Source organism: Oryctolagus cuniculus, chromosome 17, assembly GCF_964237555.1.
Source record: "Oryctolagus cuniculus chromosome 17, mOryCun1.1, whole genome shotgun sequence".
Classification (NCBI taxonomy): domain Eukaryota; kingdom Metazoa; phylum Chordata; class Mammalia; order Lagomorpha; family Leporidae; genus Oryctolagus; species Oryctolagus cuniculus.
In genome coordinates, this window is record NC_091448.1 from 62,554,269 (window position 1) to 62,810,974 (window position 256,706).

At 53.2% G+C, this 256,706-nt stretch overlaps 4 protein-coding genes across 21 annotated transcripts; 2 read left to right on the forward strand and 2 right to left on the reverse strand.

Moving 5' to 3' along the window:
* Nucleotides 1-3,374: 3,374 nt before the first annotated feature.
* TOM1L2 (target of myb1 like 2 membrane trafficking protein) lies at nt 3,375-125,690 on the reverse strand. Of its 4 annotated transcripts, none has more exons than XM_051829030.2 (16): nt 125,550-125,681; nt 51,361-51,445; nt 44,481-44,559; nt 40,571-40,720; nt 32,214-32,348; nt 31,294-31,452; nt 28,674-28,790; nt 20,335-20,468; nt 16,846-16,894; nt 16,417-16,540; nt 15,069-15,186; nt 14,025-14,100; nt 12,513-12,575; nt 8,117-8,176; nt 6,792-6,828; nt 3,375-6,318 (listed from the first exon to the last, which is right to left on the reverse strand). In XM_051829030.2, exons 1-16 carry the CDS (start codon nt 125,599-125,601, stop codon nt 6,170-6,172), a joined length of 1,587 nt encoding a protein of 528 aa, XP_051684990.2. In that variant the 5' UTR covers nt 125,602-125,681; the 3' UTR covers nt 3,375-6,169. The 4 variants fall into 4 exon arrangements, with proteins under 4 accessions (XP_051684990.2, XP_069917669.1, XP_069917670.1 ...); XM_070061568.1 differs by having other exon boundaries at nt 12,513-12,578; XM_070061569.1 differs by lacking the exon at nt 12,513-12,575.
* Nucleotides 125,691-125,896: 206 nt separating this feature from the next.
* Nucleotides 125,897-159,622, forward strand: DRC3 (dynein regulatory complex subunit 3). Of its 7 annotated transcripts, XM_070061563.1 has the most exons (16): nt 125,897-126,061; nt 126,178-126,305; nt 127,019-127,191; nt 127,325-127,435; nt 130,822-130,986; nt 131,848-131,964; nt 136,227-136,393; nt 140,096-140,246; nt 142,548-142,663; nt 143,202-143,312; nt 145,104-145,280; nt 150,161-150,289; nt 151,683-151,753; nt 152,597-152,720; nt 159,080-159,211; nt 159,331-159,622. In XM_070061563.1, the coding sequence occupies exons 5-16, from the start codon at nt 130,827-130,829 to the stop codon at nt 159,439-159,441; spliced, it is 1,566 nt and encodes a 521-aa protein (XP_069917664.1). In that variant the 5' UTR covers nt 125,897-126,061; nt 126,178-126,305; nt 127,019-127,191; nt 127,325-127,435; nt 130,822-130,826; the 3' UTR covers nt 159,442-159,622. The 7 variants fall into 7 exon arrangements, 6 of the variants coding, with proteins under 6 accessions (XP_069917664.1, XP_069917665.1, XP_069917663.1 ...); XM_070061562.1 differs by lacking the exon at nt 127,019-127,191 and having other exon boundaries at nt 125,898-126,061; XM_070061564.1 differs by lacking the exons at nt 127,019-127,191; nt 127,325-127,435.
* A 686-nt stretch (nt 159,623-160,308) lies between these two features.
* LOC138846251 (ATP synthase mitochondrial F1 complex assembly factor 2) lies at nt 160,309-173,655 on the reverse strand. 9 transcript variants are annotated; one of them, XM_070061587.1, is made up of 8 exons: nt 173,620-173,655; nt 166,308-166,352; nt 165,936-166,081; nt 164,495-164,592; nt 163,810-163,890; nt 162,137-162,249; nt 161,674-161,789; nt 160,309-160,665 (listed from the first exon to the last, which is right to left on the reverse strand). In XM_070061587.1, exons 3-8 carry the CDS (start codon nt 165,942-165,944, stop codon nt 160,528-160,530), a joined length of 555 nt encoding a protein of 184 aa, XP_069917688.1. In that variant the 5' UTR covers nt 165,945-166,081; nt 166,308-166,352; nt 173,620-173,655; the 3' UTR covers nt 160,309-160,527. The 9 variants fall into 9 exon arrangements, with proteins under 9 accessions (XP_069917688.1, XP_069917683.1, XP_069917685.1 ...); XM_070061582.1 differs by lacking the exon at nt 173,620-173,655 and adding an exon at nt 173,109-173,397 and having other exon boundaries at nt 162,098-162,249; XM_070061584.1 differs by lacking the exon at nt 173,620-173,655 and adding an exon at nt 173,109-173,396.
* A 35-nt stretch (nt 173,656-173,690) lies between these two features.
* LOC138846258 (glucose-induced degradation protein 4 homolog) lies at nt 173,691-215,206 on the forward strand. The gene is made up of 7 exons (XM_070061596.1): nt 173,691-173,974; nt 175,687-175,746; nt 182,887-182,958; nt 183,588-183,668; nt 189,777-199,833; nt 200,360-200,434; nt 210,050-215,206. The coding sequence occupies exons 1-3, from the start codon at nt 173,798-173,800 to the stop codon at nt 182,932-182,934; spliced, it is 285 nt and encodes a 94-aa protein (XP_069917697.1). The 5' UTR covers nt 173,691-173,797; the 3' UTR covers nt 182,935-182,958; nt 183,588-183,668; nt 189,777-199,833; nt 200,360-200,434; nt 210,050-215,206.
* The last annotated feature ends 41,500 nt before the right edge of the window (nt 215,207-256,706 follow it).

Consider the following 256,706-nt stretch of genomic DNA (forward strand, 5'->3'; position numbering starts at 1 on the left):
GGCCCCAGCCAGCCAGTTCCATGCCGCTGTCTTCTGTCATCACCCAGCGCTTCCGGTGTGCCAGCTCCTTGTCTTGTTTTAACCCGTGCATTCCCCCCCAGCAGCCTTGGCAGGCGGCAGCTGTCACCACCCCATTATGCAGGTGAGCAAACTGAGGCCGCGAAGACGCGCGATTTCTGCTAGGCCAGGGCGGGGAGGGGGGGTGTTGCAGTTCGGAGAGCCCTGCCCGGCTCCGCACACTGGGCCACGGCTAGAGACCCGTGCTGGGTCGCTGGGGTGGGGTGGGGGTGAGGGTAATGGGGGCGCAGAGCCAGGCAAGCCCCGCCCCGCGCGCCCGGCGCAGCCAATGAGCGCCCCGCCCGGAGTGGGGTGACGCGACGTCAGCGCGCGGCTCGCGGGCCCTGGGTCACATGCGCGGCGCCTGTTCCCCGGGGGCGGGGCGGGGCCGCGGCGCGGCTGGCGTGTCCGGCCCCGGGGCCAGTCGGGCCCGGTGCGCGCGTCCTGGGCACGGCGCAGCCCCGCTTGTCCGTTCCGTGCCTGGGCGGGCTGGGCGCCTGCCAGGGCCTGCGCTCGCACCCGTGCCCTGAGCGCCCCGGCTCGGAGTGGGCAGGCATCCGGGCAGCAAGGCTGCGCGGGGCCGCCCAGAGCCAGCCGCGGCCACTCTTCATGGCTGCAGGCGCCCGCTGAGCCTGGCTGCTCCCGGCCTGGAGCCGGCGGGAGGAAGTCCCCCCCCCCCCGCCCCGTGTGTATGTGCGCGCAACGGAGCCCATGGGGGCTGACACGAGTGGTTGCGCACGCCGCCCAGCTTAGCCTGAGTCCCTCAAGGAGCTTCCATGGCCTGTTCTGCCCCAGCCCAGGGAGGCTCATCCCGGATCGCTGGGCACGACGGGCGGGCCCACGCCCGCTGCACTGTTAGGGCTGAGGCTCACGGACTGGGAGACTGGGGGCTGGGAAGAGGCTCCTCACACCCCAGGTGAGCACCTGCTGCACGGGTGCCCCCACACTGCCCCGCGGAGGGAGTGCCGATACTGGTCCAGTGCCACCCCCTCCCCGGCCCTCCGGCCACGCTGTAGTGACCCCACCCCCCACTGTACCTGCCCAGCCTTCATCCTGCCTTTAATAACAAGCCTGCTGCTTCAGGGTGGGACTTTGGCTGGAACTACCGGGAAAGAGGGTTTCTCTCCCCCTGCCGGTCGGACGTTTGCGGGGAGCTGAGCCACAGAGGGGGAGCAGTGCCAAAGCATAGGGCGAGGCGGGTTCCTGGCTGACACCGTAAGCACCTGGATCCAATCAGTCATTCTCTGGATAACCAGTTTCGGCGTCCAGGGCTCAGCTGAGTCAGAGTACCCCCCCAACGCCCCTCCTTGCAGGGTCTGGAAGAAGGCTCAGTGCCTCGGTTCTGGGGACCCAACCAGCTGTGAGCTCCCTGCTTCAGACCCGGCTTGGCACAGAAGGCACAGGGGGACCAGGTGTCCTGGGGAGTCTGCGGTGGTGTCTCAGGGCCATACCCACTTCCCCATAGTACAGGGACCCGGCTTAGGCCCAGAGTCTGGCACAGAAGGGACTCAGGCTCCAGGCTATGTTCAAAGGGCCTGGGGTTGCAGGCTTCCCCATCTCAGAGGCCCACCCCTCCCCCTCCCCATGGGCAGGTCTCTATCTCAGCCTGATTGACAGGAAGCAGGCAGGGTTTCTGTTGAGCTCTCAGGAGCCGGGTGTTGCTACTTTTGACCTGCCAGGGTCGTGGTCCCAGCACGGTCCCAACCATGGACCCAACTAGCTTCTATCAGGCAAGACAGCCGGGCCTGAGCCCCACTCCTGAGCAGGGCTGGTGGCCGGCCTTGGGGACTGTGTCACGTGTGCCACTCATCCAGGCCTGAGTGACAGCCCATATGGGCACCGCCAGTTCGAGTCCCGGCTGCTCCACTTCCAATCCAGCTCCTCGCTAATAAGCCTGGGAAAGCAGTAGAAGATGGCCCAAGTGTTTGGGCCTCTGCACCTGTGTGGGAGACCCGGAGGAGGCTCCTGGCTCCTGGCTTCGGATTGGCACAGCTCTGGCAGTTGTGGCCGCCTGAAGAGTGAACCAGCGGGTGGAAGACCTTTCTCTCTCTCTCCGTCTTTCTCTGTAACTCTGCCTTTCAAATCAATAAATAATAAAAATGCAATTTAATAAAGAATTATCTAATGCAGGTGGCAGGCGTGGCTCCAGTGATGGGGCTGCTGCCACCCATGTGGGAGACCCGGGCTGGGTTCCTGGCCCCTGCTTTGGCCCCAGAAGGATCCGCTGCAGGCACTCGGGACGGGACGTTAACAGGCTGGTCGGAGCTCTCCGTCTCTCCAGTGTATACTCATTGGCAGGGAGTGGGCAAAGATCTGAACGTTTGGGGCCCCCGCGGTGATGCAGCCCCACCTCTGCCTCCAGCCCAGTTTCCTGCGAATTCTAGCCGGCAGCAGATGATGGCTCAGGTGCTTGGGTCCCTAGCCACGCCTCTGCAAAACCTGGCTGGGGCTCCTGGCTCTTGGCTCCAGCCTGGCCCAGCTCCAGCTCTTACAGGCATTGGGGGAGTGAACCAGCAGGTGGAAGATCTCTTTCTCTGTCACTCTGCCTTACAAATAAACACATTATTTTTTAAGTTTAAACTCCTGAGTTCTTGGCTCTCCCTTGTAATGATGGTCACACAACCCCACGAAGACGTTAAAAACTGCCCAGTGAGGGGCCCAGCGCTGTGGTGTAGTGGGTAAGGCTGCTGCCTGCAGTGCCACCATCCCATATAGGCGCAGGTTCTAGTCCTGGCTGCTCCACTTCTGATCCAGCTCTCTGCTGTGGCCTGGGAAAGCAGTGGAAGATGACCCAAGTCCTTGGGCCCCTGCACCTATATGGGGGACCTGGAAGAAGCTCCTGGCTCCTGATAGGTTACGGCCATCTGGGGAGTGAACCAGAGGGATGGAAGACCTCTCCTCTCTCTCTCTCTCTCTGCCTCTCCTTCTCTCCTCTCCTTTCAATACCCAGTGATACACTGCAAAGGCAGAATTGTGTGCTAGCTGCATTCTCTCTCAGTAAGTTGCTAACATAAACGGTGAGGATAGGCCTCAAGTTCAGTGCCAAGCTCAGGTTCTGTGGACCAGCCTGACGCCCAGCCAGGCTATAGGGACTCAGGAGGGCACCTCCGGCTGTTGCTGGATGCCGTGGGTGCTCCAGGCAGGGGGAGCAGCTTCCCCTTGCCAGATTGGGGTGCAAAGCGAGACAAAGGAGGACCCACAGTGCTGATCTCTGGCACACACACACCCCCCCGCAAGGGGCTGCTCAGGCAGGTGGGCAGGCTGGGGGAGGGGCGTCCCTGCGGGCGGTCAGAGCCAGCAAAGAGCTCTTACAGGAGTGTTTGCTCAATTATTTATTGTGGAGTATTTTACATGCAAGGACTCAAACAGAGAGAGAGAGAGAGAGAGAGAGAGAGAGAGAGAGATGGCTTCTGCGAGAGAGAGCCAGTTGAGAGGACGGGCGCCCCGGGGTAGCTCTGAGCCACCCTCCAGACCACCTCTGCCCCCACCGCGACACAGGACAGCGACAAGACACCAGACTGCTCCACACACGCCTCTGTTCAGTAGCCCCCCCATCCCTACCCCCGCCAACCCCCTGCTCCCGGGCAGTCCTGAGAACCCTCGCAGACCAAGTCCAAGCTCTGGGAGACAGGTGTCCCAGGACAGCGCCCAGGGAGGGTCTGGGGCTCCTCCCCGCCCCTCCCCCGCGGTGGGGGCTGGTGGCTGCAGGTTGGAAGCCTTGGTTCCTGGGCGCTGCAGAAGTGGATCCCACAGGGAGCAACCTCCAGGGGGGAGAGCACACTGGCTGCAGGCGCCCCCACCCCCCACCCCCGTGGCCAACCGAGCGGGCAGTTGAAGGGACTCGAAGCTGGGCCCCTGCTCTTCGGGGTGGGCATGGATGGGGCGTGGGGTGGGTAGGAGGAGGGCGCATGGGTGCCCTGGGTTCCCGGACCTCGGGGTGGGCAGAGGGGGGCCAGGGCTGGGAGCAAGGCACAGGCACTCACACCGAGGGTGACAGACAGACAGGACGGACAGATGGACGGCCCCCTTCCCCTCTGGCCAAAAGCCAGCAGTGAGAGAGTTTCCGGGCCTGAGGGCCTCAGCCCCGGGTGCTCTAGCCGTAGCTGCCCGCTGGCCACAGAGGGAGGGAGGGAGGCCCGTTTTGTAACATCCCGGCACACAAGGAACACAGAAAAGGTTAAACGCATCCCCAAGAAAATATTTTGACAAAATAAATATTTTAACCTATCATCAGGTGTAATTAGTGCTTAATGCGGAATGCCGGCGATAATTTAGTGTAATTAAGCACACACCGTATCTGTGATTTCTAACACTGCGGAGGGGCGGGCGGCTCGCGAGGGTCCGGCGTGCCTGCCGAGGCCACGCCCCCTCCCTCCCCAGGATGGCCGGGGCGGCCCAGGCCCTGATAGGGCGCCTCTTCCAGGCGGCCCCCCGCCCCCGGCAGGTAGGAGTGGCTGCAGACCAGGAAAGCAGGTGGGCATTCGTAGGCCAGGTCTCCTCTGTCAGTCTCTGCCCCCAGAGCGGGTGACCGGCTGGAGGGGGCGGGGGAGACTCTGGTATGGAGAACGGCTTTGCGGGGTGCGGGGCCTGCCCCCTCCCCTCCCCGCTCCAACTTCCCAAAAAGCAAGGAGGCGGCGCTCTGGCGGCAGAGGTAACCCTGGCTGGCTTTCACGCTGCCAACCCCTCTAGACCGCGCCCAGCGGCCCGGGCCTCGGAGGCCACCTGCACCCTCCTGGCCATGGGCCCTGCAGAGGCACTGGCATCCAAGCTGGTCTTGGAGCCACAGCGATGCTGAGAAAAGGGGCCAGGGCAGAGCGGGGGTGCGACGCGTGCTGGGGCCAAGGACTGGGGTGTGACTTTTCCCACTGGTTCCGCCGACGTGATGGCCCCGGGGCCAGCCACTGTTCTTCCTGGGGAGGCAGCCGTGGGGGTGGGGGTGCACTGGGGGCGTGGAGTTTTGGGCGGCAATGGGCCTCTCTCCACGGGCACTGCTCCGGCTGGTGCCCCAGCCCGGTCGGTCTCTGGGCCTCCTCACTGCTTAGCTGGCGGCGGCAGCTGGGGGATGGGGAGGGGAGATGGCACCACGGGCTGGGAACATGTGGCCATCCGTGTACTGGAAGGGACCGGGATTCTGACCCAGCGAGCTGGCCTGAGACTCGGCTGGGGGGCGGGGCAGCGCAGCCGTAGCAGTGTGGGGTGGGCGTCAGGGCGGACCAAGCTGGACAGAGCTGTGAGTCCCTCGCCCACAGCCAGGAATCACGGAGCAGGTGTCCCAGCGCCCACCTGCTCCGTCAGCCTAAGGTCAGGTCAGGAGAGGGACCACAGGGGTGCCTGGGGACATGAGAGGCAGGAGTCGGGCTGTCAGGGCTGTCTGAGGGGGGAGGCTGAGGTGCACCGCTCTCTGCTGCGGGCCTCTGGAGGTAGAGGTGGGGAGACTGCCTTGGGCCAGGCACCCCGAGAACCCACAGTGCATCCTGGGACAGGTGTGCAGGTGGGTGCGGGCGTGCAGGCATGCGGGTTGGTGTATGGGAGACAATGCAGTCGGGTGCCCCGGGGCCCCCATCCCCTGTCCCACGATGCTGCCCTCAGGTCCCTGGCTGGGGTGGGTGGGTCCCTGGCTCTCGGCAGCTGAGTGACAGAGGGAGAACCCCACAGGGCCTTCTAAAGTGCTGAGCTCACCAAGTGCCACAAGAGGACACACAGTCCAAGGAGGGAGATGGTGCCCGTGGGGGGAAGGGGAGGGGTTGGGCCCTGCCCTCCCAGACACCAGACCCAAAGACCTTTCTGGAAGGGAGGGGAGGGGGCAGCATGCCTGGGGGAGCCACAAGCTGGACGGGACAGGCACGAGGGCTTGGGGGGGTGCTGCCTGTCCCTCCAGGGTGGCCATGGGCCTAGGCGGTCTGTAGGCGAGGGGGAGGTCTCCGACCCTGCACTCAGAGAGAAGAAGACGACACAAGCTGGTCCTGACCAGGGAGGGCCTGGGAGCAAACACACTGGCGTTTCCATGGAGACACAGGTGCGCAGGCAGCGGGGCGGGGTGGGGGTGGCCACTGTCTGGGGTCCACCCGGGGAATGGCGGTGACCTGCCTGGAGGAGGCGAACGGCCCAGAGCTCACAGGGCGAAGAGGGCATCCTCTGACCGCTCCGGCTTCTTCCGGCCAGAGGGGTTTGCGGCCGGGGCGGGGGCCTCCGTGGGGGGCGAAGGGAGGTCCGGGACCTTGTCAGCAGCTTTGGCTCGTTCTTCCAGGAATTTATCGAACTCTGCAACGCAGACCAAGCCCAGGGCCCGGGGTTGGGGGCTGCCCGCCCCGCCGGCTCCAGGTGCTCGCCATCCCAGCGTGGACCCCCCTCTTTCCCTCCCAGCTCTGGTCTGCACCCTTGGGGGAGGGCAGGGCGAACAGCCGGTCAGGCTCCGGGCCCTTCCTGCCTGGGGCCAGCCTCAGGCTTCTGTCACCTGCGGGGGGGGGGGGGGCCCAGGAAGCCCAACAAGGTGCAGGTGGGTAGGGGCCCGGTAACTGGCAGACAGGCCGGCCGTGCCAGGGGAGGCTCGGGAAGACACGGAGCACCTGACCCCTCTCTAGCACGTCCCCACCCCCCACCTCCACCAAGTTCCGGAGTTGGCAGGGGCGGCCCTGGCTCTAGGAATGAGACCGGGGGAGACAGCAGGGAGAGAAAGGGGGTCCCCAGAACCAGGGAGCCGGGGGGGTCCTCAGAAGGTGCTCATGGGGTCCTACCTTCGCTCGTAACACCCTCTTCCAGGTCGTCCCCTTTCTGTGGGAGAAGCAGAGAGAGGGGGGTGTCACAGCTGGTCCTGGCCACCCCCCCTGGATGGTACCGCCCACCACAGCCCAAGCTAAACTCCCCATGGTTCCCCACTCCTGAATTTATTATTTTTTTTAGCACTCTTCTTGTTGGAGAATGAGGATTTTTGTTTTTTAAAAAAATAAAAGCAAAAAACAAACTAATTAAAAAAATAGGTTCTAGGTTTTGGAATGTTACAAGGACCAGAAAGAAAAATCCAAAAGCAGGAGGCTGGTTCTCTGGCCGGGGCCATGGCGGGGGTGGGACCACCCCATGCCCACCCTGGGCAACACTTCGCCCTGGGGAGACGCTGAGGGCCTGCTACCCAAGCACCACCCCAGGCTGTGCCGCCTGCTGCTGTCCACACCACCACTGCAGGAGGCCCATGGGAGCTGCACCAGCCTCCTCCTGCGCCCCAGTCCCGCCCTTTTGAGACCGGGTGGGTGGAGGTCGTCTCCCTACTGGGGGAGGGGAGGACGCTGGCCCCTTCTGTGACAGAAGCCATCTCAGTCTGAGGCATTGCCTTGGGAGAGAGATCACTGGGCAGTATCTTTGGGAAGCCTGGCCTTCTGGCCACGGGGCCCGGAGAAGTTGGGGGGCCCTGGCTGGAGGAGGTGGCTCTGTGGTTAAAGGCAGCGTGTGTGTGTGGGGGGGCAGGCCTCCTTTGAGGACCCTCGGAGCATCTGAGCCTCCAGGTCCAGGAGGGAATCAAGGATCTGCCCCTCCCCCCACAACCCCTCTCTCCCCCTCTCCCCTCTCTCTCTCTTTCTCTCTTGATGGAGGCAGGGGTTCTCCTGAATGAAAAGTCTCCGATGTGGGCAAGAGGGCAGTGGAAACAAGTCACCCGTGTAGATATTTCATCATTGAAAAGCCGAAATGAAAAACCAAAACAAGAAATACGAAACACAAAAATACTCCCCTACCCCCCCCAAAAAAAAACCCACCCAAGCGCGTGCACACACACACACACACAGACACACATCAGACTGCGAAGTGAGTCTGAGGGAGGTTGTACCCATGGGGGCTGGCGCTGTCACAGCACCTCCGGCCCCCGGAGTCCCGGGTGGGGAGGCAGGTGCACGCGCATGCGCAGTGAGCTGCTGGCGCCTGTGCGCGGTCCTGCCTGCCCCCGGGGGTCTCTCTCTTTCACCCGCTCCCATTCCCCTGCCGAATTCCCCACCCGCCTTCCGAGGCCTGTCCTCAGAGAAGCCTCGGCCTGCCACGCCCGCACCGGAAATAAAAAAGTCTCGCGTCTCACCAGGTCGGTCCTGAGCCACACCTCAATGTCGTCCATGACCGAGGGCTGTGCCACGGGGATCTATGAAGGCGGCAAGCAGCAGTGGGGGGCATGGGGGGCCAGGCAGCCCCACACAGCCAGGCGAAGAGAAGACAGAACACCAGAACAAAGTAAATCGTCAAAGCAACCCCCAAATCAAACCAGAACGTACACGGAGCAAAATAAATAAATAAATCAATAAATAAACTCAAAAAACAAACAAACAAAAAAACAACACAAACCAATAACACGACCACAAGTGGCACGGCAGCTCGGGGCATTGCACATGGAATGGCAGGTGAGGAAGCGGGGAGGAGGCCGCGGCGGGTTATGGGAAGGGAGGCGGCAGGACGGGTTCTTGCCATGGACAACTTTTTGACTACGGCTGGCGGAGTCTCCGCAGAGGGCGCTGGAGCCGGGGCCCATCAGCTGTGGCAGCCAGAGGCGTCCCACTGCCTCCTGTGCAGCCAGCCCACAGGGTGTCGGCCAGAGCCCACAGGGGACCCCTGGTGTCCCCGGGGTGGGGGGTGGCAGCCTGCCGGAGAGCAGGGAGCCAGGTGCAGGGGCTGGGAAGGGGAAGGCAGTGCAATCTGTTTGTTCAGCTGAAAATGCTTCCGAGAGGGCACAAGGACAGCCTGTGGGCAGCAGCTGCCAAGCCCGGGTGTGGTCCCTGTTGACAGGGGCGGGTGCATTTCAGCACCAGGCCTCTGATGGCAAGAGGGACCATCCTGGGGCTTTCGTCTCCTCTGAGCCTCCTTGGCGGGAGGGGGGGGGCAGCTTCTTTCCGGAGTTCAGCCGAGGAGCGGAGGGGGTGGGCAGAGGCTGGGGGCGCTGGGGAGGCCCCTTGGGGCTCCTGAGTAGGCTGGGATGGGTGGGCTTCGTGGGCGCCGTCCCCACACCTTAGGCCACCTGTGCCAAGGGCCGCGGAGGCCGAGTCTGAGAAACATTAAAACTACGCTGCTGTCAAGATGGCCAAAAAGTGACTGTGCACCTGCTCCCAGGAGCCCTGTTAACGGAGCGCTGGCTCCCAGCCCCCAGAAGGAGGTGACAGCACCTAAGCAGGCTCACCTGCCTCCTGGCCTGAGTCTGAGAGGCATTCGCAAGCCTATTATTTCTAGAAGGGGGGAAAAAAAGCGCTGTGTTTAGAGTTGGCGTTAGTCCCATGTCAGGATCTAGGGTAAGAATAAAGTTCCAGGGAGAAGATTGCATCAGCGGCGTTTACCAAGCCCAAAAAAACAACATGACCTGACAGAGGGAGAGAATTCACACCAGCAGCCCTGGCCCCTGCTGCCCACGGCGGGACAGGGCTGGGGCTCGTGGGCGGAGGGCCCGGAGCCAGCGTGACAGCAGCAGCGGCGGCTCTGGGGGCTGGGCTGTCTTCCTCCCTGGGCTCCCAGGGAAAAGGCAGTCACGGGCCAGAGGAGGAGGGCTCGTGCTGCCGTTTTAAAGGATGCCCGAGCTTATCACCCTGGCTTGCATCCTTGGGGACACGGAGCATGGGTGGGGTGGGGGTGCGGGGGTGGGGGTTACTCATGCGGGGCTGGGAGGGGCTCATGCGCTGTTTTTCTCGCTGGACACGTGCCCGGGCATGGGAGGTGCCAGCTCTCACGGTTTCCATGTCTGTGAGTCGGCAAGCCTGGCTCTGGGAGGACGGTGCCCAGGCCAAGTCCCCTGTGGGGAAGTCAGCTACTTCTCCAGAGAGAAAACAGGGCCCATGTTGTGGTCATCACACACACGCACACACATGCGCACAGTCACTCACACTCACACTCACACACACACGGACCCTTTTGCTACCTGTCCAGCTTTGGTCTCTCTGGAAGGCACTTGTGCGCTGGGTGGCAACAGCTTGGGTTAAAAAAAATGCCACAAAAGGGCTCACAGGCCTTAAACCTGCAGCTTTGGCTCAGATCTTTGTGTTTCTGTTTAGAGATCACCCCCCGCCCCAACCCTGCCCCTTGCCCAGGCCTGCGACTCTGGGAACACTTTTCCTCGCTCTCCCAGATTTTTCCAAATAAGCAAGATGTTTAGGAACAGCTCCCTCCAGCCCACGCCCCGGGGAGCCAGTGGAGTCTGGGAGCGGCCCAGCGGGGCCAGTGGCTTCTCTCTTCTTCCCTGGGTTGCTGCCTGAGCCCCTCTCTGGGTGGAGAGGCAGGGGCAGGGGACAGGACTTGGGCAAACGTTGGTCCCTGTGTCCCCGTCCGTGAGATAGAGTGATTGCAGAGCCCACTGTCAAAGCCCTCGCGGCTCGGGATCGCTTCACGCCCAGGCTGGAGCTTCTGCTTCCTCGTTCAGACACCCATTGTGGGCAGAAATGACCGGAACTGACCCCTCCTGATGAACTGACAGCCCTTGGCGTCCGGGCATGAACTGCCGTGGAGCCGGAGCATGCTGGGTAACAAACAGTTAAGCTTATCCCATCTGAGGAGGAGGTGGGTTTCCTGGCCACGGGACAGCAAATCCCGAGCTATAAGGGCTGGGGAACTCTCTCAGCAGGTACAGAGCCCTCCAGTAACATGGCGGCCGGCCTGCATCCGCAGACTACACAGGAACAGGAACAGCAGAGACAGGACGGAGGAAGAGGGCTCCAGCTGGGGAAGTGGGTGCCGCGCTGGGACGAGGGGGCCTGCTCTCTGCCTCGACGCATGGGGGGCAGCCTTCATCAGACCAGAGGCTGGTCTGGCAGGTCCCTGGGGAGGCTGCTGGCTCCGATGGGCCCAGGAGACTTAGCATCGCCCCTCCTGGGTAAAGGATGCAAAGAGGAAACAGGTGGAGGAGGGAGACCGGAAGGGAGAAGAGATGCGAAGAGAGAAAAAGAACAGAGGCTAGCACTGGACGGTCCTTCCAGGGGGAGCAAGGGCCCATCAGCCCAGCCACACTCACGCGCAGAGTGGAAAGAGGTGGGGCCTCGGATCTGGGCGAGACTGTCTCAGATCTGGGCGGGGCTGTTTCAGATCTGGGCGGGGCCATCTTGGATCTGGGCGGGACTGTCTTGGATCTGGGCGGGGCCGTCTCGGATCTGGGCGGGGCCATCTCAGATCTGGGTGGGGCCTGCTACCCCAGCCTTGGTTGGCTGTGTCTGGAGGTGTCTCAGGGCCTTGGGGGTCTCCAGGTGTTCAGCAGGGACCTCCCCTGGGGAGTGCAGCTGCCTGATTTTCAAGGCAACAGGAGGGATTTCTGTAGCTCAGGCGGGCTGCTTTGCTGTTTCTAGACGCCTCACCTCGGGTGCAGGAAGAGTCTGGAAGCTTTAGGTGTCGCTCAATAGTACAAAAAGTTTCCAAGTAAAGAATCTGTACTTGGCAAGGTTAGAAAGACTCCAGGTTTCTACGCTATGGGAAATAAGGCAAAGCGATGGACAGACGCTGTTAGTTGGGTTTGTTTCTGGGAAGTTAGGGACTGGGGTTCTACGTGGGGACAGGCAGTGGGCGGGGAGCAGCCTGTGTGGGCAGAGGCAGGTGCCACCGCCAGCTGCCAAGGCCACACTCAGGGCGGTTGGCGTGGGCAGTATTTTTTTTTTTTTTTTTGCAGGATTGGTAGGCACGAGGGCACGCGGCCTGGATCTCACACAAGTGGGCCGCAGCCCAGTGGGCCCCGGAGCGTCAAACGAGGGAGCAGGCTGGAGGAAGAAGCTCCTCTCACCCAGAGCCGGCCTGCTGCGGCCACTGTGCACAGGCCCTGGGCCAGGCTCACTGTGGCGGGTAGCTGCACGGGTCCTGTGTGGCCCGAGTCCTTGCTCAGGTAGGTGGCCCACCTGGACACTCTGTCCATGCGCCAGGCTCGGGACCAAGCCAAACCCAAGAGGCAGGAGAGATCTTGCCAGGGCTCTGGGCCACACAGGAAGGACCTGCACAGATGCTGCTGTCCCGTCCGGTTTCGTGTCTCTCTTCTGTTCCTGCTGTGTTTGTTTCAGAAGGCTCGAGACCTTCTGGGGGGCGTCTTAGTGGATGCAAATCTCTAAATCAGAAGAATCCACCAACCCTGAGAGCACCGAGTTCCGAGGTGCTGGCCTAGAGGGGCGTCTCCTGCTGATCAGACACTTGGACTTGAACCCTCCCAGGCCAACGCCAGAGGAACTCGCGCTCATCCTGGAAAAAAACCAATACTGCCCAGGGCTGCAGAGCGAGGCATGCGGGGCACAAGGCCCCGCCCTTCGTTCCTGCTTTTGTCCCAGGCTCTGAGGAGCCAGGGCACCGATCCCAGCAGGACAATCCGCGCAGGTGTCTCGGGGCTGGAGTCTGTGGCTCCAGGAGATTACACAAGGCAGGAGGGGAATCTGGCACCGAGCGGGCCTGGTCCTGTCTGACCACAGGGCTGGAGCAGGTGGCGAGGGGAAAGCACAGCTGTGACGCGGGCAGGTGAGGGGCGGGGCGCTCCTCACCATTCCTTGGGTCAGGAGCCAGCTGTCTATGGGCTCCAAGGCGGGGTCCCCACCTTCCCCTGTCTGCTGGGCCGAGGACAGAAAAGTCACAGCAAGACCCAGGATAGAGAAGTCGGTAAAGTCACTTTTCAGATGCGATGGTGTGTCACGCAAGGAAATGTGACCCAAGGCTCCCCCCACCACAGCCCCCAGCTCTGCCCCGCCCCCCCCCCCAACTGTCTATTTAGCAACCAAGAGTTCCTACGGGGTTACCCGCAGGAGGTGTGGCTACACAATCCCGCCCCGTCTTCCCTGTGTGTGGTCTCAGTTCTCCTGTGGCCCAGTTTCTACTTCTGGGTTAGCGCGGCGGTGTGGGACCAGGCACCCCAGGCTGTAGCCGGTGCCACCACGCTTCTCAGCCAGTGAACAGAAGACTGCTCAAGTCATCGGGACCTTTGACATGAGCGAGCCAGTCCGGGCCACGCATCCAAAGGGTGAAAGGTGACCAGTCATCCCACGTCTCCTGGACTTGGCCCCAGGCCTGGGTACTGATAACTACAGTGCTGTGGCAAGCCGCAGGCTGGTACGGACAGGGCAGGTCCCTGGGGGCCAGAGTGGGGAGCAGGCGAGGCTGGCCCCCGGGGTCAGGGATGGGACTGTTCCCAAGCCAGGCCAGGGTCACAGGTCCCTAGCCTGCCTCTCTGACACCCGCATGCATTAGGCAGTGTGGGGGGACACTCGAGATTTTGGGTGTGTGGTGCTTAGAACCCAAGGCAAGCACAGGCTCTTCTACGCCCCCTGGTGGCCAGTGCAGAAGAGGCTGCCTGGGGCCGGTGGCGAGGAGCTGCACCCACTGCTGCCTCTGCCTGAGCCAGTTTGGACAGCTGGGGGCAGGTGGCAGAGAACTAACCCCGGGGAAGCAAAGATCCCTCTGCAGACCCCTGAGCAGTGGACGGACGCCGGGACAGGAGCTGCAGCTGTCTCATGAGTGCCCCCTCCCTGGCTCTGAGTCGGACGCAAAGGAGAAAACTCCCAGACAAGAAGTCTCTGTTTTCCGGGGAACTGGACTCTTGGGGGCGCCCTCCACAGCCGCCCTCCTCTCCCAAGGCCTCCTCGGTGGCTTTGCTCCTTCCAGACCTCCTCCCAGCCACCTCCTTCCCCCCGCCCCCCACTGTGCCAGCCCCCTGAACGGGATCTGAGCCTCCCCTGCGTTCCACTGGGGTTGGCACGGCTGGGCCTGGCAGCACCAATGGTTAGCAGACCTCGGCCAGCCTCTGCCGTCCTAAGGAGGGGGCGGCGTTCCTAGGATGGGATTCCCTGCCACCTGCTGTCTGGGTGCCCCTCAGCCTGCCTCCTCCCTCTTGGGCTGAAGACCCCTGGGTGGCATCCAGGTGCTCCCCCCAGGGTCACTGCCCAGAGGGTCCTTGCCCTCTGTGCAAGCCGGCTTTGCCAAACTTCCCAGCCAGCTTTTACCAAACTGCCCGACTTTCCCTCTCGAAGGTTCCAGGCAGGAAATGGGGTTAGAAGACGTACCACCTCGGAGGTCTGTTTCCGGTGATCAAGCGCAGTGGCGAGGCCACTGGTGGCCTGGGCATCCTCGTACGTGACCCTGGGGAAGAGGCGGCAGGAGCAGTGAGGTCTCCCCAGGGGTCAGGGGAGATCAGGGCGGTGGCCTGGGTCTCGCTCTGTCTCAGGGCCCCTCCCTCAGAGGTCACTGGAAAAAGCACCTTCCGTGACCTCGGCCCTGGGCAGAGGCTAAGGGCTGCATTGTCTTCTCGCCGCTGGAACCAGTACACCAAGGTCAAGCATGCGCTCAGCCACTGATCCTTCCCCGCCCCCAGGTCCTGTGAAAGGCGTGTGCCTCCAAGTCCCTCTCCTGAGCGTCAATGCTGGGAATGTCAGCAGCCCATGTGGCCGCCGGTTCGAGACCTGGCTGCTCCACTTCCGATCCAGCTCCCTGCTAAAGCGCTTGGGAAAAAAGCAGTGGAGGAAGGCCCAAGTGCTTGGGCCCCTGCCACCCACATGGGAGAGCTGGACGAGAAGCTTCAGGCATCTCTGGAGCTCATGACAGGGTGCCAGGTGCCCTGAGGCTCCCCGGAGGAGGGCAGAGCAGCCTCTGAGGGGTGCTCCCGGGCCCCTGAGCCCATCAGCTGGACCTGTGAGGCTGTGGATGGGGGCGTGGTGCCTCGGCGTGCTCCTGCATGGAGCCGGATGCCCCCAGATGCCGTGTGTGTGTTCGGTTCCCCCGCCCCCCCCCCACCCCCATGCAGGGGGCTGCCTATTTTGGAACCGACGCCTCCATTCCCATATGGCGCATTCTTCTCGGAGCTGCTGCCACGGAAGCCTGTTCCTCCCCTGCACGGCTGCCCCTTCTACTCCCAGCTCTCTGCGCATGGGCAGGGCAAACCCCAAGGGCTAGGGGTGGCGGCTGGCGCTCATTCCATGGCTGTGGGTCACGCTAAGTTCCCAGCAAGCAGCAACTCGCAAGTAAAGGCCTCTGTGTGCTGGCCTGGGCCCACCCCCCACCCCCCACCCCTCACCCCTGTTCCGAGAGGGCCCTGGGAGGGGCTCACATACGTCTTGCGCTGCTCGGCCAAGGAGTTCCCTCTGGTCTGGGCGAACATGTCGAAGCCGTCCCGAGGACTGCACTGCTGTAGGGAGCTGAGGGTGCCGCTGACGCTCTCAGTCCCCAAGTCTGTGGCAGCGGAATGGATGACACGCACGTGAGAACACAGCGTCAGGCCCCGTCCCGCAGCATTCCCGGGCGCCACGTGCAGGCACGGCCACTGCCGCCCCCTCCCCACAAGCTGCTCAAAGTGTCAGGAGTGACAGGGGCCCTGCTGGTGTGAGAAGGTGGGGACCGAGGGCCAGGGCAGCGGCGATTTCCCATCATGCCCCTTTCTCCGTGTGTCCCTCGTTAACGCACTCACAGTATCTAAGGACTAGGGTCATGTACGCATCCTGTCACTGTTTCTTAGGCACCCACAATGTCCAGTTCCGATCTAGCTCCTGGGGTGGGGGGAAGGCAGCTTGAATCTGCAGGAGGAGGGGCAGGGGCAAGATCAAAGGTATGGGCCTGGGGGGCCAGAGAAGGGGCCGGGCCTCGTGGAGAGAGGCGGCAGGCGGGAAGTGGCTGGGATGGCAGACGCATGAGTGCATGGGAACACCGGGCAGCGCTGAACAGAGGGGCAGTGGCTCCAATTTGAATTTCAGATATTAAATCTGGCGGCATATGCGGGCTGATCGGTAGAATCTTGGTGCTGATGGAGAGAGAGTGGGTACAGCTAGGGTGACAGCAACCGGCAGGCCACCGACAAAAGCTTAATTCGCTGAAATGAAGGTAGAAACGGATTAGGGGGAGAAAACGGGGGTGGGGGGGAAGGACCAGCACATGGGAGGGAAGAGTTCCGAGGGCCCAGCTCGCTAAGGCCGTCAACATCAGCACTGTTACTCGTCATGAATAGGTGCCACCCGGTGTGACGCAGGCAGGGACAGCCTTTGGGACCCAGTGGACCATGGGAAAGGGGTGACTTCCTTCTGTGGGTCAGACCCCGAACGCCTTAGGTGGCCGGGACAGGATGAGGAAGGCACACCCCCGCAGGCACGGTCTGTCCATCTGGGATCTGATGTGGCTGGAGCATCCTTCTCAAACCTAGCCCTCGGCCCAGGGAACACGCCAAAGCAGAGGGCTTCAGCCACGTGGACTGTCCTAGCTAGAACACAGCCGGCTATGCTGTTCTTCTAGAAGCCAACAAATTCTGGTTCCTTGGAACTTGCCCCCCCGCCCCCCGCCTGTTTGCCAACACAGGCTGACACTTCAAGTGCAAGGGCCAGAGTTATGCACTCAGACAGGTGCAACCGGCCAGGCCCCAGGAGCACACTGATGCTTTCTCTGTCTTCCCTCACCCCGCCACCGCCAACTCACCCAGGCCTGCAAGCTGGGAGGAGAGGGACGCCGGGGGCGCCGTGTTGCCCACCATTGGGCTCACCACGGCTGGAGACCCGGGGCCCAGGTCTATTAGGTTGTCTTCAGTCACCTCGTTGAGCACCTGCGAGAACGTGACACGGGCGTGTGAGCACGTGCAGGGTGAGACGCCGGCAGGGGAGGAGAGGTGGGAGCGCTGTGAGTGACGGGTGTGTGCGTGTGTGACCCCACCAGTACCTGTCCTGAGAACCACAGGTGTCAGCTCCCCTCAGGGTGCCCAAGGCACTTTCCCGATCATAGTTTACCCCGCAGTTATGAAAAGATTTTAACCCTAGCTAGAAAAAGGCAGGGCGAGACCAAACTGGGGCAGCTGCTCCCCTCCCCCACGCCCACCCCCATGATGGGAGGGGCTCCTGGAACTATACTTACTCCGTTACTGGCATTTTGAGCTGACCGGCCCGACCTGTACCGCTCGAACCTAGCGGGGGAGAGAAGGCAGAAGTAAGAAGAGATGCACCTGCCATGGCGCCGTGGCGCTCACAGCCTGAGGAGGACCTCAACCTCAGTCCCATTTGGGAGGATGTAGATCCACACGTAAACCGTGCGGCGCCTTTGTCTGCATGCCTGGGGCTCCCCCGCTGGGCGGACCAGCCTGCCTCTGTCTCCCATGGGACCTGAATTGGTATCAGGGTTGGGGGGAGCTGGCCAGCACACAGCAGAATGGTCAGCCGATGTACAAGAAGGAGTGCCAAGCTTGTGCTGGGGGATAATGGGTGGGGCGGGTGCTCAGCCCAGGACACCACCCGGACTGCACGTGGGACAGACAGCCTGGAGGTGGCAAGTCAGCAGGTGCACAGAGGTGGGAGAGGATGGGTCCACCCACCCCGGATCTTAAAGCCCTCCAGTGCCGCCGGTAAGGGGAGCCTGAGAAAGTGGCTTCCGTGGGGTGTGTGGCTCCACACCGACCTCCTAGTTGCTGGGGATGAGGGTGTCCCAGCAGGGACAATCTGGCTAGGTGGTGTGTGCACTGAGGTTTGATGATGTCTGTCTATCTCTTGCTCTCTCTGTTTGCGCTCCAGGAGCAGGACGGGAACATTAACACGTCTGAAACATTTTAAGTCCCAGGGTGCCTTTCCCACCCTGTCTTGGAGGAACTGACCCGGGGTGGGGGGGCAGCTCAGGGCTGCTGGCCCCAGCCGTGCTTCTGGGCTCTTTGTAACGCTGAGATTCATGGATTCTTGCGTAAAAATGCCCCGTTAGCTCCTGCTAAGCTGCTCCAGCAATAGCTGGAAAATTGAAACCCAAGCCCAGGGAGCACTCAGCTTAGCTGCTAAGATGCCTGCGTCCCACTCCAGAGTGCCTGGGTTCGAGTCCCACCTCCGGCTCCTGACTCCAGCTAATGTAGAGCCGGGAAGGCGGCAGTGTTGGCTCAAGCCAGCTGGGCTCCCGCCACTCACGTGAACGGAATTTCCCGCTCCTGGTGCTACCCAGGCCCCCCGCTCAGCCTTGGTCACTGTGGGCCTATGGGGACTAAACCAGCAGACAGGAGCTGTGTCTGTCTGGGTCTATTTGTCTGTCTCTCTATGTCAAAAAAAAAAAAAAAAAAAATCCCCAAACGTAAGTCCATTCACTCGGGGGAAGTGGAGCCACAGGGTGATACGAGGCGGCCGCAGGCTGGCGTGGAGGCCCTCCGATCTGCTCCTGTTCACCCACTGACATGGGGTGGGCAGAGGTGACCTTCCCCAGCAGATGGGCAGGGGACCGCCAGTCCCTCCCACCACAGCTGCTTGTGACAGCCACAACAAAAATCAGCCCGAGCCCACAAAGGTAAGTGTGTGTCCTTGTGACCCTCCCTGGTGCCAGGCCCTTGTCCCCAGGGACTAGTCCACACGCTGAGTGAGTGGGGCGCTGGCTGGTGAGTACAGAGGTGGTGAGGACTTCTGGGATCCCCTAGTTCAGCGGGGAAGGCTGGCCTGGTCGAGGGCCTTTTCGGCCTTGACACTGGGTCATTCAGGACAGTCCAAGGTACAGCCATCAGGGTGATGGGTGGGGGCTGTGCCTGCTGTTAAACTTCCTGTTCAACTAACCAGGAGGTCTCGGGCAGGGTGGATTTGGGGACATAGCAGGTTAGGTAGCTCCCTTATGGGAGCCTTAATGGAGTCCTGGCTACTCTACTTTTTTTTTTTTTTTTTTGACAGGCAGAGTGAACAGTGAGAGAGAGAGACAGAGAGAAAGGTTTTCCTTTTGCCGTTGGTTCACCCTCCAATGGCTGCCGCGGCCGGAGCGCTGCGGCTGGCACACCGCGCTGATCCGATGGCAGGAGCCAGGAGCCAGGTGCTTTTCCTGGTCTCCCACGGGGTGCAGGGCCCAAGCACCTGGGCCATCCTCTACTGCACTCCCTGGCCACAGCAAAGAGCTGGCCTGGAAGAGGGGCAACCGGGACAGAATCTGGCGCCCCGACCGGGACTAGAACCCAGTGTGCCGGCGCCGCAGGCGGAGGATTAGCCTAGTGAGCCCCGGCGCCGGCCGCTACTCTACTTTTTTAAAAAAGATTTATATATTTGAAAGGTAGGATTACAGAGAGGCAGAGAGAGAGAGAGAGAGAGAGAGAGAGAGAGAGAGGTCTTCCATCCACTGGTTCACTCCCCACATGACCGCAACGGCTGGAGCTAGGCTGATCCAATGCCAGGAGCTTCTTCCAGGTCTCCCACGTGGGTGCAGGGGCCCAAGCATTTGGGCCATCTTCTACTGCTTTCCCAGGCCATAGCAGGGAGCTGAATCAGAAGTGGAGCAGCCAGGACTCGAACCGGTGCCCATATGGGATGCCGGCACTGCAGGTGGCAGCTTTACCCGCTACGCCACAGTGCGGGCCCCTGGCTACTCTACTTTCAATCTAACATCTTGCTAATACACCAAGGAAGCAGTGGGTAATGGCCCAAGCGCTTGAGTCCCTGCCACCCCCGTGGGAGACCAGGATGGAGTTGCAGGTTCCTGGCTTCATCATGACCCAGCCCCAGCTGTTACAGCCTTTGGGGGTTGTGGGGGAGTGAAGCAGTGGATGGAAAATCTTTCCCTGTCTCTCTGCCTTTCAAATAAATATATAATAATAATTATAGTCCTTTTTTTTTTCAAAAAAGAGATTTTATATATTTATTTTCCAAGGTGCATTAACAGGGACCTGGGTCAGAAGTGGAGCAGCCAGGATTCGAACCAGTGCTCATATGGGATGCCAGTGGCTGGCCCTAATAGATCAATCTTAAAAAAAAAAAAAACACAAACAAACAAACAAAAAACCAGGAAAAAAACCCCACTAACTACTAGGTCTAAATCAGATGTTTTGCATTTTGTCTTGTGGGACAATGTCCAGGTTGGTGGCCTTAGACTGCACTGATCCGGCTGCAGGGAGTTGGAGGGAGAGTGTGTGTGTGTGTCCTGGACGGCATCCCCGGCAGCGGCTTGCCTACCCTGTCTGCGTCTCAGGCGCAGTCCGGACACACTGACATTTACAAAGGGAAAAGCTTTTTTTTTTTCTTTCTCTTTCTAAAGGTGGCGAAGGAAGAGGAAATCCTTTTCCTTAGCGGAGCTTTTCCCCCCTCTTTAATCCTTGTCAAATTCAAAGCATGATCCCTGGGGACAGGGAAGACAGACGCACAGCCTAATCCCCCCCCCCAGCCAGCTTCCTGCTGCTCAGGTCCCCCACCCCACCCCTGGTGGGGGCGGGGGAGGGCCAGAGGCCCTCACCTGTCCTCTGGGAACACATCAGCATCCCCGATGGGCATCTTCCCCTGTAATCTCCAGCTCTCTCCTTTGTCTATGCCAGACATCCCTGTGTTATGGCAACGTTCCTTTCAAGGTGGGGGCGGGACCAGGGGCGGGCCGGGGGCGGGGCCGCCGCGCGGGGGGCGGGGCCGGGCCCACCTCTCGTAGCGCAGAAACACGTTGTTGAGGTCGTCGTTGACGTGCAACAGCTCCTCCGTGACCTCCTCGTTGGACACGCGGGAGATGAGCTCCACCACACGCTGCTGCATGGCGCGGCAGGTCCTGTTCAGCTCCTGGGGGTGGGGGGAGGACACACGCACCTCTGCAGGGCCTGCTGGGCGCTCATTCTATGTTCTACCGCCTTTGAACAAAATCTGCACTGGTTCTTAAGAGGCACAAACGGAGTGCATGGCTGGTTCCTAAAACCGTAGGCAGACCCGCGATCGCCTTGGAGACAAGGGGGCGCTGGCACAAAATGTAAAAACCCAATTGCCTGCACCTCGCTTTCTCTCTTCGACAAAGTACCCCCGAGCTCTCTTCCTATGGCCGTGCAATGCATCCTCTTACTGTGCGTTATAACATTTCTCTTCTTTGCCACCCGCTGAGTGGGCTTGCCTTTTCTGGCCAACCTGGAGCAGCCCCGAACATCTGTGCCTGCGTGCACACAGCACACACGCGCACACACACGCACACCTATACATGCATACATACAACACACACACATGAACGCACACACACACACACACTCCCAGGCCTGTGTTTTTCCAGAAGAGCTTCCATCAAGTGGAATTCTGGGTGCAGGGGTTTAGTCATTTAGAATATACCAGCGCTTTATTTAACACCACCCTCCACAGCCCAAGTCTATCTTAGGACTGCACCAGGCGTACTGTAGTGGTGACACCTCTGTCACCTTGTCCATGTGTCGCCTTGTCCAAAGCTCCCCCCAGGCTCCCCGGCTGGCCGAGGACAGCACTCCAGATGTTACAGCTCTGCACGCGGCGGCGCCCTGGGGGTTCTTGGGTCGGGCTGCTCCCTGCCAGCCCTGCCCGTCCCAGCAGAGAATCCTCACCCACGCCCTTCTTCTTGGGTGCCTGCCAGGGCTCTGTGCCTCCTCTGTACGACAAAGATGGAGCACCTGACCCCTGCCAGCACTGCTCAGCGCTCCCCGCTCCGTCTCCCAGCCTCCAGGTCAGGGCCTCCTGCTACCCTCTGCTGAATCGGCTCCCAGAGCGGGCCTGAAGGGCCCTTCACCTGCCCCCTGGGACCCACAACTCAGGGTCGCTCCTGCTGGGCTCCCGGGGGGCAGAGAGGGTGTCCCAGGACCCCAGGCTGACACAGAGGCGCTCCCGGGTGCTGGGGGCGGTGCATCAGTGGAGGATTTTGTAGTCTACATTCGGCCCAAGGCGGCAGGTGGGGTCCCTGAGATACACGCCCCTTTCCCCACAGCTGGAGGCTCCTGTAGGCAGGGGCACAGCGGCCAACCAGGTGCAGCCCCCCACCCCCTCCCCCGCCTTGAGGGTGCCCAGGCCTTGGGGCTCCTTCCCCGGGAGTGGGGGAAGGAAGATGCCTGGCCCAGGTAGGTGAGCCCAGAAACATCCGAACACAGCCCTGGGCTCGCCTGAGAGAGGAGCTGCTGCCGGGGACTCCGGTCTCTGGTCGGGGCGGCTTGTGGGCCCTGACTGTCCTGCCACAGTATCGGTGTCCTTCGCCTTGACCCACGCTGATCGGAGCCCTTAGCACAGCCAGGACGGTGCTGTCCATCTCTCTCGGTTACTAGGCAACCCAGTACAGGGTCCCGCCCTGACTTTTCTCTGAACAGGTTCCCACCCGGGGTGGCCCCTGGGAGCAGGGACCTTGAGCAAACACCACTCACAGCCTCTCTCCCTGCCCTGCCGAGGAGCCTCAGGTGACAGCAGCCCAGTGGCAGAGAAGTGGGGGGAGGGGCGGCGTCAGAGCCAGGCTTGGGGCGGCAGGGGGAAGGAGGTGTGTGCCTCCACTCTGCCCACCTGGGGCCCCTGCGGGTAAAGCACTCTCAACCCTCGGGCCCCAGAAACACCGCCAGGGTCTCACCACTGTCCTCTTTCAGGCACGCGCTCTGCACTCCGAGAGGGGGGAATTCCTGTCCGGCTGCAATGTTACTTCCCTCCGAGACCTGCCCCCAGGCCCCTCTGAACCAAGCAGAAGCCCTCGCTACACAGGCGCACGGTGCAAGAATCGATAAGGAGAGGCGGACGCTGGAAATTAATCGCAGGGGGACACCCATGCGCACTGAAGGGGGAACCATTTGCAAGACGCTCTTTCTCTTCCACGGCAACTGGCTCACGCCCCCAGGCCAGCCGGGAGAGGGACACTTGAGAACTGGCCGGGGCCTCGGTCAGTGACAGATTTTCGCACAGTAACTGCCATGGGGGTCCCCGTGGATGCGCACAGTGCAAGCCGAGTCGCCACGGGAAAAGCAGCAACAGAGCGCGCCATGAAGTGTGCTTCTGAGAGACACTGCAGGCCGAGCCCGACCGCCAACGGGAACGCAAACACACACAGCATCCGGAAGCCCAGACGCAGGGAAGGAGGAAGCACCGTGGAGGGACGGGAAGGATTCCAACAGCCGGGGCCGCAGTAGACAATTTCTAACCCGTCGCCAGAGCTCAGCGCGTGTGCCCCTTAGAGTGCAGAGGTAGGTTAACTTGGAAAGACCAGGCTCCCTCGTCACCTAACCGAGAAAAAAAAAAAAAAGAGATACTGGGGCAGAGGTATCCCCAGCGCGCTTTGGTGACAGGCTAGAGGGAGACCTGGATGGAAAACTGGGGGGACGCTGCAGCCATGGCGCAGGAGCGGCTGGGGCCAGGACAGAAGACCCAGCTGAGCGCCAGTCTCTCCGCCATGTGCCCCAGGCACTCTCTGGGCCACAGTGTGTGTCCTGCACACACAGGGGCCAGGCTTTGTGTGAGCCTCTCTTGCTACCGCACTCAGGAGTCTACAGAAAATCTCTGATGGGTAGAAGGATCCTGAATCGCACTCCCTCCCACAGAGGCAGACCGCACCCATAGGACCAGTTCAGGAAGGCGTGGCCCGTCCGGTGCCTGTGGCCAAGCAGCCAACACTGGCTTTCTGTGGCCGGGGACAGGAAAAGCCTCCGTCCCCACCCATCCAAACTGCAGGCTGATTACAAGGCACAGGACCTGCCAGTGAGGGTAGCGTGGGGGCACGTGGCAGGGAAGAAGAATAAGGCCACCTCTGGGCCCACAGGTCATCTCCAAACACACCTCGGACACTCCAGGACAGCAGGTGGCCACAGGCAGGCCCCTGTGGAATCCCATTCTGCCTACAGGGGCCACTACTCCCCGGGGCATTCAGCAAAGCCGTTAAAGCCTGGCTTGGGACATGGGTATCCCATACAACAGCGTTTGGGCCAGTCCTGGCTCTCTATCACCAGTTCCAGTGCTTGGCCATTGGGGAACAGCAGGGGAAGCTGTTGCCGGCGTCCCATAGCCAAGTGCGTGGTTTGAGTCCCAGGTACTCCATGCTTCCAATCCAGCCTCCTACCAGTGTCTCCTGGGAGGCTACAGATGTTGGCACAAGTACTCGGGGTGCAGAGGGAGTTCCTGGCTCCCGACTTCAGCCTGGCCTAGGCGTCCTCGGCCTCTTTCCACCTCCAAACCACCCAGATGCTGCCCCCCCCCTTTTCTGGGTCCGAGATGCAAGAGCCAGCAGCTTGCCAGGTCACCTTTCCACCATGCGCCAGCCATGATGGGGATTCCCTGACTGCTAATGAGTTCAGCTCGGGTCTCCTGCCCCCTGTGGCTCTCAACGGAGCAGGGGAGGAGCTGGTGACTAGTGCCACAGCCCTCCACCCGCCACCCTCTCCCTCCTGTCGCATCAATCCCACCGCCTTTGTCTTCTGTTCAAGGGCCAGGCTCACCCCCACCTGACAAAACCGGCTTTTATCGCCCTCCCGGCTTTCCTCGAACCCCGTCGGCATCCGAAGGACCACTGAATGAGGCCCAGGGTGGGGGGGGGACCTCTTTTCTGTCCCTGCAAAGGGGAGAAGAAAGCCCTGACAAGGAAGGAGGGAGAGTGGAGCCGGACGTGTCGGACAAGCCGGCTTCTCCCGAGGAAATGGCCTTAGCTGGTCTGTCCTGGTTGATACATGACACGAGAAGGGACCATCATTTGCTACTTGAAGACTCGGTGTGCAGGAGGCTGCTCTTGGAATCTGAAAGAAGGTGGTGGGACAACGGCCCTTCTGGGCACCACTGGGCCAGTGAAAAGTGAGTACTTGAAGAAAGAGCTCAAAAGGCTATACTGGGAGAGAGAGGGAGTTGAGTGACAGAATCGAGACCTTCAGGGGTGTGTCTTGTGCGGCAGCAGGTTAAAGCCACCCCTTGGGACGCCTGCATCCCGTATCAGAGTGCATGGGTTCAAGTCCTCGCTCTGTTTCTGATGCCAGCTCCCTGCTAATGCATCTTGGGAGGGCAGCGGTTGATGGCCCCAAGTACTTGGGTCCCTGTTACCCACATGGGAGATGTGGTTGGAGGTCCTGGCTCTTGGCTTCAGCCTGGCCCCACCCCGGCTGCTGTGGGCATTTGGGAAGTGAACCAGCAGATGGAAGATCAGTCTGTCTGTCTGTCTGTCTCTCTTCCTCATCCTTTCAAATAAATAAACTTAACCCAAAGAATCAGACGCTTTAAAGACCCCAGAAAACTGGACTCAGACTGCAGCCGAGGGGGTGACTTGAGCAGGGACAGATGAGAGGAGTCAAATGTCAGGCCTGGCCCCAGGCGTCTGCAGGCAGGATGAGAAAGATGCGGCTTAACAGCCACACAGCGGAGCAGGCAGAGAGCCACCTGTCATCAAAGGGTGGGCTGCTGACCGCTGCACCTGCTGCCTGGAGAGTGGGCAGGGGGCAGGGCTGGCGGCCATCTTCAAATCTTTAAGGTCCTACCCGTGGGAAAGAGGGATTCATCCTGTTCTGTGGCCTGAGAAGACAGGGCAGGGGCAAGGTTGCAGAGAGACAGACTTGAATCCTGAATGAGTGCCCAGGGAATGCAAGGTGACAGTGATGAGTCCAGGCCACGGAGGGAGGAGCAGTGGGCTCAGAGAGAGCTGTGGTGGGGGCCGGCATGTGCACCCAGCGATCTGTAAGCCCGCTGTGCTGCTCCCCCAAATCCAACCGAGACGTCTGTCTAAAAACACAGTGCTGCCAGCAACAGCTCAGTGTTGGGGTGCAGAGAAGGCTGGCAGGCAGGAGGCAGGCACTGACGGACGAGATGCTGGAGCTGGACTGGCTGCCTGGGGGTCTCCCCCAACTCAGAGAATGAGGGCGGATGCATAAGGCACTCACTCCACGCACCCCTGCCTCCATCTGCCTTGGGGGCTCCAGCTAAGCTGACAGCCTGGGGTTCTAGGGTGACCTCATCCTGGCCCCCAAAAGTCGGCCACCTGCTATGAGTCGTTAGGCCAACAGCTGCAACCAGGGCCGGAGGAGCAGGCAGGTGGCAGTGACCCCTGGAAGTGCTTTGCAACACACAGGAAGCAATAACCTGCCCCTACCCTCACCCCACCCCCCACCCCTGTGAGGATGAGCCACGCCAGTGCCACCTGGGGGCTGACATCGCCAATTACCTCTCCCACTCTCCCCATCTCCCACTCCCTCCGCCTCCCGGGGAGGCAGCAGCTACTGTCGGCAGGGACCTTTGCCTTGGTGATGAATGCATTTCTTTGCGCGCACGGCCCTGGCCAGTACGCTGAGCTTGGCACTGCTTCACCCTGAGCGCTCTGGCCGCCCTCCAGATGGACGGAGGGGGTTCCCGGGGGTGGGGGGCGGGGGTGCCTTGGGATCCCAGGTCTTGCTGGGCAGACTGGAGAGTTTTCCCACGGGCAGGGCCCTTTGGGAGCTCCTGTCGTCCACCAGCCAGGGGGAGCTGTGCGTGTCACACGACGCACCCGAGAGTTGTCCCTTTTCGGTTTGATTTATAAGTTAGCTACGAGGGCTGCAGGGCTTGGCGCTGGATCAAGACAGAGGGAGGGAAGACATCATGGGAAGCAGCCTATTTTTGAAAACTGTGAGCTGACGCCAGAAGATTGGGTTCTGTTTGTCTTGGCTGACGGGGCTTGTTTAAAACAAAAAACAAGACCAAAAAAAAAAAAAAAAAAAAAAAACCCAACTCCACAGTCACAAATACACACACGTATGCATGCACACACACACAGAGGGACTCCTGCTGCCTGGGTCAGCTCTAGTCTGTGCAAGCATCTTGGCTTTGTTCAATTCACTGCCAGGAGCTCAGCTCTGTCCAGGGCAGAAGCCCCATGCACCCACCCCACTCCCTTGTCAGCAGGAATTAAAACGCTGACACAGCACAAAGCGGCCACAAGAGGCCCTGTCAATTTAGGGAGTGACCTCGGATTCCTGTGCATCTGGGCACAGCCTGGCAGAGGGAGGCCCTCCTGCAGGGGTGAGGCACTGCAGGGCGGCAGGTGCCAGGCAGTGGTTGGGGCACGGGCAGGTGTGGGTCTGGGAGCAAGAGAGGGCTGCTGGGGGCTCTGCAGGGGGCCCAGGGTACTTGTCCTGGCTTCCGGAGCAGCGTGACACCACAAGCTGCTTCCCCGTCTCCAGCACACCGCCGCTGGGGGCTACACTTCTTATCTCTCGGGACCCGATGGCTTTGGAGTCAGAAGGGGGCGCTCCGAGGAGCAGCACAGAGCAAGGCTGATGAGGGCAGAGTGGGACCACAGGAGCCTTCTGCTTTCAGACATGCGGGTGGCCAGGTCCCAACGGCTCATGGAGAGTCACCAGTGTGAGAGACGCCAGGCTGGGGAACCTCAGTGTTTGGCAAGGGAGAACAGGAGCTCCCGGCTTGGTCTCAGGAATGCCTTGTGGTAGGGAGGGGCGGATGGAAGAGCTCTCGTGTGTAGTCCAGGGGGTTTCTGACAATGCTGAGGGACAGAAACAGCACAAGACTGCACAGACCATGTCATCTCCCCTATTTTAAAAACAAGCCTAAAAAAAGGCCCGAGAGGAAAATACAGCAACACATCAACAGCGGGGCGGCTCTGACCCATGGCCAAGTTCCTGGGCTGAGTCCTGGTTCTGCTTCCATTCCAGCTTCCCGCTCATGTGGACGCTGGGGGAGAGCAGGTGATGGCTCAAGTACTTGGGCCCCTGCCATTCACATGGGAGATCCGGCTACTGTGGGCAGTTGGGGAGTGAACCAGCAAACGGAAGATCTCTGTTTGTCTGTGGCTGTCTCTCTGTTGGCATTGTGGCACAGTGGGTTTATTTTATTTTATTATTTTTTTGACAGGCAGAGTAGACAGTGAGAGAGAGAAACAGCGCTGTGGCCGGCGCACCGCGCTGATCCGAAGCCAGGAGCCAGGTGCTTCTCCTGGTCTCCCATGCAGGTGCAGGGCCCAAGCACTTGGGCCATCCTCCACTGTACTCCCGGGCCACAGCAGAGAGCTGGACTGGAAGAGGGGCAACAGGGACAGAATCCGGCACCCCAACCGGGACTAGAACCTGGTGTGCCGGCGCCACAGGCGGAGGATTAGCCTAGTGAGCCACGGCACCGGCCGCACAGTGGGTTTAAACCATCACCTGTGATGCTGGTATCCCATATAGGCACTGGTTCAAATCCCGGCTGCCCCACTTCCAACCTAGGTCCCTGCTAATGAACCTGGGAAAGCAGTGAAAGATGACCCAAGTCCTTGGGCCCCTGCATCCATGGGGGAGACCCGGAGGAAGCTCCTGGCTCCTGGCTTTGGTCTGGCCCAGCCCCAGGTGTTGTGGCCATTTGGGGAGTGAAACCAGAGAATGGAAGATCTCTCTATAACTCTGCCTTGCAAATAAATAAAAAAGTCTTCAAAAAATTAAGTTATAGTAAATAAAATTTAAAAATGTCCATATTCCATATTGGAAGGCCTGGATTTGAGTCCTCAATGTACCTTTTTTAAAAGATTTATTTATTTATTTGAAAGTCAGAGTTACACAGAGAGAGAAGGAGAGGGAGAGAGGGAGAGAGGGAGAGAGGGAGAGAGGGAGAGAGGGAGAGAGGGAGAGAGGGAGAGAGGGAGAGAGGGAGAGGGAGAGAGAGAGAGAGAGAGAGAGAGAGGTCTTCCACCCTCTGGTTCACTCCCTAAATGGCCACAATGGCTGGAGCTGTGCTGATTCAAAGCCAGGAGCTTCTTCCAGGTCTCCCATGTGGGTGCAGGGGCCCAAGGACTTGGACCTTTTTCTTCTGCTTTTCCAGGCCGTAGCAGAGAGCTGGATGGGAAGAGGAGCAGCTGGGACTAGAACCGGTGCCCATATGGGATGCCGGTGCTTCAGGCCAGGGCATTAACCCGCTGCACCACAGCGCCGGCCCCTCTCAATGTCCTTCTGAATCCAGCTTCCTGCTAACGTGCACCCTGGGAGGCAACACGACGCTGAGCACGGCCAGCGTGGACAACGGTGCATCCTGGCGCCTGCGGGCCGCCCCATTCCACAGGACGAAGCCCCTCACCTGCAGCAGCTCCAGATCAGACGAATCCTCCTGCCCAGGGACCATTTCCGTCAGCATCTCCGACATGACTTTCGTGTTTCCTCGGACAACGTCTAGTTCGCTCCGCAGTCTTGCAATCTGGAGGTGGGGGGAGAGGAAGGCAGGGATGGGTTGGTCAGGCTGCGGCCACCTGGGCCCCCACGAGGGAGGGCTGGGGCCCTCGTGTCCGCGGGGAGATGAGGCCTGGGCACCCCTCCTGAAAGCATGCTGCATGAGTGGCCTTCCTGGGAGGGGGCGGCAGGTCAGGGTGGTCATCTGTGCCTGTGCCACCGGCAGCACTAATGGGAGCGGGACATGAGCGCATTCCAGCCTCACTCTTCCAAACCACCCCACCTTGATTGGGAACCTGCGCTGTGGCTGCTCATGGAGACTCCAGCGGGGTGCGCAGGCGCTCTGAAGGCCGGCACCCTGCAGCCACCTTGGTCTATGGACGGCCCCTGCTCCGGGGAGTGTCAAAAATCTAAATGCTGGGCCAGTGCTGTGGCGCAGCGGGTTAAAGACTTGGCCTGAAGTGCTGGCATCCCATATTGGCACCAGTTCTAGTCCCAGCTGCTCCACTTCTGATCCAACTCCTTGCTAGTGGCCTGGGGAGGCAGTGGAAGATGGCTCAAGTCCTTGGGCCCCTGCATCTGCATAGGAGACCCGGAGGAAGCTCCTGGCTCCTGGCTTCAGGCTGGCCCTGCTCTGGCTGCTGTAGCCATTTGGGGAGTTAACCAGTGGATGGCAGACCTTTCTCTCTGTCTCTCCCTCTCTCTCTCTGTAACTCTACCTCTCAAATAAATAAATACACCTTAAAAAAAAAAAAAGAAAATGAAAGTCCCACTGGTTCAAGGCTCAGCCATGTGAGACCAATGCACGCTGGCGAACAGAGTCGCAAGCTGCCACAGGCCACGGCAGCGGTGGCAGCAGCCATGTCCAGAGACGGACCTGACCCACAGCCAGTGTCCTCACCTGTGGACAGGTGGTGACAACGCCACACCTCGCAGTTGCCGTGAAATCCCCACGGTGCTGGTGCACAGGCATCTCCCCACTGCACACGTGGGCTCTCCCTCCTGTACCCTCCGGAGACAGCTGAAGCCTGACACTGCTCAGGGAGTCCTCCCCTCCCCTCCCCTGCTCAGCCACCACCCCTGGCAGACGGGACTGGCCCTGCCCTCCCCCCATCCACCCACCACCACTGAGGCAGCAAGTGTGGCCTCTCCTGTGCTGCCATCTCTCAGCAGGACCCTGAGCCCTCAGGGCTGGGGCTTCCTTAGGCTGAGACCTGTGCCCCCAGCACAGGGGCAGGGACAGGGGGACCTGAGTCGGTGGTGAACCCAGGACGTGGCCCAGGCCCCGCGAGACTCCTGCTGGCCCCTGGCTCTGCCTGCAGCTAAGGCATGCTCAGGCAGACTTTGATGACCCCCCCATCTTCTCTGCTCCACTCTTCCCGGGGGCAGCAGGCTGCAGGATTCCGCACGACCCCCACCTCTGGGCTGTCCTGGTATAGAAGACCCCTGCTTTCGAAGGCAGGCCCAGGCCAGGTGGTTACCAAGGAAGGAGCAGAGTTCGCTGGCCCAGCCCACAGGTAGCACAGACCCTGTGTTGCACCTGTCAGCTGGGCCCTACAGGTGCACACAGCACGGTGTGGCTCCCACAGGAGCCTCCTCCTCCTGCCTTGCAGGGGGACTGGTAGCTGACCGGAGGTGGAAAGCCCACAGAGAGTGGCAGGTGGTCTTGGAGCCAGGCCTGTGTGACCACCAGCCCCCTCAAGCGTGCGCCATGCTCCCCCAACTCAGCACCCAGGAGAAATGAGAGGGGGCTCAGTGCTGGCACCACACTGTTGCCGCCTATACATACTCGCTGGAGCTGCTTCAGCAAGGTAGGGAACCATTTATTTTCTGGCAAGGGCCATTTGGATCTTGATAACCTCATTTGCAGGCTGTACCAAATGATAACTGCAAAATGAGCCTGCTTGGATGCACTATGCGTTTCCAGTCCCGCCAGACCCAATGATTCCGTGGGCTTGTACGGCCCCGCAGGTGGGCGGGACGTTCCTCGCCCCATCCTCAAACTTGAACAGAAACTATGTGGATTCATCTACAGGTCAGCTTCCACGGTTCATCTCAAGCTGGGCTTAAAACCGCCTTAGCGCATCAGAACGGGACCCAGGGATGGGTGGGCAGCGTTTGCGCTAAAGCGGGAAGAACGCTCTGGAGCGCCCCCTGGCGCCGGCCTCTGCCTCCACAGGAGCGTTGACGGCTTTTGCCAGCCTGTTTGTTGCAGGATAGGCAGTCCTCCGTCAGTGACAGACAGCCCATCAGCGACTCAGCTGCCTTCCCCAAGTGGGCTGCGCGCATGTGCCGTCTGCCCCCAGCCAGGCCACCTGCTGGCGCCCCCGCCTGCACAGGGCCCCTGCCAGAGCGCCATTTGTGTTTCGGGGACCCTTGGTGCCTCGGCTGCCCGGCTGCCTCCCAGGCCCTGCTCACTGCCGTGCACACACAGCACTGGGCTCGGTCCCCGTGGGACCCCGGCGTCCCTCACACGCCTGCACGGCGGCCGCTCTGGGGGAGTCCCACGTGGCCCCAAAGCGTGCAAGTACCTGTTCTGAATTGGCCGTGATGGGCCCAGTGATGCTCAGAGCCGGGGCCTGCGGTGCGGAGTAGGGAGCAGGAGCAGGTGCGGAGTAGGAGCCGGAGCTTGTCCTCTGCTGCGGCTGGGACCGGGGCATGGCTGCGGCTGGATCCACTTCAGGGACGCTCTGCCTCGGACAACGGCACAGCGCTACGTCCACCGGTGCTGCCTCCGCGGTGGGGCCTGGCACCACCCCAGGGTCCGCTCTGGGCCCAGTCCTTCCACCCACACAGGAGGGCCACCCAGCAGCAGGCTGGTGGCACCTGGACAGGGACCCCTGGCAGACCCTGGCGCCTTCCTGGTTCTTACGTGTGACAGCGTGCAGCGTGCAGCCCCCGCCCAATCCATGTGGCTCCCCTGACCACTGGCACCAGGAGAGCTGCAGGAGGAGGCCCCCACATGGTCTTTCCTGGGCTTGGAGGACTCCACGGATTCCCTGGGGTTGATGCTGAACGCACAGCTTAGCCTCCCTTCTAGACGTACGTGGTATGCACAGCTGATAAACCACGGGGCACATTTTGCCCTTCTGTGCTGACCTGGGGGCTCCGGTGCCGAGGATGGGTGCCAGGGGCCCCTGAAAGAGCAGGTGCTAACGACCCGCACAGGACGGTTCTGCCCAGCAGCCGCCCCCCACCCCCACCCCAGCCCCCGATCCTCCTATTATAATCTTCCACAGTCAGTGTGAAAGCTGGGGAGGGGGGCTTGATGCTGCCGCTTAATCACCAGTCAGCCAGCTGTCTCACGCCTGCACTCCCCCTTGTTATTAAAAAGCAATGCCCCGGGGGCATTGACAAGCTGAATAATTCACGGGGGAGCGGCAGCAGGGTGGTGGCGGCGGCTTGGCCTGCCCGCGTGCAGCAGGTTCTAGAACGCCAGCTGGAAGCTTACCCGCTGCGGCGTGTGAATGGGAGACAGAGCGTCCAGGTCTGACATGGGGAATTCCACCCCTTTCCTCTTCAGCTCCTCGTATATGTGCACCACCCCGGTGAGATCGGGGCTGCTGCGGAAGGCGTCGGCCCACGCCTGCGGGAGGCAGAAGAAGGCCCTTGGGAAAGATCGTCCCCCGCCCCCCCAAAGGCGGCTGCGGCCCCTGAAAACCCAGGGCAGCCCTGGAAGCCAGTGCTCTCCCACGCTTGAATGCAAAGCTCTCTGGCGAAACCCACTGTGGGCCTCCCCTGGCGAAATTGTGGTTTGCAGGTGCCACTGAGCGCGCGAATGAGAGCATGAAACGGAACTATGGTGCGAATTTCCTTGGCGCAGGGACAGAGAAATGACACCTAAGCCCTGTGACATCCCAGGATGCAGGCAGCTCCATAGCCACAGGAAAGCAACTGCTGGGCTGTGCAGCTGGGGGTGGCGGAGAACTGAGCAGAAAGCAAAAAACAAAGGACAGATGGATGTAGGCTGTGAAATCCAGGCCAGCTCCGGGTCTCAGCTGATCTGAGATGGCCACGGCTGTCACTGCCTAGCCCAGCCCGAGGGAAGACTTTAGCCCAGAGGAGGGCTCATCCCCAAGGGTCCTGCTACCCCACCCCAAGCTGCTTCTATTGTGTCCTGCTGAGGCTAGATTCAACATACATGGGCCAGATAGAAAAAAAACGCAGGGGCCAGTGCTGTGGCGCAGTAGGTTAATCCTCTGTCTGCAGTGCCGGCATCCCATATGGGCGCCGGTTCGAGTCCTGGCTGCTCCACTTCCAATCCAGCTCTCTGCTACGGCCTAGGAAAGCAGTAGAAGATGGCCCAAGTCCTTGGGCCCCTGCACCCATGTGGGAGATCTGGAAGAAGCTCCTGGCTCCTGGCTTCAGATTGGCACAGCTCTGGCTGTTGTGGCCATTTGGGGAGTAAACTAGTGGATGGAGGACCTTTCTCTCTGTCTCTCCCTCTCACTGTCTGTAACTCTGCCTCTCAAATAAAAAATAAAACCTTAAAAAAATATACACACAATGCAGACAGGAACGACAAGACTCCAACAGATTACCCTTTCTCTTAACTCAGGAAACTCTTACATAGTTTCTTTTAAAAAAAAAAAAGATTATTTATTTGAAAGTCAGAGTTACACAGAAAGAGGAGAGGGAGGGAGGGAGGGAGGGAGAGAGAGAGAGAGAGGTCTTCCATCCATTGGTTCACTCCCCAATTGGCTGCAATGGCTGCAGCTGTGCCGATCCAAAGCCAGGAGCCAGGAACTTCCTCCAGGTCTCCCATGCGAGTGCAGGGGCCCAAGCACTTGGGCCATCTTCCACTGCCTTCCCAGGCCACAGCAGAGAGCTGGATCAGAAGTGGAACAGCCGGTACTCGAACCGGCGCCCATATGCAGGCAGTAGCTTTACTGGCTACGCCACAGTGCCGGCCCCTACACATTTTCTTCTAAGATATTCCACTCTTTGGAAGTTAAAGAATGTATATATAAACAAAAAAGCATATCTGGGGCCCGCTGGCATGGTGCAATGGGTTAAGCTGCCACCTGCCATATGGACAACGGTTTTAGTCCCGGCTGCTCCACTTCCGATCCAGCTCCCTGCTAATGCACCTGGGAAAGCAGCAGAGGATGGCCCGAGTGCTTGGGCTGCTGCCACCCACACGGGAGACCCAGGTGAAACTCCTGGCTGGTGGCTTTGGACTGGGCCAGCCCCAGCCATTGCAGCCACTTGGGAAGTGAATCAGCCGGAAGAAGATTTCTCTCTGTCTCTCTGTAACTCTGCCTTTCAAATAAATAAATCTTTAAAAAAAAAAAAAAAAAAAAAAAAGCAGATCTGAAGGGCTCCCTGGCAGTGGGGCCCAGCCCCTCCTGTGCTGTTCCCTTCAGCCCGAGTTCCCCAGTGCTCATGTCTGGGGGGAGGAGGGGCAGCCTGCAGTGCTCCGGCCCTCTGTTGCCAAGTCTGCTGTCTGCACGCCATTTAACTGCCTTGCCTCCCTGGCTCCAGCAAGCATTCCAGCCAATCCGGAAGCAGCCACAGAAATTCTATCTCCAACCCACAGACCCGTTGGAAGTTAAAAGGTCCGTTTCTAAACAGCCTCCTTAATTCTGAGGACATGAGAGGCACGCCACCCAGTGCCCTTATTCATTCGCACGCTCGGGGTTTAACACCGCTGTGTCCGCTTAGCCTGTCTCGGCCAGGGCTTCCTTCTGGATTCTGAATGGGCCAAAGGTGTCCGCAGCGGGGCAGTGGGAGGCCCAGCCTCCAGGGAGGGCCCCAGAGTCAGGTCCCCGATCAGCAGCTCCTGCGGTACTCACTCCCCCACACTCCCGGTCCCTGAAATTAGCATCCAGCTGAGTCCTGGCTCATTTCAAAATGCTCTGGCATTTCATTCGGTGGGGACAGAGGGGACCCCAGTAACTGAGCCTGCACTGTTGGGAGGGGAGGGAACAACATGACCTGCATCGAGCCAGATTCTCCTCTGCCTGTGGGGCGGGGTGGGGGTGGGAATGGGTGGTTCTCTTTGGGGGGAATTGAAAGTCATCTCAACCTGTGGGCTCCAGGAGGAGGCCTGGGAGCAGGAGACACAGCAGCTGGTGTTGAGAGGGAGGTGCGGACATCAAGGTCTGGAGGACTTTTCTGATCCCTTCCGCCCTTCCCCTGGCTTGGAGGCCTGGGCATGCAGCAGGCTCTGCCTTGTCCTGGCAAATGCCCCTCTTTGCCCAGGCGTGTGGGAGTTGGCACCTGCTGTCTGCAGCCGAGCCGTGTTGGCCGGTGTACCCCTTCTCACCTGCCAGGCCTGCAGCCCCTGTCCAGGGCGCCCTGTGATGGTACTCACCACTGATGCCAACAGGGAATGAATGGGGGCAGGAGCAGGGGTAGGGGGGGTGTTTAAAGGAACAGTAGTCCCACTGGAAACCCATGGTGTCTGGTGCATGCCCAAATAACCCTGCCCACCGTCTTTCCCACACCTAGGCAGACACCTCTTAAAGGGAGCACCAGGGGCTGGCACTGTGGCATAGTATGTAAAGCCGCTACCTGCAGTGCTGGCATCCCATATGGGCACTGGTTCAAGTCCCAGCTGCTCCTCTTCTGATCCAGCTCTCTGCTATGGCCTGGGAAAGCAGTGGAAGATGGCCCAAGTCCTTGGGCCCCTGCACCCTCATGAGAGACCTAGAAGAAGCTCCTGTCTCCTGGCTTTGGATCGGTCCAGCTCCAGCCTTTGCGGCCATTTAGGGAGTGAGCCAGTGGAGGGAAGATTTCTCTCTCTGCTCTGCCTCTCTGTAACAATGACTTTCAAATAAGTAAATAAAAAAAAAATTTTTTTTTTTAAAGAGTAGCAGTTCTTTTGCCCTTGCACAGGGAAGCCCACCGGCCAGCACTTGGCAGCTTGAAACTGAATTTGGTTCTTCCGGTTACCAAGCAACCTCATTTTCTTTCTTTCTTTCTTTCTTTTTTTTTTTTTTTTAAGATTTATTTATTTATTTGAAAGTCAGTGTTACACAGAGAGAGGAGAGGCAAAGAGAGGCCACAAGGGCCAGAGCTGCACCAATCCGAAGTCAGGAGCCAGGTGCTTCCTCCAGGTCTCCCATGCAGGTGCAGAGGCCCAAGGACTTGGGTCATCTTCTACTGCTTTCCCAGGCCATAGCAGAGAGCTGGATTGGAAGTGCAGCAGCCAGGACTAGAACCGGCACCCACATGGGATGCCGACACTGCAGGCAGTGGCTTTACCTGCTACGCCACAGCGCCGGCCCCTAAGCATCCTTATTGCCCTGCCTGGGAGAACAGAAGCACTCTGGCCACTGCATGTGTCACAGACTGAAGGGACAGTGACATGGGAGGGCTCTCTGGAGGCTGACCTGGCACGGAAGCCTCTCCCTGGGAGGTGTGGCAACCCTGGGGGTGGGAGAGGAAGGGGAGGGGTCTGATCTGCTCAGAATCCCCGAGCTGATGGCAGAGAGGGTGGCGACAGGCAAGCGGTCCCTGAGGGCCCTTGTCACAGTGAGCTGCACTGAGACAGCCAGGCTCTCAGACTCTCCCTTCGCCTGCCTATGGCTACGGAGCCGAGGATTATCTAACGAGGAGAAAGAAGGCAAGGGGTCAATTCACCCTTTCAGCTCCTTCATGGCTCTGGACGGGAACAGCCCCCACGCAAACACGGGCCACTTTCTTCTCGTTTCTCCACCCCTCTCAGTTTTGAACCACCAAACTTTAGACTGACAGACCGCTGCTGGCTTATACTGGGTGTGTGTGTGGTGGGGGGAGGGTCTGGGAGGCCTCTGGACACAAGGGGGCTTCTGTGGCCTGCTGCTCAGGCTCCCAGACCAGACCTCCTGGTCCCAGTAACCAGGGTTGCCAGGGCACTGCCCCTGCACATAGTCATAGCCATGGTAAAGGGATCCGGGTGGCTGTGCTCTGCCCTGGAGTTTTCTAGAACATGACACCTCCAGCCCCTCATGGCCCTCCTGCCCCACCCCTGCTCCCCTCCTCCTCCCCACTCCTCCCTCCTCTGACCACCCCCTGCCCCCGCAGCTCACTCTCTTCGGTGGAAAGAGAAACTCTCAGTGGAAAAAAGAGTATTTTTAGCCCCTGTGGCTTGGGCGCTAGGCAGGCATGACCACGCTGAGGTCTTGGAAAAGCCGAGTGGGAGGAGGAGCTTGAACCCTCTTGTCTTGGAAACACATGGGACCACCAGCCGAAGACTAGCTCAGGGCCCACGCGGAGACGTGGGTGCGACAGCTACGGCGGCCGGTGGATGCAAGGCCCTCGGGTGGCCCTGGGTAGCGGGGGCCACCGGCGAGCTGCTGAACTGTTCTGCCCTCACTGCCTCTCCTCTCCTCCCAACCCCCACCCCACCCCCGAGAAACCGGCTCCTTCCAGGAGGGTGGACGCCCACAATGGGACTGAGCTGACGGGGCCCCGAAGTGCACCACGGCTTCGGGGCTCATCGTGGAGCCTGGGACGGGGAACCGGAGGGCAGCCTTTGGGTGCTCCAATGCCAGGGCGCTCTGCAGTGTGGGAGCCTGAGGGGCTGGCCTGTGTGTGGTGGTGGGGGAGGCAGGGCAGTGTTGGGGGAGGAAAGATACAGAAACCTCGGTGAGGGGAGGGAGGGAGGGGGTGAGGAGGGACAGCCCCAGGCGCAGGGACTGCTGGTGGCACAGGCGTGCCTCTGCAAACACCCCTGCTTCGGGCAGGCTGACCGCGCCCGTGATGAGCAGGCAGGGGAAGGAGGCAGAGGGATGCGGGCGGGCTGGGGGTGGGGCGGGGGGTGCTGACACACAGGGATGAGCTCTGCACCCACTTCCTTCCAGGGTCAGGGGACTTAGGACATGGCTACAGCTCATTCCCTGACTTGGAGAGGCTGGCGTGCTGACTCCGTGGGTTAACTGCCACTTATAACACTTGGCATCCCGTATCAGAGCGCCGGTTCAAGTCCCGGCTACTCTGCTTCTAATGCTTGGGAAAGCAGTGGAGGATGGCCCAAGTGCTTGGGCCCCTGCACCCGCGTGGGAGACCCAGAAGAAGCTCCTGGCTCCTGGCTTTGGATCGGCGCAGCTCCAGCCGTTGCAGTCATGTGGGGAGTGAACCAGCAGATAGAAGACCTCTCTCTCTCTACCTCTCCTTCTCTCTCTGTCTGTTCTCTACTCACCGACCCGCAGGAGAACCCAGGACCCACCACCTGCTGCCTCCCATTCCTGTCTCAGTGGTGTTTTCTCACCCAGAGAAATTCTCAGACTCCCCGGTGTGTGTGTGTGTGTGTGAAGTTTGTAAAAGCAATCAACATGCAAATAAAATTATCTGCTTTCTCAAAAGGGTTAAAGCCACAGTTGGGAGGACACGGGTGACAGCCCTCGTGGTGAGACAGGCTGTGGGGACACTGAGGGACCAGGCAGCCAAACCCCTGCCTGCTGAGGGAGGGGCCCCTGGAGAGCCCTGCGTCCCGGCCACTCCACCTCCTTACTCAAATGGCAATTGCTGTACCAAGCGCCTACCCCTTTAATTTTTACTTATTTTTTTTTTTTAAAGATTTATTTATTTGAAAGGCAGAGGCGGAATTAGAGGTCTTCCATCCGCTGGCTCACTCCCTAAATGGCTACAACAGCCGGAGCTGGGCTGATCCAAAGCCAGGAGCCAGGGCTTCTTCCTGGTCTCCCACACAGGTGCAGGGGCCCAAGGGCTTGGGCCATCTGTCACTCACGTGGGAGACTTGGATGAAGCTCCTGGCTCCTGGCTTCCAGCTGGCCCAGCCCTAGCTGTTGCGGCCATATGGGGAGTGAACCAGTGGATGGAAGATGGCTCATGTTCTCTGTGTCTCCCTCTCTCTGTGACTCTGCCTTTCAAATAAATGAATGCATCTTAAAATCAACAAAGGAAAACCTGGCCCTTGGGGCGGACGTGTAACCTGGCGGCTGGGAGCCCGCACCCTATGTTGGGGAGCCCAGATTTAACATCCACCTCTGGCTCCTGACTCCAGCTTCCTGCCAGTGCAGACCCTGGGGGCTACGGTAATGGTTCAAGTAGCTGAGTTCCTACCACCTATGGGGGAGACCAGGATCAAGCTCCCAACTCCTGGCTTCAGCCCCAGCCCAGCCCCAGTCGCTGTGAGCATTTGGAGAGTGAACCAGTCTCTCTGATTTGTCCAATTAAAAACAACAAACTTATCAAACCCTACTCTCCTCATTCTATGGGGACCTGGTATCCCTGGGCTCTTAGGGAATAGGGGCTAGGCAGACAATAGGAAAGTCAGCACAGGCACGGCCTGAAGCCCAGACAACAGGGAGCCGGGAGCCAGGGGAGCCTGCGTGCTTTTTAGATCAGGCAGTTGGGAGGCTCCGAAGGAAAGGGCTTTTCAGGCAGAGGACAGGCGGCTGGCAGCTCTGCAGCCCCCGCCACCCTTGGGCCCCGCCCTGAGTCTGGCTGCCTCCTTTGGCTCTCACCTGGCCGGGACTCTGCCACAGCAACCATCGCCCACACGGGATGCGCTTGGGCATTCAGGTGCCCTCTGCCCTGTCACCAGGGCCGTGTCGCCAGCTCAGAGCCCTTCAAGCACTCCCCAGTGCCACGGGACCAAGCCCACAAGCCCTACTCATCCTTCTTTTTTTTTTTTTTTTTTTTTCCAAAGATTTATTTATTTCAGAGTTACGCAGAGAGAGAGAGAGAGAGAGAGAGAGAGAGAGGTCGGTCTTCCATCCACTGGTTCACTCCCCAATTGGCTGCAACAGCCAGAGCTGTGCTGATCCTAAACCAGGAGCCGGGAGCTTCTTCTAGGTCTCCTATGTGGGTGCAGGGGCCCAAGGACTTGGGCCATCTTCTACTGCTTTCCCAGGCCATAGCAGAGAGCTGGATCAGAAGTGAAGCAGCTGGGACTAGAACCAGCGCCCATATGGGACCCCGGCACTGAAGACCATGGCTTTACCTGCTACGCCACAGCGCCGCCGCCCCCCCCCCCCCCCCCCGGCCTGTCCTCTGGTCTCTTCCCCTCAACCCTGCAGGCCTGGCCCTGGACATTTTTTTTTAATGACACCTTGCTTCCTGTCACACAGTTTAAATTAAACATGGCCACAAATTCTTTGACCCTTCTCTGTTCAGAAGTAGAGTTTAATCCCCCTCTGCCTCCTGAGGCTGGGCCTGGGGACTCCCTTCTAACAAACAGAATGTGACAGAAAATGGTGCGTGACTTCCAAGATGAGGTCACCATGGACATGGTTGAGAGAGAGAGAGAGAAAGAGAGAGAGAGAGAGAGAGAGAGAGAGAGAGAGACTCAGGCTCCCGCCAACAAGGCACTGAGCTTCCTGCCCACAGCAGTGAGGAAGGGGACATCTCCCGCAGGACCACGAGGTCGCAAGCTTTGTTGTTTGAGGTCACTAAATTCTGGGGCCATTTTTGCAGCGTGATTAACAATAAGTCCACGCCAAGTGTATCAAGGGAGCTCTGTGCTGCCCCCGGGCCTTTGCACACCTGCTCATCCCACTGTCCGAGCTGCCTCTCCCAGGCAACCCTCCCAGCAAGCTCTTCCTCCTCTAGCCAGGCCTCCTCGATGGAACATCCCTTAACACCGCCCCCAACTCCCCCCGCCCTGCACGGCCCTCCGTGCTCCACACGGTCTCAGAGGCCGGTGAGGCTTCCGCTGTCTCGTGGACAGCACCTGGAGGGCTTCTCAAAGGCCCTGTTCAAGTGGCCGGAGAGCCCCTGCTTATTAGAGCTGCATCCCAGCGGCAGGAGCAGCCGGCAGATCAGCATTTCCCCGATAAAATATTGAAACCCTGCAAAGCCTCCGCCGGTTTCCTGCAGATGGGGGCAGAGGTGGGGGTGGGGGGACGCGGAACCCACCTGGATCAGGGCGAGCACCTTGTCCTGCACGATGGTGGGAGGGTTGTTCTTGGGGGAGATGATCTTGACCAGGACACTGTCGATGAAGTCTCGGTTGGCCACGAGGACGTGGAAGCGGTGGCCACAGTTCTTCACGCACGTCTCCAGCACCTGAAGCGGGAGGGAGGGAGAGAGGGAGGGAGGGAGGGAGGGCCAGGGCTCGTCGCCTCAGGTAGCTGAGGGCCTTGCCTGCTCAGTCTCCAGGGCCACGCAGAGATGGCTGGCACATTCCCACACTCTCACTCCCTCCTCCCTCCAGGGCCCGGGCAGCCCCTGGCTGACAGAGGTCTCCCACCCCTTGCACAACAAGCAGAGGATCAATCGATCAATCGGTCATCCAGACATCAGTTTTGCATGAGAAAGAACCTGGTGTTTTAATGGGATCAAGCCCAGTCCCTGCAAAGGAGCATTTTTAACTCCTCCCTCTGGGCCTCTGGGGGCGAGGCTTCAGCCAATGGGACGTGGGCTGTCTGTCCTGACAGGAGGCTCCTGGGACAGGACCCTTGCAGGGGAGGAAGCAAACACACATACATGCATGCACACACACATGAACGCATACATGCATGCAACAGTCACATACATAAATGCATGCATGCACACGGATACACGTACAGGCACACACACAGGCACAAACACACGCACGTATACAGGCGTGCCCGCTGGTGACCAGATGCTGCCCCTTCCCAGGCCTGGCTCATACAACGGGGCTTTGCTTTAAGCAAGTCTGGCCAGAAAGACCGGCTCATCACTATGACAGTGACCGGACGTCAAGCCAGGCATGGAGAGAGATCCCTCGGTATCCTGCATGGCTTTGCCCCATTAGTGCTGCAGCCTTCTTGGGCGTCCTGTCCCTCGCCCTCCCTCCCAGCTGTCCTCGCAGGAGCCACACCAGCTGGCCGTCCGCAGAAGACAAAGTGCTGTGTGCTGGCTACTTGCTCCCTGGTTGTGCTACCCCATTTCCGAGGTGAGGATGCTGAAGCTGAGGCCCCAGAGAACTTAACCCAGGGGGCCTGAGCGCCGCGGCCAGCCAGAACGGCTCCCTCCTCACCCTGCTGCTGCCCACGGAAGATCCCGGGGTTCTGTGTGGCTTGCCCAGTTAGACCCCCACGACTTAGCAGCCTCAGGGCCTCTGAGCCACTGTAGGTTTTGCTCAGCCAACAAGGTGTTTCCTCTTTCTTGCTCTCTGCTGTGCCTGGTCCTGGGTGCCTACAAGGTGATCAGCATTTGCTCTTCAGGGACCTTGCAAGGCTAAAGAGGCAAATCCCAGTGCAGGCTGGTGGGCCACGGCAGGGCAGGAGATTCAGGGGGAGTAGGGCCCTTGGAAAGAGCTGCGGGCAGAGAAGACACTGGGAGAGCTATCCGGTGGCTCTGACTCTACCCTCAGGGCAGTGGGAGCAGGGCTGTTTGTCACCTTTAGGGAGCTGCTCCTGAGGTTTTCCAAGGGCCTGCGTCCCCACACCTGGCGCTGGGAATGCCCCTGGCAGAGATCCATACGCTGCAGGGCAGTCCAGAGCCTGGCCCAGCAGGAAGTGCAGGAAAGCCTCCTGGGCTGGCCAGGCCACCTGAGGTTCACCCTGCCGAAGAAGTCTCTGGGCCGCGGGGCCTGGAACACACGGTGGCAATTTTCCAACATGCAGCCAGCCCAGAGAAACCCACGGGACAAGCGAAAGGAGCCCTCGAAGCAATCAGATGTAGGAGGGACTTCAAAAAGTTCACAGACTAAAGTTTGCTTTTGTGTACCAATATTTTGAAAAACATCCACTGTTGTTCTTTTTAAGGTTTATTTATTTGAAAGGCAGAGTTAGAGAGAGAGAGAGAGAGAGAGAGAGAGAGAGAGAGATCTTCCATTTGCTGGTTCACTGTCCCAAATGGCTGCAATGGCTGGGGCTGGCTCAGGCTGAAGCCAGGAGCCAGGAGCCTCCTCGGGGTCTCCTACATAGGTGGCAGGGGCCCAAGCACTTGGATCATCTTCCGTTGCCTTCCCAGGCCATTAGTAGGGAACTGGATGGGAAGTAAAACAGCCGGGACTCAAACCGGTGCCCATATGGGATGCTGGCCCTCATCCATTTTTTTTTTCATAACACATTTTCCATGAATTCTTTGAAGATCCCTTGCTACGTTCTGAGGCCATACACGAAGGCCCAGGCTGAGCGTCCCGGGGATTCGAACTCGTATTCTGGGTAACTATTAGCAATGGTGGCACAGATGGAAAGTTAGGGGAAAGTCATACAAAGCCACGAAGCAGGAGAACTGACAGCCACAACAAAATTGGGAAGTAAAAGCAGCCACAGGGCCATGCACAGTGCACTGGCCTGGCCCGGTATAGGATCAACAGCTCTACCCGTCCCACCAGCTGATGGCCTTGCTGCATTTACAGCCAGGACCTGATGATGCCTTGTTGTAGGAAGGCAGGTGCACGCAGGAAGACTTCCAGCCAGCATGGGCAGCGTGGAGTCAGGCGTGGGAAGGGAGAGGTTTTAGATACAGGGCCATGGCTTGACACACGGGAGCTCATTCTCTGAGTTATTGAAAACAACTCATTTTGGGGCTGGCGCTATGGTGTAGCAGGTTAAGCCTCTGCCTGCAGTGCCGGCACCCCACATGGGTGCCGGTTCAAGTCCCGGCTGCTCCACTTCCAATCCAGCTCTCTGTTAATCCCTGAAAAAGCAGGGGAAGATGGCCCAAGTGCTTGGGCCCCTGCACCCATGTGGGAGACGGGGAAGAAGCTCTCGGCTCCTGGCTTCAGATCAGCCCAGTTCCAGCTGTTGTGGCAATCTGGGGAGTGAACCAGCGGGTGGAAGTCCTCTCTCTCTCTCTCTGTCTCTCTCTAACACTGCCTCTCAAATAAATAAATAAATAAATAAATCTTAAAAAAAAACATTCTGAGGCTCACTCTGGGTTTAGTGAATGCTATGGCTCAAGTTCTGAGAAAAAAACAAAAGCTTTCAACTCCCTGGTTCTCCAATGTTCTTTCCTCCTTTATTATCCAAATTCCAATCTCCTGGCAGAGAGAAGTCGCCTAATAAAGTTCTGAGGGGAGTTTTTCAGAGGGGGAAAAAAAATCCAACAACCTCTGGGCTTTAGAGGGAACTGTTCGTTCCAGGGCTGTTTGGGATCAATAACCCACTATTTCAGACCCGCAGAGATCCACGTGCTGACCTGCCACCGTTTCTATTCCGAGAGCTCACGTGGCCCAGATTCCGCCGCCTCTGAGCCACGGCCGGCTTTCAAGATACAAACACCACCTGAAGTCTCCATTTCGTTCCCTGACAGCTTAAGGATAGGGGCGCGGGCCGGCCTGCTCCTCTGTGCTATTGCTAACTTCTTCAAGGACCTCTGTAGCAAAGTTTCCACCCCAGGTTTTAATAACAATCCACTGCTCAGTACCTCTCTAGCTGCGAGGGCTGGGCAAGTCTCTGGACCGCCCCTACTCCCCGCCCCCCACTGCTGAGCCTCAGTTTCCCTTAAGGAACCCTGTTTTGGAAGGCAGGGGTCTGCAGTATATCTGACTGGTTCAGCACAGTTCCAGGGGGCACAAGGAAGGCGTGGGTTGGTGACATTTTTATAAAGGGGGTAGCCACCCAGAGAGGCAGCTGAGCCGTCTCAGAGCAGGCTGGCGGCAGGTTGGGGGCATTCCCTCCCAGCCTTTGGCCCCTCTTCTCTGGGCATCTGTACCCGGTGGTGCTGTTCAAACCTCATTTTCTGGTGCCACACACTCTCCGTTTCAGAGAGGGGCAGGACAACCCCGGGGCCCTACCGGAAGGCTCAGCTCATCTCCAGTGGCACCGGCACCAAGCCTTTCCCAGGCTGTGCCCAGTGGCAGAAGGGCAAAGCCAGGAGCACAGTGCCCCCCCAGGAGAGCAGCACTCACTGTCAATGCCAGCATCACTTCTCTGTAGTTCCGGTTCCCGTTGAGCCGCTTCTTCAGGGCCCGGATGGCGTCCCTCGGCCTGCAGATAAGGGCAGACGCAGTAAGACCCTTGCAGCACCCCCACCCACCCAGCAGGCTTCACTCCCACGCGCGTGAGCCAGGATACACACAAGGTTATCCGCAGCAGCGTGGAAGTGCACAGACAAGGCCACAGGTCCAGGGAATGAAATCAGGGCTCATTCATGCCATGGAACACTGTGCACCTGCAGAGAGGAATCCGGGAGGTCCCTACGGACCTCTGTGGGTCAAGTTCAGAGACGGGTGCAGAAAGTCCTTTGCACAGGGTGCCTGAGGCTGAGGCGTGCTGGTTTTGTTACAAAAGGACAGCACACACAGGGAGGCTGCCCCCGAGGAGGGGAACTGGGGTGGGGTGGGGCTGGGGCGACCTTTTTCTCTGAATTTTCTTTTTGCAGGCCTTTTGAATAGTGCATGAAGTGCAAGTATTATTTGTTTGTAACAGTAAGTAACTCACTGGGGTAGGGGATACACCCGGGAGAGTTTTCAGAGAGATACCAGGAGACAGGCAAAGGATGACAAAGGTCCAGGGCCTCAGGCCTGGAGGTTCAAGTCCTCTAAATTCCATGGAGTTCCTTTCCCAGAAGCCCAGGGGATTATGTGTTGTAGATAAGAGATCCCATGTGCATCTCCACAGGGAATTTTTTTTTTTTTTTTTTTTAAGATTTATTTGGGGGGGGGGAGAGGGAGAGAGAGAAAAAGAGAGAGAGAGAGAGAGATCTTCCACTAGCTGGTTCACTCCCCAAGTGCCTGCAATAGCTAAGGCTGGACCAGATCAAAGTCAGGAGCCAGGAATTCCATCTGGGTTTCCCCCAGTGCGGGTGGCAGGGGCCCCAGCACACAGACCATCCTCTGCTGCCTTCCCAGGCGCCACCAGCAGGAAGCTGGACTGGAAGCAGAGTAGCCAGGCACTCTGATAGGGGATGCAGATGTCCCTAACCGTGGCTTAACCTGCTGTGCCATGACACTGGCCCTCCCAGAGGGAATCTCATGGAATTACAGGCAGCTCCCGGTTGACCAACAGACCTTGTTCGTAAACGGATGGGGCAGCTTGGACTGGATTCCTCCTTAAATGAGCATTAGGCCCAAGAACAGGGCCCCAGCCAGCCCTCTGAGCACTCTCTGCTCAGAAGGTAATCTTATGTCTATCATGCTACTTAACGTAGGATTCGAGAAAGCTGGGGGCCAGGGGCCAAAGCCCCTGCTGCTGGATGGTCCAACACCCTGTGTCTCAGGGCACCCCAGGCTCTCACACAAGGGGCTGTTAACCCAAGGGCCTGAGGTCTGCGACCTCCTATCCGTACAGTTCTAAGACATTCATGCTCTGGCTACCTAATGAAATCCCTCCGAGTGCTTGAGAGAAGACGCTGGGAGGGTGGAACTCTGCTGAGCAGCCCAAGCGAGAGAGAGAGAGAGAGAGAGAGAGAGAGAGAGAGAGAGAGACACGCACAGCGGCAAAGCTTCTGGAAGATACTGCTGAAGCCCCCTCCCCCACTGTTTCCCACTCCCCACCTGGAGCCCTGCAGGAATTCCTGGCTCCTGGGTCAGGGGCTCTGCAGGGGAGCGGCCCCCCAGGCGAGCAGGTTTGCAACAGGCACTGTGGGACTTCTGTGGGACTTCAGGGAGCTGGCTTGAGGCATGTGCTGGACGTGGCCACCCACACCACCGCTCGCCCCCCCCCCCCCGTGACCCGCAGTTGCCACCCCTCTCCCCTGCGGAACGTCCACGGAGGCATAAACACGGGGCTGCGACCCCTCAGGCAGGAAGCGCCCCCTGAGAGAGTGTGGGTGAGCACAAGAGCGAGGATTCCTCTCCCCTCCCCCTGCCCTCGCCCCCCTGCCCCCTCCCCCCCCCATCTCCCGGGAGAAGCTTCAGAGAACAGGATCAAAGTCGTGTCGGAGGAACTGCCGAGTTTCAAGGGGCTGTGCAGATTAGACAGCGTGGAATCAGAAACCGAGAGGAGAGGAGGGAGAGTAGCTCAGCCAGTGCGGGAGAAAGGATGGGGCGGGGTGGGGGTGGGGGGTGAGGCGCCAGACACAGAGACTTTCAGCAGAGAGGTCAGGCTCCCGAGGGCAGTCCCCAAGGCCTCAGGGTTCCTCCCTGGACCATCTGAGACTCAAGAGACCACCCCCCACTTCTTTCCAGCCCCACTGAATTCCCTGCTTGCTCTGCAGAGTGGGGCTCCTTTCCCCTCGCAACCCCAGGGGGACCAGGCTGCCCCCTCCCGGGCCACCCCGAGCCCCCCGGCTGGCACCTTGCTCTGTGCTGCCTCTCCCAGTGCCTCCTCTGTGCCCGTCAGCTTAGCTGCTGGAGCACAAAGATTCAGTGAGCCGGGAAAGGGCAGAGACGGCCGTGGAAATGACCTACGACCCAGATCTGCCAGGGGTGTGATTTCAGGCCCACATCCACATGTGTGCGCCCCCGTTAGGCAGGTCTGAGCTGGGATGCAGGGTCTACAACGTTCCCAAGTGGGATTATTCACCCAGGCGCTCCAGGTTAGTAAGTAGAGGTTAGGACAGACACAGGAGATCTTGGGTGTCAGTACTGGTCAGACAGGGGGTGCTCTCACCCCTGGACATAGGGTAAGTGCAGAGACAGGCTTGCAGGCTGTTCACCCACCTGCACCCCCCAGCCTCCATAAATACGCGAAGGCCAGGCAGAGCTCCAGGGGCAGCAGCCAGGGCAGTCTGGGCCCACATCTGGCACAAGTCCTTCCTGCTGTGCTGTGGGGCCTTTAGCCTGTGATCAAAGCACTCTGGGTTTCAGCTTTAACGTTCAGGAGTGGGGCAGGTGATTGGCTGAGCGGCTAAGAAGCTGGTGAAGATGCCCAAGTCCTGGGCCAGCGCCGCGGCTCACTAGGCTAATCCTCCGCCTTGCGGCGCCGGCACACCAGGTTCTAGTCCCGGTTGGGGCGCCAGATTCTGTCCCGGTTGCCCCCCTTCCAGGCCAGCTCTCTGCTGTAGCCAGGGAGTGCAGTGGAGGATGGCCCAAGTGCTTGGGCCCTGCACCCCATGGGAGACCAGGATAAGTACCTGGCTCCTGGCTTCGGATCAGCGCGGTGTGCTGGCCGCAGTGTGCCGGCCATTGGAGGGTGAACCAACGGCAAAGGAAGACCTTTCTCTCTCTCTCTCTCTCTCTCTCACTGTCCACTCTGCCTGTCAAAGAAAGAAAGATGCCCACGTCCCATATTGGACTACTTGGGTTTGAGTTCAACTCTAACTTTCTGACAATGCAGACCTGGGGGTGACTGAATTCCTGCCACCCATGTCAGAGAACTTCTCTCCCTTTACCTCTCTACCTCATAATAATCATCAGGCACAGGTGCGTGGCTTGGCGGTTCGGACGCCAGGCTGGGATACTCACGCCCCCTACCCTGGAGGGTCTGGCTGGGCTGGAACTCCAGCTCTGGCTCCAGATGCCAGCAGATCCTGGGAGGAAGTGCTGATGGCTCACTGTCGCCCACATGGGAGAGCTGGGATTGGGTCCTGCCACATAGCTTTGGCCTCCTGCCACCCCAGGGCCACTGAGAGAATTTGGAGAATGAACCACCAGATGATGAACGCTCTCTCAACTTAATAAATAAATAAATAAGATTAGATCAAAGAAACGAGGCTGCCTCTTCCCTCCAGGGCTGCTGGGGGCTGCCTGGGGCCTGGACCGGGGCAGGTGCTCTGGGAATGATCCACAGGGAAAGGCAGTGAACCCGAGAGATCATTCCCAAGGTGGCTCGCAACACAAACCAGAGTCGCTGTGGCGTAGCAGATAAAGCCGCCGCCTGCAGTGCCAGCATCCCATATGGGCGCCGGTTCGAGTCCCGGCTGCTCCACTTCCCATCCAGCTCTCTGCTATGGCCTGGGAAAGCAGCAGCAGATGGCCCAAGTGCTTGGGCCCCTGCACCCATGTGGGAGACCTGGAAGAGGCTCCTGGCTCCTGGCTTTGGATCAGTGGAGCTCTGGCTGTTGCGGCCATCTGGGGAGTGAACCTTCACATCCATGGCACAGAGGTGGGGACACATAGCCAGTGGCTTGTACTCCTTGAGTCCCTGTCTGATCCCTAGCACAAATGGTAACCACTTTCTGAACAGGAAAACCACAATACAGGGAGATGAAGTAACTTACCCTGGAGCCCAGGGCAGGTGACTAGGGACCTAGGATGCCAGCCCAGATGGATGGGTCCAAGGGACACACCCCTCACCCCACTACAGCTGTGTCCTAGGCTCATGTCGCACGCTGCCCTCCAGCCTGGGGCAGTCCACCTTCCTCCCTTGTCACCTTGCGGATGCGCTGGTATCCAACAAGACTCCACTCCACTATCACCTCCTCCAAGAAGCCTCTGGCTGCCGCCAGCCGGCTGTTACCGGGCGGGCTGCTCTCTGTAGCTACGGGGGGGCCTCTCCACGGTGCCTGCGGCTGGCTCTCTCGGCACAGCCCAGGCTGAGCTGTGACTGTGTCATTTACAGGCCTGTGTTCCTCATCAGACTGAGTGCCTCGGCACCTTCCCCGCCTGATCCGCTTACTGAACCAGTTTTTATCCACAGCCAATTATGGATGGACCATGTGAGGTGCTAGGGCTAAAAAGGTGGCTGAGGCATGGAGTCCTGCCCTGGTGTAGCTCACAGTCTACTGGGGTGTGGTGGGACAGACTCCAACATCCGTGCAGATGTATCAGCCTGCAGTGCTGGCATCCCACATGGGCGCCAGTTCGAGTCCTGGCTACTCCACTTCCCATCCAGCTCTCTGCTGTGGCCTGGGAAAGCAGAAGATGGCCCCAGTCCTTGGGCTCCTGCACCCGTATGGGAGACCCGGAAGAAGCTCCTGGCTTCAAATTGGTGTTGCGGCAGGATTTTTGCATTTAAAAAAAAAAAAAGGCAGCAGAAGCTAAGGGTGCAGGCAGCTCCTCTGGCATGAGGAAGGTCCTGGGGCCATGGGTTTCCTTGGCCCAGAGCCTTCTGGGTATTTGTGCATTTCCCCAGAAGATCAGAAAGGGGGCAGAAAGAGACGTGGGCTGGTAAGGGGAGGTGTGGAAGTCAGAGAGCCACACACCTGGACTGCCCGCCCGCCCAGGAATTCAGCCCAGAGACACACTGGCTCTTTTCAAGTCACCCTCAGCGGCTGGACGCTTCTCCTTGCTGTCAGCCTGGGGGCCCAGCCCAAAGCCTGTTCTTCCTCTGAGCCTGTAGGGGGCGCTTGAGGGTGGGCTGGCCCATTAACCTTGGCGTCCTGGAGCCGTTATACCCCCCCCACTCCCGCTGATCCCCAGGGGGATGGTGGGCAGTCCGAGCCGAGTGACTGCACCAGCAGCCACCTGTGAGTGGCCGCGTGCCTGGGCCCTGAGCGGACCACCTCCACTGGCAGGCAAAGTGTGTCACCTTTAACTGGAACCCTCCCCCACCAGCTCACAGACAGCACAGGTCCCTGTGCACTCCTGATGCTGCTGTCTGCCCTCTGAGCTTAGCTGGCGGCTCCGTCCCCGGCCCGCTCCACCTAGGAAGTGGTGGCTCCAGCTGTGGCTGTGCAGCCCTTTCTGCTCACTTCCCACACCAGCAAGCCCCCAACTGGCTTCTCCCTCCCAGAGGCACCCAGAATGGAATCGGAATCCCCTCGGTCAAGGCCACCACCCCTGCCCCCCACCAGGATGAGGACGTTAAGCTCCTGCCTGGTCTTTCTCACTTCTGCACGGGGCCTGCCTCCAGCCAGGCCATTCTGAATGCAGCATCGGACAGCATGGTCTCTTTGAGACAAGGGCCGGGCCATGCCCAGGCTTCACCGGAAGTCAGAGCCAGAGTCGCTTTGGTGCTGACACGGCCTGTGCTTCTGGGTGCCCCCTGGGGACTCTCCTCTCCCATCTGTTCTCCTCACCACCCTGGAGGCAGTTCACAGAGCGTGATGACAGCAAAGTGCCCATGGGGTGGGCAGAGGGGCTAACCACAGGACAAACAGAGCGAAGGGGAGGCTATAGCCTGCAACCTGGGAGATCCAGCAGTGTGGGAACGTGAGACGCAACCCTACAGGCTGAGTCTACACAGCTGGAAACGCTCAGCGGCCTGTGCCATGTGTGCCCCCTCACTCCCTGCCTTATCTGACCATGCCCTGGCCCTCCCTCAAGAGGCCCTGTCACCCAGCAAACCAGGGCAGAGACAGCCCCACGGCTGCCAAGGTGCGGCAGGGGACAGGCAGGAGGGGCAGAGAGAGACGCCACCAGGGACAGGGGACCAGGCAGTTTCTTCCCCACTTGGGATTAAAAGTGGTCACCACTGCTCCACCTTGAGCACTGTCATCAGGGAAGCTGGGAGAAGGATGGATGGGGAAACGACACGCAATTAGTTAACAGTGGGTCAGGCACCGTGGAGCAGCAGGGCAAGCTGTATCTCCAAAGGGCGTTTGGGGTTGAGTCCCGCCTCCGTTTCCCATCCAGCTTCCTGCTAATACGCACCCCGAGAGATGAACACGCACTGTGGGAGGCAGCGGATGATGGTTCAAGTGCTTGGCCCACCCCTCTCCCCGCTGCCACTTATATGGGAGACCAGATGGAATTCCAGGCTCCTGGCTTTGGCCTGGCTTAGCCCTGGCTGTTGCAGGCATTTGGGGAGCAAACCAAATGGAAGACCCCCCCCCCCCCCACCTCCCCTATACCCATCTCTATATTGCTCAGGAAGTAAACTTAAAAAAAAAAAGTCAGCTTATTTAATGCCAAAGGTAACAGTCTGGAAAAAAAAAAAAAAAGTCAAACTCCTACCCTTGGGCCCTGATAGGCTCTGAGAGACGCCAAGGGCTTGAGAGAGGCCCCTGGCCCGAGGCACACGTACCCTTCCTCGGTCTCATTGATGATGTCACAGATCTCCATGTTCAGTGTCCAGTCCTCGCTCTGCAAGGAGCCGTCTGTTGCCTTTTCTGTGGAATCAGAAAGAGAGATGGGTTTACATTCTCCTCGAAGAAAGGGGTGGTGCTGGCAGGAAAAGGGGAGAGACCAGACTCCCCCGTTCTCTTCCCAAGCAAGATGGGCAGAGCCAACGGGGCTGCTTTCATGAGGGAACACACACTGGGGACAGATCTGGCCGAGGACTGGCGTCCCATATGGGCGCTGGTTCGGGTTCCAGCTGTTCCACTTCTGATCCAGCTCTCTGCTGTGGTCTGGGAAAGCAGTAGAAGATGGCCCAAGTCCTTGGCTTCTGCACCTGCGTGGGAGACCTGGAAGAAGCTCCTGGCTCCTGGCTTTGGATTGACTCAGCTCTGGCTGTTGCAAACACCTGGGGAGTGAACCAGTGGATGGAAGACCTTTTTCTCTGTCTCTCCCTCTCACTGCCTGTAACTCTACCTCTCAAATAAATAAATAAAATCTTAAAAAAAAAAAAAAAGAAAAAGGGGAGGGGAGAAAGGACCATTATTTAGTAAACCATGGTAGGTGTGGTATCAGGTGCTATGGGCGCACTGTTTCACACCACGCACAAAACAACCTGCTGCCAACTCAGTAGAGGAAAGGACAACTTTTTCTTTTCTTTTTTTTTCCCCAAAGATTTAGTTTTATTTATTTGAAATGCAGAGTTACACAGGCAGGATAGGGTGGGGTGGGGTAGATCTTCCATCCTCTGGTTCATTCCCTAAATGGCTGCAACAAATCAGGGCTGGGCCAGACTGAAGCCAGGAGCCAGGAGCTTCTTCTGGGTCTCCTATGTGGGTGCAGGGGCCCAAGCAGTTGGGCCATTTTCTACTGCTTTCCCAGGTGCATTAGCAGGGAGCTGGATCGGAAGTAGAGCAGCCAGGACTTGAACCGGCACCCACACGGGATGCCAGTGTCACATGTGGTGGCTTTACCCACTACACCACAATGCCGGCCCCTGGACAATCTTATTTTTTTAAAAAGATTTATTTTATTTATTTGAAAGAGTTACAGAGAGAGGTAGAGACAGAGAGAGAGGTCTTCTATCTGCTGGTTCACTCCCCAGATGGCCCCAGCAGCCAGAGCTGTGCTGATCCGAAGCCAGGAGCTTCTTCCGGGTCTCCCATGCGGGTGCAGGAGCCCAAGGAATTAGGCCATCCTCCACAGCTATCCCAGGCCATAACAGAGAGCTGGTTCAGAAGAGGAGCAGCCGGGACTAGAACCGGTGCTCAGAAGGGATGCCAGCGCTTCAGGCCAGGGCATTAACCCACTGCACCACGCCAGCCCCCCATCTGGAGAATCTTTTCAACAAACGGTGCTGGGAAAACTGCCTTTCCACATGCAAAAAAAAAAAAAAAAAAAAAAAAAAAAAAAAGAGTGAACCTTTCTCCTTTCTCTTGCACCACATTCACAAATGAATCCCAAGATGTAAACCTAAGAGCGACAGCTGCAGAATTCTTAGAAAACACAGCGGGAAAGGTTCACAGTGTTGGATTTAACAGTGATTTCCTGGTTCGAACACCAAAGGCATAGGCGACAAAAGGAAAAAAACTAGGGAACTTAAACTATTTCAACATGAAAACCTCCTGTGCATCAAAGGACACAATGGACAGAGTGAAAGGCAACCCACGGAATGGGAGACAATATTTGCACCTCAAGCATGCGACACAAGGCAGATCTCCAGAACACAGAGAGAACATCTATGATCCCTGACAACAGAACTACCCAGGTTAGAAATGGGGATGGGCAGGTATTTGGCCTAGCGGTTCAGACAGCCCCAACCCACACCAGAGTACCCGATTCCAATCCCATCCCTGGCTCCTGACCCCATCTTCCTGCCAACGCAGACCCTGAGGGGCAGCCGTGAAGGCTCAAGTAATTGAGTCCCTGCCACCCACTTGGTGGACTGAATACCCGGCTCCCAGTCAACCCCAGGCAGGGGTACTGTGGGATTCAGGGAGTGAACCAGCAGATGGGAATTTGCTCACTTGTGCCTGTGTGCACTCTCTCTCAAATAAATAAGTAACTTAAAAATAAATATGTAAAATTTAGAAAAGGTCTTGAACAGCCAGTTTCCCAAAGAAGGTATGTTAGTAGCCAAGAAATACACGGAAAGGTATTTAACACCACTAAGCATTAGGGAAATGCAGATCAAAACCACAGTGAGGTGGCATATGCTATCAATTAGGATGGTTATCACCATAAATAGGTAGATGGATGGATGGATGGATGGATGGATAGGTAGGTAGCAGGTGTTACTGAGAATGTGGAAGAATTGAAACCCCTGTGCACGGCAGGTGGGAAAGTACACAGTGCAGCCACCCTGATGGGCCCTCAAAACCAGATACCTATGGAACTGTTTCCACTCGCCAAGATATGGGATCAACCTAAGCGCCCACAGTGGGAGGAAGAGAGAAAGAAATGGTGGCATAAACACTCGAGGGAATATTACTCAGCCATGAAAAAGAGTGATATCTTGACATCTGCCGCAGGTGAGTGGACTTGGAGGTCGTTATGTTAAGTGGTATAGGCTGGACACAGGGAGACAAATAACACACTTATGCTCAAAGTATAAATTCTTTAAAAAAAAAAAGTCTATCCGAGCTTTGATAGTGATTACCACAGGGTGGGAATGGGGGTGGGGGTGGGGGAGAGGAGGTTGGAAAAGGTGGGAAGTAATAGATTCTCCTGTTCTCAGCACAGTGGGGCACCTGGTTCACAACAATGTATCAGATACTGCAGGAAGAACTGGAAGGGAGGGCTGGGTAAGCCCAAACACAGAGAAGGGGATGCAAATGCTAATTCTGGATTGGATACATGTATGGGATATATGTATGCTATGCTGTGTTGAAATGTTGCACGGTACCCCATAAAAATGTGCAAGTATTACATTTAGTCCCAAGTTAAAAAGACACATTAAGCATAAAACTACAGTATGACCCAGCCTTTCCACTTCTGAATATACATCAAAAGAATTGGCGGGGACCAGTGCTGTGGCGTAGCAGGTAAAGCCGTCACCTGCAGTGCCAGCATCCCATATGGGCGCCGGTTCTAGTCCCGGCTGCTCCTCTTCCGACCCAGCTCTCTGATATGGTCTGAGAAAGCAGTGGAAGATGGCCCAAGTCCTTGGACCCCTGCACCCACATGGGAGACCTGGAAGAAGCTCCTGGCTCCTGGCTTCGGATCAACTCAGCTCCAGCTGCTGTGGCCATCTGGGGAGTGAATCAGCGGATGAAAGACCTCTCTGTCTGTCTGTCTCTCTCTCTCTTCCTCCCTCCCTCCCTCCCTCTGCCTCTCTGTAACTCTGCTTTTCAACTAAATAAAAATAAATCTTTAAAAAAATGAATTGTAAGCAGGGTCTCATAAAGGTACTTGCACACTCATGTTCACAGTAGCAGCGTCACTCACAATAGCCAAAAAGTGGGAACAACCCAAGTGTCCGCCCACAGCGGAATGGAGAAACAAAGTATGCTACAGGCCTGCAACGGCAGCTCACTGGTCTCAAAACAGGAGGGGATCTGACACCTGCTTCAACGTGGCTGAACCCGAGGACACCGTGCTGAGTGACGTAAGCAATCACAAAAGGACAAAGGGTGGGGCCGGCGCTGTGGCACAGCAGGTTAAACTGCCGCCTGTGACACCAGCATCCTACATGGATGGGTTTGAGACCCGGCTGCTCCACTCCCAATCTAGATCCCTGCTAATAAGCCTGGAAAAGCAGTGGAAGATGGCTGCAAGCGTCTGGGCCCCTGCACCCACGTAGGAGTTCCAGATGAAGTTCCTGGATCCTGGCTTCATCCTGACACAGCCCCTGCCTTTTTGGCCATTTAGGGAGTGAATCAGTGGATGAAGATTCTCCTCCCTCTCACGCTGTAACTCTGCCTTTCAAATAAATAAAAAGCAAATATTAAACACACACAAGGGCTGACATTGTCGTATAGTGGGTAAAGCCACCACCTGCTTTACTAGTATCCCATGTGGGCACTGGTCCGAGTCCTGGCTGCTCCACTTCCAATCCAGCTCCCTGCTAATGTGCCTGGGAAAGCAGTAGAAGATGACCTAAGTGCTTGGGTGCCTGCACCCTCGTGGGAGATCTGGAAGAAGCTCCTGGCTCCTAGCTTTGGATCAGCCCAGCTCTGGCCATTGCAGCCATTTGGGAAGTGAACCAGCTGATGGAAGATTCTCTCTCTCTCTCTCTCTCTCTCTCTGTGTGTGTGTGTGTGTGTATAACTCTGTCTTTCAAGTTAATAAATAATCTTAAAAAAAAATTCAGGGGCCAGAATTTTGGCACAGCGGGTAAAGCCACCACCTGCAATGCCAGCATCCCACAAGGGTGCCAGTTCGAGTCCTGGCTGCTCCACTTTGGTTCCAGCTCCTTGCTTATGGCCTGGGAAAAGCAGCAGAAAATGGCCCAGGTGTTTGGGCCCTTTCCACCCATGTGGGAGACCCAGATGAAACTCCTGGCTCCTGGCTTTGGCCAGGCCCAGCGCTGGCTGTTGTGGCCATCTGGGGGAGTGATTGAGCAGATGGAAGATCTTTCTCTCTCATCTTGCCCTCTCTCTCCATAAATCTGTCTTTCAATTAAATAAATAAATAAATCTTTGAAAAAGTTCCACCCTCACCTGGCTTGGAGACCATGTTGTTAAAAAAAAAAAAAAAAAAAAAAAAGACGACGACGACGAAGAAGAGAAAAACTAAAAGGACAAAGTATGATTCCACTCATATGAGACACTCAGGAGAATCGGATTTGGAGAGAGGAAGTACCAGAGCGGCTGTCAGACGTGGGGAGCCAGTGTTTAATGGGCAGAGCCGCAGCCGGGGAAGATGGAAGTCCCGTGGAGCTGGATGGTGATGACGGTTCCCTCACAGAGCGAATGTACTTAACCACTGAGCTGCACACTTAAAATGGCTACGATGGTAAATTTTACGTTATCTATATTCTACTACAAAAATTTTAAAAAATCATCGAAAGGAAAAGAAAAAAGTATTCATGAGCCGATGGCCTGCTGGGCTGGAGGGAACGGGGAGACGTAGCTCGCTTGCCAGGGCATGCCGACAGTCCAGAGAAACGGAGGGAACGGCAGGCCCAGGACTGGGACCAGTGTCACCTGAGTCCCTGCCCTTTGGGCTGTGACCTCCAGGCCACGTCTCCCTTGGCTTCCGCTTATGTCGGAGAGGTGATCTTGTCAGCATTCCCAGCCTGGCTGTCCATGAGCACCGCTCGGGGAGCTTGGGCACACAACACCACCTGAGCCTCAGCCCCACAGGTTCTGATTTGAATGGCACAGCATGGGACCAAGCATTAAGATTCTTTTTTTCTTTCTTTCTTTTTTTTTTTTTTTTTTTTGACAGGCAGAGTGGACAGTGAGAGAGAGAGACAGAGAGAAAGGTCTTCCTTTGCCATTGGTTCACCCTCCAATGGCCACCGCGGCCGGCGCACCGCGCTGATCTGAAGCCAGGAGCCAGGTGCTTTTCCTGCTCTCCCATGGGGTACAGGGCCCAAGCACCTGGGCCATCCTCCACTGCACTCCCTGGCCACAGCAGAGAGCTGGCCTGGAAGAGGGGCAACCGGGACAGAATCCGGCGCCCCAACCGGGACTAGAACCCGGTGTGCCGGCGCCGCAAGGTGGAGGATTAGCCTAGTGAGCCGCGGTGCCGGCCCCAAGCATTAAGATTCTTTTAAATGTTTCCTGGGTGATTCCTCTATGCAGCAAGTTTGGGGATCCTGCTCTGTCTCATGCCCTGCCCCTGTACTCTCTCTAGCTGGGGAGAGAGATATAGGGACATGGGTGCTTCCTCTGGGCGGTCACAGACTCTGGCCTGTCTCTGTATGCTCCCATCTCCTTTTTAAAAAGATTTACTTATTTATTTGAGAGGCAGAGTTACAGAGAGAGGGAAAGACAGGGAGAGAGAGGTCTTCCATCTGCTGGTTCACTCCCCAAATGGCTGTAATGGCTGGAGCTGGGCCAATCCAAAGCCAGGAACCAGGAGCTTCTTCTGGGTCTGCCACACGGGTGCAGGGGGATAAGGCACTTGGGCCATCTTCCACAGCTTTCCCAGGTCATAGCAGAGAGCTGGATCAGAAAAGGGGTAGCCAGGACAGGAAGCGGTGCCCATATGGAATGCCGGCACTGCAGGTGGAGGCTTAACCTACTACACCACAGCACTGGCCCTGGGTGCCCTCCTTGAAGAGCCCGCTGTCTGGCACGCTGTCTGTTGGTTCCCTCTGCAGCCTCTTGGCACCAGGGCACAGGTGTGCAAGCGCTCAGAGTGCTGTGGCTGTCCTCTGTCTCAGGCCAAGCTGGACTATCCCAGGACCGACTGCCTGTCTGCCTCTTCCCATAATCCCCTCTGAAGGCAGGGACTTAACAGCTCCCTCTCCTTAGCTCTAAGGATTGTGCATGGTACACTCCAGGCTTCTGTCAATCTCAAGGAAACGGCTCTGGGACCACGTGGTTGTACTTAAAGTCACAGACAAGGGCAGGCATTTGGAGCAGCCATTAAAACGCCACTTGGGACCCCTGCATCCCACATCGGAGCACTTGGGTCTGAGTCCTGGCCTTGCTTCTGCTTCCAGCTTCCTGCCTAAAGGGCACCTGTGGAGACAGCAGATGGAGGCTCACGTACTTGGGTCCCTGCCACCCACACATGGGAGACCCACACTGAGTTCCAGGCTCCTGGCTAGGGCCTGGTCCAGCTCCACCTGTTGCAGGTAACTATTTGGGGAGCACACCAGCCTATGGAAGATCTCTGTGTGTGCCTTTCAAGCAAGATGAAAATAAATACAGGCAAGGGAAAAAGAAAACAAAGTTGCAGAAGGAGAAACACAGCCCTGAGAGAGGGCGTGAGTTGATTCTCTGGGCTCTCCAGAGACAGGGCAGGGTCCTGAAGCAGTTGGCAATAATGGCTCCCTGTAGGTGGCTGGCGTCGGTTTCGCCCTCTGCCTGGCTCATAGAAGCCTATGGCCCTCACTGGTCACCCCTTGAATGCTGCTCCTTCCTCCCGGCCCCCTTCACCACCGGAGAGGTGGATAATTCGGCTGTTTTCTCCTCATCCTCATCAAACAGAAGAGGCTGAATGTGCAAGGCTAAAACCAGGCTTCTTTTCCTTCTGGTGCTGGGCTGCTCCTAAAGTCACACCTTTTAACTTCAAAGAGCAGGAAGCAGCAGCCAGGAAGCCAAGCCACTGGACTGTGAGGCCCCTCCCAGCAGGGCTGCCCTAGGTTTCTGACTGCTGGGGAGGGGCGGGTGGGAGGCGCAGCCATGTCCAGGAGAGAACTGTCGCTGCTGTCAGGGTCAAGGTTCCAGGGCATCCTGGCCCTTGTCTATACCAGGTGGGAGGCAGCCTTTCTGAAAGACCACAATGCCATGGCAACAGCATCCAGAGGACAAGCCACTCTTGAGCTGGGGTTTAACGGGAGCTGAATCCGATCACCCCCAGCCCTCCACAGCCCTGTCCTATCCAGCCTTTGGCCAAGAGCATCACCACAGAGGCTGGCACTCTGCAACCAGGGCAGTGGATCCTTGACCCTACCCCATCCCCAGCTCTGGGCCGCGCCAGGTTTTATTTTTGCATTTATGCGACCAAAGACACGGGGAGGGGGAGGGGAGCACTGAACTCTGGCCTGACAGGTCTTTCCTCTGGCCTGGGGACGGGACGGGACGGAGACTGGCGCCCGTACTGAGTGGCCTTAGTGTTCCCTTTTGCTGGGGATTCTTTTATAGGAGGAGGAGAGAGAGAGCTGATTTACCCTCCTTTGTCAGCCTCCCTGGCGGAGCCAGACCCTTGTGGCCGTGTTTGTGCAGTGTTCCCAGCACAGCGGGGGTGGGGGTGGGAGGGTGGGGAGAGAAAGAAGTGTTCTTTCAGGGTTGGCTTTTCATAATCCAAACGAGTGTATATCTTTTAGCTCGGAAACTCGGAATCGCAGTAATTGAATAGCACACGCTGACCCTGCGGACAAGTTATCATGCCTCGGAACCCCTCCCCGGTTTTTATTAGAGGGAAGCAGAGGGTGAATATAAGGTTAATGGATTCTGCCGCTGAACCGATCTTGGAAATGAGGTTTCATTGATTTAATATTTCCTCTATTAAGCCTCCCAAGACTGTGTCCCTCATGGCCCTGCCCAAGTGTAATCTTGGTCTGCCACAGCCGGACTTGTGTGAAGGGGATGACAAGGTACATGGTGGGGCCCCACCCCCAGGCCACCTCCCACGCAGGGACACCTGGCCTGTCCCCTGGATGGCTGGGACGGGGCCACACAGCCAGAGCTGCTTCCTGTAGGAAGGGCCTCCCGCCAGGAAGCTACTGGCCCCAGACAAGACCCACACTGTGCCTGAACTTGACCTGGGAGTGAGTCACCTCTTCCCAGCACTGACACCTTAGAGGGGAAGGGAGTGGGACAAGTCCTGGTCTATCTGGCTCTTAACCCTCGCTGACCCAAAAGTGCTTTTGCGTCTCTCCCTCGCCCTCTCCACGGCCTCCTTGCTTGCCAGGCTGGTGCCATCGGAGGGCTTTTTGGTTACGATCTCCCCAAACCTTGGAGCAGGCTAGGTTTAGTCCAGTGGTTAAGACATGAAGATACCCACGTTCCACATCAGGGTGCCTGGCTCTCGATCCAGCTTTCTGCTGCTGACTCAGACGACGCGGAGGCAGCAGCCATGTCTCAAATGCCTCCTATGTGGGAGACCTGGATTGAGCTCCTGGGTTTGGCCCCAGCCCGGGGGGACTGGCGCTGTGGCGTAGTTGGCTAAGCCTCTGACTGTGGCCCCTGCATCCCTATGGGCGTTGGTTTGCATCCTGGTTTTTTTCTTCTGATCCAGCTCTCTGCTGTGGCCTGGGAAAGCAGTGGAAGATGACCCAAGTGCTTGGGCCCCTGCACCTGCGTGGGAGACCTCTAAGAAGCTCCTGGCTCCAGCTGTTGAGGCCATTTGGGGAGTGAATCAGCGGATGGAAGATCTCTTTATTTTTCTCTCTTTCACTCTCTGTAATACTGCCTCTCAAATAAATAATTTAAAAAAAAAGATCTACCCGAGTGTTAGGATCTTTCCTAGAGCCCTGCTCAGTGCTGAGTGTTATGGCATAGTGGGTAAAGCCGCCCACCCTCAATGCCGGCACCCCATACAGGTGTGCAGGGGGCTCCACTTCCGACCCAGCTCCCTGCTGATGGTCTGGGAAAGCAGCGGAGGATGACCCAACTACTTGGGCCCCTGCCACCCACATGGGAGACCAGGTAGAAACTCCTGGCCCTGGCTATTGCAGCCATCTTGGGAGTGAACCAGGGATGCAGGATCTCTCTCTCTCTCTTTCTCCCACCTCCCAGTCCTCACCACTGTCTCTCCCTCTCTTCTAGCTCTGACTTTCAAATAAATAAGTCTTTTTTTTTTTTTAAATGCAAACTAGAGGCAGTTGCACAAACGTGGGGGTAATATCTATATTCTTGGAGGATGTTGTCACTCCTTGTAAGAATAGCTTGTTTGGGTGTGTGAGTTCTAGTACATCATGCAAAAAGCAAGTGCAGCCAGTGAAACCCAGACATTTCCAGCTTTCGCAGAGGACATCTAGATTTGTATTTGAGGATCTGTGGAAGAGTGGGTTGTATTAAGTCTTGGCGGAAGTGATGGTGACGGTGCCCCTCTCCTGTACCGACAGGATGGGGCAGTCCTGGAATTCACCTAAGACATGAGATTCAGATCCACACTCAGGCTCTGCTGGCAGGTGCAGCAATATTATGCAAATGTCCACGTTTCAGAGAGCGATAAGCCTGAGATCAATTTTTTTTTAGATTTGTTTATTTATTTGAAAGGTGGAGTTACAGAGAGGCAGAGAGAGAGGGGGAGAGATGGAAAGAGAGAGAGTTTTCTATCTGATAGTTCACTCCCCAGATGGCCACAACAGCCAGAGCTGGGTCGATAGGGAGCCAGGAGCTTCTTCTGGGTGCACCACACGGGTGCAGAGTGCAAGCACTTGGGCCATCTTCTACTGCTTTCCCAGGACACAGCAGAGAGCTGGATCAGAAGTGGAGCAGCCGGGACTCGAACCAGCACCCATACGAGATGCTGGCACTGCAGGTGGCGACCCTACCTGCTACGCCACAGCACTGCCCTCTCCCCCATGCTCATTTTTTAATTGGGTAGTTTTTTGTTGTTGAATTGTCGAAGTTGTTTATATACATTCTGGATAGTAATCCCTTGTCACATATATAATTTAACAATTTGTTTTATATTTACTTGAAAGGCAGACAGACAGGGAGAGACAGAGATAGGTCGACAGATCTTCCATCCGCTGGTTTACTCCCCGATGCCTGCAACAGCCAGAAGCCGGGAGCCTGGAACCCTATCCAGGTCTCCCATGTGAGCAGCAGACACCAAAGTACTTGAGTCCTCACTGCTGCCTCCCAGGGCATGCGTTAGCGGGAAGCTGGATTGGAAGCAGAGCCAGGACCCAACCTCAGGGGCTCCACCATGGGGTATGGGTGTGCCACGCAGTGACTTAACACCTGCCCTCAACTTCACAGTTCAATGCAGTGGGCAGTCTCTCCACTCTCTTGATGATGTCCTTTCAGGCACATACTTTTTTTTATGGGAATTCTTTTTTTTTTTTTTCTTATTTGACAGGCAGAGTTAGACAGTGAGTGAGTGAGTGAGTGAGAGAGAGAGAGAAAGTTTTCTTTCCGTTGGTTCACCCCCCCAAATGGCCATTACAGCCGGAGCTACGCCAATCCGAAGCCAGGAGCCAGGTGCTTCTCCTGGTCTCCCATGCAGATGCAGGAGCCCAAGGACTTGGGCCATCTTCCACTGCCTTCCCGGACCACAGCAGAGAGCTGGACTGGAAGAGGAGCAACCAGGACTAGAACCTGGTGCCCAAATGGGATGCTGGTGCCACAGGTGGAGGATTAACCAAGTGAGCCATGGCACCAGCCCCACACATATGTTTTTAATTCCAATGAAGTCCTATGTATCTATTCATTTTCTTTTGCTGTCTATGCTTTTGGTGTCATATTCGAGACATCATTGCTAAATCCGATGCCATGAAGATTTTTCCCTGCTTTCTTCCAAAATTTTTTTTTAAAGATTTATTTTCTTTATTTGAAAGGTAGAGTTACAGAGAAGGGCAGAGAGAGAGAGAGAGAAAGAAAGAGGGAGGGAGGGAGGGAGGGGAGGAAGTCTTCCTCCATTGGTTCACTCCCCAGATGGCTGCAACAGCTGGAGCTGTGCTGATTGAAAGCCAGGGGCCAGGAGCTTCTTCCAGGTCTCCCACGTGGGTGCAGGGGCCCAAGGACTTGGCCCCTCTTCCACTGCTGTCCCAGGCCACAGCAGAGAGCTGGATCGGAAGTGGAGCAGCCGGGTCTTGAAACGGCACCCAGATGGGACGCTGGCACTGCAGGCAGCGGCTCTACCTGTTATGCCACAGCACCAGCCCCTTCTTCAAATACATTATATATATATATATATATATTTTTTTTTTTGCTCATTTTTTTAGGTCTTTGATCCATCTGGAGTTAATTTAAAAAAAAAAAGTATTTGAAAGGCAGAGAGAGAGAGAGAGCTCCCATCCAAAAATCATTCCTATGCAGTTTAACTCTCCAAATGCCCACGAAGGCTGGGCCGGGAGCCAGAAACTCAATCCAGGTCTCCCATGTGGGAAGCAGGAACCCAAACACTTCAGTTATCACTGCTGCCTCCTGGGGTCCACAGCACAGGAAGCCGGGGTGAGGAGCCAGAGCCAGGAGTCCAGCTCATGCACTCTGATAAGGGACCTGGGCATCCCAACCAAGGTCTTAACAGCAAGGCCAGATGCCCAGTCCTGGAGCTGATTTTTGTATATGGTGTAAGATAAGGGTGGAACGTCATACTTCTGCATGTTGATAGCATTTTCCCAGCTCCATCTGTCCCCACTAAATAGGCTTGGCACCTTTATTGAAAATCAATTAATAAATGGGGGGTTTATTTTATTCCACTGGCTATGCTAGTGTCACTTTTTTTTTTTTTTTAAGATTTAATATTTACTTAAAAGGCAGAGTTTCAGAGAGGGAGGGAGAGAAGGAGAGAGGAAGGGAGGGAGGAAGGGAGGGAGAGAGAGAGAGAGACAAAGTTCCCCATCTGCTGTTTCATTCCCCAAATGGCCACAACAGCTGGAGCTGAGCTGATCCAAAGCCAGGAGTCAGGAGCTTCTTCAAGGTCTGCCACATGGGTGCAGGGGCCCAAGGACTTGGGCCATCTTCTATTGTCTTCCCAGGCCACAGCAGAGCTGGATTGGAAGTGGAGCAGCCGGGACTCGAACCAGTGCCCACACTGGCCACCAGCACTGCAGGCGGCAGCTTTACCCACTAGGCCACAGCACCGGCCCCCATACTGCTTTAGTAGCCTCAGTTTTATAGTAAGTTCTGAAACCAGGAAAGTGAACCCTGCAGCTCTGCTTTTTTCTAAGCTTTTTTTCTGCCTTTTTTTAGCTGACTGCGTAGGTTCCCCTAAGATCTCATGTGAATCTCAGGATGGATTTTTCTATTTCTGCAAAATATGTCATTGGGATCTGGAATGGGATTGAACTGTATCTATAACTTAGGGTAGTATCATGATCTTCAAAACAGTAAGTCTTGCAGGGTAGATGTTGAACCCAGGGTTAAAACGCATTCTATATTGGACAACCTGCATGCGATGCTCAGTCCCGGCTCCTCCTTCAGCTTCCTGGTCAGTGTAGACCCTGGGAGGCAGGGATGGCTCAAGGAACTGAATTGCTGCCACCATGTGGGAGACCTGGGGTTGAGTTCCTGGTCGCCAGCTTCAGACTTGGCCATGTGAGCAACTGCAGAGTGAACCAGCAGACGACAGCCTCCCTGCCTCTCAAATAAATAAATGCTTACAATTATTGTCTTGGGGCCAGCGCTGTGGCGTAGTGGGTAAATCCACTGCCTGCAGCACTGGCATCCCATATGGGCGCCGGTTCGAGTCCCGGCTGCTCCACTTCCCATCCAGCTCTCTGCTATGGCCTGGGAAAGCAGTAGAAGATGACCCAAGTCCTTGGGCCCCTGCACCCACGTGGGAGACCTGGAAGAAGCTCCTGGCTCCTGGCTTCAGATCAGCACAGCTCCAACCATCATGGCCATTGGGGGAGTGAACCGGTGGATGGAAGACTCTCTGTCTCTGTCTCTGTAACTCTTTCAAATAAATAAATAAATCTTTAAAAAATTGTCTTCCTATCCATGAAGATAACATTTCTTTCCATTTATTTGTACCTTCTTTAATTTCAGCAAAGTTTTTAATATTTTCAGTGCACAAGTTGTTTAGCCACCTTGGTTAATTCCTAGGTATTTTATTCTTTTAGATGCTATTCTAAATGAAATTGCTAAAAAAATTTACACTTAACTTTTTTCTTTTTAGATGAAAGCAACACACATACAGAGAGAGAGAGAGAGAGAGAAATCTTCCATCTGTATGTTTACTCCCCAAATGCCCACAACTCAATTCAGGTCTCCTATGTGGGTGGAAGAACCCAAGTACCTAGGACATTACCTGCTGCCTCCCAGGGTGCACATCAGCAGGAAGCTGGAATTGGAAGTGGAACTGGGACTCGAACCCAGGCACTCTGACACAGAACGCGGGTGCCCCAAATGCCATCTTAACCACTCTTCCAAATGCCTACTCCGAAACTGTTTCCTCAATTTCTTTTTTCGGTTGTTCATTGTTACTATATATAAACACAGATTTTGTTTTTAATAAGGCAGAGAGAGAGAAATCTGCCATCTGCTGGTTCACTCCCCAAATGGCTACATAGCTAAGGCTGAACCAGGTCAAAACCAGGGGCCAGGAACTCCATCAGGGTGACAGGGACCCAAGTATTGGGCCAGCTTTTACTGCCTCCTGGGGTGCATTAGAGAAAGTTGGATCAGAAGCATGGAGTAGCCGGGACTTGAACCAGGCACCTATTATGCCACAATGCCCAGCCCTTGTCTTTCCTCCCTTCTTCCCTTCCTTTTTTGTTGGGAATGCAACGATTTCTGCGTGTTGATATTGTATGTTATAACTTGGCTGAATTTATTTCTCAGCTCTAACAGTTGGTACGGCCTCCTCAGAGCGCTAAAGTCCTGCCATCTGCAGAGATTTCACTCCTTGCCTTGCCATTTGGATGTCTTTTATTTCTTTTGCTTCCCCAATTGCTCTCGCTAGAATTTCCAGTACTGTGTTGAGCAGGACGGGGGAGAGTGGGCAGCCTTGCGTCTGCATGCACTTTTGCAGAGACCCAATCAAGAACAAACAAGGCTGGTGCTGGTGCTGTGGCGTAGCGGGTAAATCCGCTGCTTGCAGCGCCGGCATCCCATATGGATGCCGGTTCGAGTCCCGGCTGCTCCACTTCTGATCCAGCTCTCTGCTATGGCCTGGGAAAGCAGTGGAAGATGGCCCAAGTCCTTGGGCCCCTGCACCCATGTGGGAGACCCAGAAGAAGCTCCTGGCTCCCGGCTTTGGATTGGCACAGCTCTGGCTGTTGTGACCAATTGGGGAGTGAACCAGCGGATGGAAGAACTCTCTCTCTGCCTCTCCTTCTCTCTCTCTGTATAACTCTGACTTTCAAATAAATAAATAAATATTAAAAAAAAAAAAAAAAGAACAAACAAGGCTGAAGAACTCCCTGGGTCCCTCATGCTGGAGAGCAAAGTGGAGCCACGCCCACACAGGAGGACTGTGCCAGCCCGGGTGAGCCCACATGGCGGCCTGCTGGATCCCACATCCTCTCCAGGGCCCTCCCTTGTTCCCGCTCCCGAGGCACGCCCTCTGATGGCTGCAGCATCGCGCGGTGCAGCCTTGGCCACCACTGAGATCTCAAGACAACTCTAAGGTCCTGAGATGTTCTTCAACTCCGCGAGGCATGGGCGCATTCCCAGCCCCCACCCTGGACTTGAAGCTGGCGGGAGGCGGGGCATCCCCAGGACAGTGTGTGACCACAGACCCTCACACACTGCTGGGGGGCGGGGCAGAGGGGCGGTCCCTGCGTTTTCCCTTTGGGCTTAGAAGCAGGAGACACTCTGAGAAGGGAGTGGGGTGGACTCAGACTGGGTGAGCCCAGGGCAGTCACCACCACACCTCTCCCACGTCTGTAAAGCACTTACTCCCACAGTCACTGTGGCAGAGTAAACACGGGGCAGAGCCCCCCCCACCCCCCGCCACCTCCACCGGCTGGGGCACCGTTCCTCCCTCTGCAGCCCAGGGTCATCCACGGAAGGTACGGCTATGGTTACTGCAGCTCTTCTGCAAAGAGGGCCCCCTCCTCGCCCCTCCGGCAGCATCCCGTGTCACCACTGCCACCTGCAGGTAGAGTGCGCCACAAGCATGCTCACCAGATTTGAGCCCTGGGAGCTGCAGCCTTTTGGATTTCCGGGTTTGTGAGCTGCGAACTCACAGAAGCTTCCCTCCCAGAATAACGCCCCCCGCCCCCCACCCCCCCACCCCGAACTTGGCTTGGTTCACCTGCACGGTGAAGGCGCAGCCAGGGCACAGTCTCCCCGAGCATCAAATGTCCAAACTCCAAGAGGTCTTACAGAGCATGGCCCGCAAAGGGTCCCTCCCACTCCACTTCCTGGCCCTTGGGGAATGAGCACGCAGGGAGCAGGGGATGCTGTCAAACTCCTAGCTCCCTGCCCCTAACCTCCACCGAGCCACGGATCCCAAATCTTCCCCAGGCAAAGGCACTCATCCGTCTCAAGCAGAAGCAGAGAAAGAGAAGGGAGAAGGAGCACCACACCAGGGCTAGGTGCTTTGCACATGCTGGAGCAACCACCCCCCTCACCTCGTCCTCCAGAAAACAGGATCTTGTTTGCCGAGGTAAAGCAACCAAGGGCCAGCAAGTTGACCAGCTGCCCAGTGCGTGGCTGGCAGGTGGTGGCACTCCCAACCACGTGACCTAGGCCATCTTGGACCCTGACCCATCTCCAGAGAGAGGGCAGTGGGGGCCAGGGAGGCCCCGGCCTCTAAGGCAGACTGTGGAGAGCTCTGGGATGCATAGGCAGGGGAAGGCTGGAGACCCCAGGCTTTGCGGTATAACCGCGCGTGTTGGCAGACGTTTGGTTGCAGCAAACTAAGTACCGAGTCGACTTTTCCCCCTTGCTCTGCTTTTCTTGTTTTATTAATAGACTTTAATTTTGGAATAATTTGAGATCTACCAAACCGCTGCACAGGAAGTCCCCATAGGCCCTCCTCCCAGCATCTCTGACGTTAGCGTCTTCTGTAACCGCGGTACACTGGCCAAAACGAAACAATTATCGGTAGCACGGCGCTGTTAAAACTCCAGACATTACTCGGATTTCTCTGGTATTTCCAAGATCCAAGCAGGCTACCATGGTGCACTTAATTTTCTCCTGCTTTAAGCGTCTGTTTTCTTTAAAGATCGCTGAGTTTGCAGACTCGCCAGCGTCCCCCCGCTGGAGAGCTGGGATCGGCAGGGATTGCTCTGTGCAAGCCCGGCTTCCACACCCAGCCCTGTTAGGGTCCCCGCCGCGGCCGGCCGGCTGCCCACTCGCCACACAAAGGAACCCTTCAGGCCAGCCAAGCAACAGAGAACACAGAAGCTTGTTAGCCACACAGGCCCCGGGCTGCTGACCCAAGTTCTTTTTTAACTGGAATTCCCTTGAGGAGAATCCACAGATTTAAAATGCATTTGGGGTGTGTTTTCTAGAGGCTGAGCCGCCCGGGTTTGATGTCTTCCCTTCTTTGTACTTGGACGGAATAGCTTCTGTGTGGAGTAAATGCGTGCATGCGTGAGAGGAGCTGGGGGGGTGGGGGCTGGCTGGGAGCTGCATGCGGGGGTGTGCGGGGCGGGGGGGTGGGGGTGGGCAGGCGACCTCATCCCAGCACTGCAGGCTGCTCTCTAGTGTCAGGCCGGTGAGCTGTCGACTGGGAAGATAAAAGGTCCCCGAGGACCTGGTGCTCGGGTCAGAGCGCTGTGTGACAGCACAGCAGATCAAATGCGAGCCACGCACAGGCCCTGTGTCCCCTCCCCCTTCTCCGCTGGGGTTGCCAATTCTTTGTCCCCATCGCGCCTCTCGGGGGCTGGTCGCCCGGCCCGCGTGTCCTCTTTGGCCACCAGCGTTCTGAGAGAAGAGACGAGGGCCTGAGCGCTTCAGCGGGTGGCTGTGTCGCTACCGGCGCTGCTTCTGATTAAGGAGACGGCATTCCTCCGGGAGGGGAGACTATGCAAGGCCATCCAGGGATGTCCTGGCTCGGTCTAAACCTTGAACTGAGCGGTCTGCCCCTGCCGAGTGCCTTGCTAGATTGGAACAGACATAAGTAAGCCCTGAAGGAGCTCCCCAGGGTGGGGACAGCCCTGGCAGCAGCCGCGAGGGGCAAATGCGAAGCACACGGACTGCAGGGCGCGCTAATGAATGCTGCAGGCGGAGGGAGAGGGTGGAAGAGCAGGCAGGAGCAGGGGAGGCAGCCCCGTGGGACGCGTGGACGGCGGTGAGAGGAGCCGCTCGGGAGAGCCCTGGCATTTTCTACAGGGAGTCTGGGGGCTTTGCAAGGAAGCACTTGAGATAGAGGGCTCTAGGAAGGGCAGGGAGCTGGGCTGGAATGGAGGACAGCACGGGGGTCAAGGGCACTGGCTCTGTCCCCACATTTCCTTACACTCTCTGATGGTCCACTCAGTGATCTATAAAACCGGCATACCTGCTCCCAGGGTGCGGTGAGGTGGAACGAGTTGTGGCGAACGTGCGGTAACTCTACACTACACTCCATAACGTGTGTGTCCTCTGGGCTGGACTTGGGCAAGACGGCTGAGGCGAGTGGCAAGGCCGACAGGGCGGTGGCTGTCTCCAAGGCTCCGGCAGAAGAGCGAGGTAGCCTCCTGGAGCGTGGGGACAGAGGTCCCAAGAAGAGTCACGGGCTGTTGGCCACACTGCAGCCAGCCTAGGAGGCTGGCCAGGGACTGCAGACCGAGCCATGAACAAGGCTTGAAAAGGAAGCAATTATGAAATTCCAAGCCAGGAGAAAAGACTCCCCCCAAGTCCCCCAGGGCTCGTACCTGCTGTGTTCATTACAGCCGGAATGCCTTTGACTACTCCCGCGGAGAGCTGCTCTTCAGAACTGGGTACAGAGAGACACCCTCCCGGCCACCATCACAGCACTGGCACTATTCAAAGGCATTTGTGGAGAGCTCTCAAAAGCCACCATGGGAGTAAGACTCAGACACCAGCTCTAACATCCTTCATCCAGAGGCCCTCGCCTTCGGGGGACCAGAAGCCAAACCAAAACACCCGTGTGCAAACGTGGAAACTAAACTTTCACACTGACGTTCACGTGTAGTTTGGAAAGAGCAGTACCCGCTGGGGGCAGGTGCTCGGTGCAGCAGTTAAGTTGCCGTGAGACACCTGCATCCCAAACCAGCTTCCAAACCAGCCTCCTGCTAACGCACCCTGGGAGGCAGCAGTGATGGCTCAAGTACTTCGGTCCCTGCCACCCCCGTGGGAGACCAGGATGCAGCTCCTGGCTCCCAGCTTTGGCCTGGCCCAGCCTTGGTTGTTCTGGACATTTGGGGAGCAAACCAATGGATGTGCTATTTCTCTCTCTCTCTGTGTTTGAGATAAATTAATTAACTTTAAAGACAAGAGAAGGTTACAATGAAACAGAATATTACATTATTGAAGAAAGCCTACATTTAAGAATACTTTGGAAAAACAATTCAGGCAACAGACATCAAGGGACAAGCCGAAAGAGGTTCTGATCTTTTGATCTAATAATCTCTTTCTCAAAACTCCCAGTGGAGGGCCAGCGTTGTGGCAAAGTGGGTTGGGCCACCACCTCTAATGCCGGCATCCCATATTAGTGTCCATCTGAGTCCCGGCTGCTCTACTTCCAATTCAGCCTCCTGCTAATGTGCCTGGGAAGGCAGTGGAGGACGGCCCAAGTGTCTGGGCCCCTGCACCCACGTGGAGAACCAGTAGAAGCTCCTGGCTCCTGACTTTGGCCTGGTCCAGCCCTGATCATTGTGGCCATTTGCGGAGTGAACCAGTGGATGGAAGATCTCTCTGTTTTTCTAACTCTGCTTTCAAATAAATAAATAAATTTTTTTTAAAAAAGGACAACTACAAGATAAATGAAAGTTTAAAAATAATAAAGTACATTTAAAAAAAATTAAAATACCTAGGCATAAGGCTAGCCTCCACACACAAGTCAGACTTTGTATGGAATCTATAGATTATTTTCTCTAAGGAGAAAAGCACTCCAACCCCAGTACCTCTAATAAACCAGTTCTACTCTACCTGACTGGCCAGGTTTTCTGGTAACTCTCCCTGGTTCTAGGAAGACACCCCACACCCCAGGGTACCCAGCCAGCTGATGAACATGAGCTGGCTCTGGGGTGGGTGGAGGTGCAGACATAACCCACACATGTGATTTGCCTTCCACGGCCAACACAACAGGCATTTGAATCGTCTGGGAAATTGCTCTTATCCATCAACACAGAAAAAGCAGGGACATCAATGGTGAGAACAAACAGGGGAGATTAGGTTTAAATGCAGCCATATTTAAAGATGAAGAAGAGATCCAACCCGAGCACGGATTCCTGCCTGCACAGTGTTCTGAGCTAATAGACTTATCACACGCGGGGTGTGTAACTTATTAACGACAATGTGACTTTAAACAGTTCTAACTGGGTCACCTTGAATAATACAAAACACAGCTTGCCAGGGGAGACATGCAAATAAGATGATCAGAATCCAGGGGGAATAGGCATTTTCCTAGCCGTTTGGAATTTTTACTGTAGAGTGAGAAGCCTCCTATCTATGGAATTTTTTTTTCTTTGCACTATAAAACCCAGCAACAGAATACTACATTCTTCAGTGGGGTGCAGTCTGGAGGGTGGGGCCTGCCTTGCCTTCGCCACCTCACACCCAGTCAAGCTGGGAGTGGAGAAAGTGGCCAGCCAGCCAGGTTCACCATGTGGGCAATAGGCAGACAGGCCCCACTACCCCCATCAGCAGAACCCACACAGGGGCCTCCTCCACACAGCCCCCTCCCCTCCACCCCTTCCCAAAGTCAAGCCTGGCAGGCAGAGCCCTTCTTTATAAAGAACTCCCAACCTTGGAAGGCAGCACAGGCGTGAGGTAAAACCTCCCTTACCCAGAGGGCAACGCAGACGGGAACAACACCTGGTCTCGCGAGAGTGGCCACGGACAACACAGGGAAATTGTACCCCTTGCAGCTGGCTGACTGGGTGTTTTATGATACTAAATAACCGTGGCTAATTGATTTTATTTAAAAAAAATTCTTTATTCATTTGACAGGCAGAGTGAACAGCGAGAGACAGAGACAGAGATCTTCCATGCACTGGTTCACTCCCCAGATGGCCACAACGGCCAGAGTTGGTCCAGGTCAAACCCCGAAACCCTGAACTTGGTCTGGGCTTACCATGTGGGTGGCAGGAGCCCAAGGACTTGGGCCATCTTCCACTGCCTTCCCAGGCACATTGGCAGGGAGCTGGATCAGAAATACGGCAGCTGGGACTGGCGCTGTGGCATAGTGGGTAAAGCTTCTGCCTGTGGCGCCAGCATTCCATATGGGTACTGGTTTGAGTCCCGGCTGCTCCACTTCTGATCCAGCTCTCTGTTATGGCCTGGGCTTGGGCCCCTGCATCCACATGGGAGACCCAAAAGAAGCTCCTGGCTCCTGGCTCCTGGCTTTGGATCAGCTCAGCTCTGGTCATTAGTGGCTATTTGGGGAGTGAACCAGAGGATGGAAGACCTCTCTCTCTCTCTCTACCTCTACCTCTCTCTCTACCCCTACCCCTACCCCTACCTCTACCTCTACCTCTACCCCTTCCCCTACCCCTACCTCTACCTCTATCTCTCTGTAACCTTGCCTTTCAAATAAATAAATAAATAAATAAATCTTTAAGAAAGAGAAATACAGCAGACAAGATGGGAACCTTGCACTCATAGGGGATGCTGGCATTGCAAGGGGCAGCTTAACTTAATGCCCTGGCCTGAAACGCATGCATCTCATATAGGCACTGGTTCGAGTCCCAGCTGCTCTACTTCTGATCCAGCTCTCTGGAGCCTCATAAGAAAAACAAAACAAAACAAAACAAAACAAAACAAAAAAAAAACAAAAAAAAAACTTCAGTGGGAAAAAGGATAAAAAAAATCACCCATAACTGTGACCCAGCAATCTGTCCCCGAGGAAATACGGGCTGAGAAGGAGACTACCCTTGGGAGAAAACCCAGCTCTCCCACACGCGGCAGGATGGCTAAGCAAGGAGCTCTGTATGTGGCTTTTAGAAAACGAGGAATCCTTGGGCCCAGTGGCCAGGCAGAAATCGGTAAAGGAATGCTAAGTGGAAAACAGGCAGCATGAAGTAGTGTGTGCATACTAATCACGACAAGGTTGAAAAAAAAATAAAATAAAATGCGTGCGCACAGAACGCATCGGGTCAGCAAGGAAGACAGAGGCAAGTAACCCCTCCAGCATTTCCTCCCGCAATTAACTGAGCTCTTTGGGGGTCCCACGGCCCTCCCTTGCTGACTCTCAGCCTTTATCCTTGGGTGATGTCTCCTCCTGGCACACAGTAGGTATTCAGTAAGGTTTGCCCAACAGAAAGAAAACATAAATAGTTGTGTATTTTTTCCCTTCCAAGCTATCCACGCCCACAGGCACCATTCAGGAAGGGCATTCCTCAGTGATTATCAGAGAACAATGCTTCCATTTCTGACTCACAAAGTGCTTCTGACACTGCGGGCTGGTGCAGCCAGCGAGGCAAAACAAAATGCAGCCGACTTCCTGTCCAGATCCCTGCTGGACCACAGAGGGAAAAAAAAAATCTCACCGTGTTTTTGCAAGCTTCTAAGGAGTCTCATTGCCATGGTTCCTAGAACCAAGTCTGAAGAAATTCTCCAAGCACAGCTGGCGGAGTAACGGCCCTTCCTGGGCACGCCATGGCTGCCCTCCGAGGCTGGCACGGGGCGGGGGTGCAGCTGGGACTGGGGTCACTCGGCAGCCCTGGGAGGGGAGCACAGGAATTGCCCAACTGGAGTAGACTGGTGGGCAGCTGCACAGCCAGTAATTTTTTTCAGAACAGTAGTTTTTCTTTCTTTTTTTTTTTTTTAAGATTTATTTGTGTCAAAGGCAGAGTGAAAGAGACAGAGGGAGAGACAGAGCGAGAGATCGCCCATCAGCTGGTTCACTCCCCAAATGGCTCCAACGGCCATGCCAAAGCCAGGGGCCTGGAACTCCATCCCGGTCTCCCAGGACATCTGCTACCTTCCCTGGGGCACATGAGCAGGGAGCTGGATCTGAAGTGGAGCAGCCAGGCCTCGAACCAGCGCTCCGATTATGGGATGTCGATGTTGCAGGCAATGTGCCACAACTCTGGCCCCAGGACACGGCAGTAGTTCTGAAGTCTTTTTTTGGATAAGATGTTGAAGAAATAACGTGCTCCCTTCTTAGTTCATCTGGTAAGACTTTTCCAGAAAGGAGCGAGAGCACGTGGTTCGGCACGCTTGCTAAGGTGCCTTCTCCCAGCTCTGGTCTGGTCAGGTAGCGCTCTTCACCCCACAGCACTTTGGCTGCAGCTGTTCATAGAAAACACCGAAAATGCCCGAGCACGCCACGGATTTTCACACCAGCAAGGCGGCTGCAGGTGGGAGGCCGGGACTCACTGCGGGAGGCTCCGCCCTGCGTCTTCATGAAGATGCACAGAGCCCAAGCCTGGGCACACACAGCAAGACAAGACCGACACATCCCCGAGCCCCTAACGACCACGGGACAGTGGGCCCGCAATGCTGGCGCAGGGTCACTTTGCTGAGGGTTCCCCATGGGGTCCAGGGAATGAGGAGGAGAGCTGCTGACACAAACTTAAAAAAACAAACAAACAAACAAACAAACAAAAAACAACACTTCAGCCCCCGTTCTCCTAACAAAAGCCAGAAACCTGGCCCAGGTGGTCCTGGACAGTCGCGGAAGCAGAAACTCTGCAAAGATGGTAGAAAAGGGCAGGTGGGAGGAGGGAAGGAGGGGAGCAATGTGCGGGACATGACCTTGACCTTGGCAGGGACAAGGAGCACACCTGGCAGGCCCCTCCCAGCAGCCTGAAACTCCCGGGATTCGCAGGCCTGGCTGATTCCACCCCCAGTCCGAGAGGTGAAATGCCCTGCCCTGGAGTCTCTTGCAAGCAACTCAGGAGAATGCTATAAAGTGAGATCTGGTCACATGACCGCCAGTTCCAGCCCGCGCTGCTGTGAGAAGGGTGTGTCGCCCTACTTGCAAAAGGAATTTAAGGCAGCCTTTAATAAGTTATATCCAAGGAAAAGAAAAGCAAATACAAGGAGGACCAGAAAGCACATGGAAGAAAAGATTTTTTTTTTTTCTCCCAAGAACTAGAGCGCTGAGACATTGCCGAATCAGGCCAGGGCTTCCTGGCAGCCTGGGCGAAAAGGGAAAGACAATGCATTTCACGTGGTCCTTACTTTCTGATTAAAGGCAGCATCGAGAGGCATTCCTTTAGGAAGGGGAGAAATTTTTTTCTCTGACACCCAGTACTGAGATCAATTCTCCTGCAGTCTTTCTTATATTCAGGAGCGACGGACAGCATAAAATATGCTGTCTTCAACAGTTTTACACAAAATACACAGTGCTCTTCCTGCAGCTCAGCCCATTCTCCGGACAAGAGACCGCCCCCCCGACCCTCGCCTGCCCCTCTGCAGACAAGCGGTGTGGAACACCGACGAGGCGGTCACACGGGGCCGTGGGAAGCGTCTCTGGAGGCCGGCGCTCATCTCCTGCTGCTGCCCATTGGCAAACACCTCAATCCGTCTGCATCTGTGGAGCCGGAACAGACACACCTACAACTCGCAGAGCTTTGGGAGAAGTGAATGAGAGCGAGGCCTGGCACAAAGCCGGGCGGGCACGCGGGAGCCGGCCAGGAAGCGGGGGTGGCAGCGGCTGCCCCTGGGGAGGGAGCGGGGTGAAGTGCCTCCTGGATGATCACGCACCACGCAGAGGGGAATCTCAGAATTACCTGACCGTCTCTGATAACAGAGACCCCGGACACCAGGTGGGCCAATGCCAGACCCAGGTCCTCCCACCCACTGATGCTCACGGCCCTGGAAGGCCCCGGGTACACCGACCTATTCCACACAGGGAACCTTTCTCTTTCCTGGCAAAAACGCATCCCTCTTGCGTGCGAGTCTCCAGACACCCATGCAAATCCCATTATTACAACCTGAGGTGGCCACCTTGCCCAGAGATCCCATTCGAGGGGAGCTGGTGTGTGTTTAATTGTTCCGAATGCGTATCACTGACCAATGCCTTGATGAGCCACGGATAACATCCATCAGCCCTTGATGGCTAATTTGGTATAACACGAATCCTGCCGGTTCTAATAACTCACAGGAGACTACTCCAGTACTTACCAGCTATATGTCTTCCACACTCATAAAACAACCATAATTACCTTTCATGGGTGAGATGTTCTAGTAATTCTTAAGTGACTTAACCCTAGGAAGCCTACGGAAAAAGCTAATTTCCAAGAAGTTTTGTTTCAAACGTAGAAGACTAAGAACTTAGGAGTTTGCATTTTTAATAAACAAGTCAGGGAAACCTGTACCCCTCCATCTCCTGGGGCGTCAGGCTTTGCAGATTCTGCCCCCTGGATAGCGGAGGGTAGGGGGCGAGGCTGTGTCACGGCCCACTGCCTCTCCTGTCCTGGAAGTTCCCTTTGGAAGCTGTGTGCCTGTACACTGGGGAAAGCGGGGTCCCCCCAAAGCAGGCCGGGGGAGGTACTCTGGGACAGATCTCAGTGCAAATCTCGCTGTAAAGCATCGGGATAAGTTGTGCAACCTTCTTAGGCCTCAACATTCTCATCCATAAAATGGGGGACGGAGCAGACCGTTGTGGTGCAGTGGGCTGGGCCACCGCTTCGGATGCTTGCGTCCCGTAGCAGAGCGCCTGGGATGGAGTCCTGCCTCTGCTTCCTGCCAGGGTGCACCCTGGGAGGCAGCAGGCGAGGGTTCAGGGACTTGAGTCTCTGCCGCCCGCATGGGAGACCTGGCTTCAGCCTCACCGAGCCCCAGTTGTACTGCCTTTCAAATAAATTTTAGAAAAATTTGAAGTGGGGGATTATACCGTTAATGAATATGGGAGCGACTACCCTGTGGTACTGTGTGTGCCCGAATCACCTGGAGTTTGTTAAAGCCACGGGCAGACACACCAGTCCCGTCCTCAAAGGTTCTGTTTCCGCCTGTCTGATGTGGGGCTCGGAGATCTGCCGGGATTTAAATTATTTTTCATTTTTAATTACACAATATGTAAATACATTTCCCCCTTGTAAAATATTAAAATGTTACCTTATCAGTTATGATTGCATTCAGCTGCAAGCAATTAAAAACTCACAGTCGCTTAAGCAGATGGGGGGTACTTTTCTCACGGAATAAGAACTCTAGGAACAGGCAGTCTGGAACGAGAACAGGAAGTACGGCAAGGACCCAGATGCTCTGTTTCTCTCTCTGCCCTCCTCGGCCTGAGCTGCCGTCCTCACAGCCATGGGGCGCCTGCTGACCCACCCGGCTGACAGGCAGGAAGGGTGGACATGGGCCAAAGGACTTGGCCAATTGACCTACGAAGGGCTGTTCTCCCTGACGGCTTCTGCCTCCAGCCAGGACGGTGTCACGTGACCACTCCTAGCTTCAAGGGAGTCTGGGTAAAAAGGGATTTTTTGCCAGTTAAGCACACGGCCGCTCCAAACAAAACCAAGGTGTCTAGCAGGAGGGAAGAAAGAAGACAGGCGCTGGGTGCCTGCGGGCAGTGTCTCTGGCGTGACAGAGAAGGTTCGTGTTCTCTTTGGAGCTTCTTTCCCGGCCCCAGCCTCCGTCAGTCATTTTGGACAGTGCTGCCACACTTAAGAGTCCTTGGGCAGGGGCTTAGATCTGCCTTTAAGACGTTCTACCGAGCGCAGTCCTAACGGGGCTTCCAGTGAGGTCTTACTCTCATCCTCTTTCCTTCACCTAAAAGCCACCCAGCAAGACGAATCTCATTTGTTACAGCCACATCTCAAATTTGGCCCCAGACGGCTGTGCTCAGCTTCTGCCGCTGCAGCGTGGAAAATTACTGGCTGGTTTCAAAAAGCAAATCCATCCTTTCAAGGGTGATGATCGGCCGCCCCTGACGATATTTAAAGACTGTGACTTCGGCCCAACACGCGGCCGGCCGAAGCCTGGGGCCCCAGTGGAAAGGGTAGCGTTGTCCCACAGCGGGGACGCCCCGCCTGGACACATCCGGCTGCTAGGTTAAGGAAAAAAAAAAAAAAAAAAAAAAAAGCAAAAATCAGAGGAGAGGAAAGGGTGCGGTACACAAGAAGTGGAGAAAAAGATACAAAACAGATATGCACGGCATAGCGTGTTACATGAAAAGTGTGTAACTGGCACAGCGGGTTAACGCCCTGGCCTGCACCCATATGGGTGCAGGTTCGAGTCCTGGCTGCTCCACTTCTGATCCAGCTCTCTGCTATGGCCTGAGAAAGCAGCAGAAGATGGTCCAAGTGCTTGGGCCCCTGCACCCACGTGGGAGACCCAGAAGAAGCTCCTGGCTCCTGGCTTCGGATCAGTACAGCTCTGGCCATTACAGCCAATTGGGGAGTGAACCAGCAGATGGAAGACCTCTCTCTCTCTCTGCCTCTCTCTGTAACACTGCCTTTCAAAAAAATAAAAATAAATCTTTTTTCAAAAAGTGCACAACTATGCCCAGGAAAAAAAAGCCTCAAAGCCTGACCCCTAATACAGTAACGGCAGTTCCATAAGGTTACACCTGAGCACAGAAATTCTGTCTTATTTTATATTGTTTTGTTTGAGGGATAGGGGCGCATTCCAAAATTTTCTACTTAGAAAAAAATACATAATTCTTTTGAAACCGGACTGAAGGCTTTTTAAAAATATGTCATCAGGAAGAGAAGCAGAGTTTTTGGAAGGCCCTCTGTGGGCGGGCTCATCTGACTCTATCTTGATTTATCTGGTCTCTGTAAAATTAAGCAGCTGAGAAGGAGGACTGGGCGGGGGGAGGAGGAGCCAGGATGTGGCGTGACCGTGGCTGTGGCGGCAGCATTTCCAGGACCGGGAAATGTTCATGGTGAACAGGTGAGAGTGTTCCAGAAGGAAACACAGGCTCTCGAGGGCCCCGGACTTCCTAATGCAGAAAGACAGCCACGCACGCTCATTACGCACCACTGGGCTGCTCTCAGCCACCCCGCATGGAGAAATTAGGGTGGAACTCGGGTTGGGGGGCACAATGTGCACTGCATACGAAACCCAAAACGTACAAGACCCCTGCAGCAGGATGGGACAAGTTTTCCCAGGCAGGGTGCATCCTCAGCAGGCTGCTGCCTGCGAATTTCCTCTGGCAGTTTCCGTGACTATCAAACAGGCAGAGTTTTTAACAGACAAGAGCCACAAGTCGGATGCTGTTAGCTCCAGGGCGGGCAGCTTCCGGTGCACCTGACACTCTATTCTCTTCGTGCTCAGGCAAATGCTTACGCCCTGCAGGCAACACATGGCTTTGGCTGGGCTACTCCTAAAACAAAGATGCCTGCTCTGGCCAAGGACAGTGGATGTAAACTGTGTTTGCCATTCTCCAAGCCCCTTCCCCCAGACCTGCAGGGCAGAAAAGCGGCTTTCTCCCATCCACTCTCACTGCTCTTTCTGGTCAGCAGACCGCAGCTGGCTGAGCTGCACCTGGTCATGCTGCCAGCTTTAGGACGAGGTAGCTCAGAGCACTGCAGAGGGCAGAGGCTGGGGTGCCAGGAGTCCCCATCCTGGGCCCAGGGACCCGAGCAAAGTTCCTTCCCTGGTTTCTCTGGGGCTCCAACGCGAAGCTGAATCATGCACCTGATCCCCCTGCCCCTGAGGTCTGTGATGATGGTGACATCAGGCCTCAAAAGCCTTCGGGTCACAAGGAATCACATCACAGGAATGGAATGGAGTCAGCAACTCCACAAAAAAGCACTCAACCCAGCAAGAATGAAAGAAATGAACGTCGAAGCGAAATACCCCTTCACCTACCCATGTAGCAAACTCCTAGCAATGATTCAGAACAGGTGAGGCCTCGTCTTGTGCAATGACCCTAACTGGGCTCCCCAAACAGGGGTTCGTCCCCTCCGCCTACCCAACCCATCCCCTTCGCAGCACCTGAGTGGCCCTTCTCATCCTGATACTGGTCACTAGAAGTCCTTCATGGCCTCCCACTGCCAGCAGGTTAGAGTCTACATTCCTCTGAGCCCTTGCCACCCCACCCTCCAGCAGCCCTGGGGTTCCTGCCTTCTGTCCCCACCCCCACCCCTGCCCCAGCCTGGACACCTGGGACAACCTCTCTCCACCATTGCATCTACTTCTGGCCTTGTTTCTGTTTAACACCTTCAACACAAGGTCTAAAAACCCTTCTTCCACAGGGCCCCTGTTCCATATACCAGTGCCCCTGCCCCTGCCCAGTCCTGGTCCCAGCCCCCGGCCAGCTTACGTAAACCAGTATAATTTGTTTAGAGAGGAAGAACCTTGAAAATGAACCTACCCTTTGACATGGTAAGTCTGTTCATGGGGATTTATTATAGATAAATAATGTAAAATGCAGACAGAGAGTTAAGCCATAAGATGTTTATCACTGTATAATTGTAACAGCAAGGGAGAAAAAAATAAGACATCTAAATGTCTCAGCATTAAGAGAATGGTGGGTAAACTGTAGCACATTATGTAGTTGTTTTAGTTTTTTTATTTGTTTAAAAACATTTTCATTTTCAATGTTTATTTATTTTATTTTCATCTCTTTGACAGAGCAGAGAGAGAGATAGAGCTATCTTCCACATGCTGGTTCACTCCTCAAATGCCCACATTTGGGGGCTGGGACTGTGGCGTAGTGGGTAAAGCCACTGCCTGCTGTGCTGCATCCCATATGGGTGCCGGTTTGAGTCCCGGCTGCTCCACTTCAAATCCAGCTCCCTGCTATGGCCTGGGAAAGTAGTGGAGGATGGCCCCTTCCCCCTCGTGGGAGACCCAGAGGAAGCTCCTGGCTCCTGGCTCCTGGCTCCTGGCTCCTGGCTCCTGGCTTCGGATTGGCGCAGCTCTGGCTGTTGTGGCCAACTGGGGAATGACCCAGAGAATGGAAGGCCTCTCTCTCTCTCTCTCTCTTTCTGCCTCTCCTCCTTTCTCTGTGCAACTCTGGCTTTCAAATAAATAAATAAAACCTTTAAAAAAAAATGCCCACAACGGGCAGACTGAGCCAGGCCAAAGTCAGGCGCTTGGAACTCCATCCGGGTCTCCCACGTGGGTGGCAGGGACCCAAGTACTTGGGGCATCATCTGCCTCCCAGGACGCATTCAGGATGCTGGATCAGAAGCAGAGCAGCAGGCACTTGAGCCAGCACTCCAACAGAGGATGCAGGCGTCCCAAGTGGTGGCTTAACCTGCTACACCACAACACTTGCCCAATGTTGTCATTATCACTATTTATGGGGGCTGGGGCTGGGGCTGGCTCTGTGGCACAGCAGGTTAATGCCCTGGCCTGCAGTGCCAGCATCCCATATGGGCGCCAGTTCCAGACCCAGCTGCTCCACTTCCAATCTGGCTCTCTGCTATGGCCTGGGAAAGCAATAGAAAATGGCCCAAGTCCTTGGGCCCCTGCACCCACGTAGGAGACCTGGAAGAAGCTCCTGGCTCCTGGCTTCAGAACGGCACGGCTCTGGCCGTTGCGGCCATCTGGGGAGTGAACCAGCGGATGGAAGACCTCTCTCTCTCTCTCTGCCTCTCCCCTCTCTGTGTAACTCTGACTTTCAAATAAATAAATAAATATTTAAAAAAATATTTATGGGGGCTGGCATTGTGGCACAGTGGGGTAATAAGCCACTGTCTGCAGTGCTGGCATCCCATATGGGTGCTGGTTCGACTCTCGGCTGCTCCACTTCCAATCCAGCTCCCTGCTAGTGCACCTGGGAAAGCAGAAGAACATGGCCCAGGTGCTTGGGACCCTGCACCCACACAGGAGAGCCAGATGGAGTTCCTGGCTCCTGGCTTTGGCCCGGCCCAACCCTGGCTGTTGCGGCCATCTGGGGAGTGAACCGGCAGATGGAAGACCTCTCTCTCTCTCTGTTACTTTGCCTTTCAAATAAGTATATCCAAAAAAGATAATATTTATAACCTGTTTTTAATTAAAATGCTTATTAAACACAGGGCGGGGGAGAACAGGGCACAAAGTTATCTACAGCATCATCTCTGTAAAGAAAAACACACTCATAATATGGAAAGACACGCACACATCACAGATGGCTAGTGATCTCCAGGAGGTAGGGAAATGAGTATTTTTGTCTCCTTCTCTACATCGCTTCATGCTTTCAAATTTTCAGGTTGTGGGCAGGGGAGGGGGAAAGGGAGGGAGGGAGGGAGGGATTCTTAAGAGCCTAAGTTGAATTCTTCCCCTTGCTCCGGAGCTGCCTCATACCGCGAGGGGTCAGAGTTGATTCGGGGTCTCTCTCTCTCTCTGATGTCCCTGCGGCACCGGCACCGATCTCCTGTGACCTTCCCCTCAGGGTCTCCTAACCTACATCATGCGGTGACAAATGCCAGAGGGGCAGAAAGGAGGGCTGGGGCCATCTGTCTCTGCAGGCCCCAAGGATAAAGGACAGCAGAACCTGGCAGACGGCCCTAGGCCAGCAGCTCCTGCTCCCAGAAGGAGGTGGTCACCCAGAGTAGCTGCTGGACGCTGGATTTGACCTTTTTCCCGGGGGATGGGGGCTTCATAGAAGCCTAGCCAGCCCCTGCCCCTGCCCCTGCCCCTGTGACGGCATTCCACTACAATCCCTCTCGGGGAACACTGAACATCTTTACTTTCATCTTTGCTGGGAGGCAACCAATAAGGAAATGGCAGCCTGTGTGCCACCACACACCCCGATGAATAAACCACCAGGCACGTTCAACGTCTGACGCCGGGGCCGTCGGGTTCCCATTACACAGGTATGGGAGGCGAGGGCCAAAGATCTGTAGGAAACGGGGCTGGTACCCCACTGCCCAGATGAAAACAAATCTTCTTTCCTGCCTTCTCTGTGTCAGCACCAGGGTGGGCCTCTCCCCGTGACGGAGGGCCCCAGGGCACACAGGCTCTGTGTCACCTGCCAGGGTCGTGCGTGCATGCGTGCGTGTGTGCCTGGGCTTTCAGCTCCCAAGGCTGACAAAGGGCCCGGCGCTGACAGCAGCCCGCATGCGAGGCGCTCACACTGTGAGCCACGGGCATGAGAAGGCGTGGGGATAAATGGCACTAAATAATGCAGGGGTGAGCACCATGCAGGCGGGAACCTAACAAAGGGCGTTTGAGAGAGCTGCGCCGTGGTGGGTGGACGGCAAGGGGACCGCCCTACTGCTGGGCTCCAAAGTGGAGCGCTCCAGCTTACAGGCAGCTCCCGCGTCGTCTCCTTCACGGCTGCGGGCCCACCTGCCCCTGACACGGCTCATTCCAGAGTCCTGCTCTGTCCTGCCACTCAACAGAAGGTCCGCACAAAGGCGGTGCCTGGTGTGTGGCTGGATTCTACCACATGGCAGGTCAGCTTCAGAGGCTGTTTTGGGGTCACACAGCAACCCGCAGCAGGGACCCCCTTTTCCATATCACTCCCTCCCACCCAGCCTGGTGCAGCTGAACGAGCATCGAGGACCAGCTGGTGGGAACGAGAGGGGACAGACTTCAGGTGAAATTAAGAGGGACCCTTTTCCGGCTGTCGTTGAGGTGTAGCAGGTAGAGCCACTGCCTGTGATGCAGGCATCCCATGTGGGTGCTGGTTCGTGTCCCAGGTTCCCAACTTCTGAGCCAGCTCTATTCTAATTGCCTGGGGAAAGCAGCGGAAGATGGCCCCAAGTGTTTGGGCTCCTGCCCCAACATGGGAGACCTGGAAGAAGCTCCTGGCTTTGGCCTGGCCTAGCCCTGACCATTGTGGCCATCTCGGGGAGTGAACCAGCAGATGGAAGACCTCTCTCTCTCTCTGTCTCTCCCCTCTCTGTGTAACTCTTTCAAAATAAATAAATAAATAAATCTTTGAAAAGGAAGAAAGACCTTTCTCTCTGACTGCAGAAGAAGCCAGATAGGTGATAAGTCTCCCATCACTGGAGGTATGCAAGTCTGGGCTACAGACCCCTGGCAGGACACCCCCTAGGGGATGACCCCTGTGCCAGATGCTGCCGTTGGTGACCCACAGGTCCCCAGGCCTGGGATCCTGGGTGCCTTGGACAGGCCTGCAGCTGCCTCTTTCTCCATTGCTACCAGAAGGTGGACAGGAGCCCTGCTTCTCCAGGGACAATGGCCGAGGGAGGCCCTGGGGAGGAACACGGGAGCCGTTCAGTCTTTCACTGGAGAACAGAGCAACGGGGCGCCCTGGATGGAGCCATGAAGCTTGGGACGGCCCTGGGATTGCTGCCATCTCCAGATACCACTTCTACCTCCCCCCCCACAAACACAGAGGCAGCATCCAGTTAATCACAAACAGCACCACCTAACCTCACCGACTGCCTTGTTCACTTCTCATCGGGAGGCGGCACAGAAACTTCTCACCCCCACTTTTCACATCCCGGGGCAGGGGGCAGACACACACACCGCGAGCAGCAGGGTCTGCCCCAGACCTCAGCTCTGTCTGGCTTCCTGACGAGCTGTCCTAAAAACCTAGGCAGCTGCTTGCTAGCGGGCTGCAAACCGTGAAACCAAGACCCCTGACACCCGGCCTGCCTTTACGTGAGCTGTTTCCACTCAGTCCAGAAGGACCTTGCCCGTGAACCAGGCTTTTCCCGAGGCTGGCGAAGGCAGGCCCGACCTCTCTGGTGTAACCCCGCCTCCCTCTGGGTGTTGAGACTAACGCCAGGCAAACAGTCTGGCAGCTGGGTTCTGGAAAGTATTTGTCAACCCCTCATCAATCAGCGGGACCCAGGCCCCGACCGTGAAGGCTGTTAACCTGGCCCGGGGGGAGACGCCAGGCGCTGGCATGCCTCCGGAAAGAAACCCGCAGCCTCTCCCCAGGGCCTGCTCACAGAAAGCGACCGTGAATCTGTTCAGTTCACCCCGAAATGCGTTAAGGGCAGAGGAACCTGTTAAACGTGACAACAGAGGCACCATCGGCAAAATCCAGGCTATGAGAAACGCTGTAGGGTACAGGACCTGGTGTCTTCAATAAACAAACTTTGCAAGGGAGAAAAAAATGTGGAGGAGGCGTCTACAGAGAAAGACTTACAACCAAACTACAACACTGGATCTTACTAGGCGCTATCCAAAGAAACAAACCCGTCATATTAGGAATTACTGTTAAGGTTTTTTGTCATTGCTGTTGTTTAAAAAGATTTATTTATTTGAAAGGCAGAGTTCCAGGGAGGGAGGGAGGGAGAGAGAACTTTTATTCTCCTGGTTTACTCCCCAAATGGCCATAACAGCAGGGGCTGGATCAGGCAGAAGCCAGGAGTCTGGAACTCCATCCAGGTCTCCCCTGTGGTTGGCAGGGGCCCGAGCACTTGGGCCATCATCTACCGCCTTCCCAGGCTCATTGGCAGGGAGCGGGATCGGATGTGGAGCAGCCGGGGACTCGAACTGGCACTAGAATGGGATGTTGGCGTTGCAGGTGGCTGTTTAACCCTCTGCATCTCTCTCTCTCTCTCTCTCTCTCTGCCTCTCCTCTCTCTTTGTAACTCTTCCTTTCAAATAAATAAATCTTTAAAAAAAATAAAGACTTAAGTCCTGAAGAAGAACATACTCATAGATTCAACGATCTTGAAGAAAAGCTACTGGAAAAACAGATGCTAAATGTAATGGAAACGAAGCTAAGGGAAAGATTCAGACTCCTTCAACACCCGCGTGCCTATCGCGGGTGAGGCTCTGCAGCAGGCATTTTATTCACTGGCTGTGTGATCTCTGTACCTCAACTTGCCCATCTAGAAGATGGGAGCATTGGGAATGACACTTCAGGGAAGGGTCAGACCCCTGCTTGGGGAGCCCACATCCATATCGGAAAGCTGCTCTGCTTCTGATCCAGCTCCCTGCTAATATGACTGGGAGACAAGAGCTGATGCCCCCAAACACTTGGGCCCCTGTCACCCAGTCAACCCAGATGGAGCTCCTGGCTCCTGGCTTCAGCTGGCTGTGGTGGGTATTTGGGGAGTGAACCGGCAGAGGGAGGCCCCCTTTCTCCCTGTCTCTGTTGCTCTGTCTACAAGTAGCTGAAAACAAATGAACATTTAAAAGAAAAGAATTCTGTTTCATATAGTTAGTTGCTAATCAGATGAGATGAGCTTACACAAAGGTACTTTAGAACGTTCATGGAAAATACAATTAAAAGGCAAGTTTACCTTGGTGTAAAAAAATTTTTTTAGATTTATTTATTTATTTGAAAGTCAGAGTTACACACAGAGAGAAGGAGAGGCAGAGAGAGAGAGAGAGAGAGAGAGAGAGAGAGAGAGGTCTTCTATCTGCTGGTTCACTCCCCAGCTGGCTGCAATAGCCAGAGCTGCACTGATCTGAAGCCAGGAGCCAGGAGCTTCTTCCAGGTCTCCCACGTGGGTGCAGGGGCCCAAGCACTTGGCCATCTTCCACTGCTTTCCCAGGCCATAGCAGAGAGCTCGATTGGAAGTGGAGCAGCAGGGACTCAAACTTGCACCCGCAACGCCACAGTGCTGGGCTCCCAAGACTTTGTTTTAAAGATTTTTATTTATGTGTTTGAGAGGCAGAGAGACAGATACATCGAGAGAAAGCTCCCATGGACCATCACTCTCCAAATGCCTGCAATAGCCCCACACTGAGGAGAAAGCTGGGAGCCAATCCCATGAAGGTGGCAGGAGCCCACCCACTATCTCCCACACCCAGGGTCTGCACCAGCAGGAAGCTGGAGTCACAAGTGTGCCTGGGCACTGAACCCATGCACCCCAATACAGGACACAGATGTCTTAATGGGCATCTTAACTGCTAGGTCACACGCCCACCCCAAGTGTAAAACCATTTTGAAATTGTACTGGGGCCGGCATTGTGGCGTAGTATGTTAAGCTACCCACTGCCTGCAGTGCTGGCATCCCATATGGGTGCTGGTTTGAGCCCTGGCTGCTCTGCTTCTGATCCAGCTCTCTGCTAATGCACCTGGGAAAGCAGTGGAAGATGGCCTGAGTGTTTAGGTCCCTGCACCGACATGGGAGACCCACAAGAAGCTCCTGGCTCCTGGTTTCCAATTGGTCCAGCTCCAGCCACTGCAGCCATTTGGGGGTGGGGGTAAACCAGTAGATGGAAGATCTCCATCTTTCACTCTGTTTCTCCCTCTCTCTGTAACTCTGCTTCTCAAATAAATAACTCTTAAAAAAAAAAAAAAAAGAAATTGCATCTATGAAGGTCTTCAAAAAGTTCATGGAAATGTGTATTATGTAAAAAAAACTATGCGTGAATTAATTCCAAAGGGTTATTGGTACCAAAATAAACTTATCACTCCATTTCTACATACATTTTGGAGCCCCCTTGTACATGTCAAGCACTTAGAGGAGTTCCTGGCACACAGAGGTACTCAGTAAACATAGCTTTGGGGGCCAGCACTGTCGCACAGTGGGTTAAAGCCCTGGTCTGCAGAGCCAGCATCCCATATGGGCGCCAGTTCGAGTCCCGGCTGCTCTATTTCCGATCCAGCTCTCTGCTATGGCCTGGGAAAGCAGTAGAAGATGGCCCAAGTCCTTGGGCCCCTACACCTGCCTGCGAGACCCGGAAGAAGCTCCTGGCTCCTGGCTCCTGGCTTCAGATCAGCCCAGCTCCAGTTGTTGCGGCCAATTAGGGAGTGAACCAGCAGATGAAAGACCTCTCTCTCTCTCTCTCTCTCTCTCTCTCTCTGTAACTCTGCCTTTCAAATGAATAAAATAAATCTTAAAAAAAAAAAAAAAAAAAAAAAAAAAAACAGAAAGAGAAAGAAACAGAGAAATCGCTATTTAAAAAAAAAAAAAGAGAGAGAAGAACTGGATCAGACCTTCCTGAACAGGGCTTCCAAGCCAACAGGTTCTATCACGGTCATTAACACGCCCAGCCCCGGCGGCTCAGCACTGCTGAACAGAGGCACCAAACCCAGCAATGATGTTTGCCACTGCCACGTTTATCTTCGAATTTTCCGTTGCTAGCCATGATATAGTTGCCGGGGATGAATGAACCCTGTCCATGCCTCACTCTCTCAGGTCCCTGGAAAACCAAACCCCACAGGTAGCCTAGGAACCTCATTTTGCTTTAAGAGGTTGATTAGGCCGGCGTCGCAGCTCAACAGGCTAATCCTCCGCCTGCGGTGCCGGCACACTGGGTTCTAGTCCCGGTCGGGGCGCTGGATTCTGTCCCGGTTGCCCCTCTTCCAGGCCAGCTCTCTGCTGTGGCCAGGGAGTGCAGTGGAGGATGGCCCAGGTGCTTGGGCCCTGCACCCCATGGGAGACCAGGAGAAGCACCTGGCTCCTGCCATCAGATCAGCGCGGTGCGCTGGCCGTGGCGCCCATTGGAGGGTGAACCAACGGCAAAGGAAGACCTTTCTCTCTGTCTCTCTCTCTCACTGTCCACTCTGCCTGTCAACAAAGAAAAAAAAAAAAAAGAGGTTGATTGGCCCAAGAAAACGACACAAAAGGGCTGGTTTTTCTTGTGCCTGCTCTGGTCTCTCCAGTACCGGTGCTGATGAGTGCTAGTGACCTCCTACCCGGAGCAGAGGCACCAAAGGAAGGCAAGAGACACGGACAAAGGAACAGCTTCTCAGTACCCAGCGGTGGCCAAGGACAGCGGACAGAGGACAGGGCTGCACCGCATGGCCTGCCTGACCCAGCATCGGCGTGTTCTGTGCCTGGCAGGGCTCTGTCAACAACAGCAATAAAGACAGGTGGGGGCCTGGTGGTCAGCCTGGGCTCCAACTCAGGGCTCTGCAATTGATTAGCCCCAAGACCTCAGGCAAGTTCATTAACCTTGGTTTTAAGTTCTCAGGCACTTCACGTGTAACATGGGGACAGTCACCACACATACTCGAGAATCAGAAATAACAAACACTTGATTAAAGAATTTTTATAATGTCAAGCACTCCGGCCATCCTCCGCTGCCTTCCCAGGCACACAAGCACGGAGCTGGATCGGAAGTGGAGCAGCCGGGACTCGAACTGGCACTCAGACATGGGATGCCAGCGTTGCAAGCAGCAGCCTAACCTGCTGTGCCACAACGCTGGTCCCTGTCCCTCGTTTTTCAAGACGAGGTGACTGAGGCTCAGACGAAGTACTCAAAGACACGACGCTGTGACAGCTGAGGATGGACCGGGGTCTGTCTGCTCCCGCTGGTTCACTCCCCAGCAGCTCAGGGCCACGGGCAGCAACCTTGCCCTAGCACAGGTCGGAACCAGGGGCACGGATGAAAAAAGACTCTCAGGGTGAAGCAGAAAGCCCTGCTCTTTTAGAGACATGCATTTAATGTATGGATAAAAGTCCAAGAGGTCTGAAATCTGCTTCAAAATAGCACAGGAGGGGAGGGGAGGGGAGGGGAGGGGAGAGGAGGGGAGAGGAGGGGAAGAGAGGGGAGGGGAGGGGAGGGGGACTGTCAGATGGAAGACACTGGATTGGCCGGATGCTGAGAGTTGCTGAGGCTGAGCTACAGGTAACACAGGGGTCCCTGAGACCCCTCTCCCTATTCCTGTGTGTGTCTGAAACTTCCCCTAATAGAAAGACAAACAGCCACACAAACAAACAAGAAACTACCCCATCTCCTGGAGAAGGGGAAAGACAGAAACAGGTCTCAAACTGGGGTGCGTTCTGTCCCCAGGTTCTGAGTCCACATCATAATAATTGTTTGAGGAGCTGGTGGGTTAAGCCCCGACCTGGGATGCCGGCATCCCCTATGAGCGCTGGTTCAAGACCAGGCCTCTCCACTTCTGATCCAGCTCCCTGCTAATGCGCCTGGGAAAGTAGCAGAAGGTGGCCCAAGTCCTTAGGCCCCTGCCACCCTTGTGGGAGGCCCGATGGGTTCCGAGCTCCTGGCTTTGGCCTGGCCCAGCCTTAGCCATTGTGGCCAATTGGGGAGTGAGTCAGTGGATGGAAGATCTCTCCCTCCCTCCCTCTCTCTCTCTCTCTCCCCTCTCTGTAGCTCTGCTTTTCAAATAAATAAAACTTAAGAAAAAACTTTCTTTTTTGATTTTTAAATTTATTTGAAAGTCAGAGTTACACAGAGAGAGAAGGAGGGGCAGAGGCAGAGAGAGAGAGAGAGAGAGAGAGGTCTTCCCTCCGCTGGTTCACTCCCCAGTTGGCCACAACGGCTGGAGTTGTGCTGATCCAAAGCCAGGAGCCAGGAGCTTCTTCCGGGTCTTCCTATGTGGATGAAGAGGCCCAGGCACTTGGGCCATCTTCTACTGTTTTCCCAGGCCATGGAAGAGAGCTGGATCACAAGTGGAGCAGCCAGGACTCGAACCGGCGCCCATATGGGATGCCAGCACTGCAGGCAGCAGCTTTACCTACTACGCCACGGTACCGACCCCTCCAGAGAAAAACTTTGAAAGCACCCCTCCTCCTGTCCCTCCCAAAGCATGGCTACTCCTTGCTGGGAAGCTAAGAAAGTACCTCAGCCTCCACTAAGGAGCAAGTGGCAGAAAAACCAGGCTGCACAGGGCAGGGGACAGGACAGAGCCCTGCCACCCGGGGAGTGCAAGGGCTTGGAGAGGAGCAGCCATCCTTGGGTCTACAGAGAACCTGAGGGGTCCCAAGGAGCCCACAGGAACAGGACAGCAAAAGCAGGGGGCACGGCCGGGGGAGCCCAGAGGCTGAGCTGCCTCCAGGTCTCTGGGAGTCGCTGTTGCAGCCCCTGCACTGGTCTCACTTCCTCCAGTCTTTCCTAGAGCCCTCCCTCCATGCTGTCCCAGGAAGGTCCTCCCCACAGACCTCATCACCTCCACTTGACTTGGACATACCCTCCACTTCCGGTCGCCCAGGTGACCGCCACAAACCAGGCATTACTTCCGCCCCGCCCTCACAGGTCACACGTGGTCCAGCTGCCTCCAACACACACACAGGCCCTCTCCCCTCGTGTCCTCGGCGCCTGGCAGCTCCTTCCCGCTCCTGATACACTCCTGCCGGGGACCAGCTCAGACGTCTCCTCCTTAGTGATGCTGTCATTCTGCCCAAGCTCAGAGCGCACCTCTCGGTTCGCAGAGCACACACCCCACCCCACCCCCACTGCCATCACGGCACTTGGGGGCGGGTCTGTCTGCCACGAGAAGATGGGCAGGCAGAGGCAGCGGACAAGGTGACCAATACAAGGTGGCTGTCATCACTATCGGTGGCGTAAACAGCGCGGCCCCTGGGCAGGCAGGCAGGGTCTGTGCCAGCCATCACAGATACCCTGGCACGCAGCGGCTGTTGGGAGAGCCTGTCCAGCGAGTGGACAGGTGTGGACGGCAGGACGCTGAGCCGAGGGCTCCTTCCCAACCTTGGCCGGAGCAGCCCTGCTGCCGTGCCCTTCACACGTCTGGAAAGCCCGTGGCTGCGGGAGGCTAATTTAGCGCTGAAAAATGTCTGCAGCCACTTCCTTCGGAGGCTCCAGACAAATGGAAAATAATGCTGACAGCCTGATGCCCCCTCAAAGCGCGAGAATATTTATGATCCCTGGGATCAGAGACTGGCTGTCTTAGAAGCCGGGAAAGGTCACAGGAGGAGCGAATGCCGGCCATCTGCTCTGGGCTGGGGACGGAGAGTCCCATCATCAGTGATGCTCCCCAGCGCAACTGAACACCTGCTTCTCTCATGAAAAAAAAAAAAAAAAATCTACCAGGCGACACAACCATCTTTATTTAGCTTAGGACACAACGAACGTCTCCTACCAGCTGAACACAAACACGCCGACTAACGGGGAGCCTGGGGGCCCGCCGGTAGGTGAACGGGGCCCCGCGAAACCGGCTGCAGCCCTTGCAGGCAAAGGGCCACGTGGGTCTCCATATTTCTCGGTGACAAGGCTTAACGGAGGAGAACAAGTGCTCCCGGAGATGTCTGCATGATTGCGAGGGAGAAAAACCTCATCAGGGGCTGGCGCTGGCAGGGCCCCCGCCCCCCCTCCCCTCCATTTTTCACGGGCCCGCTGCTCCCACAATTCCCAGCACCGCTCTGCTGACATTCCGACAGATGCTGCTTGCCACCGCGCACTAATCCTCATCCTCGGGGCCCAATGGAAACAGAGGGTTTCCCATTCATCAGGGCCGCCGACACCGAAATAGCTCATCTGACCTTTGCAAATACCACAGGGTGGATTTAAAGCAGGAGCTGGCAAAAGGTAACGCGTGGATCTTCAGCTTTTCCTCTTGCAGAGGATTTTACGCAGTCATTAGCCAAGAAACAGGCTGCTGAGACGACCGAGGAGGTTAAAAATGAGGCAGAAACTGCCAAGTTGGAAGTGAGGTAGCCACTGACATTTCAACACACGCACACACACGCATGCATGCACGCATTCCTTGATGAATTATTTAACATGTATTTTATATATATATATAAATGGCTCAGAAATCTCCTGGCTTTGGATTTAAACCAACGTCACGCTGGAAATGAGCAGCAGCTCTTCGTGAGAAAGCTTAAGACTTGTACATGGAAATAAACATGGATGTCAACACCCAGCACCAGCTGGACTCCGCCCAGTAGAGCCAACACCGCCTCAGACCCTCGCTCTGAACTGATGAGAAGACGCTCCCTTTAACAAGGCGAGCTTCGCAAGCCTCATCACACACACACACACACACACACACTCACTCACTCGCTCTCACACACACACACACTCTCTCTCACACACGCACACATTCTCTCTCTCACACACACCTTTTCTACTTAGAGCCTGTAGATCTTCTAAAAAAGATTTACTATATTTATTTCAAAGGCAGAGAGAAAGAGAAAGAGAAAGAGAGAGAGAAAGAGAGCGCGCGAGCGAGCTTCTATCTGCTGGTTCACTGTCCAAATGGCCACAACAGCCAGGGCTGGGCCAGGCTAAAGCCAGGAGCCTGGAATTCCATCTGGATCTCCTACCTGGGTGGCAGGGGCCCAAGCATTAGGGCCACCTTCCACTGTTTTCCCGGGCACATTAGCTGGATTGGAAGTGGAACAGCTGGGACTTGAACTGGTGCTCATAAGGGATGGTGGTGTCACAAGCAGTGGCTTAACCTGCTATGCCATAGTGCTGGTGCTGAGCCCATATATTTTTTTAAAAAAAGATTTATTTATTGATTTGAGAGGCAGAGGCAGAGGCAGAGAGAGAGAGAGAGAGAGAGAGAGAGAGAGAGATCGTCCGTCCAATGGTTCACTCCCTAATTGTCTGCAATGGCCAGAGCTGTGCCAATTCAAAGCCAGGAGCCAGGAGCTTCTTCCAGATCTCCCACATGGGTGCAGGGGCCCAAGGACTTGGGCCATCTTCTACTGCTTTCCCAGGCCATAGCAGAGAGCTGGATCGGAAGTGGAGCAGCCAGGATTCGAACTGGTGCCCATGTGGGATGCCGGCGCTGCAGGCGGCAGCTTTACCCACTACACTACAGCGCTGCCCTGAGCCTGTAAATCTTAATCATTGATATTTTAGGAGCAAAGTGACCCCTTGATATTTCACGGTGGTTTGCTTTGTTTGCCTGTAATTCAGCATCACACAAGCCTGGGTAAATGAAAAGCAAGACTTTGGGCTTTTTCTCACTAAAAAAAAAAAGTAATTACCAAAACCTTGAGGAGCAGAGAAGACACACTGTTCACTGGAGTCTGCCGCCCCCCTGATTTAATTCTTTATGACAGCTCTGTTGAGATAGAATTCACACGCCACAGAATCTACCCTCTGAAGTGGATGAAGCAGTGGGCTTTAGTATATCCATGGGCTGTGCAAGCACCACCATGCTCTAACTCCACAGTACTTTTTTTTTTTTTTTAAGATTTATTTATTCATTTGAAAGGCAGAGTTACAGAGAGGCAGAGAGAGAATCTTCTATCTGCTAGTTCACTCCCCAAATGGCCACAACGGCGGGAGGTAGGCGGCCCGAAGCCAGGAGCCAGGAGCTTCTTCCAGGTCTCCCACGTGGGTGCAGGGGCCCAAGGACTTGGGCCATCCTCTGCTGCTTTCCCAGGCCATAGCAGAGAGCTGGATGGGAAGTGGAGCAGCCCGGACTGAACCAGCGCCCATATGGGATGCGGACACTGCAGGCCGCAGCTTAACCTGCTATGCTACAGCGCTGGCCCCTCTCTAGAACACTTTCATCACCCCAGAAAGAAGCCCTGGACCCATGAGTGGTCGCTTTCCCCACCGCTCAGCCCCCACAAGCACCCGTCCATTGGCTGTCTATGCAGATAGGTCTATTTCGGCATTCCACATGGAAGCAACCGCACCTGTAATGGACAGCCTTTTGCATGGGGCTTCTTTCACTGAGCACGTATTTTTACCCAATGGGGGTTTTTACTAGAAACTTGGTAGGTTTCCTTCCCATCTTGATTCTCATACATTTAAAACTTCAGGGCCAGCACTGTGGCGTAGCAAGTAAAGCCACAGTCTGCAGTGCCGGCATCCCATATGGGCGCCAGTTCGAGTCCCGGCTGCTCCACTTCCGATCCAGCTCTCTGCTATGGCCTGGGAAAGCAGTGGAAGATGGCTCAAGTGCTTGGGCCCCTGCACCCACGTGGGAGACCCGGAAGAAGCTCCTGGCTCCTGGCTTCGGATCAGCTCAGCTCTGGCTGTTGGGGCCAACTGGGGAGTGAACCAGCAGATGGAAGACCTCTCTCTCTCTCAATCTCCTTCTCTGTATGACTTTGATTTTCAAATAGATATGTAAATCTTAAAAAAACAAAAAACAAAAAACAAAAAAAACACCTCATCCTCTGCCAACATTACAAGCCTGCTGTCTACTCCACAAGGGGTCACTACTGAATCCAGAAGCTGAGGGGGACCGGTTTTGCTCTCTGAATATCCACCTATGCTCTTGGTCTGATTTTAGACAAGTGCCTGGGGGTAGGAGGGCACTGAACAGCACAGTCCTCAGGACAACCACACATTCAGTATGGTCTTCAGCCAGAAAGAGAAATGAACTCCAGTACATGGATTTCATTTTATATTTTTAAAAAGCAGATGTATTTCTTTTTTTTTTTTTTGACAGGCAGAGTGGACAGTGAGAGAGAGAGACAGAGAGAAAGGTCTTCCTTTGCCGTTGGTTCACCCTCCAATGGCCGCCGCGGCCAGCACACTGCAGCCGGTGCACCGCACCGATCCGCAGGCAGGAGCCAGGTGCTTCTCCTGGTCTCCCATGCAGGTGCAGGGCCCAAGCACCTGGGCCATCCTCCACTGCACTCCCTGGCCACAGCAGAGAGCTGGCCTGGAAGAGGGGCAACCGGGACAGAACCCGGTGCCCGGACCGGGACTAGAACCCGGTATGCCGGCACCGCAAGGCGGAGGATTAGCCTAGTGAGCCGCGGTACCGGCCAAAGCAGATGTATTTCTAAAGGCAAAGTGACAGAGAGATTGAGAGACAAACAGAAAGAGATCTTCCACCTGCTGGTTCACTCACTCCCCAAAAGCCCACAGTAGCTGGGACTGGGGCCAGGCCACCGCCAGGAGCCAGGAACTCCATTCAGGTTTCCCACATGGGTGGCAGGGAGCCATCAGCTGCTGCTTTCCCAAGTGCATGAGCAGGAAGCTGGATCAGGAGCGGAGTGGCTGGGATTGAGCTTGCGTGAGCATAAGGGATGCTGACCCACCATGCCACAACCCTGGCCCCGAGAACAAGTATTTTAAACAGGAAAGGCTACCTGGCATCCATTAAACTCTGCTTTGTAAATGTTAGAGGCTAAACTGTGTACCCCACCCCATAATTCATATGTTGAAGTCCTAGCCACAATATAACAGTGTTTAGAGATAAGTCAGGCCGGCGCCGCGGCTCACTAGGCTAATCCTCCGCCTTGCGGCACCAGCATACCAGGTTCTAGTCCCGGTCGGGGCACCGGATTCTGTCCCGGTTGCCCCTCTTCCAGGCCAGCTCTCTGCTGTGGCCAGGGAGTGCAGTGGAGGATGGCCCAAGTGCTTGGGCCCTGCACCCCATGGGAGACCAGGAGAAGCACCTGGCTCCTGCCATCGGATCAGCACGGTGCGCCGGCCGCGGCGGCCATTGGAGGGTGAACCAACGGCAAAGGAAGACCTTTCTCTCTCTCTCTCTCACTGTCCGCTCTGTCTGTCAAAAAAAAAAAAAAAAAAAAAAAAAAAAGAGAGAGAGAGATAAGTCAGCCTAGCTAACATCTCATTTAATGCCAACAGACCTGGGTTTTTCTTTTTTTACTTAAAAGATTTATTTTATTTCTTCAGAAGGCAGAGAGAGGGAGAGAGAGGGAACAGGAAGAGAGAGAGGGAGAGGAAGGAGAGGGAGAGGTAGAGAGAGATCGATCGATCTTCCATCTGCCGGTTCACTCCCCAAATGCCTGCAACAGCCAGGGCTGGAGCAGGCCACAGCCAGGAGCCTGGAACTCCATCTGGTCTCCCACGTGGGTGGCAGGGGCTCAAGCTCTTGAACCATCATCTGCATCCTTCCAGGATGCATTTGCAGGAAGCCGGATTAGAAGTGGAGTGGCTAGAGTTCGAGTGGGTGCTCCGAGAGAGGAGGTGGGCACCCCAAGCAGCAGCCTAACCCCGCCGGCCCCAGCAGCCTCTCTCCGGAGAGCCTTTGCAGGCACTCACAGGCCCAGGGCTCTCTTTCTGGGTTTGCAGTTCCTCTGGCTTCATGCTGGTGGTTACAAGGCAACTCCTTTCTCCTTTCTAAAGACAAACTGGCTGCACTTGAGGCGACGGCACACAGGTCGGGTGGGCCCTTCAGAACTCTGACTGCAGCCTTGACGTTCATCGGTCACCCCAGAGCTGACATGCTGGACTTTGGCTGAGACGTTTCTCAGGAACTCCGAGCCCTGTTCAAAACAAACTAATCCCTGATCTACCCTGAGACCCAGACAGCCTGGAGCTCAGCTTTGCCATCCCAAAGGGAACACACTGGCCCCATCTCTGACCAGTCAAAGGAAGGCCACGCGCACCATGGACCAACCAGAGGCCCACGCGTGAGCTGATCAGGCACTGCTCATCCCCCGCTTTGACCTGAAAGACTCCCTGTCCTCACTCTGTCGGGGAGTCTGGGAATTGGGTGTTATTAGCCACCTGACTGCTGGCTCTGCGCTTTGTACTAAACACCTGCTTTGTTCCACCACCCCGTTGTCAGCGATGGGCTTGCCACAGACTGGGTGAGTAGACCCAGTGTGGGGGTTCTACAGCAACTCTTCCAACCAGTCTTGTGGGTGTGCAACAGCAGTATCAGCTTCCACACCCCACTGGACAAAAGCAATACACATGATCCATGGTCATGCTGACTCAGTGGGCATAGCAGGGCAGGGCAGGGCGGGGCAGGGCAGGGCCAAGCCTGCTCAGAGTGGATGGTAGGAAAGCCAAAAGAGGAGAGTGCCAAGGGGCCAATGCTGTGGCGTAGCAGGTAAAGCCACCACCTGCAGTGCCGGCATCCCCTATGGGCACTGGTTCGAGTCCTGGCTGCTCCATTTCCTATCCAGCTCTCAGCTATGGCCTGGGAAAGCAGTAGAAGATGGCCCAAGTCCTTGGGTCCTTGCAACCATGTGGGAGACCCAGAAGAGGCTCCTGACTTCAGGCCACCATTGTGACCATCTGGGGAGTGAACCAGCAATGGAAGACCTCTCTCTCTCTCTCTGTCTCTGCCTCTCTGTAACTCTGCCTCTCTCAAATAAATAAATAAATCTTTGGGGCTGGCATGGTGGTACAGTGGGTTAAAGCCCTGGCCTAAAGCGCTGGCATCCCATATGGGCATGGGTTCGAGACCCGGCTGCTCCGCTTCCTGTCCAGCTCTCTGCTATGGCCTGGGAAAGCAGTAGAAGATGGCCAAGTCCTTGGGCCCCTGCACCTGCATGGGAAGACCTGGAAGAAGCTCCTGGCTCCTGGCTTCAGATTGGCACTGTTCTGGCTGTTGCGGCCATCTGGGGAGTGAACCAGCAGAGGGAAGACCTCTCTCTCTCTCTCTCTCTCTCTCTCTCTCCTTTCTCTCTGTAACTCTGACTTTCAAATAAATAAATAAATCTTAAAAAATAAATAAATAAATCTTTAACAAAAAAAAAAAAAAAAAAAAAGAAGGGAGCGCGCCAAGCAGGGGTCAGAGTGCATGGTGGGAAATGGGAGTGCAGCCCAGCAGTTAAGACAGCAGTTGGACACCACAGCCCATGGCAGGCTCCAGTCCTGGCCCTGCTTCTGATTTCAGCTTCCTACTAATGCACACATCGGGAAACAACAAGGCCTGGTTCCAAGAGTTGAGTCCCTGCCACTCAAGTGGGAGACCCGTACTGGGTTCCTGACTTCTGGTTTCATCCTGGCCCAGCCCTGGATGTTGTGGGCATTTGGAAAGTGAACCAGTACGTGGCATCTCTCTCTCTCTCTCTCTCTCTCCCTCCCTCCCTCCCTCTCAAATTTAAATAAAAGGGAGGGGGACAAGGATCACACAAGGAGTAGCCTGTCCCAAAGACCAGGTACATGGGGTGCAGAAGCCACAAAGCCGAAGAGGGTCCACGCAAGGCCCCAGTCAGGGACCCTCGCTTTAATGTTCTTGGGGATCCTCTGTGGGCGTTCTCTTTCCTTTCCACCCCAGCCGGCTGCTCTGGCCATCTGCTCCATATGTCCCCCCCACCCCAGCTCTCCCAGTGTGAGGGGATGCTCTAGACTGGGGTGCAGCTGAGGAACTCCTACCAGGACAAACCCAGCTCCCCACCACACCCCGAGGCCTGGCACCACCAGGCCACAGCACTGACTGAGCACGCAGCTCAGCAGAGCAGTGTGGAGAGTGACAGCCCGGCCCAGCCCTCCCTGGGCTCCCACCTCGATCAGGAGAATAAATCCCATGGCCCCTCCTGCAGCTCAGAGTCTCACAGGACAAACTCAGCTCCCTCCAGTCCTCCAGGGCGATCTGAACCAGGATGGGCAGATGAGAGAAGTTCACGGGCAGCGGGCAGTGAGGTGACGGCAGTCAGAGGCTGCATTTCAGTTAAGTGTGAGGTCTCAGACTCTCCTGGATGGAGCAGAATCCCCCACGTGAGCGAGTGGCAGTGAAGACAGCCGTCCCGGGAAGGGAAGGCCAGGACTAGGCCCAGAGGCCGGCAGTGCGGCCCCCAGAGGCGCACAGCCCGGAGTGGCCAGAGCTGGAGGAGTGCTCCCCAGAGTGGGCCACGGTCCACCAGGGGGTGATGTGAGGAGGGCCAGGGTAGTGAGAGCATTGACCCCTCCTCCTGAGGTTCTCCCGCCCCTGCCCCCTTCTGGTGCTAAGCCCATGGCCAGTGTTATACTATGTGTGCCCTTTTTATTATTATTATTTTTAAATTTAGGTCTTTATTTGAAGGGCAGAGTTACAGAGAGAGAGAGAAAGAGAGAGACCTTCCACCTGCCGGTTCACTCACCAAATGGCTGGGGCTGGCCCAGGCTGAAGCCAGGAACCAGGAACTCCATCTGAGTCTCCCACATGGGTAGCAGGGAGCCCAGGCACTTGGGCCATCTTCCACTGCCTTTCCAGGTGCATTAGCAGGAAACTGGATCGGAAGTGGAGCAGCCAGGCCTCCAACCAGCACCACAGGCAGCAGCTTAAGCCCCTGTGCCCTAACACCAGACTTTCTTTCTTTCTTAATTTTTTTTTTAGAATTAAAAAGAAAATCTTCTTAAAATGTGTTTATTTAAGTAGGAGAGACAGCCATTGGTTCACTCCCCGAATGCCTGCAATGGCCCTCAGCCGAAATCGAACCTGGCATGAGTGGGGAACTTAATCCAGGTGCCCCATGTGGGTGGCAAAGATCCAGCTACTTAGACCATCGCCACAGGGCTGTCTCCTAGCTCTGCACCACCAGCAGGAAGCTGGAGTCGTGAGCCAGAGTCGGGCATCGAACTCAGATACTCTGACAGGGTTCACGAGTGGGCATCTTAACTGCCAGGCTAAATGCCTGCCCCTTGGGCTCCCACTGTGCGGAATTCCTGTCCTAGTGAGAGTGCGCCTTGGCTGGGAGCCTCGGGCAGCAGCAGGGTCCGGTTAGAATAGCCATGCTTTGATTTCATTGCGTTTATTTTCATTTTCACTGTCTTTATCTTACTTTAGATTAATGCCCACTGTAACTTTTTAAAAATTTTATTTTTTTATTTATTTGAAAGACAGAGTTACAGAGAGAAGTAGAGACAGAGAGAAAGAGAGAGGTCTTCCATTCTTTGGTTCATTCCCCAGATGGCTGCAATGGCTGACGCTGAACTGATCTGAAGCCAGGAGCCGGGAGCTTCCTCCAGGTCGCCCATGTAGGTGCAGGGGCCCAAGGACTTGGGCCATCTTCTACTGCTTTCCTGGGCCATAGCAGAGAGCTGGATAGGAAGTGGAGCAGCCGGGACTAGAACCGGCACCCACGTGGGATGTCAGCACTGCAGGCGGCAGCTTTACCTGCTACGCCACAGCGCCAGTCCCCCAATGTAACTGTGCAATAGTGGTAAGGGTCCTTTAGGAGTAAACTTGCCCAGGGGATGGCGCTGTGGCACGGCAGGTTAAACCACATCAGAGTACTGGTTAGAGTCCTGCCTCTGCTTCCAATCCAGGTTCCCGCTGATGTGCACTCTGGGAGGCAGCAAGTGATGTCTCAAGTACTCGGGTCCCAGCCACCCACAGGGGAGACCCAGATGGAGCTCTGGTCTCCCAGCTTCAGCCTGGCTCTGCCCTGGCTGTTGCGGGCATTTAGTGAGTGAACCAGCAGACGCAGAAGTCTAATCCTCTGTCCAAAAAGCCTGGCCTCACTATCTTATGAGATTAGAGCAAAGAGGAGTAAGATTCACTTGGGAAGAGCCTATGGGGTCCCAAAGCCCTCACGTCATCAGTAAAAGTAAAGGAATCTGAGCGTAGGCATAAAAGCTTGCTGCCCTGAAGTAGTGACAGAGACGTGTAGCTTCTGGGGCCGGCGCTGTGATGCAGCCGGTTAAGCCTTAGCAAGTGGTGAGCGCCAGTTCTGAATCTCTGGTGTTCTGCTTCCGATCCAGCTTCCTGCTAGTGCAGCTGGGAAGGCAGTGGAAGATGCCCCAGTGCTTGGGTCCCTGCCACCCATGTGGGAGACCCAGATGGAGTTCCTGGCTCCTGACGTCGGCCTGGCCCAGCCCTGGCTGTTAAAAAGAGGTGATGTAGGGGGGTTGGCACTGTGGTATAGTGGATAAAACTGCTGCCTGCGATGCCGGCATCCCATATGTGTGCTGGTTCCAGTCCTGGCTGCTCCACTTCTGATCCAGCTCTCTGCTGTGGCCTGAGAAAGCAGTGGAAGATGGTCCAAGTCCTTGGGCCCCTGCACACATGTGGGAGACCTGGAAAAAGCTCCTGGCTCCTGGTTTTGGATCAGCACAGCTCCGGCCATTGCAGTCATTTTGGGAGTGAATCAGCAGGTGGAAGACCTACCTCTCTCTCTCTCTCTCTCTCTCTCTCTCTCTCTCTGCCTCTCTGTAACTCTGCCTTTCAAATAAATAAGTAAATCTTTTTTTTTTTTAAAGAGGTAATGTAGGCTTGATAAACTTTAAGTGAAAACCAACTGGAAATGGGGGATCACAGCATTCTTAGGAAAAAAAAAAAACTTTTCACAAAAGCGAAGACCCTGGCTGATGTCACCCAGAGGAGGAGAAGGCCAAGGAGCAAAGAACACTGAATCTTAGCAGCTCCTGTGGACGCGGTGCCTAGCAAGAGAGTTGGCTGAAGGCAACAGCTTTAACCCGCAGGCCTCAGAAATTGTCTTCCGCTAGGCAGCACGGCCCAGCAGCAGCCAAATGCCTCCCTTGCTGGGGTGAGGACATGTAAAGGATAGGGAGCCCTGATGAGGGAGGGGGTGGGGACCACAGGGACCTGCCGCAGGCTCTGTTGGGGATGGGCAGGCTGAGAACATGGTCAGGGATCCCGCAGCCCCTATCAAATTTCAAATGCCCCTGCATTCTGATGGGGCATTTTCCTCCCAGGAATCTGAATCGCAGAAATGGCTAAGCGTGGCCGGCGCCGCGGCTCACTAGGCTAATCCTCCGCCTTGCGGTGCCGGCACACCGGGTTCTAGTCCCAGTCGGGGCGCCGGATTCTGTCCCGGTTGCCCCTCTTCCAGGCCAGCTCTCTGCTGTGGCCCAGGAAGGCAGTAGAGGATGGCCCAAGTGCTTGGGCCCTGCACCCCATGGCAGACCAGAAGTACCTGGCTCCTGCCATCGGATCAGCGTGGTGCGCCGGCCGCAGCACGCCGGCCTCAGCACGCCGGCCGTGGCGGCCATTGGAGGGTGAACCAACGGCAAAGGAAGACCTTTCTCTCTGTCTCTCTCACTGTCCACTCTGCCTGTCAAAAAAGAAAGACAGAAAGAAAGAAAGAAAGAAATGGCTAAGTGCACCAAGGAAACGTGGCCACAGGGCTGTTTAAAGGGCAAGAGCTGCCACGTGCACAGTAGGTGACCGCTACATCGATTCTAGGTTAATTCACTGCGCAAAACGATGAGGCAGACCTACACGTGCTGACTTGGGCAGGCCAAGGTGAGACCGAGGACAGGAAGGATCTGCCTCCCCTGATGCCAGCACCCTGTAGCAGCCCTCACCAGTTTGCTACACTGTAACCTGCTATGGGGGTGGAGGTGGGAGGGAGTTGTCACTGCCAGACTGCTGAGTTGTCTTTTAGGAGAGTCCTTGACAAAACCAGACCGCACCAGCCACAGACAAGACAGCGGCTGGAGTCTGTGACCCAGGCTGCCCAGAGAGCCCCCTCCCAGGGCGTTTTCACGCCCACCGTGCTTCGGCAACCAATGTCCGACACAGGAGGCAGAGAGAAGCAGGACCCGCCAGGGCGCGAGCTCCAGCGGCTCTCCCCACCTCTCATCTGATCGCCTGTGCTGCTCTGTCACCCTACCTGGCCAATGATGTCCCGTTTCCCTAGCTGGCCCAGGAGGGCCCCCCCTCCCGCCCCGGTGGCAGGGCCCTAGATGATGAAGCAGGCTGGGCGGAGACCTCTTGGCTGCCTGAGACCCACTTCCTCCTCTGCCCACCCACAGGCAGGCCACGAGGGGTGCACGCCTGCATCCTGACCTCCACAACGGGCGGCAGTGGGGCTCCGCGGGCCACACACATCAGGCTGTCCCCTCCCCTTCAGCAGCCTCTGTCCTGTCCTCCATGGAGCTCTGGGCTCTTGCAAGTTTTGAACAAGGGCAGGTGTCACAGCACAATGGTTTAAGCCACTGTCTGGGTTGCTAGCATCCCACATCAGAGCCCCGGTTCCAGTCCCAGCTGCTCCACTTCCTAACCAGCTCCCTGTAACGCGCCTGGGAAAGCAGCAGATGATGGCCCAAGGGCTTGGGTCCCTGCACCCACGCAGCAGATCCAGCTGGGGTTCCTGGCTCCTGCTTTTGGCCTAGCCCAGCCCTCGCTATTGCAGACATTTGGGAAGTCAACCAGCAGATGGAATCTCAATCTCTCTCTCTCTCTCTCTCTCTCTCTCTCTCTCTCTCTCTCCCCCCGCCACCCTTTCAGATAAACACACTTTTTTTTTTAATCAGCACCAATGTTATAAAGTCCAATGATAACCTGAAGACATCCTGCCCTCCTCCCAGCCCCTACTCTGTCTCTGTCTCTGATCAACTCGGCTGAGCCTTCCAAACCAGGCCCAGGCAGCATCCAGGTGCTGAGGGAACTTCCTTCTCCTGCCACCACCCTGGGTGGACTGGGCACCACTCCTCTTGGGGCTCCCACAGGGCCTAGTCCCCTCGTTTCCCCCAGGGCCCGCCCTGGGCCCCAGAGTGGTGTATCTCCCCACTCCCTGTGGAGGGCCGAGCCCTGCCATGCCCTTGAGTGTGAACAAACCAGGAAGCAGCAGTTTGGCTGCATCAGCCTTCTGGAAAGGTGCTAGGAACAAGCAGGAGGGCCCCAGGTCACTTCCCAGGCCCTAGGAGGACAGAGAACTGCGGGCAGAGCCCAATGTCACCACGAGGACAGAGCCGAAGCTTCCCACAGCTCCCTGACCTGAGCCCATTAGGGAAACCTATGCCCAGTGGCAGGCATGTGGATGGGAAAAGCCCACACCCGATCCCACTGATCGGGCTGCACGGCTCTGAGAACATCACAACAGACATAAAAATGCCCAGCGCCCAAGGTCAAGTGGGTGACATGAGGCCAAACCTTAAAGGATCCAGCACAGTTTCTGGCACAGGCAGGTGCTCTAGTACTGTCCCTCCCCTCCGATCCCCGCCTCTCCCCTCCCCTTCCTTCTACTCCACACAAAGCTGCCCCTCCTTGGGTCCTGCTCAGATAGGTTCTTTCGGGGCAGGCCTAGGATGTGACTCGTGTTTGAACTCAAAATCCTACCCGACCCGACATGACACCTTTAGATACTGTCTAAATATACATAAAATACAAGGGCCACTGAGATTCCAGGACTCCCAGGCCTGCTGTGTGTGTGTGTGTGTGTGTGTCTAAGCCAGGCCTGATGCTTGTGGATCTGTACCAGGAGCAGGAGGGAGGAAGGGATGGGGCCAGGGGCCTGGTGCGTGTGCAGAGAGACAGGGAGAAGCCCGAACTACAGGGTCACGAAAGCCAGGCTCTGTGTATGTTCTAAAGAAGACGAGGAGGTCCAGCAGGTTGCTGGCCGAGCTGTCCAGAAGTTTTGAGTCGCAGCAGCGTGGGAAGAGAAGGGGCGGAAGGGGCTGGGCGGCGCCTACGACAGCCCACGTGCGGCCAGAGAGGGTCCAACTTAGAAAGGAGACTGAACACTAAGACGAGGGAAAACGCTAATGTCACTACGCCGGAAAAAGAAATACACAGAAGGCCTGCGCACAGATGCTGAGCTCACAGCCAGGAGAGGCCCCCAGGGCCCCCAAGGCACCCTGGGGCCTCGCCGTCCATCTGCTCAGCCCCTCCCTGACCTCCCTTCCTCCTGCCGTCGCTCACCCCTGGAGCAATCTGTCTTGATGTTCAGAGAAGTAGTTAGGAAATTGAAATGAGTGCATCTCATGGGCACCTTGTCAGAAACGTGCCATAACGAGTGACATTTTCGGGTGTCAGAGTTAGTCTCTCGTCTGCCGGTGGCTCCGATTCGCCCAGCTGACAAGTGAGAGGACTGTGACACCAACAATTATAGAAACACACTCAGCCTGGGATCTGGGAGCCAAGCTGCTCTCTCCACCTCGTCCATCACTCTCAGCGCTCAGCAGATGACACGGGGGCCACTGGCAGAGGGCCCTCGCTTCTCAAACCCTGCAGCCTGGGGAGACAGGCTCCCGGGACCCCGGACTGTAGGACCTTCCGTGATGGCAGGGCGGGGAAGGTGACCTACACAATGTTGTCGGACTACAGGAAGAAAGCAGAAAGCGTCTTCAAACATCACTAGGATTCCACGCAAAACAGCATTTACCATATGGCTCCGCTGAACTGCTCAGACAGGCAAAACTAACCCATGGCGGCAGAGGCAAGATCAGTGGCCGCCTCAGCAGGTATGCTGGACCAGGAAGGGGCACGAGCAAACTCTCTGGGGTAGGGTCGACTGTCTGTATCTTGATGGGGTGTGGATTACGGCATGCAGGAGTTTGTCAAAGCAACTGGGGTGGGCGTCGTGGAATGGCAGGTTAACATGCTGCTTGGGACGGCCGCATCCCGTGTTCCAGTGTTGGTTCAAGTCCCTGCTGCTCTGCTTCTGATCCAGCTCCCTACTGAAGCACCTGGGAAGGCAGCAGACGATGGCCCAAGTATTTGGGCCCCTGCCACCCGTGTGAGAGGCTCAGCTGGAGTACCTGGCTCCTGGGTCAGTCTCAGCAATTGGCATTTGAAGAACAAATCAGCGGATGAAAGATTGAGCTTTCTCTGTTTCTCTCCTTTCTCTCTGTCACTCTGCCTTTCAAATAAATAACTCAGAAAAATATTATAAGGCAACAAGACTCCTATATATAGTGTACATACACACATGGGTGTATCTACACATGAGAGTACTTAAAATGTTCATGGGAATGGAATTAAAAGTTTATTTTGGGGGCTGGCGCTGTGGCATAAAGGGTAAAGCCACCGAATGCAGCACCAGCATCCCATATGGGTGCTGGATCGAGTTCCGGCTGTTCCATTTCTGATCCAGCTCTCTGCTGTGGCCTTGGAAAGCAGTAGAGGATGGCCCAAGTGCTTCAGCCCCTGCACCTGTGTGTGAGAGCTGGAAGAAGCTCCTGGCTCCTGGCTTCGGATCAGCACAGCTCCTGCCATTGTGGCCATCTGGGGGAATGAATGAACCAGTAGATAGAAGACCTCTCTCTCTCTCTCTCTCTCTCTCTGCCTCTCCCCACCCATGGCTGATGACTTGCTGGCTCAGTCTCATGAGCCGAAAGCTCCAGAGAAACCCCTCGCTGAGGAGTGGGCATTGTGGCACCCGTGATGCCAGCATCCCTTATGACTGGCTTCTGATCTAGCTTCCTGCTAATGCGCCTGGGAAGGCAACAGAAAATGACCCACGTGCTTGGATCCCTGCTACACCCACGTGGGACATCCTGATGGAGTTCCAGGCTCCCAGCTTCAGCTGGCATCCCGATACGGTAACTCTGCCTTTCAAATAAATAAATAACTATTTTTTAAAAAAAGTTTACTTTGGTGCAAACGGTTTTGAAATTCATGCTTATGAGGGATCCTCAAGAAATTCAAGAAAAGGAGTATGAGCAAAACACTATATATGGATCTCAAAACTTTGTACATCAAAGTAAATTTACTTTTTTTTTTTTTTTCAGAGAGAGAGAGAGAGATGGAGCTCCTCTCCACTGATTTACTCCAAATCTTGCAATGGCCAGAGCTGGACTGACACTGATGCCAGGAGCTGAGAACTAAATCCAGGTCTCCCACATGGATGACAGAGACCTAAGCACACATACCATCCCCTGCCACCTTAGCAGGAAGCTAGAGCAGAACCAGACCCGAGACTGGACGCCAGGTGCTCTGATATGGGAATGTGGGCATCCTAACTGGTATCTTTAAAAAAAAAAAAGATTTATTTATTTATTTGAAAGGCAGAGTTACAGAAATGCAGAGAGAGAGAGAGAGAGAGAGAGAGAGAGAGAGAAAGGTCTTCCATCCACTGGTTCACTCCCCTGATGGCCACAATGGCCAGAGCTGTGACGATCTGAAGCCAGAAGCCTGGAGCTTCCTCTGGGTCTCCCACATGGGTGCAGGGGCCCAAGGCCTTGGGCCATCTTGTACTGCTATCTCAGGATGTAGCAGAGACCAGCCGGGACTTGAACTGGTGCCCAAACGGGGTGCCTGCACTGCAGACCGGGCCTTTAACCTGCTGTACCACAGTGCCAGCCCCGCCAACCAGTATCTTAACTGTTAGGCCAAACATCTGCCCCTAAATACATCTTTTAATTCCATTGTGTGAACTTGCTGATGTGCCCCGTGTGTGTGTGTGTGTGTGTGTGTGTGTACTGGATTCATAAGAAAGTAGAATCTTCTATAGAGCACTAAAGGTTTTATATAGAAAGTAAAAGCCACTGTGATTTGGGCCTTAAGCTTTGGGCAGGGAAAAGGACTTTGAGAACCTGTGGTTCAAACTGTGCTCTTCAAATGAGTCCATCAGTAGGCCTCCACTTCCCCAGAGCCAGCCAGCAGAGCAGCCACTGGGCAGGAACCAGCCCCGGGATTCCTAAGTTCTGACACGGGGTTGGTTCCTGGTTCTGGACCCGTCCTAGGGAGAAGCAGATGAAGCAGAAGACCAAAGGCGATTTTATGAATTTATTTCATTTAAATCGTCAAGCCTGGAGCTGAACAGTCTCTCCCAGCAAGCCTGGGCCAACGCAGGACATCAGCTGTCCAGCAATGAGAAAGCGCTTGCTTAGACCAGCAGGCTTAGTCTGTCTGCTCACAGAGAACCCGGTGACTGGCAAGCGGCTGCGAGCTAAGGAGACGGAGACCAGGAGTCCTAAGATCGGCTCACTGTGGGGCCTTGAACTGCCTCTGACTGTGACAGAGAGACATGCGTGTTTAGTCTTCGTCTCTGGTCCCTGGCAATCGGCTCCCCAACCTTGGAAGCCTCGAGTGATAACAGTGTCTTCCGGATGCAAAAGAGATGACTGGTGGCAGGGGACGCCAGATGGCTTCAGGCTGGGGCCGGCGGCCAGAAGCACCAAGGCCTGTTTATGGCCCTGGCACTTTGAGCTCCACCCTGAGTCACCCACCCATGGCCGATGACTTGCTGGTTCAATTTCGTGAGTTGAAAGCTCCAGAGAAAGCCCTCGCGGGTACTGTTTAAACCCCTCACCGAGGAGCGGGCATTGTGGCACCCATGATGCCAGCATCCCCTGTGAGCACCAGTTTGAGTCCTGGCTGCTCGGCTTCTGATCTAGCTTCCCACTAATGCACCTGGGAAAGCAACAGAATATGACCCAAGTGCTTGGATCCCTGCTATACCCACGTGGGAGATCCTGATGGAGTTTCAGGCTCCCAGCTTCAGCTTGGCCCAGCCCCAGCTGTTGTGACCATCTGGGGAGCGAACCAGCAGTTGGAAGCACACTCTCTCTCTCTCTCTCTCTCTCTCTCGTCTCTGATTGCCTTCCAAATAAATAAATCTTAATAAAAGAAAAGAACCCCTTAACTGACAGGTCTGGAGAGCTTCAGGCTGGTGGAAGGGGCGGGGAGGGCAGAGCACCTGCAGAGGGAGCGGAAGCCCTGCCTGGTTCCCTCCCCCTTGTCCCAGACATCTCTTCCATGGGCTGCTCCGGAGCGACAGCCTATTAACGTCAAGGTCAGCGCAGGGTTTTTTCCAGGCTCTGTGGGGCACTCTAGCATATGATCCCTCACGAGGAGGGCGCCCTGGACTCCCCAGTTCCTAGCCTGGGGGGATTCAAACCTTCAGGGGTGTGCTCCAAGTCTGGTAAGTCAGGAACGGGACTGACTTGAATAGCAGGCACCCAGGTGGTATCAGGATGCCAAAGCAGAAACCACACACGTGGGGCCAAAGTGTTGTCAGGTTGAAACCAGCACAGACCTACCCTCGTGGGGCCCGATTCCCCACCTATGGGACCAAATGTCACTCGGGCCTTGCCAGCTACGATCCTGGGGGTGAGCCGCTGCTGGCTTCCGAATTTCCAGAGTTAATGGGGGGGGGGGTGCTCACTCAGGGAGCCACCGCAAACTCAGCGTCCGAACGCCAAGCACCACGGCTTTGCAGCCTTCCTATGCTGTTTGGACTAAGCTTGTGTCAGAACTCTCGGGATTTCTGCAGCGGGGAGCAGCACATACATGCAACCCGTCCTTGTCCCCAGCTCTCAAAAGACCTGCAGCCAAGTGCCCCGAGATGAAAGAACCGGTCTCTCTCCGCGAGCCTCTCAGTTTGACACTGAAACTCAAAACAGAATTCCCGACGTGCCTCGCAGATGGCAAGGCCCGGGCTGCATTAATGATTAAAACGGCAGCTGGTGGTGTCTGAGCGGCAAGGTGGCCAGTTAGGCAGCTTAGCATCTGTTTAAATTCCCTCTCCTCTTCCATCTCACACTGTCGGTCCAACGCAGATCCGGAGAGAAAGTAAAACAACGCAGATCTGAGCTTTAATGAGCTGGAAAGGAAACACATCCTTGGACCAAATTCCCGGAAAACTTGCGGGGATGAGAGAGGACAGTTAAGACACGGAATGACAGGAGGCCTGAGACCAAACTCAGCCCCCTGGGGGAGGTCCTGCCTTGCTGGGCCTCAGCTTCCTGATCAATGAAGGACGAGGCCTCCTGCCTGACAGGGCTGCTAGGAGAGGGAAGGGAAGTGATGCCTGTCAGGTACTGAACCCAGCCCCTGGCAGAGACCAGCATCACGGTTCTTTTATTTTATTTTATTTATTTATGTATTTATTTGACAGGCAGAGTGGACAGTGAGAGAGAGAGAAAGAGAGAAAGGTCTTCCTTTGCCGTTGGTTCACCCCCCAATGGCCGCCGCAGCTGGCGTGCTGCGGCCGGCGCACCACGCTGATCCGATGGCAGGAGCCAGGTGCTTCTCATGGTCTCCCATGGGGTGCAGGGCCCAAGCACTTGGGCCATCCTCCACTGCACTCCCTGGCCACAGCAGAGAGCTGGCCTGGAAGAGGGGCAACCGGGACAGAATCCGGCGCCCCGACCAGGACTAGAACTGGTGTGCCGGCGCCGCAAGGCGGAGGATTAGCCTAGTGAGCCGCGGCACCGGCCCTAGCATCACGGTTCTTAAAAAAGATTGTTTTTATTTATTTATTTGAAAGGTAGAGTTACGGACAGTGAGAGAGAAAGACAGAGAGCTCCACAATGGCTGGAGCTGCGCCGACCTGAAGCCAGGAGCCAGGAGCTTCTTCCAGGTCTCCCACACGGGTGTAGGGGCCCAAGGACCTGGGCCATCTTCTACTGCTTTCCCAGGCCATAGCAGAGAGCTGGATTGGAAGTGGAGCAGGCGGGACTCGAACCGGTGCCCATATGGGATGCTGGCGCTGCAGGCAGAGAATTAACCTACTGCGCCACGGCGCTGGCCCCAACATCACGGTTCTTAATATAAGGGTATGACATCCGAGGCAGGCAATAACAAGAGGAACAAAATCCAACTGGACTTCAAATGAATGAATTTTAGGCCTCAAAGGCCACTATAGACAGAACAGAAAGGCAACCCACAGAATGGGAGAAAAATCATTGCAAAAAATTTATCTGATAAGGGGTTAAAATCCAGACTTTGTAGAGAACTCAAAAAAAAAAAAAAAAAAAAAAAAAAAAGCCTGAACAACAACAATAAGCAAACCGATTAAAAACTAGGCAAAGGACTTGAAGAGGCATTTCTCCAAAGACGATACACAACTGGCCAACACACACACACACACACACACACACACACATGCACAGACGCTCAGCAGGGCCAGTGCTGCGGCACAGGAGGTGAGGCCACAGCCTGCAAGGCCAGCATCCCGTACTAGTTGGATCTAGTGCTAGTTTGGGTCAAAGATGCTCTGCTTCTGATTCAGCTCCCTGACAAAGCACCTGGGAAAGTAGCAGAAATTGCCCAAGAACTGGAGCCTTTGCCCATCCATGTGGGAGATGCAAACGGAGTTCCCAGCTCATGGCTTCACACTGGCCTGACCCTAGCTGTTGCAGCCATTTTGGGAGTGGAAGAAAGATTCTTTCTTTCAAAGAAATACAATAAATTTTTTTAAAAGTACAAATCAAAATCACAATGAACTCAGCTTCATACTCCCTAGGATGGCCACCATAAAGAGAAAGCAAAGCAAAAGTGAAAATAATAAGTGTGTGATCCCTTCTCGGCCTTTTGGTGTTGGGGCCAGTGCTGTAGCAGGTAAAGCCATCGTCTGCAGTGCCGGCATCCCATATGGGCACCAGTTCTAGTCCCGGCTGCTCCACTTCCCATCCAGCTCTCTGCTATGGCCTGGGAAAGCAGTGGAAGACGGGCCAGGTGCTTGGGCCCCTGCACCCGCATGGGAGACCTGGAAGAAGCTCCTGGCTCCTGGCTTTGGATTGGCATAGCTCTGGCCATTGCAGCCATCTGGGGAGTGAACCAGCAGGTAGAAGACCTCTCTCTCTCTCTCTCTCTCTCTCTCTCTCTGCCTCTCCTTCTTTCTCTGTGTAACTCTTTCAAATATATAAATAAATCTTAAAAAAAAAATAAGAAGTGTTGGTGAGGATGTGGAGAAGTGAGAAGTCTTGTGTGCAGCCAGTGGCAATGAAAAATGGAGCAGCAGCGATGAAAAATAGCAAAGGGGCTTTCCAAAAAAATTCAAACTAGAACTTCCACAGACCCAGCCATTCTGCTTCCAGCTACCAGGAGACAGGGACAGGAGCAGATGGTTGCATATGCGCCTCCATAGCAGCACTATTCACAACTGGCAAAAATAGGAGCAGCCCAAGTGCCCATCACTGGATGGATGGACGGGTGGATGGGTGGATAAACAACATGTGGCATACACAAGAGGGTTTTCAGGGCCGGTGCTGCGGCTCACTAGGCTAATCCTCCGCCTGCAGTGCCGGCACCCCAGGTTCTAGTCCCGGTTGGGGTGCCAGATTCTGTCCCGGTTGCCCCTCTTCCAGGCCAGCTCTCTGCTGTGGCCCGAGAGTGCAGTGGAGGATGGCCCAACTGCTTGGGCCCTGCACCCGCATGGGAGGCCAGGAGGAAGCACCTGGCTCCTGGCTTCAGATCAGTGCAGCACGCTGGCTGTGGCGGCCATTTTGGGGGTGTAGCAGGTAAAGCTACCGCCTGCAGTGCCGGCATCTCATATGGGTGGCAGTTCCGGTCCCAGCTGCTCCACTCCTGATCCAGCTCAGGATCCTTCCAACGGAAGGAAGACCTTTCTCTCTGTCTCTCTCTCACACAGTCTAACTCTGCCTGTCAAAAAAAAAAAAAAAAAAAAAAAGAGAGAGAGGGTTTTCAGAATGTTATGGAAAAGAGAATTTAAAAAGTTTCTTTCGGTTAGAAAATTTTTGAAATCTATACAAGTGAAAGACAGAGTTACAGAGGGGCAGAGTGCATGCTGGAGAAAGAGAGAGAGAGAGAGAGGGAAAGAGAGAGAGAGGTCTTCCATCCACTGGTTCACTCCCAATTGGCCTCAATGGCCGCAGCTGGGCAGATCCAAAGCTGGGAGCCTGGGGCTTCTTCCAGGTCTCCTATGTGGATGCAGAGGCCCAGACACTTGGACCATCTTCCACTGCTTTCCCAGGCCATAGCAGAGAGCTGGATCAGGAGTGCAGCAGCTGGGACTGGAACTGGCACCCGTATGGAATGCCGGCACTGCAGGCGGTGGCTTTACCCGCTACACCACAGCACCAGCCCCCATACATAGCTTTTTCGTAACATTCATTTTCCATGAATTTGTTGAAGTCTCCATGTGGATTATACAGCCTTAAAAGGAAGAGAGTCTTAACAGAGTTGAGCCTGGAAGACATCATGTTGAATGGAATAAGATACACAGGGCCAAATGCTGTGACTCCATTCACATGAGGTTCCCTGGAGCGGTCACACTGACAGGGAGAGAACAGGCACTGGTCGCTGCCAGTGGCCTGGGATGCGGGTGGGGGTGGGGAGGGAGGAAGAGGGGAGATTCTTTCTCAATTTTGTAAGATGAGAGTTCTGGAAATAGACTGTACTGGTATCTCACAACGTGAGCGCACTTAATGCCTCTGAATGGAATACTTAAAAATCGTTACAATGTTACAATGGGGAAAGCATTTGTCTCAGGGGTTAAGATGCCACTTGGGGGGTCGGTGCTTTGGCACAGCAGGTAAAGCCACCACCTGCAGTGCTGGCATCCCATTTGGGTGCTGGTTCCAGTCCCGACTGCTCCACTTCCCATCCAGCTCTCTGCTATGGCCTGGGAAAGCAGCAGAGGATGGCCCAAGTCCTTGGGCCCTTGCACCCACGTGGGAGACCCAGAAGAAGCTCCTGGCTTTGGATGGGCGCAGCTCCAGCTGTTGAGGCCATCTGGGGAGTGAACCAGCGGGTGGAAGACCTCTCTCTCTGCCTTTGCCTCTCTGTAACTCTTTCAAATAAATAAATAAACCTTTTAAAAAAAAGACGCCACTTGAGATGCCTGCCTCCCACACCACTGGGCCTGGATTTGCGTCCCGACCACTTTCAAGTCCATCTTCCTGCTTATGCACATCCTGGAAGGCGATCCACAGAATGGGAGAAAAATACTTTCAAGACGTGGATCTGCTAAAGGATCAATATCCAGAATATATAGGGAACTCCTAAACCTGAGTAACAAAAACACTAACAACGCAATGAAAACCTGGGCAAAGGGTGTGAGCTGGCCTTTCTCTACAGAAGATACACAAGCGGCCAACACGCAGAAGAACGGGTGCTCAAGTGTCCGGATCCCCGCTACCCACGAGGGAGACCCCGACTGAGTTCTGGGCTCCTGGCTGTGGCCTAGCCCAGCCTTGAGTGTTGGGAGCATATGAAGAGTGACCCAGCACGTCGAAGGTCGGTCTCTCTCTCTGTCTCTCTCTCTCTCTTCTGCCTTCCAAATAAATAGAAATTACATTTTAAAAACTTCAGTGGCTAACATGATAAATTTTGCATGTTTATTTTGCCGCATTTTTTTTTTTTACGATGAAGGAAAAAGATAAAGAAAGAACAAACAGGAGCAGGTGCCCACGGGCAGCAGTGTGGTGACGCCTGGGGGAGCCACAGTGTAGTAGCACACTCACCCCCACATGCTCACTTGACGCTCCATGCCCTGCGTGCCAGGCGCAGGTGTTTCTGGACGCCCCACCACCCCGGACGGAGGACAGAGCTGAGCACAGACTGAGGGTCCCCTCGTGCAAGGTGCTGGGGATCGGAACTGTGTCCGATTTGGGAGATTTTTCTTTCAAGACCTGGGATCTCTGGACTTCACTCGTGGAGCCTGGCTGATCTGAAAACCCACAGTGCTCCACGCCCCGAACCTTCAGAAACCTGGGGAGTGCCGTGGGCTCCAGATGGCAAATGAAGGGGGTTCGACTTTCATTGCAACAGTGACTGGACCCACACAAGGGGCAGGCACCGGGAGGGGCAAGGACGGGCCTGACTCCCACCCCACACCGAAGGCGTGGCGATTCACTGATGGCTGTGCTGCTGGGCCCGCGCTATCTTTGGGGAACTCCCAGTTGGAACTCAGGCCCCGTCCTGAGCCAGTGGAAACCGACCGTGTGGTGTGGGCAAAAGCTCTGGGGCTGCATTGCCTGGGCAGGAGTTGGGTCGGCCTGCAGTGAGCCATGGGACCTTGCACAAGCTCCCGCTCTGGGCTGCCAAACTTCTTCATCTGTGAAGTGGAGGTAATACCGCTGTCTTAACAGTGTTTTCAGAAAAATAATATTCCATGAGATAATGGGGGTATGATACTAGCCGGGTACCTGGCACACTGTGAGAGCCCAGTAAATCATAGCCAACAACTGTGGCTTAGAAAGATGCCGATAATTACGATCGACAGTTACCATGAGTGCGTAACTGTGTAGCACAAGTCCCAGCATGCGAGGAAGGGAACCAGGAAACAAAAGCACACATCCTGCCTTCAAGAGCCCCCAGACTTGGGCCGCCACCGTGGCGCAGTAGGTTAATCCTCCACCTGCGGCGCCAGCATCCCATATTGGCGTGGGTTCAAGTCCCAGCTGCCCCTCTTCCGATCCAGCTCTCTGCTGTGGCCTGGGAAAGCAGTAGAAGATGGCCTAGGTCCTTGGGCCCCTGCACCCACGTGGGAAAAGCACCTAGCTCCTGGCTTCGGGTCAGCATAGCTCTGGCCATTGTAGCCATTTGGGGAGTGAACCAACGGATGGAAGACCTCCCTCCCTCTCTCTCTCCCTCCCTCTCCATCTCCATCTCCATTTCCCTCTCTCCCTGTCACTGCCTCCCAGATAAGTAAATAATTTTGTTTAAACGCTGGTCGGGTTCCTGCATCCCACACTGAAGTACATGGGTTCAGGATCCAGTTCTGCTTCCAGTTCCAGCTTCCGGCTACTGCATTCCCTGTACACAGGTCAGAGACCTGGATTGAGTCTGGCTGCAGTCCGGCCCCACTGCCATCTGTTGAGGGCATCCGAGGTGTAAACCAATGCATCAGAACTCTCTCTCTCTCTCTTCAATAAGCAAAAAATAAAACAATAATTCGAAGAAGGCAATAAGCACATGACAAGACCCATGAGAACAGGAAACAGTCGGGAAAAGGACCCAGCAGGCCTGGAGATAGCAGCTTTCTGCAGGCCACCGTGCCAGGCGTCCCACACACATCACCTCATCTCCTCTTCCCACAACCCCGGACGGCCAGTAACCCCCCTCTGCTTTGCAGGCGACGGAAACGCTGGATGGCTGACATGGCCGACAAGCACCCTGAGTTCAGAGAAGAGAGTCTTATCGTACACGGGATGGTCTGGGGAGGCTGCCCGGAGGAAAAGGCTAGAGCTGACGGGTAAGTCTCGATGACTGGATGAAGAAAATGAGAGAATCTTCCAGGACAGAAAGACTGGAGGGGCCACTAAAACAGGTGTGGTCAGAGAGAGAGAGAGAGAGAGAGAGATATCTCCCATCCACTGGTTCACTCCCCAAATGGCTGCAACAGCTGGCACTGGGCCAAGCCAAAGCCAGGAGCCCCCTCTGGGTCTCCCATGTGGGCGGCAGGGGTCCAAGGACTTGGGCCATCTTCTGCTGCTTTCCCAGGCACATTATTAGCAGGGAGCTGGACTGGAAGTGGGGCACCTGGGACTTGAACCCCTATGTGGTGGGGGAGCCATGGGCCGCAGAATTGGCCCCAAGAGACCTGTTTTTGAAAGGTCCCTTGGGGAAGGCGTTTGGCACAGTGGTTAAGGTACCGCATCCCTTTTCGGAGTGCCTGGGTTTCGGTCCCCGCTCCACTTCCTCAAGTCTAGCTTCCTGTGGATGCTCACCCTGGGAGGCGGCAGGTGGTGGGCCAAGTACTCGGGCTCCTCCCACCCACAGGGGAGACCTGCACTGAGACCCCGGTTCCCAGCGTCAGCCTGGCCAGGCCCAGGCTGCTGCGGACATTCCACCAGGGATGGAAGACCTCTGTCATCTCTCTCTCTCTCTCTGCTCTTCAAATAAATTTTAAAAATTTTAAAGATTTAGTTATTTACTTGGAAGTCAGAGTTACACAGAGAGAAGTAGAGACAGAGAGAGAGAAGTCTTCCATGCACTGGTTCACTCCCCAATTGGCTGCAATGGCCAGAGCTGGGCCGATCCGAAGCCAGGAGCCAGGAGCTTCCTTCAGGTCTCCCACACAGGTGTAGGGGCCCAAGGACTTGGGCCATCTTCCACTGCTTTCCCAAGCCACAGCAGAGAGCTGGATCAGAAGTGGAGCAGCGGGGACTTGAACCGCTGCCCACATGGGATGCCCGCACTGCAGGCAGTGGTCTTACCCACTATGCCACAGCACCGGCCCCGGCAAAAATTTAAAAAGTAAAAGGCCTCTCCTCTAACCACAACAAGCTAGGCTGGTACAAGTATTTCTGAACCTTACTTGTATCTTTTCAGACTACTAGATTAGCCCAAAGCACTTCGGGGTGATTTATCTGCTAGGTCAAGAGCAACGACCCTTGAGTGCAGCTCCTCTGGGCGTTATATTCATACTCCTATTTCAAGTCAAAAATAGATAGTCCATACAGGAAGGTTGTACAGAAATACGCTAAAAGTGCTCACACAACTGTCGCATCTCCACGGCGTGAGAAAACGGGGGTGAAGGACAGAAGAAGTCCCTATATGAAGCAATTAGAATCTCAGCGAATTTGTAAGGAAACTGGAGATTCTTTTCCTTTGCATTTTCTGTATTTTTTGTATTTTCCACATGGTTATATGTGTTTGGTTTTTTTTTTAAAGCACAATTACATGGGAGTTTTAAATACCCCAAACAGCCCACCTCGAGGCAGTGTATCTATTTGTTTTGTTTTGTTTTGAAGACTTACTTATGGGGCTGGCACCGTGGCATAGCGAGTAAAGCCTCTGCCTACAGCACCGACATCCCATATGGGTACCGGTTCAAGTCCTGGCTGCTCCACTTCTAATTCAGCTCCCTGCTAATGCACCTAGGAAAGCAGCGGAACTTGGCCCAAATGCTTGGGCCCCTGCACCCATGTGGGGGACCCGGATGAAGTTCCTGGCTCCTGGCTTTGGATGGACCCACCTCTGGCCAGTGAGGCCATTTGGAGAGGGAACCAGCAGGTGGAAGATCTCTTTGCCTCTCTTTCTCTATAACCATGCCTTTCAAATAAATAAATAAAAAGACTTATGTATTTATTTGAAAGGCTCAGTTAGAGAGAGAGAGAGATCTTTCATCTGCTGGTCCACACCCTAAATGGTCACAACAGCCAGTTCTGGGCCAGGTTGAAGCCAGGAGCCCCGAACTCCATCTGGGTCACCCACATAGAGACAAGCCCCATTCCCACCCCCACCAAACACAGACACACTCTCTCTCTCACGGATGGGGGCTTTGATGCTAAGAGCGAAGAAGGATCTTTTAGTGACCGCTGAGGGGAAACCCATACCACCACCCTCCTTAGACATCACCCACAGCCCCCAGCTGGCCAACACCACGAGCAAAGCCTCCCCCCTCAAGCCTTACCCTCCCTTTCCTACCTCTTCCCATCACCAGGCAAGCGGAACCAGTGTCATCCCGCCCACCTGCCCCGACAGCCAGCATTCGCTGAGTTGTGTCTCTGCTGAGAGCCCCCCCCAACCCTCCCTTCACGTTTCCCCAGGGACCAAACCATGCCCGCTCATCAAAGCCCTGGTGTCTCCTGCGCCCCATTCCCTTCCCACCCTGCTCCTCCTCACCTCTCATGTGCCCTATACAGGACCACCCCCAGATCTGCAGCAGGCCCCTACTGCTGGTGACCCTGGGTGAGTTAGAGAACTTCCCACGGCCTCAGTGGCCTCATCTGCAGCATGGAGCCGATGACAGTACACTGTGTGAGGGTGAGGCAGCCACGCTTACTACAGAAAGTGCCCGCTGCAATCTCGGGCACACGGTTACAGCAACACTGATCTCAAAAAGCAAGCGCAGGGGCCGGCGCTCTGGCGCAGCCGGTTAAGCCGCCACCTATGATGCACCCCATGTTGGAGCACCGGTTTGGAGTCCCAGCGACTCCCGCCTCTGCTCTCGATCCAGCTCCCTGCTAATGTGCCTGGGAAAGCCCCGATGGAGGTCCAGGCACCCGGCTTTAGCCCGGCCCAATTTCCTAATCATGTGACCATTTAGGGAGTGAACCAGTAGAAGGAAGATTCTCTCTCTCTCTCTCTCTGTCACTCTGCCTTTCAAATAAACATAAATAAATATTTAAAAAATAAAAAGATTTATTTATGTTTATTTGGAAGGCGCACACACACACACATACACACACATCTTCCATCTGCTAGTACACTCCTCAAACGGTCACAATGACAAGAGCTGGGCCTCCAGGTCTCCCACGTGGGTGCAGGGGCCCAAGTACCTAGGCCATCTTCTTCTGCTTTACAGGTGCATTAGCAGAGAGGTGGATCAGAAGTGGAGCAGCCGGGACTTGAACTGGCACTGTGGTGGCTTGACCTGCTATGCCATGGCGCCGGCCCCTAAATCTTTTTATTTTTTTTAAAGTTCAGCTGTGATTATTACTTCTAGAGGTGCCCCCGCCGGCCCCCATCCTTACTGCAGTGTTCTGTCTGGCAGTCTGTCTCCTGAGTGTAAGTAAATAACCTTGGGTGACCACTTGTTTCGTTATCTGAATTAAGTTCCTGTCTTAGGTCCCCTACCAGGCTGAGCATTCTGGTAAATGCTTAACTTGGTATACACAGATAGCCCATAAAGGAACCATGAATGAATGAATGAATGAATGAAATGGGAGAACAAATTCTACCTAATCACAACTGGAAGAGGCATTTGGCTGGCGGTTAAGGCGCTACTTAGATGCCCACGTCCCATATCCGGGGGCCTAGGTTTGACGCCCACATCTGGCTCCTGACTCCAGCTTCCTGCTGGTACGGATCGTAGGAGGTGGCAGTGACAGCTCAGGTAATCAGGTTCCTGCCTGGGAGACCCAAGTTGAGGTCCTGGCTCATGGCTTCAGCCTTGGCCCAGCCTGTCTCCTGATTGTAAGTAAATAAATACACTCACGGTCTGACCACAAGAAAACCCGCGTGCAATGTTTGAAGACAGGTAAAGGAGCAGACTTTTCATGGAGAGCAGCGGTTCCCACGGTACACCAGCGGCAGCAGCCTCACCAGGGAGCTGAGCGAGGAGGAATGCCAGCCCCCAGGCTGAGGTCCCGAGGCGGACCCAGCGTCCTGTCCTGTGTTAACAAGTCCTCCGGGTGTTTCTGGCGACACTGAATCCAGAGCTCTGAAGACCAGTAACACACGCAGGGACTTCAAAAAGTTTGTAGAGGGATGGAATTAAAAAATAAGTTTATTTTGGTGCAAAAAAATGTTGAAAGCCATGCATAGGATTTGCATCATATGCATTTTTCACCAGCTTAAAATTTGTTTAAATTTTTATTGATTTGAAAGGCAAAGGGCCGGCGCCATGGCTCACTAGGCTAATCCTCCGCCTTGCGGCACCAGCACACCGGGTTCTAGTCCCGGTTGGGGCGCCGGATTCTGTCCCGGTTGCCCCTCTTCCAGGCCAGCTCTCTGCTGTGGCCCGGGAGTGCAGTGGAGGATGGCCCAAGTGCTTGGGCCCTGCACCCCATGGGAGACCAGGAGAAGCACCTGGCTCCTGGCTTTGGATCAGCGCAATGTGCTGGCCGCAGCGCGGCAGCCATTGGAGGGTGAACCAACGGCAAAAAGGAAGACCTTTCTCTCTCTTTCACTGTCCACTCTGCCTGTCAAAAAAAAAAAAAAAAAAAAAAAAAGAGGTAGGCCGCAACGGCCATTGGAGGGTGAACCAACAGCAAAAAGGAAGACCTTTCTCTCTATCTCTCTCTCTCACTGTCCACTCTGCCTGTCAATATATATATATATATATTTAAAAAAAAAAAAAAAAAAGAAAGGCAAAGAGACACTGATTTACTCCCTAAAAGAGCACGACAGCCAGGGCTGCCCCAGGCCAAAGCCAGCAGCCAGGAACTCAATCCAGGTCTCCCACACAGGTGGCAGGGACCCACCAAGGTTTTTCATTAGCAGAAAGCCGGCACTGGAAATGGAGCCGGACTCTAACCTAGGCGCTCCGAAATGGGACACAAGTGTTCCCAGTGGTGTTTTCACCGCTGTGCCAGAAGCCTGAACCTTTTAAAATATTTACTTATTTGGCTCCCTCCCAAATGCACACAATGGCCCCCAGTGGCTGAGGTCAGAGCCAGGAGCTGGGAACTCAACCCAGGTTTCCCATGGGGGTGGCAGAAACCTAATTACTTGAGCCATCACTCCTGCTTCCTAGGGTCTGCATTAGCGGGAAGCTGGAACAGAAGTGGGGCTGGATGTTAAGCCCAGGCACTATGACACGGGACACAGGCGACTTACATGCTAAACCAGCCACCTGCTCCGGCATAAGCTTCCTGAGGTCCTTCATGTGACAGCCCAGAATGAACCAGAAGTGGATCCTGGGCTGCCTCCCGGCGCTGACTTTGCACAAGTCTCTCAACTTCTCGGAGCCAGGGTATCAACACCCAGATAGCTACATGTTGTGGAGATTAAGTGAGCTTTGTATACAGCAGGTGCTTCCATACAGTAGGCGCTTAACAATGACTAGGACGGCTGGCTCATCTTGGTATAAACGTCCCAGGCTACAGCTAGACACCGTGCACCAGGTATTGTCCAGCAGCCCTCAACCTACAAACTCTACAACAGAATATCTGACATTTGCCTGTTTATTAAAACAGAATTACGGAAGAAAATGCATATACCCCTCCTACATTCACTCACACACACCACCACCAACAACAACAACATTCTGGCCAGAATGAACTGCTCACTGGCTTTTCAATGTAAATTAATCTGAACATAAATCTTACAAAAGGAATGTCTGAAAACTTGGCCAACAAGGAAAGCTGCAAATACCTTGCAGGGCACCACGGACCTCCCGGGGAGGGGAGCAATGGTTCACAACATCCAACTCCAAGTTCAACTCCAGATGGCTGTGGAAGGGCGCGATTAAGGCAGTAACATTTTGAAACTTGTTTCAGAAGAGGAAATCAAGAACTAAAGTCCTTTCTCTTCCTGCACATTTCTGAGCCTCTCACGTCCCTGCGTACCTTCTCTCGGCCCCCCCCATTCGACTGAGGAAGCTTCTGGAACGGAGGGCAGGAGGGATGTGAAGAAGCTCAGAGCTGTGTGTCTGCCTGTGGTCTCAGGAGCTGGCGTGAGACCAAACAGCGTCAGGTTAGACCCAGGCTAGACCCAGGCTAGGCCCAGCGTCAGGCTAGACCCAGCGTCAGAGGCCCAGGCTAGACCCAGCGTCAGGCTAGACCCAGCGTCAGAGGCCCAGGCTAGACCCAGCGTCAGGCTAGACCCTGCGTTAGAGGCCCAGGCTAGGCCCAGCATCAGGCTAGACCCAGCGTTAGGGAGGCCCAGACTAGACCCTGCGTTAGAGGCCCAGGCTAGACCCAGCGTCAGGCTAGACCCAGCGTCAGGCTAGACCCAGCGTCAGGCTAGACCCAGCGTTAGGGAGGCCCAGACTAGACACAGCGTCAGGGAGGCCCAGGCTTGAGACAGCACAGTGACTGACCTGCTCCTGCAGCCACAAGCCCCGGACATCGTCTCTGAGTGTGTCACCTTCGCCAAGGATGCCCTAGGAGCAGCATTTGACAACTGGATCTCCAGCACCCGACTCAGGTCCGCCAGCCAACAGGCACTCATAGATGCCCACAGTTGGACGGATGGCATTATTTAGGCTGTTGGGAAGGTATTTGTTTTCAAGATATATTTATTTATTTAAAAGTCAGAGTTACAAAGAGAGAGAGAGAGAGAGAAAGATCTTCCATCCACTGGTTCACTCCCCCAAGTGGCCACCAATGGCCAGGGCTCAATCAGGCCAAAGCCAGGAGCTAGGAGCTTCATCCAGGTCTCTCACATAAGTGACATGAGCCCAAGGACTTGGGCCATCCTCTGTTGCCTTCCCAGGCCATAGCAGAGAGCTGGATCGGAAGTGGAGCAGCTGGGACTCGAACTGGTGCCTATATAGGATAGGATGCCGGCTTCTCAGGCGGCAGCTTTACCTGCTACGCCACAGCACCAGCCCCTGGGAGGTATTTTTTTTTTTTTTAATGAAGACTAGAGGGAATACAAGCAGAATCAGTTAAAGAATTAAACCCTTCACTGTCCTGCTCCCCTCCTGCCCCCCACAAGAGCAGATCTTCCCCCATGCGACCCAGGCCCTGCAGCCATTGCGGCTCCACTCAGACTGGGGGCCCCTCCTGCCCCCGGGTGCCATCCCAGGCCCGCCGGATCTCCTCTTAGCCTGCAGAGTTCGTGGACAGTCCCCAGCAGCTCCTGAATGCCGGTGGCCCTTAGGATCTGCATTGCCATGGTTGCTCCACGCATGTCTGTTTTCTCTCCTGAAACCCTGCAGCCCTGGGGGACGGGATGGGTGTGAGATCCTGGTCCACTTTTTACGGGCTGAGCGGTCGTTTCCACCCCCTGTTCCTAGGGTTCTCGAGTCCAAAGCAGAAAGGACGATGAAGCTTAATCTCACAACAGCTCTAAGGTCAAGGCACAGTGTCGACAGCAGGTGCTTAACCTGGAGGTAGACAGACCGGCGTCCCACCTGGGAGGGGCTGGGTTTGGCGCCAGCTCCAACCTCCTGCCAAGGCGGCCCTTGGGAGGCAGCGGCGATGGCTCAGATGACTAAACTTCTGCCACCCATGAGGGAGACCTGGATTGAGTTCCTGGCCCAGGCCTGGCTCTTGTGGGCATCTGTGGCGTGAACAGCTGACATGGGGCTCTCCATCTTTCAATCTGTCTCACTGGGTCTCGGTCACTCAAGTAAGTAAAGTTTAAAAAAAAAACAAAACAAAGAATTGAAAATAAACCAACCAGATTACTAAGTTATGCTTTAAAAAGATGGCTATTCGAACTGCTCTGTGGAAGCTACAGCCACTGTTGCAGTTATTAGTTTGTTGCCATTATGTTTATTTCTGCGGGCCGCCCTCTCCCAGCCTCCGACCCTTCAGGGAGCATACTTTTAAGATCACCTTTATGCTTGGTCACCACAGTGCAGCATACGTATTAGCACCTTATCTGTCCCCTCACCCTGCATCAACTAACTTGAACTATGATGATGACAGCTCTGCCTACTGGTTGCCTGGCAACGGGAGCCTCCATCATCTTTCCGGTCAGGTGTCTCTGACAAGCGACGGTGGACGGTGCTGGCTGGGAGGGCCAGTTTCCTTCACGGGTCACGGATGGGCCACTGGTCTCTCGTACCCTCTCCAGGAGAGCAATCCAAGCCTAACTGAATGATTCTGTTACTCACGCTGACGGTCAGATTTACTGAACCTCTGCTATGTTGTAGGCGCTATGCTCAATGTATTACACACATTATGCTATTGAAACAGTGCCACTCCGGATGGCGCGTGCTCGCTCGCTCGCTCTCTCTCTCTCTCTGTCTTTCTTAGCAGATACACAGTCAAAAGCTCACACCATTTCCTGGGGTCCCAGAGCTGAGAAATGGGCCCACCCAACATTCAACTCAGGTCCTTCCTGACCTAAGTATGACGTTCCTTGTACTTGACACATATCCCAACATCCTATTTGTGATTTCTTAAATCCCCTTTGATTTCCCCGCCTCACCGATTACCCTACATGTTAAAGATGTAGAACTTTCTATAATAAAGGGTGCGGAGAAGAAGGGAAAAGCAGAAACCCACCCCAAGCTTACAGGCTCCTCTGTAACTAGCAGGAGGGCGGCACCAGTAAGAAATGGGACGCGGCTGCAGTGGACGGCCCCACCGGGAAGCAGGGAAGATGGGAGGAAGAACGGAAGGGGCGGGCCCAGAGAGACACCTGAGCCGGCAGCAGAACCCCATCAAGGTGGCAAAAGAGACTTCGGGGCCCAGTGTCCATGACCCTTTATAAAAACCACTACACTGGGGCTGGTGCTGTGGCGCCACAGGCAGAGGCATCCCACATGGGCACCAGTTCAAGTCCTGGCTGCTCCACTTCCCATCCAGCTCTCTGCTGTGGCCTGGGAAAGCAGTAGAAGACGGCCCAAGTGCTTGCATCCCTGCACCTGCGCAGGAGACCCAGAAGAAGCTCCTGGCTCTGGATCGGCGCAGCTCCGGCCGTTGCAACAATTTGGGGAATGAACCAGTGGACGGAAGACCTCTCTCTGTGTCTAACTCCCTCTGTCTGTAGCTCTACCTCTCAAATAAATAAACACGATCTTTAATTAAAAAAAAAAATAAAAAGCTACTACACCAGGAAGGCGTCCTGAATGCCTGTTAGCCAACAGGAGAGGCCTCGGAACTTGCCAGGGCCCACGAAAGGCTGAAAAGTGGTGGGAAATCGGTACGCAAAGCAGGAAGTGAACAAATCGCCACGGCCTAAACCGGTCGGGCCCCTGGGCCAGCAAAGGCTCCTCCCGTTCCTAAAGATGTCTTACGAGTCCTCCAACTAAGATGGTCAAAGGCGCGAGGCAGCATTCTTGAGGGGTCACGCCCGTCGCTAGCACCTGCCCCAGGTGGGAAAGCAACTGCTTTTCCAGTTCAGGGAATCCCACACGGTGGCCACGCCGGAGTGCTTCCTCCCACACCCACGATGCTGCTCATCTCTGCGGCCATTTCCCAGGTGGCCAGAGCCCCACCCCCAACCCTGAGAACGCCAGCAGGCAATGCCGGGCCGGGCACCACCAGATCTCAGCTTTGGCAAATAAAACGGAGCAGAGCGGGGGGTGGGGGGGTGGGGTGGGGGTATTAGCAACCTGTTCACCATGCAGCTGCTATTAGGATCACAACTCCACAACGGGACCGCCCCAAACGCCTCACCAGCTCTCTCCCTCCAAACACTCACAGCGGAACTTCAACTCAGAGGGGGCACAAGGCCACTGTGCCCGCTCCAGGCTCTTATCACTCACTTGCACAGTCTCCCATCTTTCCCGGGACGCTCAGTCCGGAATGGCACCCCGCCCCCACAGCGCCCCGCCACCCTCCAACACCCCGCCCCACCACGACCCCCTCGACAGCTCGGCTGAGTCGCCTCGCCAACGAGCGAGTCTTGCAACCTGGGGCATTTTCTGGGGAGACGCCCAGTCTGAGGGCTGCTGGTACTGACGGGGAGGGACAGGCGTCCGGGACGGCCGGGTGAGCGGGTCCTGGCGGGGTGGGGGGAAACAGGGCCGCGAGGCCGGCAGGGTGGAAGAGGGTGCTCAGCGTAGCACCACCTCGAGGGGACAGGGAGGGCCGGCCCGGATGGCTAGGGCCGCTGGAAGTCTCGCAAGAGTACGAGCTGGGCCCCAGGGGCGCCTCCTGGCAGGGCATCCCGCTGCCCAGCGGAGGCCTGGCGACCAGGATGCCGGACCCGTCCCGTGAGCTGGCCCCGCTGCCCGGCCCAGGCGCGACGCCAACAGATGCTGCGGGGCTGGAGGCGGGGGACCCTCAGCCGGCAGCGGCCCGCGCGGTCCGCACCAGCCTCGACAGCCGCCGCCGTCACCCACCCCGGCGCTCGCCGCTCGCCGCTCGCCGCTCGCCGCTCGCGGGGCCTTACCGAGGCACTGCCCCACCGGCGTGCTGAACGGATTCCCCAGGAGGAACTCCATCTTGCACGGAAAGCGCGGCGGCGGACGGGGCGTCCAGTCTGCCCGCCCGGGTCTCCGCCGTCCCCAGCCGCGGTCCCGACCTGACACTTGCCCCCGCCCCACCCTCAGGAACGCCGAGCCCCGGGCCCTTGACCACGCCCCCTTGTCGCGTCTCTATTGGGCAACGCCTACACAGCCCTCATCCGATTGGCCTTCGCCTCTACCTCAGTGAAGCTCCCACCCACCCCGCGGCGTCCGATTGGCCGGAGAGCGAGCTAGGTCGCTGGAGTCCCCGTCAGGCGTAGCGGCACCTCCCCTGGCCCGCCTCCTAAAGAGAGGCTTTGCGTGTTGATTCGTCCATATATCGGTCAAGCTAGAGAATCCTTAGTATTATTGGATAAAGACGAGTCAATCACTTAAATAGGGGCAAGGCGAGGAGGTGGATCTACGAAGATCCCCGCCCACAGAAAGTGCTGATTGGGTAAACGTTTGTTTTCTCTAAGCCTGGTTGGTGTGGTAGGATTTCCCCGCCCCGAGAACTGATCACGTGATGCGTCCACTTTCACCCAGGATGTCTACCTCTTAACTTCCCCTTAGCGACCGAGCGGCGGCGCTTGGTTCCCTAGCAACCGGGGGACGCTGTTGCTTCGCAGACCCAGCCCGGAAGCCGGCGCCTGAGAGGAGAGGAGAGGAGAGGAGACCCGGGGCGGACAGCGGGGAGAGAGGTCGGTCCACTAGTGTGCTCCCCAGATAACCTCAAAAGCCCAGGTCTCCCGCGTGGGCGGTGGGGCCGTGAGCACTTGAGCCGGCACCCACCCCTTCCCAGGTGTGCATTGTTGGCAGGAAGCGGGAGCCAGGAGCTCCCGGGACTCGAACCCCGGCACCCCAGCACGAGACGTGGGTGCCCCAGCGGTGTCCTAAGGGCTGCCGAATCCCACGCCCACCTCTGCGAAGTGAGCTCACGGCTCCTGGGACAGCCACCTGACGCTGGCTTCAGCCAGCCACAACACTTAGTCTTGGGCTTTCTGTGGGTGAGGAAGGAGAGGGTAAGGGCGCAGGGCCAGAAAAGATTTTTTTTTTTAAGATTTATTTTATTTCTTTGAAAGAGTTAGAGGTAGAGCCAGAGAGAGGTCTCCCCTTCACTGGCCCACTCCCCAAATGACCACAACAGCCAGAGCTGCACCAATCTGAAGCCAGGAGCCAGGAGCTTCTTCCAGGTCTCCCACGCTGGTGCAGGGACTTGGGCCAGCTTCCACTGCTGTCCCAGGCCGTAGCAGAGAGCTGGATTAGAAGAGGAGCAGCTGGGACTAGAACCGGCGTCCATATGAAATGCTGGCACATCAGGCCAGGGCATTAACCCGCTGCGCCACAGCGCCAGCCCCTTAAACCTTTCCATACACAGTGTGCTTGCTCTCCTGTCTGCTGATCATTCCTCCAGGTTCCGGCTGTCATCGTCAACCTCTGCACGTCTGTGTGATCATTCTCCCTTGGCTTTGGCTGGGAATGCAGGGTCGTCCCTGTTAGTAACTCCGCTGTGTGACCTTGGCCAAGTATCTTCTTCCCCTCCACCGCGTATCTGAACCCTGTGCCATGTCCCGGCCTGCAGAGCTGGTGTGTAATTCAATAGTGCGTGTGCGCAGAGTCCACGCAAACCCTGTTAGTGGCTGCTCCCCTCCTTAGTAATTCATGGGCACTGGGAACTGTGCGTCGCAGAGCCGATTGGCCCACGGTTCCTGTTTCCCAGGAAACTGCTGCACCTGCTTCCCGGCGAAGAGGCTCTTCAGGTCGCAGCGGCGTCGGACTTGAAGCTGCTGTCTCTGCCGCCTAACTCTGGGCTCACTGACGCCACTGACAGGCAAGTCGGCAGGGACCTGGCCTGGGTGGTGAATTACTGACTGTATCCCCACAGCACAGGGCTGTTCGGGCCTCATCCCTGACCTGGGACAGCTGTGAGAAACCTTGTGCACGGTGGCAGTGAGAGTGTCTGGAACCCTGGGTACAGCTGAGCCATGCTTAGAAAGATGGGTCCATTTCTTACCTGGAAACTGGGGTTCGTCCTATGTGTAAATCGAGTCCCCAGGGAGCTCTCAAGTGTGACCCCCACCTCGGTTGTCACCAACCTCACTCCTCTTGGGGTTCTCAGTACTGTAGCTGGAATGTGCTTCTTAGAATTATTAAAGTCCAGGGGCCGGCGCTGTGGTGCAGCAGGTTAACGCCCTGGCCTACAGTGCTGGCATCCCACATGGGTGCTGGTTCGAGACCCAGCTGCTCCACTTCCGATCCAGCTCCCTGCTAATGGCCTGGGGAAGCAGGGGCCAAGTGCTTGGGCCCCTGAACCCACATGGGAGACCCGTAAGAAGCTCCTGGCTCCTGGCTTCAGATCAGCGCAGCTCCAGCCATTGCAACCATTTAGGGAATGAACCAGCAGATGGAAGACACCTCCCTCCCTCTCTCTCTCTCTCTCTGTCTCTCTCTCTGCAACTCTGCCTCTGAAATAAATAAATAAATCTTAAAAAAAAAAAAAGAATTATTAAAGTCTGGGCATGGGTGGCTTAACCAGGGCCTAGGGTAAGTAGCCACCCCTGGCTCCTGACTCCAGCCCCGCATCAATGCAGACCCTGGAGGCAACAGGGGAGGGCTCGAGCACTTGGGTTCCTGCCACCCACGTGGGAGATCCAGATGGAGTTTTTAGCTCTTCTGGCTTTGGCCTCAGCACAGCTCAGCCCAGCCCTCACCGTCACGGGGGTGGGGTGGGGTGGGGGGCCGTGCTGCTTCCGTGGGCAGAAGGTGGGATAGCAGTGGCACGTGTGGCCAGGGCCAGGTTGGGAGTGCAAGGTGCATACCTGTGTCAGGTGCATCCAGGCGGGGGGCGAGGAGGAAGAACCGGTGAGGACGCCCCCTGTCCCACCTCACAGGGCCTGTATTTGATTTCCAGCTCTGCTTCCCGACTCCAGCTTCCTGCTGGCCCACACCCCAGAGGCAGGAGTGAGGGCGCGAGTGGTTGAGTCCCTGCTGCCGGTGCGGGAGACCTGGATGGAGTTTAGGGCTCTTAGCTTCACCCTCTCACCCTGCCCACCCCCTCCATTGGGAGCACCTGCTTGCACTCGCGTCCCCCCCCCCCCGCCCTGCCCCCCGTCTCTGTTTCTGCTTGTCGAAAACAATTTTTTTTAAGATTTATTTATTTATTTGAAAGGCAGAGTTAGAGAGAGAGAGAGGTCTTCCATCCACTGGCTCACTCCCCAGATGGCCACAATGGCCAGGGCTGTGCTGATCCGAAGCCAGGAGCCAGGAGCTTCTTCCGGGTCTCCCACGCAGGTGCAGGAGCCCAGGCACTTGGGCCATCTTCCACTGCTTTCCCAGGTCATAGCAGAGAGCTGGATCGGAAGTGGAGCAGCCGGGACTCGAACCAGTGCCCATATAGGATGCCAGCCACTGCAGGGGGCGGCTTTGCCCGCTATGCCACAGCGCCGGCCCCCAAAAAGAAATTTAAAAGATCACAGAGACCTTAAGAGAAAGGGATGGGAAATGCCCACAGAAGGAGACACAGAACTCGCAAGGCCTGGACTCGGGCGCATTAGGACTGAAAAGCCAGCAGGAGGAAGACAGTGTCTGTGTCAGTCTGTCTGTCCTGTGTGTACCCCCCAGCCCCCATCTTCCTCTTTCTGCCTCTGTGTCTGTTCCTCCTGTTCTTGGCTTCGCCCTGTGCCCGGCCAGGCCAGCTGTGGGGTCCCCACCTCTGCTGAGCACCCTCATCCCTGGTCCCGAGTCTCAGGAGGCAGGGACACGAGTGGGCAGCTTGGGTCAGTGCCTCACTGAGCACTGGACCTGCAGGGGACAAGGCAACTGCCAGCCGGCAACTTGATCGGGGCTGCCAATGGTTGGCACCAAGAGACCTGGACGGGGAGGCCTGGCACCAGGCCACAGCCCAGTGGGACCAGCTGTAGCTGTGGGGCCGAGAGATGGACCCCGGCAGGTGGCCCGGGTGCTTGCCAGGAGCACCCAGAGCTCCCTGGGGACACATGTACGGACCCTGAGGGGCAGCCCTCCGAGTTAAGACGCCGTCACAGGACCTGGCGTTGTGGGTTAAGCCGCCGCTTGTAATGCCCACACCTCACATTGGAGCGCTGGTTCGAGTCCTGGCTGCTCCACTTCCCATCCAGCTCCCTGCTAATGCGCCTGAGAAACAACAGATGATGGCCCTAGTGCTTGGGAGACCTGGATGGAGTCCAGACTCCTGGCTTTGCCCTGGCCCAGCGCTGGCTGTTGTGGCCATTTGGGAAGTGAACTAGCAGATGGAGGATCTCTCTCTCCCTCCCTCTCTCCTCCCCCCTCCCCTCCTTCTCTCTCTGTCCTTTTCAAAGAAAGAAATCTTGGGTTAAAAAAAAAAAAAAAAAAAAACACCAGGAAACAGAGAGAAACCTTAAGAGAAGACCTCAGGGAGGGCCGGCGCTGTGGTGTAGCGGGTAACATGGCCGCCTGCAGTGCCCGCATCCCTTAGGGGCGCTGGTTCGAGACCCGGCTGCTCCTCTTCCAATCCAGCTCTCTGCTGTGGCCTGGGAAAGCAGTAGAAGATGGCCCAAGTGCTTGGATCCCTGCATGCCGATGGGAGACCCGAAAGAAGCTCCTGGCTCTGGATTGGCCCAGGTCTGACCATTGCAGCCATGTAGGGATTGAACCAGTGGATGGAAGACCTCTCTCTCTCTCTCTCTCTCTCTCTCTCTCTCTCTCTCGGTCTTTAATTGTGCCTCTCAAATAAATATTTAAAAAAATAAAAGCAGGGCCGGCGCCGTGGCTCAATAGGCTAATCCTCCACCTTGCGGCGCCGGCACACCGGGTTCTAGTCCCGGTTGGGGCGCCGGATTCTGTCCCGGTTGCCCCTCTTCCAGGCCAGCTCTCTGCTATGGCCAGGGAGTGCAGTGGAGGATGGCCCAGGTGCTTGGGCCCTGCACCCCATGGGAGACCAGGAAAAGCACCTGGATCCTGGCTCCTGCCATCGGATCAGCACGGTGCGCCGGCTGCAGCGGCGGCCATTGGAGGGTGAACCAACGGCAAAGGAAGACCTTTCTCTCTCTGTCTCTCTCTCTCACTGTCCACTCTGCCTGTCAAAAATAAAAAAAAAAAAATAAAAATAAAAAAAAAATAAAAGCAAGGGAGACCTCAGCAGTGCCTGTCCCCCGACGGAGGAGGGGTGCGGGGCCTCAGGAGGGCGGGGCCTCAGGAGGGCGTGGTGCTGTCTTGCAGGGAACATGAGCCGGCTGCACAACTCCATAGAGCCGCGCGTGATGGACGACGAGATGCTGAAGCTGGCCGTGAGCGAGCAGGGGCCTCGCGAGGAGGCCGGGCAGCTGGCCAAGCAGGAGGGCATCCTCTTCAAAGATGTCCTGACCCTGCGGCTGGACTTCCAGAGTGCGTGTCCATGTCCCCTGGTCCCCCCGCCCCGGGGACGGGAGCAGCCCCCTCGCCCCTCCCCCCCTCCAGGAACCCACTGCGGGTCCCGGCACGGATGCGCTGAGGACGCCATACTTAGTGCCGTCGTCGTGTGACTGTCCACAGCACCCCTGACCTGATTGAGAACAGAACAGATTAGAAACCCGTCCTGCTGCCAGTCTAAGCCCCGAGGGGACCCCACACTGGTGTCTGCAGCAGGGAGCTCCCAGCAGGTAGAAGCTTGGGGTCCTACGCAGCCGGCAGCTGGAGATAGGAAGCAGGGGCCCAGTAGCCTTGGTGGGGGGCGGGGGCAGGGTGGCTGAAGAAAGGGCAGGGAAGCAGGAGGGCGCAGGGCGGCTGAGGCCGAGAGGCAGCCCGTGGACGATGGGGCTGGGGACCAGGTGGATCCCTCCCGCCTCGCGTCCCCAGCGGTGGAATGGGCGCCTGCAGCTCCCGATGGGAGACAGCCCAGCCGGGCAGAGCGAGGGCATTTCGAGAGGAAGCGGGGAGAGCTTTGCGGGGATCCTGAACCCCCCGTGCTTTGTGCACCTGCTCTGATCCTCATCCCTGCTCCGTCTTGAGCCCTCCAGGCTGCCCAGGCGCCCGGCCAGCAACAAGGAGGGAGCGGGATTCCCTGGTGGGCAAGACGGGGTGTGGTCCAGGCCGGCCTTAATTAAGGAGCCTGTGGCTGACCGCCCCTCCCCCGTCCTGGGTGCTCAGCCTTCGCCTCCAGGGCACCTAGCTTCTTCCTCCAGGGCAGGGCGAGAGAAGGTGAGGCGTCTCGGTGCCGCCGTGCGCCTGCCCAGAAGCCCACGCGCCTCTCTCCTCTGGTCTTTGCAGACATCCTGCACATTGACAACCTCTGGCAGTTCGAGAACCTGCGCAAGCTGCAGCTGGACAACAACATCATCGAGAGGATCGAGGGCCTGGAAAACCTCGTCCACCTGGTCTGGCTGGGTGAGGCCCCTTCTGCGCATGCGTCTGCTCCCGCCCACCTGCCAAGGTTGCGCCGCGCCCCGCCCCTCCTCCCCGCCTCTGCCCCCCACCCAGGGAGACGGCACTCTCACGCTTGACCCTCAGCTACCTGGGCACGGTCCTTAGCCTGGGCACAGCTGCTGTCTTTCAAAAGACCCGGGATCCACACTGGACAGAGCACAGCACAGACGGGCCATTCTGCTCCCGCCCGCCGGCCTCCCAGGCTGGGCGGGGCGCTCAGGGGGCTGCTACAGACTCCTCCCCTTCAATTTCCACTCGGATTGACAGGTAGCCACTGAATGGCAGGGCCCCGGGAGCAAAGCAGCAATAGTCATCGCGGAAGCCGGTGGGCCTGTGCGTGGGCTCCGTGAGCTCCGTGACCCCACACAAGCACCCAGCACCCCCACTGTGCAGATAAGCAAACAGAGGTCACAGTGCCTAAGAGCGACATGGGCTCTGGCCCTCCCTGCCCAGGCCGGGGTGGGGAGGATGAGGCCGTTTGGATGAACAGGGGCCATGCACTGGCCTCCCAGGGGCATCTGGTGAGGGGCAGGTAGGCACCCAGCAGGGAGAAAAGGATGGGCCTGCTGCGTTCCCACAGCAACCCTAGGATACAGGTGCCTGGTACAGTCTACGCAAGAGGAGCCAAGGCTCAGAGAGGCCAAGGCGCGTGCCCAGAGCCAAGGACCAAGCAGTAGCAGTGCTGGGACTTGGACCCACACCAGTCTGACCCCAAAGCCCGTGTTCTTCCCGCCCCCAGCACACACACACACACACACACCTTACCCAGCATTCCTTACTGTTGATTCCTGGGCACGGTGACCTGTCCACACCATCAGGAGGCCTCTCTCTCTCTAGCCAGCCCTGAGCCACCGCCCCCACCCAAGGCCACCCTGCACGGGCCATCTGAATGCCACGGGTTGTTGTTTTTTTTTTTTTTTTTTTTTTTCCTTTTAAAGTTTTATTGAGAGCTTCCATCTACTAGTTCTAAACCCCCCAGCACAGCGTCAGGGGCCGGGCTGGGCCAAAGCCAGGAGGCACGTGGGTGGCAGGAACCCACGGCAGGGACCTCCCAGGTCTGCATTTAGCAGGAAGCTGAGTCAGGACCAGAGCTGGGTGTGAAACCCAGGATCTCCACTGTGGGACGCGGGCATCTTAATTGGCACATTAGCCAGCAGCCCAGCCCCCACACCCACACGGGACACAGGGCCAAGGGTGCCAGGTGTGCCTAGTGTCCTGCGTCCTGGGATGCTCTGTGGGTAGCTTGGAATTGGCCACAGTGGGAGTATGGACACCCACCCATCCTCCGGAACTGAGAAAGAACCACAAAGCAGGCCTTCCCCCACCCGCTGCTGTTAAACACTCACCACGCGTTCTTAGGGGCTGGGCCAGGCCCCTCAAGAGTGTAGTGAAGCCGCTGCCTGGGACACCGGCATCCCACGTGAGAACCAGTTCTGCTCCACTTCCCATCCAGCTCCCTGCTAATGTGCCTTGGAAAGGCAGCAGAAGATGGCCCAAGTGCTTGGGCCTCTACCATGCAGCCCGAGCTGTTGCAGCCATTTGGGGAGTGAACCAGTGGATGCAGCCAGAGGCAGGCATCAAACACGTGATGTGGACATCTTAACCTGCATCTCTCTCTCTCTCTCTCTCTCTCTCTCTCTCTCTTAGATTTATTTAGGCAGAGAGAATCTTCCATGCATTGATTCATTCCCCAAACCAATCCAAAGCCAGGAGCTTCTTCTGGGTTCCCCAACAAGGTCTTGGAACATCTACTGTAGCAGAGAGCTCTATTGGAAGTGGAGCAGCCAGGACTCGAACCGGCGCCCTATGGGATGCCGGCGCTGCAGGCGGTGGCTTTACCCGCTGCTCCACAGCGCTGGCCCCGAACCTGCCTCTTAACCATCGGGCCAGCTGCCTGCCACTGCCGACTCGGAACTGACTGCAGACATCGCCTCAGTTTCTGTGCTGTGCTATCTGCAGCAGGTCGCCAGGGGGCGCCGTTGAGTCCCAGTTCCCTCATTTGCGGTGGGATGACGACACCTGTGCTATGAGGATTAAATAAGGCGGTGCCAGTCCAGGGCCTGGCACAGAGCAGGGGACAAGGAGATGTTGGCAGTGTCACCCGTGCACAGATGGGCGTCGCGGACATGCAGACGAGACCAATGACGCCGGGGTTAAGCTGACTCCCAACTCACCCTTGCAAAGTGACCGCTTGTCTGCCAGGATTGTCTGTACTGCCAAGCTCAGGACAAATCCCCAGTGCCGGCCGCTGGCCCACTGGCCTCCTGCACAGGGTGACAACCCCAGCCACCAGCCAAGCCCGAAAGCTCGTGCCAGATGGGTTCCAGGACCCCCTGAGGTCACATCCCTGGATGCTCAAGTCCCCTGTGTAGAGTGGCATAACACAGGGCCAGCGCTGTGGGGCAGCAGGTTAAGCCACCATCTGCAGTGCCAGCATCCTATAGGTTCGCCAGTTCAAGTCCTGGCTGCTCCACTTCTGATCCTGCTCCCTGCTAATGGCCTGGGAGAACAGTAGAAGATGGCCCAGGTGCTTGGGCCCCTGCACCCATGTGGGAGACCTGGAGGAAGCTCCTGGCTCCTGGCTTCGGATTGGCACAGCTCTGGCCATTGCGGCCATTTGGAGAGTGAGCCAGCAGATGGAAGACCTCTCTCTCTCTGTCTCTCCCTCTCTCTGTAATTCTGCCTCTCAAGTAAATAAATAAGAATAAATAAATCTGAGGGGGGGAATGGCATAACAGGAGGACACTTCAAAAAGTTAGTGGAAAAGTGAAATTAAAAGTTTCGGAGTCAGGATGTAGCCTAGCAGTGAGACACCTGCATTGTTGCCAGGCTCCACCCCCCACCCCAGTGCCCTCCCACTGCGGCCTCTGGGGGCAGTGGTGACGGCTCAGGTAGTTGGACCTCTGCCAGCCACCTAGAAGACCTGGACTAAGTTGCCGACTCCAGGCTTCAGCCTGGCCCAGCTTTGGCCCATCCCAGTCCTGATCATTGTGGGCATTTAGGGAGGAGACAGCAAATGGTAGTCTCTCTTTTGCCTCTCAGATAAATAAATTGGTGTTTAAAAAGATACCTTTATTTTGGGGCTGGTGTCCTGGCACAGTGGGTTAAGCTGCGGCCTTTGTCACCAGCATCCCGTATTGGAGTGCTGGTTCCAGTCCTGGCTGCTCTGATCCAGCTGCTGCAAATGCACCTGGGAAAGCAGCAGAAGAGGCCCAAGTGCTTGGGCCCCTGCCACCCGTGTAGGAGACCCAGATGGAGTTCCAGGCTTCTGGTTTCGGCCTGGTCCAGCCACAGCTGTTGCAGCCATTTGGGGAGTGAACCAGCAGATGGAAGACCTCTCTTTGTCTCTCTCACCCTCCTCCCACCATCATTGTGCCTTTCAAACAAATAAGATAAATCTGGGGTGTTTTTTTTTTTTTAAAAAAAAAACAACTTTATTTGGTGTAAATAATTTTTTAAAGATTTATTTATTTTATACAAAAGAGTTACACACACACACACACACACACACGTCTTCCATCCCCTGGTTCACTCCCCAGATGGCCACATCAGCTGGAGCTGCACAATCCATAGTCAGGAGCCAGGAGCTTCCTCCGGGTCTCCCACACGGGTGCAGGGGTCTAAGGACTTGCGCCATCTTCCACTGCTTCTCCAAACCACAGCAGAGGGCTGGATCGGAAGTGGAGCAGCCGGGACTCAAACCAGCGCCCCTATGGGATGCCGGCACTGCAGGCGGCAGCTTTACCCACTACACCACAGCGCCGGCCCCATCCGTGAACTTCTTAAAGTACCCTTATATTTGTGTGTAACTTACACCCATCCTTCCGAGTACTTTAAAGTATCTCTGGATTACTTCACAATACCTAAGCGGGGTAGATGAGATGCACACACACAGAGCACTGGATAAACCCGGAATTGCTACGCGGGTGGGAGGCCTGAGGCTAGGGGAGCGTCCCTGAGCCCATGGTCTGCTGCCTCAGAGCTGCCGGTCTCCTCCGAGCTCCGACGCAGCGAGCGCCGCCCACGGGGGTGATGTGGTGAGCGTGTGAGGCTTCCAGAAATAATCGCAGGCTTTGCCCCGGGGGTGTGGAGGGCGTGCCGCTAGCTGCCGGCCCGCGGAGCACCAAGTCCCCTTGATGGCCTCGCTCGCGGAGCGCCCACCGCCCAGCCCAGGCACCGGACAGCAAAGCCTCTTCACAGATCCGCCCCTTCCCTTCCCCCAGATCTGTCCTTCAACAACATCGAGGTCATCGAGGGCCTGGACAGCCTGGTGAACCTGGAGGACCTGAGCTTGTTCAACAACCGGATCTCCAGGATCGACTCCCTGGACGCGCTGGGCAAGCTGCAGGTGCTGTCGCTGGGCAACAACCAGATCGACAACATAATGAATGTGAGTGGCCGACACGCACACACCCGTGCGCATGCGCGGGGCTCGGACAGGGCGGGGTCTGCCGCGTGGGCAGGTGCGCCTGGAGCATCGCAAGTCTTCTCCCCCCTACCCCTAACCCACCTCCGTGTCGCTTGACAAGCCGGCTTAGTCCACCAGGGACCCGATCGTGTTGGGACAGCACGCTTCACAAAATCTGTCTGTGGCTGCCCGTTCACAGCCTTTGCCACGGCAACGTCTCGTTCTGCCCCCTCGGTCTCTGGCTCATTTAGCCAACGTTTGCCTGCTGGGTGCACTTGCTCTGTTCTCAGTGGGGACAGAGCCGGACAAGGCGGGTTCCCCTCGGGGCTGACCAGCCCACAGGTTAAAAGAACCCCTGGTGTCCCGTGTCCGCGGACGCCGGGGGCATCTGTGCGACACTGACAGTGGTCATCTCCAGGGAAGGCTGGTTGGCTGCCCCTGCACTCCCCACAGGGGGCTCCCAGCTCAGCAGGCTGGGGCTGAGACCGCCCCCCCCCCAATAGCTGGGGGTCTGGCAGCCTCGGGAAGGGGCCCACATCAGAGGTGACCCAACAGAGACCTTCCCCTGTGGTTCCTGGCCAGGGCCTCTGGGAGCTGCCCCGAATTCCATTACTGCTTGGGTCAGATGGATGGCCTGGGCTGGAATCCCAGCTCTACGTGAGGCTGACTGAGATGGATGGCCCGGGGCGGCGGGGGAGGAGGTCAGTCACCCAGATGGTCCCTATACGTAAATCCATCCATCCGACGGGGCAAATCCTGGAGGCAGTGTAGTCTCAGTAGTCTGCCCTGTATGCCCCATGGAAGCCAGCGTGCTTCTCGGGGGTCCAGAACTGGCTGTACAGCCTGCCCCCTCCCTGCTCTGCTGGGGTGGGGGTGGGGGTGGGGGAGATCCACCGTGGACCAAGGACATGGCCTTGGATCAAGGGCTGAGATTTTAGCCACCTCCCAGCTGTCTGAGCTGGGGCCAGCGTCCACTTGCCCATCTGTGAAATGGGCTCAGACCGTAGAGCTGTAGCGAGGACCGAGTGGACCCCAGAGTGTTCAGTACCTGACATGTGTGAGAGGCAGGGTTGCTGGTTCCCAGAGTCGGGGAGAGAGAAGGCCCCTAGGGAGAAGCGGCCGAGGCCAGAAGTTCCTGTGGCCAGGCTGCACCCGGGGTCCTGGAGACCCCCGGTTGTCTCCACCTAGCTGTATCCGAGTGCCTGGCTTTGGGTCCTGGCTCTGCTGTCAGTTCCAGCGTCTTATGCTGTGCAGCCTGGGAGGGTGGGCAGGTGACGGCTTCCGTGCCGCGTATGTGGGAGACCCAGATGGAGCTCCTGGTTCCCGGCTTCGGCCTGGCCCAGCCCCTGGCTGTTGCTGCCATGTGGGGAGTGAAAACAGTGAATGCAAGATCTGTGTGTGTGTGCACGTGTGTGCGTGCGCCTTTGAAAGGCAGAGAAAGAGAGGGGAGGGGAGAGAGAGCGAGCTCTCCTCTGCCAGTTCACTCCCCAAATGGCCACAACAGCCGAGGGGAGGGCCACATCGAAGCCAGGAGCCGGGAGCTCCACTCAGATCCCCCACTTGAGTGACAGGGATCCAAGCGGGTGCTTCCCAGGCGCAGGGGCATGGAACCGGATCAGAAGCAAAGCAGCCGGGACTCAGACAGTACTCCAGTGTGGGGTCCCCAGACAGCATCTCAACCCATGAGCCACAGCGCCCATTTCAAAACACGCGGACTTTGAAGCAAAATTCAAGGCCCCCGGGAAAGAGTCTCTGTTACCCCCTCACCCTCTGTACCTGCGTCCCTGGCCGAGACCACAGCTGCGGCCAAGCACGTGTGCCTGCCCAGGCATCCTGGCTCTGTCCAGCTGCCCTCCAAGCCCCGCCCTCATGTCCTGTCTCCACCCCCGTTAGCAGCCCACTCCACTGCCTGCGCCATATTCCGATGCCACGCGATGTACTTCCCCCGTCCCTCGGAGGTGGACGCTGAAGTTGCTCCAAGCTGGTGGCATCACACAGACCACCTCAGATGTCCTTGAACCCCAGGATGACCTCGAGCAGGGGTCACGTGCGCCTGGGTCAGCCCACATGTAAGATACACTCCCGGCGAGGGTTGCTGGACCAGAAGGCAGGTGCATCTTCAATTTGGACGGCTCTCTGCCAGCTCGGCCTCCGGGGAAGTGGAACCATTTACAAACCCCCCGGTGGGCCTGCTGCCTGTCAACTTTCTGTAGCACGCTTGCTTCTGAGGCTTTTCTCTTTGCCTGCCAACAAGCTGAGAAATGGAATCTCACCGGGAGATCTCTAGAAAATGAAATCAGGCCCCGTCTTTTCTCATACACGCTTCGAACTCCACTGGCTTCCATCATCCTTAGAGCAAAATCCAAACCCTCGACCACAGCCTGCGTGGTTTTTTTTTTTTTTTAAGATTTATTTATTTATTTGAGAGGCAGAGTTTCAGACAGACAGAGGGAGAGACAGAGAGAAAGGTCTTCCATCCGCTGGTTCACTCCCCAAATGGCTGCAATGGCCAGAGCTGGGTCGATCTGAAGCCAGGAGCCAGGAGCTTCTTCCAGGTCTCCCACGTGGGTAGCAGGGGCCCAAGCACTTGAGCCATCTTCTACTGCTTTCCCAGGCCACAGAGGGAGCTGGATCAGAAGTGGAACAGCTGGGACTTGAATCGGTGCCCATATGGGATGCTAGCGCCACAGGTGGAGTCTTAGCCTACTGTACCACAGCACTGGCCCTAGCCAGCCTGGTCTTACATGAACCAGCCCCTGACCTTGTCTCCACACTTGTATCAAGTCTTTCCTCCATCATACTGCAACTGCCCCAGCCTTTCTCCGTTCCTGGTGTACCCTGAACTTGTCGCTGCCCCAGGGCCTTTGCCCGTGCTGTTTTGGCTCCTGAGAAAGTGCTCTCCTTGCACTACCACCACTGGCTCCCTCCCGTCTCCCATAAATGCCACCTCTCACGGTCGGTGCTGTCTTTATGTTCCTTGTAGCACTTTGCCTAGTCTGTGATTATGCTACTTAAATTTTAAAACACTCCCAGCACCACCCACCGTGTAAGCTCTGGGGTCCACGTGGGCTTTGGTCTCCCTGGGCACACACCTGAGGCTTGCTGCCTGCTTGGTTGTCTGCTATTAATTATGACTGACGGCCTTGGGCGCAGTTCCGACACTGGGCGCTGGGAGGCGCTGTGCGCTGCGGTTCTAGCGCAGCTGCGCATGGCTGTCTCCCGCTGGCTGGCCGCAGTTCTTGATCCATTCGATGGATGAGATGGGGTGGGGGTGGGGCATCCACGAAGCCCTGCCCCGAGGGCCCACAGACGACCAGCCCTAACTTGGCCTCTGTGTCTGGATGTTAGGCTCCTTTGACCTGGGCCTTGCTTTACAACGGCTGTAACACATGTAACATCCCTCCGCTCATTCTTCATTCTACACGCACTGAGGCTTAGGGAAACTTGCCCAAGGCCCCATAGCTGGGATTGGAGCTCCCGTCTGTCCGTGCCTGATCCAATATCTCAGGGCACTACCTAGACCCCTACCTGCAGGCCTGGACCCCCCCCCCCACACCCACTCTGCACCTGTGCCCCGCCCCCTGCCCTGCCTGAGGCCTGAAGGTGCCAGGGCCCTCCCGGGTGCAGGGAGAAGGCGGGGGTGTGTTTCCAGGCAGCCAGGACGGAGCGTCCTCTCCTCCCCAGCTCGTCTACCTGCGGCGGTTCAAGTGCCTGCGCACGCTCAGCCTCGCCGGGAACCCCATCGCCCAAGCAGAGGACTACAAGATGTTCATCTATGCCTACCTGCCCGACCTCGTGTACCTGGACTTCCGGCGCATCGGTGACCACATGGCACGTGTCTTCCCCCTCCCCCACCCCCGTGGGGTCCCGCAGCACCTGCGTGGGTGCCCTCTCGCCCAGGCTCCCAGCAACCAGGGCTCCCCCATCTCTGCGCATTGTCCCAAGGCCACCTCGCAGCCACTGTGTGGTTTCCTAAAGGAAACAGTGGAGAGGGCTCCCCCCTACCCCCTGCACCCTGGTCTCTGTGACCCCGGGAGCAATATTAAGAGCTAGCTGTTGTTGGGCGTTCATCAATCAAGCCCATGGCGCAGTCTCACCACCAGCCAGCCGGGACCCTGCTGTCGTCCCAGTGGCCAACTGGCGCTCAAGGGCGGGGACTCCAGTGGGCGGGGCTGGAGCTGGGAGTCAGTCCCTGTGAGTGACCTGCAAAGCTCACGCCTGCCTGTGGGAGGGTCTTCCTGCTGCCCCCTGCCTGCCTCCCTCCCCGCCCCCCATCCCCTGCTGTGAAGCCCTTGCTTCTCACTCTGGGCCATGCCATCTATTGTGGGAAGGGGTGGCAGGGGGTGGGGGGTACTGACCCATTGGGACTGGGGTGACACCTTGAGTTGGGCCAGCTGACCTGCCTGCTGGTACCTGTCCTGCAGACAGGAGCTGTGTTGAGGAGCACTAAAATGACCCCCCCTGGGGGGGGGACACCTGGAGAGGCAGGCAGGAGAGTGGGCCCCCAGCCTCAACTCTGAGCCCCTAGAACCTACAGTGAGCGGAGCCCCCTCTCTCCTGGGTGGGCCAAGGTGCCGTCCAAGCACCGCTGTGGAGGCTTAGAGAGGAGGTGACCTCAGGGGGAGTCCCCTCCTCCCGCCACAGGCTCTCTCTTGTCCCTGCATGGGACCGGAAGCTGAGACTACAGCTGTATCTATTTTATTTATTTTATTAAAAAGATTTATGTGTTTATTTGAAAGTCAGAGCTACACAGAGAGAGGAGAGCCAGAGAGAGAGAGGCCTTCCATCCGCTGGTTCACTCCCCAATTGGCCTGATCCGAAGCCAGGAGCCAGAGCTTCTGCCAGGTCTCCCACGTGGGTGCAGGGGCCCAAGCACTTGGGCCATCTTCCACTGCTTTCCCAGGCCACAGCAGAGAGCTGGATCAGAAGTGGAGCAGCCGGGTCTCGAACTGGCGCCCATATGGGATGCGGACACTGCAGGCGGCAGCTTTATCTGTGATGCCACAGCAGTGCCTCACCCCTTTTTTTTTTATTTTAAAGATTTATTGGTTGATTTGTTTCTTTGGAAGGCAGAGTTACAGAAAGACAGAAGAGATTTCTCATCTGCTGGTTCACTCCCTAAATGGCTTGCAAACAGGCCAAAGCCAGGAGCCGGAAACTCCATCCGGGTCTCCCACGTGGGTGGCAGGGGCCCAAGCACTTGGGTCATGTTCCGGTTCCCCAGGTGCATCAGTAGGGAGTGGAGCAGCTGGGGCTCACGCGGGATGCTGGCATCGCAGGCCAGTGCTTGACCCGCTGTGCCCGCTGAGCCACAGCACGGGCCCCGGAGCCAGTTTTAAAGGCAACAGTGCTCTAGGATGCCTGGGTTGGCCACATACCTGTTTGAGTGTGCTCTTCTTGTTATGAAACCATGGGGCACCTTGGACCTGCACCTATAGAGAGCATAAAATCTGCTCTCTTTATAGTAATAAAGACATCATAAAAATAGGACAGAGGAAGGTGTTAGCTATAAGTTGTTTGGGACGCCCGCATCCCATATCGGGAGCCCCGGCTACTCCCGAAAGCAGCGGAAGACGGCCCAAATACTTGGGTCCCTGCCACCCACGTGGGAGACCCGGATGGAGTTCTGGGCTCCTGGTTTCAGTCTGGCCCAGCGCTGGCTGTTAACAGGCATATGGGGAGTGAACCAGCAGATGGAAGATGTCTCTCTCGCTCTCTCACTGCCTTTCAATGTTTTTTATTTTAAAATCTAACAATAAAAGAATTTAGAAAAGAAAGGCTCTCACTGAGCAGTGCCCCAGCCCCCCCCCCCAGCACAGCAGGGGTCGGGGGTTGGGGGATGAGGGGCAGGGGAGGGCGCTCAGAGTCCCAGAAGCAAACCAAGGCCCCCTCCAGACTCAGACCCTCGCCTAGAATCATCCGGACAAATCGGAAACGAAACCCAGGCTCTTGAAGGGGCCTTCTCAGCTCCCTAATTTCCCTGGGACCCCTCAGCCAACCTTGCCTTGTGAAGGGGTCTGTCCGGCCCGGGCCCCTCCCCCAGCCCACGGCAGGGAGGGAAGTGGTGGTGGTGGGGACATCCAGGCGAGCTCCGCTAACGGCTAACGGTGCCACCTGCTGTTCTCCGACCAGAAAGAGCTCGCAGAGGCAAAGCACCAGTACAGCACGGACGAGCTGAAACACCGGGAGCACCTGGCGCAGGCCCGGCTGGAGGCCGAGCAGGCCCAGCGCGCGGAGCTGGAGGCGCACAAGGTCTCTCGCGGACGGACACGTTCAACGCAGGCCCGCCGGGATCCCTGGGCGCCCTGGGAGAAATCATGCCTCACGCACAGGCTACGAAGCCCTCCCCGCCTCGCCCACCTCCCTGGGGCTGGCTCCAACCACAGCGCAGACTCCCGATCGGTCCTGTCCCGCGCTTGCTGGCGTACCCCTGCGTCCAACACTCTGGGCCGCGAGAGGGTGCTACAGTCTTGCGCCTTAAGACCCTCGGGCAGACGTCCCCTCCCCACACACCCTCCACCACGGCATGGCATGCCAGAAACAGGCTGAACATGGCCTCCCGCCATGAGCCCCACCCCTCCGTGCAGCCAGACCGAAGCAGCCTCGCACCTGCTGTTCCTTCTGCCTGGGAGGCACCCCTCCACCACCTCCTCCCGCCGCCCCTCTACATCGGAGAGGGTTGAAGCCCAAGGGGTAATGTCTGTGTTAGTGCCCAGCCGGGGGGCCCGTGCCCAGCGCGTCCTCCCTGGAGCCCGCCTGGGTCACCGCGGGGCCCTGTTTCTGCCCGCAGGCTGCCTTCGTGGACCGCCTGAACGACTCCTTCCTGTTTGACAGCATGTACGCTGAAGATGTGGAAGGCAACAAGCTGTCCTACCTGCCCGGCGTCGGGGAGCTGCTGGAGACATATCCGCCCCGGCTCTCGCCGCCTCTTGTCTGGCAGAGCCTGCTCACGGAGCCCCCAGCCCCTGCTGGGACTGTTTCCCCATCCTGGGCCAGGCTGAAGTCAGACGCCTGGACCTCCATCTGGGTTTTCCATGTCAGTGGCAGAGGCCCAAGCACTTGGGCTATCTTCTTTTTTTTTTTTTTTTTGACAGGCAGAGTGGACAGTGAGAGAGAGAGACAGAGAGAAAGGTCTTCCTTTGCCGTTGGTTCACCCTCCAATGGCCGCCGCTGCCAGCGCGCTGCGGCGGGTGCACCGCGCTGATCCGATGGCAGGAGCCAGGAGCCAGGTGCTTCTCCTGGTCTCCCATGGGGTGCAGGGCCCAAGCACCTGGGCCATCCTCCACTGCACTCCCTGGCCACAGCAGAGAGCTGGCCTGGAAGAGGGGCAACCGGGACAGAATCCGGTGCCCCAACCGGGACTAGAACCCAGTGTGCTGGCGCCGCTAGGCGGAGGAGGGCTATCTTCTTTTTCCAAATTTATTTATTTATTAGAAAGGCAGAGTTACAGAGATGCAGAGGCAGAGACAGAGAGAGGTTTCGCATCCATTGGTTCACTCCCCAAATGGCTGCAACAGCCGGAGTTGGGCTGATCTGAAGCCAGGAGCTTCTTCAGGGTCTCCCACACAGGTGCAGGCACCCAAGGACTTGGGTCATTTTCTGCTTTCCCAGGTCACAGCAGAGAGCTGGATCGGAAGTGGAGCAGCCGGGACTAGAACCGGCGCCCATATGGGATAACAGCACTGCAGGCAGAGGCTTTGCCCTCTGCACCACGGCACCGGCCCCATGTTAAGTTGTTACAGCAGAAGGTTCATGGGTACCAGCAGTCACTGGGCGAGACTTGACACCTCGAGGCCTTCGCAGCCTGTTGTGTGGGGGTGGGGCTGGTGGAGCCGCTGTCCGGCAGGTGCTCTCGTGAAAGTGGCCCAGCGGGTGTGTGACAGTCCCTTTGATCAGGCACATCTTGCACTGCCAGCCCCCCCGCCCCGCAGCCTGCCTTGGCTCTGCTTTGCCAAGGTATGACATGGATGACTCTGTTTTCAAATCTTGACAATTTTCCCAGTGGCAGTGGCGGGGCCAGGACTTGAACCTGGATCCTCCGCTTCCACCCCTGGCCCCTCCACCCCCACCTACCCCAGCACAGCTGAGCATCAAAACGGGCCCTCTGCCCAAGAGCCCATCTCGGTCACACACCAGCCCCTCCCTGTCCTTCCAGGTCCCCAAGCAGTCTGTTAGGGGCCTTTCTTTTTTCTTTTTCTTTTCTTTTCTTTCTTTTTTTTTTTTTTTTTTTGACAGGCAGAGTGGACAGTGAGAGAGAGAGACAGAGAGAAAGGTCTTCCTTTTGCCGTTGGTTCACCCTCCAATGGCCGCCGCAGCTGGCATGCTGCGGCTGGCGCACCGCGCTGATCCAATGGCAGGAGCCAGGTGCTTCTCCTGGTCTCCCATGGGGTGCAGGGTCGGGGCCTTTCTTAACATCATCCTGCTCTGCCCTGTGGGTTCTGCCCATGGTCCCCAGCTCCTTCCCCCACCAGGCCTCCGATGGTGGCGAGACCTCAGCCACACCATTACCCTCTGAATCTCCAGTGCCAGGTCTCTGGGCCCCTCAATGGCTTCCTCCATCAGACGAGACCCTGAGTTCGAGTCCTGCACACACACACGTTCAGCGTAGCAAGCCCTTGCACCCTTGTGGCCCTCCCCGGTGGCCTGCTCCGAGGGAGAGAGACGCTGCCCTGAGCTTCCTTAACGCCCACCCACCTACAAGGACAAATTTGTCACCATCTGCGTGAACATTTTCGAGTACGGCCTGAAACAGCAGGAAAAGCGGAAGATCGAGCTGGACACGTTTACTGAGTGCATCCAGGAGGCGATCCAGGAGAACCAGGAGCAGGGCAAACTCAAGATCGCCCAGTTCGAGGAGAAGCACTCGCTGGTAGGGCCCGCCCCTCCCGAAGCCGCAGCTCTGCGCCCGCCGAAGGGCTGCAGCACCTGTGCCCCTGCTGGCCCTTGCGGCCCAGGCCAGGGGGTCACGCAGCCGCGAGCAGCAGAGCCAAGGCCCAGCCCACTCACCGCCTCCCCTGCTGCTCCACTGTGGCCACAAAGGTGGGGCTGTGGCTCCATCATGTAACATGCCCAGGGGTTCAAGGTCATCCTCGCCCTGCATGACCTCATCTGTTAACTGTCACTATTTTATTTTATTTATTTGTTTGGAAGGCAGAGTTCAAGAGGGGCAGAGAGAGAGAGAGAGACAGGTCTTCCATCCACTGGTTCACTCCCCCAAATGGCCACAATGGCCAGAGCTGAGCCGATTCAAAACCAGGAGCCTGGATCTTTTTCCGGGACTCCCATGCAGGTGCAGGGGCCCAAGGACTTGGGCCATCTTCCACTGCTTTCCCAGGCCATAGCAGAGAGCTGGATCAGAAGTGGGGCAGCCAGGGGATGCCGGCACTGCAGGTGGCAGCTTTACCCGCTACACCATAGCGCTGGCCCCAGGACGTCCTTTTTTATTTATTTGAAAGGCGGAGCGGCAGAGAGAGAGGGAGAGAGACAGAGAAATCCCAGCCACTGCATCAAGCTCTCCAAACAGGGAAAGGAGCTTCCCAGACATTTAAACAGGGAGCTGGATCGGAGCAGAGCAGCCAGGGACTGGAACTGGCGCTCGTATGGGGTGCCAGTGTCTCGACCCTGGCCCCACACTTGTGACGCCTCTTTTCTGGTCCCAGTGGCCATTGGGTTTAGGATGGCAGGGGGTCAGCTGGTCAGTGCTTCCTGGAGCAACAGGTACCTCTGGGGAAGCAGGAGCAGCTAGAACGGGGCTGATGAGGACTCTGCTCCCAGGGTCTGGAGTGGCTGCCTCCTCCTACAAGGCCACCAGGCATGAGCTGACTCGCCTGAGCCTGGGTCCAGGGCAGTGGAGCTTGCCCAGCTGCACAGAGCGGGCCTGGGGCCTGGCGCCCTCCTTGAAGGCCTTGTGGGCGTGGCCTGCGGGCACTGGGGCTGGCCAGAGCTCCCCAGGTGTTTCAGAGTCCACTGCTGGGGAGATCCCAGGACCCACAGGCCCTGAAGGCCCCCTACCCCTCCCCGTTGCACGTAACACCTGCTACTGGTACACAGTGACTCCCACAATGCTTGTGGCCCAGCTGCGCCCCGCAGAGCCGTTTTATTTTCTCCTGAGCAAGGCGAGCTGCACCTGTCCTCCAACCATCGCTGTCTCCTATTCTGTCAACTACGTCTGCCTGTGTTTGCCCTTACCCATTTTTTTTTTTCTATTTGGTTTTTGGTTTCTCGGTCTTTCTCACTCTCTGTGCCTCTTTCTTTAAAAAGAAAAAAAAATTTACCATGTAGGAGTGCTTTAGAGATTTCCAGGTGAGCCCTGTCTCTGTGAGATGAGTCGTAAACATTTCCCCCACTTTGCTGTTTGTCTTGCCATCTTGTCTGTGTTGTATCACACCATTGCAATTTTTATTGCAATTTTCACTTTATTTGAAGCGGGGTGGGGACAGAGAGAGAGCTTTCACGTACTGGAGGGGTGAGGAACATCCAGCCCAGGGGCCACACAAGGCCCTCGAAATCATGAAGTCTGGCCTTGCCGAGGCAACCATAGGCAGGACTCAAAATCCAGTCGATCTATAGCAGGCTAATTAATTTCATATGGGCCATGAGTGATATTACAAATACCCAAAAGGCCCTTGGCAGAAAAAAATGTCCCCCATCCCTGCTGCTAGTTCCCTCTCCAAATGTCCCCTCAGCCAGGTATGGGTCTGGCTGAGTTGGGATCTCCCACGCGGGGCAGGGACCAACGTGCTGTATCGGTCACCAACAGCTCCCCAGGGTGTGTATCAGCAGGAAGCCGGATCAGAAGGGGAGTAGCTGGAACTCGAACCTAGCACTTGGGTATGCGAGGCGGGCACCCCGAGCAGAGACTCAACTCCTGCACCCAGCGCCCACCTGGCCACTCAGTGTTAATTTTTTTAACGTGGTATTTGTCAGTCTGTTTTGTTGCTAGTATTCGGGAAGGAATTCTTCACTCAGAGATCATTGGAAAAACCCCGTGTTCTTTTATTAGCCCTTCCATGGTTTGCTTTCTTTCTTTCTTTCTTTTTTTTTTAAGATTTATTTGAAAGAGCTACACAGAGAGGAGAGGAAGAGAGAGAGAGAGAGAGAGAGAGAGAGAGAGAGAGAATCTTCCATCCATTGGTTCCCAATTGGCCGCACTAGCCAGGGCTGTGCTGATCCAAAGCCAGGAGCCAGGAGCTGCTTCCAGGTCTCCCACATGGGTGCAGGGGCCCAAGGACTTGGGCCATCTTCTACTGCTTCCCCAGGCCACAGCAGAGAGCTGGATTGGAAGTGGAGCAGCTGGGACTCGAACTGGTGCCCATTTGTGATGCCGGCGCTGCAGGCAGCGGCTTTACCCGCTACGCTACAGCGCCGGTCCCCCATGGGTTTATGTCTTTCATGGGAATCTTCCCTCCCATCAGGTCAGGGAGCCAGCTCTGTCTTTCTCCCGATGGGGAAACCATGATGAGAACAGCGCTCATCCCTCCGAATCACGCCCAGTTACTCTGTCCTCCTGCGGGACTGACGCCAAGCATCCACGAGACAAGTGGACGTGGCACCTGGCACCGGGGGCGTCCCGGGCCTTCCCTGGTGACAGCTGGCATGCAGTGCCACCCTCAGCCTGGCTCGTTCTCTCCCCCCGCCAGAGCACCCTCTCCCTCCAGACGGGTCCAGGATCCACGTCTCCCACTTGCCCCCTGGGGTTCCCTGTGGGTGCGGCTGCCTCTTCCCTGTCCAGCACCTCTCCTGACCTGTGCCTGCTATAGGAGCCCCTGGAGCCCACGGTGTGTGCCAGGCCTCCCGCACAAGGCCCATGGTCCCCAGGACCCTGTGAGCGCAGGAAGCCTGGGAGACGCTAAGCGGCCGTGCCAAGCTTACACTGCACATCGTGGGTCAGCTCCACCTGACTCCGATATTACAGGACAGACAAAATTGCTTGTGTGCCCTCTTTGGGGGGAGGGGTCTCTGACCAGGACCAAGAATGAAATACCTTGAGGACCAGGTGTCGTGGTGTTAGCAGCAGGTTAAGCCACCGCTGGAGTCAGGCTATCACGTATCAGGGTGCCTGGTTCGAGTCCCAGCTACTTCACTTCCGGTCCAGTTCCTGCTTGTGCTCAACTTGGGAGTCAGCAGCAGCTGATGGCTCAAGTGCCGGCATCCCCATCACCCGTGTGGGAGACCTGGATGGCATTGCAGGCTCGTGCCATCAGCCTGGTCCAGCCAGGGCTGTTGGGGGCATTTAGGGAGTGCACCAGTGGATGGAAGATTCTCTCTCTCTCTCTCTTTCTCTCTCTCTCATTCTCTCTGTCTCTTTCTGTGTGTGTCTCCCTCAAGTAAATAAAAGCAAATACATTTTTTAAAAAAATGCAACCTGGCCGGCACCCAGGCTCACTAGGCTAATCCTCCGCCTGCGGCGCCGGCACCCCAGGTTCTAGTCCCGGTCGGGGCGCCGGATTCTGTCCCGGTTGCCCCTCTTCCAGGCCAGCTCTCTGCTGTGGCCAGGGAGTGCAGTGGCCCTGCACCCCATGGGAGACCAGGAGAAGCACCTGGCTCCTGGCTTCGGGTCGGCGCAGCACTGGCCATGGCGGCCATTTGGGGGGTGAACCAACGGAAGGAAGACCTTTCTCTCTGTCTCTCTCTCTCACTAACTCTGCCTGTCCAAAAAAAAAAAAAAAAAATTGCAACCTGCACGAGACAGATGAAGAGGGGAAAAGCATACATATTTTATTCCATGATGTGCACATGTACATTTTATTTAGTGATCTCTATATTACGCACCAGAGTAACGGGAAGACCCAAAGACACAGCTGGGGCTGGAATCTTAGCACAAAATTGGACAAAGAGCCGCACCCTGTGAAAACGACCAAAACAGTGTGGTTAGACCAGGGCCGGGCACGGCGGCGCAGGACCAACGGACAGAGAAGGCTCACGTGTGCAGTGGTCCCTTGGCCCCCCGCCTCCAAGCTCTGGTTGCTGGGGACAGCAATGGCTTCTTCTTGGGGCACAGGAAAGGGCACGTCTCACCTGCTCTTTCAAGGTAAAAAAGTGGAGGAGACAGATGACTTCTTGCAGCTGCAGTCTTCAAGTGTCTTCGGCTCAAAAGCGATCCACATGGCAAAGTGGTGTGGCGTAGGGGGTTGCACTCAGAAGCCCCCCGAGCCCCGGCACCTTCCACCTGGCCCTGCTCGCAGGGACAGAAACGCACGCGAGCAGCGGCGAGCCCCGGTTGGTGCCCGTGAGCCTGTGCTTCAGCATTCCCCCCCCCCTTTTTTTTTTTGACAGGCAGAGTGGACAGTGAGAGAGAGAGACAGAGAGAAAGGTCTTCCTTTGCCGTTGGTTCACCCTCCAATGGCCGCCGCGGCCAGTGCGCTGCGGCCGGCGCACCGCGCCGATCCGATGGCAGGAGCCAGGAGCCAGGTGCTTTTCCTGGTCTCCCATGGGGTGCAGCGCCCAAGCACCTGGGCCATCCTCCACTGCACTCCCTGGCCACAGCAGAGGGCTGGCCTGGAAAAGGGGCAACCGGGACAGAATCCGGCGCCCCGACCGGGACTAGAACCCGGTGTGCCGGCGCCGCAAGGTGGAGGATTAGCCTAGTGAGCCGCGGCGCCGGCTAGCATTCCCCTTTTACAGACGGAAACTGAGGCAGGAGAGAGGGCCGGTGGCTTCTGCAAGCTCGCAAGGCTGGCACCTGCCGGGGGGGGGGGGGGACCTCAGCTCTCCCGCGCGGCTGGCTCAAGCCCTGGCTTTGTCCCGCAGAGCCTAAGCAACATCCGCGAGGCATCAGAGCTGCCCACCGCGGAGAGGATCGCGGAGTGCCACCAGGACATCACCGAGCTGTTCAACGCGCTCATGACCCTGGAGATGCAGCTGGCGGAGCAGCTGGAGGTGAGGCGGGCCCGGGGGGATGGGCGGGCGCAGGTGCCACCTGGTCCCGCAGCTGCGCGCGCACCTGTGACCCGCAGACCACCCACCCACCCTGGGCGCGCGCCCCTGTTGCACACTCGGCGCCTGCCAGCCCGGCGTCTGCTTTTCGTCCATTTAAAAAACTCAGACGGGAAGGGGTCCTTGCAGGGGAACTGAAGAGTGAGCCCCTTCCCACATCACCTTCTCCCCCACATCCTGGGAGAGCCCCGAGCCTCCTCCGTGGGGAAGGGTTTCTGATGCGACCTCAGGAGCGGGGCCGGGTGCCCACGAGACCAGGCGAGCCACCCCACCCCCACTCTCACGCGCGCGCACGCAGCTTGGGGACCATACCGAAGCACCTGCCGCTCAGCACGCGGTAGAAATGATACCGGATGGCTGCCGGAGCAGCCGGGCGAGCCTCGCGTGTTCCCCGGGAGGAGGAGCGCGGGCCCGGAGTGGGAAGGGATGTGACAATGACTGGAACCTCATTAGGGGCTGCCACGGCTGGGCCAAGAGGTAGCGCCGAATCGATACTCAAGTGATTCCTCCGCCGCTGGCGGATGGATTCCCCCCTTCCCGTCCCAGGCAGAGGCTGGCTCGCCCCCCAGCTGGGGACTTGCAAAGGCAGCTGAGCGCTGGCCGGCTGGCGGCCCTGGGGAGGGCTGGGCCGCGGCTCTCCCACGCAGTCCAGGCAGGGAGACCACGTTCCAACATCCACGTGTCTCCCGGAGCCCAGGCACTGCCCCATTTGTGTTACCAGGGAGCGGCTGGGCCTGCAGACCCGCGCTCGGCCCCCTCCCCCCTCCCCTGTGCAACTGCACCAGCTGCGGCCCACCGCGGATCAGGCGGGGCGGGGGGGGGGGGTGTCCGCGCTCCAGAGGGAGCCAGCAGAAGTCCCCACGTACGCCTCTGTGCCCTTCTAAGCGCAGGAAGCAACACTGATGGGGAGAGTTCTGGGGTAACAGCCAGCGCTCATGGCGGGGGGGGGCACTCTGCTCAGCAGCCTGCAAAGCATTCTGTGGGGAACCCATTTCACAGATGAGGAAGTCGAGGCTCGGGGAGGTCAGATGACTTTCCCAGAGTCACACACAGTGGTGGAGCTGGGACGCGGCCCCTGAGGGCTGCCTCCAGCGTTTGTCTGTTGAGTGTGTGTGTGTATGGGGGGGGGGGTTGAGAGGAGTCAGGCTGTGACAGGTGGGCCCGGCACAGGGCACCGACATGACACTTCGGAGGGTGCTGGCGATGAGTGAGTCGGGCCTGAGAGGGCACGGTGGCTGGTGTGTGAGCGGGCAGGCGGCTGCTCGGTCCCCAGGGTGTTTATGCCGTGGTGCTGGGCGTCTGAAGACGCACAGTGACTCTGCGTTCTCATTTCCAGGAGACCATAAGCATGTTTGAGAGGAACATTGTCGACCTGGTGGGGCTCTTCATTGAGAACGTGCAAAGCCTATATCCTAGCTGCTGCGGCCCAGGGTAGGGAGGGCTGCCCTGGCCTCCAGGGGGAGTGAGGGCCAGGAAGGGTGAAGCAAACCCAGCAAGGTCCCCTTGCCGGCAGCGTCTGCAGGGTCATGCCCTCACCCCTCCCACCCAGTGCCCTAAGCTCCTCCCAATCAGTATCTTAGGCACCTCCCACTCAGTGCCCTAGGCACCTCCCACCCAATGCCTTAAGCTCCTCCCACTCAGTGCCCTAGGCACCTCCCACCCAGTGTCTCAGAGACCTTCCACTCAGTGTCCTAAGCTCCTCCTACCCAGTGTCCTAGGCACCTCCCACTCAGCCCCCTAAGCTCCTCCTACCCAGTGTTTAGGCACCTCCCACCCTATGCCCTAAGCTCCTCCCACCCAGTACCCTAGGTACCTCCCACCCAGTGTCTTAGAGACCTTCCACTCAGTGCCCTAAGCTCCTCCCACTCAGTCCCCTAGGCACCTCCCACTCAGCCCCCTAAGCTCCTCCCACTCAGTCCCCTAGGCACCTCCCACCCAGTGTCTTAGAGACCTTCCACTCAGTGCCTTAAGCTCCTCCTACCCAGTCCCCTAGGCACCTCCCACTCAGCCCCTTAAGCTCCTCCTACCCAGTGTCTTAGGCACCTCCCACCCAGCCCCCTAAGCTCCTCCTACCCTGTGGGCAGTGAAGGCGATGAAGCCACCTTTGGCCCTGGCAGCCTGGCCCTGGCTGAGCCACTCGGCCTGCCATGCACCTGCTAGAGCCCCTACCCCCGCCCCGGCCGCCACCCCAGGGGCACAGGGCAGCCCCGGCCAGCTGTCCTGGGACCTTTGCTTGACTCCCGGCGGGACGATGGCGCAGTGTCGGGACCTGGAGAACCACCACCACGAGAAGCTGCTGGAGATCTCCATCAACACCCTGGAGAAGATGGTCAAGGGCGAGCCGGACGAGGACCTGCCCGACGACGTGCGAGCGGTGAGCACGGCCGCGGGGGAGGGCCCCCCCCAGACAGGAAGCCCGCAGCAGGTGCCCGGTGGGGGCGCCGTCAGCCAAGGAGGGCGCGAGGAGGGGGTGGCGTCAGTTTTCCAGCAGGCCGGGGCTTCTGGAACTTTCTACAAGACACCACTACAAACGTGTCGCGTCTGAGGTGGCCCCCGCGTGCAGGTCGTCTTACTTTTAGCAGCACGGTTCCTGATACAACGGGACGTTCTCCCGCTTCCCACCGGCCCGGTCCAGGGATGGACGTGGGCAGGAAGCGAGAGGCAGCCCAGGCTCCCCGCTCCTTGCCCGGGGCCTGTGCACGGGTGGGCCCAGCTGCAGACACAGCCCTGGCCTGTGTATGTGTTTGGGACAAAGCCCAGGCTTTGACAGGAAGGGCCCGGGGCCTGGAAGGTGTCCCGGCATGCCTGCTGCTGGCATTCCACATTCTCAGCTTCTCTCCCCTGCCCTGCTGGTCACGCCAAGCCCAGTCACCGCCACCCTGTGCGTTCAGCCCCAGAAGAACCCTCTCGGGCTGCCCTCCAGCCTGTGACACTGTTGCCTGCTAATGGCTTCCTGTGGCTCCTAGATCAAGCTCTTCCTGCAGCCCACCACACGCCGATGACCGGGCCTGCCCTGCGTCAGCAACTGCCTCTCGCCCTTCTCATGCCCGGTTCCCAGTGCCCCGGCCTGAGCCAGTCCCATCTCCCGGGCAGCTGAGAGTCCAGCTCTCCGGTGTGCTCTTCCTGTGGTCTCTGTGCCCCTGAGACCCCAGCTCCAGCGTCCGCCCCTTGGAGGAGACACCCTCAGGGTCTCTGTCTTGCATTGCCATCCCTCGCTGTCTGGTGTAGGTGGGTCTCCCTCTGTCTGTCTCTCTGTGCGGGCAGCAGGGCACGGGGCACAGCATGGAAGCCGGGAGGCGTCCCCAGATGGTGCAGGTGTGTGCACCACGCCCTCCTCTGTCACGTGCTCGGCTGATTCCTGCAGACACAGCCTCTGTCCCACGGTCCCAGACAGACAGACAGACAGACGCCCGACAGCATGGGGGACAGGGCTTCTCTGTCCCCGGCTTTGCCTCTCTCAGCCACGAACCACAGCTGAATGGTGCTGTGTGTTGTTGATGGCGGTGTTTTTAAGATTTATTTCTTGATTTGAAAGTCAGAGTTACACAGAGAGGGAGAGACAGAGAGTAAGATCGTCTATCCACTGGTTCACTCTCCAAGTGGTCGCAATGGCCAGGGCTGGGCCAGGAGCCTGGAACTCCATCCGGGTCTCCCACGTGGGTGCAGGGGCCTCAGCACTTGGGCCATCTGCTGATGCTTTTCCCAGGCCCTATCAGGGAGCTGGATCAGAAGAGGAGCAGCCGGGACTCGAACTGGCGCCCACAGGTTATACTGGCACTGCAGGTAGCGGCTTTGCCTGCTACGCCACAGTGTTAACCCCAGCCGACTGCTGTGGGCCAGCAGAGGAGAGTGCCACCCTCCTGGAGCCGGGAGGCAAGGCTGCCCCAGAGAGAGCCCGCTCTGGAATCGTCCACACAGCAATGCCGACCGCCACGCCCCGCCGCAGCTCTGTGACACCCAGTGGGTACAGGACAGACAGGTGCTCGCTCCCACGGCCGCAACACTGCCAGAAACATGGGTCCCGGAGGCCGAGGGCTGAGAACCAGGCCGGGCTGGTGCTTCCGGTGGCCAGCCCCCCTTCCCACCCATCTACCGCCGGCTCGTGAGGCCTGGGAACCCTGGGGTGGCACCTGCTGACCGAGGCAGCCGGCAGTGCAGAGCCCCCCCCCCAAGGGCCCCATGATCCGTGTCACTCACTGCACCCACAGAGGTGCTTCGGTAGGCACCTTGAAAACTGTCACTTTTGGGAGCATTTTGGATTTACGAATCCCCCCCCCCCCCCACACACATACACATACTGGGGATGTTCAAACTGGTAAAGTCTATGCAAATGATATTTCAAGAATCTCAAAAAAAAAAAAAAAAAAAAGCTTCAAAACTGGAAGCACTTCCGGCCTGGGCACTTTTGCATGGGGCATACCCGACCTGTCTATCACCCTTGTTTACAGATGAGGGACAGCAGGTGCACCTGGGGCTGGCAGAGGTCGGGCGTACTGGCCGAGGTGCCAGAGCTTTCAAGGACCAGGCTCTAGGGTGACTTAAGCAGAGCCTGGGCTGTTGTCACTGTAGAGCCACCATGGGGACCCTCACTGTGGACTCCAGTTGGGGGGGAGGCGTCCAGGCGCTGGACTTGACCCCACAGGCCACTTGACCTCAAGTGAAACTGCATTTTTTGTTTTGTTTTTGAAAGAGTTAGAGAAGGAGAGGCAGAGAGAGAGAGAGAGAGAGAGAGAGAGAGAGAGAGAGAGGTCTTCTATCCGCTGGTTCACTCCCCAATTGGCCACAACTGCTGGAGCTGCGCTGATCTGAAGCCAGGAGTCAGGAGCTTCTTCCAGGTCTCCCATGCAGGTGCAGGGGCCCAAGCACTTGGCCATCTTCCACTGCTTTCCCAGGCCACAGCAGAGAGCTGGATCAGAAGTGGAGCAGCCAGGACTCAAACTGGCGCCCATATGGGATGTGGACACTGCAGGGGGCGGCTTTACCCACTACGCCACAGCTCCAGCCCGACCCCAAGATTTTGCAACAATGTCCACTGTGCAAAAATTGAGCTCCTCCTACCTGGTGATGAGCGCCACCCGGTGGAGTCCCATGGATGAGGCCGTCTCTCAAGAAGGGATTTGTGTTCCTAGGGCTAGACTCGCCTGGAGCTGGCGGCCAGGGAGGGCCCAAGTGACTGCAGGCCTGAGGAGCCCCAGCCGGGCCCAGGAGGCTGCCTCCCTCCCCTGGCACAAGTCCCTGCCCCATCAGGCTGAGCGGCTCCTTTGTGGGTGGGGGTGAGGACTTGTGGGGTCCTGGGCGCCCTGGGGTGGGAGATGGATAGGATGACCTGATTGATTGCCGGCACCACAGGGGCTCTCCGGGGTGGGGGTGGGGTACCAGCTCTCAGAAGCGCCCCTGAGCAGTGGCTTGGGAAGACATGTATCTGCACAGCCGTGAGACCCAGACAGACGGGGGGTGGCGCAGCAGTGGCCCCTGCCTCGCCCCGGAGCTCTGCAGCAGCTGCAGGGGAGTCTGGAACAGTCTCTCCGTAAGAACTACTCCTGGGCTGCTGTGGGTACGGGGGCATACTGGAGACCGGGGGGTGGGGCAGAGGAGGGGCGTGTCCAGCTCCCAGGGCACAGGATACCAGGACAGGCTCAGAGCCCCGGCGGGGCCTGCTGCTGCTCTACCTCGCAAGCAGGTTTTGGCGGGAGGAGCCAGGCCCTCCCTAACAACGCAGACTGTCTCGCAGGGGTGGGGAAGGGCTGGCCCACAAAGGGGGCTGGCACTATGGTGTAATGGGCTAAGCCTCCACCTGTGACACTGGCATCCCATAGGGGCGCCGGTTCGAGTCCCAGCTGCTCCATTTCCAGTCCAGTTCTCTGCTAATGCACCTGGGAAAGCAGCAGAGGATGGCCCGAGTGCTTAGGCCCCTACTACCCACATGGGTGACCCTGGCTCCTGGCTTCGGACCGGCCCAGCTCTGGCCATTGCAGCTATTTGGGACATGAACCAGCAGATGGAAAACCATCCCCCGCCCCCGTAACTCTGCCTTTCAAATAGATGTTTAAAAAAATAACAATAATTCCAGTATGAGCAGCAGAGGCCAGCCCGATCCCAAGCACAGCACAGTCCAGGAGAGAACAGAAGTGGCCGCCCCCTCCAGGTCACCTGGAGACCAGAACTGACAGCTCCCATTCCTACCTAACCGCCTTGGTCCAGGCTGCCTTCGTTGGCCCCTTACAAACGGCACGCAGGCGATGGTATCCAAGCAGGCTGCCGGCCGGGCGCATGGCCTCTCCAGAGCCCCTCTCTGCGCTCGGGCTCCGGGGGAGACCCATCGCTCCGCCTGGCTTCAGAGGGCAGCCACGACAACCCACTTCCCAGGGTGAAGGAGGAGCCGGGAGGACGGATCGACGCGCTGGCGGCTATTTCTAGAATAACCAGGACGCCCACTTCTGAGCCCTTGCCTGAGGCTCTTGGTGGGCAGATGGCACACTTGTTCTTTTTTCATTTTCATGTGAAAGGCAGAGACAGAGAGAGAGCAAGAGAGGGAAACGGTGGGGTGATCAGTATACTGGAGCACTCCCCGCGAAGACCCACGACTGGCTGGGCCAGGCCAAAGCCGCGAGCCCAGGATTCGATCGGGGTCTCCCACGTGGGTGGCAGGGACCCGGGTCCCTGAGCTACCTCTGTCCTCCCAGGACGCACGGGCAGCAGCCGGGAGCTGGATGGGAGGCAGGGTAGGCAGGACTTGAATCAGGTGCTCCAGTATGGAAACATGGGCATCCCAAGCGATGACGTAACTGCTGCGCCAGACGCCTGCCTTGAGATTGTATGTCTTTTTTTTTTTTTTTGGCCAGGCAGAGTTAGACAGTGAGAGAGAGAGACAAACACAGAGAGAGTTATAGACAGTGAGAGACAGAGAGAAAGGTCTTCCTTCTGTTGGTTCACCTCCTAAATGGCCACTACAGCCGCACTGCGCCAATCCGAAGCCAGGAGCCAGGTGCTTCCTCCTGATCTCCCATGCGGGTGCAGGGCCCAAGCACTTGGGCCATCCTCCACTGCCTTCCTGGGCCACAGCAGAGAGCTGGACTGGAAGAGGGGCAACCGGGACTAGAACCCGGGGTGCCGGCGCCACAGGCGGAGGATTAGCCAAGTGAGCCACGGCACCAGCGATTGTCATTGAACCCTTGTTGCCACCTGGCATGGCTTTCTGACATACAGAGAAGGAACCTGGTCACTTCCTCTTATTTCTCTCCCCGACTGTGCTATCTGGGTCCAGATGCCCCATGCCCCATGGCAGCTGACCTGGCCCCCCAACCCCTGGTCCCCCCGATGTGGCACGGTGCAGAAAACCAGCACCCCAGAAGTTAGCATGCACTCTGAGAAGGAGCCGTGGCCAGACCAGTCAGGGAGGCGAGACAGACAAGGTGAAAACGGTTTCTGTCCCACCAGACTCTGCCGAGACCCAGAACCCCTTGGGCCTGGGGAATCTTCAGGAGCAGCCCGGGATGTGCCGGTTTTCGCAAATGCATCTGACCTGTCTGGCCAGAGTATTTTTTGCAGAAACAGTGACATCTCAGGGGCTGGCGCTGTGGTGTAGCAGGTAAAGCCACCACCTGCAGTGCCAGCATCCCATATGGGTGCCGGTTCGAGACCCGGCTGCTCCACTTCTGATCCAGCTCTCTGCTATGGACTGGGAAAGCAGTAGAAGATGGCCCAAGTCCTTGGGCCCCTGCACCCGTGTGGGAGACCTGGAAGAAGGTCCTGGCTCCAGCTTTCCAATCAGTGCAGCTCTGGCTGTTGCAGCCAGTTGGAGGGTGAACCAGTGAATGGAAGACCTCTCTCTCCCTCTCCTCTCTCTGTGTAACTCTTTCAAATAAATTAAAAAAAAAATTAGGTGTAGCTGGGCCAAGATGAAGCCCAGAGCGCCCTCTGGGTCTCCCCCGTGGGTGGCAGGGGCCCAAGCACTTGGGCCACCCTCCACTACCTTCCTCGGCACATCAGCACGGAGCTGCATTGGAATCTGGGATCCTGGGACTGACACCAGCACCCCGACATGAGATGCAGAGCCGTAACATGCTGTGTCTTAAATTTTTATTGACTTGCTGGGCAGGGAAACGGAGATTTCCTATTCTATACCCCAACAACAGCCCAGGCCGGGCCAGGCCGAGGCTGGCGGCCAGGAGGAACTCAGTCCAGATCTCCCCCGTGGGTGGCGGGCACCCGACGACTGGAGCCGTCACTGCTGCCTCCCAGGGTCTGCCTCAGCAGGAAGCTGGGGTCAGGAGCGCTGCCTGGCACGGAGGATATGGGATGCAGGTGTCCCTAGCAGTGTCTTCTCTGCGACACCAAATGCCAGCCCCTTGGCAGCTTTTCATAAGGCAAAACCAAGGTCAGGAGCAAGGGCAGGCAAGAGGAGACCCCTCCTGGACTCCCAAGTGTGTTGCTGTGGACGTGAGAGGCAGTGTAGCCTAACTGCGGGCAAGCACCCGCGGCTTTGGGCTCCCGCTGTCCTCCGCCTGCCACCAGCGGTCTCCACCTGGCTGACAGAGGTTTGGGGCAGGTGAGCCTTGTCGGTGCCCGAGGGAGGGGAGCATCATGGGAACAGGTGTGCTGAGCGAGGTTGCCCTGGTAGCCAGGGAGGGTGCGGGGTACCACCTGCTGGTGCCCGGGGCAGCCGAGGCAGGGCTGGGGGACCCTTCGGTGGGCTCGGAGCAGCGTGCTGATCCCCCCTCCCCACCCCCCCAGCTGTTCGTGGACAAGGACACGATCGTTAACGCCGTCGGGGCCTCGCACGACATTCACCTGCTGAAGATTGACAACCGAGAGGACGAGCTGGTGACCAGGATCAACTCCTGGTGCACGCAACTGGTGGACAAGGTGAGCTCGCGCGGGGCCGGCGCTGGACCCCTCCCACCCCCACCCCACCCCCACCGCCGCGAGGGCTGCGGCTAACAGGGGTCTGACGGAGGGCGCTGGGGTTCGGTTTCACTCCTCAGATTCACAGGGATGAGATCACGCGGAACCGCAAGCGGGTGCGGGAGATCAATCAATACATCGACCACGCGCAGAGAGAGCTGGAGAGCCTGGAGAGCCCCGACATGGACTAGCGGCCTCGGCGGCCCCAGCCGGCGGCAGCGCGCATGCGCCCCCGGCTGTCCCAGGACGGCCCCGGGGCTGGGGGGGAGGGGGTCTCAGCCCCCTCGCACCTGTCTTTCCCCTGCTCGTGGGAAAACATCCAGATACGGAGAGAAATAAACGCCCGAGCCGCCCTTCCCCTGTGCTTTCAAACCCGAGTCCACGTTCGTGTATGAATGGGAGGAAGAGGCTGGGGCCTGGGCGGGGCCGGCGTCGGCTGCCCCTGGGACCCGGGCACCGCCCGTGCGGGCTGCAGGTCGGGGGGCCGAGCCCGAGGCCCGTGGGTGCTGCGGAGCCAGGCCTGCAGGAGACGCTGCAGCTGCCCCCAGTGTTGGGTGCCGGGGCCAAGCCGCCCAGCTGGGCGCTGTGGCTCCTGTTCACCCCTGCAGGAGCGGGTGCCGCCGACCATGCTTCTCTCTGAGCGGGGGTGGGCAGAGTGGCCTATTTTACAACACTGACAGTGCCTTCCCCCCCGGGGTGTCCTGGGGTCCCAGGAGACAGCGCGTGGGAAGCAGGGATGAGCAGCTGGGAGGACATTCAGCCGGAGGAAGCCTGGGCTCGTCCCACTGCCTGTTCCCGGGGCCACGGAGGCTTCTGGGCTCCCGTGGGGAGGCTGAGCGCACACACCCACGCTCGGTGACCGTGCTGGCCCGCTGGGCTGTTTCCAGAGCGAGGGGTCGCTCTCTCCAGAACAGTAAGAAGCGAGCAGCTTGGCCCGAGGGGGCGCCCTTCCACAGGCGGCCTCGTCACAGCCAGGGACACACGCAGCCTGCAGCTCCCCTGCTGCTCCATCTCGGGACCCCGAGCTGCGGCGGGGGAGACCTGGGGGCACCACACACTGCCAGTGCAAAGGGCTATTTTAATAAAGTTAGGGTCGAGGGGAAGTCTCTCGCCCAGTCTCTCGGCCCCACCCCTCCGTCACCGCTGGCCAGCCCGTGGCACCCCGAGTCGGCTGCAGTCCTGGGGTGACTCGGGGAGGATGTGCAGGCCGGGCTGGGGGAATGGGGGCTGTGGCCGTGCAGCCTCTGTCCTGCCCCCCCGCCCCTGGACGCCCGGCCTCACTCCTGCAGGAGTTTGTGCTTGACCGTGGAGCTCTGGGAGCAGAGGTGGATGAAGAGGGTGCCGGCGGCCGTGCGGGCTCGCAGCTCCTGCAGCTCGTAGTCGTGGGCCCACTCCACGTTGCCCCACTTCTGGATCTGAGGAGGAGGAGAGCAGCCGCTGACGGGCGCCTGGCCGGGTCCATCACGTGGGAGACCGGCGTGGCTGAGGGGCGCTGGGGGAGGACCCCCCCGTCACCCACTCCTGTGGATGGCCGGAGCAGGCGACCCTCCCTGTGTGGTCTAGGAACTGCGTGTAGGCCCGGGCCGGCGGTGGCTGCCCACGGCTGGGCGGGCTGGGCACCCACACCACCCATGGATCTCCTGGGAGGGCACCCAGCCCGCCTGCAGCCCCTGCTCCCAGGACCCCGGCGTGGAGTGGCCTGTGACTGAGCGCTCCTCGGACACACGACGTGGCCGTCTGAACATCTCTGACTCCAAACTGGCCTGTGGGCTCATCCCTGGCCAGGGCCCGGCAGGCCAGGCCGGCTGCTGCCCCCGCTCGCCCAGGGACCTGGACTCTGCCACACCACACGAGCTGGCTCCCCCAGCCACTCCCCTCCCCATTCCTGTGCGGTGGGTCCTGGCATCCAGAGTACCCAGCATGCTCCGCCAGGCGCAGGCAGTGCCTGTCCCCGAGGCTCTCCTGAGAGGCCGGGGGAGGGGTACACGGTACAGGAAGGCATTTCTCTGTCTAGTCCTCAGGGCAGCCGAGGTTGGAGGCACGGCTGCAAGACGGCAACCCCGAGCCCGCGAACGCAGCAGCCCCTGCCAGGAAGAGACTCGGGGTGGGCAGGCTTGGCCAAAGCAGGGGCTGAGTCAGGCCTGGATGGCGTGGTGATCACCCACAGGCAGCCAGCAGCCCTCCAACCCGCTCCCACAGGTCCAAGAGGGACAGCCTTGTGACTCAGGGGCCCCCTGTGTAGAATGGGCACCCGCACAGCCCCCAGCTGGCCGGGCTGTGCACAAGAGGAGGTGGGGGCACTTCCTGTGCCTGCCAGTGCCTCTGACGGGCCTTATTCTGGTGGCTGGACTTACTCGACGGCAACACAGGCCAGGGTTAGGTGAACGTGCGGTGCCCCTCCCCGCCGGGCCGCGGCCCCTCACCTGGTACTCCTCCTCCAGGCGCGACAGCAGCACGGCCTGCTCCACCGTCAGGTGCAGGTCGGTCAGGCCCAAGGTCAGCACCATGGACTTGAGCTGGGTCACCACGAACTCGATCCCTGCGGGGCCGCGAGCGGAGTCAGGCCCACGCCCTCAGGCAGCCCCTGCACCCCTGAGCAGGGAAAGGGAGGGGGAGAGTGTGCTGCGGCCCTTGGGGTCCGCGCCCTCTTCCCTGGCGTCCTCCTCCACCCAGCCTGGCCAACTAGAGCAGCCCCGCCCCACAGCCCCGCAGCGGGTTCCCAAAGGGCTTGTAACTGCAGACATCGGCTGGAGAGCCAAGCCCCGCTTTCTTGCTAGGACGGCCAGCTCCCAGACATTCCCCCCGCCCGGGCCCCACCCCTCACTCGGGGTGCCGAGTGTGTGTCACCTGCCCACAGGAAGCTGCGCACGCGCTCTCCGGGCACACCTTGGAGGGCCCACATGTTGTAGGACGCCAGGTGGTTGGCCAGCACCTCGTGAGTCCTGGCGGGGATGCTGGGTCCCATGATACTGGTGGAGGAGCCGATCTCCACGCCGTACCTGCAAGGAGAAGGCTTAAAGCCTGCCCGAGACCTGTGTGGAGTTTCTGTCTCCTGACTCTGGCCTGGCTCAGCCTTGGCTGTTGCAGGCATTTGGGGAGTGAACCAGCAGTGAGACCCTTTTTATCTTGTCTTGCTATATTTCAAATAAATAATTTTTAAAAATACATCAAATTAATTTTTTTTAAATACAGCATGGGATACTTGTTTTTCAAATATTTTAAAAGCCTTTTAGGGTGGCCGGCACCGCGGCTCAATAGGCTAATCCTCCACCTGGCGGCGCCGGCACACCAGGTTCTAGTCCCGGTCGGGGTGCCAGATTCTGTCCCGGTTGCCCCTCTTCCAGGCCAGCTCTCTGCTGTGGCCAGGGAGGGCAGTGGAGGATGGCCCAGGTGCTTGGGCCCTGCACCCCATGGGAGACCAGGAGAAACACCTGGCTCCTGCCTTCGGATCAGCGCAGTGCGCCTGCTGCAGCGGCCATTGGAGGGTGAACCAACGGCAAAGGAAGACCTTTCTCTCTGTCTCTCTCTCTCTCACTGTCCACTCTGCACTCTGCCTGTCAAAAAAAAAAAAAAAAAAGCCTTTTAGGGTGGCCAGAGCCGTGGCGCAGTGGGTAAAGCCGCCGCTTGCAGTGCTGGCATCCCATGTGGGCACCAGTTCGAGTCCTGGCTGCTCCACCTCTGATCCAGCTCTCTGCTATGGCCTGGGAAAGCAGTAGAAGATGGCCCAAGCGCTTGGGCCTCTGCACCCACATGGGAGACCCAGAAGAAGCTCCTGGCTCCGGGCTTCAGATCGGCACAGCTCTAGCCATCATGGCCATTTGTGGAGTGAAGCAGCGGATGGAAGACCTCTCTCTCTCTCTCTCTGCCTCTTAACTCTACCTTTCAAATAAATAAATCTTTAAAAGAAAAAAAAAAGCTCTTCCCATTAAGGAAGACGCCGGGTATCAGCAACTCCTTGAACCCTGCGCCCACGGACGTGACCCGTGACGCATGAGCAGCGCCCGACCCTCTCCATGCGCGCGTGTCCTACGCGCTGTTCCACCACTCTGCCCGACACTACAGTCGTGGCGATGAAGAGAAGAATGAAAAGTGTCCCCCAAATCTGCGCATTAACTGTGGGCTTGGCACTGAACGCACCCACTCCTGGGGTCCTCCCCACACCACCGGCCCCACTCGCAGACGAGGGAACTGAAGCTGGATGGACTCAGCGGCCCAGAGGCACATGGCTCCTGCTCACGGTCATGCTCATGGTCACGCTCACGGTCGCGGAGCTGGCGCGCAGACCGGCACCGCTGCCCTGCTCCTACCCCGGACCTAGGCGGATCCTGCCGGGATCCTGCCCCTCCCGGAGGGCGCCGGACTGGCCCTGCGCCTGCTGCGGGCTCGCTGAACGTGTCTCCCAAGGGACCGCTGTTCTGCAAGGCGCGCGGTCTCAGAACGCCCGAGGGGAGCCGGGCCCCAAGGGCGCCCTGAGCTCCGAACGCTCGGGGCGCTGGCGGTGTGGTACCAGCCAGGCCTCCACGGCCTGCCCGGGCCGGCCGGTCTGTGCCACCTCTTACCTGTTCTCAGCCCACTCTATCACTGGATCCCATTCATTCTTTTGGAGCTCCACCAAGGTCTCGGGCTCTTCCACCCTGTAGCTAATTCATGGCAAAAAACCACCTTCATTAATGGAAAAGTACAATTCTTTCATTCGGTGACCGCAAAGGAAACCACAAAGGGGGAGGGCACAGGCTGCTCCGCCCTGGCCCCGCCCCCAGCCCTGCAAGGCTCTCCCCTAAAGTGGCAGTCCTGGGGCCAGCGGCAGCGGCAGCACCTGGGAGCCCGTGAGAAATGCATGTTCCCAGGCCACACACCCCACCCCACCCATCTACAGAAACCGGACCCTCTGGGGCGAGAGCCACAGCACGCAGGCTGAGCCCCGGCCCGGTCGCTGCCGCCTTCCCAGAGACGCACACAAATGGCCCGTTGCCTTTTCAGGAGCCCGCCCCCCTCTCGGTGTGGACACACGGTCCTCAAGGCCAGGCTGTGGCCCTCGCGCTGACCGAGAGACACGGAGACCCAGCTGGCTAAGGGGGAGCCGGGCTGCAGGGGTGTCGCGGGACCGCAACCCAGGTGGGCGCCGTGGAAAGCCATGGTCTCGCGCAAGGGAGAGGAGGAGAGAGGCCGTGCGTGTGCAGAACAGCGGGCCCCTCCCCACCCACCAGGGCCCCCGGGACCTGCTACCGCCAGGGCGTCACTTACCAGATGGTGTCAGTGTCCAGAAACTTGATGGCCGCTTGGATCAGCTGGTCCTTGCTCCGCTGGGTCGGGTTGTCCAAGGACGTGTTGCACAGGGTGGTCTGCGGGGAGAGGTGGGTGAGGGGAGGGGGCGGCCGTCAGCACCGGCTGGGCTCGGACGAAAGCCGGGTGCAGGGCAGCAGGGCGGGGAGCCCTGGAATGGCGGGGACTGTGCTCCCGTGTGCCGGGGCAGCTGTGGGATGCTCGCAGCAGCGCAGTGGGCCTCCCCGAGGCCTCGGGATTCATTGATTTACAGAAGTGACAGCGGGAGAGATCCTCCACCTGCCACCCCCAGATGAAAGACTGCTCTCTGTGTCTGTCCCTCTCTCTGTAGCTCTGACTTTTAAAATAAATAAAAATTTAAAAACAAAGTACCTATCTAATTTAATCCCCATGACAAAGCTCTGGAGTAGGTACAATTATCATACCCATTTCACAGATGTAAGAGACTGAGGCCCGGGGCGGTCAGACACAGTGAATAAGACCCGTAGGCAGGAATGGGACACAGATCTGACAGAACGGCTTTTCCAGCGGGTGCCCTTAGCACACAGGCAGCGGGGACGCTGACATCCAGGCCGCACCCACACTGGTTCTGAGATCTGCCTGGACAATAAGAGGTTGCTCAGTGCTCTGTCTGCGGCCCTGGTCGCCCCCAGCTCATCTGCTGGCCAAGGAGCAGGCTGGCCCCTCAACAGGACGCCCTCCGGGTTGGTGGGCCAGGGTGGGAGCCACCATCCTCAGGCGGGGCGCCCCCTGCGCTGACCACAGCTCCCTGAGGCGAGCGCTCTTCACCCACCTTTTAGAGGCGGGGGGCCCAGGGCCGAGCAAGCGGCAGCCCCTTCCCCAGGGTCACCGTCAGGGAGCCCCTTGCCCAGGGTCACCGTCAGGCAGCTGCGGGCTGGACCTGGGGGCCTCAAGCAGCCCCCTCGGTGGGCACGGGCGGGGCTGGCACTATGGGAGCCTTCCTGCCCCTGCTGCCTTTAGCCAGGATTTACCGAGTGCCAACGAGGCTTCCCGCCAGGGGCTGGCTGTCGCTGGTTAAGAGTGCAAGGGACGTGGCCCCTGCCCTTCTGTCGCTCAGCGGGCAGCAGGGGAGACAGACAGGACCTGTGCAGACGCCAAAAAAAAAAAAAAAAAAAAAAAAAAAAAAGCAACAGCGACAACCCGGATGCAGGATGAGCCGCCGTGACAGAGAAGAGGGCCGGGCAGCCGGCAGAGGTGACGAATGTCCGAATGTCCTCAGACCAGAGCTGGCCATGCGAGGGGCCACGCGAGGGACTGCAGGTGGCTAGGCCGCTGGAGAGAGAGCCTGGCGAGACGTGCGGCTGTCCCGGGCAGGCCGGAGCCCTCCCACCCCCACCCCCGGGCCCTGCCAGGACGTGGAAGGGAGCCCCGGGCTTGTTACCAGGTGCATGGTGTAGGACTTGATGGTGTCCTGCTGGGACTCCCACTCGGTGGCCACGGCAATGGCCAGGGCCTCGCTGGGCACAGTGAAGAGCTTGGCCTGGGGCGTCTTCAGCTTCCTGTGGTCCAGGTTTATCTCAAAGCCACCTCGGGACAGCAAATGAAGGCCTCTCAGGGGTCGTCACGGGGCAGCGGGGGCCGAGCCTGTATTTGGCCGGAGTCCCTTTACGGAAACGCGTAGGGACGAAAGCGCAAAGGACAATCCCGCCACTGAAGTGGCAGCGGATGAAGAAAAAAATAAAACAAGCAAGCAAGCAAGCAAGCAAAGGAGCCCGCGCTGCCGGCCGTCCACGCACAGAGCTCAGACACTCACCTTCGCCCTGGCTGATGCTCACGTTCTGGTAAAACCTCTTCCTCTCTGTAAGAGACGATTGCTTCATTAAGGCAGTTGAAACCACGCCGCCGCGGCTCTGGGGGCCCCCGCCCCGTGTGTGCAGACGGCTCGCTAGCGCGGATGGATTTTGGGCCACCCCCACGGCCGCCCACGCCCCGCACACATCCCAGACTGGGTGAAAGTCATAGACCCATTCGGGCAAGACTCTGGGCCTCTCAGGAGAAGCCAGTGTGTGCGTGTGCAGTGCACGTGTGTGTGTGCACGCGTGTGTGGTGTGTGGGCAGGAGGTAGAGCTCCCAGGAGCGCCTCCCACCCCCTCTCCCCAATTAATTAATCTAATTAACCGGCTTGCGCATCTATTCAGCAGGAACTCCAAACCTTTGCTTTAAGAAGGGGAAGAAAAAAAATCAGTGTTCAGCATTTTCTTTTGAAAACAACTTGAATAACATCTTGGACGATGCTGTAAACACATACTTCTTTACCCTGCAAGGATTAAAACCTAAGGCCTGGCCCCGGCGCTGTGGCGTAGCAGGTAAAGCCACTGCCTGCAGTGCTGGCATCCCATATGGGCACTGGTTCAAGTCCCGGCTGCTCCACTTCTGGTCCAGCTCTCTGCTATGGCCTGGGAAAGCAGTGGAAGATGGCCCAAGATGAACCCCTGCACCTGCGTGGGAGACCTGGAGGAAGCTCCTGGCTCCTGGCTTCAGATCAGCTCAGCTCTGGCTGTTGCGGCCATTTAGGGAGTGAACCAGCGGATGGAAGATGTCTGTCTTTTTGTCTCTCCCTCTCTGTAACTCTGTCTTTCAAATAAATAAATAAATCTTTACAGAAAATGGCAATGTAGTGTGTGGAGGAAAAGGAGATCCCTTAGTTTGCTCTCAAGCTTTAAAAAGGACAATGTTAAGTTAAACTCATCCAAACAGACTCTAAAGATTCAAAGGCCCTGCCGTGTGCATCCTGGGCCCAGGACGATGGGCAGAGGGCGTGGGTTTCTCGCCAGACACAGGGTTCCCATGTTTCCACGCCACACCGGTGTCACTCCTGTTAAAGACAGGAAGCCGGGGTGGGTGTTTGGTGGGCACTTGAACGTCACACAGGACGGCGGCATCCACGTCAGGGTGCCTGGGTCACGAGTCCCGGCTCCCTGCCTCAGTGCAGCCTGGGAGGCAGGAGGCGATGGCCCAAGCGGCTGGGTCCCTGCACCCACGGGGGAGACCCGGCCTGCGTCCCAGGCTGCTGGCTTCAGCCCGGCACGGCCATGCATGCTGCAGGCAGTGCAGACTGGGGGGGCAGCAGACGGGGGTCTCTGTCTCTCTGCTTTCCCGTAGAGTAAGGACGGGGACCCCGTGTCCCCAACCAACTAAGCAGCTTCCTGCTAATGGCCTGGAAACCTAGCAGCCGCCAGTGTCCAGGCTGGCCTTCTGTTTGGACCGGCCCAAAGTCTCAGGAACTACAACTCCCACAGTGCACCAGGAAGAGGAAGTGCCGGTCTCAGCGCAGCCCCAGCGCCTTTATCCTTTAAAACAGTGCCATCTGGTGGCCGCCTCTGTTGTCTGCACCCCTAGGGGCAGCTGTATTTCTAGGTAGCAAAATCTCCAGGCGAGATAACATAAAGAACCCTTAACAAATCCACAATAGAAAGACAACCCAATTAAAAAATGGAAGAGGGATTTTAAAATAGACATTTTTCTCAAAGAAAATATACACGTGGCCGAGAAGCACGTGCAAACACACGTGAGGTCATTCACAAGTAGGGAGATGCAAACCAAGACCACAGGTGGAGATCCCGCCTCACACCCTGTCCCATAGCTGTTGTCAAAAAGACCTGGGCAGCTGTTTAGTGTAGAGGCTGAGACACCACGTCCCCCGTCAGAGTGCCCCGATTTGACACCTGATTCGTTCCCGACTCCAGCTTAGTGCAGACCCCGGGAAGCAGGGGTGATGGCTCACGCAACTGCGTTCCCACCACCGGCTCTGGGCTTTCTGCTTTTTAAAGATTTTTATTTATTTGAAAGGCAGGGTTGCAGAGAGGCAGAGGGAGAGAGAGGTCTTCCATCCGCTGGTTCACTCCACAAATGGCTACAACAGCCGGAGCTGCACCCATCCAAAGCCAGGAGCCAGGAGCTTCCTCCGGGTCTCCCATGTGGGTGCAGGGGCCCAAGCCCTTAGGCCATCCTCTACTGCTTTCCCAGGTCATAGCAGAGAGCTGGATGGGAAGAGGAGCAGCTGGGACTAGAACCGGCACCCATATAGGATGGTGGTGCGGCAGGTGGAGGATTAACCTACGGCACCACATCGCCAGCCCCGAATAAACATTTTAAAAATAGCAGTAACTGTTGGCAAGGATGTGGAGCAATCAATCCCCACGCATTGCTGCCGGGGCCTGTGACCCAGCGCAGCCCCCGTCGGGAGAAAGTTAATGTCACCATCTGACCCGGCAGTTCCAGGGCCCACAGAAAACCTGCACGCACAGGGCGGGTGCCTGGCACGGCAGCGTAGATGGCTGCTGGCACACCCACACCCTGGATCAGAGCTGCCCATTCGAGCCCCAGCTACTCTGCTTCCAATCCAGCTTCCCGCCAGTGTGCTGGAGGCGGAGGCTCATGGCTCAGGAGTTTGCTTCCTTGTCACTCCTGTGGGGAGACTGGGGTGGAGTCCTTGGGCTCCTGGGCCCAGCCCTGGCCGTTGTGGGCCTTTGGTGAGTGGGAGACCTCTGTCGGTCTCTGCCTTTCAGACAGAATGAAAATACAATTTTTTGAAAAGTGTACACAAATGTCAACAGCAAAATTATTCATAATAGGCAAAAAGTAGAACCAATCCAAATGCCTTATCAGTGAATGAACGGATAAAATGAAATACAGTCCATGTACACAGTGGAACATCAAGTGACAAAAAGTAATGGAGGCGTAGCAGATTAAAATGCCACCTGCAGTGCTAACATCCCACATGGGAACTGGTTCTAGTCCCGGCTGCTCCTCTTCCGATCCAGCTCTCTGCTATGACCTGGGAAGGCAGTAGAAGATGGCCCAAGGACTTGGGCCCCTGCACCCACGTGGGAGACCTGGAGGAAGCTCCTGGTTCCAGATCAGCACAGCTTCAGCCATTGCAGTCATCTGGGGAGTGAACCAGTGGGTGGAAGACCTCTCTTCTCTCTCTCCCTCTGTAACTCTGCCTTTCAAATCAATCAATCAATCTTTAAAGAACCAAAAGTACGAATACTTGATACGACCTTAAAGACGAAGGCAAAAAAGAGACAAGTGGGGTCCCATCAAACTAAAAACCCTCTTACAGCAGTGCAACAGTCAATCAACAGAGCGAAGGCACAACCCACAGAACAGGAGAAAATATTCACAAACTCTGCCCCTGACAAGGGGGCACAAAGAAGCAATTTCAGCCCAAAAACAGCATCCAAAGGAGCCAGAGAGAGAGCAAGAGCTGTACACAGACACCCCTCGAAGGAGGACACACAGATGCCCAAAGGGACCCGAGCAAAGGCTCAGCACGGCGAATCGCCACGGGAGCGCAGAGCCAGCCCAGGGAGAGAGCGTCTCCCTTGTCAGGTGCAGGAGATAACGCACACCAGCTAGGAGGTGAGGGAGGGCACCCTCGGAGGCTGTGGGTGGGAATCTGCGCAGTCGCGGTGCAAGGCAACACAAAGGCTTCTCCAGAAACTACAGCTAGAACCACCACAGGTGGCCGGCGCCATGGCAGAGTGGGTGAGGCTGCTGCCCGCAGCGCCGGCATCCCATATGGGCACCAGATCAAGTCCTGCTGCTCCACTTCCCATCCAGCTCTCTGCTGTGGCCTGGGAAAGCAGTAGAAGATGGCCCAAGTGCTTGGGGCCCTGCACCCGCGAGGGAGACCTGGAGGAAGCTTCTGACTCCTGGCTTCAAATCGGCTCAGCTCAGCCACTGTGGCCAATTGGAGAGTGAACCAGAGAATGGAAGACCTGCCCTCTCTCTCTCTGCCTCTGCTTCTCTCTCTGTGTAACTGTGACATTCAAATAAATAAATACATCTTTAAAAAAAAAAAGAAAGAAAGAAACTCAGCCTGCTGCAGGTTTACTGAATTTCTGTCCAGCCCTGCTGAGACCACATGGTTCTGTGTTCCTTACACGGCCTGTGGGCTGAAACCTTGCCGGCCCCGGGACTCCCATGGTAACTGATTTGAGTTCTCACAGCGTGTGCGATGCACTGACACATCACGTGGGACCCCGTCAGAGTGTACAATTTTTATATATCAGCTATAAAGGTTTTACAAATAGATTTAAAAAAAAATTATTTATTCATTTGAAAGTCAGAGTTACAGAGAGACAGGAGAGGCAGAGAGAGAGAGAGAGGTCTTCCATTCACTGATTCACTATCCCAGATGGCTGCAACGGCTGGAACTGTGCCGATCCAAAGCCAGGAGCCAGGAGCTTCTTCCAGGTCTCCCACATGGGTGCAGGGGCCCAAGGACTTGGGCCATCTTCCACTGCTTTCCCAGGCCACAGCACAGAGTTTTATGGGAAGAGGAGCAGCCGGGACTCGAACCAGCGCCCATATGGGATGCCAGCACTGCAGGCGTCAGCTTACTCGCTACGCCACAGCGCCGGCCCCCTAAATAGGTTTTAAAAGACTACACTCTCTTTACCTGAAATGTCCAACGCAGAGCAATCTAGAAATGGAGACAGGGCAGTAGCGGTTGCCCGTGGCTGGAGGGTGGACAGGGTAAGGGGAGATGATAACTGCAGGGTAAGAGTTCCTTCTGGGGGTGACAGAAATGCTCCAAAATTGAGCGTGATGCAGAGTGCACGATCGGAATGTACTGAAACCCCCTGAATCTGACCGAAAGAGAATGACCTGCAGCGTAAGCGAATCAGCTCTCGATGAAGTGCTCAACTCTTTTTTTTTTTTTGCCCCAGCCCAATGTACGAACACGCTATTTTCCAGACAGCTCTGACATGCAGGCCAGGGGCTGACAAACTTCCTGTCAAGACCACAAGGCAGGGCTGGTGCTGTGGCGTATGGCGGGTTAAGCTGCCGCCTGTGACTCGGGCATCCCAGATGGGCGCCGGTTCGAGTCCCAGCTGCCCCATTTCTGATCCAGCTCCTTGCTGTGGCCTGGGAAAGCAGTGGAAGATGGCCCAAGTGCTCACCCGCTCTCTCTCTCTGTCTCTTTCCCTCTCCCCCCACCCCCGTAACTCTGCCTTTCAAATAAAAATGAATAAATAAAACAAGAACCACAAGGCACACGTTCCAGGCCTTGCAGGCCACGCAGTCTCTGCTGGGAACTCCCAACTGCCCATTCGGTGAAAGCACCTGGAAATGACGGGTAAATGAAAGAGCACTGTCTCTGTGCCAATAAAACTTTATTTGTCATTTGCTCCAAAAAAAAAGAAAACAAGTAGCAGGCTAGCTTCCTGGTCTAAGCATGACAAACCCTGCCTGGATTTCACAGCGCACCCTAGGAGGCTGCCGGGGCTGGGGTAGGGGATGCGGGTACACACTTGGAGCAGCCGTGTGGCCCAGGCGACAGACAAGGCCCCACTGGGCATGCCCACACAGCCAGGACACCTCCCACACGGGGCAGCATGGAGCCAGGCTGTCACATCAAGTCTCCCAGCGCCTCAGAGACCCTCTCCTAACCCCCCTGCCCTGGCCTCTGATGACCTCAGGGCCACACTGCAGTCTCCCCCGAGAACAAGCGGCCTGGCGCGACTTCCCCCACGCTGAAGCTGAGAACTGGAGGAGCCTTCTAGAACGCAGACACGCATGTGCGCACATGCACGCACACACATGAGCGCACGCACACAAACAGGCATGCACACACGCACGCACCCACACACATACGCATGCGCACACACACACACACGTGCACGCGGGGGCCTGGTCTCCGCGTCTCCTCGCCCCTTGCTGCCTTCCCTCATCCAGGCGTGTTTTCTCTGCATCTGACTGCCGACCACGCACCCGGGACATCCGGGGGATCCGCACTCCAACAGAGGAAGCCGGCGGGTCCAAGGCCAAGTGAGCGGCCTCAATTTTAACTCTGCTTCTGCGCCCTTTGCTGGTGTTGGGCCCCACTGGGGACGCCCGTCCTATTCTGCTAATGGCTCTTCCTGGCACACCTGCGGGCCCTGACGGGGGACATCTCATTTGTATAACCAGGAGGCGGCGCTGTGGTGTAGTAGGTAAAGCCGCCGCCTGCAGTGCTGGCATCCCATATGGGCTACGGTTCGAGTCCCGGCTGCTCCACTTCTGATCCAGCTCTCTGCTGTGGCCTGGGAAAGCAGTGGAGGATGGCCCAAGTCCTTGTACCCGCGTGAGAGACCCGAAGAAGCTCCTGGCTCCTGACTTCGGATCGCCGCGGCGGGTTAGAGGTTCAGCTTGGTCACCTGGCTACACACACTCACCCCTGCTGCGCCCCCGGCCCAGGAAAACAGCGGAAAGAGACGCCACTCCCGATGTCCCCCCGCCCCACCCCCAAACCCCGCTCCTGCGGGGAACCAGCGTCACCGCCTCCCACAGGCCTCCTCGAGTTGGGAGGCAGAGGGGTCGCCCACTTGTTCAGGACAGACGGCTAGACACGGCCAGGAAGCTGCAGCCTTGACCTCTGCCCTGTGACCTTGGCCAAGTCCTGACCCGCGACCCGAACCTGCCCCGTTTGAAACCTCGGCTGACCCTCGCTTCTCTTAGCAGACGCCTCGTGCTCCCATTAACCATGCGAGCCCGGTCCCGCCGCCCGGCCCTGCACGCCCGAAAGCTCGCTCTCAGCCCACCCCAGCCCGACGTGGCCCCTCACCTGTCGGCGGCGCGTAGGCCCGGGCCGGGGACCCCAGGGCTGGCCCTGGCCCCACGGGCCGAGTCAGGAGGCGGCGCCCCCGGTCCCGCAGCCGGAGGCAGCTCCTCCACATCGCGCCCCAAGGGCCTCGGGCGCACGCGGGGCGCGAGACCAAGCCGCGCTGTCCGGCTGTACGGAAACCTCTCACGCCTCCCCGGATCCCCTCAGCCGCCTCTGGACGCCGCCATCTTCCGCATGAGCCCTACGGCGCACCGTAGCCGCCGCGCGCCTCCTGCGCACACCGCCCCCCGCCCCTGACGGAGAACCTGCATCACAAACGCTCCTCGCCCCGCCCCTCCTCCGCGCCGCGCCTCCGGAATAAGACTACAATTCCCAGAAGTGCCCTCGCGCTGCCCGCCACGTGTTTTCTCTGCTCGCCAATGGGCGGAAGCGCCGCGTGAGCTTGCTCCCGCCCTCCCCGGCGCTCCGGAGCAGGTGGAGGGAAAGTAGAGTAGGGGTCCGAGCTCAGTACCGGGAGGCCCTGCTCGCAGGTCCAGGGTCGCGGGGGCGGCCGGAGTGCTCGGTGCGCAGCGAGCGGGCGCCCCCCCCCCCCCGCCCGTGCCCCGCGCGTGCGCGCTGTGCCCCTAACGCCCCGGCACCCGCGCGGCAACGGTGGCGGTTCCTCTCCCCTCCCCTGCCCCTTCCCCGCGATGCCGGTGCGCACCGAGTGCCCCCCGCCGGCCAGTGCGTCTGCCGCGTCCGCGGCCTCGCTCAACCCGCCGCCGCCCATCAACACCCAGCAGCCCGGCGTGGCCACCAGCCTGCTCTACAGCGGCTCCGAGTTCCGTGCCCACCAGAAGAGCAAGGGGAATTCGTACGACGTCGAGGTGGTGCTGCAGGACCCTCTGGCCGGGTCCTCCCGCCTGCTAAGACCCTGAGGGAGCCTCCCCGAGTCTCCCAGACCGAGACCCGCTGTCCAGGGTCCTCCTCTTGGGGCCCTCCTCCTGCTGGAGTTTGCTGCGGGCAGAGCAGGATCTCCCGGTGCAACCCATGACTGCTGGCTGCTCAGACCGGGCACTTTCCGCCCGGGTGCTGTCAGCATCTTATTAACTGCCATGCCCTTCCCCGCCCTCTCGAGCGGCTGTGAAACCCCCAAACTCTATGGAATTCAGGGAGAATCGCCCACAGGACGGGAGCTGCAGGTCAGAGCTGTGGGTGAGCGAGTGTGGCTCAGCTGTTCCAAACGCTTCCCCAGTGCCAAGGTCAGCAGATGACGGTACCTACAAGTGCTCTGGCAGGTTTCGCAGGGAACACCTTTGTCACCAGCACCAAGCCTGGAGGCACCTCGGCGTCCCTGCGGTGCTGGCATCCTCTGGATGCCCGAGTTCATTGCTGCGTGGAGGCCTTGCCTTAGTGTCTGATTTATGGCGTTACCCGGAAGTAGTTGCCGTCTCAGACCTGATAAATGGCACAAAAACTTGTCCAGTTTCTCAGCCCGAGCCCTCACGTGACGTGAAACATCTCAGCGTGTGCTCCAGGGAGCACGATGCTTTAATCCGAGGGTTTCCTGTGCCAGGGACCCCGCTCAGGATGACGCCACGGGTGTGGGTGTACTATGCGAGTTCAGCCACAAAGTAACCATGCCGGTCTCAGAGCCACATAAGAAGTCACTGGAGCTGTCACAGCACACCTCGAGGCGTGTGGAGCTGGTGTGGTTGCAGGCTGGCTCCTGGCGGGACCCACAGCGGGCCCGGTAATCTTCCACCTTCCCTCGCAGCCAACCCTGACATTCCCTGTCCCATCTGTCTCGGTCTCCGAGAATGGACCCTGCACACAGAGCCTCCAGCCACCGGGTAGCAAAAGCCCTTGCTCGCTCACTCACCACTTTGAAAGCCCTCCATCCCTAACCTAATGGCTCCAAGGGCAGCAAGTTTACTGTACACCCAGCAGGGTTGAGCAGGTCTCTTGGGGCGGGGGAGGCCAGCGTGGAAGAAGAGGAAATTGGCTGGTGGGTGGGCATCGGCTGGCGGCTGCCACCCTCAGAATCCACTGTGCCCCTCGCGCCTCTTCCTCCTGGGCTCCTGGCTCTTGTCATTAGAAACATGAGCGTGTGGACAGGGCGGGCACTCACAGGGTGGTCAGGGTGCTTGACTGGCATCTTAGTTTGTGGCTGGCACGTGCTGTGCCACGGGGGTTTGCTAAGAGGCTGCTTGGAGTCTTCTGCCCATTCGTGGGACGGTCACGCAGCACCGACGCGGAAATGGACTAGGGAGAGAAGTCAGCCGGGGTCAGGGGTGGCGGGCACCACGTGCACGGGTGGGGAGGGCTCGTGCCACAGCCTGCAGCCCAGCCAGAGGCCTGAGCGGTCAGTGAGCGGTCCAAGGTCCTCAGCTGCAGGGAGCTGACAGCGTTCTGGGACCAGCTGGCTTTGTCTACAGGCCACTTGGCGCATGTGTACAGGGGACTCCTGAGGGCCCCGGGGGCTGGTGGGGAGCCTTGGGCTCTGCCGCCTTCCCCAGCCTGGCCTGGCGGGATCTCGCAGCACCGCGGCGTGTGCCCCGCTGGATATGTTGTTCATCTGTGTGTCTTCTCTTTGCAGCACGTGGACACAGGGAACTCTTACCTTTGTGGCTACTTGAAGATTAAAGGCCTCACCGAGGTAAGCCCCTGTGCACTCCAACCAGAGCCCGGAAGGGTCCAACTCACCGCAGCCTCACAGGGAGAGGGGCAGGCTGTCCCCACCCGGGACCCGAGCAGAGCACGTGGTCGGTCGCCAAGCACCTGTGCTGCGTGGGGAGCGGACAGCATTGTGGTCGTGGCACATCCTGTCGGAAGTCATTCAGAGGAAGCTGTGTAAATGATGTCCCGGTGTGACCCACGCTGTTGGTGTTGTTTTGAAGTCCTCCAGGAGCAGGTCGCCCTTAGTAAGGGAAGCCCCTGCAGTGCTGAGCATTAGTTAGGCTCCTCAGAGGAGGAGGGTGTGCCAGCCTTGGCCTTCCCCGGGGTCCAGCCTCACACAGCACGGAGACTTGTCCCTCCCCGGTGCAGATGGCGTGGCCTTGACAAGCGCTGGCTCCTCTGCACAGGCCCAGATATGGGCTTAGCGCAGCCAGCGCAGGGACATGTAGTGGAGAGGGCCCAGCGCGTTTCCAGGAGGCCCCGGCCATGTCAGGCCTCAGTTGCATACCTAGGGGCTCTAGGTCACATACCACCAGTGGAGCCATTGTGAATGGGCAGGGCCTGGGCTTCCAGCATAGTCAGGGTTGTGCAACCATTTTTTTTTTTTAGGATTTATTTTATTTATTCGAAAGAGTTACAGAGAGAAGTAGAGACAAAGAGAGAGGTCTTCCATCTGCTGGTTCACTCCTCAAATGCCGCAACAGCTGGAGCTGTGCTGATCTGAAGCCAGGAGCTAGGAGCTTCCTCCAAGTCTCCCACGTGGATGCAGGGGCCCAACCACTTGGGCCATGGAATGACTTTTTTTTTTAAAGATTTATTTATTTATTGGAAACTCAGAGTTACAGAGAGAGAGGAGAGCCAGAGAGAGAGAGATCTTTCATCTGCTGGTTTACTCCCTAGTTGGCTGCAGTGGTCAGAGCTGTACCAATGCAAAGTCAGGGGCTTCATCAGTGTCTCCCACCTGGATGCAGGGGCCCAAAGACTTGGGCCATCTTCTACTGCCTTCCAAGGCCGTAGCAGAGAGCTGGATCAGAAGTGGAGCAGCTGGGTCTCTAACCGGCACCCATATGGGATGCTGGCGCTTAAGGCCAAGGCATTATCCCGCTGAGCCACGGCGATGGCCCCCCTGAAGACTTTATGTATTTATTTATTTTTTGACAGGCAGTGTGGACAGTGAGAGAGAGAGAGAGAAAAAAAGGTCTTCCTTTTTGCCGTTGGTTCACCCTCCAATGGCCGCCGTGGCCAGAGCGCAGTGGCCGGTGCACAGTGCTGATCCGAAGGCAGGAGCAATGTGCTCCTCCTGGTCTCCCATGGGGTGCAGGGTCCAAGCATTTGGGCCATCCTCCACTGCACTCCCGGGCCACAGCAGAGAGCTGGCCTGGAAGAGGGGCAACCGGGACAGAATCCGGCACCCGAACCGGACAAGAACCCGAGAGGCTGGCACCACAGGCAGAGGATTAGCCTAGTGAGCCGCAGCACTGGCCCCCTGAAAGACTTTTTTAAAAGTATCCATCTGGACTTTGGACACAGTGCTTACCATAAATGCAAAGCGTACCAGGAAGGCTGAACATTCTACAGCCCTGAAGAAGACTAAAGTACCTCCCGTGCTCCATGAGGAGGTACTTTCACAACCAGACCAGGTTCAGGCTCAGCATCCAACCCTGACAGAAGTCACAGTTCAACCTTTTGATGTAGAACTTACCCTAACTCCAGAATCCATTGTGGAGGGTGAACTACTCCCAACCATGCAGGAGACTTCAGGGCAGCCTCCAGGGCCACATAATGAAGTGGTCTGTCAGCCTCCAGTTTATTATGAGATGGTAGTTCCAAAACCAAGTCAAGATCAAACTCCGCATCCAATGTCACCCAGTGGCACAGCTGAACCTTCGAAGTTAGAGTCAACCATAACTCAGGTACCCACTACACAGGATGAACATTCTACAGCCTTCAAGTCTATATCTCCTCCTCCTTATCCAATGTACCCTGAGGTGACATTTTCACCTCCAGTCCAGATTCAGACTCAGTATACAAACCTGCCTCAAGTCACAGTCAAGCCTCTGGACCTGGAAATTACCCAAACTCCACAACGTACTACAGAGGCTACACCTTCTACTACCATGCAAATGACCCTAACTCAGTCTACAGAGCCACTAAAGGAGCTCGTAACTCAGTCCCCAGGGGACAATGAGATGACAGTTCCAACAGCAGGTCAGCATCAAGCTCAGCACCCAACATCACCCAGTGTCATAGCTCAGCCTTCCAAGATGGAGCTAACCATAACTCTGGTACCCACTGCAAAAGCTGGCCATTCTCCATCCCTGAAGAAGACTACAGATCTACATCCAGGCCAGGTTCAGACTCAGCACTCAACCCTAACTGAAGTCACAGATCAACCCCTGAATGCGGCTGCCACCATAAATGTCTGTGAGCTCTGCACCTGCAAAGATGAGACACTTCCGTGCACTGGCCTCAGCCCAGTGCAGAAGCTTCACAGAGTTCCTGTACCAGAGCCCAACAGCTACAATGGCACCTTCAGCATATTGTAAGAATCTCCCTTCCTCATGGTTCCCTACAGCCTGCCTGTCTCAGCAGCTTTTCCTCAAGAGCCTCCTGAGCCCTCCTCAAGTCCCCACCTTATGTTGACTGTGTGTGTGTGTGTGTGTTTTGGCAGGCAGTTAGACAGAGAAAGAGAGAAAGGTCTTCCTTTTGCCATTGGTTCACCCCCCAAGTGGCCACTTTGCTTGTGAGCTTTCCTGATCCTCCTTCTCTTCTTCTCTCTGTCCCTTCTACAGTCTCATGTGATTGCCCTTACTCCTTTTCCTGATTCTTTATTTATTGACATTTGCCATATTATTACCTCATTGCTTTACTCCCACTCTTGAACACAGCCCTCATCCCAACATATTAGAGATGATACAACAGGTTTAAGGATAGATTCTGGAGCCAGGTTGCCTGGCTTTGAACACAGGTCTCCCAGTGATTAGCTTTGTGACTTTCGACAAGTTATTTAGCTTGGATTCCATCTCTTCATCTATAAAACTGGATTATGGCCGTGATCAGTTCACTAGACCGTTGTGTATTTAGATGAGTGGATGCATACAATACATCACTTCCAAGCATATGTGAATGTAAACTCGTAATAAATACCATTATTGCTGAGCCCCTCAGTTGTAGCCTGACCTTACCTTTGTTCCTCTATACATAGTAGCCATTTTGTGCCATTCCAGGGTGTCATAGGAACCACAGATAGAGCACAGTTATTCTAAAACTTTACCTGAGGTTTACAACATGGCCATTATTTGTAAAATCAAGAAAAAAAAAAGGGGGGGGGGAGTCTGTTTTAGGCAAAGATTTGTCTGATGGAATGATCAAGATTTAGACTGTCTGGCTACAAGAGATGGACTTAGGAAGCAATGAAAGATATGCAAACAAACTTGAATATTGGCTGAGGGGTTTCAAAGTTCATAATGAGATATGGAGTGTCATTAAAAGCTTGTGAGTAAGAGAAAGATGATTTAAAATGGGGGGTATTTTAATCTACTATTTTCTTTTTAAAGGTTTTTATTTATTTACTCGAGAAGCAGTGCAACAGAGAAAGAGGTCTCATTCGCTTATTCATTCTCTAAATGCATGCAATGGCAGAGAGTGGGGAGGCCAGTGCCGGGAGCACAGAACTCAAACCATGCATGTGTATACAAAGGCTGTTGATTTTTGTGCATTGATTTTATATCCTGCTACTTTGCCAAACTCTTCTATGAGTTCCAATAGTCTCTTAGTAGAGTTCTTTAGATCCCCTAAATAAAGAATCATATCATCTGCAAAGAGGGATAGTTTGAGTTCTTCCTTCCCAATTTGTGTCCCTTTAATTTCTTTTTCTTGTCTAATAGCTCTGGCTAAAACTTCCAGAACTATGTTGAATAGCAGTGGTGAGAGTGGGCATCCCTGTCTGGTACCAGATCTCAGTGGAAATGCTTCCAACTTTTCCCCATTCAATAGGATGTTGGCTGTGGGCTTTTCATAAATTGCTTTGATTGTATTGAGGAATGTTCCTTCCATACCCAGTTTGTTTAGAGTTTTCATCATGAAAGGGTGTTGAATTTTATCAAATGCCTTCTCGGCATCTATTGAGCTAATCATATGGTTTTTCTTCTGCAGTCTGTTAATGTGGTGTATCACATTGATTGTTTTGCACACATTGAACCATCCCTGCATACCAGGGATAAATCCCACTTGGTCTGGGTGGATGATCTTTCTGATGTGTTGGTGCATTCTATTGGCCAGAATTTTATTGAGGGTTTTTGCATCTATGTTCATCAGGGATATTGGTCTGTAATTCTCTTTCAATGCTGCATCTTTTTCTGGCTTAGGGATTAAGGTGATGCTGGCTTCATAGAAAGAATTTGGGAGGATTCCCTCTTTTTTGATTGTTCTGAATAGTTTGAAAAGATTTGGAGTTAGTTCTTCTTTAAATGTCTGGTAGAATTCAGCAGTGAATCCATCTGGTCCTGGGCTTTTCTTTGCTGGGAGGGCCTTTATTACTGTTTCAATTTCTGTCCCAGTTGTGGGTCTGTTTAGGTTTTCGATGTCTTCCCGGTTCAATTTAGGTAGGTTGCATGTGTCCAGGAATCTATCCATTTCTGATAGGTTTCCCTGTTTGCTGGCATACAATTCCTTGTAGTAATTTCTGATGATTCTTTTTATTTCTGTGGTGTCTGTTGTTACGTTTCCTTTTTCATCTCTGACTTTATTGATTTGGGTCCTTTTTTAGTTAGTTGGGCCAATGGGGTGTCAATTTTGTTTATTTTTTCAAAAACCAGCTCCTCGGTTGGCGGATTTTTTTTGTCATTTTTTTTTTTTTACTCAATCGTATTGACTTCTTCTCTGATTTTAATTATTTCTCTTCTCCTACTAGATTTGGGTCTGGTTTACTACAGTTTTTCTAGATCCTTGAGGTGAATTGAAAGCTCATTTATTTGGTGCCTTCCATTTTCTTGATATAGGCACCTATTGCTATAAACTTTCCTCTTAACACTGCTTTTGCTGTATCCCATAAGTTTTGGTATGTTGTACTGTTTTCCTCATTTACTTCCAGGAAGTTTTTGATTTCTTCTATGACCCAGTGTTCATTCAGGAGCATGTTGTTCAATCCCCTTGTGTTTGCATATGCTCTAGGGATTCCTGAGTTGCTAATTTCCAACTTAGTTCCCTTATAGTCTGAGAAGCTACATCGTATGATTCTAATTCTTTTGAATTTGCTGAGACTTCCTTTAAGGCCTACTATGTGGTTGATCCTAGAGGAGGTTCCATGCACTGCTGAGAAGAATGTAAATTCTTTAAGTGTAGCATGAAAAGTTCGGTAAATATCTATTAGATCCATTTGGGCTATAGTGTTGTTTAAATCTACTGTCTCCTTGTTGATCTTCTGTCTGGTTGATCTGTCTATTTCTGAGAGTAGAGTATTGAAGTCCCCCAGTACTATTGTATTGGAGTCTAAGTCTCCCTTTAAGTCCCTTAACAAACCTTTTAAATAAACCGGTGCCTGCAATTAGGTGCATATACATTGATAATAGTTACATCTTCCTGTTGAATTGATCCCTTAATCATTATATAGTGCCCCTCTTTGTCTCTCTTAACAGTTTTTGTGTTGAAGTTTATGTTGTCCGATATTAAGATGGCTACGGCTGCTCTTTTTTCATTTCTGTTGGCATGGTATATCTATTTCCAGCCTTTCACTTTCGGTCTGTGTGCATCTTTGTTGGAAAGATGTGTTTCTTGTAAGCAGCAAATAGATGGGTTTTGTTCCTTAACCCAATCAGCCAATCTGTGTCTTTTAACTGGACAGTTGAGGCCATTAACGTTCAATGTGACTATTGATAAGTAGTAACTTTGCCCTGCCATTTCCCAAAGATATTTTCTAATATATGCTTTGAACTTCCTGTGATCTTTTGCTGTGAGGTTTCCTTCCTTTACCTTCTTACATATTGATGACCGTGTTTCCGTGTTTCTGTGTGTAACACATCTTTAAGCACCTTTTGCAGGGCTGGACAAGTGGCAACAAATTCTTTCAATTTCTGTTTGCTATGAAAGGTCTTTATTTTACCTTCATTCACAAATGAGAGCTTTGTAGGATATAGTATTCTGGGCTGGCAGTTTTTCTCTCTTAGTACCTGGGCTATGTCTTGCCATTCCCTTCTAGCCTGTAGGGTTTCTGTTGAGAAGTCTGCTGTAAGTCTGATTGGAGATCCTCTGAGAGTAATCTGATGTTTCTCTCTTGCACATTTTAGAATCTTTTCTTTATGTTTCACTGTGGTGAGTTTGATTACAACGTGTCGTGGTGAGGATCTCTTTTGGTCATGGTTACTGGGGGTTCTATGAGCTTCCTGTACTAGGATGTCTCTGTCCTTCTCCAAGCCCAGGAAGTCCTCTGCTAGTATCTCACTAAAAAGGCCTTCTAATCCTTTCTCCCTCTCCATTCCTTCAGGAATTCCTAGAACCCAAATGTTGGGATTTTTTTTTTTACTAGTATCCTGTAGATTCCTAACAATATTTTTTAGATTTCTGATTTCCTCTTCTTTTCTTTGGTTTGACTGTATGCTTTCCTGTGTTCTGTCTTCTAAGCCCTGAGGTTGCTATTATGCATGTCCAAAATGGCATCTGTTCACTGTCTTGCTCGCCTTTGAGAGGTGAGCGGAGAGAGTGAAACTCCTGTCCGTACTGGTCCCTTTTATTATTTTCCTCTCTCCTGTAGTTAGCCTGGTGAACTTTCGCCTACGGGGCTTCAAGCCTCGTTCCCTCTAGGCTCCTTCTACTTTCCTGCCGGTTGTCTCAAGCTATTGAGGTTCGGTTCACTTCACGATCCAGCACTGGTGGGTAGATTCTGCTGCTGGTGTCCCGAGCTGTGGACTCCCACGCCCTCCACCGTGAATCACTAGTTCTGGAAGAGTTTCCTCTGCTGTTTCTTCCACAACTCTTCCTTGAACCTGCAGTATCTCCACTTTTATTAAACTGTCTCTTCCCGGACTATCAGTGTGCTCCCTTCCTATTCATCAAATGTAAATTTTATTATCCCCACTGACTATATAGGTAATAGCTAATCAAGGCAATGTTTTCCTTTTCCTAGAGATTTATCCTGCAACAAAATGGAGTCTATCGAAAGACGTGCATTTGAGTCACTCCCTTTTTTGCAGTCTATGTAAGTTGCAATTTCATCATATTTGGAATTTGAGTAAATCTTCCCTGTAAACCACCTTGCTGTTCACCTTGAAATAGGGTGAAGCTTCTACTTTACATTTGTAGTAGAAGGTTACTAAAATTCTGTAACAGGTCCTTTTCATCTCTAGCACAGATGCTATCAGATACAAAGGTCAGAGTGAATCCCACAGAGCAGGGCTTCTCAACCAACTCAATTTTGTATTCAGGTAACATTTTGCAGCCCTGCACATGCTGCTGGCACCTAGTGGGCCAAGGCCAGCCTGCTGTTAAGCCACCTACTATATACAGGACAAACCTCCACAAGAAAGGCATTGTCGAGCCCAAAATGTCAATAGCATTCAAGTTGTGAAACTCTGTTCCAGAGAAGTAAAGATCACGCAGTACAAGTATGTCATGTAATATGAAAATGATATGATGAAATTTAATGTAAAAGTGCAAGTATAATTTAGAAGCCAAATCTTCCAGTACCAGTAAATTCTTTAGTGTGTAGATAAAATGTGGAAGTGTTGTTTCATCTATAAAAATTAGAATCCCTCCTGAAAGAGGAGTATTCTTCAAATATATCCTTTTTTCTTCTTCATTCTCTTTGACTTCTGTCTTTTTTTGTAGAAATCTTGGTTGCAATTTACTGACAGAACTGAGCTTTGGGACATTTCAGGCGTGGCATGGAATGCAGTTTTTGCACAATGTGTAAGTGAAATAGATGATGAATACATATTTAAAAACCATTTGTGTATAAAAATGGTATATAGTTATGCTTATCTGGGTATTAAGTCCTGTATATAAACTCTGCAAAGAAGGTCTTCATTTCAATTTTTTTTTTTTCAAAAATCTAACACAAAGTACTCTGGGAGAAAAAGGTTCTGGTGCTTTCTCAGGGTTACCTGCTTTTAAATCATAATGCAAAAATAATTCCTGGGACCCAGCCAAAGGGCATGTCTCTCCCCATCACCCAGATCATGAGCTTTTTCCAAAATGTATTTAACTCTCAATTTATAAATTATCTGTGGATACTAAGAACCTTTATACTTTAGTATAAAAAAAATAAGAAAATACACTGCTCTAACATAATCCCACATGTTCTGTCCTGACTAAACTGCAACAGAAAGTGAGTTTTATTCCCTTTCAGCTCAATAATTCTGTGATGTTCAATGGCCCGAGGGAATTTTAGATTCAAGATAAAGATTCTCCACTCAACCTGACGTTGAAAGACTATCCACCTGTTCTGTAGTTCAGAATCCCAGTCATAACCATTCTGGTTATGAGGGAAGGTTTTAGGATGTGTGGAGGATGGACCAACAGTGCCTGCAGATCTTGGGGAAGAACACTGAAAGTCTGTTTTTCCTACACCCATACACTGGGGAGCTGGTTCCTGAGGCTCCTACACCAAGTGGTTTTGGTAGAATCAGTAAAAATGGCCTCAACATATATCATTCCATTAGATTCCCTCCTAAGGGGCCTCTTAAGTTTTCTGTAGACAACACAGGGAGAAAATCTGTGGAATCACAGCATATGAAAAGTAATGAATTCATTTAAGAACATTCACTGAGTGCCAGGCCCACCGAGTGCCAGGTGCTATATTAAGTGCTGGGGGTACAAATTGGAACAGGACAGAAGCTTTGTCTCCAGAGACTTTCATGCCAGCAGGGGGAAGTTGGGAAAATGAGTGACAGCCATGCTAGCATCTGTGCAGCAAGGCCAGAGAGATGAGCTGAAAAAGTAGGAGCAGAGCTAGGGATGGCGCACAGTACACAAGGCACCAGTTCATTTATCTCAAGATTCTGTGTCCATCTTAAGCCAAAGAAAAAAAAAGCATTTGCTTCATGGTGATGCAAAAACCAGAGCTAGCTGGTATTGGAAACTAATTCTCTTATCATGTGATCTGAACATATCTAACTCGTGGTTACTTCAAAAATTGGCACAATGGCTGTAATACACCAAGTGTGTGTTGGGAGCTGGTCTCCTTTATTTGGGGACATATTCTTTTATTAGACAAAGCTAATCTGCTTCAAGGAAACTTTTGCTATCCCCGTTGCCCCAGGAAGACACCAGTGATCTTATGACCAAAGATGAGGGTTTTTAAAGTGAAAACAATGCTGTTCACTGCATTACAGAGTCCAGAAAAGAGTGCCAGCTGAGCTGGATTCATCATGAACTGGAGCCTAAGCTTCAAGGTTTTACGCTTGCACGTGCCCCTTCCAAGGTCCTGGGAGGGGCTGGAGCAATTTTTATATTCATAATTCTGCATGTTTCATTATAAGGGATTCCCCAAATTGGGTTAAGCTCACGCTCAGCAAAATCTGCATTCACCGTTACTTTGCACGTACTACATGCAGCCCAGTAAACATTCTTCTGAATGAAGCCTCTGTGTAAACAGCAGTGTGGTAGGATCAGTCTATTGTGAATCTGAAATCCACCTCAAAGACATGCCAAGAGCTTACCAGTGACATAACTCTCTTCAAATAGTAATAATCATTAAATCTTTCAGCTGAAATCAGAAATAAATTACAGAAAATCAGCAGTAATTGATAATTCTAAACATTAAGTATACATTTTTTCTTCTGCTTCATGCATGTACATTAAATGTTTTTTTTAAAGAAATATTTAGTTGAAAATCAGAGTTACACAGAGAGAGGAGAGGCAGAGAGAGCAAGATCTTCCATCCAATGGTTCACTCCTCAATTGGCCGCTACAGCTGGAGCTGTGGTGATCCAAAGCCAGGAGCCAGGAGCTTCTTCCTGGTCTCCCAAGCAGGTGCAGGGGCCCAAGGACTTGGGCCACTGCTTTCCCAGCCACAGCAGAGAACTGGATGGGAAGTGGAGCAGCTGGGACTAGAACCGGCACCCATATGGGATGCCAGTGCTTCATGCCAGGGCGTTAACCCACTGTGCCACAGCACCGGCCCCTTGTACATTAAGTCTTAACCCAATGGCTTATTTTTAAAAATTGTTTTAGTCACTTCATTGGTTCTCACAATAAAACTCAGGTCTGCCCTTTGGGGTGTTTTGTAAGGGTTCAAAGGTTTCCACATTGTCACTTCCAGCAACTTTTCTTCTCATAATCTTCTCATCTGCACCATATTCTCATCTGTGTAACAAGAGATCTTCTTTTCTCTTAAGGTACTTCTTCCTCTGCCCCATATGTTTCTAAGTATTCTCTTCATTGCCTTTACTTTTTCTTCTTTAAGATTTATTCATTTATTTGAAAGTCAGAGATGGGGCTGGCACTGTGGCACAGCAGGTTAATGCCCTGGCCTGAAGCGCTGGCATCCCATATGGGCACCAGTTCGAGACCTGGCTGTTCCACTTCTGATCCAGCTCTCTGCTATGGCCTGGGAAGATGGCCCTAGTCCTTGGGACCCTGCACCTCTCTCTCTCTTTCTCTCTCCCTCTCCTCTCTCTGTGTAACTCTGACTTTCAAATAGAAAGAAAGAGAGAGAGAGAGAGAGAGAGAGAGAGAGAGAGAGAGGAGAGGAGAGGAGAGAAGGAAAGATAGTTACAGAGAGGTGGGGGAGAGGGTCGTCTTCCATCCACTGGTTTACTCCCCAAATGGCCAATATGACCGGAGCTGAGCTAGCTGATCCAAGGCCAGGAGCCGGGAGCTTATTCCAGGTCTCCCACATGGGTGCAGGGGCCCAAAGACTTGGGTCATCTTCCACTGATTTTCCAGGCCATAGAGAGAGCTGAATTGGACGTGGAGCAATGGGGACTCAAACTGACATCCCATGTGTGATGCCGGCACTGCAGGCAGTGGCTTTACTCGCTATGCCACAGCGCCAGCCCCTGCCATACACATCTTTAATTCCTCCTTTTATTAGGTCATTACGTTTTAGGCACTATACTAAGTACTTACACAAGTGAGATAACATGAAGAATGCACAGTAATGCTTGGCAAATGGTACATGATTACACACGTTGCTTCCATCTTCCCAACAACTCTTGCCATTTAGAAACGATGACCCCTATTGTGTAGGTGAGGGAGGTTAAACTGAGATACTAGCAGAGAACTTCCCAGGCTTGGAGAAGGACAGAGACATGCTAGTACAGGAAGCTCATAGAACCCCCAGTAACCATGACCAAAAGAGATCCTCATCATGACACATTGTAATCAGACTCACCACAGTGAAACATAAAGAAAAGATTCTAAAATGTGCAAGAGAGAAACGTCAGATTACTCTCAGAGGATCTCTAATTAGTTCACACTGTTAATGTGTGATACAACTATTTAGGAACTTTACAAGAAATTTTCTGTGCAGTTCTTTGTTCCCTGGTGAACAAGAGCTGAAGGAGGGCAACTTGACCTTTTTGTGCATTGTACCTTTTTTAAAAGATTTATTTGTTTATTTGAAAGTCAGAGTTACACACAGAGAGAAGGAGAATCAGAGAGAGAGAGAGAGAGAGAGAGAGAGAGAGAGAGAGACCTTCCATCCGATGGTTCACTCCCCAGTTGGCTGCAATGGCAGGAGCTGTGCAGATCTGAAGCCAGGAGCCAGGAGCTTCTTCCAGGTCTCCCACGCAGGTGCAGGGGCCCAAGGACTTGGGCCATCTTCTACTGCTTTCTCAGGCCATAGCAGAGAGCTGGATGGGAAGTAGAGCAGCCGGGACTAGAACCGGCACCCATATGAGATGCCGGCACCACAGGCAGAGGATTAACCTAGTGAGCCACGGCGCTGGCCCCTAGAACAATATTTCTCACACTTTGACTCTGATTTGGCTTGTGCTGCCACATTTTACTCCCACAAGCGTTATCAAAAAGGCAGTGGAGTAGGATTCAATAGACCGCCATTTATCAAGTGAGGGAATGGGGCCAGAAATGGAAGCGATCTTCAGTGCGGAATCCATGTGATCCTCAAAGCATAATGGTTCACGGTAAAGAGCGTCTGTAGAGTCCTCCACCTAGAGCTGTTGAGACAGTTCCTGCTCAGTCTCTGCACTGCTCATGCACAACCCTAGTGAAGAAGTGAATGCTCTGCAATGGGAGGAAGAGGTGGGAGAGTAGAGTGGCCTCGCAGTGTGACTTCACTGGAGACACATGCAAGGCCCCTACATCAGCTACAGAAGGGCTGCCCATGAAAAGGAAAGGCTGAGCCATTTGGTACAAGGCCATGGGTGCTGCTAAGGAAGAGGGAAGCAGTGGAGAACGACAAACTTGGCCAAATTGTCTGCGCTGCTTAATGTTCTACCATCATTCTTCACAGCTTGGGGAAAGGGTGCCAAGGGGAGATTCAGAGGCCAAGGAGCCTTCTTGCACAAGGCTCCCTCGTGATCTCACAGAACAAAGAACAAAGAACAAAACAGATGATGGTCAAAGTCCAGTCTGAGAAACCCTGCTTCACCAAGCACGTGATACATTTTTCATCTAGCATCCTTAGTGACTATTAAAGAATTTTATGAGTTGAACAAGTTCATGATGCTAAAAATACCTGCGAGAACACACTTGAACGGGGGAGATCACAGGCAAGACAATACATGGTTCTTGAACTCACCACTGACCCTGACCTTGATCACAGAAGAATCAGATGTTTCATTCTTTTCCCATATAGCAGCATGTCTGGTTTTCTGGCACCTGTGTATAATATGGTTCTGTTTCAAAACTGAAATATAATCCACTTATCATAAAATGCATACAATCCAGTGGTGTCTAGTATAGTCATTCACAAGGCTCTATAATCATCTCCATTATCTGATTCTGTCACAGAGAGAAGTCATGTGGGGTTCTTGTCTTCATGCAAGAAAGAATTCAGGTGTGAGACAGAGAGCAAAGTAGCAAGGTTTCACTGGGGACAGGGCATCCGTCAGGATGGAAGGGACAGAGAGAGTTTGCCCAGTCACTCGGACTGGGGGAGAGCAAGGTGACATGTTTGAATGGAGAAAATACACTTGGCAGGCCAGGCGGGCAGCTCAGGGGAGAGCAGAGAGCTGAACATGCAGTCTTTGTCTAGACTGGGGTTTATGAGGGAAAAGGGGTCCAGGTTTTTCCTTCCCCTCCTTCTCCTCCTCCTCTAGGACAAGTCAGATGCAAAAGGCCACAATACTGTGTGGTGCATTTGTATAAAATGTTCAGAATTATACAAATGCATAACACAGTATTGTGGCCTTTTGCATCTGACTTCTTGCCCATAGCCTGCTGGTTTCAAGGTTCACCCATGTTGTAACAGGTACCAGTGCTTTAATGCCTTCCTAATGCTGATAAGGCTCCATGGTGTAGACAGACCACAATACCAATTCACATACTCATCCTTTAAGAGCCACCTGGGTTATTTCCACTTTGGGGCTGCTATGAATAATGCTGTTGTGAACATTCAGGAACAAGTTTTTGTGCAACCATGTTTGTTTTTTAATTCCTGAACCTATAAGTAGGAATGATACTGCTGGGTCTTATGTTAAGGCATGTTTAACATACGTGAGGAACCACCAATCTCTTTTCCACATTGGCTACACCATTTTACCTTCCCACCTGCCATGTAGGAGAGTTCCCATTCTATCTATCTATGTCAACAACTGTCAGTGTATGTCTTTTTTTATTATGACCATCCTATTAAGTGGCTAAAGTAGCATCTAATTGTGGTTTTCATTCACATTTCCCTAATGACTTCAGATGTTGTGCATCATTTTATGACTGCTGGCCATTTATATATCTTCATTTCATGAATGTTTATTCCCTTCTCCTTGAAGTCTAAGAATTCTTTAAATACTCTGGGCATTCTAAGAACTAGACCTTTATCAGATACAAGACTTGCAAATACTGTGAGTTGTCTTAGCTTTTTTTAAAAAATTATTTACCTATTTTATTTTAAAGGGATACAGAGACAGAAGACAGAGATAATTCTTCCATTTGCTGGTTCAATCGCCAAAGTCCCGCAACAACTAGGGTGGGTCAGGCCTAACCCAGGGGCCCAGAACTCAATCTGAGACTCCCATAAGAGTGGCAAGGACCCAATACCTGACCATCACCTGCTGCCTCCCAGGGTACACACTAGCAGGAAGCTAGATTGGAAGCAGGGTAGCCAGGAATCAAATACGGTACTCTGATCTAAGATTCAGACTTTCCAAGTATCAACTCAACTGCTATGCCACACACCTGTCCCACCTTCTTGACAGTCTCCTTGGATGCACCAGTGTTTTTAATTTTCAAAACATATAGTCTATATAACCCTCTATATGTGAGGGTTCATTTTGGGGGTGTCAAGTCGGTTCCATTGATTCCAATGATTGTCAATCATTACTCCAGTACCATACTGAGATTACCATAGGTTTGAACTGGGTTTTGTTGTGGAGTTTTTGCTTGCAACAGACTGAAAGTAGAGCAGGAAGGGAAGTTCAATCCAGGCCTCCCACATGGGTGTCAGGAACCAATTACTTGAGCTATCACTGCTGCCTCCCACTGTCTGCATTACCAGGAAGTAGAACTCAGGAGCTGAAGCCAGACATCAAATCTAGGCACTTGGATAGGAGATGCAGACATTTTAACCAGCATCTTAACTGTCAGGCCAAATGCCTGCCTCTGGGTTTTGAAATTGGGAAGTTTGAGTCCTCCCGATTTTTTCCTTTTTTAAGTATTGTTTTAGCTATTCTGGATCCCTTGAATTGTCATATGACCTTATGCCAATTTCTGGCAAGAAGCCAGCTTGGATTTTGCTAGGAATTGTGCTAAAATCATGGATAAATTTGGAGAACAGTCACATCTTCACTGTACTTTCTGATTCATAAACACAGAATGTCTTTCCATTTTCTTAGATCTTCTTTAAAATTACTCAAAAATATGTTGTAGCTTCAGAGTACAGGCCTTTTCATTCTGATTAGATGTATTCCTAAGTATTTTTCTTTGGTGTGATTGTTTATGGAATTGTTACCTTAATGTCATTTTCAGATTATTAATTGCTAGTCTGAAAATACAGCAAATTTTGGCAGACTGATCTGTGTCCCACAAACTACTGAACTTTTTCTCTAGTAGATTTTTTTGTGCATGGATTCTTTCTCATTTTCTACAGGTAAGATAATCATCTCATCTCCAAAAAGAGAATGTTTTCTTTCATTCATTCCAAAATATATGTTTTTCTCACCTAATTTCCCTAGCTAGAACCTTCAGAACAACATCGAATAAAAGTGGTAAGAGAAAGCACCCTTGCTTTGTTCTTGATCTTAGGATGAAAGCTTTCAATCCATCATAATTCAGCACGAAGTTAGCCAGGGGATCTTCACTGTTGTCCTCTATTAGGTTATTGAGTTGCCTTCTATCCAAGTTCCATGTTTTTATACTGAAAGGTTATTCTAGCTTTTAAATACTTTTAGAACTGTATGTATTGAGATGATCACGTATCTTTTCTTTCATTCTATTAACACAGCACATTACAGTGATTTACTTTGATATGTTTAATCAACTTTTCATTCCTGGGATAAATCCAAGTTGGTTAAGATATGGAATCCTTTTCATATATTCTGTTGGATTATACTTGCTAGTATTTGCTGAGCATTTTTCAATCTATATCATTAGGTACCAGTTTATAATTTTTCTTGTGATATTTTTGTCTGACTTTGGTATCAGCATAAAACTAACCTCATACAATGCTAGGAAATGTTCTGCCCTATATTTTAGAAGACTTAATGAATTATTGACGTTAATTATTTTAGATTTGCAATGAAGTTATGTGTCCTTGAGCTTTTCTTTGTAGAAGTTCTAATTACTAACTAAATCTCTTTTCTTTAAAAGAAAGTTTATCTATTTATTTGAAAGGCAGAAAGAATCAGAATGAATGAATGAGTGAATATCTTCTATTTGCTAGTTTACTCACCACAAACCTGAGGCTGGGCAAGACTGAAGCCAAGAGCCAGGAACTCCATCTGGGTCTTCCACATGGGTGGCCAAGAATCTGAACCCTCATCTGCTGCCTCCCAGGGAGCACATTAGCATGAAGTTGTATCAGAAGCGGACTTGGGGCTTGATCCCAGCCAATCCAGTAAGGGGTGTGGGCATTCTTAGTGGCAGCCTAACCTACCACACCACATCTGCCCCCTCAGTCTCTTCACCTGATATAGGTCTATTCAGATTTGTTAATTTGAAGTCAGGTTCAGCAGTTTGTATCCATCTAAGAACGTGTCCATTCCATCCATGTTTCCTAATTCACTGGCATATAGTCCTCAGTTTTCCTTTTTATACTTCTGATGTCTATAAGGTCAACAGTAATGTCCCCTTTCATTCCTGATTTTTTTTTTCTTGACAGGCAGAGTGGACAGAGAGAGAGACAGAGAGAAAGGTCTTCCTTTGCTGTTGGTTCACCCTCCAATGGCCGCCGCAGCCAGCACGCTACAGCCGGCACATTGCGCTGATCCAAAGCCAGGAGCCAGGTGCTTCTCCTGATCTCCCATGTGGGTGCAGGGCCCAAGCACCTGGGCCATCCTCCACTGCACTCCCTGGCCACAGCAGAGAGCTGGCCTGGAAGAGGGGCAACCGGGACAGAATCCGGCGCCTGGACCGGGACTAGAACCCGGTGTGCCGGCGCCGCAAGGCAGAAGTTTAGCCTAGTGAGCCGCGGCGCCGGCCCCTGATTTTAAATAATTTTATTGGTCAGTCGAACTTAAGTGTGTTGATCTTTTCAATGAACCAATTTTTATTATATTGAGTTTTCTCTATTGTTTTTCTATATTTCTGCTCTGAACTTTGTTTCATTCCTTTTTTTTTTTTTCATAGTTGATTTGGGAGGAAGTTTAGGTACAGATATGAGACTTCTAAACATTTATATTTACATATATAAACTTCCCTCTGAGCACTGCTCCAGCTCATCATGTAGTATTGATATCTTCTGTGTGCATTTTCATTCCTACCAAAATAGTTTCTGGTTTCCTTTGTGATTTCTTCTTTGAACCACTGGTTATTCATGGGTGCTTATTTCCACTTATATGTGAATATCCCAGATGTTTTTCTGCTTTGATTTCTAATTTCATTCTACTTTAGTTGAAAACATACTCTGTGTGATTTCAGTCCTTTTAAATGTATTGATAGGTCTTGTGATGTAACATATGATCTTCCTAGAGAATGTTCTATTTACACTAGAAAAGAATACATCTTTAGCATTTTTATGTCGACATTGCTGGGAATTGCTCTGTAGATGTCTGGTACATCTAGATGGTTTATATTCATTCAAGTTTTCTTTTTTTAAATATTTTATTTATTTATTTGAGAGAGCATTACAGAGAGAGGGAGAGACAGAGAGAAAGGTCTTCCACCCACTGGTTCACTACCCAGATGGCCACAACAGCCAGAGCTGAACCCATCCAAAGCCAGGAATCAGAAGCTTCCTCTAGGTCTTCCCATACGGGTATAGGGGCCTTGCTTTCCCAGGCCATAGCAGAGAGCTGGATGGGAAGAGGAACGGCTGGGACACAAACCAGCACCCATATGGGGTGCCAGTGCCACACCTCCCAGCCCACTCCCTAAATGCCTGTACTGGCCAGGGTTGGGTAAGGCAAAAGCCAGGAGCTGGCAACTCAGTCCATGTCTACCCAACATGGGCAACTGGAAGCCAACCACTTGAGCTACCACTTGCCGCCTCCCAAGGTCCACACTGGCAGGAAGCTGGAATTAGGAGCAAAACTCAGACTCCTTTGCAGACACTCTAATACAGGATGCAGACAACCCAAACAGTGGTTTAACCACTAGACCAAATGGCCATCCACTTTTTTTCTACAATATATTCAAGTTATTTCCTTAGTGGTTGTCCTAGAATTATAATTAACATCTTAGTTTATAACATTTTTCTTCAGATTACTATCAAAATAACTTAAATAGTATACAGAAACTTTGCTTCTCTATAGCTCCATTCTCCCCCTACCTTTATACTATTTTTTTATTTAATAAATGTAAATTTACAAAGTGCAACTTTTGCATTGTTGTGGCTTTCCCCCCCAACCTCCCTCCCACCCGCAGCCATCCCATCTCCCACTCCCTCTCCCATCCCACTCTTCATCACGTTTCATTTTCAATTATCTTTATATACAGAAGATCAACTTAGTATATACTAAGCAAAGATTTCAACAGACTGCACCCACACAACCACACAAGATATAGAGTACTGTTCGACTAGTAGTTTTATCGTTAACTCTCATAGTAAAACACATTAAGGACAGAGATCCTGCATGGGGAGCATGTGCACAGTGACTCCCATTGTTGATTTAACAATTGACACTCTTATTTATGACGTCAGTAATCACCTGAGGCTCTTGCCATGAGCTGTCAAGGCTATGGAAGCCTCTTGAGATCACCAACTCTGAACTTAGTCAAGGCCATATCACAGTGGAGGTTCCTTCCTTCAGAGAAAGAAAGGTGACTCCTTCTTTGATGGCCCATTCTTTCTGCTGGGATCTTGTTCACTGAGATCGTTCATTCAGGTTGTTTTTGCTACAGTGTCTTGGCTTTCCATGCCTGTGAGACTCTCATGGGCCTTTTAGCCAGATCCGAATGCCCCAAGGGTTGATTCCGAGGCTGGAGTGCTGTTTAGGACATTTGCTATTCTATGAGTCTGCTGTGTGTCCTGCTTCCCCTGCCGGATCATTCTCTCCCTTTTAATTCTATCCTTCATTCTTTGCAGACACTGGTCTTTTTTGTGAAATCTCTTCGACACTTACCTTTTTGATCAATTATGTACTTAAACTTATCACTTTAACAAGTGAGATGCCATTGGTACATGCCTCCTTGATAAGATTGATTTGGAATCCCCTGGCACATTTCTAGCTCTACCATTGGAGGTAAGCCCGAGTGAGCATGTGCCGACCTGTACATCTCCTCCCTCTCTTATTCCCACTCTTATATTTAACAGAGATCATTTTTCTGTTAATTTTAAATGCCTAAGAATAATTGTGTATTAATTACAGAGTTCAACCATATCCTGCTATTCTTACCCATCAGGGTGACAAAAAGTTTGAGAAAGTGGAATTAAAACATATTAGATAATCCATGCATCTGATGAGTCTTCAAAAGTTTACAGAAATGTGTACTATGGAAAAACGATGCACTTCTTGGTTGACATTTCTTCCCTGCAGCACATTGAATGTGCCATCTCACTGCCTTGGGGCCTCTATTGTTTCTGATGATACATCAGCTATTAATCTTTTGACGATTCCTAGTATATGATGTTATTTTCTCTTGCTGCTTTCAAGATGTTCTGTGTTTGGCTTCTAATAGTTTGATTATGATACGCCTATATGTGAAACTCTTTCAGTTCATCCTACTTAAGAATTCCTTGAACTTCTTGCATGTATAGATCCATATGTTTTATTAGGTTTAGGAAGTTTGAGGCCACCATTTCTTCAAATATTCTTTCTCCTCTTTTCTCCTTCTGAAATTAGTAAGCTTGATGGTGTCCTACTCTCTAGGATTGCATCCATCTTTCTTCTTTCTTCCTTCTTTCTGTTCCTTCAACTCAACAATCTCAATTTATCATCAAATTCCTGATTCTTTCTTCTGCTTAGTCAGATCTGCCACTGACACTCACTAGTGAATTTTCCATATTAATTACTATGTTTTTCAACTCCTCAATTTCTATTTGGCTCCTTTTTATAATTTCTGTGTGTTTTTTTTTTTTTAATTTAGAAAGCATACAAAGATGGTGATCTTCCACCCACAGTTTTACTCCCCAACTATCTCTATCATGTGGGGCTGGGGCAGGCTGAAACAGGAAATGGGGAACTCAGTCCAGGTCTCCTCTGTGGGTGAAATTACCTGCTTCCTCCAATACTCTGCATTAGCAGGAAGCTGAAGTTGCGAGTGGAATCAGAACTTGAACCCAGGCACTCTGCTATGGGATGCAGATGTCCCAAGCAGCGTCTTGACTGCTGCACCAATCAGCTGTCCCTCTTTTTAAAGTAATTTCCATATTTAATATGGTCCATTTGATGAGGCATAGTTTTCATTAGTTCTTTACTAAACAAAACTAAATGGTTTCCTTTATACTTTCTTAAACAAGGGTGTCCTCACTCATCACTTCCATTTTAACATCTGTTTGAAAGGTAGTGACTGACAGAGAGGTCTTCCATCTGCTGGTTCATTCCCTAAATGCCTGCAAAAGCCAGAGCTGGGCCAGACCAAAGCCAAAAGCTTGGAAAACCATCTGGGTCTCCCACATGGCTGGCAGGGGCTCCCACACTTGAGGCAAAGCTGCTGTCTCCCAGCACGTGAAGCAGCAGGAGGCTGAAGTCAGAAGCCAGGTAGGATGTGGACATCCCAAGTGACAGCTTAACCCTCTGCACCACAACACCCACCTCTGAACTTATTATCAGTAACTGAATCAAGTCTTTGTCTAGTGAGTCCAATGTCTGGGCTCCTCAGGGATAGTTTTTTACTGAAACTGGAATTTCCTCTGAGTATGAGCCATATTTTGTTTCCTTCTCGCTCTCATAAAAAAATGAACATTTTAAATAATATAGCAATTCCAAAAACTAGATTCCTGTCTCCAGTTTGGTGTTACTAATGCTTGTTGTAGCAGTTGCTGTTATCTAGCCACTTTTCTGAACCAATGCTATAAAGTTTGTATTACTTATGATGTGTGGCCATTGAAGTCTCCACTTGGTTAGCCTGGGGGTCAGGACTGAATAGAGAACTCCCTACAAGTCTGGAATCAACAATTCTCCCAGCTTTTGTCAAAGAGCTCCAAGTACACGTTGTACTGTGTCCTTTCTGTTCTTAGCCAGGCAGTCCAGGGCTGTCTTTTCTTTTACTTCCTGCATGCATAGAACCTCAGGATCAGCCAGTTATAAAGAAGTCAGGGCCTCTTCAGGTCTTTCCTGGCAAAGCTTATAGCCCTAGATATGTGTAAGGCCTTCCAAATTCACAGGAATACATTCCACCATCTTCCAGTGTCCTGAGGGTATATTGTGTGTTTCAAAGTTCTAATGAACATCTTATTCCTCAGCTTCCCATGTTAAGCTTTTTGAATAGACTATCTTTTGGTCCCAACTGCTATCCAGTATCGCACACAGCTTCCATGGTGAAGCACTTGCCTGTAGTTATTTCCCAAAAACAGCCTCTGAGAGAGGCTTCATTCTGCATGTTTATCTCCATTCATTTCCATTCTCTCTGTCTCTGTTCTGTCTCTCTCTCTCTTTCTCTCCCTCCCTCCCTCCTTCTGTCCCTCTATCCCTCTCCCTCACTCTCTCTGATACTGGGCATACAGGCTATTTTTTTTTTTTTTTTATTTTGGAGAGTTTGAAGGTTTTTTTTTTTTTTGCTCATTTTACACATACTTCTCTTTTCTCTCATTATAATTCCTGATTTGGTTCAAATGTAGACAAAATAAATTGGACAAAGTTCAAACATTATCCAACATTCACATGGTTACATATGACTTTGAGTATGCAAGTAATACATCTCATAATTTTAAAAAAATTGAGAAGCAACAAATTAAAAATAAAATTCACCCACAATCCAAAAACCTAAACCCAAATATTACTAAGACATCAGTCTATTCCTAAAGCAGATGTTTCTTTTTTAACCTTTATTTAATAAATATAAATTTCCAATGTACAACTTCTGGATTATAGTGGCTTTTTGCCCCCATAACTTCCTCCCACCCGCAACCATCCCATCTCCCATTCCCTTTCTCATCCCATTCTTCATCAAGATTCATTCTCAATTCTCTTTATATACAGAAGATCAACTTAGTATATACTAAGTAAAGATTTCAACAGTTTGCACCCACACAGAAACACAAAGTATAAAGTATTGTTTGAGTACTAGTTATACCATTAATTCACATAGTACCAAACATTAAGGACAGAGATCCTACATGGGGAGTAAGTGCACAGTGACTCCTGTTGTTGATTTAACAATTGACACTCTTATTTATGTCAGTCATCACCCGAGGCTCTTGTCATAAGCTGCCAAGCCTATTTTTAAGGCTACCACTGAGCTTGCCAGGGAGGAACTGTCTAGGGCAAGTTAAATACACGAAACCCACACAAATCTCACTATTCTTAGAGAAAGTCAGCCAATTTTCTTGAGTAAATGCCCCACAGGTTGCTGCAAGCCTTTGGTTAAATTTCCAGAATTATCAAAAACTTGATTCTGACCACTTTTACCATTTTGTTGTTCCCTTTATGAAGGGATAAATTTTCAGATGTTCTCACTCCACTGTTTACATAGGTTTCCACTGATGTCACCTACAACATGCTTTTAAATCTCTAGTCTCAATGACTCTGAGCTAAATATCTAATCGTGGGATAAGATTAGGGAAAAGGAATAAAAAGAGAAACTAATTTTCATGAGCGCTATCCTGAGAAGGTTGATGAAATTTTCAAAGTACTTCTATATTTAGTCATCTCAAGCTTCAGATTAAAGTGACAAATATTTGGACCCTTTTCTGCACACATATTAGACACAGTCTGGGGCAGGACTGAGCTCCAGCTCCAGCTTTGCTTCTTACAAGTGCAGTGACCTACAACAAGTTACACAGCCTCTGTGACTCAGCACAATATATATCACAATAGGCTACTGGGGTACAATACCTATCACAGAGGTTACTGGGAACATCCAGTGTTGAATGCTGAACACAGATGCTTGGCAGCCAAATCAATATCATCTGTAAGAGTTATTATTTTCACAGTCTGTAACAGTACAGTACGTTTTTGAGTAGAGTTAAACTAAAGGCAGTTTTTTTTTTTTTTACCTGTTTTTGTTTTTGTTTGCTTGCTTTAAAAACTTTAAAAATCTATTACAGCATTTAGGAATGAAATTTCCCACAACACGAATTTATTCACTGTATTGGTAGGGAAACAAAATGTGAATTCTTTACTCAACAAATATTTATTAACCATGCAGTAAATTTCAGGCACTATGCCACACACAGGCATAACAAAGACAATAACAATATCCCTGCCCTCAAGGAGCTACAGGCCAGGAGACTGACAGGCCAACAGGTGATGACAAGCAACGTAACAAAGACTGATGTGACGTGATGTGACGTGATGTGATGTGACGTGATGATGTGATGTGATGTGATGTGATGTGATGTGATGATGTGTGATGCGAAATGAGAACACCAGTGGAAGAACGTGACAAGAGTATGGCTTTGACGTGGGTTCTTTTTCCATCAACTAAATGAATTAAGTCATGGCTTGTTTAAAATTTCCAAAGATGAAAGGCAAGCACCTTGAATTATGGAGAACACAGGATTAGTGTTTCCTACACAAAAAAGGGCTTCCCTATCAGTGTGGTCACTTCTATACGTCTTTCTTTTTTAAGACACAGACAGCTCCCGCCCACTAGTTCACTTCCCAAATACCTGCAACGGCTCAGGCTAGGCTAGGCCAGGCCCAGGCTGAAGCTGGAAACCAGAAACCAGTCCACGTCTCCAAGTAGATAGCAGAGACTCAACCAATTGAGCCATCACCACTGCCTCCCAGGGTCTGCATTAGCAGGAAGTTGCAATTAGAAGCTGGAACTGGGAATCAAACCCAGGCATCTGATTTGAGACGTAGGTATCCCAATCTGGGTGTTAATTGCTAGGCAAAACACTGGCTCCACTTCTAAGGCTTTTCACCTAAAAAGTTCTTTGGCATATTTTGTGTTTATTATGCATTTTTTTGTATCTTTTCTCTTTCTCTTCTCCATTCATCCTCTAGGAGACATAGATAGTTCCCAAAGAACAAGTGCTTTTTGAATCCTAAGGGTGATTTGTAAGTACACAGAAAGTAATTTTAAGCCTAAAATGTCTACACAAAAAAGAATATAATTTCTTATACAGTCTTGTGCTTACTGAAGTGGCCGATACCTTTAATTCCATTGCCTTTTTCAGAAATCTCAATCGTAATCCTCTGACAAATGTTGAAGATTCGTATCTTTTTAAACTGCCAGCATTAAAATATCTGTAAGTATGAAAATAATCTTTTTTTATTTTCATCAAACATTAAGTATTTGAGATTGAGGCTAAAAAGTCATGATTTTAAATTAGGTTACTGAAAAAAGTTATTGACTGAGGCAAGAACTGAGAAAGAATTTATCATGGGAAAGACAGCTGGCAGGGCGAGACAGTGTTACATGCAAATACATGTTAGGAATACCATCTATCCCAAGCAAAGAGGTATAGATGTAAATTTTTTAAAGAAAAAATAAGAATTAAAAGAGGTCAGTGTAGTATAAAATGAAAAATAAGACAATGGCAGAAAAAGGTGTAGGTTCTACTCTTCAATGCCAAGGTCATTAATCTGATGATGCAAATAGTAAAGTCATTTCAACCAGGGCTTTCTGGAACTGTCTCCATGACAAACTCTTGAGCTGTCTTGCTTTATAGAGAAGCCAAAACTGATGTAACCACATCTTCCTGAAACAACCTTTTTAAGGACAGATCTTTTTATTGAGGTCCATACCGTGAATGTTTGGGCTTTCTCCTTCAGAGACTTGGGAACAACACAAGTACCACTTACCACAGTTGAGAACATTCTCATGATGACTCTTCAACTGGAAAAACTGTAAGTTATCTTTTTCTTAGGTTTATTTCCATGTAAGTCTGTAGACGTGTTTTCTTTAAGTCAGGCTTATGGAGGTATAATTTTTATGTATTTCAATTCACACTGTAAAGTTTGCTGAGTTTTGGCAAACACGTGGTTATGTAACCACCACCAAATTCCTGATGTAGAACATTTCTATCAACCCAAAAAGGTCCCTCATGGTCCTTTCCAGTCAATCGTCTGCTCCCATCCCCAGACCCAGGCCCTCAAACCACTCACCCTGTTTCTATTCTTGTAGTTTTTCCTTCCACAGTGTCTTATAAGCAAAATCATGTAGTAAGTGTAGCCTCTTGTGTCTGGCTCCTTTACTCAGCATAATCCTTTAGAGATTAAACTACTATTCATGTTGCTGCCTCTACCTATTGCTGAGTAATATTCCAATTGTGTAGTTACACCAGTTTATCCATTTCATCAGCTTATAGAACTGTGTTTTCCAACTTTTTGCAATTATAAATAAAGCCACTAACAGCACTCACATGCAGGTCTGTAAATGAATATGTGGCTTCATCTCTTTGGTGTAAAGATCTAGGGGTAGGACAGTTCATTACCTACTAAGTGTATATTGAACTGTTTAACACACAGCTAAACTGTTTGCCAAGTAGCTGCTGCAGTCTGCACTCTCACCAACAATGTTCGAGAGTGGCACTTGCAACATGTGTTGTCCCAGTCCTCAGATTTCAACTTTAACAAAAATTTAGAAACTGGATGTTGTGGCACAGCATTAAGATACCACTTGGGGGGCTGGCACCATGGCTTACTTGGCTAATCCTCCGCCTGTGGTACTGGCATCCCATATGGGCACTGGGTTCTAGTCCCGGCTGCTCCTCTTCCAGTCCAGCTCTCTGCTGTGGCCCGCGAAGGCAGTGGAGGATGGCCCAAGTGCTTGGACCCTGCACCCGCATGGGAGACCAGGAGGAAGCACCTGGCTCCTGGCTTCAGTTCGGCGCAGCTCCGGCGGTAGCGGCCATTTGGGGGGTGATTGGGAGGTGAGCCAATGGAAGGAAGACCTTTCTCTCTGTGTCTCTCACTGTCTAACTCTACCTGTCAAATAAATAAATAAATAAGATACCACTTGGGATGCCTACATCCCGTATCAGAGTGCCAAGTTTGAGTCCCAGCTACTCTGCTTCCAGCTAATGTGCACCCTGGGAGGTAGCCGATGGTAACTCGAGTATTCTGGTCTCTGCCACCCATGTAGGAGACCCACACACTGAGACCTATATCCTTGGCATAGTCCTGGCCCAACCCTGGCTGTTATCAGCATTTGGGGAAGTGAACCAGCAGATGGAAGGTCAATCTTTCTCTCTCTCTCTCTTTCTCTCTCTCGTTCTTTCAAATAAGTTAAAAAATAAAACTTTTTTAATGTAGCTTTTCTGCTAGTAGATATATAGTGGAATCTCTATTTTTTTTTAGTATTTAAAAATAGTTACTTGAGAGTCAATCAGTTCTCTCACCAAATGCCCACCATGACCAGCACTGGGCTGAAGCTGGAGTTGAAGGCTGGGAATTCAACCAAGACCTCCCATGTAGGTGGCAGGAACCCCAATTTCTCAAGCCCAAGAAAGGCAGGAGAACTATATTAGCAAGAAGCTGGAATCAGGAACCAGAGAGAAGAATCAAATGCAAGTGCTCAAATGTGGGACTCAGTCATCCTAACGCTGGCACCTTGGGTACACTCACTGCAGTTTAAACTTGCACTACTCTAATGACTGACGATACTGTTGTGCAAGTATCTTTACCAAGTGTCTATTCAAATCTGTTCCCATGTAGTAATTTGATGTTAATCTTAGGGAGGTTTTTTTTTTTTTTTGACAGGCAGAGTGGACAGTGAGAGAGAGAGAAAGAGAGAAAGGTCTTCCTTTGCCGTTGGTTCACCCTCCAATGGCCGCCGAGGCTGGCGTGCTGCAGCCGGCGCACTGTGCTGATCCGAAGGCAGGAGCCAGGTGCTTCTCCTGGTCTCCCATGGGGTGCAGAGCCCAAGCACTTGGGACATCCTCCACTGCACACCCTGGCCACAGCAGAGAGCTGGCCTGGAAGAGGGGCAACCGGGACAGAATCTGGTGCCCCGACCGGGACTAGAACCCAGTGTGCCGGCGCCGCTAGGTGGAGGATTAGTCTATTGAGTCGCAGCGCTGGCCGTGAGTTATCCTTTCACTCTACTAAGTGTACCTTCTGAAGAGTAGAAGTTAATTTTTTAATGTTGCTGAGCCTATAGCAACTTTTTATCTTGTATGGTTTGTCCTTTTATTGTGCCTTTCCTAAATAAATCATTCAAATAACCCATTGTCTAATCTAAAGTTACAGAGATTTTTTCCTGTTTTCTTGTAGAAACTGTAGAGTTACATTTAGGTCCATGATCCTTTCTAGTTAATTTTCATGCAGAGTTTGAAGTATCTCAAGTTTTGAAGTTTTAAAAAGGATTTCCTTAGAGCCCTATTCTGACATTTTACCATAAACTCACTGCAACTTCCATTGTGACCTCCCCCCTGCCAATTGGACAAGCTAAACAGAAACTATGATAAGGCTAGTTGAGCGGACTCCACAAGATAAGAATGGGGAAAGGCCTCTCACAGCATACCCTGCCCTAATCACTTCTGTCAGATCACCTCCTTGACTAACTTCCCACATCATCAAATCCATTGGTTTCTGCTCTAGCCTCCTCTTCCTCAACCTTGGGCAGCATCTGCCACAGTGGATCCTCCCAGGTCAGTGAGAGGCCTTCCTCTCCAAAGAGTCAAAGCTCTCATCATCAACAAGCTTTCTCAGTTAGCCAAGGCTGTGGTGTTCTAGCTGCTTTTTTCATACTTGACCATCAGTGGACAGGAAAAGTGCTAGCATTTTCTGGAGCCATGTGCAACCAAGGCTATAAAAACCTGAAAGCAATTGTTACACTGGAGTTCATTATTGGAAGTCCTCAGGAGTTTAGACAAAGCAGGCCAGCTCACTTGTGTCATGACTCATAAGTGATGGTCCTTAATGCATTCTTAAAGACTTACTTATTTATTTGAAAGGCAGAAATACAGAGAGAGAGAAAGATCTTCCATCTGCTGGTTCCTAGCTCAAAAGACCACAACAGCCTGGGCTTGGCCAGGCCAAAGTCAGGCGTCGGAGCTTATTCTGACTCATGTGGGAGCAGGATCCCAAGCACTTGGGCCATCCTCTGCTGCTTTCCCAAGTGCATTAGCAGGGAGGTGGATCAGAAGCGGAGCAGCTGGGACTTGAACCCGTGCCTATAAGGGATGCTGACACTGCAGGTGAAGGCTTAACCTGCTACACCACAGCGCTGGCCCCTTTATAGCATATTAATGTGCAATGGTCTTATCTAGTAAGAATAAGCTATACCTCAGGTCATTAGCAATTTCAAAAGATTTTCCAATATTTTTTTTAGATTTTATTTATTTATTTGACAGATAGAGTTATAGACAGTGAGAGAGAGACACAGAGAAAAAAGCCTTCCGATGGTTCACTACCCAAATGGCCACAATGGCCGGAGCTGCACTGATCGAAGCCAGGAGCCAGGTGCTTCTTCCCAGTCTCCCATGCAGGTGCAGGGGCCCAAGGACTTGGGCCATCTTCCACTGCTTTCCCAGGCCACAGCAGAGAGCTGGATCAGAAGCAGAGCAGCTGGGACTAGAACCAGCGCCCATATGGGATGCTGGCACCACAGGTGAAGGATTAACCTACTGTGCCATGGTGCCGGCCCAGATTTGCCAATATTTTTAAAAATAATGATTTGGGGCCCAGCACTGGTGTTGTGGCATAAGGTTAAGTTGTCTGTGATGCTGGCATCCCATATGGGAGTGCCAGTTCAAGTCCCAGCTGCTCCACTTCCCATCCAGCTCCTTGCTAATGAACCTGGGGAAGCAGCACAGGATGACCAAAGTGCTTGCCCCCTGCCACCCAGGAGAGACCTGAATATAGTTCCTGGCTCCTGGCTCCTGGCTCCTGACTTCAACCCAGCCCAGCCCCAGCTGCGGTGGCCATTTGGGGCATGAACCAGTGGCTGGAAGATTTATTCACATTGGCCTTAGAAAGATAAATTGAGGTACATGCTGTAAAACAACTGATTTGAATGCCTCAAAAATCCCAATGCCATGAAACACTGCAAAAAAGGAACAGTTCTAAACTGAAGAAAATTAAAGAGCCATGAAAATAAAATGCAATGCCTGATTTAAAAGTAGCCAAGACATGTTTGGGACAACTGAGAGCACCTGCATGTGGACCACAATAGACGGTGATGTTAATGTTAAAGCTGACTGGGTGATAACAGTGTTGTGGATATGCAGGAGAATGCCTTTGTTCTTAGGAGACGCAGACTTCAGGTTTAGCAAGAAAAGGTCATCATATCTACAGCTCATTCTCAAATGGTTTGTCCAAGAAGTGCATAGAGACACACACGTGGAAAGTGAATGTGGCAAAATGTTAGCAACAGTTGAATCTAAGTGAGAGAACATGTAAACTCATGACACCAATCTTTCGGATATTTTTGTAGGCTTGAAAATTTTCAAAATACGAAGTTAGGGGTAGAAAGGACTTAACGAAAATTTCCTGTTAGAATTGAAGTCTAGTAAAACACTAGCTTAGCATTCTGAGTGCATTCTTTCTATATGAAGCTTTCTCTGGACCCAAAGAAGTAACATTAGTCATCTGTAACAACTCAACCATTGGTTATTCTATTGGTTAGAAAGAGCCTGGCCCACTAAGTGTATCCAGTGTTAATCTAAACTCTATACATTGTGCCCCCAACCCACAGCCTTCGTGTTTCCATGAAACACAGGTTCTGTTTGCCTAATAAAGTCATCCTTTTGCCTCAGAGAAGGCCCCCAAACAACCCAAGGTGGGAGAGCATCAGTACTGTGCAAGTAGTGGTTTGCAAGTGAATAACTAGAGTGGCTAACTTGTGTTGCACACTCACATGTGTCAGGCACATTTCAAGTGCTGATTCATTTGGTCCTCACATCTCATTAGAGGTAGGTGCTATCAGAATGAGGTGGCTGAGAAACAGAGTCTAAGCCATTTGCCCAAGATCATATTATTAGCAGAGCTAAGATGTGAACCTAATCTGGTGATGGAATTTGTACTCTTAATCACTACATTATACTGCTTAAGTATAATATTGAGGACTCACTCCTATTAAACAGGCTGTTTTTATCTCCCTGAAACAGCCTCCAATAATTCTTTTTTTTTTTTTTTTGGACAGGCAGAGTGGACATTGAGAGAGAGAGAAAGGTCTTCTTTTTGCCGTTGGTTCACCCTCCAATGGCCGCCACTCCCTGGCCACAGCAGAGAGCTGGCCTGCAAGAGGGGCAATTGGGACAGAATCCGGCGCCCGGACTGGGACTAGAACCCGGTGTGCCGGCGCCGCTAGGTGGAGGATTAGCCTATTGAGCTGTGGCTCCGGCTCAATAATTCCTTTTTTTTTTTTTTTTTTTTTTGACAGGCAGAGTGGACAGTGAGAGAGAGAGAGACAGAGAGAAAGGTCTTCCTTTGCCGTTGGTTCACAATCCAATGGCCGCCACAGCCGGCGCGCTGTGGCCTGCTCCGAAGGCAGGAGCCAGGTGCTTATCCTGGTCTCCTGTGGGGTGCAGGGCCCAAGGACTTGGGCCATCCTCCACTGCACTCCCTGACCATAGCAGAGAGCTGGCCTGGAAGAGGGGCAACCGGGACAGAATCTGGTGCCCCGACCGGGACTAGAACCCGGTGTGCCGGCGCCGCCAGGTGGAGGATTAGCCTAGTGAGCCGCGGCGCCGGCTCCGGCTCAATAATTCTTAATAAGATAACCAACTAGCTTTGTTAGCGTTTTTGCCAATTTTATTTTAAAAATACTCAAACCTACTAGGGACAGGCCTTGTGGCACAGCAAGGTAACTCACCACGTGTGATGCCGGCACTCCATATTGGAATGTCAGTTTGAATCCCAGCTACTCCACTCGGCTTTTGTGGCCATTTGGAGAGTGAAAAATAATAATAAATAATAACATAAATAAATAAATATTTTTAAAAATAATTCAATCCCCCAAGAAAAGTAAAGAATAGTACAAAAAGTACACCGAGAACCCAGGCACTGCCATACAGGATGTGGGTATCACAAGCAGCATACTTCTCATGTGGACTCAATCATTAGCCTTCCTTCCCTCCTCTGCTCCCTCACTCCCACCCCTCCCCCTTCCTCCTCCTCTCTCTTGCTTCCTCCCTTCCTTCTTTCCTCTGAGCAGTTTCATAGTAGTTCCAGAGATGAAGAAATAATAGACACAGTGGACCACCTATGTGGATAGATGTATATACCATAGGCCATGACCACAGCAAAATACCTGCCACCTCAACTTGTGCTTTTATCTTTTTATCATTCTTTCCTTCCATCCCTCCTTGCGCTCCCCAATCCAATTTCCATGGAACCTTGACCTTCTTACTGTTACTATGGGCTATTATGCATGTTCTACACGTTTATAGAAATGGAACCACAAACAGTATGCACTGTTTTCTAACCAGTTTTTGTCACTCAACATGATTAAGACACTCTTGTTATTGTGTGTACCAAGAGTTAATTTCCTTTTATTGCTGAATAGCATTTCATTATATGAACCTACCATAGTTTATCTATTCACCTATTTGTGAACACTTAGGTTGTTCCAGTTTGGGGGTATTAGAAATTAAGCTGTTTGCACTTACGCCCCATGTAGGACCTCTGTTAATGAGCTGTACTATGAGAATTAACTGCAAAACTTGTTCTCAAACAGTACTTTTTATGTTGTGGGGTGGGGGGTTGGTGCAAAGTGTTGAAATCTTTACTTAGCACAGAGTGGCTCTTTTGCATATAAAGTTAATCAAAAGTGAATCTTAATGAAGAATGGGATGGGAGAGGGAGTAGGAGGTAGGACAGGAGTGGGGTGGGAGGGCAGGTATGGGGGAAAAAACACTATATTCCTAAAGTTGTACCTATGAAATTTGCATTCATTACATAAAAGCTTTAAAAAAATAAAACAAATAAAAATTAAACTGTTTATGAGGGCAGGCATTTGGTGCAGCCGTTAAGCCACTACCTGGGATACTCCAATCCCACATCAGAATGCCTGGATCCAAGTCCCGGCTCTGCTCCACCCTAGCTTCCTGCTAACATGTACCCTGGAAGGCAGTGGGTGATGCCCCAAGGATTTGAGTTCTTGCTCCTCACATGGAAAACCAAACTAGTTTCTGAGCTCCTGGCTTTGACCTGGCCCAGCCCTGGATGTCGCAGACATTTGGGCAGTAAACTACCTAATGAAAAGATATGTGTGTATGTGTTTGTGTGTGTTTCTCTCTCTCTCTTTCACAGAAACTTCTAAAATGATAAATTTGGAAAAAAATATAATGAAAATAGACTGACGGTTTCTTAAAAACACACACCTACTGTAGGTTGCAGCCTTTCCATTTCTGGGTATTTAGGGAAGCACCACCTGACACATCCCAGGGCACTCCCTGGCAGGAGACAGGGATCAGAAATGGAGCCAGGCACTCCAGAAGGGGATGTGCTTGTCCCAAGCAGCATCTTCATGGCTGGGCTAAACACCTGCCTGCTCAAATTACTTTCACTCACCCATCAGTGAGCAAGTGTTCCTTTTTCTCCACATCTTTTCCAACAATTACTGCAGTCAGTCGTTTTTCTGGGACCAGAGTAGTTTCTAATAGTGAACACTTCCAACAGGGATGGAGAAGGGGACTCCAGAGGTTGGGGGAAGTCCTCTTGTGTACTCCCAACCCACAATGAGACTTGTGAACTGGAAGGAGACACCCCTGAGTCAAACGACAGATCCATGGTGCCCAATGCTCACCCTGTTGACTTTATTTTGGGCACACCACACCCACTTCCATGCCTATGCCTCCTTGGGCCACCTCTCCCTCCTTCCTTTATTCTCATATTCAAGACCAACAATTGGCCACCAGGCTCCTACCCAAATGCCCTGGCCACACACATACCTCAAGAACGCCTTTGCTGGCACCTTGGCTCACCTGTTTGACCCACCCAAGGAACCCCTTTACAGGTAACTTAATTCTCTGTTTCTATTCATAGGATCTTACCTAGCCATATGGCCTGCTGCCTCTGCCAATTTAAACATACTATCGAGGTTGTCTGCAACACCATCAGCTTCATTGTGACAATGAATGCCTGGCAAATACGACACATTGCCCTGAGTCGGAACTACCTGATGATCTTTTTTTTTTTTAATTTTATTTGTTTGAAATTTCTTATTTTAACATTTTAGGGGCAAGTTTAAAGTAACAATGTGATTAACTGCTATATTTTTATTCATCCATTGAGATTTAAACTCCCTAAATTGCTACACTGCTCCCTTGCTAAAAGTCAGGTTCCCAATTACCACTATGTAATTTAATAATGTAACTTACAAATGCACTAAGGATCATGGAAAAGAGATGGAAGGGGAAGGAAGCAATGTTGGGAACCACACATGTGGTGTTCTGTGCTCTTGGGTGCTTTGCTTTCCAATGATAACTCATTTGCACACAGTCTATAAAATGGTTTTCTATGTGTTGGGCCTCAAGGGCCCTCTGTCTTGTAGAAGAGGTCTACACTGCTCACTGCGGTTGTTTGTTTTTGCACTTGTAGAAAAGAGTACAGGTGATGCTGTTTTATTGGGAGCCTGGGAGTTTCTGGTCCCATAACCAGAAATGGCTGCCTGGCTCCTCTGATGCAGTCGGAAGGCTCCTCCATTCCTGTAGACTGTCCAACTCTGAACCTGCTCTGAGTCTCACACTTTTCTATCCACAGAACACTCGGGTACTTTTAAGTATCTTTCTGTAGATGAGGGTTATTACCACTGATGTCATGACTTCCAAAATGTGACCGCTTTCTTCCTTAGACAGCTTGAATTCGGATCTCAGTCATGGATCTGAGGCATTAGCACAGTGATAACTGTATACCCATCTACACAGTGTTGCTCACCTTCCAGACCAGTTTCCTACCAATTATATTATTCCCTTCGTCTCAAGAGGTGAGAAGGACAAGCATTGTTAATCTCCCTTTACAAGGGTGGGAAAGAACACACTGAGGTGAGGAGCAAGGCCCCTTGGCTTGACCACCTCTGCCCTCACTCCCCTTACATGCCTATCTTTTGCCATGGACACCTGTGATGGCAGCAAGAACACAGGGCCACAGGGAGGGAGGGAGGGAAGGAGGAAGCCAGTGCTCCCTCAGCATGAGGCAGGACTGTAGAATGATGTGGCTGAGAAGCAGGGGCAGAGCCACAGAAGGGGCAGCTGGGTGGGGCCATTTGTCCTCCAGCCTTATTCTAAGCCTGGAGTGGTTGGTCATTGGAAACCAATGAAATAATACTGATCATAGTTACTGCTTTTTAACACTGTGAACTCTTTGAATGCCACTCTCAAAAATATCTTTTTCTCCTTTGTTGTTGCCATTTCATAGGTTTGAGTTTGGTTTTACTTTTCTCTCTAAAGTCTCAATGGTACCCCAAATATTGGATTTGACTCCTAATTTAATTGATCAGAGTGTAGGGCTGTGGACTGACATAAAGCTGTCCCATCAGTCTTCTGTGCCAAAAGCAGTCTCTTCTTTTTTTGACAGTTGAAGAAGCATCTATAGGGAACCCAAAGGGGGCATTCATGAAGATATTGCAAGCCCGGAAGAACAACACCAGCAAGCAGCTGACTATTGAGCCAGGGAACCCAGTATCAGAGAGAAACAGTGTGGACTTCCCAGGCCGCATGAGTGAACAGCGGGACCTCAACGATGAAAGTGATGTTATTAGTGCACTGAATTATATATTGCCTTATTTCTCAGAGGAAAATCTACAAAATGTAGAATCAACATTATTACCATTCATTACACTGCTTTTTTCAAATGTGCAAGATAGAGATAAGTCCCTGAGCTACGTGAAAACCCACATAAGAAGGCCCTCTCATCCTTACAGAAATAAGTTGAGAAAGCTCTATTTTCTGGAGAATTTGTTACATGAAGTAATTCAAGAAAAAAATTGATAAGGTTAAGAAGGAAGAAAAGGCCATGCTTATGCAGCCTATCCTGTTAGGTCATCAATTTAACCCTCAAATCCTCCAAAAGAAATCAGAAACTGCCCCGTCACAGAAGAACAGCCTGGCAACCATGCCAAGTGTGGGGTACAGGCTGCAGAGAGTGAAAAAAGTCATCAAGGGGCCAAAGGGCTTACGGGAAAGGCACCTCCAGGAGATGAGGAAGAGCCTCGGGAGGAGACGGGGCACCTGGCCCTTTGCGGAGAGCATTGGGGGAAGAAGGCTTGGGAGAGCAGGCTCCAGGGAGCTGAAGGAGCTTCAAGTGGCTCAGAGGCCCAGGCAGGTGGCCGGAAACTCCTTGCACACGGAGCCCTTGCTCACAAAGGAACGTGAGGCTGCAGCCTCCTCTTTCCTGAAGAAACACATCCTGGGCAGGCCTTCTACCTCCCCTGCAAAATCTCTCTCTGAGATCAACAACAAAGGAGGACTTAACCTACACCATTTTTGTCTTAGAAGATGCCAATGCTAGAGCCAAAAATAAGGCGGCAGGGAAACCAATCTGGCATTCCAGACAGAATTACCGCTTTCATAAAACTTGCTCTCACCTGGTCCTCCGAACCCCCAAGGCCAAACTGAGTCGAAAGTTCAGAAGGAAAAATTCCCTCAACAGGCTGACGGCTAGGAAGAGGCCTCCGTTCCCTGCACTGCGGAGTCTCATAAACTCCCCATCCGGGGAGGCTTTCTCATCTCCCGGAGGCCTGCATTCTCAGGGGAGTCCTCCTCTGAGAGAACCTTCTATAGAAGACACTAGGGAGGAAAACCATTCCGGAGGGTGTGTTTTCGAAGAAAATGTTTTGACAGAAAACACCACTGCACATGAAGAAACGCTCCCTGGTGACAAAATGCACATAGATCCTTCAGCTACAGATTCTGCTGGGACCGAATTCGACCTAATGCTGACTGTGGACCAAACCAAGGAAACACAGTGGGAATACCCCAGCGAGGGCACTGAAGCCCCCACCACACCCGCAGGCTTCACCTACCCCGTGATGCTGTCCCAGGGAGAACAGTTTGAAATTCAGCTGAATCAGCAGCTACAGTCCCTCATCCCCAACACTGACGTGAGAAGGCTCATTTCTCACGTCATCCGCACTCTGAAAATGGACTGCTCTGAGGCCCAGGTGCAACTGCCCTGTGCCAAGCTCATCTCCAAAACAGGCATCCTGATGAAGCTCCTCAGTGAGCAGCAGGAAGAAAAGATAGCCAAGAAAGAATGGGATGCAGAGCAGTGGAGGACCGAGACCTATATCAATGAGAGTACAGAAGCCCCGAGTGGACAGAAAGAGCAGGAGTCGAGTAAGGTGAGGACAGGAGACCTGCACTTTCCCATCACTTAGGAGACCCCACGCGGGAAGACCAGGGGCTCCCAGTCCAGATCCCTTGGCTCTCTGAGCCCTGGTCTTCCCACTCCTTGAATGTCCCACCTGAATCGCCTGACTCGCTCACACCCATGGCAGACCCTGGCGGCTTTGATGACCTGGGGTCTTCTGCTCCCTCCCGGGTGCTGACCTCGCCTCAAGAGTCCACTGTGAGTTTGCTTCCTTTTTCTGGAACTGCCCCCAGAGCCAGAACAGCTTGCTGTTCCAAAGCAGTATTTCAATAGGCTGATTCGACAACAGAGGCTACCAGAGGCGATTCCCGTGCTAGACGGGGATCAGGATCAGCCTCCGGCTCTGCCTCCTCGACTGGAAGGAAATGCTCACCAGTCATTGGAAGCACTCGTTCCGCCTCTAGACAGTCTTCACAAGGAAACAAGTTGATTGTTTCACCCCTGACCCCCAAGAAAGATCTAGCTCGGCGTCAACGGCTTCCTAAGGTTGTTGTTGGAACTCCAGACAAAGCGGCCAAGCTTCAGGGTCAAAATCAAGTTTTGCTGGCTGACTATGGGGTCTATCCTGGTGGTTTTCCTACAGAATCCCAGGAGAACCCAGGAGAACCTGCACAGCCCTCTGAGCAGGCTGAACCATCTCAATTCCTGATGGAAGGCCAGACTCAAAATCCAGAGACTCAGGAGCCCATCCAATCCTCCTCTGCACAGCAAGAAGAACAAGCTCCGCCTCCACAGCCCGTTGAACCAGATGAACTTTCTTCACCCCAGCAAGAGGGCCCAGGTGCAGACCTGCAGCAGCCCGAGGAAGAAGCATCTCTGTTGCAGCAGGAGGCCCCCGCTCAGAATCCATTTGCTACTGCAGAAGTAGCAGGTCAGGCATCAGTGTATCACGATCCTAACACTCCATCCTCACCTCAGATTGTAGCTCTCCAAGCAAACTTCCCCAGCGTCACACTGAAACCTGCAGACACGGAGCTGACAGAAGCCTCAGGGGCAGGTGAGGAAGTTCAGTCTACTCCAAGCACGGAGCAGGCTCCAGCTCAGCCTCTGGGGCATCCTGAGGGAGTGGGACTCCCCTCAGCCCAACAAGAGGCCCCAGTGCAGACTCCGGACTTCCCTGGGAGGGTGGAATCTTGGACTCAAGAGGGTCTAGCTCAGACCTCAGATCTCCCTGAGGAGACTGGACCTTTCTCTACCCAAAACGATGCCACAGCTCAGCCCTCAGAGTATGCTGAGGAAGTCAGCCCATCTGTAGCCCAGCAGGGGGCCCCAGCTCAGCCTCCAGGCCTGCCTGTGAACACTGAATATTCCTCCAGCAATCAGGAGCAGCCTGCTCAGCCTTCTGAGTCTCCTGAGATCGAACCTTCTAGAAGCCAACTGGAAGCCCCGGAGAAGCCTTCGGCACTCCCTGTGGAAGTCAAATCTCCAGTACAGCAAGATCCCCGAGCTCAAGCGCTAGAATCTCCTGAAGAGAATATCATAGCTCAGACTCCACAGATTCAGAAGGGGACGGACTGGTCTCCAGATCAGAATCAAGTTCACCGTTATAACCTGCCCAACGTGACCATCAAGCCTGCAGATGTGGCGCTGACCATAACTCCGGAGCCTACCATGGAGCGGGACTCTTCTCCAGCGCAGCAGGAGGGCTCTGCTCAGACTCCGGGCCCTCCTGTGGAGACAGAACCCTATATCAGTGAGCAGGAGCAACCAATGCGGCCCTCTGAGTCTTCTGAGGGGGTTGAATCTTCTGGAAAGAAGACAGAAGTCCCAGCCCAGCTTCCAAGTCCTCACACAGTGACCATTTTACCTCCAGGTCACCATCAAGTTCAGCAGTACGACTTGCCCAATGTGACTACTAAACCTCCAGACCTGCAGCTGACCCTAACACCAAAACCTGCAGCATGGCTGGCACCGCGGCTCACTAGGCTAATCCTCCGCCTTGCAGCGCCGGCACACCGGGTTCTAGTCCCGGTTGGGGCACCGGATTCTGTCCCGGTTGCCCCTCTTCCAGGCCAGCTCTCTGCTGTGGCCAGGGAGTGCAGTGGAGGATGGCCCAGGTGCTTGGGCCCTGCACCCCATGGGAGACCAGGAAAAGCACCTGGCTCCTGGCTCCTGCCATCGGATCAGTGTGGTGCGCCGGCCGCAGCGCGCCGGCTGCGGCGGCCATTGGAGGGTGAACCAACGGCAAAGGAAGACCTTTCTCTCTGTCTCTCTCTCTCACTGTCCACTCTGCCTGTCAAAAAAAAAAAAAAAAAAAAAAAAAAAAAAAAAAAACAAACCCTGCAGAAGTGGAAACATTTCCAGTCAGCCACGAGGTCACAACAACTCAGGCCTCAGTCCCAGCTCTGCCTCCAACGCCTCTTGAAGAGGTTGAACCACTGCCAATTCAATCTCCAGAAGTTATGCAGGATGAGAAACCCTCTATGACCCAGCAGGAGGAAACAGCTGAAATTTTACAGGCCCCCGAAGAGGCTGCACCTTCTCCAATCCATCAGGAAGCCCAAGCTCACGCCTCAGTGTTCCCTACGGAGCATGAGCCTTTGAAAGACCAGGAGGCAGACACAGCTCAGCAGCCAAAGCCCCCAGAAGAGGATGAGCACTCCCCACTTCCAGGGGTCCCAGCTCAGCCTGAACAACTGAAGGAACCTTCACCAAGCCAGCAGGGGATTTCTGTTCCACCTCTAGAGCGCCCCGTGAGTGCTTACCAATTACCACTCCAACAGGGAAACACAAACCAGCCTTCAGATATCTTCCCAGAGATGAGTGATGCTATTCCAATGAATATGACATTTTCACCTCATATTCCAGAAGAAATACTCAGAACTCAGCATTTAAGGATGTCTAAAACCAAACCAAAACATGTGGATATTGACCTTACCAGAACCCTAAAGCCCACTCCAGAAGTTTATCCTTACTGGAGTGAGCAGGAAGGACCTGCCCAGCCTACAGTTCCCACCAAGCAAGTTGAATTTTCTCCAACCCAGCTTGGGCCTCCTCTTGCCAAGCCTCCAGCACTGCCTGAAAAGATGGAACTTTCTCCAGCTGAGCCTCTAGAGCCCCTCAAGAATGCAGAACAAGCTCCAGTGCAAAATGTAGCCCCAGCCAAGCCACAAGACTTCCCTGACACTCAATCATCTGTAACCCAGCAGGAGCTTCAAACTCAGCAACCAAACCTGACCAAAGTCACAGGTCAACCTTTGGATGTGGAACTCACCATAACTACACAACCTGGAATGGAAGGCGGACTTTCTCCAATCATGCAGGAGGCCCCAGTTCAGCTTCCAGGGCCATCTAAGGAAGGTATAGCTCAACCCCCAGGATATCAGGGGGTGACAGTTCCAACACCAGCTCAGGATCAAGCTCCGTTTCCAAAATCACCCCGCATCACATTTCAACCTTTTGATCTGGCACTTACAATAACTCCACAGCCCATTACAGAGGCTGAACTTGCCACAAATGTGCAGGAGACTCCACCTAAAGAATCTGTAGCTCAGCCACCAGTGCATCATGAGGGTCAAAATCAACCTCCACTATCACCCAGTGTCACAAATCAACCTTTAGACCTGGCACTTACCATTACTACAGAACCTACTACAGAGGCTGAGCATCCTGCAGACCTGAGCAAGACTACAGCTCCATCTCCAAACCTGACTCCAGTCACAACTCAACATCTGGACCTGGGACTTACCATAACTCCAGAAACCAGCAGTATGGTGACTGAACCCTCTACAGACATGCAGGAGACCTCCAGTCAACCTCCCATGGAGGGTGTAACCCAATCTCCAATACATCAAGAGGTGACAGTTCCAACACTGGGTCATAATCAAGCTCAATATCCAACATTGCCTCACATCACAGTTCAGCCTTTGGACACAGTGCTTACCATAAATGCAAAGCGTACCAGGAAGGCTGAACATTCTACAGCCCTGAAGAAGACTAAAGTACCTCCCGTGCTCCATGAGGAGGTACTTTCACAACCAGACCAGGTTCAGGCTCAGCATCCAACCCTGACAGAAGTCACAGTTCAACCTTTTGATGTAGAACTTACCCTAACTCCAGAATCCATTGTGGAGGGTGAACCACTCCCAACCATGCAGGAGACTTCAGGGCAGCCTCCAGGGCCACATAATGAAGTGGTCTATCAGCCTCCAGTTTATTATGAGATGGTAGTTCCAAAACCAAGTCAAGATCAAACTCCGCATCCAATGTCACCCAGTGGCACAGCTGAACCTTCGAAGTTAGAGTCAACCATAACTCAGGTACCCACTACACAGGATGAACATTCTACAGCCTTCAAGTCTATATCTCCTCCTCCTTATCCAATGTACCCTGAGGTGACATTTTCACCTCCAGTCCAGATTCAGACTCAGTATACAAACCTGCCTCAAGTCACAGTCAAGCCTCTGGACCTGGAAATTACCCAAACTCCACAACGTACTACAGAGGCTACACCTTCTACTACCATGCAAATGACCCTAACTCAGTCTACAGAGCCACTAAAGGAGCTCATAACTCAGTCCCCAGGGGACAATGAGATGACAGTTCCAACAGCAGGTCAGCATCAAGCTCAGCACCCAACATCACCCAGTGTCATAGCTCAGCCTTCCAAGATGGAGCTAACCATAACTCTGGTACCCACTGCAAAAGCTGGCCATTCTCCATCCCTGAAGAAGACTACAGATCTACATCCAGGCCAGGTTCAGACTCAGCACTCAACCCTAACTGAAGTCACAGATCAACCCCTGAATGCGGCTGCCACCATAAATGTCTGTGAGCTCTGCACCTGCAAAGATGAGACACTTCCGTGCACTGGCCTCAGCCCAGTGCAGAAGCTTCACAGAGTTCCTGTACCAGAGCCCAACAGCTACAATGGCACCTTCAGCATATTGTAAGAATCTCCCTTCCTCATGGTTCCCTACAGCCTGCCTGTCTCAGCAGCTTTTACCCAAGATCTTCTGAGCCCTCCTCAAGTCCCCACCTTATGTTGACTGTGTGTGTGTGTATGTGTGTGTTTTGGCAGACAGAGTAGGACAGTGAGAGACAGAGAGAAAGGTCTTCCTTTTTCCGTTGGTTCACCCCCAAGTGGCCACTTTGCTTGTGAGCTTTCCTGATCCTCCTTCTCTTATTCTCTTCTGTCTCTTCTACAGTCTCATGTGATTGCCCTTACTGCTTTTCCTGATTCATTATTTATTGACATTCACCATGTTATTACCTCATTGCTTTAATCCCACTCTTCAACACAGCCCTCATCCCGACTTATTAGAGATGATACAACAGATTTAAGGATAGATTCTGGAGCCAGGTTGCCTGGCTTTGAACACAGGTCTCCCAGTGATTAGCTTTGTGACTTTGGACAAGTTATTTAGCTTGGATTCAATATCCTCATCTGTAAAGCTGGCTTAAAGAATTGTGTGATGGATTGTAACAGAAAATAAAAATGCGTGACTCCACAGTCTTTCCCTGGATGACAGCGAGAATGATGGTGGTCTATAAGGCAGAAGCACAGCAGTCAGAAAGAAGAGCCCGTTAGTGGGAGATGTGTTCAGTGTTAGGCACTTTTTATTGATGAGCATAAAGTAACCCGAGAGGACATATCCACCAGGCAGGTGAGCATACAGGTATCTGTTTTATTGCTGCTCCTGCTTCCAGGAAAATGTGTACCTAAAACAAATAGGTTCATTGTTGCTGAGGAGTGAGGACAGAGTTAAAGCTAAGCACTCACAGCAATTCAAAGTTGAAGCTAAATATAAGTCATTTAACAGCTTCTTGTAAACAAGTATCGATTATGAGCACCTTTCCACTTTTTAAAAAGTGCACAGAATGTAGGATAAAATGTGAAAGTATGAACCCCCACACACCCTCATCATCCCCTGGTCCTCACTCTATTACCTGTAACCCAGGTGTGCGTCTTTCCTTCCAACCTCCTCTCTTTTTTTTTTTTTTCCTATGGAGGTAATGCTTGGCTCCTGGCTCAGTGATCGGCACTTTTACCCTATGCTGTATTCCAAAAGGCTTTCCACATCAGCACATTAGTCCCTCTGATTTTAAATTGTCTGTATCCATTCAGTACTTGGAAAGATTTCAGCAGAGGGCGCTTGGCCAAAGCACTAGTATACCTGCATAGGTTTTCATTATTCTTATTGGTGACAATACATTTTGCCCATTTTTTCTTGAATAATTTATCCTTTTCTCACTGATTTATAGAAGTCAGTGTAGACACCTGAGTTATTTTGGTGAAAATACTTAATATTCAAAGTGATTGACTGTCTTTACTGTCAAAGAGACTGGACAGAGACGAAGTTAAGCTTCTGAGAGGATGCTTCATTGTTTATGTCAGTGGCCCCTCATTATTTATTGAGTGAGCAAACTGGGAAGCAGAGAGCTACGGAACATAAAAGCACTGGTATTTATTAGAAAGCTGATAATATTTCTGTATTTCAATACTCCCCCATGAGGGTGCCATGATTTTTTTCCTCATTCTGTTCATTCTTTTCCAACCCATTCAAGGATGTGAACTGTGTTCCTTTACAGAAATTTCCAAGGAAACTCGATTTCTTTCATTGATGAAAATGTATGGAAAGCATACCGCTGGGCTGAGACACTGTGAGTACACGCTCCCAAACATGAATACACAAAACTAACTGCATTGTAAGAGCTTTCTTGTTCTACTATTTTGAGGTCAGTATGTCAGAAAAAGTATTCCCTCTCCATGTCACAATCAACATCTGTTGATTATAATTCTATGGTTGTTTTAACAAGGCACAGAATTTGAAATAAGAAACTACTTCTATTTATTTGCATTTTATCAGTAATACCATTACATTCTTAGTAGATAAAAAGTGATAGGGATAGTGAAGACCTTCATTGTGTCCTAACTCCCTACCTATGAGGTAATAATTACTGCTCTGAGTTTGGCATATATCCTTCCAAAAAATTACCTACAAACATATTTACATAGAGCATAATAGTTGTGTTGTGTGGTTTCTTTCTTTTTTTAACCTAAATAGTAACATCCTGCAACTTGGTTCTTTCACTTCATGGTTTCTTCTGGATTTCTTTCCCTCCTAGTACTCAGTCAGTTACCCTATTCATTTAACTCCTGCATGATATTCTATAGTATGGATGGCCATTTCACAGTTTACTTAATAATCCCTCTATTGATGGATTTTCGATTATGTCCACTTCTCATGTATTGCTGCAAGGAAAATCCTTGTGCACACTTGTGAACATGGACAAGCATTTTGCAAAATAGAAGTCTAGAAAGAAAATGGGGCAGCTAGCATTGTGGCATAGTGGGAAAAGCCTCCACCAGCCATGCCAGCATCCCATATGGGCACTGGTTTGAGTCCTGGCTGCTCCACTTCTGATCCAGATCTCTGATATGGCCTGGGAAAGCAGTGGAAGATGGCCCAAGTGCTTGGGACCCCGCACCCATGTGGGAGACCTTGAAGAAGCTCCTGGCTCCTGGCTCCTGGCTTCGGATCAGCACAGCTCTGGCCATTGTGGCCAACTGGGGAGTGAGCCAGTGGATTGAAGACCTCTCTCTCTCTCTCTGCCTCTCTCTCTCTCTCTCTGCCTCTCCTTCTCTCTGTGTGTAACTTGACTTTCAAATAAATAAATAAATCTCAAAAAAAAAAAAGAATGAAAATGGATGAAGACTACGGAAATAGGAAATTTTAATTGCCCTCAGAAAAGCTGTGCACACTTACTTACACTCCAGCTAACAGAATATAAGAACATTCATTTCCCTTCATCCTTTTTAAAAAGATGTATTTGTTTACTTGAACTATGGGAGTGGGGGGAGGGGGAGATGGAGCGAGAGCAAATGAGAGAGTGAGAGAAAGAGAGAATCTTCCATCCACTGCTTTATTCCCCAAATGCCCAAAACAGCCATGGCTGGGCCAGGCCAAAGCTAAGATCTAATACTTGATTCTGGGTCTCCCACAGGGATGACGAGGAATCAAGCACTTGGGCCATCATCTGCTGCCTCCTAGGTGCACTAGCAGGCATCTGGCTCAGAAGCAGAGGGCCCAAGACTTTAACCAGGCTCTCCAATATGGAATTTACGCTTCTCAAGTGACGGCTTAGCCTGCTATGCCCCAACACTGACTCTTCCCTTCACCTTTTCACCTCGGGATGCTCTTTGTCTTTTTGCTAATGTGACTGGCAAATAAAAGGGTTCCCAGCTGAATCTGGATTTCTCTGATTACTCATAAATTTAAATGTCTTTATATACTTATTGAACATCTATGTTTCGTTGAGGTTTTGTCCACTGTCCATTTGTTGAATTATCTTTTCCTTACTGATTTTTGAAAGGAATCAGTTTAGACTCCCAATTTTGGGGGAAAATACTTAACATTCAAAGTAATTAACTAAAAATAAAAATCTATCATGTCACCTAGGCCAGTGAACTAGAAATTTTGAAGTGCTGAGTGTAACATAATAAAAAAAAGGAATTAATTGACATTTTTCACGACAGTTTGCGTGTTATATCACTGGGACAACTTGTACAGACATCATAAATTATTTCTGAATACAAAAAGACATATAACAGACAAAGGAGAAGGGTTATGATCACTTTAAGATAAATTTTCCCAGGGCCTGTGCAGTGCTGCAGTAGTGCAGTGGGCTAAGCTGCTACTTGCGGCGCTGGTATCCTGTACGGGCACCAGTTCTAGTCCCAGCTGCTCCACTTTAAATCCAACTCTCTGCTATGGCCTGAGAATGCAGTAGAGGATGGCCCAAGCACTTAGGTCTGTGCACCCATGTAGGAGACCCCAAAGAGGCTCATGGATCCTGGCTCCTGGCTTCCAATTGGCCCAGCTACAGCCATTGCAGCCATTTGGGGAGTGAACCAGTGGAGAGAAGACCTTTCTGTCTCTCCTTCTCTCCATCTGTAATTATAACTCTGAAACAAATAAATAAAATCTTTTTTAAAAAAGATAAAAGTTTCCCCTTAGCCTACTATCTCATTTCTGATGGGAAAATGCTAGAATCAGGCAGTTGTGACTTTTAATTTATGATGTTTCTTAAATGCAATACACACAGTTTGTATATATTTTGGTTATGCTTCATTTAAAGATGTCCCAAACTTGTAAGAAAAATCAAAGTCAGGGCTGGCACTGTGGCATAGCAGGTAAAGCCACCACCCACAGTGCCAGCATCCCATATGGGTGCCGGTTCGAGTCTCAGCTGCTCCACTTCCGATCCAGCTCTTTGCTATGGCCTGGGAAAGCAGTGGAAGATGGCCCAAGTCCTTGGGCCCCTGCACCCACATGGGAAGACCTTGAGGAAGCTCCTGGCTCCTCATTAGCACAGCTCCAGCCTTTGTGGCCAATTGGGGAGTGAACCAGCGGATGGAAGACCTTCCTCTCCCCTCTCCCCTCTCCCTTCTCCCCTCTCCTTCTCTCTGTGTGTAACTCTGACTTTCAAATAAATAAATAAATCTTTGGAAAAAGGAAAAATCAGAGTCATCTGACACAAAAGTAAATAACACTAGTTTCCTCTGAAGAGTGAAGACGGGAGTTGGAAAGGCTAAGGGATAAAGGGAAGGGGAAGAAAATTTAATTTTTTCTTATTTGAGAGGCAAAGGCAGCATGCTATCATACACTGTTCACTCCCCAGATGCCTGTAGTGGTGAGACTGGGTCAGTCAAACTCAGGAACCTCAAACTCAGTCTTGTTCTCCTACATAGATGGCAGGGATTTAAATACTCAGCCATCATTACTGCCTCCCTGGTCAACCTTAACTTGTAGCCCCGGCATGCCTCAAACATGGGGCTTCGGTAGTAGGGCTTGGGGAAAAAACAGAAGGAAATGGCAGTTCTGCCAATCTTGGTGCCTCCCAGTGTTAGGTTCTAACAGGGACATTGTGACCTACAGAGCAGACATTACATTTATGATTTGGTGGGAAGGACGGATAGGTGTATAGAGATGGACAAAAAAGGGAGAGTGGGAAAAATGGTTTAAATTAAAATACAACAGACATTGCCACCCTAGAAGTAAATTAGAATCTGGGTATTTAAACAGCACCATTACCAAAGTTTCCTCTACATACAGAGTTAGTCCTATGAAGCAAACAGCTGCAGTTGTCATTTTGATTCAGAAGTACCTCTTTCATTTTCCAGAATCCTCAGTGAAAATGACTTGACTGAATTACATAAGGACTCATTTGAAGGCCTGCTGTCCCTCCAACACTTGTAAGTCAGTTAATCATACTTATTTATGAGATTTTAGTTACATTATCTAGAAAACAAATATGGGTCCCAGCTGGATAATCTCCAAGGTTTCTTCTGGAAGTCTACACTGTAGGGTCTCATATCTCTAACATGGAATACCTACTATGTGCTTTGTGGTTTTTTTTTTTTTTGACAGGCAGAGTGGACAGTGAGAGAGAGAGAGAGAGACAGAGAGCAAGGTCTTCCTTTGCCATTGGTTCACCCTCCAATGGCCGCCGCGGCCAGTGCGCTGCGGCCGGAGCACCGCGCTGATCCGATGGCAGGAGCCAGGTGCTTCTCCTGGTCTCCCATGGGGTGCAGGGCTCAAGTACCTGGGCCATCCTCCACTGCACTCCCTGGCCACAGCAGAGATGGCCTGGAGGAGGGGCAACCAGGACAGAATCCGGCGCCCAGGCCAGGACTAGAACCCGGTGTGCCGGCGCCGCAAGGCGGAGGATTAGCCTAGTGAGCCGCGGATTATATTTGTATTTAATTTACAAGCAATGGATGAAATTGGATCCAAGGTCTGTCTTCATACAGGTCCTAAGTTAAGAATGAGTTTTATATTTATAAAGGACTGTAAAGAGAAACAAAGAAACAAGAAAATACAACAGAGACAATATGTGGCCGACCAAGTCTCAAACATTTATCATCTGGCCTTTACAAACAAGGTTTGAACAAGTTGGTTTAATACAACAAAGGGAAGAAAACATAAACCAACAACATTAATTTGAATGCCATCAACTGAAAGTTGTTAGATGATCTAATCTTGAATAAGTTAACCTTTAGCCATTAAGTGACTTGCTAAACAGGTAAATTATATAAACAATATTATCAAGAATACTAAGCTACCAAGAGAACAGATTTGGCATTAATGATTTCCATTAAGGAACTATTATACCCATGTTGGAAATAGATAATTAAAACAATAGCTACATAGTATTGGGAAGTGTACATCATTAATCCTTATTAGGCTAATTACTGGGCCTCTTCAGCAAATAGATTCTTGTCTCAAAAGTACAAGGCTTAAGGAACATAGCATGTGATACTCACAACACTCCTTTGAATGATGATCAGAACTTCTAGGCCATACGGGGACAACCACATCTGCATGGTTCCTCTTGAGCACCTTTCCCATCTGGGCTCCGGAACCTTGCAAACATGGTTTGGAGAAAAACAAATGAGACTACTGCTGGTAGAATAGGCCCTTCATTGTTTCTGCTGGAAAATCCTTTGTAGCCTAATTAGTTTATGCTAGCATATGTATTCACTTCATTTCAAAATGCCAATCAATTGTCTAAAGCTGAAAGAGAAAGCCAAACACTTTGCCTAGTACTGGAGACACATAAATGAGTAAGACAGGATCCCACCTTCCCAAGAGCTCACAATCTTGCAGGGGAAACAAATACACAAGCTCAAACCAATACCCAATAAGCACTATGTAGCTGACAGAGTGCTGCAGAGGGACCAGGGAATAATAAAACCACACTGCTTTTTAAAAATTCACTTTTCCTTCTTCTACCTACTCAACCATTCCTTCATTTAATAAACACCTGAGTCTATTTCCATGAGTCAGTTTTAAACATAGTGGGCAATGTAGATGAGCAAGACCGAATCCATGCTTTCAAGAAGTTTATGCTCTGGGGAAATGGAAGGCACAAGTAACGATATCAAAAGAAATGGATATAGAGTCCAGACGAGGGAGAAGACTTTGGGCTGGGTCAGGGATGATGGAACCAGGGAGCAATGCCAGTTGAACAGGACTTCCAAGGGGGCAGTGGGCATCATCAGACGTCTTGGAGAGAATATCGTGGGAGAAAGGGAAAACATGGAAGCTTCTGAGGCACAGAGATGCAGGGAAAGCTGGAGGGTGAAGCCAGGTCTTCCAGGCCTTTGAATGCTGAGCAAGAGTCACCACGGGGAACCATGCTGTCACAGCAGTGCTCTAAAACAGACTTGAGCTTGCACCACAGTTACCTGGGGCTCTGAACCCTACCCCCACAGTAACTGCCTGAGTCGGTCTAGAACAGGGCTGAGAATCTGCCTCTTCTGTAAGCAGCTAGTGATATTGGCCTCGGAGAGTCACTTAGGGCAAGTCCCACTGGTGACTGCGCGTGGGACAGGTGAGAGAAGGAGATTCTAGAGATGGAGCCACCAACAGATGAGTTGCAGGTGAAAAGTGAGGGTCAAATTGTAATCAGTGGAAGTAAGAGTCCTCTACCACCAAGAGTGTTTTCAAGTGGGAATCCAGTGTCATGCTGTTTTCTGATGGTTCTATCATGGCTTTCATGGACTATCAAGCAACAAGCAACAAATAAATTTCCTTTAGTATGACAGAAAGTGTAATTCTGAATCAGTTCAAAATAATGAATTAGAGAACCAATTTCATTTCAAATGATTCAAAAGGGCATCTTTTTTTCTGGTATTGAATGAAGTTAGAAAACTAGGACTAAACCAGGAAAGATGTGAAAATGTGAGTATTCTTTGGAATATTAGACATTAAAAATGGAGATGACAGCTTTGCTCCTTGTTTCAAATGGATGAAGACTATGAAAGTTCATCTAATCAATTCTGCACTCAGGAAAGTTTACCACCACAATCTATCAAGATCTATAGTTGTGTATGTCATTGATGAAGGTTCTAACAGTGAGACTATTAGGAGAGGTTGTAAGAAGGGGTAGTATCTCCAGAGGGTCAAATACAAGTCCAAAGCTTTACAGTTTAGGTAAAAACTGCATATCCAACATTATCAAATGCAAATTTTATTATCCCCACTGACTATATAGGTAATAGCTAACCAAGGCAATGTTTTCCTTTTCCTAGAGATTTATCCTGCAATAAAATAGAGTTTATCGAAAGACGTGCATTTGAGTCACTCCCTTTTTTGCAGTCTATGTAAGTTACAATTTCATCACATTTGGAATTTTAATAAATCTTCACTGTTCACCTTGAAATAGGGTTAAGATTCTACTTTACATTTGTAGTAGAAGGTTGCTAAAATTCTGTAACAGGTCCTTTTCCTCTCTAGCAAAAATACTATCAGGTACAAAAGTCAGAGTGAATCCCACAGAGCAGGGCTTCTCAGCCAACATGATTTTGCATTCAGGTAACAGCTTGCAGCCCTGCACGTGCTGCTGACACTGCGTGAGCTAAGCCCAGCCTGCTGTTAAGCCACTTACTATGTACAGGACAAACCTCCACAAGAAAAGCATTATCGAGTCCAAAATGTCAATAGCATTCAAGTTGTGAAACTCTGTTCCAGAGAAGTAAAGATCACACAGTACAAGTATGTCATGTAATATGAAAATAATATGATGAAATTTAATGTAAATGTGCAAGTATAATTCAGAAACCAAATCTTCCAGTACCAGTAAATTCTTTAGTGTGTAGATAAAATGTGGAAGTATTGTTTCATCTATAAAAATTAGAATCACTCCTGAAAGAAGAGTATTCTGAAAATATTTCTTTTTTTCTTCTTCATTCTCTTTCACTCGTGTCTTTTTTTGTAGAAATCTTGGTTGCAATTTACTGACAGAACTGAGCTTTGGGACATTTCAGGCGTGGCATGGAATGCAGTTTTTGCACAATGTGTAAGTGCAATAGATGATGAATACATATTTAAAAACCATTTGTGTATAAAAATGGTATATAGTTATGCTTATCTGGGTATTAAGCCCTGTATATAAACTCTGCAAAGAAGGTCTTCATTTCCATTTTTTTTTCCAAAAATCTAACACAAAGTACTCTGGGAGAAAAAGGTTCTGGTGCTTTCTCAGGGTTACCTGCTTTTAAATCCTAATGCAAAAATAATTCCTGGGACCCAGCCAAAGGGCACATCTCTCCCCATCACCCACCCAGATCATAAGCTTTTTCCAAAATGTATTTAGCTCTCAATTTATAAATTATCTGTGGATACTAATAACTTTTGAAATAGGAAGAAGTGGCATATATGTTAAACTGTAGTGTTAAAAAAATAAGAAAATACACTGCTCTAGCCTAATCCCACATATTTTGTCCTGACTAAACTGCAACAGAAAGTGAGTTTTATTCACTTTCAACTCAACAATTCTGTGATGTTCAATGGCCCAAGGGAATATTAGATTCAAGATACAGATTCTCCACTAAACCTGATGTTGAAAGACTATCCACCTGTTCTGTGGTTCAGAATCCCAGCCAAACACAATTCATTCTGGTTATGAGGGAAGGTTTTAGGATGTGTTGGGGATGGACCAACAGTGCCTGCAGATCTTGAGGAAGAACACTGAGAGTCTGTTTTTACTTCACCCACACACCGGGAGCTGGTTCCTGGAGCCCCAACACCAAGTGGTTTTGGTAGCATCAGTAAAAATGGCCTCAACATATATCATTCCATTAGATTCCCTCCTAAGGGGCCGAGTTCCAGTACAGCTTTCTGTAGACAACACAGGGAGAAAATCTGTGGAATCACAGTGGATGAAAAGTAATGAATTCATTTAAGAACATTCACTGAGTGCCAGGCCCACCGAGTGCCAGGTGCTGTATTAAGTGCTGGGGGTACAAACTGGAACAGGACAGAAGCTTTGTCTCCAGAGACTTTCATGCCAGCAGGGGGAAGTTGGACATTGATGGGAAAATGAGTGACAGCCATGCTAGCATCTGTGCAGCAAGGCCAGAGAGTTGAGCTGAAAAAGTAGGAGCAGAGCTAGGGATGGCGTACAGTGCATGAGGCACCAGTTCATTTATCTCAAGTTTCTGTGTCCATCTTAAGCCAAAGAAAAAAAGCATTTGCTTCATGGTGATGCAAAAACCAGAGCTAGCTGGTATTGGAAACTAATCCTCTTATCATGCGATCTGAACATATCTAACTCATGGTTGCTTCAAAAATTGGCACAATGGCTGTAATACACCAAGTGTGTGTTGGGAGCGGGTCTCCTTTATTTGGGGACATATTCTTTTATTAGACAAATCTGCTTCAAGGAAACTTTTGCTATCCCCGTTGCCCCAGGAAGACACCAGTGATCTTATGACCAAAGATGAGGGTTTTTAAAGTGAAAACAATGCTGTTCACTGCATTATAGAGTCCAGAAAAGAGTGCCAGCTGAGCTGGATTCATCATGAACTGGAGCCTAAGCTTCAAGGCTTTACGCTTGCACGTGCCCCTTCCAAGGTCCTGGGAGGGGCTGGAGCAATTTTTATATTCATAATTCTGCATGTTTCATTATAAGGGATTCCCCAAATTAGGTTAGGCTCATGCTCAGCAAAATCTGCATTCACCCTTACTTTGCATGTACTACATGCAGCCCAGTAAACATTCTTCTGAATGAAGTCTCTGTGTAAAACAGCAGTGTGGTAGGATCAATCTATTGTGAATATGAAATCTACCTCAAAGACATGCCAAGAGCTTACCAGTGACATAACATTCTTTGAATAGTAATACTCATCAAATCTTTCAGTGAAATCAGAAATGAAATATATTATGGAAAATCAGCAGTAATTGATAATTCTAAACATTAAGTATACTTTATTTCTTCTGCTTCATTCATTTATGTCGCTCCCCCTCTTCGTGGAGGAACGACACAGGACCCTGCGTTGTTCTTTCGTCTGCTCGGCCCTCCCCAGGTTTGCTGCTGGTTCTTCCCAGGTTGGCTACCGTCCCTTCCACCTCCGTGGAAGGGCGGTTCCCCCTGCCGCTTTCCCCACTTCTGCGGGGGAGCGGCACACCGCCGGCTGGCTCTCTCGGGGGCTGCACAGGTGTTCCTTCAGATAGATGTTCCTGGTGCATGTTGTCTCTCTCCTCCTTTATAGTCCTCTTCCACCAATCCCAACTCTGCTACCCACACGCCGAGTACGCTGCTCTCCTCCAATCAGGAGCAGCTCCTGCAGCTTGTCAAGTTGGTGAAAGGCAGCTGGGTAGAAGCTGTTTGCTCCTCTCCCAGCGCCATATTGTGGGAGAGCAGATGCATAGAATAAGTCTTAATTCCAGTAACTTAGTCTAGTCCGAGTTGCTCCCAGTTGCTCCCCACAGATCCCCCTTTCTTTTTATTTTTGGCGTTGATACGCGCCTGTCTTTGGTGCCCTGCAGCACACACACTGCTCTGCTTGCTAGAGTTGCCCACAGGTGCTTACAAGCCCTACCAATCAGGCAAACTGAATCCGGGTCCTCTCTTCGCCATGTTGTGAGGAGGTTTTTAGGCGCTGATGCGTGCCTGTGTTCGGTGCCCTGCAGCGCATGCTCTGCTCTGCTAGAACTGCCTGCAGGTGCTTACAAGCCCTACCAATCAGGCAAACTGAATCCAAGCCTTCTCATTGCCGTATTGTGGGGAGACTTATTGATGTTAATTCGTGCCTGTCTTCGGTGACCTGCAGCGCATAAGCTGCTAGCTGCCTGCAGGTGCTTATCGTCTTACTAATCAGGCAGACCGAATCCAAGCTCTCTCATTGCCGTGTTGTGGGGAGGCCTTATTTTTCTCTATTTCTCTACCTCCGGGCATTCCTATTTCTCCTATTTTACTTCTATCTGCCAGCATTCCTATTTCTCTCATTTTACTTCTAAACTTGTTTCTCTTATCCCCGCGGTTTCCCGGCGCCCGCCCCGAGGCTGCTTCTCGGCGTCTCCCCCGCGGCGGCTTCCCGGCTCTGCACGGCTTCCCGGGGCCCGCCCTGCGGTGGCTTCCCGGCTCTGCGCAGCTTACCGGCTTCTATTCGCACCCCGTGTGCTCTCCCCGTTTGTGCCCCGCGCGCTCTCTCTGCGCGTGGCGGCTTCCGCGAGTCACACAGCCCAGCTCACGTTTCCGCCACCGGCATTCAGTCCAAGTTCCCCGGGCTAACCTGGTGAATTCAACCTAGCTCACGTCTGCGCCCCCCAGTTTGGCTTCCCGTCTTTTGCTCCCCGGGCTAATCTGACGGATTCCAACCTGGCGGCCCACGTCTCTGCCTCTGGTTCCAGATTTTCGCCTTTTGCTCCCCGGGCTGACTTGAAGAATTCCAAGCTAGCTTACGTCTCCGCTTCAGCCTGCCCCCCCGCGGCTTCATCCTCCCTAACATTTTTCTCTACCCGGTATGTTTCCTAACTTTTCTTCCAACAACAATCCCCTCTCATTTCTCCTGGCTTTTCCCCACAGTCCGTATCCGAGTCTAAGTTTCTTCTAGGTTTCACTTTCGCTTTCAACCTGCAGTCCGTATCTGAGTCTAAGTTTCTTCTTGCTTTCACTTTAAATCCTAACTTCTTTCCCACAGTCCGTATCCGAGTCTATGCCTAGGCTTTCAATAGCTTCTTCCGGCACCTTTTCCATCCGGCTTTTCCCTAGGTTCTTTGCTAGTCTCTCTCTCCGGTATTTTCCCACTTCTTCCCGTTTCTTCCCTCTTCTTCCCTCCTAGGTTTCCTATCCGAGTCACGGCACCATTATGTCGCTCCCCCTCTTCGTGGAGGAACGACACAGGACCCTGCATTGTTCTTTCGTCTGCTCGGCCCTCCCCAGGTTTGCTGCTGGTTCTTCCCGGGTTGGCTACCGTCCCTTCCACCTCCGTGGAAGGGCGGTTCCCCCTGCCGCTTTCCCCACTTCTGCGGGGGAGCGGCACACCGCCGGCCGGCTCTCTCGGGGGCTGCACAGGTGTTCCTTCAGATAGATGTTCCTGGTGCATGTTGTCTCTCTCCTCCTTTATAGTCCTCTTCCACCAATCCCAACTCTGCTACCCACACGCCGAGTACGCTGCTCTCCTCCAATCAGGAGCAGCTCCTGCAGCTTGTCAAGTTGGTGAAAGGCAGCTGGGTAGAAGCTGTTTGCTCCTCTCCCAGCGCCATATTGTGGGAGAGCAGATGCATAGAATAAGTCTTAATTCCAGTAACTTAGTCTAGTCCGAGTTGCTCCCCACACATGTACATTAAGTCTTAACTCATTGGCTTCTTTCTAAAAATTGTTTTAGTCACTTCATTGGTCCTCACAAAACAAGTTTCATAGTTTAGTAGTGGAAGGACTCTAGAGTGTAGAGAGGGGCTCCCTTATCCAGACAGAGCACATCCACATGCTCACTCGTCTGTTACTCACAAGCACTGTGGGTGACTAGGAGGAGAGTCCAGGCTTTCTCCCTCCTCAGATATTCGCCCCACTGTTGACACTGTAGGTGAGCTGGGTGTGGTCGTACACTGAAGGTCAGCCATGGGCATAGCCTCCTTCAGGCAAGCTGTGGATACACCTGCATTTGCACACTGCTGGCACAGTCCTCCCTCTGTGGTGTGTCCTGGAATCCAAACAGCATCTCCCCAAACTCAGAGAGAGGCATAAACCTTACAGATGAAGAGAACAACTCAGGTCTGCCCTTTGGGGGTGTTTTGTAAGGGTTCACAAGTTTTCACATTGTCACTTCCTGCAACTATTACACTTTTCTTCTCATAATCTTTTCATCTGCACCATATTCTCATCTGTGTGGCAAGAGGTCTTCTTTTCTCTTAAGGTAATTCTTCCTCTGCACCGTATGCTTCTCTTAAAGTATTCTCTTCATTGGCTTTAGGGTTTTTTTGTTCTTTTACTTTTTTCTTTAAGATTTATTCATTTATTTGAAAGTCAGAGACACGGCTGGTGCTGTGGCACAGCAGATTAAAGCCCTGGCCTGAAGCGCCAGCATCCCATATAGGTGCCGGTTTGAGACCTGGATGCTCCACTTCCAATCCAGCTCTCTGCTATGGCCTGGGAAAGCAGTGGAAGATGGCCCAAGATTCTGACAGCTCACTGGGATGCACTTTGGAGAGGCTCAGCTTCATTCTGCATGCTCATCTCCATTCATTTTCTTTTTTTTTCTTTCTTTTTTTTTTTTACAGGCAGAGTGGACAGTGAGAGAGAGAGACAGAGAGAAAGGTCTTCCTTTGCCGTTGGTTCACCCTCCAATGGCCGCCGCGGCCAGCGCACTGCGGCCGGCGCACCGCGCTGATCCGGTGGCAGGAGCCAGGAGCCAGGTGCTTTTCCTGGTCTCTCATGGGGTGCAGGGCCCAAGCACCTGGGCCATCCTCCACTGCACTCCCTGGCCACAGCAGAGAGCTGGCCTGGAAGAGGGGCAACCTGGACAGAATCTGGCGCCCCGACCGGGACTAGAACCCGGTGTGCCGGCGCCGCTAGGCGGAGGATTAGCCTAGTGAGCCACGGTGCCGGCCCTCATCTCCATTCATTTTCATTCTCTCTCTCTCTCTCTCTCTCTCTCTCTCTCTCCCCCTCCCTCCCTCCTTCCCTCCCTCTGTCCCTCTGTCCCTCTATCCCTCTATCCCTCTCCCTCACTCTCTCTGATACTGGGCATACAGGCTATTTTTTTTTTGGAGAGTTTGAGGTTTTTTTGTTGTTGTTGCTCATTTTACACATACTTCTCTTTTCTTATTATAATTCCTGATTTGGTTCAAATGTAGACAAAATAACTTAGACAAAGTTCAAACATTATCCAACATTCACATGGTTACATATGACTTTGAGTATGCAAGTAATACATCTCATAATTTTAAAAAATTTTGAGAAGCAACAAATCAAAAATAAAATTAATCCACAATCCAAAAACCTAAACCCAAATATTGCTAAGACATCAGTCTATTCCTAAAGCAGATGTTTCTTTTTTTTAACTTTTATTTAATAAATATACATTTCCAATGTACAACTTCTGGATTATAGTGGCTTTTTCCCCCCATAACCTCCCTCCCACCTGCAGTCATCCCATCTCCCATTCCCTTTCTCATCCCATTCTTCATCAAGATTCATTCTCAATTCTCTTTATATACAGAAGATCAACTTAGTATATACTAAGTAAAGATTTCAGCAGTTCGCACCCACACAGAAACACAAAGTATAAAGTATTGTTTGAGTACTAGTTATACCATTAATTCACATAGTACCACACATTAAGGACAGAGATCCTACATGGGGAGTAAGTGCACAGTGACTCCTGTTGTTGATTTAACAATTGACACTCTTATTTATGACGTCAGTTATCACCCGAGGCTCTTGTCATAAGCTGCCAAGCCTATTTTTAAGGCTACCACTGAGCTTGCCAGGGAGGAACTGTCTAGGGCAAGTTAAATACACAAAACCCACACAAATCTCACTATTCTTAGAGAAAGTCAGCCAATTTTCTTGAGTAAATGCCCCACAGGTGGCTGCAAGCCTTTGGTTAAATTTCCAGAATTATCAAAAACTTGATTCTGACCACTTTTACCATTTTGTTGTTCCCTTTATGAAGGGATACATTTTCAAATGTTCTCACTCCACTGTTTACATAGGTTTCCACTGATGTCACCTACAACATGCTTTTAAATCTCTAGTCTCAATGACTCTGAGCTAAATATCTAATCGTGGGATAAGATTAGGGAAAAGGAATAAAAAGAGAAACTAATTTTCATGAGCGCTATCCTGAGAAGGTTGATGAAATTTTCAAAGTACTTCTATATTTAGTCATCTCAAGCTTCAGATTAAAGTGACAAATATTTGGACCCTTTTCTGCACACATATTAGACACAGTCTGGGGCAGGACTGAGCTCCAGCTCCAGCTTTGCTTCTTACAAGTGCAGTGACCTACAACAAGTTACACAGCCTCTGTGACTCAGCACAATATATATCACAATAGGCTACTGGGGTACAATACCTATCACAGAGGTTACTGGGAACATCCAGTGTTGAATGCTGAACACAGATGCTTGGCAGCCCAATCAATATCATCTGTAAGAATTATTATTTTCACAGTCTGTAACAGTACAGTACGTTTTTGAGTAGAGTTAAACTAAAGGCAGTTTTTTTTACCTGTTTTTGTTTTTGTTTGCTTGCTTTAAAAACTTTAAAAATCTATTACAGCATTTAGGAATGAAATTTCCCACAACACGAATTTATTCATTGTATTGGTATGGAAACAAAATGTGATTTCTTTACTCAACAAATATTTATTAACCATGCAGTAAATTTCAGGCACTATGCCACACACAGGCATAACAAAGACAATAACATATGTTCCCTGCCCTCAAGGGGCTAACAGGCCAGGAGACTGACAGGCCAACAAGCAACGTAACAAAGACTGTGATGTGATGTGATGCAATGTGACGTGATGTGATGTGATGATCAGTGTGATGTGATGTGACGTGATGATGTGATGTGATGTGATGTGATGTGATGTGATGTGATGTGACGTGATGATGTGGTGTGATGTGATGTGATGTGATGTGATGATGTGTGATGCGAAATGAGAACACCAGTGGAAGAACGTGACAAGAGTATGGCTTTGACGTGGGTTCTTTTTCCATCAACTAAATGAATTAAGTCATGGCTTGTTTAAAATTTCTAAAGATGAAAGGCAAGCACCTTGAATTATGGAGAACACAGGATTAGTGTTTCCTACACAAAAAAGGGCTTCCCTATCAGTGTGGTCACTTCTATACATCTTTCTTTTTTAAGACACAGACAGCTCCCATCCACTAGTTCACTTCCCAAATACCTGCAATGGCTCGGGCGAGGCTAGGCCAGGCCCAGGCTGAAGCTGGAAACCAGAAACCAGTCCACGTCTCCAAGTAGGCAGCAAAGAATCAACCAATTGAGCCATCACCACTGCCTCCCAGGGTCTGCATTAACAGGAAGTTGCAATTAGAAGCTGGAACTGGGAATCAAACCCAGGCATCTGATTTGAGACGTAGGTATCCCAATCTGGGTGTTAATTGCTAGGCAAAACACTGGCTCCACTTCTAATTAGGGCTTTTCACCTAAAAAGTTCTTTTGCATACTTTTTGTTTATTATGCATTTTTTTGTATCTTTTCTCTTTCTCTTCTCCATTCATCCTCTAAGAGACATAGGTAGTTCCCAAAGAACAAGTGCTTTTTGAATTCTAAGGGTGATTTATAAGTACACAGAAAGTAATTTTAAGCCTAAAATGTCTACACAAAAAAGAATATAATTTCTCATACAATCTTGTGCTTATTGAAAGGCCAATAACTTTAATTCCATTGCATTTTTCAGAAATCTCAATCGTAATCCTCTGAAAAACGTTGAAGATTCGTATCTTTTTAAACTGCCAGCATTAAAATATCTGTAAGTATTAAACTAATCCTTTTTTATTTTCATCAAACATTAAATATTTGAGATTGAGGCTAAAAAGTCATGATTTTAAATTAGGTTACTGAAAAAAAAATAGGTTACTGAAAAAAAGTTATTGACTGAGGCAAGAACTGAGAAAGAATTTATCATGGGAAAGACAGCTGGCAGAGGGAGACAGTGTTACATGCAAATACATGTTAGGAATACCATCTATCCCAAGCAAAGAGGTATAGATGTAAATTTTTTAAAGAAAAAAATAAGAATTAAAAGAGGTCAATGTAGTATAAAATGAAAAATAAGACAATGGCAGAAAAAGGTGTAGGTTCCACTCTTCAATGCCAAGGTCATTAATCTGATGATGCAAATAGTAAAGTCATTTCAACCAGGGCTTTCTGGAACTGTCTCCATGACAAACTCTTGAGCTGTCTTGCTTTATAGAGAAGCCAAAACTGATGTAACCACATCTTCCTGAAACAACCTTTTTAAAGACAGATCTTTTTATTGAGGTCCATACCATGAATGTTTGGGCTTTCTCCTTCAGAGACTTGGGAACAACACAAGTACCACTTACCACAGTTGAGAACATCCTCATGATGACTCTTCAATTGGAAAACCTGTAAGTTATCTTTTTCTTAGGTTTATTTCCATGTAAGTCTGTAGACTTGTTTTCTTAAGTCAGGCTTATGGAGGTATAATTTTTATGTATTTCAATTCACACTGTAAAGTTTGCTGAGTTTTGGCAAACACGTGGTTATGTAACCACCACCAAATTCCTGATGTAGAACATTTCTATCAACCCAAAAAGGTCCCTCATGGTCCTTTCCAATCAATCGTCTCCTCCCATCCCCAGACCCAGGCCCTGCAAACCACTCATCCTGTTTCTATTCTTGTAGTTTTTCCTTCCACAGTGTCTTATAAGCAAAATCATGTAGTAAGTGTAGCCTCTTGTGTCTGGCTCCTTTACTCAGCATAATCCTTTAGAGATTAAACTACTATTCATGTTGCTGCCTCTACCTATTGCTAAGTAATATTCCAATTGTGTAGTTACACCAGTTTATCCATTTCATCAGCTTATAGAACTGTGTTTTCCAACTTTTTGCAATTATAAATAAAGCCACTAACAGCACTCACATGGAGGTCTGTGAGTGGATATGTGTCTTCATTTCTTTGGTGTAAAGATCTAGGGGTAGGACAGTTCATTACCTACTAAGTGTATATTGAACTGTTTAACACACAGCTAAACTGTTTGCCAAGTAGCTGCTGCAGTCTGCACTCTCACCAACAATGTTCGAGAGTGGCACTTGCAACATGTGTTGTCCCAGTCCTCAGATTTCAACTTTTTTAACAAACATTTAGAAACTGGACATTGTGGCACAGCATTAAGATACCACTTGGGGGGCCAGCACCATGGCTTACTTGGCTAATCCTCCACCTGTGGCACCGGCATCCCATATGGGCACCAGGTTCTAGTCCCAGCTGCTGCTCTTCCAATCTAGCTCTCTGCTGTGGCCCGGGAAGGCAGTGGAGGATGGCCCAAGTGCTTGGACCCTGCACCCGCATGGGAGACCAGGAGGAAGCACCTGGCTCCTGGCTTCAGTTCGGCGCAGCTCCGGCGGTAGCGGCCATTTGGGGGGTGATTGGGAGGTGAACCAATGGAAGGAAGACCTTTCTCTATGTCTCTCCCTCTCACTGTCTAACTCTACATGTCAAATAAATAAATAAATAAATAAATAAATAAATAAGATACCACTTGGGATGCCTACATCCCGTATCAGAGTGCCAAGTTTGAGTCCCAGCTACTCTGCTTCCAGCTAATGTGCACCCTGGGAGGTAGCCGATGGTAACTCGAGTATTCTGGTCTCTGCCACCCATGTAGGAGACCCACACATTGAGACCTATGTCCTTGGCATAGTCCTGGCCCAACCCTGGCTGTTATCAGCATTTGGGGAAGTGAACCAGCAGATGGAAGGTCAATCAATCAATCTCTTTCTCTCTCTCTCTCTCTCTCTCTCTCTCTCTCTCTCTCTCGTTCTTTCAAATAAGTTAAAAAATAAAACTTTTTTTAATGTAGCTCTTCTGCCAGTAGATAAATAGTGGAATCTCTATATGTTTTTTTAGTATTTAAAAATAGTTACTAGAGAGTCAATCAGTTCTCTCACCAAATGCCACCAAGACCAGCATTGGGCTGAAGCTGGAATTGACAGCTGGGAATTCAACCCAGATCTCCCATGTAGGTGGCAGGAACCCCAGTTACTCAACCAAAGAAAGGCAGAAGAACTATATTAGCAGGAAGCTGGAATCAGGAACCAGAGAGAAGAATCAAATGCAAGTGCTCAAATGCGGGACTCAGTCATCCTAACGCTGGCACCTTGGGTACACTCACTGCAGTTTAAACTTAGACTTCTCTAATAACTGACGATACTGTTGTGCAAATATCTTTACCAAGTGTCTATTCAAATCTGCTCCCATGTAGTAATTTGATGGTAATCTTAGGGAGTTTTAAGAGTGTTTTATATGCTCTGGGTATGAGTACTTTCTCTCAGATGTATGTTTAGTAAATATCTTCTCTCTGGTTGTGAGTTATCATTTCACTCTACTAAGTGTACCTTCTGAAGAGTAGAAGTTAATTTTTTTTTAATGTTGATGAGCCTATAGCAACTTTTATCTTGTATGGTTTGTCCTTTTATTGTGCCTTTCCTGAAAAAAATCTTTCAAATAACCCATTGTCTAATCTAAAGTTACAGAGATTTTCTCCTGTTTTCTTGTAGAAACTGTAGAGTTACATTTAGGTCCATGATCCTTTCTAGTTAATTTTCATGCAGAGTTTGAAGTATCTCAAGTTTTGAAGTTTTAAAAAGGATTTCCTTAGAGCCCTATTCTGACATTTTACCATAAACTCACTGCAACTTCCATTGTGACCTCCCCCCTGCCAATTGGACAAGCTAAACAGAAACTATGATAAGGCTAGTTGAGCGGACTCCACAAGATAAGAATGGGGAAAGGCCTCTCACAGCATACCCTGCCCTAATCACTTCTGTCAGATCACCTCCTTGACTAACGTTCCCACATCATCAAGTCCACTGGTTTCTGCTCTAGCCTCCTCTTCCTCAACCTTGGGCAGCATCTGCCACAGTGGATCCTCCCAGGTCAGTGAGAGGCCTTCCTCTCCAAAGAGTCAAAGCTCTCATCATCAACAAGCTTTCTCAGTTAGCCAAGGCTGTGGTGTTCTAGCTGCTTTTTTTCATACTTGACCATCAGTGGACAGGAAAAGTGCTAGCATTTTCTGGAGCCATGTGCAACCAAGGCTATAAAAACCTGAAAGCAATTGTTACACTGGAGTTCATTATTGGAAGTCCTCAGGAGTTTAGACAAAGCAGGCCAGCTCACTTGTGTCGTGACTCATAAGCGATGGTCCTTAATGCATTCTTAAAGACTTACTTATTTATTCGAAAGGCAGAAATACATGTAGGGTTTTTTTTTTTTTTTTTTTTTTTTTGCCAGAGTGTTTTGGCTTTCCATGCCTGTAATACTCTCATGGGCTTTTCAGCTAGATCCGTGTGCCTTAAGGGCTGATTCTGAGGCCAGAGTGCTGTTTAGGACATCTGCCATTCTATGGGTCTGCTGTGTATCTCACTTCCCATGCTGGATCGTTCTCTCCCTTTTTTATTCTATCAGCTAGTATTTGCAGACACTAGTCTTGTTTATGTGCTCCCTTTGGCTCTTAGTCCTATCATTATGATCAATTTGAACAGAAATTGATCACCGGAACTAGTGAGATGGCATTGGTACATGCCACCTTGATGGGATTGAATTGGAATCCCCTGGTATGTTTCTATGTGGGTGCAAACTGTTGAAATCTTTACTTAATATATGCTAAACTGATCTTCTGTATATAAAGAGAATTGAAAATGAATCTTGATGTGAATGGAAGGGGGAGGGAGAGGGAAAGGGGAGGGTTGCGGGTGGGAGGGAAGTTATGGGGGGGGAGCCATTGTAATCCATAAGCTGTACTTTGGAAATTTATATTCATTAAATAAAAGTTAAAAAAAAGAAGAAAAAAGAAATGCAGAAATACAGAGAGAGAGAAAGATCTTCCATCTGCTGGTTCCTAGCTCAAAAGACCACAACAGCCAGGGCTTGGCCAGGCCAAAGTCAGGAGTCGGAGCTTATTCTGAATCATGTGGGAGCAGGAGCCCAAGCACTTGGACCATCCTCTGCTGCTTTCCCAAGTGCATTAGCAGGGAGCTGGACCAGAAGCGGAGCAGCTGGGACTTGAACCAGTGCCTATAAGGGATGCTGACACTGCAGGTGAAGGCTTAACCTGCTACAGCACAGCGCTGGCCCCTTTATTGCATATTAATGTGCAATGGTCTTTAATACTTAAATATTATCTAGTAAGAATAAGTTATACCTCAGGTCATTAGCAATTTCAAAAGATTTTCCAATATTTTTTAAAATTTTATTTATTTATTTGACAGATAAGAGTTATAGACAGAGAGAGAGAGAGACACAGAGAAAAAAGCCTTCCGATGGTTCACTCCCCAAATGGCTGGAGCTGCACTGATCGAAGCCAGGAGCCAGGTGCTTCTTTCCAGTCTCCCATGCGGGTGCAGGGCCCAAGGACTTGGGCCATCTTCCACTGCTTTCCCAGGCCATAGCAGAGAGCTGGATCAAAAGCAGAGCAGCTGGCACTAGAACCAGCGCCCATATGAGATGCCGGTGCTGCAGGTGAAGGATTAACCTACTGCACCATGGTGCCGGCCCCAGATTTGCCAATATTTTTGAAAATAATGATTTGGGGCCCAGCGCTGTGGTATAGTGGGCTGTCTCCACCTGCGGTGCCAGCATCCCATATGGGCACCAGATCCAGCCCTGGCTTCTCCTTTTCTGATCCATCTCTCTGCTATGGCCTGGGAAAGCAGTAGATGACCTAAGTGCTTGAGCTTCTGCACCTGCATGGGAGACCCGGAAGAAGCTCCTGGCTCCTGGCTTCAGATTGGCCCAGCTCTGGCCATTGAGGCCATTTGGGACGTGAACCAGCTTAAGATGGAAGATCTTTGTCTCTGTCTCTCCCTTTCTGTGTTTGTAACTCTACCTCTCAAATAAATAAAAATCTTCTAAAAAATAAATATTTTATCACTGACATCATCCCTAGTGCATCCATTTTAGTAAGCAGCAAAACTACAACATTCTCTATGCAAGATGCAGTGTTCCTGCCAGAAATGGTCCCTAGTGGGGCTGGTGTTGTGGCATAAGGTGAAGTTGTCTGTGATGCTGGCATCCCATATGGGAGTGCCAGTTCAAGTCCCAGCTGCTCCACTTCCCATCCAGCTCCTTGCTAATGAACCTGGGAAAGCAGCACAGGATGACCAAAGTGCTTGACCCCCTGCCACCCAGGAGAGACCTGAATATAGTTCCTGGCTCCTGGATCCTGGCTCCTGACTTCAACCCAGCCCAACCCCAGCTGCGGTGGCCATTTGGGGCATGAACCAGTGGCTGGAAGATTTATTCACGTTCATTCTTTCTCTCTCTCTCCCTCCCTCTCCCTCTCCCTCCACTCATTCTCTCTCTCTCCTGCACCCAACCATCACTCTGCCTTTCAAATAAATAAAACTTTTTAAAAAAAATCTTAGCCACTCAAAAAAATAAATGTTCCCTGGTGATTATATTCAGTATTGGTCTTAGAAGGATAAATTGAGGTGCATGCTGTAAAACAACTGATTTGAATGCCTCAAAAATCCCAATGCCATGAAACACTGCAAAAAAGGAACAGTTCTAAACTGAAGAAAATTAAAGAGCCATGAAAATAAAATGCAATGCCTGATTTAAAAGTAGCCAAGACATGTTTGGGACAACTGAGAGCACCTGCATGTGGACCACAATAGACGGTGATGTTAATGTTAAAGCTGACTGGGTGATAATAGTGTTGTGGATATGCAGGAGAATGCCTTTGTTCTTAGGAGACGCAGACTTCAGGTTTAGCAAGAAAAGGTCATCATATCTACAGCTCATTCTCAAATGGTTTGTCCAAGAAGTGCATAGAGACACACACGTGGAAAGTGAATGTGGCAAAATGTTAGCAACAGTTGAATCTAAGTGAGAGAACATGTAAACTCATGACACCAATCTTTCGGATATTTTTGTAGGCTTGAAAATTTTCAAAATACGAAGTTAGGGGTAGAAAGGACTTAACGAAAATTTCCTGTTAGAATTGAAGTCTAGTAAAACACTAGCTTAGCATTCTGAGTGCATTCTTTCTTTTTTTTTTTGTTTTGTTTTGTTTTTAACTTTTATTTAATGAATATAAATTTCCAAAGTACGATTTATGGATTACAATGGCTTCCCCCCATACCGTCCCTCCCACCCACAACCCTCCCCTTTCCCACTCCCTCTCCCCTTCCATTCACATCAAGATTCATTTTCGAATATCTTAATATACAGAAGATCAGCTTAGTATACATTAAGTAAGGATTTCAGCAGTTTGCTCCCACACAGAAACATAAAGTGAAAAATAATAGATGATTTTTTTAAATGATGATGAAATCAGATCAGACCTATTGTCATGTTTAATCCCAGTGAGAGTCAAGTTGGGAGTTGATAATTTCTTTTTTTTTTCTTTCTATATGAAGCTTTCCCTGGACCCAAAGAAGTAACATTAGTCATCTGTAACAACTCAACCATTGGTTATTCTATTGGTTAGAAAGAGCCTGGCCCACTACGTGTAACCTACCATAGTTTATCTATTCACCTATTTGTGAACACTTAGGTTGTTCCAATTTGGGGGTATTAGAAATGAAGCTGTTTGCACTTACCCCCCCTGTAGGAACTCTGTCCTTAATGAGCTGTACTATGAGAATTAACTGCAAAACTTGTTCTCAAACAGTACTTTTTATGTTGTGGGGTGGGGGGTTGGTGCAAAGTGTTGAAATCTTTACTTAGTATAGAGTTGCTCTTTTGTATATAAAGTCAATCAAAAGTGAATCTTAATGAAGAATGGGATGGGAGAGGGAGTAGGAGGTAGGACGGGAGTGGGGGTGGGAGGGCAGGTATGGAGGAAAAAACACTATATTCCTAAAGTTGTACCTATGAAATTGGCATTCATTACATAAAAGCTTTAAAAAATAAAACAAATAAAAATTAAACTGTTTACGATGGCAGGCATTTGGTGCAGCCGTTAAGCCACTACCTGGGATACTCCAATCCCACATCAGAATGCCTGGATCCAAGTCCCGGCTCTGCTCCACCCTAGCTTCCTGCTAACATGTACCCTGGAAGGCAGTGGGTGATGCCCCAAGGACTTGAGTTCTTGCTCCTCACATGGAAAACCAAACTAGTTTCTGAGCTCCTGGCTTTGGCCTGGCCCAGCCCTGCATGTCGCAGACATTTGGGGAGTAAACTACCTAATGAAAACATGTGGTCGGCACCGTGGCTCAATAGGCTAATCTTCCACCTTGCGGCGCTGGCACACTGGGTTCTAGTCCCGGTCGGGGCGCCAGATTCTGTCCCGGTTGCCCCTCTTCCAGGCCAGCTCTCTGGTATGGCCCGGGAGTGCAGTGGAGGATGGCCCAAGTCCTTGGGCCCTGCACCCGCATGGGAGACCAGGAAAAGCACCTGGCTTCTGGCTTTGGATCAGCGCGATGCGCCGGCCACGGCGGCCATTGGAGGGTGAACCAATGGCAAAAGGAAGACCTTTCTCTCTGTTTCTGTCTCTCACTGTCCACTCTGCCTGTCAAAAAGAAAAAAAAAAGAAAAGATGTGTTTGTGTGTGTTTCTCTCTCTTCCTTCCACAGAAACTTTCGAAATGATAAATTTGAAAAAAAAAATATAATGAAAATAGACTGACAGTTTCTTAAAAACACACACCTACCATAAGTTGCAGCCTTTCCATTTCTGGGTATTTAGGGAAGCACCACCTGACACATCCCAGGGCACTCCCTGGCAGGAAACAGGGATCAGAAATGGAGCCAGGCACTCCAGAAGGGGATGTGCTTGTCCCAAGCAGCATCTTCATGGCTGGGCTAAACACCTGCCTGGTCAAATTACTTTCACTCACCCATCAGTGAGCAAGTGTTCCTTTTTCTCCACATCTTTTCCAACAATTACTGCAGTCAGTCATTTTTCTGGGACCAGAGTAGTTTCTAATAGTGAACACTTCCAACAGGGATGGAGAAGAGTACTCCAGAGGTTGGGGGAAGTCCTCCTGTGCACTCCCAACCCACAATGAGACTTGTGAACTGGAAGGAGACACCCCTGAGTCAAACGACAGATCCATGGTGCCCAATGCTCACCCTGTTGACTTTATTTTGGATATACCACACCCACTTCCATGCCTATGCCTCCTTGGGCCACCTCTCCCTCCTTCCTTTATTCTCATATTCAAGACCAACAATTGGCCACCAGGCTCCTACCCAAATGCCCTGGCCACACACATACCTCAAGAACGCCTTTGCTGGCACCTTGGCTCACCTGTTTGACCCACCCAAGGAACCCCTTTACAGGTAACTTAATTCTCTGTCTCTATTCATAGGATCTTACCCAGCCATATGGCCTGCTGCCTCTGCCAATTTAAACATACTATCGAGGTTGTCTGCAACACCGTCAAGCTTCACTGTGACAATGAATGCCTGCCAAATACGACACATTGCCGTGAGTCGGAACTTCCTGAGGATCTTTTTTTAATATTTATTTGTTTTAAATTTCTTATTTTAAAATTTTAGGGTCAAGTTTAAAGTAACAATGTAATTAATTGCTGAATTTTTATTCATTCATTCAGATTTAAACTCCCTAAATTGCTACACTGCTCCCTTGCTGAAAGTCAGGTTCGCAATCACCGCTATGTAATTTAATAACATAGTTACCGCTATGTAATTTACATATGCACAAAGGATCATGGAAAAGAGGTGGAAGGGGAAGGAAGCAATGTTGGGAACCACACACGTGGTGTTCTGTGCTCTTGGGTGCTTTGCTTTTCAATGATAACTCATTTGCACACAGTCTATAAACTGGTTTTCTACGTGTTGGGCCTCAAGGGCCCTCTGTCTTATAGAACAGGTCTACACTGCTCACCGCGGTTGTTTGTTTTTGCACTTGTATAAAAGAGTACAAGTGATGCTGTTTTATTTGGAGCCGGGGAGTTTCTGGTTCCATAACCAGAAATGGCTGCCTGGCTCCTCTGATGGAGTCGGAAGGCTCCTCCATGCACTTGTAGACTGTCCAACTCTGAACCTGCTCTGAGTCTCACGCTTTTCTATCCACAGAACACTCGGGTAATTTTAAGTATCCTTCTGTAGATGAGGGTTATTACCACTGATGTCGTGACTTCCAAAATGTGACCGCTTTCTTCCTTAGACAGCTTGAATTCGGATCTCAGTCAGGGATCTGAGGCATTAGCACAGTGATAACTGTATACCCATCTACACAGTGTTGCTCACCTTCCAGACCAGTTTCCTACCAATTATATTATTCCCTTCATCTCAAGAGGTGAGAAGGACAAGCATTGTTAATCTCCCTTTACAAGGGTGGGAAAGAACACACTGAGGTGAGGAGCAAGGCCCCTTGGCTTGACCATCTCTGCCCTCGCTCCCCTTACATGCCTATCTTTTGCCATGGACACCTGTGATGGCAGCAAGAACATAGGGCCACAGGGAGGGAGGGAGGGAGGGAGGAAGCCTTGGGCTCCCTCAGCATGAGGCAGGACTGTGGAATGATGTGGCTGAGAAGCAGGGGCAGAGCCACAGAAGGGGCAGCTGGGTGGGGCCATTTGTCCTCCAGCCTTATTCTAAGCCTGGAGTGGTTGGTCATTGGAAACCAATGAAATAATACTGATCATAGTTACTGCTTTTTAACACTGCGAACTCTTCTGAATGCCACTCTCAAAAATATCTTTTTCTCCTTTATTGTTGCCATTTCATAGGTTTGAGTTTGGTTTTACTTTTCTCTCTAAAGTCTCAATGGTACCCCAAATATTGGATTTGACTCCTAATTTAATTGATCAGAGTGTAGGGCTGTGGACTGACATAAAGCTGTCCCATCAGTCTTCCGTACCAAAAAGCAGTCTCTTCTTTTTTTGACAGTTGAAGAAGCATCTATAGGGAACCCAAAGGGGGCATTCATGAAGATATTGCAAGCCCGGAAGAACAACACCAGCAAGCAGCTGACTATTGAGCCAGGGAACCCAGTATCAGAGAGAAACAGCGTGGACTTCCCAGGCCATATGAGTGAACAGCGGGACTTCAACAATGAAAGTGACATTATTAGTGCACTGAATTACATATTGCCTTATTTCTCAGAGGAAATTCTACAAAATGTAGAATCAACATTATTACCATTCATTACACTGCTTTTTTCAAATGTGCAAGATAGAGGTAAGTCCCTGAGCTACGTGAAAACCCACATAAGGAGGCCCTCTCATCCTTACAGAAATAAGTTGAGAAAGCTCTATTTTCTGGAGAATTTGTTAGATGAAGAAATTCAAGAAAAAATCGATGAGGTTAAGAAGGAAGAAAAGGCCATGCTTATGCAGCCTATCCTGTTAGGTCCTCAATTTAACCCTCAAATCCTCCAAAAGAAATCAGAAACTGCCCCGTCACAGGAGAACAGCCTGGCAACCATGCCAAGTGTGGGGTACAGGCTGCAGAGAGTGAAAAAAGTCATCAAGGGGCCAAAGGGCTTACGGGAAAGGCACCTCCAGGAGATGAGGAAGAGCCTCGGGAGGAGACGGGGCACCTGGCCCTTTGCGGAGAGCATTGGGGGAAGAAGGCTTGGGAGAGCAGGCTCCAGGGAGCTGAAGGAGCTTCAAGTGGCTCAGAGGCCCAGGCAGGTGGCCGGAAACTCCTTGCACACGGAGCCCTTGCTCACAAAGGAACGTGAGGCTGCAGCCTCCTCTTTCCTGAAGAAACACATCCTGGGCAGGCCTTCTACCTCCCCTGCAAAATCTCTCTCTGAGATCAACAACAAAGGAAAAGACTTAACCTACACCATTTTTGTCTTAGAAGATGCCAATGCTAAAGCTAAAAATAAGGCGGCAGGGAAACCAATCTGGCATTCCAGACAAAATTACCGCTTTCACAAAACTCGCTCTCACCTGGTCCTCCGAACCCCCAAGGCCAAACTGAGTCGGAAGTTCAGAAGGAAAAATTCCCTCAACAGGCTGATGGCTGGGAAGAGGCCTCCGTTCCCTGCACTGCGGAGTCTCATAAACTCCCCCTCCGGAGAGGCTTTCTCATCCCCTGGAGGCCTGCATTCTCAGGGGAGTCCTCCTCTGAGAGAACCTTCTATAGAAGACACTAGGGAGGAAAACCATTCCGGAGGGTGTGTTTTTGAAGAAAACGTTTTGCCAGAAAACACCACTGCACATGAAGAAACGCTCCCTGGCGACAAAATGCACACAGATCCTTCAGCTACAGATTCTGCTGGGACCGAGTTCGACCTAATGCCGACTGTGGACCAAACCAAGGAAACACAGTGGGAATACCCCAGCGAGGGCACTGAAGCCCCCACCACGCCCGCAGGCTTCACCTACCCCGTGATGCTGTCCCAGGGGCAACAGTTTGAAATTCAGCTGAATCCGCAGCTACAGTCCCTCATCCCCAACACGGACATGAAAAAGCTCATTTCTCACGTCATCCGCACTCTGAAAATGGACTGCTCTGAGGCCCAGGTGCAACTGCCCTGTGCCAAGCTCACCTCCAAAACAGGCATCCTGATGAAGCTCCTCAGTGAGCAGCAGGAAGAAAAGATAGCCAAGGAAGAATGGGACGCAGAGCAGTGGAGGACCGAGACCTATATCAATGAGAGTACAGAAGCCCCGAGTGGACAGAAAGAGCAGGAGTCGAGTAAGGTGAGGACAGGAGACCTGCACTTTCCCATCACTTAGGAGACCCCACGCGGGAAGACCAGGGGCTCCCAGTCCAGATCCCTTGGCTCTCTGAGCCCTGGTCTTCCCACTCCTTGAATGTCCCACCTGAATCGCCTGACTCGCTCACACCCATGGCAGACCCTGGCGGCTTTGATGACCTGGGGTCTTCTGCTCCCTCCCGGGTGCTGACCTCGCCTCAAGAGTCCACTGTGAGTTTGCTTCCTTTTTCTGGAACTGCCCCCAGAGCCAGAACAGCTTGCTGTTCCAAAGCAGTATTTCAATAGGCTGACTCGACAACAGAGGCTACCAGAGGCGATTCCCGTGCTAGACGGGGATCAGGATCAGCCTCCGGCTCTGCCTCCTCGACTGGAAGGAAATGCTCACCAGTCATTGGAAGCACTCGTTCCGCCTCTAGACAGTCTTCACAAGGAAACAAGTTGATTGTTTCACCCCTGACCCCCAAGAAAGATCTAGCTCGGCGTCAACGGCTTCCTAAGGTTGTTGTTGGAACTCCAGACAAAGCGGCCAAGCTTCAGGGTCAAAATCAAGTTTTGCTGGCTGACTATGGGGTCTATCCTGGTGGTTTTCCTACAGAATCCCAGGAGAACCCAGGAGAACCTGCACAGCCCTCTGAGCAGGCTGAACCATCTCAATTCCTGATGGAAGGCCAGACTCAAAATCCAGAGACTCAGGAGCCCATCCAATCCTCCTCTGCACAGCAAGAAGAACAAGCTCCGCCTCCACAGCCCGTTGAACCAGATGAACTTTCTTCACCCCAGCAAGAGGGCCCAGGTGCAGACCTGCAGCAGCCCGAGGAAGAAGCATCTCCGTTGCAGCAGGAGGCCCCCGCTCAGAATCCATTTGCTACTGCAGAAGTAGTAGGTCAGGCATCAGTGTATCATGATCCTAACACTCCATCCTCACCTCAGATTGTAGCTCTCCAAGCAAACTTCCCCAGCGTCACACTGAAACCTGCAGACACGGAGCTGACAGAAGCCTCAGGGGCAGGTGAGGAAGTTCAGTCTACTCCAAGCACGGAGCAGGCTCCAGCTCAGCCTCTGGGGCATCCTGAGGGAGTGGGACTCCCCTCAGCCCAACAAGAGGCCCCAGTGCAGACTCCGGACTTCCCTGGGAGGGTGGAATCTTGGACTCAAGAGGGTCTAGCTCAGACCTCAGATCTCCCTGAGGAGACTGGACCTTTCTCTACCCAAAACGATGCCACAGCTCAGCCCTCAGAGTATGCTGAGGAAGTCAGCCCATCTGTAGCCCAGCAGGGGGCCCCAGCTCAGCCTCCAGGCCTGCCTGTGAACACTGAATATTCCTCCAGCAATCAGGAGCAGCCTGCTCAGCCTTCTGAGTCTCCTGAGATCGAACCTTCTAGAAGCCAACTGGAAGCCCCGGAGAAGCCTTCGGCACTCCCTGTGGAAGTCAAATCTCCAGTACAGCAAGATCCCCGAGCTCAAGCGCTAGAATCTCCTGAAGAGACTATCATAGCTCAGACTCCACAGATTCAGAAGGGGATGGACTGGTCTCCAGATCAGAATCAAGTTCACCGTTATAACCTGCCCAACGTGACCATCAAGCCTGCAGATGTGGCGCTGACCATAACTCCGGAGCCTACCATGGAGCGGGACTCTTCTCCAGCGCAGCAGGAGGGCTCTGCTCAGACTCCGGGCCCTCCTGTGGAGACAGAACCCTATATCAGTGAGCAGGAGCAACCAATGCGGCCCTCTGAGTCTTCTGAGGGGGTTGAATCTTCTGGAAAGAAGACAGAAGTCCCAGCCCAGCTTCCAAGTCCTCACACAGTGACCATTTTACCTCCAGGTCACCATCAAGTTCAGCAGTACGACTTGCCCAATGTGACTACTAAACCTCCAGACCTGCAGCTGACCCTAACACCAAAACCTGCAGCACGGCCGGCACCGCGGCTCACTAGGCTAATCCTCCGCCTTGCAGCACCGGCACACCGGGTTCTAGTCCCGGTTGGGGCACCGGATTCTGTCCCGGTTGCCCCTCTTCCAGGCCAGCTCTCTGCTGTGGCCAGGGAGTGCAGTGGAGGATGGCCCAGGTGCTTGGGCCCTGCACCCCATGGGAGACCAGGAAAAGCACCTGGCTCCTGGCTCCTGCCATCGGATCAGTGTGGTGCGCCGGCCGCAGCGCGCCGGCCGCGGCGGCCATTGGAGGGTGAACCAACGGCAAAGGAAGACCTTTCTCTCTGTCTCTCTCTCTCACTGTCCACTCTGCCTGTCAAAAAAAAAAAAAAAAACCCTGCAGAAGTGGAAACATTTCCAGTCAGCCACGAGGTCACAACAACTCAGGCCTCAGTCCCAGCTCTGCCTCCAACGCCTCTTGAAGAGGTTGAACCACTGCCAATTCAATCTCCAGAAGTTATGCAGGATGAGAAACCCTCTATGACCCAGCAGGAGGAAACAGCTGAAATTTTACAGGCCCCCGAAGAGGCTGCACCTTCTCCAATCCATCAGGAAGCCCAAGCTCACGCCTCAGTGTTCCCTACGGAGCATGAGCCTTTGAAAGACCAGGAGGCAGACACAGCTCAGCAGCCAAAGCCCCCAGAAGAGGATGAGCACTCCCCACTTCCAGGGGTCCCAGCTCAGCCTGAACAACTGAAGGAACCTTCACCAAGCCAGCAGGGGATTTCCGTTCCACCTCTAGAGCGCCCCGTGAGTGCTTACCAATTACCACTCCAACAGGGAAACACAAACCAGCCTTCAGATATCTTCCCAGAGATGAGTGATGCTATTCCAATGAATATGACATTTTCACCTCATATTCCAGAAGAAATACTCAGAACTCAGCATTTAAGGATGTCTAAAACCAAACCAAAACATGTGGATATTGACCTTACCAGAACCCTAAAGCCCACTCCAGAAGTTTATCCTTACTGGAGTCAGCAGGAAGGACCTGCCCAGCCTACAGTTCCCACCAAGCAAGTTGAATTTTCTCCAACCCAGCTTGGGCCTCCTCTTGCCAAGCCTCCAGCACTGCCTGAAAAGATGGAACTTTCTCCAGCTGAGCCTCTAGAGCCCCTCAAGAATGCAGAACAAGCTCCAGTGCAAAATGTAGCCCCAGCCAAGCCACAAGACTTCCCTGACACTCAATCATCTGTAACCCAGCAGGAGCTTCAAACTCAGCAACCAAACCTGACCAAAGTCACAGGTCAACCTTTGGATGTGGAACTCACCATAACTACACAACCTGGAATGGAAGGCGGACTTTCTCCAATCATGCAGGAGGCCCCAGTTCAGCTTCCAGGGCCATCTAAGGAAGGTATAGCTCAACCCCCAGGATATCAGGGGGTGACAGTTCCAACACCAGCTCAGGATCAAGCTCCGTTTCCAAAATCACCCCGCATCACATTTCAACCTTTTGATCTGGCACTTACAATAACTCCACAGCCCATTACAGAGGCTGAACTTGCCACAAATGTGCAGGAGACTCCACCTAAAGAATCTGTAGCTCAGCCACCAGTGCATCATGAGGGTCAAAATCAACCTCCACTATCACCCAGTGTCACAAATCAACCTTTAGACCTGGCACTTACCATTACTACAGAACCTACTACAGAGGCTGAGCATCCTGCAGACCTGAGCAAGACTACAGCTCCATCTCCAAACCTGACTCCAGTCACAACTCAACATCTGGACCTGGGACTTACCATAACTCCAGAAACCAGCAGTATGGTGACTGAACCCTCTACAGACATGCAGGAGACCTCCAGTCAACCTCCCATGGAGGGTGTAACCCAATCTCCAATACATCAAGAGGTGACAGTTCCAACACTGGGTCATAATCAAGCTCAATATCCAACATTGCCTCACATCACAGTTCAGCCTTTGGACACAGTGCTTACCATAAATGCAAAGCGTACCAGGAAGGCTGAACATTCTACAGCCCTGAAGAAGACTAAAGTACCTCCCGTGCTCCATGAGGAGGTACTTTCACAACCAGACCAGGTTCAGGCTCAGCATCCAACCCTGACAGAAGTCACAGTTCAACCTTTTGATGTAGAACTTACCCTAACTCCAGAATCCATTGTGGAGGGTGAACCACTCCCAACCATGCAGGAGACTTCAGGGCAGCCTCCAGGGCCACATAATGAAGTGGTCTATCAGCCTCCAGTTTATTATGAGATGGTAGTTCCAAAACCAAGTCAAGATCAAACTCCGCATCCAATGTCACCCAGTGGCACAGCTGAACCTTCGAAGTTAGAGTCAACCATAACTCAGGTACCCACTACACAGGATGAACATTCTACAGCCTTCAAGTCTATATCTCCTCCTCCTTATCCAATGTACCCTGAGGTGACATTTTCACCTCCAGTCCAGATTCAGACTCAGTATACAAACCTGCCTCAAGTCACAGTCAAGCCTCTGGACCTGGAAATTACCCAAACTCCACAACGTACTACAGAGGCTACACCTTCTACTACCATGCAAATGACCCTAACTCAGTCTACAGAGCCACTAAAGGAGCTCATAACTCAGTCCCCAGGGGACAATGAGATGACAGTTCCAACAGCAGGTCAGCATCAAGCTCAGCACCCAACATCACCCAGTGTCATAGCTCAGCCTTCCAAGATGGAGCTAACCATAACTCTGGTACCCACTGCAAAAGCTGGCCATTCTCCATCCCTGAAGAAGACTACAGATCTACATCCAGGCCAGGTTCAGACTCAGCACTCAACCCTAACTGAAGTCACAGATCAACCCCTGAATGCGGCTGCCACCATAAATGTCTGTGAGCTCTGCACCTGCAAAGATGAGACACTTTCGTGCACTGGCCTCAGCCCAGTGCAGAAGCTTCACAGAGTTCCTGTACCAGAGCCCAACAGCTACAATGGCACCTTCAGCATATTGTAAGAATCTCCCTTCCTCATGGTTCCCTACAGCCTGCCTGTCTCAGCAGCTTTTACCCAAGATCTTCTGAGCCCTCCTCAAGTCCCCACCTTATGTTGACTGTGTGTGTGTGTATGTGTGTGTTTTGGCAGACAGAGTAGGACAGTGAGAGACAGAGAGAAAGGTCTTCCTTTTTCCGTTGGTTCACCCCCAAGTGGCCACTTTGCTTGTGAGCTTTCCTGATCCTCCTTCTCTTATTCTCTTCTGTCTCTTCTACAGTCTCATGTGATTGCCCTTACTGCTTTTCCTGATTCATTATTTATTGACATTCACCATGTTATTACCTCATTGCTTTAATCCCACTCTTCAACACAGCCCTCATCCCGACTTATTAGAGATGATACAACAGATTTAAGGATAGATTCTGGAGCCAGGTTGCCTGGCTTTGAACACAGGTCTCCCAGTGATTAGCTTTGTGACTTTGGACAAGTTATTTAGCTTGGATTCAATATCCTCATCTGTAAAGCTGGCTTAAAGAATTGTGTGATGGATTGTAACAGAAAATAAAAATGCGTGACTCCACAGTCTTTCCCTGGATGACAGCGAGAATGATGGTGGTCTATAAGGCAGAAGCACAGCAGTCAGAAAGAAGAGCCCGTTAGTGGGAGATGTGTTCAGTGTTAGGCACTTTTTATTGATGAGCATAAAGTAACCCGAGAGGACATATCCACCAGGCAGGTGAGCATACAGGTATCTGTTTTATTGCTGCTCCTGCTTCCAGGAAAATGTGTACCTAAAACAAATAGGTTCATTGTTGCTGAGGAGTGAGGACAGAGTTAAAGCTAAGCACTCACAGCAATTCAAAGTTGAAGCTAAATATAAGTCATTTAACAGCTTCTTGTAAACAAGTATCGATTATGAGCACCTTTCCACTTTTTAAAAAGTGCACAGAATGTAGGATAAAATGTGAAAGTATGAACCCCCACACACCCTCATCATCCCCTGGTCCTCACTCTATTACCTGTAACCCAGGTGTGCGTCTTTCCTTCCAACCTCCTCTCTTTTTTTTTTTTCCTATGGAGGTAATGCTTGGCTCCTGGCTCAGTGATCGGCACTTTTACCCTATGCTGTATTCCAAAAGGCTTTCCACATCAGCACATTAGTCCCTCTGATTTTAAATTGTCTGTATCCATTCAGTACTTGGAAAGATTTCAGCAGAGGGCGCTTGGCCAAAGCACTAGTATACCTGCATAGGTTTTCATTATTCTTATTGGTGACAATACATTTTGCCCATTTTTTCTTGAATAATTTATCCTTTTCTCACTGATTTATAGAAGTCAGTGTAGACACCTGAGTTATTTTGGTGAAAATACTTAATATTCAAAGTGATTGACTGTCTTTACTGTCAAAGAGACTGGACAGAGACGAAGTTAAGCTTCTGAGAGGATGCTTCATTGTTTATGTCAGTGGCCCCTCATTATTTATTGAGTGAGCAAACTGGGAAGCAGAGAGCTACGGAACATAAAAGCACTGGTATTTATTAGAAAGCTGATAATATTTCTGTATTTCAATACTCCCCCATGAGGGTGCCATGATTTTTTTCCTCATTCTGTTCATTCTTTTCCAACCCATTCAAGGATGTGAACTGTGTTCCTTTACAGAAATTTCCAAGGAAACTCGATTTCTTTCATTGATGAAAATGTATGGAAAGCATACCGCTGGGCTGAGACACTGTGAGTACACGCTCCCAAACATGAATACACAAAACTAACTGCATTGTAAGAGCTTTCTTGTTCTACTATTTTGAGGTCAGTATGTCAGAAAAAGTATTCCCTCTCCATGTCACAATCAACATCTGTTGATTATAATTCTATGGTTGTTTTAACAAGGCACAGAATTTGAAATAAGAAACTACTTCTATTTATTTGCATTTTATCAGTAATACCATTACATTCTTAGTAGATAAAAAGTGATAGGGATAGTGAAGACCTTCATTGTGTCCTAACTCCCTACCTATGAGGTAATAATTACTGCTCTGAGTTTGGCATATATCCTTCCAAAAAATTACCTACAAACATATTTACATAGAGCATAATAGTTGTGTTGTGTGGTTTCTTTCTTTTTTTAACCTAAATAGTAACATCCTGCAACTTGGTTCTTTCACTTCATGGTTTCTTCTGGATTTCTTTCCCTCCTAGTACTCAGTCAGTTACCCTATTCATTTAACTCCTGCATGATATTCTATAGTATGGATGGCCATTTCACAGTTTACTTAATAATCCCTCTATTGATGGATTTTCGATTATGTCCACTTCTCATGTATTGCTGCAAGGAAAATCCTTGTGCACACTTGTGAACATGGACAAGCATTTTGCAAAATAGAAGTCTAGAAAGAAAATGGGGCAGCTAGCATTGTGGCATAGTGGGAAAAGCCTCCACCAGCCATGCCAGCATCCCATATGGGCGCTGGTTTGAGTCCTGGCTGCTCCACTTCTGATCCAGATCTCTGATATGGCCTGGGAAAGCAGTGGAAGATGGCCCAAGTGCTTGGGACCCCGCACCCATGTGGGAGACCTTGAAGAAGCTCCTGGCTCCTGGCTCCTGGCTTCGGATCAGCACAGCTCTGGCCATTGTGGCCAACTGGGGAGTGAGCCAGTGGATTGAAGACCTCTCTCTCTCTCTCTGCCTCTCTCTCTCTCTCTCTGCCTCTCCTTCTCTCTGTGTGTAACTTGACTTTCAAATAAATAAATAAATCTCAAAAAAAAAAAAAGAATGAAAATGGATGAAGACTACGGAAATAGGAAATTTTAATTGCCCTCAGAAAAGCTGTGCACACTTACTTACACTCCAGCTAACAGAATATAAGAACATTCATTTCCCTTCATCCTTTTTAAAAAGATGTATTTGTTTACTTGAACTATGGGAGTGGGGGGAGGGGGAGATGGAGCGAGAGCAAATGAGAGAGTGAGAGAAAGAGAGAATCTTCCATCCACTGCTTTATTCCCCAAATGCCCAAAACAGCCATGGCTGGGCCAGGCCAAAGCTAAGATCTAATACTTGATTCTGGGTCTCCCACAGGGATGACGAGGAATCAAGCACTTGGGCCATCATCTGCTGCCTCCTAGGTGCACTAGCAGGCATCTGGCTCAGAAGCAGAGGGCCCAAGACTTTAACCAGGCTCTCCAATATGGAATTTACGCTTCTCAAGTGACGGCTTAGCCTGCTATGCCCCAACACTGACTCTTCCCTTCACCTTTTCACCTCGGGATGCTCTTTGTCTTTTTGCTAATGTGACTGGCAAATAAAAGGGTTCCCAGCTGAATCTGGATTTCTCTGATTACTCATAAATTTAAATGTCTTTATATACTTATTGAACATCTATGTTTCGTTGAGGTTTTGTCCACTGTCCATTTGTTGAATTATCTTTTCCTTACTGATTTTTGAAAGGAATCAGTTTAGACTCCCAATTTTGGGGGAAAATACTTAACATTCAAAGTAATTAACTAAAAATAAAAATCTATCATGTCACCTAGGCCAGTGAACTAGAAATTTTGAAGTGCTGAGTGTAACATAATAAAAAAAAGGAATTAATTGACATTTTTCACGACAGTTTGCGTGTTATATCACTGGGACAACTTGTACAGACATCATAAATTATTTCTGAATACAAACAAGACATATAACAGACAAAGGAGAAGGGTTATGATCACTTTAAGATAAATTTTCCCAGGGCCTGTGCAGTGCTGCAGTAGTGCAGTGGGCTAAGCTGCTACTTGCGGCGCTGGTATCCTGTACGGGCACCAGTTCTAGTCCCAGCTGCTCCACTTTAAATCCAACTCTCTGCTATGGCCTGAGAATGCAGTAGAGGATGGCCCAAGCACTTAGGTCTGTGCACCCATGTAGGAGACCCCAAAGAGGCTCATGGATCCTGGCTCCTGGCTTCCAATTGGCCCAGCTACAGCCATTGCAGCCATTTGGGGAGTGAACCAGTGGAGAGAAGACCTTTCTGTCTCTCCTTCTCTCCATCTGTAATTATAACTCTGAAACAAATAAATAAAATCTTTTTTAAAAAAGATAAAAGTTTCCCCTTAGCCTACTATCTCATTTCTGATGGGAAAATGCTAGAATCAGGCAGTTGTGACTTTTAATTTATGATGTTTCTTAAATGCAATACACACAGTTTGTATATATTTTGGTTATGCTTCATTTAAAGATGTCCCAAACTTGTAAGAAAAATCAAAGTCAGGGCTGGCACTGTGGCATAGCAGGTAAAGCCACCACCCACAGTGCCAGCATCCCATATGGGTGCCGGTTCGAGTCTCAGCTGCTCCACTTCCGATCCAGCTCTTTGCTATGGCCTGGGAAAGCAGTGGAAGATGGCCCAAGTCCTTGGGCCCCTGCACCCACATGGGAAGACCTGGAGGAAGCTCCTGGCTCCTCATTAGCACAGCTCCAGCCTTTGTGGCCAATTGGGGAGTGAACCAGCGGATGGAAGACCTTCCTCTCCCCTCTCCCCTCTCCCTTCTCCCCTCTCCTTCTCTCTGTGTGTAACTCTGACTTTCAAATAAATAAATAAATCTTTGGAAAAAGGAAAAATCAGAGTCATCTGACACAAAAGTAAATAACACTAGTTTCCTCTGAAGAGTGAAGACGGGAGTTGGAAAGGCTAAGGGATAAAGGGAAGGGGAAGAAAATTTAATTTTTTCTTATTTGAGAGGCAAAGGCAGCATGCTATCATACACTGTTCACTCCCCAGATGCCTGTAGTGGTGAGACTGGGTCAGTCAAACTCAGGAACCTCAAACTCAGTCTTGTTCTCCTACATAGATGGCAGGGATTTAAATACTCAGCCATCATTACTGCCTCCCTGGTCAACCTTAACTTGTAGCCCCGGCATGCCTCAAACATGGGGCTTCGGTAGTAGGGCTTGGGGAAAAAACAGAAGGAAATGGCAGTTCTGCCAATCTTGGTGCCTCCCAGTGTTAGGTTCTAACAGGGACATTGTGACCTACAGAGCAGACATTACATTTATGATTTGGTGGGAAGGACGGATAGGTGTATAGAGATGGACAAAAAAGGGAGAGTGGGAAAAATGGTTTAAATTAAAATACAACAGACATTGCCACCCTAGAAGTAAATTAGAATCTGGGTATTTAAACAGCACCATTACCAAAGTTTCCTCTACATACAGAGTTAGTCCTATGAAGCAAACAGCTGCAGTTGTCATTTTGATTCAGAAGTACCTCTTTCATTTTCCAGAATCCTCAGTGAAAATGACTTGACTGAATTACATAAGGACTCATTTGAAGGCCTGCTGTCCCTCCAACACTTGTAAGTCAGTTAATCATACTTATTTATGAGATTTTAGTTACATTATCTAGAAAACAAATATGGGTCCCAGCTGGATAATCTCCAAGGTTTCTTCTGGAAGTCTACACTGTAGGGTCTCATATCTCTAACATGGAATACCTACTATGTGCTTTGTGTTTTTTTTTTTTTTGACAGGCAGAGTGGACAGTGAGAGAGAGAGAGAGAGACAGAGAGCAAGGTCTTCCTTTGCCATTGGTTCACCCTCCAATGGCCGCCGCGGCCAGTGCGCTGCGGCCGGAGCACCGCGCTGATCCGATGGCAGGAGCCAGGTGCTTCTCCTGGTCTCCCATGGGGTGCAGGGCTCAAGTACCTGGGCCATCCTCCACTGCACTCCCTGGCCACAGCAGAGATGGCCTGGAGGAGGGGCAACCAGGACAGAATCCGGCGCCCAGGCCAGGACTAGAACCCGGTGTGCCGGCGCCGCAAGGCGGAGGATTAGCCTAGTGAGCCGCGGATTATATTTGTATTTAATTTACAAGCAATGGATGAAATTGGATCCAAGGTCTGTCTTCATACAGGTCCTAAGTTAAGAATGAGT

Excerpts from the sequence above, each read along its gene's own strand:
- LOC138846251 (XM_070061579.1), bottom strand. The coding sequence starts at position 165,788 with ATGGCCAGCTCTGGTCTGAGGACATTCGGACATTCGTCACCTCTGCCG. Across the intron at positions 164,593-164,958 it reads CTCTTACATCTGTGAAATGG|ACCACCCTGTGCAACACGTC; the intron begins GTATGATAATTG and ends CTCTCCCCGCAG. Across the intron at positions 161,790-162,097 it reads GCGCAGCTTCCTGTGGGCAG|GGATCGAGTTCGTGGTGACC; the intron begins GTGACACACACT and ends GCGGCCCCGCAG.
- TOM1L2 (XM_070061568.1), bottom strand. The coding sequence starts at position 125,601 with ATGGAGTTCCTCCTGGGGAATCCGTTCAGCACGCCGGTGGGGCAGTGC. Across the intron at positions 40,721-44,480 it reads AAGTGATGCTGGCATTGACA|GTGCTGGAGACGTGCGTGAA; the intron begins GTGAGTGCTGCT and ends CTCCCGCTTCAG. Across the intron at positions 16,541-16,845 it reads CTCAAAATGCCAGTAACGGA|GTGCTCAACGAGGTGACTGA; the intron begins GTAAGTATAGTT and ends ACGTTCTCGCAG.
- DRC3 (XM_070061561.1), top strand. The coding sequence starts at position 130,152 with ATGGCCCAAGTGCTTGGATCCCTGCATGCCGATGGGAGACCCGAAAGA. Across the intron at positions 131,965-136,226 it reads CGTCCACCTGGTCTGGCTGG|ATCTGTCCTTCAACAACATC; the intron begins GTGAGGCCCCTT and ends CCCTTCCCCCAG. Across the intron at positions 151,754-152,596 it reads ATTGAGAACGTGCAAAGCCT|GATGGCGCAGTGTCGGGACC; the intron begins ATATCCTAGCTG and ends TCCCGGCGGGAC.
- LOC138846258 (XM_070061596.1), top strand. The coding sequence starts at position 173,798 with ATGCCGGTGCGCACCGAGTGCCCCCCGCCGGCCAGTGCGTCTGCCGCG. Across the intron at positions 173,975-175,686 it reads GGAATTCGTACGACGTCGAG|CACGTGGACACAGGGAACTC; the intron begins GTGGTGCTGCAG and ends TTCTCTTTGCAG. Across the intron at positions 175,747-182,886 it reads AGATTAAAGGCCTCACCGAG|AGATTTATCCTGCAACAAAA; the intron begins GTAAGCCCCTGT and ends TCCTTTTCCTAG.